Source organism: Mirounga angustirostris, unplaced genomic scaffold (genome assembly GCF_029215605.1).
Source record: "Mirounga angustirostris isolate CCGP_5_RB_7025 unplaced genomic scaffold, mMirAng1.0.hap1 SCAF_16, whole genome shotgun sequence".
NCBI classification, from domain to species: Eukaryota; Metazoa; Chordata; class Mammalia; order Carnivora; family Phocidae; genus Mirounga; species Mirounga angustirostris.
In genome coordinates this window covers 58,235,219-58,472,769 of record NW_026991724.1, presented here as the reverse complement: position 1 = coordinate 58,472,769, position 237,551 = coordinate 58,235,219, and the positions used below count along the sequence as shown (strand labels likewise).

At 45.0% G+C, this 237,551-nt stretch overlaps 4 protein-coding genes, 1 non-coding gene and 2 pseudogenes across 22 annotated transcripts; 4 read left to right on the top strand and 3 right to left on the bottom strand.

Annotated features, from left to right (window-relative positions):
- Window positions 1-56,745: 56,745 nt before the first annotated feature.
- On the top strand, window positions 56,746-90,136 carry PEG3 (paternally expressed 3). 17 transcript variants are annotated; one of them, XM_064581029.1, is made up of 13 exons: window positions 56,746-56,918; window positions 61,633-61,719; window positions 64,263-64,392; window positions 68,253-68,389; window positions 69,808-69,869; window positions 72,275-72,350; window positions 74,809-75,061; window positions 75,675-75,761; window positions 76,794-76,937; window positions 77,021-77,130; window positions 81,307-81,409; window positions 82,207-82,302; window positions 82,496-90,136. In XM_064581029.1, exons 7-13 carry the CDS (start codon window positions 75,046-75,048, stop codon window positions 86,620-86,622), a joined length of 4,683 nt encoding a protein of 1,560 aa, XP_064437099.1. In that variant the 5' UTR covers window positions 56,746-56,918; window positions 61,633-61,719; window positions 64,263-64,392; window positions 68,253-68,389; window positions 69,808-69,869; window positions 72,275-72,350; window positions 74,809-75,045; the 3' UTR covers window positions 86,623-90,136. The 17 variants fall into 17 exon arrangements, with proteins under 17 accessions (XP_064437099.1, XP_064437092.1, XP_064437095.1 ...); XM_064581022.1 differs by having other exon boundaries at window positions 74,582-75,061; XM_064581025.1 differs by lacking the exon at window positions 64,263-64,392 and having other exon boundaries at window positions 74,582-75,061.
- Window positions 90,137-105,487: 15,351 nt separating this feature from the next.
- LOC123856195 (zinc finger protein 883-like) lies at window positions 105,488-123,390 on the top strand. 2 transcript variants are annotated; one of them, XM_045892424.3, is made up of 6 exons: window positions 105,488-105,673; window positions 110,068-110,157; window positions 112,412-112,503; window positions 115,804-115,930; window positions 117,248-117,379; window positions 119,673-123,390. In XM_045892424.3, exons 2-6 carry the CDS (start codon window positions 110,124-110,126, stop codon window positions 120,977-120,979), a joined length of 1,692 nt encoding a protein of 563 aa, XP_045748380.1. In that variant the 5' UTR covers window positions 105,488-105,673; window positions 110,068-110,123; the 3' UTR covers window positions 120,980-123,390. The 2 variants fall into 2 exon arrangements, with proteins under 2 accessions (XP_045748380.1, XP_054367660.2); XM_054511685.2 differs by lacking the exon at window positions 105,488-105,673 and adding an exon at window positions 105,717-106,101.
- An 11,564-nt stretch (window positions 123,391-134,954) lies between these two features.
- On the bottom strand, window positions 134,955-135,061 carry LOC123856283 (U6 spliceosomal RNA). Its single transcript, XR_006793687.1, has one exon. It is a non-coding gene; the product is annotated as a U6 spliceosomal RNA (small nuclear RNA).
- A 6,387-nt stretch (window positions 135,062-141,448) lies between these two features.
- ZIM2 (zinc finger imprinted 2) lies at window positions 141,449-158,794 on the top strand. Its single transcript, XM_045892510.3, has 5 exons — window positions 141,449-142,076; window positions 144,402-144,502; window positions 147,939-148,065; window positions 150,867-150,959; window positions 153,458-158,794. Exons 1-5 carry the CDS (start codon window positions 141,698-141,700, stop codon window positions 154,432-154,434), a joined length of 1,677 nt encoding a protein of 558 aa, XP_045748466.1. The 5' UTR covers window positions 141,449-141,697; the 3' UTR covers window positions 154,435-158,794.
- A 4,722-nt stretch (window positions 158,795-163,516) lies between these two features.
- LOC123856211 (zinc finger protein 184-like) lies at window positions 163,517-172,260 on the bottom strand. Its single transcript, XM_064580551.1, has 6 exons — window positions 172,109-172,260; window positions 170,510-170,588; window positions 169,961-170,028; window positions 169,270-169,362; window positions 169,026-169,152; window positions 163,517-166,983 (listed from the first exon to the last, which is right to left on the bottom strand). The coding sequence occupies exons 5-6, from the start codon at window positions 169,144-169,146 to the stop codon at window positions 165,689-165,691; spliced, it is 1,416 nt and encodes a 471-aa protein (XP_064436621.1). The 5' UTR covers window positions 169,147-169,152; window positions 169,270-169,362; window positions 169,961-170,028; window positions 170,510-170,588; window positions 172,109-172,260; the 3' UTR covers window positions 163,517-165,688.
- A 5,281-nt stretch (window positions 172,261-177,541) lies between these two features.
- LOC135362808 (olfactory receptor 9G4-like) lies at window positions 177,542-178,455 on the bottom strand (annotated as a pseudogene).
- Window positions 178,456-194,496: 16,041 nt separating this feature from the next.
- LOC123842399 (vomeronasal type-1 receptor 4-like) lies at window positions 194,497-195,690 on the top strand (annotated as a pseudogene).
- The last annotated feature ends 41,861 nt before the right edge of the window (window positions 195,691-237,551 follow it).

Sequence of the window (237,551 nt, the reverse complement as noted above, 5' to 3'; positions counted from 1 at the left end):
CCTGCGCAGGTGATTCTCCACACTGTGGCCAGAGCTGCCTTCCCAAGACGCAAGTTGGATGTCACTTACACGAGAACAAGATCTCTGTGCTCCCCACATGTGTGTACGAAGCACGACGGGAGCTGTTGCTGGTCCCCGATATGCACGGACCTCACCCACTGTTTGCTGGCTCCCTCCATCCCCGCCACACCAAACTGCCTTCCGTTTCTAGAACACACTGTACGTCTCCACGTACAGCTTTGCACTTCTGTTTCCTCTGCTCTTGCCCCAAATGTTGCTGTGGCAGAAATGATGGCCTCCTTCAGGTCTCAGCTGGGTGACCGCCCCCTTAGAGGAGGCCTCCTGACTACGCACATAAACAGCTCTCCCAGTCTCCCCCCAACCTGCTTCGTGGCTCTCACTATCTGACATGTTCCATTATTACATTGCTGTCGTCTCCTGTGTGATGCCATGTTGCTCTGTATCATGTTGTGTTATTGTATTACATGCACCACAGTGCATTTATACTGTATGATTACACTGTTATTGTATACTATTGTATAATGTATTACACTACGTTATATTGCATATTATATCATGTCACATTATATGATATACAATATTACACATTACATTATAGATAGCCATCATGTATAACATTATATTGTTATATTACATATTACATCACATTACATATTGTATTATATATTATTTTATTACATATTACTGTTATATACTATATCATGTATTATACCATATCATATATTTTATTACGTTATGTTATACTATTTGCCTTTTCTCACTACCTCACACCACGTTTGTATGACTACTTAATACTACTAATGTATTATATGTTCATTTGTATGCTTCTTGCACGTTTCCTCCACTCAGCTGGAAGCCCCATACAGATGAGACCTTCTGCTTTCTTACTATTTTAATCTCAACACCAGAACTGCACCTGGTCAATAGTAAATGCCCAAAAATATTGTTTTAAGGGAAACTGATTCCAGTAAGTGAAATGCATCAAACTGATTTTCTAAGAAAAACCTTGGGGTAAAACAGCAAATTGGGAAGTTTTAAAAATGTGATCATTTGGAGAACTGGCTCTCAGAGAACAGACACTTATTAATTTGGGGAGGCAATGGTTTCCCCAAAAGGAGTGATAAAGGAAAAGTTTTGGTTGGGGTTATAACAGATATCAGATGCCAATGTGGCTTGTGATCCAATCCACCCTGCAGAAATTTCCAACCGAATGATTGAGGATGGAATTGATTTGGCAGGTCAGAACTGACATTCAGGGGATGTAATCCTCCAGAAATTTGGGAGACACTGGCCTGAAACACAGTAGGCGTGGAATAAAAACTGACTGCTGGCATAAATGAAAGAGGTTGGTGGAAACCTGCTCGTGGTACCTATGAAAGACACAGGCTGATCAAACTCTGTGCACCCTGAGAGCAGTTGGGTAGAGATCAGCAAGGGCTGTGCAAAATTAAAAACAGGTCAGGCAGAGAGGATTAAGAGCAGTTTTAAGTAAATAATTAGAAATACCAGGCCACAAGACAGCTAAAGAAGTGGAAAAAGAAAGATGTCAAAGAACACACAGCCAGTCTCTTAACACCGACTTGGAACGTTAAAGGGAAATTAATTTTCCTTGTTAAAAAAAAATACCTAATACCTTTATAATTAAAAACAAAAATAAAAGAGAAACTTTTTTTTTTTTAATCAACTTTTTGAGGGACGCCTGGGTGGCTCAGTCGTTAAGCATCTGCCTTTGGCTCAGGTCATGGTCCCAGGGTCCTGGGATCGAGCCCCGCATCGGGCTCCCTGCTCAGCGGGAAGCCTGCTTCTCTCTCTCCCACTCCCCCTGCTTGTGTTCCCTCTGTCAAATTAAAAAAAAAATCAACTTTTCGAGTTTTATAAAGCCACTTTGAATGGCAGCCCAAGATTGAGCTAATTTATTCCATCCTCATTTGGAATTTGTTAGCACACACCCAAGAGTTCACAGTACGAACAAGAAGAGATTTCCAAGGCCTCCTTATCTCTGCCCTAAAGCCTGGAATGGTGGTGAGAAACTGCAAACTCCTTCAGCAGATCCTGGAATCCATGTCTGTCCTGTAAGAATCTGCCCAGAGGGATATACTGATGTTCTGAAGAAGAACAGAAGTGGAATGATCCAAAGTTAACAGAATTTTAAGAAAAAAGTATCACACCTTACACATCTCTTGCTTATCAATTTTCTCTTCCCTATCTAGCTAAAAATTAAAAAAAAGTACCCTTCGCCAGTTGAAGGACAAAACCAAATACTATTTTGTAAGTTGTTATTCGTTGTCACTGATGACAAAACAGAAAAAAAGATTTGCTTTCTACTTCTAGGGAAAAAATGAAGGCATGTAAATTAACTCAAAATAATCAAACCTGGCACATGAAAAAATAAAAGCAAATACTGCTTTGTGTCATTTTCTAAGAAGGAAAGAAAAAGAAAACAAGGTTGTCAGAACCTCAAAATTAGAGAAACGGACCAAAAGCAGGTCCAAGGAAATAACTACAAAACAGATGGTGTATTTTGATCTGTTTACCGCCAGGAAGTGGATGTCTCCCGAATACCGACCACACGGCACCTTGGCTCCAAGAACGCTGTCCCTTGCTTAATTACACCACGATGTATCTATTTCTTGGAATCAAACCTGGCCTTGCAGCCCAGAGGGAAAAGTCCCATGGTAGGCTGATGAGCTGATCTGCCTCTGGAAACGGAGCCATGTGTTAAGAATCAAACAGCTGTCTTGACTCGCACCGACTTTCCAGTCCGCCCAGCCTCAGCTCAAACCCGCTTCCCTCCACTCAGGAGTCATGCGATATTGAGGTTGATGTTCCTCATTACCCTTGGAGCTGTAGTCTTGTCACTGATGAGATGGGGGAAAGGTCTGAGCAGAGGCCGTGACAGGCGGAGGGCATGTATGATAGAGACCACCTCATAGGGCCTCGAGCGCAGGAGTGAGTTCATCATATCAAAGGCAGCCGTCTGGGGGTCCAGCAAAGTGGGTCTGACTTCGAGCAGTGCAGTGTGGCGGCTGTGAGGTCTGTCTGCAATCACCCCGCGCTGCGCCAGGCGCTGATCTAGATGCCAGGGCGCCACAGCGGGGCAGAACCAGGCACAGCCCTTCTCCTCCTAGGGTCTAATTCAAATGGCGAACAAACAACTAACTCTTCAAGCAAATTTCAGTACCAACGGTCCCCGGAAAAGAAGCAGGAGTGGCTTTTCTCCACGTGAGAAAAGGGCCAACATCAGCCACGGGGAAAGCAACCCCAAATCAAACCTCAGTGTACCATTTCCCACTCGGCAGTCAGGCAGAGGAAGCATCAAGATCGCACACTGTGTTGGCCGCGCTCATCCCTGGTCCCCAGGGCCTGTAACGGGCACTAATGGGGCTGTGGAGGGGACACTGTTTAGGGCACCCGAGCTGACGCAAGAAGACAGCGTGGTCGCCTCGTGCAGCCTCAGCTGGGAATGGTCACGGACGTTCCTCCACTTTGCGCTACTCTGCCATGTCCACGAGTGATGGAAAACTCCGTGAGTGTTGATGTGGGGGTTAAAATACATCTTAGGGAGTGGGCGAATCCGCAAACACGGAATCAGCGAGTAATGAAATGGACCAGTGCTTGTCTCTGGGGAGAGGAGCCAGGTAGGGGAGACACGGATGGGAAGGAAATTCACTGTCTAATGGATATTGTTGTCTACTTTCTTGATCTTTGTGTTGGGTGTATTTACTATATATTCAAATAAATAAAGGAATGGTTTCAAGAAATTCCAACAGCGACAAGACTTAGTGCCTGTAAGACTTCCTTCTGCCATCTGTAAAAAGGGGATGATAATGCCTACGTCAATGGATGGTAGTCCATCGGTCTACATCAAGAAGACCACTTAGGAAAAGGCTTGGCATGGCGTCTGGCCTGTAAGAGGCACTTGGTAAAGAAGAGGGGTATTTAAATTCCTTTCCCCATTCTCCCCCACATCTTGACCCCTAAGGTGAAAAGTCTTCAGCTTTCCTTCCAGAGACCCGCCTGTTTTCTGTGACGCGTTTCATACCCCCACTCTTTTCTAACTGTGCCAGGTGCTCGGCTTGCCTACTCAATATCCATCCTTCTCTCTCTCTCTCTTTAAATAACAACAAATTCTAATTTTGTTCAGCAATGTGGCTTGGTTAAAAATACCTGCTTCCCCAGAAATCCCTTGCAGATGCGTGAATGGGGCAGGGGAGTCAGTTCTGGTTGATGAGATACAGGCGAAACCCACCTTGGCACCCATTCCTGAATAAAAAGCAAAGCTTTGGGAGGAGAAGGCATTTTGCCTTTCCCCCTTCTTTCTGCCTGGAACGTGGACGTGATGTCTGGAAGTGCAGCAGCCGTTGTGACCACGAGAAGACAACCTTAACACTGTGAAAGGTGAGGAAGAAGAAGAAAATGAGCCCAGGTCTTTGAGGAAGCCATTGACAGTCCACCCTCAGTCATGGGAGAAGAATAAAGCCTTTCCTGTTTCCATTATCGTGGTAGGTTTATTTCATATGCACATCTGAGGTCAGCCTGAACGGACATTGCTTCCAGCAGAGGCCAAGCGTTCCACAAAGGAGCGGGGTCCTCATCGTCTTCCTCACCTACCTTCCTTCCGAGGTAACTCAACTCAGGCCACAGCCCAGCCACCGCAGTGTGGGCAGACCCTATCCCAGATCTCTCTCCTCAACCGCAGCCCACATACCTCAGACCCCTTACACTCAGGCCGCCACCTCCATGCCTCCACCACAGATGGGCCTCTCTCCGTCCCTATTCTGGGTCCTGGTTACCATTCACTCCACAAAGCAAAGCCAACCTCACGTTCAACCTTGATCTGTCCTAACAGCCCTGTGCTGCAAATCCTTCATCTGCAAACTGGAATGACTGGGGGACTGGCTTCACATGGGCTGTGGTGAGAACTGTATAACATCACTGGGCTTGCAGCCGCTTTACTGGGAAGAGAATGTGCTGACCGAGCGATGCATCGATCCAGAGGGGCTTAGCAGTTAATCACGTCCTTGGACGCAGCTGCCTGGACGCACGTGTGCGCACATGATCCTGGCAGACTTGCGTTGTTCTTAGTTTAAAACCATCAGCAGGGCTGTGGCTTTGCTGTAGCAAGAGGAAGCTGGGGTTTAGTTTTACTCAACATACCATTTGAACGTCTGCTATGTGCCAGGCACTGTTCTAAGCATTGAAGATAAAACAGTGAACAAGCAGTCAAGATCCCTAACTTCATGCTTCGATGCTGTAGTGGGGGAAACAGAGAGCGAGCAAACACATTGAGGCCCAGGGTGAGGCTGAGGGGAGCAAATGGAGCTGGAGAGGGTCCAGAGAACAGTGAAAGGGCTCCTCCATAAGCCAGGCTAGGGGAGAGAGTCAGGGAAGAGCTCTCTGGGGAGATGGGCTTTGGGCAGAGACCTCAGAGAAGTGAGAGAAGGACAGAAGCCCCGGACTCGGCAAATAAAAATATAGGACGGCCAGTCCAAGCTGAATTTCAGATGAACAAAGACATGCACTATTTGGGGCACGTTAAAACTATTAAATTATTTGCTACGTTGCCACCCACGCTACCAGGGTCCCATGAACCATTGAGGAAGGACATAACATACACACCTCACAGGAGCCATTCCGCCTGAGTGAAATCCAGGTTTTCACCCAAGACACAAGGAAACTTATGTCCATACAAAGACTTGTACGCGTTCAGGGCAGCTTGAGGTCTGTGGCCAGACCTCTTTCCTCAACTCTTTTTTTATTTCACTTTATTATTATTATTTTTCAAGATTTTATTTATTTATTTGACAGAGAGAGACAGCGAGACAGGGGACACAGGCAGGGGGAGTGGGAGAGGGAGAAGCTGGCTCCTAGAGCCCGATGCGGGGCTCGATCCCGGCACTCCAGGATCATGACCTGAGCCGAAGGCAGACGCTTAATGACTGAGCCACCCAGGCGCCCTTTTTATTTCATTTTAAAAGTGGCAAAATACACCTAACACAAAACTTACCATCTTAGCCATTTTTAAGGATACAGCTCAGTGGTATTAAACACATTCACACTGTTCTCCAACCAGCGCCACCGTCCGTCTCCAGAATGTCTTACAAAATGGAGACTCTGTCCCCATTACACAATAATGCTGCATTCTTCCCTCTCTGGGCCCTGGCAACCACCCTTCCTCCTTCTGTCTCTATGAGTTTGAGTACTGGAGATCTCTCCTATGAATGGAATCACACGGTATGAGTCTTCTGTGGGCTGGCTGACTTCACTGAGCGTAACGTCCTCAAGGTTCATCCATGTAGTAACTAACACATGTCAGGACTTCTTTTCAAGGCTGAATGATGTTCCCTTGTATATACATACCACACGTTGTTTATCCATTCATCTGCCGATGGACACTTTGGCTGCTTCCACATTTTGCCTTTGCAAATACTACTCCTAGGAACGTAGGGGTGCAGATTTCTCTTTGAATCCCAGCTTCCTACTCTTCTGGACACATGCCAGAAATGAACCACTTGGGTCATATGGTAATTCTATGTTTGACTTTTTGAAGAACTGCCATACTGTTTCCTTCTCAATTCTTAGCCTGGTTGCCCTCGCACTCAACAAGCTCCAGACCAATAGCAGCCCCGCCTCCCTTCACCCCACCCCAGAGTCACCATCCCTTCAACCTCAGGATCACCCCTGCTCCCTCCTTCCCTTCCTCCCTCGTCCAGCAAGCAACCAAGCCCCCTTCCTTCAGGCCACAAGCGTCTCCTCCTCCTGCCCCCTTTCATCTCAGCCTTTTCAGAGCTGAATTTCTGAATTTCTCTCAGATCGATCCATGTCTTCCCATTGCCACGGCTCCCAGTTGAGGCTAGCCCACCTGCCCCTGGCTTTCTGATAGCTGTGACATCCATTCGCTCCCCAAAGCCTCCTGAATCTCCAGTTACAAATACCAATCCCTTCTCCCCTTGGGTACTCAAGATGGCCCTCGCACAGAATGAGCCTTCAAAAATATTAGCACTTATACCTCTCTAACCACCTATCATCTATCAAACATTACACGTGTGTGCATATATATCTTTTATATAAATATATAATATCCATAAACATATATGTGTGTGACATAGGTGTGTGAAGAGAGAGAAAGAGAGAGATTCATATAGAAAACTGCTTAGGGCGCCTGGGTGGCTCAGTTGGTTGAGCGACTGCCTTCGGCTCGGGTCATGATCCCGGAGTCCCGGGATCGAGTCCCACATCGGGCTCCCTGCTTGGCGGGGAGTCTGCTTCTCCCTCTAACCCTACCCCCTCTTGCGCTCTCTCTCTCACTCTCTCAAATACATAAATAAAAACAATCTTAAAAAAAAAAAAGTTAAAAAAAAAAAGAAAACTGCTTAAAAATACTTGTGTTAGGGTGATATGATTATGATAGTTTCTTAAAGGTATTTTTAAAGTTTTTTTTTTTAAGTTTATTCATTTTTTTAGTAATCTCTACACCCAATGTAGGGTTTGAACACACGCCCCTGAGATCAAAAAGTCCCATGCTCTTCCGACTGAGCCAGCCAGGTGCCCCAAGATATTTTTAAATTAAAAAGATAGTACAAAATCTTCGAGAAACTTCAAACTATACTGAAATGTAGAAAGAAAAACTGAAAATAGCCCCCCACACCCGATTCCACAGGCCAATCACAATTTTTTTTTTTTTAAAGATTTTATTTATTTATTTGAGACAGAGAGAATGAGAGACAGAGAGCATAAGAGGGAGGAGGGTCAGAGGGAGAAGCAGACTCCCTGCCAAGCAGGGAGCCCGATGCGGGACTCGATCCTGGGACTCCAGGATCATGCCCTGAGCAGAAGGCAGTCGCTTAACCAACTGAGTCACCCAGGCGCCCCCAATCACAATGTTTTCTTGGTTTTTTTCCTCTTGAATTTTCTTGCACAAAAGGAGTATGTGTGTGTGTGTGCACGTACGCATAGTTTCTATCTTGTAGGAATGAAATTACATTCTATACATTGTACAGCCACTTTACCTTTCTTTTTTTGGAACCAACAGTCTATCCCAGACAACTTTTCATCCCACAATGCTAACCTCGACAAATATTTTTTTTCCTTCCAGCGATTTTCTTTGTGTGTACAAAAATGTTAGTAAATACAGATATACACATACACACTCTACATATTATTTACCAACCTGAGTGTATTTTTCTCTTTTTGACCCAAAGTTGTACCCAAATGCAAGCTCTGCATTAAACTTTTGGACAACTGCTTAAAACAACTTGTTTTGCCATCCCTTATCGACCGACAGACAAGAGTATCTCCCTATTTTGCAAACTATTTATATGAGAGATCTAAAGTACTCAAATTCAAACTAATCCACTATTTTGCAACACTATTCCCAATTCCACTGTGCACTTCTGTGAATCCTGTAGGATTAATTACTGGAAATAAGTTTTTTGTGTCAGGGGTTATGCATATTCAAAATGTTTTGTTTTGTTTTTAAAGATTTTATTTTAAAGATTTTATTCATTTATTTGAGAGAGGGAGAGGGAGAAGCAGACTCCCCACTGAGCAGATGTGGGGGCTGATGTGGGGCTCAATCCCCAGGACCCTGAGATCATGACCTGAGCTGAAAGCAGATGCTTAACCGACTGAGCCACCCAGGCCCCCCCCAAAAGATTTTAAGTAATCGCACACCCAACGTGGGGCTTGAACTCACAACGCTGAGATCAAGAGTCGCATGTTCCACTGACTGACCCAGAAGGGTGCCCCATATTCAAAACGTTGGTAAGTCTGACCAAATCACCCTTCAAGAGGTCATGTCCTTAAAACCCTCATCACTGTGTAGGAGAGCCCTGGCCTTTATCAGTATTTTAATTTTTGGATTTGTCTAAAAGTTAAGTCTGGCACTGTGTTTGTTTGTTTGTTTGTTTTGATTTGCATTTCCTCATCAACCAAGAAGTTGAGCCTCTTGCACTAACTTCCCTGGACTTTTCTCTTTCTTCTGTCATTCCGCCTATTGATTATTTCGCTCTCCAGTCTTCACCTTACCAGGCAGGTGCTGCCCCTCTTTGTGCGTAAACTTCCCTCCAATGTCCTCTCCAATTCCCCACTCGACACAAACCAACTTGCAAAGGATTAAAATTTAAACATCAGAAACAGAATGGGACAAAATGGCCACGCTGGAGAGTCAGAGCAAAAACTGGCCTGAGCAGGATCTCAGGAGTGAAATGTGCCAAACAGCCGCGAAGCTGGGGATTAAAGTCTTTCTTCCATCTGGAACCTGGCGTCTACAAAACAGTGACCACATTGTGAGCCTTCCCAGAAAAAGCGCCGCGTTGCCTGGCTACCCGGCAATGTATATATGACTTGGCAGCGGTCCTGGCTTTGTAGCTCAGAGGAAAGTTCCAGGGTGGGATGCAAGCTGAGGTTCCAAGGACAAATGGGCCGAAAGGCTTAACCCCTTCTTTTCAGAGAGCTCAAGCTGAGGGGCCTTCTGGGCCCAGGTAACCTCGGCGAGGTGGTCAGATTTCCAGGACCTTTGATTTTCTTCTTTGCAGAATGGCCTTAGCAAGACCCAACTTGGAGGCAGGCTACTAGAATCCATGAGATTCCTAACCCACCTGCCACTTCCAGGACCCAGCATCTGGAAGAGGGTCTGACACTCACTGAGCCCCGAAGTTCTGTGGCTTTGAGATGCTGGTTTAACAACTCCAAGCACAGGTTTCTCGTCAGTAAACTGACAGCTTGGTTGGGCTGGGTTGGGTTGGGCTGGGTTGTGTTGAACATTCAACTCATGGAAGGTGATGGCAGAAATTTCTTGCTGCTGTTCCCTCCTTCACTTCTCTTTAGCATATTTATGACTGGTCTGCCCTCCTTCTGGCAATTCTCATAGCTTCAGTGACACCACACTGGGCCGATTCTGCTTCCAGCTTTGCTATGGCTTCCAGGATGAGTGTTCAATGAGGAACTTACCAGGCCTGCAAGGGTCTGCCTCCCAGCTCCCACCACTTACCACGCTCCAGCCTCACTGGTCTTCATCTAGTTCTTTAATCATACCACAGTAATTCCCACGTCCAAGCTGCCCTCTGCTCAGATCAGGGCAGGCTGCTTCCCCTGCCGTGGGGCTCACATCAAATACCATCTCCTCACACAGGCTTTCCCCAACTGCTCCATCTAGAATGGCAGTGACATCTAGGCCTCTCAATCCTGCCCTCAACCCCAGACCCTCAATGCCACTGGGCTCCCTGAAGATGCCACCCTACCTCCTCCCATACATTCTGTAGATCTCCAAGTCCAGTCCGACCCTGACACCGGGTTACTCAGAATTATCTCGTACTCACTGAATCAGGTGCTTATTGGCTTGCCAACAAACAAACCACCCAACAAACACTCTCCTTTATTTTGGTCATAATGCTTTCTATTTCATTTAGGGAGCCCAGCCACCCCCACTCTCAGAGTGGAAATGACATTACTTTCTGATCCAGGAATGGATCCATGTCTCAGGTCTGGGCAACTAGCATCTCAGGGACTGACTCATGGATGGGCTTGGGACTTGGGTGAACTCTTAAGAGAGACACTTTCTCCACAGCTAGGCTGGCAGCACCCGTGCCTAGAGCTGTTGGCAGCATCTTTACCACCATGAGGGGAGAGCCTATGGCGGAATGAACAAGGTCAGGGGAAAGCAGGCCCCAGAGCCCGAGACATAAAGCTCACATCTCGACGACATCATTTGAAATGCTGGATCCAACTATACCTCAAGTACACTGAACTTTACAGATGTCAAGGCAATACATTCCCACTCACTTTAAGAGTTCATTTTCTGGGGCACCTAGGTGGCTCAGTCAGTTAAGCGTCTGCCTTCAGCTCAGGTCATGATCCCGGGGTCCTGGGATCGAGCCCTGCATCGGGCTCCCTGCTCAGCGGGAAGCCTGCTTCTCCCTCTCCCACTCCCTCTGCTTGTGTTCCCTCCCTCGCTGTGTCTCTCTCTCTGTCAAATAAATAAAATCTTTTTTAAAAAGTTCATTTTTCTGGGCGCCTGGGTGGCTCAGTTGGTTAAGCGACTGCCTTCGGCTCAGGTCATGATCCTGGAGTCCCTGGATCGAGTCCCGCATCGGGCTCCCTGCTCGGCAGGGAGTCTGCTTCTCCCTCCGACCCTCCCCCCTTTCATGCTCTCTCTCTCTCAGTCTCTCTCTCTCTCAAATAAATAAATAAAATCTTTAAAAAAAAAAAAAAGTTCATTTTTCTGTCACTTACATCTGAAATACGTGTGACAGATAAAACCCCTATCCTAAGCCCTGTCACCCCTCAGGTTAAAAACATTAGAGTCATCCCTGACTCTTCCCTCTTCTCCATCCCCCACATTTGAAGAGCTGCCACGTCCTGTGATGTCTCTGCATAAATATGTCTCCCATCACTCTCCATGCTTATGCCTCCCTTTACCACCCTTCACACGGACACAGGTCCCAAGTCTCTAGTCTGCTCCACCATTAATTCCCCACTGCTTGCTTGCCTCCATGTTGGCTCCCTCCATTCCACTGTCTAATCTCAAAAAGGACATCCTTCCAAAACACCAATCTAACTCTCTCTCCTGCTTAGCAACGCCTCTTCAGTGATGAGAAAGAAATATTAATTGCTAAAGCAAAACCAAACAAATGGAAATAAAAGTTGTGTACTGAATCAGGTCACTGAAAAGCCCAGGGGCGGTTGGATTCGAGCATAAACGGACCAAGGTCCTCAAAACCTTTCATTGGAGATCCATCTCTCTCTGTCCCTAGGCTCTGATTTCCCTAACCCCTCCCACAGAGCTTTTAGGGCTATCCCTCAGTGGCCCAGGCTGAGTAACATGTCTGTCCTGGAGCCAATTACAAGTGGCTTCTGTTGACCAGGTAGAGGTCACAGGAACCCCATACACTGAGAGGGTTGGATGAGAGGGTTCTTCAAAAGGAGGAGGGGGTTTTGTCGGTAAGCACTATCTTACAGCCCCCCAAAGCACACCAGTACCTTAGAGATCAACTGCAAGCTCCAAGAGGCTCCCTGTGGTCTCCTCTGTACCCACACTTCACCTTCCCCCACCACTACCACCTCCACACTGTAGTTAGAATAAACCACTTTGTGTTCCCTCAACTTTCTCATCCCTAGACTTCTGCACACATCCACTCAACCCCAACACTCGTCCCTCCCACTCTCTTTTCAACAATTTCCTGCTCAGCACTGAGGCCTCAAAGGTTACCTCCTCCCAGGAGGCCCTGAGGCCCCACGAATGAGATTTGGTGCCCAGTGTGGATATAACTGTATGTAGCAGTCGTCCTTGTTTCTTTGAGGATATTAACCCTGCCCCTCATTTTGGGGACTGTTTCTCCTCTACCCGCAACCCCATCGCAGGTGACCTATTAGAGCATTCTCTGTGTGTGGCCCAACCCAGGCCTGTGAAGAGCCTTCTAAGGACAAGGCAAGCAAGACTCCTCCTCGCAGATGGATAACCTAGGAATAGCACCGTTCTGACCTCATGGGGAAGACTTGCGTGACAGTGTGCTGCCAGCATGCAGATTCAAGTGGTAGAAAGACAGCTGCTGGCTGCATTCCACTACCCTGAGGACGGCTACACCTCTTGCCTCCCTGGGATTTGGTTACCGGAGCCAAGAAAGTCCCCCTCTTTGCCTAAACTAGTTTGAGTTGTTTCTGTCATTGGCAACCCTCTCAGACCAGCTGCACCCCTGCCATTCCACGGAGTGGCCCCATGTGCCAGAGGAGAGGGCTGAAGGTGAACTAGACTGGGCTCCTTTCCCTTGCAACCAAGACGGTCCCATGGGGCCACGCAGACAGAGGGAGGCGCCATCCCAGTGATGCGCTCTCAGACACACTTAACAAATGGATGCTCCTGTAAGACTTGCTGCTCTTTGGGGGAATCACCTACGAAGGGACATTTGTGCCTAGGGTCCCATGCTGGATGAGAATTCCATTCAAAACGAATTGAGTTCCCGAGACACAGGGTAATATATGGTGGGTAAGGGAGGTCATGCTTCCTGAACTCTACCCATTACTTGCCACGTGCCTGGAAACAAGTTACCTGTTCGTTCATCTGTGAAGCAGAGGTGATGATTAAAAAAAAATAAGTATGACCTCATAGGATCATAGAGGATAAAGTAAGAAAATCTACACCAAGTACACAAACTGCGCCTCGCATTTAGGCAGCCCCAAGTAAGTGTGAAATATGAATAGACCCACTCGCTGAATGTTGCATAGAAAGAAGCAAGCAGAAATATCTGCGAGTCCACCAGAAACATGTGAGTGAAGAGGAAAAACATGAATCTGTGTGAACACATGTGCATTCCTCGCTTTTCTTATAATAGCCACTATGCATCCCCCCCCCCCAGGTGCTGTGTTTGCCCCCCAGGCACTCGCTACATCTCTTCTGAGACTGCCCCTTCTCTCTCTCTCCTGTCATACGGTTCAGGTGGGGCTGATCCCCACCCCGCTGACTCCAGGAGGGGGCCGAGGACCCCATCCGGCCTGGATAGTGGTATATCCCCTTGGCCTCAGTGACTGGTTCAGGGATGGGCGTATCACCCAAGGAAGGTCACCAGGGAATGAACAGCAGAAGGTGAGGATTCCAGGGACCATCCTGGAGCCAGCGAGGAGGGAAGAAAGTCAGAAGAGAGCATCATCGTGGAGGTCAGGCCATCCAGGGGGCTGCAGAGGTCGTGCTGAGGGGGAGAACGTGAAAACGGTGCCCTTGACTGGAGAGCGGAATGGGACCAAGAGGGGAGGCAGGCCTCGGGGAGGAGCACAGCCATCCAGACACAGCGACAGGGGAAGGAAGACCATGGGGCCCAGATCCAGGTGTGAAGGTAGTGCTGGAAGGAGGTGGCAGTTTCCTTTCGATGCTAACATTTCATCAGAAATGTCAAGAGGCACCAAGCGCAGCACTAGACAGCCACGCCTTGACCTTGGCTTCTCCTTGTGCAAGTCTCCAGGAACGAAGGAGCGCGAGCAGAGCTCAAGAGCCGCCCGATTCCTCCCAAACCACCCGGTTTAAATCTTGGCTATTGGACAAACCACCTCCCCCTTTCCTGATTCAGTTTCCCTACACGAAGAAAAAAAAAAAATCTCTGAAAGTATCCAGCCAAAAGGTTATTGTGAGCATCCACTGTAACAAAGCTTAGCTCACAAACTTATCTTTGCTGAATGTTACTTATTGCTGAGAATGAGACAGTATTCAATGAAATTCAAGAAAAAAGGTATGAGGAAAGTGCAGGGCTTACAACAGGACTATGTCCCCCACTTTTTTTTTTTAAGTTTATTTATTTATTTATACCCTCTGAAATGCAGCTTGTTAGGAATAAGCTAGCAGAGAAATGATTAACGGTGAGTTGAGTATTTATTGGCTATCAAAGATGCAGCTACAATATGCAATCATCTTTCAGCAAAAGCTAATGAAAGCCTTTCTCCTACAAGTCTGGATAAGTGTCCTGGAAAACAGAAGGCACCGCATTATTTCCAACATATTCCTTTTACTTCGTGCATTAACCTTGATTTGTCAGAGCAAATCCTGGTCATTTTACTCCCTCCTGCTTTAAACAGTCTTTCTAATTGTCGCTCGGTTTGGGATCCCAAGGGCTTTCTTCGCCCTGGACAATGGGCCTTGGTAAGACTGGGGGGCAGGGGAGAGGTATGCTATTCACTTGTAAAGTGCAGAAAGGGGAACCGCACGGAGCCTCTCTGGGAAATCGCTTCCCTTAAACAATCAGCCTTTCTTCTGCCTTTCTTCCCTGCCCTGCAGGGCGTGCATTTCTCCGGGTTACAAGTAACCTAATTTAAAGGCCACAGCTCTGATGACCTTCAGGTCGCCGACTGATTTGGGGCCTCCAGCCTTCTGGGCCACTCAGTGTCTCCTGGGATGCTCCCAGGCAAGGCACACCAGACTGAGGGACGCCAGGAGCCTCCTTTCCTTAATCCCTCGGGCTGGGGCTGGATGCCCTGGCCACGGCCAGGAAGAGGGCTGTATCTCAGCACAGGGGGCCTGCCTGAGCCCCTGCCTGACCCCCCAAGTGACAGGATTTGTATACCAGTAAGATCCAGGGGATGCAGTCGGTTCGGAAGGGAAACCAAGTGTTACTGTTTTCATATCCAGGAACGGGGGAGGCCTTGACTCTCTTCATGTTTCCATACTCAGGAAGGAGGTAAGCACGGACCCTATAAATATTTCCATATCCAGGAATGGGGTAGATGGAGACCCTGCCTCTGCTTTCATCCACTTTGGGGGCAGGTGACCCAGTAAAGCTTGTCTCCAGCCGCAGTGAGGACTCAGGAAGAACCAGAATGTCCTGCACCCTCCTTTCCAGCCCTGCTCAGCCTCAACCTTCCCTAAGGAGGGGAGCAGGGAGGGAGGGGCAGAAGGGGCTCACCCCATCCACCTTGCAAATCAAAGAGCAAGAAGGCTCCCAGCTTGAGCCCTGGTACGGAGCCCTCTGGGGCACCAGGAGCTACAGTCTATCCCTCTGATACCATATTACAGGACAGTGACAGGTGGTTCCCCTCTGGGAGCCCCTGCTCTCCCTCCCTGGTGCCGAGGAGAGGAATTCAGAGACCCTGCCTGGGACAGTCAGGTGTAAACTATAAATAAAATTCTATCAGATGCCCGCAGTGCAGCATTCACTTGTTCAACAAGTATTTTGCATACACTGTGTCCCAGGCGCTGGGCTAAATTCTGGGCAGTCACAGGAGCTTGTGGTGATGCGGAGAAGGGGACAGGGACTCTGACAAAGTCAAGATACCTTTTAAAATTAATGGTGGGGCGCTGAGTGGTGCAGTAGGTTATGTGCCTGCCTTCTGCTCAGGTCATGATCTTGAGGTCCTGGGATCGAGCCCCGTGTGGTATGGGGCTCCCCACTCAGCGGGGAGTCTGCTTCTCCCTCTCCCTCTGCCCCTCCTCTGCTGGTGCTTTCTCCGTCTCTCTCTCAAATACATAAATAAAATCTTTTTTTTTTTTTTTTAAAGATTTTATTTATTTATTTGAGACAGAGAGAATGAGAAAGAGAGAGCACACGAGAGGGGGGAGGGTCAGAGGGAGAAGCAGGCTCCCTGCTCGGGACTCGATGCGGGACTCGATCCCGGGACTCCAGGATCATGACCCGAGCCGAAGGCAGTCGCTCAACCAACTGAGCCACCCAGGCGCCCCATAAATAAAATCTTAAAAAAATAAAATTAAAAAAAAATTAATGGCAATGGGCAATGATTTCTTGGGTGTGACAACCAAAAACGTGGGAACAAAGGCACAAGCACACAAGTGGGATTACAACTAACTTCAAAACTTCTGTGCATCAAAGGAAATAATCAACAAAATGAAAGGGCGACCTACGGGATGGGAGAAAATATTTGCAAATGGTAGAGCTAACAATGGGTTAATATTCAAATTATATATATAAAGAACTCCTACTAAATTCAACAAGTAAATAAACCCAATCTGAAAATGGGCAAAGGACTTCAACAGACGTTTCTCTGAAGACGATACGCAAGTGGTCAACAAGTACATAAAAAGGTGCTCTGCCTCATTAATCATCAGAGAATGCAAACCAAACCCACAATGAGATAGCATCTCACACCCACTAGGGTGGTTATTCGAACAAAACAAAACAAAACAGAAACAGAGAATACCCAGTGTTATAACAGCGGGGAGAAATGGGAATACTTGCACCCTGCTGGTGGGATTACAAAATGGTGGAACTGCCATGGAAAACAGCCCTCAAAAAATTAAAAATAGAACTACCCTGGGATCCAGTAATCCCACTTCTGGGTACACATGCAAAAAAGTTGACAGCAGAATCTCGGAGAAATACACCCATATTCTCAGCAACGTGATTCACAACAGGCAAGAGATGGAAACAACACAAGTGTCCATCAGTGGATAAGTACATAAACACAATGGTATCCATACGATGGAATATTGTGCAGCCTTAAAAGGCAAGGAAATCCTGCCACATGTTACAACATGAATGAACCCTGAGGATATTATGCTAACTGAAAAAGAGGCTGTCACCAAAAAGACAAATATTGTGTGGTTCCACTTCTGTGAGGTTCCTAGAGTATTCACATTCAGAGAAATCAAAGGACAAAGAGCTGGGGGGAATTGGGGTGTTGTTGTTTTAACTGGTACAGAATTCCAGATTTGCAAAATAAAAAAAGGTCTGGAGATCTGTTTCCCAATAGTGTGTATGTAATTTAAGGCGACTGAATTGTACACTTAAAAATGGTGAAGATGGTAAATTTCATGTTTTGTGTATTTTACCTCAATTTAAAGACTGGAGAGAAGAAAACAGGGTAATCTGCTGGTTCCTCAGGAATTTCTACAGAGGAGAGGCTTCAGAAGGGTGAGGAGGAGGGACCCTGATGCGGGTTTGTGCATCACCTTATAAATCACCTAGAGAAGAGAGTTATGCACATCAAAGAAGGGGTGTCAACCGTGGAGCTAGGGCCACCCAGGAGGTGACAGGCATTTTTGGAGGGTGTAAGGGACTCTTCTAGCTGTCTCTAATGAGACAACACTGAAGCCCCAGCCTAAATGAGAAGTCAAGGGAAGGTCTGTGTGAAGAACACACAGAAAAGAAGGAGAGCAAGTGTGAACCCCTGGAGAGAGGCTTGGGAGGAGCCTGGTGTGGCTGGAGCAGTGCATGTGCCGTGCAAGGTGACGGGAGGTCATTCTGGGCTGGGGAAAGGGTCTTGTAGGGGCGAGAGGCCGCAGGGACACTGCAGTCCATAACGACAACATGTGAATGAGCTGGAGGTTGCCATCAGGTGGGGCTAGGATGCCCGAGCAGCAACAGAAGAGGAAACCACCCTGTGGTAGGCAGGCTAGCGTTTCGCAAGCAGCCCTTCAGGGGAACAAAACCATAGTCTGTAGCATTTGCCAATTTCCACTGTGCAAATACTCCCACTGAGGCTGATGGCAAGCTAACAAGGTCATGTCACCGAAATTGGTGGAGCTGGGAAGAGAGGACCGCGACTGGCGCTTGTGAGCCTGTGAAGGCCACTACCAGCCCACTGCTGGGACTTCCCTTCTTCTGGGCGGGATCAGAGAAGGGCTCCTGGAGGAAGTGTCCTGAAAAGTGGAGACAGAATCAGGAAGGAGAGGCCACGGGAAGGAAGGTGTTTCAGGCCAAGAGATCTGCCACTCAAAGTCTGGCCCTCAAGAGCAGGGCCTCCGAGAAGGGCGGCGTGACAAGCATGGAGAGGGCAGACCCAGTCTGGCTTTCTTTGGTAACTGTGATGAAATGCACGTAGCACAAAATTTACCGTCTTAATGATTTTTAAGTGTACAGTTCAGTAGTGTTCAGTATATTCCCACTGTTGTGTGGCCAACCCCACCATCCATCTCCAACCTCTTTTCATCTCGCGAAATGGAAATACTCGGTCCCCATCGTTAGACATCATCTCCCCAGGCCCTGGCACCCACCCTTCCACCTTCTGTCTCTACGACTCTGACTCCTCTAGGGACCTCATAGAAGTGGAATCACACCGTATTTGTCTTCCTGTGACTGGCTTATTTCTCTTAGCATGATGTCCTCAGGGTCCACTTATGGAGCCCGAGTCAGACTGTCCTTCCTTTGGAAGGCTGAATAGTATTTCATGGGATGGACAGACCACATTTTGTTTATCTGCCCACTCATCAATGGACACTGGACTGCTTCTGACACTTGGCCATTGTGAATAATGTTGCTGAGACACTGGTGTGCAAGTATCTCTCTGAGATCCTACTTCTAATTCTGTTGGGGATATAGCCAGAAGTGGAATTGCTGTGTACAGACCCAGCCTGTTTTGCACATTCCTCTTGCCCCAGCATAATGTCTGGCACTAACAAGGGTTTTGGGAAATACTGAACTGTGCCTAGAAAAAGGTCTTGGGCAGAATCCTACTATCTTGGTACTGTATGGCCAGCATCTACCAAGAACTCCATATAAGCTATTTCATTTAAGGTAGGATCTATTGTAATACCCATTTCACAGGGGTGGAGAAGTGAAACCACTTGAGTGGGAGGAGCTGCAAGAGAAGCAATATTTGTGGGCAGAGCCTTGGGTCTACTGGAGTTTCCAATCAGTGCTAAGGGGTGGGGGTGGTCTTCATCCGAAGGGGTCTGACTGGTTTTTAGCAGGGAGGGTGATGTGACCAGATTTTTCTCTAGCGGAGATCCTTCCGACTGTAAGCAGAGTGCATCTGAAGCCACTCAAATCCAAAGTGACCTGGAGCTAATGTCTGGTCATAGAGATGGGGGGGAAAAGAGGAAAGGTTTGGAAGACATCTACAGGATAGTTGGGCACGACATAATGTGCAAGACATGGGCTCCCCAGTTCCCGCCTTGCATATCATGTGGCTGACTGATAACCCTTCCCTAAAAATGGGACAATGTTTAAATAGAAATGGTTAGTAGTTGCTGGGCAGGGATCTCCTCAAGGGAGGGCAGCCAGTGTCTCCCCCTTTGCTGAGCCTGCAGATGTGTCCTTGGATCAAATGACAGCTGTGGGGGTGGAGAGGGCTAGCAGCAGGAAGAAGCAGGAAGAACAGAGCCTGCACTTAATCCACCACAGTTGTTTTGGCTCTGAAAGGAATATGTTGTCCAGGATGGCCTCTCCCCTAGTTCTCTCTTTCACACAAGATTGTTTCATTTTTCCCATGCTAAAAGGAATATGTGCCCATTGTGGCTACTTCTGAAATTACAAAATAATTAATTAAAAAATTAAATTTATCCACAAGACCAATGAAAGATGAATTCTAGAAACACTGTGGAATATTTTCACACATTTTTTCCCCATGAAAATATACTCATGAAAGCCACTTTTAATGAAATTGTGAGGATACTATTCATTTGACAATTTTTAACTGAGTGCCTATTATGTGCAAAGCATTGTTCCAGGTGCTGGGGATATAGCGGCCCTCGAAACAGACAAAATTGATTCCCTGCCTTGTGAACTTGACAACCTACACGGTGTGCACTTTGCTTTTCCTACTCTTTCCTTTTCCAGGAACATAAGCCCCTATTCTCATCAAACAATTTTTAGAGACATGCCTTATCATGAAAACTTAAATTTTCATTATATGGACATACCAAAATACATTTGCCCTTCAGAAATTATTGGACTTCCAGTTCATTTCCAGTTTTTTTGTGTAAATGTAAATAAACTTGTAATGAAAATCCCTGTACACACATTCTTTTGTGCCTTGCTGCTTCCTTCCTAATGGAAAATCCCCAGGAGTAGAAGTATTTGGTCAGTGGGAACAAAGAGTTGAAGATTTTCTACAGAATTCTCTACAGAAGTTTAAAAATTCTTCTCCATCATCAGATAACATGGGGATAACTACTGTTAAGGTTTAGGGGTATTTACTTCATTCTTTTTTCTATGCATACATTATCTATCTGTCTGTCTGTCTATCTATCCATCCATCCACCCACCCACTCAGCCAGCCAGCCATCCTTCCTTCTGTCTGTCCATCCATCTATCTACCCACCCATCTCCCTCCCTCCCTCCAACCCTCTACGTCTCTACCTATCGATCTAGACTTTATCATCATTGGAAACTGCAACATGTTTGAAATCTTGATATCAGACAGTCCTTGTTCTCATCACTATCCCCTGTCCCTTTGGCCTTCTTCCTTTCCCCTGACACACACACAATTCTGTAGCATTATTGGTACATTCAGTCTGTTACACCTGACTTCATGTTCCTTCTTGTCGAATTTACAGTCCATGGTCCATTCTGACAATAACTCTGTATTAGTGTTCTATTACTGTGTAACAAATTACCACAAACTTAGTGGCTTAAAATTCTATAGGTCTGAAGTCGAGGCAGGCTCTACTGGGTTATTTGCTTAGGATCTCAGGAGACCAAAATCAAGGTGTGGGCTAGGCTGTGCTCTTATCTGGAGGCTTTGGGGAAGAATCCACTTCCAAGAATTCACTTCCACACCCCTCTTTTGACATTACGGATTGTAGTAGCCAGTCTCCAGGATGGCGCTCAGTGATCCTCACCTCTTTGTGAAGGCTCTCCCACACTGAGCAGGGACGATGACCCACGTCACCAATAGCATATTGCAGATGTGACGTGTGACGGCTCAGGCTAGATCATAAAAGACATTGTGATTTCTGCCTTGTTCTTTCTTGGATAAGATGGACTCTGGAGGAAGTAGGCCACCATGTTGTTAGAGACACTCAGGTGGTCCTATAAGGGTGGGAGGGACCGGGGCTTCTGGACAACAGCCAGCATCTACTTGCCAGGCACTTGAGCGAGCCATCCTAGAAGTGGATCTTCCCACCCTAGTCAAGCCTTCAGAGTGACTGAAGGCTCTATCTTTTCTTTTTTTTTTTTCTTTCCAATTTTTTTATCGTGGTAAAATACACATAACAAAATCTACCATCTTAGCCATTTTTAATGTACAGTTTGGTGGTATTAAATACATTCATAATGTTGCACAACCATCACCACCATCCATCCCGAAAATTCGTTTCATTTTATATAACTCAAACTCTGTCCCCATTAAATAATAATGCCCCATTCTTCCCTCCCCAGGCCCTGGAGACCATCATTCTACTTCCTGTCTCTATGAATCTGACCACTCTAAATACTCCATAAAAATGGAATGATAAAGTTCTGTCTTTCGGACACAAAGCTTCCAATTTCTTTTTTCTTTTTTTTTTTTTAAGGATTCCAATTTCTCCATATCTTTGTCAACACTTGTGTCTGCTTTGTTTTGTGTTGATGGTAGCTATCCCGATGGTGTGAGGCGTTGGGACAGTGCTGTGCTGTAGAAGCGTTCCAAGCTGGGAGAGACACAGTCTGTGTTTTTACATTTGTCTGATTGCATTTTGGAGAACGACTGTGAGGGATACGAGAAGTTGCTGCAATAGGAATCTACTGTGGCCATCACTGTAGGGAAGATTGCAGCTGGCTTTGGAACAGAACAAGGGGGATGGAGAAAAGTGGAGAGATCTGAAAGTGATGTTAATGGCGGGGATAGAAAAAAGATGGCAGTTAGGAGAGAAATTTATGTCTGGAAATCTCACCAGAACATTAACACAAGGCCCAGAGTCCAGATGAAAATTTCAAGTCAACAGCCTTCCAAGGAATTTCCCCGATTCATGAGCTGAACAGCTGCTGGAGTCCAAGCTATGTACACATCAGTGTCTAATAGTCAACGGAGGGACCTGTTTTCTTGGAAGGGCACAGTGTGCCCGTATTCCAGAGAATGCCCATTTCCAAAATGGAAAAAGGTGAAAGATCAGCTGTCTGTTTTGCAAATATATCCCTGGTTCCTGGTTTTAGTGAGTGTCCCCTAACACCCAGGATACTGATCATCTTTCATGTCTTCTACCTCTGAGTGTATTTCCTATCACCTCACAAAAGTAGGTTTATAGAAGATGCTTCTCAAGCTGAATAAAAGCCATGTTTTACTATAAAGCAATGAAAAAATGTCACTTTTATTCCTTTATCACCTCATATAGCAGTGGTTCCCAACTGGTTGGGGGGGGGTGGCAATCCAGGCCCCCAGGGGACATTTGGCAATCAATGTCTGGAGAAAAATTTGGTTACATGACTGAAGATGGGTAGAGGCCAGGGACACTGCTCAACATCCGTCATCCACAGGACAGCCCTACACACACACACACACACACACACACCCCCAAAGGAAAATCAGATGTCAATGTTGTAGTGCTGAGGTTGAGAAACCCAGTTCCATAGATACTTAAACATACACATGTACCCCCACCCCCAGGCCTCACAATATTCATAACCCCCTGTTCTCACAGGGAGTTATACTGCATCATAGTTGAAAAAAATGTACAAACACAGCTTCAAGGAAAGTGGAGGATTTGCCTCTCCTCACCCCATACTATGTAACTAAATGGTTCCCCTAAACCCTCGTAGTGGAAATTCTAGGGCTTCCACTGCTTAAAAGCCTAATGGTTTTTAATAAAGGAGCTTCGATTCTTTTTCTAATAGCAGTTGGTAGTGGTGGTGAGGGTTATTAGTTGGTTTGAAGTAAGGGAGTGGTAAAATCTTATTTGTGTGGGGAATCAATTGGAGGGTGGGCAGGAATGGAAGCAGGAATACCATCAGGAGACCAATGGAGTATTCCAGGGAAAGGATAAGGGTGGGATAGGTCCAGCGGCCAGCAAAGGAGGTGGAGAGATCTTGTCTGAAGGAGGTGGCACTTTTGAAGCGTAAAGGACAGGACTTTGTGGCTTGTGGTATATGGGGACTGTGATCAGGGAAGGGTTGCGTTGACATCTACGCTTCTGCCTTACAACTATGATAGGCATTTCCCTTCCCAAGAGATGTGCAGGCTAATGACCCAGCCAAGATTTTACTCCCTGAGAACAAAAAATCAATTCCTCACAGGGAAGGAAGACCAGAACAGCCAGGGTGGGTTCGGGAGTGGCGCGAGGCCATTTCCACTCCTCTACTTCCCCTAAACTCCTTTCCTGAGGAAGGACTGGGGCCTCCAGGAGGCCCCTTTGGGGAAATGGAATTGGAAATGGGCAAGAAGCACTCTCTCCTGGGAAGTGTGAGCCGGGGCTGCCACTCCATTCTCTGGGTCACAAAAGGGGCCAAGTTCCTGCTGCCAAGCCACCTGGGCTTGAATTATGTGGGGACTTCTGGCATGCCCCTGTTCCAGTCTGCACCAGGACATCCTAGCTGCTGTTGAAGAGTGGGTTGGAAGGAGGCAATTTGGAGGCAGGGAGGCCATCAGGGAGGCAATTCACAAATGGAGAAGGTTCTCCTTGCACTGTTCTAACTTGTGAACAAAACACACCAAAATTTTTGCCCTCATGGAATTCAGTTCTAGTGCAGGTTTTCTCAACCAGGCAGGATTGACACTCTGGGCTGGATAATTTTTGTTGTAGGGGTCTGCTCTGTGTTTTGTAGGCAGTTTAGCAGCATCCCTAGTCTCTGCCTACTAGATGCCAATAACACCCCTCCCCCTCAGTTATGACAACTAAAAACATCTCCAGACATTGTCAAATGTCCTGTGGGCGTAACATTGCCTCAAGCTGAAAATCACTGTTCTAACAGGAGAGGACAGCCAGAAAAGATAAACAGAATCATTAAGGAAATTATACAGTGTTCTACAAGTGATATGTAATCACCTTAAAGAGGGTAGAGAATGCTAGGCAGTATTAAAGAAAAACTTACTTGTGACACTTTTTTCCAGCTTTATTGAGATGTAAGTGACATAAAACATTGTGTAAGTGTAAGGTGTACAATGTGTTGATCTGACACACTCACATGTTGCAAAATGATTACCACCATAGCTAACACCTCCATTCATCCCTTCAGGACACTTGTCCAAGATGGTAGAGAAGATTTTATTCAAGAGAGCTACTACAATGGGGTTTTGCAGTAGGGGAGAGAGATCAGGATCACCTCTGAACACAATAAGGAAAAGCAGAAATTTATAGCCAAGGAGTCGGGTGGATGTCAGCTGGTTAAAAATTATTGAGGTAGGTTAACTATTTTTTTATTTCAAAAAATAATTAATTAATTAATTAATTAAGAGTGCAAGCAGGGAGAGGGGCAGAGAGAGAGGTGATTCTTGCAGAAGGCAGACCAGGGAGGGCAGGATAAGCCTTGTCAAGGAGGTAAGAGTTGACAAAAGGATTGCATTGAAGCTGTAGATTGCTCTGGGTCATATGGACATTTTTACGATATTAATTCTTTGGATCCATGGACACAGGATTATTCCCATTTATTTGTGTCTACAATTTCCTTCATTAGTGTCTTATAGTTTTCAGCATAGAGATGTTTCACCTCCCTGGTTAAATGTATTCCTAAGTATTTTATTGGTTTTAATGCTATCATAAATGGGATTGTTTTCTTTCTTTTTCAGATAATTCCTCATTTAGTGTACAGAAATGACACTGATTTTTATATGTAGATTCTGTATCCTGCAACTTTACTGACTTCATTGATCTCACAGTTTTTTTGGTGGAGTCTTAGGATTTTTAAGATACCTCAACAAAACTGGAAAAAAAAAGTATTAAAGAAAAAAGAGCTGACAAAGGATGAGCAGTGCTGGGGATGAAGAAAATGGGAAGGCTGAGAGAGAAGTAGAGGGGAGGAGGTCAGATGGAAGAAGGTGTATTTGAAGGTACAGCCCATAAGCGGGAGGTGTGAGAGATAGTCAGGGATGTTTCCTGGTTCTGTGGCTTGGAAACTGGGTGGATGGTAGCCCATTTGCTGAGTTGAAGATTGCTATAAGAAGAAGGTCCTGTCCAAAAAACACCTGGTTGGACTTCTTCTAAGCTTTGCTGCACTTTAGGTGCTCAGCGCCTTCTAAGCAAGAAGGCCCAGAAGTCAGCTTCTAGAACTCTGGTCAGAGGTCTGGGCTGGAGAAGAAGGAGGCCATGGGAAAGGAGGAGCAAAGCCAGGATCAGGGTGAGGTGAGTGAAGCATTCCCCTCATATGCAAAATTTAAGGGCATGCCAAAAGCTCAGGAATCGAGATAAAGAACGTTTTAGCAGATTGTTTTTCTAAAAATCAAAATGAATGCAAAAGAATCCATGGTGAACAAAATATCCAAATTTTTTTTTTTTTTTTTTAAGATTTTATTTATTTGAGAGAGAGAGCATGTCAGCGAGTGCATGAGCGGGGGTGGGGGGAGAGGGTCAGAAGGAGAGGGAGAAGCAGACTCCCCCCTTAGCAGAGAGCCCAGTGCGGGGCTTGATCTCAGGACCCTGAGATTGTGACCTGAGCCACCCAGGTGCCCAAAATATCAAACTTTTAGATTTTAGATTTTTAAAATCTTAATTTCACTAAAATTTTGGGTTTAAAATTTTTAATCTCATTTAAATTTTAGATTTTAATGTTTAATTAAAATTTTTGATTTGTGATTTAAAAATCTAATTTAAATTTTTTAAGAATTCTAAAGACAGATGAGTAACGGTGCCATGCCACATCATGTCAGAGCTTGAGGGTAAAGGAAAAATCAGCAATACCGACTGGCTTCGTTTAAAATGTTGGTACTATTCATCATGGATTGTTTCGCATTCATTTTGATTCTTTAAAGCATTGCGTTCAAATATTATTTATCTTTAGCACTGAGTTTTTTGGTGCCTCCTTAAACTCTGGGACACTTACGTCACCCCAGCCTAGACCCCGAGGCCATGAGAAGTGGAGAGCACTGGTCCTGGCTCTGCCCAATTCACCATATAGGTGTTTACCTTCCAAGTGAGAGGATAGGGCACCTAGGGAGAAATGACACTAACTCTCTGGGGCTAATAAACACCCGGAGGCGAAAGCTAGAGCATGATTTATCCCCAGCTTCACTATTCTCCACTCTACCTCTGCTCAAGGAACACTAAATTCCCCAAGTTGGTACTGTCCCTGGTAGGAGGGGCAGGCAAGCAGTAAATGGGCAATCCAGAATATAGAGAATTTATGCGAATTTTGCTCATATGGAGAACTCATGGCATGTGACCAAAAACCAGGGATAATAAAGACGTTGTTGCTCCTACTGGAGGAAGGAGACACATTCCCAGGAAAGTATGGAAAGCTTAGAAACGTAGGAACAACCTGTAATTATATATGGAGCTCTGCATTTACTTTGTCAAAACACAATGAGACTACTATTCTGTGATGGGCTGAATTATACACACCGCTCCCCCCCTCCAAATTCATATGCTGAAGTCCTAACCCTGGTACCTCAGAATGAAACTGTATTTGGAGATAGGACCTTTCGAGATAGTTAAGGTAAAATGAGGTCATTAGAGTAGGCCCTAATCCAATCCGCCTGGCATTCTTATAAGAAAAGGACATTTGCTGGGGTGCCTGGGTGACTCAGTCGTTAAGCGTCTGCCTTCGGCTCAGGTCATGATCCCAGGGTCCTGGGATGGAGTCCCGCATCGGGCTCTCTGCCCTGCGGGGAGCCTGCTTCTCCTTCTCCCACTCCTCCTGCTTGTGTTCCCTCTATCACTGTGTCTCTCTCTGTCTATTTTAAATAAAATATTTTTTTAAAAAAGAAGAGGACATTTGCATATGCATGGGGACAGAGGAAAACCCATGTGAAGACAAAGGGGGAAGACAACTGTCTACTAGCCAAAAAGAGAGGAGGACTCAAGAGAAACCAACCCGGAAGACACCTTGATCTTGGACTTGTGGTCTGCGGAATCACGCAAAAATAAATTTCTATTGTTGTGGTGCTGTGTTATGGCAGCCCTCGCAGACTAATACAACTCAATATCTGAAATCAACGGACACTGCTGAACTGATTTTTTACCACAGGAAGGGAGAGCAATACGAGTTGGGTCATCTCTGCGCAGGATGGACTGATTTTATACAGAATCTGGAGTTCAGGGGTTGGCAGGCCTTCCGGGACACAAACAGGTTGACATCATCGGTAGGACTGTGGCCTCTCAAGTGAGACCCCTGTTGATTGGTTGGCACTTAGAGGCGTGTTTATCGGAGTGAGTCCATCCTTGATGGGCTCTTTCAGTGGCTGACTTTCCAAAGGAAAGTGCTGACACCGATTGTTTGGCTTGCAAAAAGTGCATTCTCTGAGGCAAGTTGTCACTGATCGGTTGAATGGGTTTAAAACTGATTCCGATGGCTGTTTGTTCCCCTGGCTGGAGACCAGTGCGTCTTTTCCCAAGCTTGTGGGAACTTCCTTATTCTCAACTTGTTTGGGACTCTGGCCCCACAAGACTGTCAGCCCCGTGAAAAGAGGAACATGACCTGAATTGCTCATCTATATGTATCCCGGGGCCTAAGAACATGACTGGTATCGATTAAGCACTCAATAAATGTCGGAAACTATTACCATTCCTTGCTCAGTGTGCCTTCCTGGGAGTCATCATCCAGGCTCCTTGAATGAGAATGGGAGAATGGCCTGGTCAAAGGATGTGCACATCTTCAGCTTTGATAAAAGCAAAAGTCAAAGGATGTGCACATCTTCAGCTTTGATAAAAGCTGTAATGAGGTGGGGCCAGGAAGCCAAGAGAACAGAGGTTCAAAGAAGGCGCTAGAAGAAAGTGTTTTTAAGAAGGACAAAGAGGTCAGTTGTGTTGATGGCCACAGTAAAGCCATATAACATGAGGACAGAGACATGACCGTTGCATCTAACAACACAGTAAGTTTTGAGCAGAGCAATTTCAGGGGGTGTGGGGTGAATGTAAACCTATTTAAAAGGAACTGATCAGAATGTGCTCTAAAATATAGCGTATTAATAAAAAATTTAAGGTATAGCAAGGCCAACAGATCAGAAGATGACTGTCATTAACGACATTGTTTGTTACTCACAATTCCCAAGAAGGGTCCACCATGCTATGCAGGTTTACACGGGCCAGTCAGGAGGCAGAGAGAGTAGGGGGGAAACGTGGGTAAGATCCTTTACTGTGGTTTCTGAGAGAAGGAACAGATGAGGTAGAGTACGCCAGGGTAGGATTGGCTAGTTTTAGTAATTTCCGTGGGTCCTGGGGCATAGGGGATGTCCCTAGTCCTCTAGTACCTGGCTCTGGGGTGAGTAGAGCAGAGGGATGGTGGTCCGGAGTGTGAAAGGCTGGTAAGGGTGTGGTGAGGAATGTGTAGACTCTGAATTGATGAATTTGCATTTGAAAAGCACACCCCCAGAAAGAGGACTTCTCCTGGGGGTGGTGGGGGTGCCGTGAGGGAGGCAGGAGGCCAAGCAATGTGACACTGTCATATTGTTGGGTTGTCCAGAAAAGGTGTGTCCGTATGGGCCTGTAGAGCAGATATCAAAGCAACACGTTTACAGAAGCTAGAAACACAGTTCATACAAAATAGAAGGCGAGGCACGAAGCGTGGGAAATGAGCACAGACAAATCCTGAGGGAGGACGTGGGCTCCACGGAGAACAGGGAGAGAAGTCATCACAGCTGAGACGTGGGAGCTAGGAGACAAGTATGACGACGAAGCCTGGGACAGAGAGCCCGGTCTGAGGTGTTCACACGATCCAGGTTGAGGGACTTGGAATTTATCGAAAGGGCCACGGAAGCACATTTAGGGGACAGCTGCCTGGAGAGACGTGGTGGCAACGCAGACACGGAGATGGAACAGGTACAGAAGGACCCAGTTGAGAGGTTTTGAGATGGTGAGAGATGATCGACCTTTGCACAGGTATAGAACTTTGGAGGCAGGTGAGAGGGAACATTCTGGCTGAAGCTTGTCCTCCCTGAGGAAAGTGAGCTTCAGAAAGTTCACACAGGTTTAGTGTCCACAGGGGCCTCCCGCCAACGCCCCGGCTCAGACTGTTCCTTTGACCCCTGAGCCAAATGCCAGGCACGGACCAAGCGATGCATGCGGTGCAGTCTATGGGATGTGTGGGTGGGGAGGACAGGGGACAGAAGTTCTTCTTAGAAAGGGCACATGTCCAACATTCCAGCCACATTTCCAAACCAGAAAAAGATGTCCCTGGTAATAGTCTTTCCCACTGGTTATCCCTGGATCCTTGTTTTCATCCGTGTTAGTCCCATTTTCAGGGGCTGATGATAGTCTATTCCCCTTCATGTCCTAATAAAACAGTTTAGTGTCCTGAATCCCTTTTAGAATGACCAGTACAGAGAAACGGCCTGATTATTGTCCATTGAACTAAAGTCCAAAACTCCAAAATACATCCTGAATGAAACCATAAGAGAGTGGGAATATTTTTACTGTCGCTATTTGTCACCTCCCTGTATCTCTACCAAGGTACATACATACACACACACACACACACACACACGCAAGTACATATTGATGAATATTGTTTTTTGGATAGTAATACGATGTAGTTGTTCATAAGGTGGTACAAACATAGCTTCCAGACACATTCTGTTTTCTAAGCCAACTGCCACTCCTCGGACCTTCCAAACGGAACTTGGAAGTCTCCGCTCTACGCGAGCTTTGGTGGGGGCTTAGGTCTTCAGTGAAAGAACTGCAGGAATCTTTTGAAGGATTTTAGGTAGAGGTATGACAGTCTGATCTCCATTTTTAAAAGGCACGGAGAATGGATTCGAAGGGGGTAAAAATGCAAGGGAGTTCGTACTCGATTGTAGGAAGCAAGCCATGGTAGTAGTGGCCTTCACCGTGTTGGAAATGATGAGATCAGGCCTGAGGAAAGAGCTATTTCAGGAGGCAGAGCTGGCAGGGCTGGTGACTGATGGGATATACCAGGTGTGCAGAGGAGACTGACCAAGGACAGCAGCCAAGTTTCTGCCCTGGCCTCTGAGAAGAGCTGTGCTTCAGTGCAGGCACATGGCAAGTCCTCTGCAGGACCGGGATCATGTTTAAGTGGACATTTCGGGGCAGAGGAGTTCTAGAAGGAGGCAGAGCCAATTGTGTCCACCCTCTGGGAGGAAAGAGGTTAACTCCTGGAAGCAGACCTGGCTACGTAGTTGGCAGGGCCCAGTGCAAAATGGAAATTGCTCAAAACACAGGAAAAAGTGTGCATCGAAGGCCCGAATATGTAACGCCTCGTTCTTCTTTCCGAGGTCCCCCTCATGACCTGTCCTGGTGTTTTTCCTTTGCTAATTAATGCATGCTTCCTTGTAGAAGAATAGCTGCGTGGTGAGTGCAGACCCTCCCAGGCAATTGATTCAGGGGTGTGTGCAGAGCCCACTAGCTGCTAGGTTCATCCTCCCGTCTGAGCCAGAGTGAAGCAACATGCCCTGGTCAGGGCAGGGACGCAAACCAAGTATTTCCCCACCACATCCCAACACAGAGGGGATGAGCGATTTCCGAAGGTCTGAATCAGGGGTGGGTGAGAGTCCTGCCCCTGTCAAATTGCCCACTGAATGCACCGGCCTCCACCTCCTCTCCTACCTAATCTCTCTGCCTCACTCTTAAAAGGACACTTGTCATCGGATTTAGGGTCCACTCAAGTAATCCATGATGATCTCCTGTCAAAACTCTTAATCACATCAGCAAATACCCATTTTCCAAATAAGATACCATTCACAGGTTCTGTGGATTTGGATGAGGATGTATCTTTCTGGGGGCCACCATTACACCCTCTACACTAGCCCTACCTGAAAGAGAAAAAGGCCGACTCAGTCAGATAGTGTTGGGAACACATCTCCTCCCCTCTTCCCTTGTTCTCCCCTCTCCCAGAAAAACTGGGTCCTTGAGAAAGAAAAGCTAGGGGAGGAGAAAGGAGACAGATAAGAACAAGCATTGACTAAAACATCCTGACTCACCCTCCCAGCTCCATCCTTCTCAAGGCTTCCATGTTCACCACCCAGAAAGAAGGCGGATGGGGATTGAGGTGGCTCTGCCTTTTTCCTGAAATACAGGAAAAAAACCAGGCCCAGATGAGCCCCCAAATTTACAGCAGGCCTCTAGTCCTATCTGCATTTTAGGAAGGTCACCCTGGCCTAGGTTGGGGAATGAATGGAAGGAAGGAAAAGTGGAAGCAGGTAAACCAGCAAAGAAGGTGGTACACTTGGTACTGGGAGTCAAACTGCACCCCCCCACCCTGCGTTGGGGCCAGACACCAAATTTGCCACCACCATGATCTTGGACTTCCTGGCCTCCAGAACTGTGAGAAAGAAATATCTGTTGTTTATAAGCCATCCAATTTATGAGAGTTGCGTTATAGCAGCCTGGATGTATTAGGACCGTGTCAGTGAAAGTTTGAATGGGTCGGTCCAAGCGTTCTGAATCCAGGGAATTGGGTTCTGAAGTGAATCCAGGATAGCTCATCAAACTTCACCATGGCCTGAAGGACACATTCTTCTACACTGTGTACCTCCATTTGTTTTCATTCCATGACTTCCAAGAAACCTCCTGATTTACATGGACTTTGAAGTGGTCAACAAACCCACAAGTTATCCAGTCCTACAAAGAATTTCTTCCCACGGCTCCCTTTGTAAATCACTAACAACACTGGTTAATGTTTATTGAGAGCTTACTTTGTGCTAAGCCCATTTCGTACATCATGTAATCGAAGCAGCAGAGACTAGGGGACTCTAACTCTCTTGCTTTATTCCCTGGTAGGCAGACAAGATGGTCCTAGCTCAGGCACACTTCCAACCAGTTCAGCACCCAGCAAAGAGAATGTCATTCCTCATAGCCCCCAGGGAGAAGTTCCAGGTAATTCTCCGAGTGGCTCATCTGGAGTCGTGTGCTCATCCCTGAACCAATCACCACGGGCACGGCAACAGACAGAGTGACTGACCAAGCCTGGGTCAGATGCGAATCAGTTCCCCATACAAAAGAGGGCTGTGGCAAGAATTAGGGGGAAAGAGTACTGGGCAGAAAAACTATAGATGTCTGCCATAACATAAATTACGTTTATAAATATTAAATAGACCAACTATGCCTCTGGCATTCTCAATTAAATTGGCCAATAAATTCTCTTTTTTTAAGTCAATGTAAGTTGAATATACTATTTCTTGTAAGAAAGAACACTGAATCATTTACATGTTTTTCTCTTTTTCTGCCAGAATGTGAGCTCCATAAGAATAGATACCAAGTCTATTTTGTTCACTGCTGTAGTTCCTTTGCCCCCTGGGAGCGGGGGACGGCTTGGGAGAACTGCGGCTGACACCATAGTTGGTACTCAGTAAATATTTGCTGTGTTTGTGATTATCTTGTTTAACATCCGACCTCGATCCCACTAAAAGCATTTCCATGCAGCAAAGTGTTTTGTTTTCAAAACTCACCTCTGTATCCTCTAGATTCCTGTATACATCTCACACATCATGGTCTCTCAGAATATACTGAAGAATGAACGAATAAGTACACGTTTCTCCTGCTGGACTCTAAAGAACAGAAAGGTAGAACCATGAATGTCTGAACAGCAATTATATCTTTAGAATCTAGAAGTGTCTGACACACAGAATGCCACCGCCCATCCAAATACTACCCGTTGAATGACAGACTAAATGAATTAATAAACGGTCAATATGCATAATGTTAACGTCACTGCTGCCTGCAGCAGCTTCTGAACTGAAAAGCTATGACTTTGTGGACTCTGCAGAGGTTCACACAGTCGACATTCTGTTCTTCCACGGAGACCCCCCCCTCAACAACAGATTTTAACACATACAGAAGTCTTGCATAAACCACCGATGGAGGAGTCCTCCCCATCCCCCAGCCAGGCTAGCTTGACGTCAATGGTTCTGGCTTGTTCTCCTTCAAGAGCTCTTAGCTCTTGTTAGCTAGAGAGGCAGGTTCAGTCTGTTACCAAGGAAACTGCAGCTGGAGTGGGGAAAGGGAGGGAGATTGAGGAGTGGGCAGGGACTGGAATTTTCCAGCTCAGGAGGCTGACTGTGTGTGGAATCAAAACACAGAATCCGTACACAGTCAGTTCTCAATAAATATTCTTGGGATGACTACTGAATAAAAATGTGGGAACTTGGACAAGGGACTTCCTATGTCTGAGCCTCTTTCCTCATTTGTAAAGTAAGAATGATCATCCCACTGCATAGAAGGTTTCAATTAAGATAACGTAAATACAGGGGCGCCTGGGTGGCTCAGATGGTTAAGCATCTGCCTTCGGCTCAGGTCATGATCCCAGGGTCCTGGGATCGAGCCCTGCATCGGGGTCCCTGCTCAGCTGGGAGCCTGCTTCTCCCTCTCCCTCTTCTACTCCCTCCCTCCTGCTCACTCTGTCTCTCTCAAATCCTGGGTGGCTCAGCCGGTTAAGCGCGTGCCTTGGGCTCAGGTCATGATCCTGGGGTCCTGGGATGGAGCCCCGCATTGGGGTCCCTGCTCAGCCGGGAGCCTGCTTCTCCCTCTCCCTCTGCTACTCCCACCCTCCTGCTCACTGTCTCTCTCTCAAATCCTGGGTGGCTCAGCCGGTTAAGCGTGTGCCTTGGGCTCAGGTCGTGATCCTGGGGCCCTGGGATGGAGCCCCGCATCGGGGTCCCTGCTCAGCCGGGAGCCTGCTTCTCCCTCTCCCTCTGCTACTCCCACCCTCCTGCTCACTCACTGTCTCTCTCAAATCCTGGGTGGCTCAGTCGGTTAAGCGCGTGCCTTGGGCTCAGGTCGTGATCCTGGGGCCCTGGGATGGAGCCCCGCATCGGGGTCCCTGCTCAGCCGGGAGCCTGCTTCTCCCTCTCCCTCTGCTACTCCCTCCCTCCTGCTCACTCTCTGTCTCTCTCAAATCCTGGGTGGCTCAGCCGGTTAAGCGTGTGCCTTGGGCTCAGGTCGTGATCCTGGGGCCCTGGGATGGAGCCCCGCATCGGGGTCCCTGCTCAGCCGGGAGCCTGCTTCTCCCTCTCCCTCTGCTACTCCCTCCCTCCTGCTCACTCTCTGTCTCTCTCAAATCCTGGGTGGCTCAGTCGGTTAAGCGCGTGCCTTGGGCTCAGGTCGTGATCCTGGGGCCCTGGGATGGAGCCCCGCATCGGGGTCCCTGCTCAGCCGGGAGCCTGCTTCTCCCTCTCCCTCTGCTACTCCCACCCTCCTGCTCACTCTCTGTCTCTCTCAAATCCTGGGTGGCTCAGTCGGTTAAGCGCGTGCCTTGGGCTCAGGTCGTGATCCTGGGGCCCTGGGATGGAGCCCCGCATCGGGGTCCCTGCTCAGCCGGGAGCCTGCTTCTCCCTCTCCCTCTGCTACTCCCTCCCTCCTGCTCACTCTCTGTCTCTCTCAAATCCTGGGTGGCTCAGTCGGTTAAGCGCGTGCCTTGGGCTCAGGTCGTGATCCTGGGGCCCTGGGATGGAGCCCCGCATCGGGGTCCCTGCTCAGCCGGGAGCCTGCTTCTCCCTCTCCCTCTGCTACTCCCACCCTCCTGCTCACTCTCTGTCTCTCTCAAATCCTGGGTGGCTCAGTCGGTTAAGCGCGTGCCTTGGGTTCAGGTCGTGATCCTGGGGCCCTGGGATGGAGCCCCGCATCGGGGTCCCTGCTCAGCCGGGAGCCTGCTTCTCCCTCTCCCTCTGCTACTCCCACCCTCCTGTTCACTCTCTGTCTCTCTCAAATCCTGGGTGGCTCAGTCGGTTAAGCGCGTGCCTTGGGCTCAGGTCGTGATCCTGGGGCCCTGGGATGGAGCCCCGCATCGGGGTCCCTGCTCAGCCGGGAGCCTGCTTCTCCCTCTCCCTCTGCTACTCCCTCTCTCCTGCTCACTCTCTGTCTCTCTCAAATCCTGGGTGGCTCAGTCGGTTAAGCGCGTGCCTTGGGTTCAGGTCGTGATCCTGGGGCCCTGGGATGGAGCCCCGCATCGGGGTCCCTGCTCAGCCGGGAGCCTGCTTCTCCCTCTCCCTCTGCTACTCCCACCCTCCTGCTCACTCACTGTCTCTCTCAAATCCTGGGTGGCTCAGTCGGTTAAGCGCGTGCCTTGGGCTCAGGTCGTGATCCTGGGGCCCTGGGATGGAGCCCCGCATCGGGGTCCCTGCTCAGCCGGGAGCCTGCTTCTCCCTCTCCCTCTGCTACTCCCTCCCTCCTGCTCACTCTCTGTCTCTCTCAAATCCTGGGTGGCTCAGTCGGTTAAGCGCGTGCCTTGGGCTCAGGTCGTGATCCTGGGGCCCTGGGATGGAGCCCCGCATCGGGGTCCCTGCTCAGCCGGGAGCCTGCTTCTCCCTCTCCCTCTGCTACTCCCTCCCTCCTGCTCACTCTCTGTCTCTCTCAAATCCTGGGTGGCTCAGTCGGTTAAGCGCGTGCCTTGGGTTCAGGTCGTGATCCTGGGGCCCTGGGATGGAGCCCCGCATCGGGGTCCCTGCTCAGCCGGGAGCCTGCTTCTCCCTCTCCCTCTGCTACTCCCACCCTCCTGCTCACTCTCTGTCTCTCTCAAATCCTGGGTGGCTCAGTCGGTTAAGCGCGTGCCTTGGGCTCAGGTCGTGATCCTGGGGCCCTGGGATGGAGCCCCGCATCGGGGTCCCTGCTCAGCCGGGAGCCTGCTTCTCCCTCTCCCTCTGCTACTCCCACCCTCCTGCTCACTCTCTGTCTCTCTCAAATCCTGGGTGGCTCAGTCGGTTAAGCGCGTGCCTTGGGTTCAGGTCGTGATCCTGGGGCCCTGGGATGGAGCCCCGCATCGGGGTCCCTGCTCAGCCGGGAGCCTGCTTCTCCCTCTCCCTCTGCTACTCCCACCCTCCTGCTCACTCTCTGTCTCTCTCAAATCCTGGGTGGCTCAGTCGGTTAAGCGCGTGCCTTGGGTTCAGGTCGTGATCCTGGGGCCCTGGGATGGAGCCCCGCATCGGGGTCCCTGCTCAGCCGGGAGCCTGCTTCTCCCTCTCCCTCTGCTACTCCCACCCTCCTGCTCACTCTCTGTCTCTCTCAAATCCTGGGTGGCTCAGTCGGTTAAGCGCGTGCCTTGGGCTCAGGTCGTGATCCTGGGGCCCTGGGATGGAGCCCCGCATCGGGGTCCCTGCTCAGCCGGGAGCCTGCTTCTCCCTCTCCCTCTGCTACTCCCACCCTCCTGCTCACTCTCTGTCTCTCTCAAATCCTGGGTGGCTCAGTCGGTTAAGCGTGTGCCTTGGGCTCAGGTCGTGATCCTGGGGCCCTGGGATGGAGCCCCGCATCGGGGTCCCTGCTCAGCCGGGAGCCTGCTTCTCCCTCTCCCTCTGCTACTCCCTCCCTCCTGCTCACTCTCTGTCTCTCTCAAATCCTGGGTGGCTCAGTCGGTTAAGCGCGTGCCTTGGGCTCAGGTCGTGATCCTGGGGCCCTGGAATGGAGCCCCGCATCGGGGTCCCTGCTCAGCCGGGAGCCTGCTTCTCCCTCTCCCTCTGCTACTCCCTCCCTCCTGCTCACTCTCTGTCTCTCTCAAATCCTGGGTGGCTCAGTCGGTTAAGCGCGTGCCTTGGGCTCAGGTCGTGATCCTGGGGCCCTGGGATGGAGCCCCGCATCGGGGTCCCTGCTCAGCCGGGAGCCTGCTTCTCCCTCTCCCTCTGCTACTCCCACCCTCCTGCTCACTCTCTGTCTCTCTCAAATCCTGGGTGGCTCAGTCGGTTAAGCGCGTGCCTTGGGCTCAGGTCGTGATCCTGGGGCCCTGGGATGGAGCCCCGCATCGGGGTCCCTGCTCAGCCGGGAGCCTGCTTCTCCCTCTCCTCTGCTACTCCCACCCTCCTGCTCACTCTCTGTCTCTCTCAAATCCTGGGTGGCTCAGCCGGTTAAGCGCGTGCCTTGGGTTCAGGTCGTGATCCTGGGGCCCTGGGATGGAGCCCCGCATCGGGGTCCCTGCTCAGCCGGGAGCCTGCTTCTCCCTCTCCCTCTGCTACTCCCACCCTCCTGCTCACTCTCTGTCTCTCTCAAATCCTGGGTGGCTCAGCCGGTTAAGCGCGTGCCTTGGGTTCAGGTCGTGATCCTGGGGCCCTGGGATGGAGCCCTCCATCGGGGGGGGGGCGGTCCCTGCTCAGCAGGGAGCCTGCTTCTCCTCCTCCCTCTGCCTCTCTCCCTGCTCATGCTCTCTCTCTATCTCTGCGTCTCAAGTGAATAAATAAAATCTTTAAAAAAAAAAAAAAGATAACGTAAATACAACCCTTAGCAGAGGCCCAAGCACTTCATAAACCAAAGCCTCTCAAGGACGGTCTTCAGATCTGCTCCGTCATCTGTGAATTCCAGATACCATTTCTTTCTTCTTCTGAGAGGAACGCAGTCATCTTCCCTCCCCACATTCCCATGCCGCTTCGTCCGTCACTAAGGCTCCCGATAAAACAGAGGAAACCCAGGGTGCCCAAATGGGACCTATCTAATGCTAAAAAGATTGTCATTCACCGGAAATTCGGCGGTAACTGGGTTGGCCGGTACCTGCATCTGCTAAGCCGGCCGACCCTCCTTCTCACCCGGCCGCTCGGACGGTTCCCTCACCAGCGACTCTGAGTCGGAACACTGCACGCCCTTCTCGGGGACTCCATGCGGTCCTCGGGGAGCAGCGGCGGAGCAGGGCCCTCGGGCCGGGCACCGTGGACCCTCGACCCTGACACGTGCCTGCCTCCGCGGGGCTGTCGTTCCGCGGCGGATGGAAATGTGACCGGTGGAATTCGAAAGCCGGAACTTACTTCCGGGCTAGCCAACACGCCGCCTAGCGCCCCGGAAAGCCCAGGCCCTGCCCTGGGCGCCCGGGTACGGGGAACGGCCGCCCCTCGGTCCCACCGCGAGCTCTTGGACTGCGGCGCCGGGCGCCACCGCGGCCTTCCCAGGGGCCCTTGCGCCGGGCGCCACCGCGGCCTTCCCAGGGGCCCTTGCGCCGGGGCCCCAGGGCGCGCGTGCGCACGCAGCACCCACGCTCCCCGCGGGCGGCGCTCGTCCTCGGGCCCCACCCGGCCCTCCCCTGGGAGCGGGGCACGGCTTGCGGGGCTGCGGCGGTGCGACCGTGGCACGCCGACGCCGTGGTCCCACCCACTGCCCTCCGCCGCCGGGGGGCCGAGGCGGAGAACTGGGCGGGCCTGACTGCGGCTCCACCGGAAGCCGGGCCGGCGCATGTGCGGGCCGCCGGGCTGGGGCCGCGCCATCTTGGCGGTCGCTGCGGGCCCGCGAGGCCTCGTGGGGATGAGGGCTTGGCCTGCCTCGCGGCGACCCCAGAGGCGTCCCCCGCCGGCGTCACGGCCTGGGTTCGCGCGCTCCGCGAGCCCGGGGAGCACGCCCGGGCCCGGGGGGCGCCTCGGACGAGGACCGTCGGAGGGCGTGTGCAGCGGCTTCCCCGGGATGGGCGCGCCCGTCCTCGAAACGCAGCCGCCGTAAGTGCGCAGATCCGCGGTTCCCTGGAGCACGTGTGTGCAGTTGCGCCGCCCCCCGCCCCCCGCCCGCGACGCCGTGTTCCACCGCCGCGTTTCCCCGCCCGGGCCCCGGTCTGCCCTCCCGCCCCGCAGCCCCCCGTGCCCCGGGCGTCTCTTCGGGCGTCCCTTCTCTGGGCCGCTCACGACAGCCGGGTCGTACAGCGCGTGGTCTTCGGGGCCGGCTTCTCCTACTTGGCGTAGCGCTTCCCCGGCCCGGGCCTGCGTCCCTTCGAGGAGGTGGCTCTGGCTCGGAGTGCTCCGCGGGAGCCCAGGTGCGTGGCCGAGGCTCGCGCAGGCACGGTGGGAATGCCGCCGCACCGACCCCCACTCTGAGTTTGGCTCAGCTTGGCCACTTGTGTGTTCCCTGGGTCAAGCATATTTAATTCGGATTTTTTTTTTTTTTTTTCAGATTTATTACCATAGAATCATAGGGAGTTACTAAAGATGCTGACCTTGTCTGCTGCCTGGCTCGGCTTTGGAGGCAGGTCCTCTCACTTGCTACTGGTGAGGCTCTGGGCAACCCCTCAACCTTCCTGGGTCTCTGTTTGCAGGAGATAATTGTTCCTAGATTGGAGTTACTGCGTAGAAAGTCTTAGTGCGTTGGTGCATTCTCCAGGTAAAAATGTTAGCTATTGGGGCGCCTGGGCGGCTCAGTCGTGAAGCGTCTGCCTTCAGGTCAGGTCATGATCCCGGGGTCCTGGGATCGAGTCCCGCATCGGGCTCCCTGCTCGGCGGGGAGCCTGCTTCGCCCTCTCCCACTCCCCCTGCTTGTGTTCCCTCTCTCACTGTGTCTCTCTGTCAAATAAATAAATAAAATCTTGGGGCACCTGGGTGGCTCAGTTGGTTAAGCGACTGCCTTCGGCTCAGGTCATGATCCTGGAGTCCCTGGATCGAGCCCCGCATCGGGCTCCCTGCTCCGCGGGAGGCCTGCTTCTCCCTCTCCCACTCCCCCTGCTTGTGTTCCCTCTCTCACTGTGTCTCTCTGTCAAATAAATAGGTAAAATCTTGGGGCACCTGGGTGGCTCAGTTGGTTAAGCGACTGCCTTCGGCTCAGGTCATGATCCTGGAGTCCCTGGATCGAGCCCCGCATCGGGCTCCCTGCTCCGCGGGAGGCCTGCTTCTCCCTCTCCCACTCCCCCTGCTTGTGTTCCCTCTCTCACTGTGTCTCTCTGTCAAATAAATAGGTAAAATCTTGGGGCACCTGGGTGGCTCAGTTGGTTAAGCGACTGCCTTCGGCTCAGGTCATGATCCTGGAGTCCCTGGATCGAGTCCCGCATCGGGCGCCCTGCTCAGCGGGAAGCCCACTTCTCCCTCTCCGGCTCTCCCTGCTTGTGTTCCCTCTCTCTCTGTGTCTCTCTCTCTGTCAAATAAATAAATAAAATCTTTTAAAAAAAAATGTTAGCTATTATTAACTTTTAGGGATTCTTTTTTGGGACAGCGGGGGTGATGGGTCAAGAAATGGATGCTACTGCAACCCTTGAGCTAGGGCATAAAGTTCATTGAGAAACTTGTTTTTTTATGACTGAGACCGTTTTGTGGCTCATAATTATTTTCTGCCTGGGAGTTGGTAGGAAGTTTATAACCATCTCCCCCCAACCACCAGTATTATTTTAATAGTTTGGGTACTTTATATTTTCTCGGGAAATTGTGCACTTCCTTAATATTTGTAGACTTATTGGGTTAAAATTAAATGGTTTGGTGTTAAGAGTGTAGTCTCTGAGCTCTTACCAGCTTGGGTGACTTGAGCAATGTGCTTGACCTCCTGAGACTCCAATTGCATGCTCAGAATTGGACAACAATAGCACCCTACCTTCTCTTGTTGTCAAGAGGATTAAATGGAAATCTTTGACTTAACACAGCACCTGGCAGCATAAAGTTCCATAACTATCAGCTGTTGTTATTTTCATTATGCAGAATTCTTTCCAATTGAAACAGCTTAGGGATTGTAAACCTCTGTGAACTAGTTAATTAAAAGGAGCTGGGAAGCCCTCCACTGTTTTCTAGGCCTTGGAACACATCATGGAACAGAAAAATTGCTTGTTCCTTGAAAGTTGGAAGGAAGTTTCCATTCCTACTCCAGTCACCCTTCAAAGTCATGCTTTTTCTTACTTTTGGGAGGTACTTTTTATATTCTCCCCTTCCATTTTGCTAAGAGTTTTAAATTTAATACTAGAGAACGGGGGGTCAGTAAACCGTTTCTGTAAAGGGCCAAATAGTAAATATTTTAGGCTTTGTGGGGTATGTGATGTTTGTTGAAATTACTCAACTCAGCCACTGTAGTATGAAAGCAGCCATAGATAGTACGTAAACGTGGGTGTGGCTATGTCCAATAAGACTTTATTTATAGACATTGAAATTTGAATTTAATGTAATTTTTGTGTGTCAAGAAATACTATGAATTTGATTATTTTTTCAGCCATTTAACCACTTTTTAAGTCAACATGTTGTATGTGGACTGTACAAAAACAAAGGGCTGGATTTGGCCTGCAGGGTGTAGTTTGCTGACCCCACCACAGGATTTCACGGCAGTGACTAGTGGTGTGATCTGGAGTCAGAAAGTGCCGGTTCTGATATGTATTCATTGTATGCATTTGGGTAAGTTACCCAGCACTCTGAGCATCATATTCTTTTTTTTTTTTTTTTAAGATTTTTATTTATTTATTCGAGAGAGAGAGTGAGAGAGAGAAAGAGCACAAGAGGGGGGAGCGAGAGAGGGAGAAGCAGACTCCCTGCTGAGCAGGTAGCCCGATGCGGGACTCGATCCTGGGACTCCAGGATCATGACCTGAGCTGAAGGCAGTCGCTTAACCAACTGAGCCACCCAGGCGCCCTGAGCATCTTATTCTTTCTTGCAGCTAGGCTGTATACTAACACACCTCTCTCTTTGGGCTGTTAGATTGAGATAATATATATGAAAGGTCTTGCTCAGTGTTGGGAGTCTAGTGAATCACATTTTAGTTATCCCACATTTCTGAAAGTCAGTTGAATAGAATTAAGTGTTAGAGGTTGACACTAGATGACTTGGGTTTAAATCTGGCCACTTACTAGCCATGTGACTCTGGGCTGGTCACTCAACCACTCTCCCTCCTTTTCCTCATCCCTAAAATAGAAATTATAATTGTACCCACTCCAGACAGTTGTCTTAAAGATTAAATAAGCTAACACTTTATAAAGTGCTTAGAAAAATCCCTGGCACATATAAATTCTCAATTAGCATTAGCTATTATTTTATTTTATTTTTTTGGAGCGCCTCCCCCTTTTTAAAGATTATTTATTTATTTATTTGACAGAGAGATATAGCAAGAGAGGGAACACAAGCAGGGGGAGTGGGAGAGGGAGAAGCAGGCTTCCCACTGAGCAGGGAGCCCGACGCGGGGCTCGATCCCAGGACCCCGGGATCATGACCTGAGCCAAAGGCAGACGCTTCACGACTGAGCCACCCAGGCGCCCCTAGCTATTATTATTTCACAATACGATACATTTGGGGTTGAAAACCCCTGTGCTGTGTTGTTAAACTGTGTTGTTAAAATGTAAGATTTTTTTATTTCACTGAAGTACAGTTTATAAAGCAGAGGAATTATTTGTTCCTCAGAAGTGTGAAGAAAGTTGCCAGAAAAAGACAAGGGCTAGAGAAGTATTTCAAGAAAGTACTCCCCTGACATTTGTCAAGTTTTTTATTATCTGCCTTCCTTTCAAGAATGATACATTTCATTATGGCTTTCAAATTTAATAGCCTAGACATGTACCCAGTGGTGGTTGAGAGTTCAGGCGTCTCACAGATTTGGGTTTGATTTCCTGACTCTACCACCCACTAGCATATACAGGGGATGAGATAACTAACCTCTTAAGCCTTGCCTCTGATCTATAAAACTTGGATAATAATAGTATCTGCTTCACAGAGTTATGATGCGGATTAACCATCATAATGCACTTAAAGGCTTGGTGCCAGGCTTTGCCCATTGTAAGAATTTAATAAATGATAGCTATTACTTTTATCCTCCAGGGCACTCTTAAAGTAAGACCCATTTGAGATTGAAAACCATTTAATGGTTCTTAAATGGGCAGCCTTCCCTCTTATTCTAGGTTTGGAATGCTTAGTACTACATAGGAATTATTTGTTTTTAGGAGATTGCCTTCATGAACCGATTAGTCACCAGTTTATTTTTTCTTAACAAAGGGGGCCATTTCTTCAAGATTTTCATTGTATTTGCATAGGATTGTATTGGGAAGTAGTAAGCAGTGTAGACAAAAAGACCTAGGTTTGAATTCTGGCTTTCTCAACCAATTAGATTATGACTTTGAGGAGATGACATCCTCTCTGAGCTGCAGATTTCTCATCTATAAAACAAATATGTTCGTTCTATTGAAATTTGAATTTAATGTAATTTTTGTGTGTCAAGAAATACTATTAATTTGATTATTTTTTCAGCCATTTAACCACTTTTTAAGTCAACATGTTGTATGTGGACTGTACAAAAACAAAGGGCTGGATTTGGCCTGCAGGGTATAGTTTGCTGACCCCACCATAGGATTTCACGGCAGTGACTAGTGGTGTGATCTGGAGTCAGAAAGTGCCGGTTCTGATATGTATTCATTGTATGCATTTGGGTAAGTTACCCAGCACTCTGAGCATCATATTCTTTTTTTTTTTTTTTAAAGATTTTTATTTATTTATTCGAGAGAGAGAGTGAGAGAGAGAAAGAGCACAAGAGGGGGGAGCGAGAGAATTATTGGGAGAATTCACCCCGATAAATATGTTTGCCAATAACTTTATCTAGATCTAATTACCCATTTAAAGTGTTACAAATCAATAGTGTTTAATATAGTCACAGAATTGTGCAACCATCACCACAAGCAATTTTAGAACGTTTGCATTACCCTGAAAAGAAATCTTCACTCTCCATTCCTCTCTTCCTCAGCCCTAGGCAACCATTAATCTACTTTCTATTTCTACAGGTGTGCCTGTTCTGGACAGTTGATATGAATGGAAGCGAGCTATTCTGACTGGCTCCTTTGCTAAGCATAGTGTTTTCAAAAAAAATTGATCCATGTTGTGGCATGTATCAGAACTTCATTCTTTTTTACCCCCAAATACTCTTATTGTATAGATATACCACAGTTTATTTATCCATTCATCAGCTGATGGGCATTTGGGTTGTTTCTACTTTTTAGCTATTCTGAAAATGCTGTTGTGAACATTCACGTGTAAGTTTTCATGTGGACATATGTCTCCATTTCATCTAGAAATGGAATTGCTGGGTCCTGTGGTACCTGTTTAACCTTTTAGGGAACTGTCAAGACTGTTTTCCAAGTGGTACCAAGATCGTTTTTAAAGCACTTAACCCAGTACCTGCCACAGAGCAAGTACTTTAACAAGATAGCTATTCTGGTGACATATTTTCTTTGTGAGAAAAATGTTCTTGAAAGCCACTCTCCTAATTTAGTTAAATGAATTGGCAAGCCTTCTGCCTTTTTTAATGCCCTGTAACAATTTGTGCAGACCAAGAATAATTACTTTCTTGGGCATTTGAAAGACGCTTCCAGTCAAACTGAGATTTCAAGTAATTTCTGCTTCCCTAGAAAATGATGCATTTCTTTAAGGTTTTCCGGTGTGTTAGCATAGAATTACATAGCATAGTGGTTGAAGAGCCTGACCTCTGGAGTCATTTACGAGGTATGCAAGTTTGAGTGAGACCCTGTGAGGTTCAGTTTCCTTTTATGTAAAACAGATGAGGCACCTGTCTCACCTATTTTAAGGATGAGCTGCAGAACATGTAATGCTCGATGCAGTATATAGCACACAAGAAGTGCTAATAAATATTAGTTTTTAATCTCATAGAACTTATGCAGTTGAAAATCCCTGTGTAGTTTATTAAAATGTATTGGAGAGCATTTTAACACAGGAATTCTTTGTAAGAAGATTTTTCCCAATTTTTTTTCCTATCCTTTTGGTAGTCAGTTTGGGTCATTTTTATTTTCCTTGAAAATGTTCCTTTTCATTAAATTTTCATAGGTATCAGTTTAAAGTCTTATTTAATATTAATGTGTTTGCTTTAACTTTTAATAAGTAATATATTTGTGTGATTCAAAATTCAAAAAGGAGAAAAGGGTATATAGTGAAAGTTTCCTTCCCACATGCAATCTCCAGTCACCAGTTTCTGTCCTTATAGATAGCCAGTGTCACTAGTTTTCTGAATAGTCTTTTCAAAGTTATTCCATGTATATAGTAGCAAATATAGATATATGTTTCCCTTTTAATTTAACAAATGAAGTGTTCAACTCCTTAGCTTTTCACTTAACAATGTATCTTGGACATCATTCCATAAGATATTTCTCCTTTAGGCATTTTATATGTAATAGAATATGGGATATTCTATTACATATAGAATCTGTAAAATCTGTATCTCTCCAGCTGTTTTTCTGCTTTCTGAGTCATTTTCTACTTTTATCTCAATGATGGTCTTTTTCTTTTCTTTTTTTTTTAAGATTTTATTTATTTATGTGACAGAGAGAGACACAGCGAGAGAGGGAACACAAGCAGGGGGAGTGGGAGAGGGAGAAGCGGGCTTCCCGCGGAGCTGGGAGCCCGATGTGGGGCTTGATCCCAGGACCCTGGGATCATGACCTGAGCCGAAGGCAGACACTTAATGACTGAGCCACCCAGGCGCCCCTCTTTCTTTTTTTTTTTTTTAAAGATTTCATTTATTAATTAGAGCCAGAAAGCACAAGGGAATGGGGGTGGCAGAGGGAGAAGGAGAAGCAGGCTCCCCACTGAGCAAGGAGCCTGATGCGGGACTCAATCCCAGGACCCTGGGATCATGACCTGAGCCGGAGGCAGACATTGAACCGACTGAGCCACACAGGCGCCCTGATTGTCTTTTTCTTGTTCTCTTTAGGTGTATCTTGTGATGGGCCTTTAGCAAAACCACCCGGTCCTGCTTAGCCTGATGACCTCACTGTGGCAGCCATATCACTTCTCCATATCATTTTAGTCACATCTGAGGCATTGACATGTGAGTATGTATGGAAATCATGCCATTTTTCAGGAGACTTGGGTGAGATTTGAGTGTTGGTTGCCCCTAGGAGGAATTCCTGTAGTGTGCTGGAGGTTGTGATTGCCAGGGATCTCCAGGCTTAAATGGCTTACAGGACCCTATAAGGTCTGACTTCTCTCTCTAGCATTTGTCTTATGCCAGTCTGTATTCTAGTTCTATAGCTCTCCATATTCCTCTCAGCCTCCTAACCTTTGTACACACTGTTAATTAGGCATAGGCTGTCTTTTCTCAGCACCTGATCCAGGTCAGACTCTCTCATTGTACATGTGTATCTTTATCACATTTACTGCTTGTCACTCACATTTTGTGGTTATTTGTTTGGCTTCATCCATGGACCATATGTCGCATGAAGGCAGAGACTGTGTTTCCTTGTTCATTGTATCCCAAGTGTCTGGATGTTGTTGATATTCCATACCTGTTTATTGAATGATTGAATAAATAAGCATCTAGAATTTTGCCAGTTCAGGATTAGAGCTTTCTGGCTGATAAACCAATTTGAGAAAAAAGTATGTGAATAACCTCATGCTTTCTAAATAAGTATTTTGATTAGCATGTGAAAATTTGACTTCTGAATGTTTTTGCTTCCAATGAGAGAAGGTGCCCAATGCCCTCTTGGATGGGAACATGTGAGCAGAACATTGGGTAGGCAGGTGAGCCTTCTTGGCATACAGGAACTCTGGTAGTTCTGAACCTTAGCCCTGTCTGCCAGACTTGACATATTTTCCTTTTATAACCACTGATTTCTGACAGGGTTACCCTTTGTTTAGGTTTAATCTTATGTATAATTAATTGTTTGAGGGAGCTATTATTTTAATATTTGAATTTCGGAGCAGTTTTTGTTAAAGAGTTGTTTGCCTTGAACATAAATGTTTCGTTTTCAGTTGTCCTGACATCCTTTGAGAGGGTTAAAAAATAAAAGTAAGTTTACCCTTAAGGAAAACTGGTTAGATTGGCATTACTGAGGAACTTTATACAAATTTGTATACTAAGATATTTACCCATTCAGCACTGAATATGTACATGAGAGTCCTAAATACTGAAGAACCGACTTCTTTATTTTGTAAAGTAGTGTTTATTTTAACCTGGCTATTTGTGTAACAGCCTAGCTCCGTGCAGAGGACTTGCAGAGCTAGATAGAGCTCCAGCAAAGACCCCTCGAGAATCCCTACTTAACCTCTCCACTTGATAGGAGTATAAGCATTTCAAATGTAATATGTCCAAAAGAGAGCTCTTGATTTTAGGCTCTTCCGTAAACATGTAATTCAAAGACTCACTAAATTACACTTCCATTTACCAAGTTGCCCAAATGAGAAACACAGGAATCATTTCTGATACTTTTTTTTCCTTGCCACTGGCACACAGATTATCAGCAAGATCTCTCTCTTTTCCAGTTTCACTTTTTGTCAGGACATCTCCAAAATACATTGTATTTGTTCACCTCTCCCTATCTCCACTACCGCCATGTTAGTTCAGAGCACCATCATCTTTTGCCTAGACAGCTACCTCCTCTCTTCCCCATCTCTAGTTCTCCATACAGCAACATGGGTCTTCTTACAATGGATTAAGTCAGACCTTATGTTTAAGTCTTCAGTCCTAATTTAGGATTAAGTTCAAGATCATCTTGGTCCACAGTTCTAAAGAGCTGGCTCTCGCACACCTATACAACCTCATTTTATGCCCCTCAACCCCATTCTCACTATCCCCCACCCATTCTAATGTCTTTCTATTGTTTTCCTTTATGTCTTTGTATATTGCTCTTTTGTCTGTTTGGAGTGTCATTCCCCTTGCTTTTCTGGCTGGCTCTTTCCTATAATTTATTCTTTGCTTCTCTTCCTCAGAAAAGCCTTCCCTGACTACTCTGTAACTGCCATACAAACACACCCCTGCTCATTTCCACATCCTGTTTTTTTTTCCTTCAAACCCCTCACCACAATTTTTAAAGGTTTATTTTGCCAACTTACTTACTGTATGTATCTTCCTAGCTAGACAGAAGCTTGAAGACATATTTATCAAATGAATGAGGGCAGGGGCCATTTCAGTGGCACTGACAATGAACCATGAACCTAGCCTTAGCATTGGCCCTTATGTGTAGCATGCACTCACATATTTGTGGAAAGAATGGATGAATGAGTATTTACTGAGAGACTTCCATGTATTTAAGATCTGTATAAGCCATGGGATCATAACACCCAGTTAGTCCAATCTATTTATTGTAGACCAGAGGTTCTCAAACTTTTTGGTCTTAACACCCATTTACACTCTTGAAAATGATTGAGGATTCCAAAGACTTCTGTTTATGTGGGTTGTACCTGTCACTATGTATGGGTTTAGAAATTAAAACAGAAAAATTATAAATGTTTATTAATTCATTTAAAGATAACAGTAAATCCATTACATGTTAATATAAGCAACATTTTTTTTTACTGAAAATGTCTTAATTCCCAAAACAAAAGATTACTGAGGAGAGCCAGCATTGTTTAACATCTTTGCAAATCTCTTTAACATCTGGCTTAAATGAAAATAGCTAAATCCTCATCTGCTTCAGCATTCCGTCTGTCAGCCTCAGGAGAACTCCACTATACACTTGGGAAAGAAATGAGATTACTGCTGTAGATAATTTAGAAGATACTATTTTTGAGATGGTGCTGGGAGTTTTTGCATTCACACTTCAACTTTTTTTAATATGAACTTGCAATGATAGAGATATTTATGACATCTTTGTGGATCAAAAACTGAAGAGAAAGACACAAGGATATGTGGGGTTCAAAGACAAAAACCTGTAGGACTTTCGCTCTTAAAATAGGCAGAGGAAGTTAACAATTCGGCTGCTGTGGAGTAATGAGGTCCAGGAGCACCCAATGCCTATTGAGGTCCCAGGTTCATTGTGTCAAACAGGTTGGGGTGGAGTTGTCCTGACAAAAAATGAGACTGGAAAAAACTAGTGATGGTTACTCAGGGCTCCAGCTTATATTGTGAGTAGTAGCAGTAGGGAAAAACATGACCATGTAGAGAGGACCCAACCTAAGCTTAAATCTTGTTCAGTGAATAATATACTCTTATCACATGGCACAAAGTCCCTAGTTGATAATATAAAACTTGTCTCGGGACTAAGTTTCTCACAGGCAGGTAGAGATAACCGCCCCCCACCCCCCAAAAACTTAGATATCTGTGGAGGGAAGAGAAGTTCTGAGAGGAGGGGGAAAAGATAACCCATAGAAGAAACACTTAGAAACTAAAATTGGAAAACACTGAGTTAAACTTGGGAAAACCTGTAATAAGCAAGACAGTAAAATCAACAACTAGGACATGAATTCACTCCTGACAAAATGCAATTCAAATCAAATAGTTTTGGTGTGACTTTAAGATTCTTAGAAGATAAAGGATAATATTCATAAAATATTCATCCATTTGAGAAAGGTGGTTATAAAAAAGTACCAATTAAAAATCTTAGATGTAAAAAAAATATAGGGCGCCTGGGTGGCTCAGTTGGTTAAGCGACTGCCTTCGGCTCAGGTCATGATCCTGGAGTCCCGGGATCGAGTCCCACATCGGGCTCCCTGCTCGGCAGGGAGTCTGCTTCTCCCTCTCCCGCTCCCCCCTCTTGTGCTCTTTCTCTCTCTCACTCTCTCTCTCAAATAAATAAATAAAGCCTTTAAAAAAAAAAAATATATATATATATATAGCCATTGTAAAACACATCTAGGGAAACCCTATAGTGGATGCAGTTAGGAATTAAGCGCCTGGCTGGCTCAGTCTGTAGAGCATGCCAACTCTTGATCGAGGGTCATGAGTTCAAGTCCCACATTGGGTATAGAGTTGACTTAATTAAAAAATATGTGTGTGTGTGTGTCTTTAAAAAAAAAAAAGGAATTAGCAACCCAGAAAATAATATAAAAAATAGAGAACATAAATGGAGGATAGATGAAGAAGGGCCAGTATACTCCAGTTGGTTGAGAAGAGAATAGAATTGGAATGGCAGAAAAGCTATTCTGACCAAGACATACTGGCATGAATTCTCCAAAAGGGAGGAAAGACCTTCATCAAGCACACAAGTCCTGAGCAGGATAAACAAAAATAAATCCATACATACCATCTATTCTAAAAGCTCCAGGGGGACATTTAGATTGATAGCAGACCTTCTCCTCAGCAGTGTCTGAAGACAATGGAATAATATCTTCAAAATAAGGAGAGAAGATAAGGGTCACCTTGGAATTCCATACCTAGATAAACTGTCATTTAGAAATGTCTTCTAAAGCCATTTTTAGAAAGCTAAATAGACCACCTTATACACTAACTAAAAGACTTATTTAAGGATTTATTTCAATGAGAAAACAAAAAGATGAATCTAGAGAGGAGTGAAATTTAAGAAACAATGAATTAATAAATTATTAAAATATCAATATAAAATTAATCATTGAATATAAAAATTTGGTATGTTTAAAAAATACAGCTAAAATTCTAGACAATAACTAGAACGGGGGAATAGGAAATTCAATAAATTGCTAAGGTATTCCAGGATATTCTTTATTATTTATACTGTTAAATATATACTTGTGTACAAATTAGGAATTTAAGGTAGACAATAAAATAACTGAAATATAATTGAGAGCTTCCATATTAGCAGACAGAAAAAAGGGGAGTAAAGAAAATTTGATCTACTCAGTAGAAAGTAAGAAAGGAAAAAATAAGCAAAGGAAAAGGCACATTCAACAAGCAAATATATCAGAAATTAAAAATGCAAACAGATTAACTCCTCTGTTAAGAGTAAACTGCCAGAGTAATTTCTTTGATATCCAACTTAACAGAGGAAATCATGGACTTGTTTCTACCTAAACATACAGCCTTGAAACATAAAGTAAAGGTAAAGGATTAACCAGGAGCAGTGGACTAAAACCATAGGCATAATGGGTGATTTTATTATAAGTACTTAGAACTGATATATTAAGCAGAGAGAAAGTTAGTAAGAATCCTGAAAATGTGAACACATAGTTAATAAGCTTGATCCTATGAACACAAATAGAAATTGGTAGCCTAACATTTACAGAATACTCATTCTTTTCTAATGCATTGAACAACTAAAAATTGATTATATCCTAAGATCACAAAGCAAGTTTTAACAAATACCAAATAATATACAGGCGATGTCATTTGGCTATAATGCAGTTAAATTAGGAATCTGTAATCAAAAGACTTTTGCAGAACTTGGAAACCTAAAGGCATTCTTTAATGTCATGAAGACGAAGCGTAATGGAAATATAACCCAGTACTGAACAGCAGTGAAATACATGCAAAGCCGGTCAAGTGGTACTTGGAGGGAAAGTTACAGCGTTAAGTGTATCTGTTAAAAATTAAGAAAGATTAAAAGTGTATGAGTTAAATACTTTAGCAACTCAAGACCTAGGAAGAGAAACCCAAATAAGTAGAAGATAGGAAATAATAAAATGAATAGAAATTAATTAAATGGAAAAGAGGAATATGGTTAAAGAACCAAAAGTCACTTTAAAAACTTTTATAAAATTGTCAAATCTTTAATAAAACTGATAAAGAACATCAGAATAGATTAAATGATACTAGTGCTAGAAAAGGTGACATATTACCAATGCAGAAGAGATTATAAATCAAAGAGAATACTGTGAATAGTTCTACACTAATAAATTTAAGTGAAATGGACAGTTTTCTTGTAGAATATAAACGACCAAAATGATTCAAGACAAAGCAGAAATATAAGTCCCAAACTTATGAGGAAACAAAGTCCAAAATATTCCAGGCAGGAAAACATCAGATCTAGATAATTCTATAGTGAGTTATACTAAGCTTTCAAAAAGCAGAGAACCTTATTTTTTTAAAGACTGTTGTGGAGAATATAAGCAGCAAGATAACAATACAATCGTTTTATAAGGCTGGTAAAACCTTGATACTGAAACCAGGCAAGGGTAGTATAATTAAGAACTTAGATGCAAAAAACAAATGTGAAATATAAGCCAGTAGTATCCAGCTGTATGTGTATATGAGTCAGACTCTCATAATCATGCTCAAGTAGGGTTTAGGAATGCAAACATGTTTCGACATCAGAAAATTAGCCTTAATTCTCCACATTAACAGATTATATAAAATAAAGTATAATCTTCCCAATAAATATAGAAAAGTCATTGTATGAAATTAAAACTTATTCATGGTAAAGTTTTTAGAAAACTAGAGCTTAAGGGAATTTCCTTAAACCCCAATAACATGGCTCTACAAAAAGCTTGTGAACATTTTTACTTGATGGTGAAAGGTAAGAAGTATCCCCACCTCAGAGGTCCTAGCCAATGCGTTATGATAATGGAATGAGTTATGATTGTCAGAGTAAAAAATTGTCATTAATAAAAATATTGACATTACCCAAAAAAACCCAGGAGAATCTATAGACAAACTAATAAGTATTAGAGCTAACAGGACTGGTAAGCAAATTCACTGGATACGAAATCAAAAAAGCAATAGCAGATAATTCTTCTCAAAAACTCATAATCCAAGACAAGTCATGAGAAAATATTAGATAAACTCATTGAGAGACGATCTATAAAATACCTTACTAATACCTCAAAATTGCCGAAGTCATGAAAAACAAGGGAGTACTGAGAGGCCGTCACAGCCCAGAGTTGCCTAAGGAGAGTAACAATGTGTCCTGGATAGGATCCTGGAACAGAAGAAAGACATTTATAGAAAAACCAGTAAAGGGCGCCTGGGTGGCTCAGTTGGTTAAGCGACTGCCTTCGGCTCAGGTCATGATCCTGGAGTCCCTGGATCGAGTCCCGCATCGGGCTCCCTGCTCGGCAGGGAGTTCTCTTCTCCCTCTGACCCTCCCCCCTCTCATGTGCTCTCTCTCATTCTCTCTCAAATAAATAAATAAAATCTTAAAAAAAAAAAGAAAGAAAAACCAGTAAAATCCAAATAAAGTCTGTAGTTTAATTGATAGTTCTGTACTAATGTTAATTTTTTCATTTTCACATGTTCCGAGGTTTTGTAAGATGTTAACATCAGGGGAAACTGGTTGAGGAATCTTTATCTGCAACTTTCCTATAAACCTGAAATTACTAAAAAAAAAAAAAAAGCTATACCACATTGTAACCCCAAAATAACCGATAAGCTGAGTAATAGGGAAAAAGACCTCCTAAAATCAAATTGAAATTTCAATAGGATATATTTTTTTCAGGTTTTTTTTTTTTTTTTTTAAGTAATATCTGTACCCAACATGGGGCTCGAACTCGTAACCCTGAGTGATCAAGAATTGCATGCTCCACTGACTGAGCCAGCTAGGCACCCTTACAATAGTGTATTTCATCAAACTTGACAAGCTAATTCTAAAAGTCATTTGAAGATGGAGGGCTAAGAATAGTCAAAGACACTTTTGAAAAGCAAGGCAGGGCAGATGCCCTTTCAGATATCAAGATATTGAAAGCTATAGTAATTACTATGATGTGTTAACACACAGAGATAGACAAATGGGCCAGTGGGACAGACTAGAGAGTTTAGGAACAGGCCTACCCGTCTACAAAAACATGCCAGGAGAAAAATTAGATCCCTATCACAAAACATACAGAAAATTAAAGACTTCAGGTTATTAGAATATCTTTATGACTTCAGTGTGGGGAGGGATTTCTTAAGGTATAAAAAAGCAGAAATACGAAGGAAGAGATTGTTAAATTTTACAGCATCGGTATTTAACACTTCCATAGCAAAGGATGTTGATGGCTTTTCTTTTAACTTGTTTATGGTACATATTTGGTACATATATGGTACATATTTTAGACTTAAATAAGTGCGACTGGGGTAAGACATGGGAGGTAATTCAAGCCAGAACATGACATCTTATTCGCCTTTAAAGATCACCCTGGATGTTATGTAGAGAATATTGGGAGGGAAGAGTTTGGAGTGGAAGCAGGTGATCCAAGTGGGTAGGCTAATGACCAGGGGAATTCATGGTAATTAGGATTGTCACGAAGAGGGAAAACATTGGACAGATTTGAGATGGCTTGGAAGTAGGGTCAGCAGGACTTGCTGATGAATTAGATGATGACTAATATTAAGGAAAAAAGACTCAAGAACAACTGTGAGATTTTTGGCTACCACAACTGGTGCTGTTTATAGAAATATATAGAATTATAGAATGAGGAAAAGGAAAACTAAATATTTGTTTTAAATGCCTTCAGTTCCTATTAGATATCCAGGTGGAGCAGTCAGCTGTTGAGACAGATATAGGAGATTGAGCATCTGTGGAAAGTTCTGTGGCAGGGGATTTAAATGTGGGAGCTCTTGGCATCTAGGTGATATTTAAACCATGCCACTAGCTGAAATTGCTGCCTAGGGAGTGGATGTTGATGGAGAAGTCTAGTGACTGAGTTCTGAGCTTTTATAGGTTGAACAGAGCAAAAGCCAGCTAAGATGATGGAGAAGAGGCTGTTGAAAATCAGGGTGGTACAGTGTCACCAAAAATAAGATAGTGTGTGTTTTTGTTATTGTTTCTTTTAATGAGGATGTTGAATGTTACTGAAAGATCAAGTGAGATTAAGATCAAGTCTCCTAGCTGCATAGGGAATTGCTCAGCAATTTCTTTGGTGTGGACGGGATGGAAGCTCGTATGGCATAGTAGAGGGAGAGAATGTGCAGTAAGGCCTTTGAGTTAGTGACAGAAGACCACTCAATCAAGAGAGGTTTTGGGGGAGTGCTGAGGAAAGGGGTAGTAGGTGGAGGAGCTCAGAGGGCATGTGGTATCTGAAGGAAATGAAGGGTCCAGGATGCAGAGAGACGCTTGTATTGCAGATAGAGGCCTTTGAGGAGAGAGAGGATGGGGTCCGTAGAATGTGTTAAAATCACCTCCAAAACCTTAACCAGACATTAGCATCACCTCGGAAGCTCCAAAACAGCTACAGTGTTAAACAGCTCCCCAGGTGATCCTAATGGGTAACCAGGTGTGAAAACCTCTGACCTAAGGGTAGTACCACATTCACTTGCAGTGGTGCCACTAGAATTTCTGTAGAGGTTACTCGGGAATATGTTTCAAAGGTGCATAGCAAACACAGTGTTTTCATTCAGTTTTTATGTTTACTGTGGCGTGGCTGTCTGTGGAGAGACTGTTGAAGACATGGGGAGTTTAAAACATCCCCCATCCCAAGCCAGTAGCTTCTTAATGTAACAAAGCAACCACTGATTTCTATTTATACTTACTAAGTATAAATAGAAAATTTAATTTTGGGCATCATATTCTATGTGCTTGTAGGTAACCTGCTTATTATAATTATCATGAATTTTTACCTTTAAAATTAAAATCCTACATTTTTATTGGCCACATAAAATTGCAATGTATGGATTTACCAGAATACAATTCTTCGGCAGAGTACACTTTTCTGATAAAAAGTGATGCTCCATGAATATGCTTGCTTATCATCTTTCATACATCGTTGCTTATCTTCTTTGCTTTAGTCTTTTGAGAGAATGGTTGGATCAAAGGGTACATTAGTGAGTTTCATATAATTCATTGATTTTATTGCTAGAAAAGAAATTCATATTTCTATCAAGGATATTCAAACAGTATGGGTTGGAGAAGGGAAAAAAAACCCTTCCTTCATCCTCCTCCCCTGCCCCCCTCCATTCCTTTTCCCTCCAGGTAACCAGTTAAGGATTTCTTGTATTCTTTTGCGCAAGTTTTACCTGTAGATGGGTTCATCCTTAACAAACAAACAAATGAAAACACTTACCAGCTCATTCCTACAAACTTGAACAACTTATGTGTTTACCTAACTCTGGTAGTCCTTGGTCTTTCCTGGTCCCAGACAGCTGCCCCTCACTGTTGTCCCGAGCTACTGATCCCCTCCCTGGTGTCATCTGCGGGTCGGTGGCCTGCTGCCCAGCGTGGCAGGGGTCTGCGGAGCGGCTTGCGGAGCACTGCAGGGTGCTGCGGGGTCTGTGCCGGGCGCTGGCGGGGTCTTCTGGGTGGGGGGGTCTGTTCGGGGATTGTGCTGCTGCTGTGGGGTCTGCCAGGGGTCTGTACCGGGTATCGGCGGGGCTTGCGGGGGTCTCTGCAGGGATCTGTGCGGGGCATTGGCGGGGTTTGCGGGGGTCTCTGCAGGGATCTGTGCGGGGCATTGGCGGGGTCTGCGGGGACCTGTGCAGGTCTGTGCGGGGTGCTGGCGGGGTCTGTAGGGGTCTGTGCCAGGTGCTGGCGGGCTCTGCGGGGGTCTCTGCAGGGCTCTTGCAGGGTCTGCGGGGATCTGTGCAGTCTGTGCCGGGCGCTGGCGGGGTCTTCTGGGTGGGGGGGTCTGTTCGGGGATTGTGCTGCTGCTGTGGGGTCTGCCAGGGGTCTGTACCGGGTATCGGCGGGGCTTGCGGGGGTCTCTGCAGGGATCTGTGCGGGGCATTGGCGGGGTCTGCGGGGACCTGTGCAGTCTGTGCCGGGCGCTGGCGGGGGTCCGTGCGGGGGTCCGCGGCGTCCGCCTCTCCGGCTTTGAGGCAGCGCTGGGTTTTCTGCCGCGGTCTGTCAGCCATTGGTGCTTCCCGCGAAGTTCAGCGTCCTCCCTGGCCGCCCAGGTTTCTGGCGTGCTCGGTCTTTCCCGAGCTGGTTTCCGAGAGCTCCTCGTTTACTGAGGGACTTAGCCCCGCGTCTTCCCTGCGTCCCGGGCGGAAAAGTGTCGTCTCCCACTTTCTCGTTTGTCTTTACACTTCAACGTACACGGTTTTGCCCGCTGGATTTTCACTTTTTGGACAAACGTCCGTTATTTTTCTTTTCCTTCGTTGGCTTTGTGTTTGGGTGTCATTAGTTGGCCCTTCTCCGAGTCACCCCCTTTCTCTGTGTGGGGGTCACACACCCCTGCCCACCGCCCCCTCCCCCTTGACCAGACCCCTCTCAGGGGCCCCTAGTGTCCGCTCAGTTGACGTCAGCCTCCAGCCTTCGCGCCAAGCCGTCGGCATGGCAACCGCAGCCTGATTGGCAGGGCTCGGAGGCGTGGCGAGGGGCCCGGGTGGGAAGCTCGGCTGCTGATTGGCCTGCGCTGGAGCCCCGCCTCTGCGGAGAGCCTGACAAGGAGTCGCGCGCCCAGGCCCGGTGCAGACGCGGGGAGCTGCAGGAGGACGAGGTCGGGGCCGAGGGACGCGCCTGTCGACCCTGGGCTGCTGGCGGCGCCGGGCGCCAGGGGCCCTGTGGGCGAGCTAGGCTGTGCACGCGGGCCGCGCCTTGGTCAGGCCCGAGGCGGTGTGGTGAGGGGAGGTGAGTTGGGCTGGTGCCCTCCCTGCACGTCCACATCAGGCCGGTGTCAGGATGCAGCGTGAGGCGGCACGGCGGTCACACGCCGCAGTCCGAGGGACCCTGGTCGGCTGGGGAAGGGGGCGGCCGGTGGACGTCGCCTGGCAGCGTCCTCCCGCAGCGGGTCCGGGACGCGGGTTGCCGCGCTTGCCGCAGGCGCCATCTTGTGTGGCCCGCCGGGGTCCCGGGGACGGGCCGTCCCTTTGAGGTGGCCGCGGAGCTGGGGGACGGCCGCGCCATCTTGCGCGGGGCACGGGCGGGTTGCCCGCGGACTCCTGTCACGCGAGCCAGTGGGGTCGGCGCCGGGGAAGTGGCGGGCTGGCAGGTTTCGGGGCTGGGTCTGGGGGCTGCAGACCACTGCGTCCATCCCACGGTGTCCCCGACAGGCTGGGTCCGTCGGGCCGTCCCTCATCCCTGCCAGCCCTTGGGGGCGGGGCCTGTTTTGCCGCAGTGGCGGCGGGAGGGGCTACGGGCCGCAAGGGGCGGGCCAAGGGTTCGTGCCTGTGGCGGCGGGAGGGGCTACGGGCCGCAAGGGGCGGGCCAAGGGTTCGTGCCTGTGGCGGCGGGAGGGGCTACGGGCCGCAAGGGGCGGGCCAAGGGTTCGTGCCTGTGGGGCCAAGGCTCTCTGGGCTGTGAGAGGCCGGCCCACCTCCCCGCCCCCACCCCCGCCCCCCCCTCCCGCGCCGGCCCGGCGCCTCCTTCGGTGTGGGCGGTGAGGCTGGCTGCACAGCGCTGTCCTGATTGGTTGGCTGCGGGTTGGGGCGGGGCCGGGGCTGTGGAGACTGCGGCTCGCCTGGCTCCGGCCGTCTTGCTGAGCCCCGCCTACCTTGGCGCCATCTTGGGGGGGGTGGCCGAGCTTTGCCGCGCAAGCTGGTGGTGGCTGGCTGGCCGCCGCGGCGGTCGGGGCCCGGGGCTGCCGTGGCCGAGGCGACCCTGTGTTCTATGCAGTGACTGAAGGCTGCAGAGTCTCCACTACTTCGCACCTTCTTTGCTAGTTAAGGGTCTGGCTGCAGAGGCTTGCCCTGAGGGGGCCGCCCGACTAGCGTGGGGTCTGGACTCTGACTTCAGAGAATGGACCATGGCTGGGGACTGGGGGGCCGTTTTATTGGCTCGGTCCATGTGTGTGGTCTGGAGAGTCAGCGTCTGTTGAAGCCAGGCACTGTGCCTGAAATTTGCCGCGGCGGCCACCGCCATCATGGAACCATTAGTCCCGAGGGACAGGGCGACAGGCAGTCGGCGTGCCCGTGCTTTCCCCCGGGCCACCCTTCCCCTGTTGTCTGGGGACAGTTTGCACCCTGGGTGCGTCTGGCCCCATCATTTGGCTGGAGGAAGTGCTGGGGGCGCAGGAGCAGCGAGGTGTGTTGCGCAGGCCCTGACGGCGCGGCTTGGGGGCGGGGACTGGCCTCCGGGGCCCTGCCCACTCCGGCACTATTTTTGTTGGTCGACAGGTGGCAGCCGAGACTTACTATGCAGGCGCCATCTTGAAGGCCTGCAGAGCTGCAGAGGGAGGTCCAAGGGGAGGGGCTGCAGAACTCAGCCTACTCTAGTACTGTCATTGGCCGACAGGTGGCAGCCGAGACTTACTGCGCAGGCGCCACCTTGCGTGCCATTGGGGCTGGCCGCGGGGGGCGGGCCCAAGGGGAGGGGCTGCGGAGCTCGGCCCACTCTAGTACTGTTCATTGGCCAACAGGTGGCAGCCGAGACTTACTGCGCAGGCGCCATCTTGAGTGACAGTGGGGCTGGCCCAAGGGGAGGGGCTGCAGAGCGCGGCTCACTCTAGCACTGTTGGCCGACAGGTGGCACCCGAGACTGCGCAGGCACCATCTTGAGTGGTAGTGGGGCTGGCCACGGGAAGCGATCTAAGGGGAGGGGCTACAGAGCTCGGCTTGCTTTAGCACTGTTGGCCGACAGGTGGCAGCCGAGACTTACTGCGCAGGCGCCACCGTGAGTGACATTGGGGATGGCCGCGGGGGGCGGGCCCAAGGGGAGGGGCTGCGGAGCTCGGCCCACTCTAGTACTGTTCATTGGCCGACAGGTGGCAGCCGAGACTTACTGCGCAGGCGCCATCTTGAGTGACAGTGGGGCTGGCCCAAGGGGAGGGGCTGCGGAGCGCGGCTCACTCTAGCACTGTTGGCCGACAGGTGGCACCCGAGACTGCGCAGGCCCCATCTTGAGTGATAGTGGGGCTGGCCACGGGAGGCGGATCCAAGGGGAGGGGCTACAGAGCTCGGCTTGCTTCAGCACTGTTGGCCGACAGGTGGCAGCCGAGACTCACTGCGCAGGCGCCATCTTGAGTGACGGTGGGGCTGGCTGCGGGGGCGGGCCCAAGGGGAGGGCCTGTGGAGCCCCACCCACTCGAGTGCTGTCTTGATCAAGAGGTGACAGCCAAAGCTGACTGCGCAGATGTCAGCATCAGTGATTTCATTGCTGGGAGCACACCCGAGGGAGGGCTTTCATGTTTTGGGTGACTGACGGGGGACTAGACTCGTATCCATTGGGTGGCCAGGTCTGTTGGCCCGGGGTGGCCCCCTGAGGCTTACTGCACAGGCACCATCTTGAATGATGCCAGAGCTGCGGGGGAGGGTGACCTGAGGGAGAGGCTGTCTTGCCCTGAAGGACAGACGGGGTCCGCAGGCCCATACCCACCCTAGCGGTAGGTTTGTTGGCCGGCGGGTGGCTGCCGAGGCTTACTGCGCAGGCGCCATGATGATTGCCCACGGAGTTGCAGGGTGGGCCTGAGGGTGGCGTTGCCATGTCTTGAGTGACCAAGGGCACCTGTGGAGCCCTGCCTACCTGTCTGGCCAGGAGGAGCCTGCGGGTTGCTGGCAGGCGCCAGTTTGGCGGGCCCAGAGTGTTTGCCGCAGCGGCCGTGCAGCACGGCAGCGGGCTCAGCGTTTCCTTGGAAGGATACCAGAGCCACACTCGGGGGAGTGGGGGGCAGGGCTCACCTGTACAGCCTCAGATTTAGATACTTGAATAGGCTTGGGGGCTGTGGACGTACGGCTTGGGTTTGGAGGCTCTGAGGGCACTAAAAGGGTCTAAAAGCCTGTGAACTCGACAGCTCAGCGCTACACACCGTTAGGAGAGGGGCGTGGTATGGGAGCTTACGGGGAGGAGGCTCTCCAGGCAGGTCCGGCCTGGTTTGGGGGCGGAGGGCGTTGCGGAGCTGGGAGGGCGGGGCCTACTGCTTGAGCGGTGAGGTGGCGCTGCGCGTGCGCAGAACTCCTTGTGGCACTGCCACAGCGTCCTCTGGAGGACAGAGAGGCTTCCGACCCTGAATTAGCTCTCACCGTGTTCTTTAAGTATACGCTGGACTGCAGGGAGGCTGCTTCTAGTCCTGGCTCCAACAAAGGAGCTTATAAGTCCCTACCTTTTTTTTTTTTTTTTGAGGTAGTAGGGAAGGTAACACGTTGGATCCTTCCTTCCCAACCAGGTGGTGAGAGAAAATTAAGAATGTACATCCACTGGTGAACAATGTTTTAATATACTGTAGAGCTGTAATCGTGAAGATCCTTCCCTCGGGTGCTTCTAATTGACTGAATGCATGCTCTGAGGCACAGTGGGACTTGAAATAGGAAGTATTAATCCACTGGGAGCATGTTGATAATTTCTAAAATGTTATATAAGGTTAAGGAATGATGTTACTACTTAGTAGTACTAAGGTCCAAATATAAGTTAGTCTCTTCATATTACTTAAATTTACAGTAGAGTTAAATTTCTGGCCCTGCATCACTGGCTACTAAATGGAAAAACTGGAGTTTGGGGTTTTTTTTTTAAGATTTTATTTATTTATTTGACAGAGAGAGACACAGCGAGAGAGGGAACACAAGCAGGAGGAGTGGGAGAGGGAGAAGCAGGCTTCCCGCCGAGCAGGGAGCCCGATGCGGGGCTTTGTCCCAGGACCCTGGGATCATGACCTGAGCCGAAGGCAGACGCTCAACGACTGAGCCACCCAGGTGCCCCGGAAAAACTGGAGTTTTAATTCACTTTTCTAAGGGGTACATATTGTTGCTACTCCATGTGTTCTTCATGGAAAATGTCAGTAATGTTCTCTTTTTCTAAATAACATTACAATGATCTATAATAGTCTGCCATGAGGTCTGAGATTGAGTTCTCTGAACATCTGCTTTTCTGTAAAGTGGGAACTAGAAAATTAATAGTGTTGTGGTGAGGAGTGACAGAGACAATAAAAGTAAGATGTTAAGCACTATATGGGGCATGTAATTAGTAAATAATGGTACTACTTTATAGCTATTTTTTCCTCCCAGTTTTTGCCTACAACATGCATCCTTTGCTTTTAGAAGGACAGCCAATGTCACATAGCTAATAAGTGGGAAGTTGGATTCTTGAATTGATTTCTTAATCCAAAGCCCTGTGTCTTTACTATTTTGCTCTGCTTGTTAGAAAGGGTTCTGAGATAGTCAGAAATTGACCTACACACCCACTGACGTAACCTCATTGGGAAAAGGCTGTGATTACAGTCCAGCGTACAACAGGTGCCTCAGGGAGTAATGCCCATGGGCCCCTCCATCCTGGGGGGGAGAGCTCTTCTTCCTGGGCTGGTTTGACCTCTGTCACTGGGGGAAGTGGAGATGCACCTATTATGTAGTCGTTTTCAGCCTGAGGAATGTATATACAAAGTAAGTTTGGTGTCTCATGTTTTCTTTTCCTTCTCCAGCTTTGCCTTCTTGAGCTTCTACCCTTCTCAGAGGGAGCTGGCAAGACGAAGAGAGACTAGGTCCAAACACTAGGTGGCCAGGTCCAGGTGAGCTGAATTCCCTTCTCACAGTGCCACACTTACCCTTGGAGTGAACACATTCTTCCTCATCCTGACACTTTTCTATTGCATATGTGTTCCATATAGCCATGCAAGTGCCGTTTGTGCTCTGAAAACTCACTCTTCTGGTGAATTGTGTGTTCGCCAGAAATTCTCCTTGGCCTCATGCTATCCTTTTCAGTTTCCTACTTCTTTTTCCAACACTCAGCTGCACCTTCAGGCCTGCTCTTTCTCTCTTGTTGGGTGATTAAAGAAACATGAGAGATTCATCGGTTCATCTATCAAACATGGCCCTGAGTGGGAAAGGAAGTGTTTTCCTGGAGCTCATAGTCTATTGGGTAATGAAAACGTTGAAAAAAATAATTGTATCATTCATGTTTTTGACAGAGAATATTTACTATGAACAACAGTTAACCTGAAAAAGGCCCCATAGGGCCTTCCTGAGAAGGTCATTGAAGTTAAGGCTGAGTTCTGAAGAAAGGAGGATGGTAGTGTGTTTTGGGAAGAGTAGTCCTAAGCAGAGGGGACAGGGGCATTCCTGAGGGATCCAGAGATAAGAGCCAAAAGCCTAGGGTACCTGGAGCAAAGGAAAGAATTGAGTGGCATTTGAGCAAGGTGGGGATTTTAAAGGTCAATTGGAGCTGTGTTGTGAAAGGCCTTGCAGTTAGTGGTAAGTATATGGGCTTGATATGAAGCATAGTGGGGGAAACCATTGAGATGTTTTAGTCATGAAAGTAACATGGGAGTCAGATTTGTGTTTTAAACATACCATCTGGTTGTGTGGTTCAGAAGGGGAGGGTGGAAACTGGTTTCAGGGAGACCACCTCAGGTCTGGGTGAGAGATGACGGCTTGGATTCGGGTCAGAGCAGGGGCATACGTGAAGTGGATGGATTTGAGAGAGGTACTAAGAGACTCAGTAAGACCTGTACTCTTCTTTCATGGCTTGCTGACTGTTTCAGATAAGGTGCAGCGAGTCACATTATGTGAGGAAGTGAGAAAAATAGCAAAAGTTATTCATTCCATCAGCAAACATGGACAGTATGCCCAATCTGGGACAGGACCATGCTAGACTTTGTGTCTCTGGAAATGGGTAGCATAATCACTGGCTTCAGTATCTGCTAAATGAGAACTCAAGATAGGTGGCTATGCTGACGGTGTATTATCATCCGGAGAAGGGCTCACATGCTGTCCCAGGTGGGCCCCTGGGAACGGACTGGTTTATTCGTGGCCTCAGTGAATGCTCCAAGTATCCAGTGTCTGGTGCTGAAGCCTGTGGAGACTCAGAAACCTTATTTCAGCTAAGGACTCATGTTAGTAGGTACGCATGACTGAGGCTCAGGAGACTTAGAGAAACCCTACTGACATGTTAGTTTATGTTGAAAAATAGTGTGACTAAAGTACAGTGTTCCTGTTTTCTCAATTTTGGTTTATCAGTTTATGGTGGGAGATAACTACAGCAGGGGCCCAAATACTCAAAAGTTTGTATGATCAGCAGATTCTCTCCCTGTAGGCAGACCTACATGGGAAACGAAACCATAATGGGAAGGTTGCTTGGTGAGTATGGAATCAAAATGAGAGGATACAGAAAAGGTTTAATAGCTTTTGGTTGCAGTGAAGCTCTTAGTAGGATTACTAGGGCACCAGAAGCCCCCGTCTACACTCCCCTTCCTCCCCAATTTCCATTCAGATTAGGTCTGACTAGAGTAGCCCCTCCCTGTACATGGTTAGATGAACCATGCTTTGTGGCCTGCCTTTCCATGTCCTTCCTCTTTTGGGGTTAAAAAAATCTGATCAGCTAATTATTGACATTAAAATATGGTCAGATGAGTCATACTGGCTCAGAAGACATACTCTTTAAAGTAGCTTTATTCATCTTGAACTATTTGGGATCTGATCATTAAACTAAACTCTTAGATACTACTTCCTCTCCTGAAATTTTTGGGGAAACCCCACAAGAATGGACAACAACAAGGAAATTTGGCGGCAGTGTGGTAAGTGCTGAGCTTACGTGAGAGAGTAAGCCCGGGTGATGTGGAGATTACCTGAGAGGAGCCATGTAAAAGACCAGAGGGTGGAGATCGCAGCCAGTGTGGTAGGGAGAGTAGTCATTACTCTTTGCTGGTATTCCCATGTAAAATTGGTCCCCCAGCAGCCCCTGTTGTCCGTATGCTCCTGTTCATGGTCAATTGGACAAGACCGGACACCTAAGCCTAGAGCAGTGGTTCTCAAGGTATAGCTCCTGGAGTGCTTATTTGAATGCCTCTTTCATGGAGAACCACAGACCTCCTAAATCATCACACCTGGAAAAGCAGGTACATATTTCAAAAGTACCTCAGATGGCTTTTGGCACCCCCAAGTTTGAGAACCACCATCCTAGAAGAACTTGAGCCGTGGTGCGCACTTGCAGATTCGGAGAGCTTGGGTTGCTTAGTCTGTCGGCACTGGGCACTTCACCGGGAGGTGAGGTAGGACTGGGACGGGGGCAGCATTTACCCATGTGCATGCTGAAGTAGAGAATGTCGGTCTGCAGAAAGAGGCAGGAGAATGGAGCAAACGAGAAGAGAGAGGAGACCGCACACCATGCTGTCCCTGAGAAATGAAGAAAGTAACTTCCTCGCTTCCTGACTTTAAAGTTCTCAATTCCAGCCCCCTTGGATGAGGTAGGTAGAATGAGTGAGGGGGCTGAATCTAGGTGCACCGTGATGAGGGACCAAAGTAAGTAAGTAGAGATGGGGTTGAAGAAGCTCTCATGGAGCTTCTGTCTCAACTGATGGGATGTGGGGAGCCTGAGGTCGAACAGTGGGGTCACAGGGTTTCTTTATCTCTCCTTACACGTCCCACTCACGTTTCCAAGCCTCTGATACATGTTCTTTAATTGAGTTCTTCCCAGTTCAGTTGAACACTTGACCCATTCATCCTTTGATTGAGGCCAAAGACACCACACTTACAGCAGGGATTCCTGATGAATTCCGTCTTTGTTTCAGTTACATTAACTGTGAGACCCATATTTTTGTTTTCTATTCATGAAATGGAGAAGTAAAGTGCTTTAAAACATTCAAAGAATAGCACTAAAACTTCCGTATAAACCACAAGGGCAACACTGTTGTCCCGGCAGCACCGCTGTCCTGTGGTTTTAGGTGGTCAAGCTCATGTCTGAAATTTACTCCACGTGAAATCCTTACAATGCATGTAACATTTCATGGTTAGATGTCCGGTGTGTGTAAGAACAGATATTTGGAGGTTAAAGAACAGCTAGAAATCCATAAACCCTTCCGCCCAGGGTGGAGAGTGAGACTGGTTTCCATCATTTGTCTCCTCTCTTTGCCTCCTCTTGGAATTAGTGGTCTTCCTTGGCCCCTAGGACCAGAGTCAGGCCTGGTCCCTTTGTGTCTCCACCTTTGCCCCTGTCTGCCAAATGTGGTCAGACCTTTTAAGACCCTGCCCTTGGCTACTGCTTAACCCACGTACTACTCCAGAGAGCAGAGGGAATTGCAGAAGCTTTAGTAACTAGGGCTGTGCGAGGGTCCTCCTCCAAGTCAGAAAATGAAGGTGACGGGTGTGCCATGTGGCCAGAATTTAGTTTGAACTGTAGGACAGAGGGGAGGGCATGCATGTGGAGTGCCATCAAGTGGTGCACAGGCTTGAGGGTGGTATACAGATAGTGAGTAGAGGACTCCCTGGGAGCAATGTGAGGTGGCCTGAGGGGGAAATGAAGTGTCAGAGTAAGCAGGGGCCATGTCCTGAGGACAACCACAGCAGAGGGAGTGCTGATAAACAGTAACACGCAGAAACGAGAAGGCAAGACAAACAGCAATTGAATTTACTTCCAAATTTTATATTCAAAAAATTTTTTTCAGTTGTGAACTTAGGATAACATTTAAACTAAAATACAAAAAGAAATGGAAGTATCTTTTACTACTATTTTTATTTTCCCCAGTGAATGAAGTCTTTATATAAGTTTTATATGGAAGTTTTCTTCTGGTTTAATTTATACATACTTCCATACGTTTAAATATCCATGTAGATGTTTGTTTCAGTGTGTGCTTTTATTTTAACACAAGTGAGATCATTCCCAGTTGATTAATGTTTCAGACTCAAGCTGCAAGAGTGCAGTCCATAGGATGTGAGACGGTGGTTGGGGGGAGAGCTCATAGGATGTGTCCGCCACGTTCAGTCTCCACTTACGTGGGTGTGTTTCTTTGTGTGTATGCAGGTACTACTCGTAGCTGTTTAACAGTGTCTACAAGAATTTCCGTATCAATACATTTGCACCTGTAGCTTTGCTGTCTAAAAACTGCATTATATTCCTTTGTGTGGACATTTTCATCGTTGGTTTTACGTACATACAAATGCCACGTGTGCTGTACAGTTTTATACCTTATTATTTTAATTTAATGCTTCAAAAGTTTTTTTACGTTAGTGGTTTCCATCAAGTGTAAATAAACCACTGTGTCTGTAGAATGGAATACTATGTGGCCTTTAGAAAGAACGATGTAGATCTGTATGTACTAGTACGGAAAGATAACCGTCATAACTTAGTAGGTTTTACCGTGCACACATAAGGGGCACCTGGCTGGCTCAGTGGGTGGAGCATGCGACTTTTGATCTTGAGGTTGTGAGTTCGAGCCCCACATTGGGCAGAAAGTTTACTTAAAAAAATAAAAATAAAAAATAAAAAGCATACGCAGAACTCCCAATGTGATCTCATTTGGGTAAAAATGAGATGCCACTCTATATGTGGATGTTAGAAGATTTAGTATAGCAACAAATTTGATCGATGGGTATGGCTTGTAGTTTCTACATTAAATACTCTGTAATTGAACATTGTACTATCTTCTGTTTGTAATCAGAAAATAAAATGATAGAACTTTCTGAAAACATGACTTAATGGCTACATAACATTCTGTTAAAGATTTTATCTGTTTTCATTCCTTCCTGTTTGAAAATTTTGGAGGAATGTTGTGTTTTGAGTGCACTGATTTATTTCGGTGTGAACAAAGTATGTTTGTTACTGGCCTTATAGTGGCCTTAGCCTTCCAGCAATGTGTTGAAATACAGAATTTGTCAGGAGGCCAGACAACAACACTGGTCTTATTATTCTTTCTTAATGTCAAAGGTTGTCTCCAGCCTTCTTGGAAAGCATACTTGAATAACTGGTCAGAAATGAAAGTGTTGGCCATCGCCTCTTACCACTTTTGTTAAAATTATTTTACTACTTAGTCCTCAGAAAGTTCGTAGTTTGTATTTAAACAGTTTATGCTTTTCTTGACTGAAAGACCTTTATTTATTATAAACTAAATATCACATGTGTATATTTCGATGCAAGTCAGTTTTTGGGCTGCATTAGCTCTGTTAGTCTATTTGTCCTAACACTCGCATCATTGTGTTGGAAAGAATACTTTGTTTTCATATGTTTGGGTCGTTTTACAGACAACCCCCTGCTCCCACCACACACATACGTTATTCAAAATTCTCCTGATATTTTTGTACATTTATTCACCTAGAAAAATTGGATTCTCATTTCATCAAAGCTCCCCACCCCGTTATTGGATTTTAATTTATGTTCAAGGAAGGATTGACAACAATTTCCACATTCCCATCTGAAAGCATATGTTTTCATTTATTTAGGACTTGTTTTATGTTCTGTACATTTAAAAATTTTTATTTGGGCTTGCATATACTTTGTTGAATTTATTTATGGGAATTATTTTGTTATTAATGGGATTCTTTTCTTGTATTTATTGACAAGGTTTTTCAGCTCAAAATAATGCTTTTTCCACATGATGCCTTTCATTTCTTTTTCTTCAGTTGTGTTTGCTAGGTTTTTTGCAGAATAGTGTTGAATGGTAGTTGTGATGGAGGACTTCCCTTCCTTGTCCCCATCTTTAGTTGGAATAGTTTTAGTGTTTAATGTGCTTCCTTGCATTTATTTGAGATAAATCTTTATTCTTAAATGGTCTCCTAGTTTTACTTTTGCTAAGAATGTATAAGGAGAGGCTGTTGAAGCTTGCAAATGCTTTCCAACATACAACAATGCTCACGGGGCCCCCTCCCTTCCCCCTTTAATCGATCATATAGAACAGTCCACTGGAATAGGGGTATCTTCCTTGTATTCCTGGAATAGGCTTTCATGGTCATCGGCTATTTAGACTTTTCTAGATTGGATTTATTAAACATTTTTGCGTATAAGTGCAAACAAATGTTTATTGAACACCTTCTTGGTGCCAGTCCTGTGAAGATAAAATACGATGATGGAAAAGGCAACAGAGGCCTTGCCCTCAGGGACTTTGGGTATAAGTGCGGGCACTCTCATTTCTACTGGGTTCGTGCATCTTCAAGCACATCTCTCATTATATGGGTAAATTGTTATTGTTGGCCTTTCTGGGCTGTCCTTGGAGGGGTTCCCCCCCGGCCTCAACATTTCATGTGATCGTATCAGGCAAACCTTTAGCCGACACCTTTTTGATGCTTTCCTCTCAGCCACCTCCAAACCTGTATCTTCTGTTTTCTTCAACGGTAGGCGTGGCTGTTGCCATGGAGGCAGAAGCTGGACTGGGGAAGTGGGGGCGAAGTGGGTAGAGCAGTTATGCTTTTGATTGGCCAGAGGCGCTGTCACAGGACGAGTTCACCTGGGATCGGGGTCTTCCTGAGGGTAAGGTGAGTATGGGGCCCTGGCAGGTACTAACTCAGCATATCTGGCCCCACTCTTAGTTGCCCTTTGGACTGCAAATGGAGGATAGAGTGAGTCAGGGGTAAGGGTTGGGTTACTGGGCCAGCAGGGCACCTAACCTCATCTCACAGGGCTCACCTGCCATCAGGTACCCCTGTAGGAGGACGTTGACCCGTGTTTCCTTTTCCTGAGTTTGATTCTTGGTGACTCTGGTAGGACTGCAGTTCTACAGTAACACCTTGACAACGTAATACTTCTCTGACATGTGCTAGTCCCTTCCCGTGGCTCCATGTGTAAAATGGTGTCACCTGCCGTCATTTACTCCAGCAGCTTTTTAGTGCTGCAGGTGTTGGCTTTTATAAACTGGAAATTAGATATACATATAAGGACTTAATTGTAGTGGGCAGCCAATTTTTTAGCTCTTATTTTTTTCTTACTAATATTTTATTTACTTGACTGTCCTTAGATGGAGACTTGCTGGTTCAAAAGGAATGGGCATTTTTAATGTTTTTAAACCATATGCTAATACGGCATCCAGAAACATGGTTCATGTCTGCACCAGTCAGCTTCTCACCAACATCAGTTTTTCTTTTTGATTTTTATTTTTGAAATATTTGCCCATTTGATAGGCCAAAAAAATGTTCACTGTAATATTTCACATTTCTTTGATTTCTGATGTAACTGTTGGATCTTATCACTGACTTTATGAACTGTGTATTTTTATTTTCGTGTTGCGACATTTATCTTTTTTTTACTGCTTTCTAAGAGCTTTTCATGTTTCAAATATTAACTATCATCTATGTTGCAAAATATTTTTTCCCCTCCTCTTCTTCTTTGTCTTTATTTTGGTTGCTTTTTCTAGTGCTGCAGAAAATTTGTTACCCATTTTTATTTTCACGTCTGCTGAGTAGTGGTCTTTCAGTGGTCTCTGCCGTTGGAATTCTGCTTGAGCATTCTCCTCCCTGTACCCGTTCTTCGCTGTTGTAAACAGTGCCTCTGTGAACACACTTGAGAACTGTATCTTTGTGCACATGGACAGATAGGTCTATCAGTTGGGTTTCAGAGGCAGAATCCCTAGGATAGGGGATGGCATTGCATTTATGTACAAATAATTGCTGGAGACCTGAGGAGTATATTTAGTTTATAGCTGCAATTTCCATATGTCATTCTTGGGTATCAGAAGTTCCAAAGTTGATTCCTTGGGGTTTTTCTAAATTGACTGCCATCTGATTTAGGGTGTGACCTTGGACTCCAGCAGGGTGGGATGGACAGGGGAAGGGAGAAGACCCCCTCAGTGTTAAGGTGTCAGCGTTGTGTGCACCCACTCAGTGGGCAACACAGTCTCTAAGGCCTCTACTAGTGCTTTTGTTTATTGTTTTAACTTTGAATTTATTTTTTTGACTAGGTAATACATGCTCATGGTAAAAATAAATAAATAAAAACAAAAGGAGAATATACAATGAAAAAGTAAGTTTCCATTCTCTCCCTGGCCCCCAGTTCCCTTCCCCAGAGGCAATCACTATTAATCACTATTAATAGTCTCATATATATCCATACAGAAAATGTCTGTTTAAGCAAATGCATCTGTTTTTATAGTTTTTCAGAATACTATGCACATTGTTGTGTCCCATTTTGCACTTAACTACCTTAGAGATCATCTCATATCTCTTTATTTACAAATGCCTCATTATTTTAAAAGGTTTCATAATCATTACATGAATATGTACCACATTTTGTGCATTGCCAGCAATGCTTCAATGAATATATTTTGCACATATGTCATTACATATCTCTGGGATAAATTCATGGAAATAGAATTTATAGGACTAAGGGTATGTACATTTAAAATTTTGATAAGTTATCCAAATTGCCCTCCATAGAATCTACACTGCCACAGCACTATGTGAGTATGCCAGCTTCTTCGTACAGACCTATTTATAGTCCCATCTTTATGATTACTCTGTTCTCAAGGCCTTTTTTACTCTCAGATCTCAAATGAATTTCCTCTGCCATTGTGGGAAGGAGTTGTTAGTGTCTGATTCTTTCCTTAAGGTTTTCCTGTTAAAAATTTTTAAAAATTTTTTTAATGCTCTCGCCGACCAAGGGCTGTTTTGTTGCCCTGGTTAGAAAAATCTATGAGCACGTTTAATGAAGATCGTATTTGTTTACTCTAGTCCTGAATTTCTTGAGAAAAGAAATGAGTGAATTTTTGGTGTAGAACTTGGCATCTACCTTGTGATAGGATTCTTAAGGGCATTTAAATGGTCATATTATTAATGAATAGAAAGTCCTCCATCTCTTTTCTGTGTTCTGGAAAGGTTTTTATAACATGGTAAATTCATTGCTCATGGAAATTTTATGGGAGGTTGCTCCTTAAATCAGTTCATCTTTTTAAATTTCTTCCCTAGATTTTCCTCTGCTTTCTGATCAGGTTTGCCTATTTATATGTTCTTAGAAAAATTGTTGATTCCCTATCAAACTTTTTAACTCTACAGTTCTTATATATACAGTTTTTACTTATTGGTGCTTTATGTTTCAAGTACGTGCCTACTAGGAAGAAAAGTTAACATAGTAAAAAAGTACATATATGAAGTCAAAGTTATCCTTTATATCTCCTGATTTTATTGTCAGGTTCAAAGAGCCCTTCCCTGTTCCATGATTCTAAAAAGTAATCTTTTATTTATTTTATTTTGATTGTAGTTTTAGCATTTTTATATATAGTATGACCTTGTCCCCTAAGTGAATGATGGGTAGTTTTCCTGTATACCATTCACCAAAGTAATTCCTACATTCCTTACTAGTTTGTAAATGCCACTTTTCATGCCACTACTGGATACTCGACTATATATGGTCAACTGAGACTAAGATTCCTAAATGAATCCATTTTTTTTTTTGTCATAAGTTACAAGTGTATCTTTTTTGTTGTTCTATTTCTTTGGCTTTGATGGTATAAACGAAACCATCATTTGTTATTTTTATGTAGTCTTTCTGTCTTTAGGCATATTATAAAAGAACTTTCTTGCCCTGAGATTATGTTAAAATATTTTTAAATGTTGTGTATGGTTTGTTGGCCTTCTGATATATGAATTTTTAAAATATTGATCCAGGTCAACTTTAGAATCATCACCAAGTTCCCCAACGTTAATATTCTTTGAAGTTCCATATAGTATAGATTAATTTGGGGGAGGTTTTAGAACTTTGATACACCAGATCCATACAGCTCCCACGATTATATTGTGTCTCTCCAGTTATTGTCTTTTATTATTATAATTTGTAATTCTATTCACATGGTTGCTATTGTCTTTTATTAAGTCTTTTTTATCTTTGTAATGGGAGTTCTCTTCCCATTTTTTAAAATTTATAATTGCTGATACATTTTTAGGAAGTCTGTTATAAGTGATTTCCTTATTAAATTATTGTAAGGTCTCTTTGCATTGATTCACAGTATCTGAGTGGGTAGTCTTATATAAGTGAATGATAGTTTTTAGAACCTTTTTTTCTTTATGCCTCAGATTTTTCTTGCCTTGTTGTAACTGGCTAGAACTCTGTAGAATCGTGTTCTACAGTGACAGCGTTAAAGACTTTTGTGTCTGCTTTTATAACTGAGTTTGGTCTGTGGTTTGTTAGTGCTAGCTTTGTCTTGGGTTTTGAATTATTCTGGTTTCATAAGACAATTTGTAAGCTCTCTATTTCTCTTTGGTTGGTTTATATGACATGGGAATTGGCCTTTCTTGAATATGATATATAAAGGCCTCACCTCTAATGCAATCTGAATTCACAGCCATTTGGAGAATTAATTCTCTGACACTCTTTTTACATTTCTTCAATGTTTATTTGTCTATGTATTTTTTTTTTCCTTAAAATGTCTGCAGGTCCCTGGCATTTTGACTCTGTTCCTGTGGATAGCTGCTTGTTCTGAAGTTCAGGAAGGATCCTATTCCCAAACAGGTATCCTGTTGCCTCTGAGGAGTTGGACTAGTGTTTTCTAGGGGACTGGAGTTTTCTCTGGAATCTGGATGCCAAAGAGCAGACTTGGGCTTTCTGCCCTTTCGTCTTTGCCATTCAGGCATGCTGCTTTTTGAGAACTCTGCTCTTGTCAGAGGCAGTCCCTCTTAGCCAAGTCCTGGATAAAATGAACTGTTCTTTCATCCAGAGTATCACACCAGTTCCCCAGAGCCTGGACACTTGCCCTTTTCCTTTCCCTGCTTTGGAAGTCTTCTGTCCAGAGGGGTATTAATTACCTAGAGCCTTCCTCTCTGTTGCTGCCTGTCCTCTTCAAGGAGGGAGGGCAGTCAGGGAGGCAGTGCTTCTTCATTCACGAGGGTCTTCATGATGGATGTGTGTTTGTGAGGGTTGGTGCTCCCAAGGACAGTGGTGGGAGAGGGCATGGGAGGGAAGTTTGTACATGAGTAGAGTGCAAGCCCATCACTGCCAGGGGAACCCAGCACGGCAGAGTTTGCTACATTTATTCCCAAATAATAAATTAAACACCTTGTTTTCTCTTTAGACATTTAAAAAAACCCTTAATTTTAAACATACTGATTTCCTTTTAAAACAAAAGCAGAGAATTTTTGCTGCATGTGGTTTTGTTCTTCTCTGGAAGTAAAGCCAGAAGTACAAAACTATCAGGTGAGTTAATTGACCCACCCAAACCTAGATTTTGTTCCCACAGTGCCTATTTCCTTGTACCATTCGTGGCTGTCCACAAGGAGAAGTGTGTAGTCTTAATTGGTTACATTAGAAAAAAGATGAATGTCAGCTTTTATACTCAGTCTAGAGGGTTTTTCTAAAAAGAGGGGGCAGATAATAAAAGAAAAATAAAGACAACTAGGGAAATAAATGAAACAGTACAGAAGTTTATCAAAGATGGTTCTTTTGAGACAAACTTTGGCAAGATTGATCAAGGCAAAAGAATGTGAAAACAATGTGTAATAGCATGAAGAAGCCTGATGGCGACTTTTATCATATTCTTACTGTTTATGTGAATAATGTATTTTTATCACCTGTATAGGGTTTCTGTGGCTTCACCAATATTGCGTTTAATTTCCCCCCAGTGTACTAGGCAGCATTGTAAGAGAGCTTCACATATACCCACCAGGGTTTCCCACCCAGTTGTCTGGGTATACTGAGAAGGGGCTGGTAGAAAAGTGGGCAGGTGAGGGGCATGACACACCAGAATGCTCTTTCGGAAGCACTGGCATACAGGTTAACCCAGGATGTTCTCTCTCCCCAGAAACTTTGCTGTGCTTCTGCAGGCATGTAGTAACACATGCCTGTGTCTAAAATCAATTCTAAGATGGGTTTGTGTACATTATTTTCAATACATTATTTCACTGTTGATACCTGACTTTGTGTCAGGCAGGCACTAGAGGATAAGGGATAGAAAAGTTAATCTCTGATCCATTTAATAGATTTTACGGTTGGCTGTGGGAAGAGGAGCACATAAATTCCAGTATTTAAAAATAAATGTGACAAGTACTTGCAACACCTAAGAGATAAAATACAGTTCAGGAAACCTACCTGAAGAAGTGCTGTTAGCAGAGCCTGAGGCTGGGTTCTGGGACAGGCACTCATCAGAAGAATGTGCAGTGCTGAGGGAAGGGGTCCTGAGCATACCTGCAAACTCTGCCACTCTGGCCAGAAGAACCTTCGGCAATGATGGAGATGTTCAGAAATAATCAGAAATGGCAGGTTTGGTCCTCATTCCCTTGTACCCCCTTTTCCATTTTTGCTGAGAAAAAAATTGACCTCCAGTGACAGTAATGGCTAGCACCTTGAGCATTTCCCACGTGTGGACATTGGATGGTTAGGCCTTTAGGAATATTAACTTATTTAATCTCACAGTTTTAAAAGGGCTGAGGGCTTTTGTTCCCCTTGTGTAGATAAGGGGACAGACTCCACTCCAGGACATTGAATAGTTGCCCACGGTCACACAACCAGTTAGTAGCAGAGCTAACCCTCAAACAGGTCTTAGTGGCGCCCAGAGGTCATGCTTATAGCTCCCGTGTGAGGCCAGCTTTGTGTGCTGTGTGTGTGTGTGTCTGTGTATTGTGGGTTTATGCATCTCTGCCTCCTTGGCCTATTCACAAAGCATTGTTGATGCCCCATGTAGGGCAGCCCCACACTGCTGCCTGATCCTCAACTTCTGGGACATGTGTATATCTCCTTACGATCTACAGGTCCCTGAGTACTGACTGTCACAGGCTGCTGCGTCTTTCCTGTTGACTCATGTTTGGTTCCTCCAGTGAAAATTTTACTTAGAAAAATGCTGCCTCCAAAGTACTTGTCTGCCACCAAACCCAAGAAGTCTTGGGCCCCAGATCTGTATGAGCTAGACAGTGACTTGAATAAGGAGCCGGATGCCACCATAAGAGAAGGTGCAACTGACCCTGAGTTCTTTCATCAGAGGTTTCGGAATTTCCTCTACGTGGAATTTGTTGGGCCTCGGAAGACGCTGTTCAAACTCCGAAACCTCTGCCTCGATTGGTTGCAGCCGGAGACTCGCACCAAGGAGGAGATTATCGAGCTCTTGGTCCTTGAGCAGTACCTGACCATCCTTCCAGAAAAGATAAAGCCTTGGGTGCGGGCAAAAAAGCCAGAGAACTGTGAGAAGCTAGTTACTCTGCTGGAAAATTACAAGGGGATGTATGAGCCCGGAGGTGAGACTTTGTAGAAGCATGGTGAAGGCCGTCGGGGAACTGTGAGCTCCCTGGGGTTCATGGCCTCAGCATTGTTGGTGTTCGAGGCTGGATCGTTCTTTCGTGGGGGGGGCTGGCTTGTTGTGGGACATTCAGTGACACTTCTGGTCCCTCTCTGCCACAGGATACCAGTTGCACTCCCTCCCCAGCTGTGACAGCCACAACATGATGTTGACAAATGTCACCTGGGGAGTAGAATGCCCTGGTTAAGGACCACCACCCTAGGGTGGTGGGGGAAGGAAAAGCAACACTTCATTGAGGGCCTCCGTGAGGAACTGGTGAGCCTCTGTGGGCCTCACAACCCTGGTCCAGGCTCCCTTTTGTGGAACAGGGTGTATTACCCCAGGAAGCTGTTGGTGGCCGCTGTTTAGGGGTGAGGTGGGGCAGCAGTCGAAGCCGCTTGCTGGCCCAGGAGCAGGAGGAGGCTGAGGAATGAGAGGATCTGGTCACTCCAGCTTCCTGTTGAGGTGCAGGTAGTGCAGTAGGGGCAAGGGCAGACTCCACTGGGGGAGCTGTTTCGAGAACACAGGCAAGACGTGATAAAGCATTAAGTCAGTGTCTGGTGTCCTCTCAGACGACAACAGTGACCTCCGCAGCGAAGACAGCATGAGCCGGAAGGGAGCAGAGTCCCCGCCACCACGCTCCGCCTCTTCTTTTTGCAGTGAGTAGTAACCCTGTCCGGTTATGCCCCCCGTCGGGGCATGCTTCCAGACTTCAGCCTGGCTTCCCCTTTCACCAAGCCTGCCACATGGCATAAACGTGCACGGTGGGCATGAAGCCTTCAGTGAAGACAGCAGCACCTTCCCAGGGCAACTGCTGCTACTCACAGATCTGAGGGAAAGTAAATTAATTGATGATATAATGAGACATTTTTAGTATCAAAGAAGACACCAGTATATGGCATGAAATACAGTTTTCTTTCTTTTTTTTTTAAGATTTTATTCGTTTATCTGAGAGAGTGAGTGAGAGGAGAGAGAGGGAGAAACACTTACCTGCTGAGCAGGGAGCCCAATGCGGGACTCGATCCCAGGATCCTGGGATCACGACCTGAGCCAAAAGCAGTCGCTCAACCGACTGAGCCACCCGGGCGCCCCTACAATTTTCTTTTTAAATAATGAGATAGTATTTAAGGCTGTTGGAAATTTGCAGCAGGCTGTTTGAAGATATGCCCACAGCCTCCCCAAGAGGGGCAAAGTTCATTACTACTTTGTCTCTAAAAGTTATTTTATTTGTTAAAGGTTCTTCAGTGAACTTTTTAGAAGGTTTGCTTTGGGGGAGGGCATGTGTTTTGTTTCTTTGGTGTAGCATCATGTATCCCTTAAGATTGTCAGGCGTAAGCCCAGTAGTAGAGGGTCTGAAGTCATTGTCCTGAGTGTGGGCTTGACTATGTAGGAACTGGAGAACCAACAGAAGTGTTAGAAGGGAAGCCAACCTCTAACCTCTAAACCAGCCTTTGGAACTTGCTTTGCAGTATGCCCCACTTAAGCAAAGCCTCCAGAAATGGTGTTCCAGGTCTAGGGTAATAGGAAGAGCCCAGATCATGCTTAGGAGTCTGGGGACCTCAGTGTGGGATCCATTTCCTCAAGGGAGGAGCAAGAATAGTGTTCCTTTCCCAAGTGGTATGTGTACACATGAAGGGAGAACACATGTGTCAGAGCATTTTGTTAACTCCTTGAATGTCTGGCTTTCTCAGGTGACCGGGACCGGGAATGGGACCAGGACTGGGACCGGGACCGGAATCGGGATTGGGAGCTAGATTGGGACCGGGAGCGGAGAGGCAGAAGCAGAGACCTGGAGTCTCGAGACCGCTGGCCATACACCAGGAATCCCAGAAACAGTAAGGCACAAGCTCTGACGTCCCTGATGAGCGTGCAGGGTTAGATGGGCCTCGTTCCTTCAAGATGCCTTTTCTCTTCCCAGGACTTCCTCAACGGGATCTTTCCCTTCCTCTGATGGAGAAAACAGCTTTTGCGATGGAAAGAGAGCGCAAGCGTAGGGACTCCGTGATGGATTATGAGTCAAGATCCCAGGTATGCTTAGGTCTCCTCTCTTTCTGGGAAGGCCATCTTCTTTTCATGGCAGAGATGCCTTTCTTTCCCAAGAGGGTGTGTTCATCTCCCTAGAATCCCAGCTGGGTGTAGGGAAGGGGGCAGTTACTCTCTGCAAGGAGCCCAGGCCTGTCCCCAGAGGTGGCAAGTGGCTGGGGTGACTCCTGCCTATTTTCTCATTTATCCATGTAGAGGGTTTTCCACTCAGCATCTGGGTCGTGCTTTGGTCACGTCGGTTGTTCCTTATTGGGCCAGGGAAACAGAACTATTCTGGAGATCTTTCTGGCCGACCCACTGTGGGGAGCCAGGGAAGTGGCAAAGCCATACAGTAGACTGGCAAGTGAGAGCAGAAGCTCTGGAGCCAACGAAAGCTGGGTTTGAAGCCCAGCTCTGCCACCTGTTGGGTGTGCAGCCTTGGACCGTTTACTTAAGCAAGCTGAACCTCAGTTTCCTCATCTGCAGGATGGATGTGGCGATTGGCTCAGCAGGGCTGCTGGGAGGAGTGAGTGTGATATGCATATGTGAAGTGCTTAACGTGACGCCGGGCATGTGGTAGGCACAGCCTACCTCTCAGCTGTTAATGGCAGTCGTTTTAAGAGGCAGTGTGCTGGGGAAATTGGTGACAGGAGAGAGACTTGGCATTTGAGCTGACCTTTAAGGAGAAGGGTCACTTAAAACATGGCATTGTGAAGGGGGGCCACAGCATGGAAAGGGCTTGAGAGGAAGGGGGGTAGCTGAGTGCATGGAGCCTGCATCTCCTCTTACTATTAAGGACGTTCCCCCCAGGTCAGGGAGTACAGTAGTGACTGAGATAATTAAGGCCCCTGGATGCCCTGGAAACTTTGAGCCTTACAACAGAGAAGGGCATTCAACAATCCCACAAATAAAATTCCATATAAATACCATATGTAACTGCTTCTTATACAGAGTGCCGTTAAGGAAAAATTGGGAGTTATAACAAGAAATTGTCATGGGGATCTTGGTTTGGATAGGAGATACCTTGAAGGCAGTAACATTTGACAGCTGAAGGGCAGGAACAGTTGGTTAGGTGAAGTGTCAGGGTCAGGAGATCCCAGGTGAAGGCCCCAAGGCAGGAACCGAACAAAGGCCAGGTTGGCCAGAACACAGAGGGCAAGAGACGCAAGACAGCCTGAGGCATGGGTAGGCCTGGTCACCGGTGTCCTGCAGCCAAGCAGAGAGCTTAGGTCTACCCCAGTGCACTGAGATATATTAGTAATGGTGCCTGCAGTGAGATTTATGAGTTGGGATCAGCTGACGGAGGGCTTTGTACCCTACCCTGAGAGGTCTGTCATTTGTCCTCTGTCCTGAAGGCAAGCAAGGATCCACAAGTACGTATGAGAAGGAAGGATGGGTAGTGTCCAGATCTTGAAAGCAGAGCTCCTGCAGCAGCTGAAGGGATGTGGAAGAAGGTGGGTGGGGTCAGAAGTGACTCATTTCCTCCAGCCCAAATGTCCTTGTGCCAGGGAAACAATCTAAGTTTGTGACACATTTAGTTTGTCACTAATTTTGATGCCTTAGTTGAAGAAACCAAAGTGACCAAAATTGTAGGAATCTAGGCAAAATACTAAATCACAGACTCTTTCTTAAGCTTGATTTTGGGGGGAAAAAAAAAGTCTCACTGATACGCATTTGCCACCCACGAAGGTGGTCTGCGATGAGTATCAGTGCCTCCCAAGCACTGCTGTGCCAGATGGTAACTAAGTTTTCACTGATACGTGGGGAAATGAAAAATTTCAGTGTCCTTATTTTGGGGGGTGTTAGGATACTCTTATGAAATGAAGATGATAGGAGATTTGTAATTGGCTTTTGTCTTATTTTGCTTTTTGAATGCCCTTCCTTGAGGGGCGCCTGGATGGCACAGTTGGTGAAGAGCCCCACTCTTGATATCAGCTCAGGGCTTGATCTCAGGGTCTTAAGTTCAGTCCCCGAGTTGGGCTCCATGCTGGGTGTGGAGCCTACTTTAAAAAAAAATGCCCTTCCTTGACACTGAGAAGAGTTGGCTCCATGTCTGTGACGTCTAGAAGTTTAGAAGCCACTGATTGCTGTAACTCAGTGTGGTAGGAATAGCAGCTGCAGCAGATGTAAATTGTATCTTGAGGGTATGCACAACAGAAAATCCTCATCATCTTTTAGCATTGTGTGTAAATCTCTGAATCACTTACGCGTGTGGGTCCTGCCGTGAAAGTGAAGTGGTGCCACGATGCTCTCTGGGTGGCACCCATTCGAGTGGAACTTGATTGCAGCTTGTGCAAATTTAGATGCCATTTTGGTTACAGATACAAAGTGACCAACTGCTTTAGAGAAGCCCACTTACATAGATTAACTTCATTTGAAATCACAGCATCATTTTTCTTTCATAGGAACAGTGTAGTTCAAAATTTAACATGCATTTATTTTACTCAGGCAAATGGAGAGAAGAATATGAAAAACAGTCATTCCTTTTTGCCATTGTCCTTGGGGGTCTGTCAACACCAGGGGTGGTGACCCTTCTGACTCCCTGAGCCCCCCAAGTTCTTAACCGCATCTGTTTCTCTCCTAATCCCCCAAGTTAGGAGCCCTGGTTTCCTTCCTCTTACCAGAAATGCATCTTTGTTCCCACCCATACTTTCCTTCGTAGTATAATAAACCGGTGCTGGGACTTAGGAAGCACTGTCACAAAGCTGAGCATAGCACGGCTTTTGCTCTTGAACTTGCTGTCGGACAGGAGATTGGCACCCAGCAAAAACAATGCAAGTTAGCTTTATGGGGTGGCAGTTGTACCGAGTCTGCAGTGCTAGTTCGTTGTTCTAGGAATTCTCAGCCTGGACCTAGAAAGAGTTTCATTTTTGAAACTCTGCTTAGTTTTGGTTGTGGTTTTTGCTTTTTATCACTGGATGTTGGCAGTTGCATAAATGAGCGTCCCTCTTAACTCCCAGTGTATTTGCCTATTTATCTTTCTCCATAAGAGATAGATCTAATTCACTTTTTTTTTTTGCTACATTTCATATGGCTATAATGCCACTCTCCAGAAAGGAAGTGTAATAAATTTAATATCAAAATATCTTTACATAGTAATTTAGTGATTTACACTTTCTTTATGTAGTTTTTCTTGATGTTTAAACAACACATCACTTTGCAGAAAATCCTCACCCACAATATTGCAAGGCAGGTTGATGCCTAACTCTCCATTTTACAGATGAAGAACTTGAGGCTCAGAAAGATTTCTGTTCCCAAGGTTGCATGGCTCATAAATGGTACAGTTTTCCTTTGACCCTTGAGTTTTCTCTGGCCCCAAAACCTGCGGGCTTCCCATGGTGCTGTGTCCATCCTTAAGTCTGTCTCCAGGGCTTGGTGTGGTACTCCCTGGGACCACACTTCCCTGAAACCAGGAACATTCTAGTGCACAGTAAGAAAAGGTCCTGTAAGATGCTGCATAAAAGACTCTTCTGAGTAATTCAGGGAATTTTAAAATTATTTTTAGAGACATAGCCATTAAAGTGGAAGAGGCTTAAAAAATGGAGGCATTCGGTACTTAAAGTTACATCTGGGTTTTTTGGAACTTGTCCACACCTAGAAGAGCCCACCATGTATCCATGTTGTACAGTGAAGGTGAGCACAGGACACAGTGGGACTGTGGAGGGAGGTTTAAGTCACAGTTCCTGACCAGATGTCTGCTGAAACACATTTTCCTTCTGTCCTTGCATATGCCACGCATAATTGGTGTTTGGCCTGTTGAAGCTCTCCCACCAATCCCTTTTCTCTGTGTCAAAGTCTTACCACTTAAGGTCCCACCCAAGTCCTTCTACAAAACCCTGAGCTGTTCCTCTACCAAACCTATTTAGCACTGATTATCTGTACCCCACTTTATTGTTTATTGTTCTCTAATTGTTTCATGAGTCTTTTCTCTCCAACCAAATTATAAGCTGCATGAGGGCAAGGAATATGTGTCATACGTCTTTTGGATCTTCCTCAGAGTATAGCACCAAGGTAGGTACAAAGTAGGTCCGTAGTAAAACTTGCCTTGGATCACTCAGAACCCCAAACGCTGTGAGCACTTTCTACGTATCTTTGTGTGTGTAGCGCCCATGTTGCCAGAATTCTTCTCTCTTGGATGCCCGCGGAAAGACTCCATTGAGAGGTCTGTGTTTGGTATTTTAGGATGCAGTGTCATACCAGGACGTTGTGAACCTGACTGAGGACAGGAAGCCTCAGAACCCGATTCAGGACAACATGGAGAACTATAGGAAGCTGCTCTCTCTGGGTAAGCAGCTGCTTCTGTCAGTTACTCCAGACCTAGTCATTGAAGCTTTTTGTCACCTTATTTTTAAAGCTGCGTGGGATATTAGAGTTGATGTTAATATATTTGGGCTTTAAGGGTAATAAGAAGCCTTTGAAATATTTCAAGGAGAGAAGTAAATTATGAGATTTCTATTATTGAGAAATCATTCTGGCTTTGGGTGAAGAATGTATTGTACAAGGTGGAAGAGAATGGGGAGATGTGTCTTGCCACAAGAGTTGGTACTTTCTTCTAGAGAGGTGGCAGTGAAGATTTTCAAATACACATGTAGAATGGGATCCTGAGTTCCCATTTGGACTGTCCTTGAAGTCATCTAGCTCCATTCATAGCAGGCAGTTGACTATGCAGGTCTGATGCTGAGGAGAGAGACTGTGCAAGGCAGTGGAGTTCAGAGAACAGCTGGAGAAAAGAGTAAAGGAAGAAGAGAACCATGGAAGCCAGTGAAAAAGAGGGTGTCAGGATTTAAAAGGTGGTTACAGAAGGGTGAAGACTAAAAAGGATGCACTGGATTTAAGGACACAGGTGGTTTCTGTACAGACTTCTAGGTGGAGTCAGGAGAATTAATTAAAATTCAGGCTAGAATGGGCTGAGAAGTGGACAGTAAGGATGTGGGACTGCACATAGAAGACGTTCAAGGAGTTGGGTATGGGCTACCTCCTGCTTAGTGGATTGTAGGAAGGTAAGCACCATCTTATGGTGATGAGTCTTGTACCTAACTTGACTATAGCTATATAAGTGATAAATCATATTCTTGTGAACAGGGGTTCAGCTTGCCGAAGACGATGGCCACTCCCACATGACACAAGGCCATTCATCGAGGTCAAAGAGAAGTAGTGCCTACCCGAGCACCAGTCGAGGTAAGCACTAGGCAGATCACAGCTAGTGGCCACTTTAGGTAGTGAGATGGGAGCTATACTAGGTAGTGAGATGGGAGCCGTACGTACATATTGGTAAATCTCTTACATTTTATATTCACACCATCATCTCAGAAGTCCCACTCTTACTTCGCACAGGGACTAGGGAGTATTTACATTTGGGGTTTCTTTTAAGGTCTGAAAACCATGCCTGAAACCAAAAAGTCAACCCATCGGCGGGGAATTTGTGAAGATGAATCTTCCCACGGGGTGATAATGGAAAAATTCATCAAGGATGTTTCACGCAACTCCAAATCGGGACGGGCCAGGGAATCTAATGATCGGTCACAGAGGTTCCCCAGAAGACCAGACAATGATTGGAAAGAAGTTTCATTCAACAAGAGGGAGTCGGTGATTCAGGAGAGGGGCTATGAAGGGAATGCCTTTGGGGGAAGCTATAATTTTAACTCGAGTCTTATTTCCAAAAAGAGAGTTCTTGAAAGAAAAAGGCGGTATCAGTTTGACACAGATGGGAAGGCCTCCGTTCATGAGCAGAAAGGCTATGCAAGGAAGAGACCTTTTGAATGTAGTGAAATGAGAAAAGCCATGAGCATGAGCAGCCTTAGCGCCCCCTCCTTCACTGAGTCACACCCACTTGATTTTGGGGCAATGCCTTATGTGTGTGATGAGTGTGGGAGGTCTTTCAGTGTGATTTCAGAATTTGTCGAACATCAGATCATGCATACTAGAGAGAATCTCTATGAGTATGGTGAATCGTTTATTCATAGTGTGGCTGTCAGTGAGGTTCAGAAAAGTCAGGCTGGGGGGAAACGCTTTGAATGTAAAGAGTGTGGGGAAACCTTCAATAAGAGTGCCGCTCTTGCCGAACATCGGAAAATTCATGCTAGAGAGCATCTTGCAGAATGTAATGATGAGGAGTATGAGGAGCCCTTCATGCCTAGCCCAACCTTCAGTGAGCTTCAGAAAATATATGGAAAGGATAAATTCTATGAATGTAAGGTGTGTAAGGAAACCTTCCTTCATAGTTCTGCCCTGATTGACCACCAGAAAACCCATGGTAGAGATGACAAAGATAATGAGCGTGGGGAAGCCTTTAAACCCAGCCCACCCCTTAATGAGGTTCAGAAAATGTATGGTAAAGAGAAAATGTATGAATGTAAGGTGTGCGGGGAGACCTTCCATCATAGCTCATCCCTGAAAGAACATCAGAAGATCCATACTAGAGGAAACCTATTTGAAAATAAGGGTAAAATGTGTGAGGAAACCTTTATTCCTGGGCAGTCCCTTAAAAGGCGTCAGAAATCTTACTCAAAAGAGAAGCTCTATGACTTTAAAGATGGTGGGGATGCCTTTAGGCAAAGCTCAGACCTCAGTGAGCATCAGAAAATTCATTCTCGAAAGAACCACTATGAAGGCAGAGGGTACGAGAAGTCTGTCATTCATAGCGTGCCCTTCACTGAATCTCAGAAGAGTCATACTATAACAAGACCACCTGAAAACGAGGACGAGAAGGCGTTCACCATCAGCTCTAACCCTGATGACAACCAGAAGATTCCTACTAAAGAAAATGCGTGTGAGAGGAAACCATATGAGAGGTCTGTTATTCATAGCTTAGCCTTTGCTAAAGCTCAGAAAAGTCACAGTGCAGTGGGGCCCAGTAAATCACAAGTGATTGCAGAGTCTACCCAGACCTCAGGTGTTATCGAACATCAGAAAGTCCATGCCGGAGAGAATTCCGAAGGAAAGAAATATGAGAGGTCTGTTATTCATAGCTTAGCTGCTTTCGAACCTCCCAAAAATTACAATGGAAATGAAGTCGTTGAATGTGATGAAAAGGGAGAATCCTCTACTTACATCTCAGACCTTCGTGATAAGCAACAGAAAACTCCTGCCAGAGAGAACTCTTATGAAGGGGCTAAGAGTAACAACTACAAGGACTCCGTTATACAAAGTGTATCCCGTATCGAACCTCAGAAAAGTCTTACTAGTCCCGGGTCCAGTGAATCGTCTGTTCCCAGCTCAAATGTCCGCGAACATCAGAAGGCTCGTGCTAAGAAAAAAAACATTGAGCGTAGGAACTATGAGACCTCTGTAATTCACTCCCTACGTTTTGGCGAACCTCAAACATTTCGCCCTAGAGAGAAATTCTATGAATGTCCAGAGTGTGGAGAATCCTTTGTTCGTAGCTCCGACCTCACTGAGCATCAGAAGATTCACGATAGAAAGAAGCCCTCTGGAAGTAAAAACTATGAAAGATCTGTAATTCGCAGCTTAGCCTCTACTGACCCTCAGACAAGTTATGCTGAACAAGCACAGACAAGTTATGCTGAACACCCAGGGCAGATGAGATACTCTGAACAGCCAGCACAGACAAGTTATGCTAAACAACCAGCGCAGGCGAGTTATACTAAACAAGCAGTGCAGGCGAGTTATGCTAAACAACCAGCGCAGACAAATTACATTGCACACCCAGTGCAGATAAGTTACTCTGAACACCCAATGCAGATGAGTTATACTAAACAACCACCACAGATGAGTTACACTAAACAACCAGTACAGATGAGTTACGCTAAACAACCATCACTGATGAGTTACGCCGAAGAGCAAGCACAGACGAGTTATGCTCAACAGCAAGTGCGCAATAAATGTAAAGAGTGTGGGGAATGCTTTGCCACCATTGAAGAGCTTGGTGCACATCAGAAAATCTATGCCCGAGAAGAATTCCATGGTCGGAAGCTCTTTGGAAACTCTGTTATTCAGGGCACAGGCCTTGATGGGCCTCGGCAGGTAGAGCCTCGGCAGGAGGAGCCTCGGCAGGAGGAGCCAGATGAACAGGACGAGCAGGATGAGCAGGATGAGCCTGAAGACACAATCTATGGATGTAAGGATTGTGGGCTGGGCTTTGCAGATCGCGCAGACCTTAAGGATCATCAGAAGGTTCATGGCAGAGAGTATCTCATCGACAGTCGTGAGTACACACATTCTGTAATCCATACCCATTCTGTCAGTGAATATCAGAAAGATTATATTGGAGAGCAGCTCTATGAATGCCCGGCATGTGGGGAATCTTTTGTTCATAGCTCATTCCTTTTTGAGCATCAGAAAATCCATGAGCAAGATCAATTCTTTGGCCATAGAAGGTATGAGGAGCCTTTTATGCAACCCTTGGTCATTAACCCACGGAGGCCTCGTGCCCCACAGAAGAATCCTCCTGCAGGAACATCCCTTCAATGCCACGTGTGTGGACAAGACTTCATTCATGGCTCTGTCCTTAGTGAACATATGAGAATTCATACTGGAGAGGATTTACCAGAGCAGGGCCAGGGAAGTGAAGATGCAGTCAGTCCAGGCTTAGCCCTTACTGAGTTTCAGAGAAGTCAAACCGAAGAGAAACACTATGAATGTAAAACATGTGGAGAATCCTTCCTCAATCAGTCAGACCTTAGGGAGCACATGAGAATTCATGAGAAAGATGAGCCCTATGATTATGGGGCCTCCTTTGTTCACACCTCATTTCTTACTGAGCCCCCTAAAAGAGATTCACCATTCTATGAATGCAAGGACTGTGGGAAGTCCTTCATTCATAACACAGTTCTCACTAAACATCAGAAGCTTCATCTTGAAGAGGAAGAAGAAGAAGGAGCCCAGGAGGTTGAAGCCAATGTCCTTGTTCCACGAGAAGTTCTTCGGATCCAGGGATCAAACGTAGAAGCTGCTGAGCCAGAGGTGGAGGCTGCTGAGCCAGAGGTGGAGGCTGCTGAGCCTAATGTGGAGGCTGCTGAGCCCAATGGAGAGGCCGAAGGGCCAGATGGGGAGGCTGCGGAGCCAAATGGGGAGGCTGAACAGCCCAACGGAGAGGCTGAACAGCCCAATGGAGATGCTGATGAACCAGATGGTGCAGGGATAGAAGACCCAGAAGAAAGAGTTGAAGAGCCAGAGGGAAAGGCTGAAGAGCCAGAGGGAGATGCTGATGAGCCAGATGGGGCAGGGATCGAAGACCCAGAAGAAGAAGGTGAAGATCAAGAGATTCAGGTTGAAGAACCATACTATGACTGTAGGGAATGTGGAGAAACCTTCACTTCCAACTCAGCTTATGGTGAGCACCTGAAAACCCATGCCAGGGTGATAATATTTGAGCCTGGAAATGTCTATGGGGAAAGCTCACGCTACACTGAACATGCCAGCACCAGCACTAGTGGCAACGATCGGGCCGATGACAAGTACTTCAAATGTGATGTCTGTGGGCAGCTTTTCAGTGATCGCCTTTCCCTTGCTAGACATCAGAATACTCACACCGGCTGAGAACACGAGGATAAAGTTTAGAAAACCTTCATTTAGAACTTGACCCCTACTAAACCAGAGACTTCAACCCATAATAATGTCAGAAGAAAACTTACCTTGGCATGTACGCACCTGACTTTTAACATCAGACAACTCAGACTAAAAGGAGACCAAAGGTGGACACTCCTTTGGTTTTAGCTCTCCTCCATCACACATCAGTGTATGCATGTGGGAAAGCTATAGCACATACCTTTCATCTGAGTAATCTATTGAGGGAAAATCCCAGAAGTTTTTGAGATTGCAGAAATTGCCCAGTCAAATGTAAATGACACTTCTATAACCTATATATAATGTTCCCTGCAATGTATATAAAATAGCATATCATAGCAAAACAGTAATCACATATATTTGGATTTGATATGATATACAGTTACAGTTTACTGTGCAGAAGTACCTTACCTGGTACTCTGATTTTTTTTTTTTCGTTTTTGGAGGAGGAAGAGAGCAACAAATTAGAATATATTTCTAAGTATCTTAGATTCTGAGAAAGACTTATTGTGCATTATTTGAACCCCATCAGTATCGTTTTGAGTAATTGTGTATTGTTCCTTACCCTTAAGTATTCCTGTAAAAGTGTAAGCATGAAAGGTAAAATGTCTTTTATTCTTTGCTGTTTGAAAAGAGAAGTACTTGGAACTTCCTTTTCAGCTTTTTTGTCTACACCAACACTTTGGAACCTAATGCTGTGTAAGCCTTTACAATATGTGGATTGGCCTTTGGTGACCCAAAGTGGTCGGTTGCCACATTGTACCTTGCAGTGATTCTCATGCAAAAATATTACGAGTTTTTTTTTTTTTTTAACCAACTTGATGTGTGTTTGATAGTGAATTTATAAAAGCTGAAGCTTTTCCCTATAAATCTTATGCTTTTGCCTTTAAAGAGTGGGTTGTAACCATCACTAGATCACAGTAGTGCCTACTGATGATTGAGAACCAGAGGGAGAGGCTTTCATGTTGTAAATAAGGATGCAGGCTTACAATTTCCATCACTTCCTTTGTGCGCTTCCTGCCTTAAGTGACAAGTAGCAGCGTGGCTTCATTAGTATTATATGGCCACAAATCAGTTTGCACCCTGGGTGCCCAGGAGCTAGTATCCTTAGAGCTTTCTATCACTTAATTCTCGTCTTCACCTGTCTGACCCTCCACCCCATGTCTAACTTGCATTTTAAAAATTTTTAAAAAGCTTTCTTTACAGTCAACTTAAGCTTAACATGGACTCAGGTTCCCCAGCAGCCTTAATTTGTTTCCTTACCATCTGTTCCTCCCTCTTTCAGCCCTTCTAAGTATTTCCGAGCTATCCATTAGTGTCATGTTTGTCCGATCACCTCAGTTTTCCACTTAATCACAAATTGACCTCATAGCTTGAGGTTTCCTGTGTCCTGTTCTGTGGACCACTTGTGCTCCTTTTGCTTCCCCTCCTCTTGCATAATGACTATTAAATTTTTTGGCTTTGAGTTGGCTGGAAAAAAAAATTAAAAAAAAAAATTTAAAGTGGATCTGTAGATTAAGTGAGCAAAAGATAACAGCAGATAATTTGAGCAAGCAAAATTAATATACCTGCTGGGGGAATGTGTCTAAATCTCACTCTCCTAGATCCGCATGGTTGGGGCTTGGAGAGTGTATGTCAGAGCTGCAGGGAATGCCAAAGTCGAGGGAGGTTGTACTGTTGAAAGCATGAAGCAGAAATGAGGAAGCCAAAGAAGGGAGTCCTAATATATCACCAGATCTAGGAGGCTAGGAAGCAGACAGAAGGAAATATGGGAAGCAAGGCTTAGAAGACCAGGTTGGTAGGAATGAATTGAGCAGGAAGTCCTGGGCAGTTAAGAAGGGGCCTTTTCGGTGTAGGTGAGGGCCAGCTGCATAGAAAGACCTGAGGTTGGAATGGACATTCAAGGAGCATTGAGGCCCCACATCACAGGAGGAGGACCTTTTAGATGGGAACCAGCATTGATGTTATTGGGGTGAATTTGGGTTTATCACTGTTGGCAGTATTAAACAACTTGCCAAACCCATTGCCAAGGTGCCCATTCCAACCTTATGTTAGTGAAAAATTAGGAACAACGTAAATGCCAAACAGTACGAGAATGATTACATGAAGGTATCCATGGACTGTCATGCAGCTGTTTAAAAATGATAATCATGAAGAGTTATGTAGCAACATGGAAATATATTTACGGAATATTGAGTGGAAAAAGCAGGACACAGAATTATATTTATACTACAGTTATAACTGATTAAAAATGTATGCTTATAGTCAAAAGCTGTTGTGTTGTTGTTGTTGTAGGCTTATAGTTGAGCATTATTTTCTTAAATTCTTTGAATGTTCTTTATGGTAGTGTTACTAAAAAGTTTATAATCACATTTCCATTGTGAACATAATTTGAACTCATTATCAGACACTTGGAAAATACAGAAAAGTGGAGGAAAAAAATCCATATTCCAACCATCCAAAGACAGATATACTCTTCAACATCTTGTTTATTCTTGTTTCTGTGCACAGGTTTATGATTATAACTGTGTCCAAATGTGTATTCAAAATAGCTGTTATGTTATCTTTGTGGAATTATGGTTAAATACTTTCATCTTAATGTCTTCAAATGTTCCTTATAATAGTGTTCTGCTAACAAAGTTTATTATTTTTTTTACATTACAAGCATAATACATACCCAGAGGAAAAATTGGAAAATACACTAAATTAGAAAAGAGAAAAAAGTCACCCATATTCCCAACTCACAACAACTACTGTTAACATCTTGATCTGTTTCCTCCATCTTGTTTTAGTGCACAAGCCTGTGATTATAATGGTGTTAAATATGTATGCATAAAGTCTAAAATGAAAAAAAAAAAGGAAAATAATTAAAATAGTGTTGTCATTGTGGGATTATGGTTAAATATATTGTCTCAAATTCCTTGAATGACCTTTGGTGTTTTGGTATTAAATCTTATGTATGTATTTCTCCATTACAAATATAATACATACTCATAGCAAACTTTGGAAAATTCAGTAAACTAGAAGAAAAGAAATTCACCCATACACCCAACACCCAGCAACAATTGCTGTTAACATCTTGATCTGTGCACCAGTCTATGATAATTAGGGTGTTAATGATTAAGTATATATAGAGTCAAAGATGGGAAGAAATATGGAAGACAGTTAAATAGTTGTGTGGTTGTTGTGGGATTATGGTTAAATATTTTGGTTTCCTCGAATGGTCTTTATCATAGTGTTTGGTAATCCACCTTTATCGCATATATTTCCATTATAAACACTGTATGTGTTCTTTATAGAAACTTTGAAGTTGCAGAAATGTAGAAGAGAAACTCGCCCATATTTTCACCATCCAAAGACTGTGGTTAACATCTTGATATATTTTCTTCATCTTGTTTCTGTGCACAGGTTTTTGGTTTGATAATATGGTTGTGGTTGTTCTATCTATCTGTAATAGTGTCAACAATAAAAATAAAGTTAAAAATAAGATATTTGTCAGTCTCTTCTTTTGTCCATTTTAAGTGTTTGGGGTTGGTAAATGCAGTTTTTTGTTACAACTAGAAAGCCAAAAGCTTAGTGCCTCCTTAGGCCTTTAAGTTTGGCTTATGAGTCTTAGTATTTATTTCAACAATTCCTTCTAAGAGATATCTTAATACTATAGGATTCCACATTTTTAACTGCACTGCTATATATTCCAGTAGTGTTTTTAAACTTGATAATAAACAGAAGTATATTTCAGTTACTTGAGTCAGCATTTTAATTTTTAATCTCAAATATGAGATTCTCTCAAGCAAAAAAACTACAAACAAGAGTGATCCCTTAACATAAAAATGTTAGTACTATGGTTTAGAATCTCTTTATTATTTTTTTTTTTTAAGATTTTATCTGACAGAGGGCGCCTGGATGGCTCAGTTGGTTAGGCAACTGCCTTCGGCTCAGGTCATGATCCTGGAGTCCCTGGATCGAGTCCCGCATCGGGCTCCCTGCTCGGCAGGGAGTCTGCTTCTCCCTCTGACCCTCCCCCCTCTCATGTGCTCTCTCTCTCTCAAATAAATAAATAAAATCTTTAAAAAAAAAAAAAAGATTTTATCTGACAGAGAGCGCACAAGCAGGGGAAGCAGCAGGCATAGGCAGAGGGAGAAAGAAGCAGGCTCCCCACTGAGCAGGGAGCCCCATGTGGGGCTCAATCCCAGGACCTTGAGTTAATGACCTGAGCTGAAGGCAGATGCTTAGCTGACTGAGCCACCCAGGTGCCCCTAGAATCTCTTTAAAGTGTCTATTCCTAACTCTTTCTTGAGGTTAAAGTTTTCAGGGGAGTAATTTCCCTTATTTTAACCTGACTTTACCACCCGAAACATCTCATGCAATTTGGTAGGTTACCATCCCAGGTAAATTGGGAGGTAATTTTCAAACATGCCTGTAATTCCATTATGATCAGAGATTTTTGGCCAGGTTGCTAACTGGATCACTATTGGCTACAACTGTGGTTTGCATCATACCCAATTTGGAATTGCTGTGTCCTTGACTCCATGACACAAAGGAGGTGGTTAGATACTTGACCCCTTCTAATCTGCATGTCACACGATTGGATTCTACTCCTTAGGATCTAAAAATGTGGTTTTCATTTAATTCTAACTACTCTGGAATTTGACAGTGGCAGAGTCCTGGTTTCTTTTATTAACTTATTTATATTAAAATGAAAGCCTATTGAATTATGGTTATCTCTTGGTCACAGCTTTGATGGCCCTTCTATGGTAAGGGGTATCAGCATAGTTCAGGGTGAGAGGGTCAGTTCTTTTAAGATTGATTTCCTGAAGAGTATATTACAAAAGGAAATACAGAAAGGGAATTAAGTGAAGGTCATTTGGGGTTGCCTGACCAGCACTTTCACTCTTCAGGAATTCCTCCACTGTGTGTTAGTTGTAGAGGTAACCATGCCCCAGCCACCATGTTTATTCCATGAAATTTGACTCCCCCCACCCCCCTGGTCTCAGCTGATTGGCGCTCTTGGGCTCCCAGTGCAGTCAGACTCAGACTAAGGGCTACGTGAGACATCATAGGTTCAGGCTGGGTGTGCTGATGAACAAACAGGTCTGGAATAAGGCCATACAGCTGGAAGGAAGCTTGGCTCCTGGCACTTCATCCACCCCAGTACCTTGTGGGTCCTGGCTGAACTGCTCACTTTGGGGTTTCCTAAGAACTCCTGTATCTTTAACCTTCCTTTCACATGAGCTGGCTTTGTTATTGAGGGAGTTTTTGCTGTTCCACTGAGGCAAAAAATCTCTTCCCCTTTCTGGAGACTACTGGGTTTTATGGGAATGCCATGGTGCCCTGCCCAAACCTCAACCAAAGGCTGAGCCTGGTGCCTGTTGGGCTCCCTGAGCAGAAGGACACACAGAAGTCATTCCAATGGTAGCACTGACTGTTAATAGTTCCTGTACAGATAGAGCTGTTCTGGTAACTGTCCTTCTTGAGAACTGTTTAGTCTGTTCTTTGATTCTCTGGGCTACCCATTATCCTTCCAGTCTATTCATTATTTCCTTTACTTGGCCAGTGTTAGTTATTTGCAACCCAAAAGAGCCCTAACTGATAGAGAAGTTGATACCAGAGAATGGGTTGGAGATAATAAACCTGAAGGAAATGTGAATACTTTGAATTCAAATTTGGGCCTTGGGGTGGAAAATTAGAAGACCAAGGCATGTGGTAGTAAAATATCTAAATATTGCTTGTGGTTGGCCTTCTGGAGTCACCTGCTTCCTGGGGTGAAGGGCTTTATAATAGCTGTCATGATAGACAAATTCAGAAACTATTGAGTGTCAAGATCAGAGGTGTAGAAGGGTTTCTACAAACACCTTGATCCTGCAGGTCACTGACTTATTCAGCTAAATTGATAGCCTTGCTCTATTTGTAACATGAAAAGTTTGGGTGGCCCTAGAGAAACAGGATCCTGGCAGTTGAAATGATGGTATGTAGGAGACTTGGAAAGATTTAGACAACTGAAGTTCCAACCCCTTTGAAACACTTCTCATTTTATCACTTCCCTCCCACACAAGAGAAAGTTGATGGGGTGCCTGTGGGAGGGGCAGCAGTTGAAATGCTCTATGATCTCCATGGTGATGGGAGGAACCTGAGTGTTGAAAAGGGGGCCACTTCTCATAGCAGACATGGCTGGTGTAATGCAAACCTAGGGGGAGTGGACACAGAAACTTGGGTGTGATACCCCCCAAATTATTTATATGACAAAATAAGCTAAAATGTAGGTTAAAAAGAGGTGGATGAGGACCACCCTACTGGAGTCATAACCTCCTTGAGTCCAGAGACCTTTGAGGAAGGACTCTGCTATGTCTGACACTTCTGCCTTCCACCTAGCAAAGGGACCTGTAGCCTTTTACATAGGTAGTCCATTTGTGGACAAAGAAAACTTCCAAGGACTAGTGGATGTTGCACCTAAACAAACATTATTGGGAGATCAGAACATTGGTGACTTGAAGAGCAATTAAAAATATAATATGCTGTCTGTGGGCAAGCCAGCTACTGAGAACTGGGTTCTGCACATCTTAGTTACACCTTCCAAATTCTTCACTTGATTTCACTCCTCCCCTAGGAAAGCATGAATGAGAAAGAAGCCAAGACTGGTTCTATATCCACCCCACACCAGCCAGAAATCTGGGGGCAGGTGCATCACACTGAGCCCCTTTTATCATTGAGAGGGCAATGTTTTATCCTCAATGGAACAGAAACGTTCTGGATTTAGACTTTTCTTTCTCTGCCCACACACCTCTTCTCAACATTTGTGGGCTTGCTGCATGCTTCATACACCACTTTTGTACCATATGTAGCAGTCATCAATCGCAATAATGCTGCATAACAACCAACCATGAAACCTGAATAACACACAATAAATATTTGTTTCTCATACATCTAGGATCAGCTCAGGATTGGCTAGGAGGCTCTAGTTATCTTAGCTGGGCTTGTTCTCTTGCCTGGGGGTTGGCTAGCTGTCAGCTAATGTAGGCTAATTATAGTTGGGGGTGGGAGGCTCTTAGCTACAAGTCTCTTATTCTCCCAAGACAAGTGGACTACCTCCTTACGGTGATAGCAGAAGTAATCATCTTTAAAAAGCTAAGTGAGTTAGGGGTGCTGGCTGACTCAGTTGGAGGAGTGCGAGACTCTTGATCTCTGGGTCGTGTGTTCGAGCCCTACGTTGGGGATAGAGACTACATAGAAAAATAAAAACATAAAATCTTAGGGGCACCCAGGTAGCTCAGTTAAGCATCTGCCTTTGATTCAGGTCATGATCCCAGGGTCCTGGGATCAAGCCCCATGTCGGTCCCTCTGCTTAGCAGGGAGACCACTTCTCCCTCTCCTGCCTACCACTTCATCTGCTTGTGCTCTCTCTTCTCTCTGTCAAATAAATAAATAAAATCATTTATATATATATAAAAGTTCAGTGAGAAGAGAACATGGATAACAGCTCAATGAAATCAGGAAAATGATACAACAAACAATATCAACAAAGACATAGAAACAAACAAAACCCAAACACTGAATCTGAAGAATACAAAAACAGAACTGAAAAATACATGAGTGGGGGGGCGCCTGGGTGGCTCAGTCATTAAGCATCTGCCTTCGGCTCAGGTCATGATCCCAGGGTCCTGGGATCGAGCCCTGCATCGGGCTCCCTGCTCGGCAGGAAGCCTGCTTCTCTCTCTCCCACCCCCCCACTTGTGTTCCTGCTCTTGCTATCTCTCTGTCAAATAAATAAATAAAGTCTTAAAAAAAAAAATACACGAGTGAGGTTCAAAAGCAGACTTGACCAAACAGAAGAAAAAAATGAGTAAACCTGAAGACAAAGTCATTCAAAATGATTCAGAGGAACAAAAAGAATGAAAAATAGTGAAGACAGACTAAAGGACTTACAGGACTTCAAAAATGAACAAAAATATACATAATGTGAATCCCGGGAAGGGAAGGAAAGGGAACGGGAGAGGGAGAGAAGCAGAAAACGATTTTAAGGAAATAATGGCTGAAAATTTCCCAATTCTGGGGAAGCAAATTAATATCCAGACTCATGAAGCTCAAAGAATTCCAAATAGATTGAATTTTAAAAGACCTACACCAAGACACAAAATAATCAAGTTCTCCAAAACCAAAGAAGAGACTTGCCACAAACTAGATGGCCCCAGATTTCTCTGTAGAAGCCTTGCAGGCCAGAAGTAAATGGGATGACAGAGTCAAAGTGCTGAAAGGAAAAAACTGCCAATCAAGAATACTATACCTGACAAAGCTGTCCTTCAGAAATGAAGGAAGATAAGGCTTTCCCAGATAAGGCTTTCATCACCACTAGACCTGCCTTACAAGAAATGCCAAAGACAGTTCTTCAAGCTGAAATGAAAAAAGACACTAATTAGCAGCATGAAAATAGATGGATATAAAATTCACTGATAAAGGTAAGTATATAGTTAAATACACAATACTCTAATACTATGTTGTGGTGGTGCATAAATCACTTTCAATTTTTGTATAAAAGTTAGACATAGCATTAAGAAATAATTATAATGACAATAACTTAGGTAGTCCATATAAAAAGATGTAGATGATGATATCAATCACAAAATGCATGGGGAAGAGTGAAAGTATAGAGTTTTTCTGTGCAATCGAAGTCAAGTCTGGAGGAAATGGATGCATTCCTAGAGACATATAAACTACCAAAACTGAACCAGGAAGAAATAGAAAACCTGAACAGATCCACAACCAGTAAGGAAATTGAAGCAGTCATCAAAAATCTCCCAACAAACAAGAGCCCAGGGCCAGATGGCTTCCCAGGGGAATTCTACCAAACATTTAAAGAAGAACTAATACCTATTCTTCTGAAGCTGTTTCAAAAAATCGAAATGGAAGGAAAACTTCCAAACTCTTTCCATGAGGCCAGCATTACCTTGATCCCAAAACCAGACAAAGACCCCACCAAAAAGAATTACAGACCAATATCCCTGGTGAACATGGATGCAAAAATTCTCACCAAAATACTAGCCAATAGAATCCAACAGTACATTAAAAGGATTATTCACCACGACCAGGTGGGATTTATCCCTGGGCTGCAAGGGTGGTTCAACATCCACAAATCAATCAATGTGATACACTGCATAAATAAAAGGAAAAGAACCATATGGTCCTCTCAATAGATGCAGAAAAAGCATTTGACAAAGTACAGCATCCTTTCTTGATTAAAACTCTTCACAGTGTAGGGATAGAGAGTAAATACCTCAATATCATAAAAGCCATCTATGAAAAACCCACAGTGAATATCATTCTCAATGGGGAAAAGCTGAGCGCTTTCCCCCTAAGGTCAGGAACACGCCAGGGATGCCCACTATCACCACTGCTGTTCAACATAGTACTAGAAGTCTTAGCCTCAGCAATCAGACAACAAAAATAAAAGGCATCCGAACAGGCAAAGAAGAAGTCAAACTGTCACTCTTTGCAGATGACATGATACTCTATGTGGAAAACCCAAAAGACTCCACCCCCAAATTGCTAGAACTCATACAGGAATTCAGTAAAGTGGCAGGATATAAAATCAATGCACAGAAATCAGTTGCATTCCTAACTAACAATGAGACAGAGGAAAGAGAAATTAAGGAGTTGATCCCATTTACAATTGCACCCAAAACCATAAGATACCTAGGAATAAACCTAACCAAAGAGGCAAAGGAACTGTATTCAGAAAACTATACAACATTCATGAAGGAAAGTGAGGAAGACACAAAGAAATGGAAAAACGCTCCATGCTCATGGATTGGAAGAATAAATATTGTTAAAATGTCTATGCTACCTAGAGCAATATACACATTTAATGCAATCCCTATCAAAATACCATCAACTTTTTTCACTGAGCTGGAGCAAATAATTTTAAAATTTGTATGGAACCAGAAAAGACCCCAAATAGCCAAAGTGATGAAAAAGAAAACCAAAGCCTGGTGGCATCACAATTCTGGACTTCAAGCTCTATTACAAAGCTGTCATCATCAAGACAGTATGGTACTGGCACAAAAACAGACACATAGATGTCTGTGTTTGACATGTAGATCAAAGGAACAGAATAGAGAGCCCAGAAACGGACCCTCAACTCTAGGGTCAACTAATCTTTGACAAAGCAGGAAAGAATGGAAAAAAGACAGTCTCTTCAACAAATGGTGTTAGAAAATTGGACAGCCACATGTGGAAGAATGAAACTGGACCATTTCCTTACACCACACACAAAAATAGACTCAAAATGGATGAAAGCCCTAAATGTGAGACAGGACTCCATCAAAATCCTAGAGGAGAACACAAGCAGCAACCTCTGTGACCTCGGCCGCAGCAATTTCTGGCTAGACACATCTCCAAAGGCAAGGGAAACAAAAGCAAAAATGAACTATTGGGACTTCATCACGATCAAAAGCTTTTGCCCAGCAAAGGAAACAGTCAACAAAACCAAAAGACAACTGACAGAATGGGAGGAGATACTTGCAAATGACATATCAGATAAAGGGCTAGTATCCAAAATCTATAAAGAACTTAAACTCGGGTGGGGGGTGAAATGGGTGATGAAAATTAAAGAGTACACTTATCATGATGTGCACTGAGTAATGTATAGAATTACTGAATCACTCTATTGCACCTAAAAGTAATATAACACTGTATGCTAACTATACCGGAATTAAAATTTAAAAACAATTAAATTGGGGTGACTAGGTGGCTCAAAAAAAAAAAGAGAGAGAAAAAGAACTTAATCAAATTCAACATCCAAGGAACAAATAATCCAATCAAGAGATGGGCGGAAGACATGACCAGACATTTCTCCAAAGAAGACATACAAATGGCCAACAGACAGATGAAAAAGTGCTCAACATCACTTGGCATCAGGGAAATACAAACCAAACCCACAATGAGATATCACCTCACACCAGTCAGAATGGCTAAAATTAACAAGTCAGGAAAGGACAGATGTTGGCAAGGATGCGGAGAAAGGGGAACCCTCTTACACTGTTGGTGGGAATGCAAGCTGGTGCAGCCACTCTGGAAAACAGTATGGAGGTTCCTCAAAAAGTTGAAAATAGAGCTACCCTATGACCCAGCAATTGCACTACTGAGTATTTACCCCAAAGATGCAAATGTAGTTATCCGAAGGGACACCTGCACCCCATTGTTTAATAGCAGCAATTTCCACAATAGCCAAACTATGGAAAGAGCCTAGATGTCCATAAACAAATGAATGGATAAAGAAGATGTGGTATATACATACAATGGAATACTACACAGCCATCAAAATATTGAAATCTTGCCATTTGCAACGATGTGGATGGAACTAGAGCAAAATTAAGTCAATCAGAGAAAGACAATTATCATATGATCTCACTGATATGTGTAACTTAAAGCAGAGAGGAAAAAATGAAACAAGATGAAATCAGAGAGGGAGACAAGCCGTAAGAGACTCTTAAACATAGGAAAGAAACTGAGGGTTACTAGAGGGGAGGGGGGTGAAGCGATGGGGTAACTGGGTGATGGACATTGGGGAGGGTATGTGTTGTAATGAGCACTGGGTATTATATAAGACTGATGAATCACAGACCTGTACCCCTGAAAGAAATAATACATTATATGTTAATTAATTAAATTTAAATAAAAACAAAAAGCAAAACAAAGATCATATGACTTTCTAACAACAACTCCACAAAACCCAAAGTTATTAAATACAGATAAATATTTATGTATAGAAGTATGCATTAAAATTATTGATGATAGAATAGAAATGGACTAATATCAAACTGTCCAATAATAGATGAATAGTTGAGGACATTTGGATATTCACATGTGCTGTGAAAATATGTAGTTATTTTTTTTTTTAAGATTTTATTTATTTATTTGACAGAGAGAGAGATCACAAGTAGGCAGAGAGGCAGGCAGAGAGAGAGGGGGAAGCAGGCTCCCTGCTGCAGAGAGCTCGATGTGGGGCTCAATCCCAGGACCCTGAGATCATGACCTGAGCTGAAGGCAGACTCTCCACCGACTGAGCCACCCAGGTACCCCAAAATATGTAGTTATTAAAAAGATTTATAAGGCATCAATGACAACAGTGGAGAATGCTAAGTGTAAAAAGGAAGATACAAAATTAAAAAAATGAAATGTGACATTAAAATTTTTTTAATTAAAAAAATAAAAAGTCAGAAAACAGTTAACAAAATGGCAATTATATGTCCTAACCTATCAGTAAGTACTTTTTTTTTTTTAAGATTTTATTTATTTATTAGAGAGAGAGCATGAGTAGGGGGAGGGGCAGAGGGAGAAGGAGAAGCAGACTCTCTGCTGAGTAGGGAGCCCAATTCGGGGCTTGATCCCAGGACCCTGGATCATGACCTGAGCCAAAGGCAGCTGCTTAACCAACTGAGCCACCCAGGCGCCCCTCAGTAAGTGCTTTAAGTGTAAATCAAAAGACTATAGAATAGCTGAGCAGGTAAAAAACAAAAGCAAAACAAAACAAAAAAACATAATCCAAATATATGCTGCTTACAAAAGACATGTTTTAGCTTTAAGGACACACATAAGCTGAAAGTGAAGGGTTGGAAAAAGATTTCATGTAAACAAAATGGTAAACTAAAGAGAATAGCTGTGGCTATTTGTATATCAGACAAATTACACCTTAGGTCAAAAACTGTTAAAAGAGTCCAAGATAGTCATTATATAATGGTAAAGGGATCAATTCACCAAAAGAATATAATAATTATATATGCACCCAACATCAGAGTCCCTAAACACACAAAGCAAATATTAACAGAAATGAAAGAAGAGACAGCAATACAATAAAAGTAGGGGACTTTAGTGCTTCACTTTCAACAATGGATAGATCAGACTGAAAATAAAGAAACAGCAGATTGGATCAACACTATCCAAATGGACCTACAGATGTACAGATCATTCCATCAACAGTAGCAGAATATACTTTTTTCTCAAATGCACACAAAACATTCCCTCAGATACATGATATGTTAGACCACAAAAGAAGGCTTAACTAATTTAAGAATATGGAAACCACATCAACTATCTTTTTCAAACACAGTACAAAACAATAGAAAAGATCAATGAAACAAAGAGCTGACTTTTAAAAATATAAACCAAATTGACAAAACTTTAGCTAGACTAAGGGGGAAAAGTGTAAAACTACAAGTGAAATAAAACTACAAATGAAAAAGGAGACATTACAACTGATAAGTTGGACACCCTAGAAGAAACTGATACATTTTTAGAAATGCACAATCTACCAAGACTATCATGAAGAAACAGAAAATTTGAACAGGCCAATAATGAATAAGGAGATTAAATCAGTAATCAAAGACTTCCCAACAAAGAAAAGCCCAGGACCAGATGGCTTCATTGGTGATTCTACCAAATATTTAAAGAAGGATTAACACTGATCCTTTTCAAACTCCCCCCAGCCCCGACCCCCCCCCAAAAAAGAACTAGAAGATACCCTTCCAAACTCATTTTACAAGGTCAGCACTACCCCAGTACCAAAGCCAAATAAGGACACCACAAGAAAAGAAAACTACAGGCCAGTATCCCTGATGAACATAGATGCAAAAATCCTCAACAAAATACTAGCAAACTCAATTCAACAGCACATTGAAAGGATTATACGCCATGATCAAATGGGATTCATCCCTGGAGTACAGGGATAATTGAATGTCAAAATAATAAAGGCCACATGTGACAAGCCCACAGCTCACATCATACTTAATAATAAAAAAGCTGAAAGCTTTTCCTTTAAGATCAGGAAAAGACAAGGATGACCACTCTCACCACTTCTATTCAACGTAGTACTGGAAGACCTAGACAGAGCAATCGAGCAAGAAAAAGAAATAAAAGGAATCCAAATTGGAAAGGAAGAAGAAAAATTTCTCGTGTGTGTGTGTGTGCGTGTGTTTGCCATCACAGAAGATAATATACAGGTTCTGGTAATTAAGATGTGGACATCTTTCATCTTTGGGGAGCCGTTATCCTACTTAAAATTTTCTCCCTTAGTTTGGAAAAGAAGGAAAGGACAAGGGTGTTGCCTGCTTTGTTTTTTTTTTTTTTTTTTTTTGGAGTGAGAAGGGGAGAAGCTTTCCTTCTACTAAGAAGGTCTACTAAGGGTCTACTAAGGTCAGATGTTGCCTAGACCCGTGGTTAAGAGCACCCACCCTTGAGTGAAGCTGACTCTGGCTTCAAATCCCAGCTCCCCACTTCCTAGTTGCTTCTTTTAACAGCTCTGTGCTTTCATTTCTTATAAAAACAGAAATAATATCCATCCAGGATAGGATATGTAATTTGGGGGGCCTATTGCAAAATTAAAATGTGGGAGCCCATGTTAAAAAATTATTAAGAATTTCAGGCATACACAGCAGAGCATTAAACTTACCTAGGGACACATTTCCAATCCCACCTCCAACACCCAGGAAGGGGATGTTCTGTGTCTTGGCCATGGTTGGGGGTGCTGGTGACACAGTGAGCCCTGGGTGTAGGTCTTCCTCTCTCCCCACTGTCTCAGCCAGGGGCAGGGAGTCCCAGTGGTCTGCAACTATCATTCAACCAACCTGTGAGAGAGGGAACAGGAATCCTTACCTGCCCCTACTCTGGGCAGAGTCCTGGGGGAGAGCAACAAACTTTTCCAGACAGTGATTTTGGACATAAGGGATACCCACCTCCACCCAGTCCCTCAGATCTGGAATGAGGGGTGGAGGGGTCCTCCCAAACCAAATCCCCAACAGGCCTCCTAGGGTCAGCTGTTTTCTGCCCTGGGGTCCAGCCACTGTCTTCCTCACTACTCTTCAAACACACTACACATGTACCCATCTCTGGGTACAAAGCTGCTCCCTTTGCCCGGAACATATCTCCTCCAGATATCAAAGATCTTGTTTTCTGGGCTCCTTCAGAGCTTTGTTCAAATGCCATCTTTTTCGGGATACTTTCCTTGGCCACCCTGAAATTGCAGCACTTCCCAAACACATGTCCCACCCACCACATATCCCCTGTTTAATTTTTCTCTATAATATTACTTTCCACCATCTGACTCACTACTTACCTTACTTAGTTTTTAATTGTCTCTTTTGCATTAGCAAGGAAATGCCACAAATTCAGGGATCTATGTCTACCTGGTTCTCTACTGTATTCTCAGCACCTGGATTAGCGCCTGGCATACATAAGAGATACTCAGTAAATGTGAGTTAAATGAGCAGACAGGTACTTGGGCTCCGGATCCGTTCTTCCTGGGATCGGATCCCCACTTTGTCACTGGCCCACTATGTTACCATGGGCATGTATTTTAAACCTTTTGACCTTAATTTCCTCATTTGTAAAATGGGGTTATTTTCATGGTTCAAAGAAGAAATACATGTAGCCCAGCTACTCTTCCATAAATGGCAGTTACTTTTGCTCTTCCTACCACTGCTGCACAGTGCCCCCCAGATACCCACTGTGTGTTTCCTTTCTGTTTGTTTGTTTCCAGCTTTAAAGAGAGATGATTGACAAATAAAAAGTATATATATTATTTTAAGGTGTACAACGTGATGTTTTGATATTCATATATGGGGTGAAATTATTACCACAATCAAGATAAATAACATATCCATCACCTCACATGGGTACCATTTTATTTTGCAGTGAGAACACTTAAGATCTACTCTCTTAGTGTATTTCAAGTATACAATACCATATTACTAACTGTAGTCACCATGCTATACATTAGAACTCCAAACTTATTCATCCTGCATAACTGAAAACGTGTACCCTTTGCCTAACATCTCATTTCCCCTACCCCCCAGCCACTGGCAACCACCATTCTATTCTCTACCTCAGAGTTTGACTTAGAGTCCACAGATAAGTGAGATCATGCAATGTTGAACTCCATTCTATTTTCCATAGTGGCTATATTAGTTTGTATTCCCACCAACAGTGTAAAAGAGTTTCCTTCCTCCACATCCTTGTTATCTTTTGTCTTTTTGATAATAGCCATCCTAACAGGTATGAGGCGATATCTCATTGAGGTTTTGATTTGCATTTTCCCAATATTTAATGATGTTGAGCACCTTTCCATATACCTATTGACCATGTGTATGTCTTCGTTTGAGAAAGCTGTATTCGGATCTTCGCATTTTTAAATTGGTTATTTTTTCACCATTGAGTTGTATGAGTTCCTTGTATATTTTGCATATTAGCCCTTTGTCAGATGTTTGGTTTACAGATATTTTTTCCCATTCCATAGGTTCTCTTCACTCTGCTGATTGTTTACTTTCTGTGCAGTTTTTTAGTTTGATGCAATCCCACTTATTTATTTTTGCTTTTGTTGCCTGTGTTTTGGTGTCATATCCAAAAAAACCATTGCCAAGACCAATGTCAAGGAGATTTTCTCCTGTTTTCTTTTTATTTATTTATTTTTTTGAGAGAGAGTGCACATGCAAGCAGGGGGAAGAGCAGAGGGGGAGAAAGAGGGAGGAAAAAGAAACTCAAGCAGATTCCACACTGAGTGCGGAGCCCCACTGGGAACCCGACAGAGGCCTTGATCTCAGGACCCAAGATCATGACCTGAGCCTAAACCAAGAGTCAGACACTTAACTGGCTGAGCCACCCAGGTGCCCCATCTCTTGTTTTCTTCTAATAATTTTATGGTGTCAGATCTTATGTTTCAGTCTTTAATCCATTTTGAGTTGATTTTTGTACATGGTGTGAGATAAGGGTCCAATTTCATTCTTTTTCATTTGGATATCCAGTTATCCTAGCACCATTTACTGAAGAGCTTATCCATATCCCATTGTGTATTCTTGGCACTTTTATTGGAGATCAGTTGACCAAAGATGCATAGATTTATTTCTGGCTCTCTATTCTGTTCCATTGGTCTTTATGTCTGTTTTTATGCCATATGACATATGACAATATCATACTGATTTTATTACTGTAGATTTGTAATATATTGCTAAATCAGGAAGTGTCATGCTTTCACCATTGTTTTTCTTGCTAAAAAGTGTGTGAGTTTTTTGGGTCTTTTTTGGTATCATATGAATTTTAGGATTTTTTTCTATTTCTGTGAAAATGCCATTGGAATTTTTATAGGGGTTGCATTGAATCTGAGGATTGCTTTGGCTGGATGGACATTTAACAATATTAATTCTTCCAACCTATGAACATGGGATATCTTTCCATTTATGTGTATCTTCAATTCCTTTCATTAGTGTTTTATAGTTTCAGTGTATAGATCTTTTGCCTCTTTTGTTAAACTTATTTCTCAGTATTTTATTGTTTTTGATTATATTGTATATGGAATTATTTCTTCACTTTTTTTATTGGATAGTACCTTATTAGTATATGGAAATGCTACTGATTTTTTGCATGCTGATTTTATATTGTACAACTTTATTAAATTTGTGTATTAGTTCTAACAGGTTATTTTTGGGGTGGAGTCCTTAGTATTTTCTATATATGATTGTATCATCTGCACACAGACAATTTTACGTCTTTCTGTCTGATTTGGATGCTTTTTGTTATTTTGTTCTTATTTAATTGCTCTGGCTAGTGCTTCCAATACTGTATTGAATAGGAGTGGTAAGAGAGGACATCCATGTCTCCATCCTGATCTTAGAGGGAAAGCTTTCAACCTCTCGTGGTTGAGTATATGTTAGCTATGGGCTTACTGCATACGTCCTTTATTGTATTGTGGTATGGTCCTTCTATACCCAGTTTTTGAGAGTTTTTATCATGAAAGGGTACTGAATTTTGTCAAATGCTTTTTCTGCACCTATTGAGATGATCATGTGGTTTTTATCTTTCAGCCTATTAATGTTGTGTATCACATTTATTGATTTGTGTATGTTAAACTGTCCTTGTGTCCCAGTATGTATCTGTCAAAGATAAATACTGAAAAAATAAATCTTGCAAATACCACTATTAGACCTAAAATATTTTTTTTAATTTTTTAAAGATTTTATTTATTTATTTATTTATTCATTCATTCATTCATTCATTCATTCATTCATTCATCAGAGAGAGAGAGAGGCAGAGGGAGAAACAGGCTCCCAAGGAGCAGGGACCCCGATGCGGGACTCAATTCCAGGACCCTGGGATCATGACCTGAGCGGAAGGCAGACGCTTAACCATCTGAGCCACCCAGGAGCCCAAATTTTTAAAAAATTTTAAAAAATATTTAGTTGAGAGAGAGAGAGCGCGGTTGCGTGCACAAATGGGGGGAGGGGCAAAGGGAGAGAATCTTCAAGCAGACTCCTTGCTGAGCTGGGAGCCTCAGGTGGGCTCCATCTCAGGACCCTGAGATCAAAACCTGAGCTGAAACCAAGAATCTGATGCTTAGCCTATTAAGCCACGCAGGCACCAGAAAATAATTTCCTAATGTCACCAAATACCCAGTGCTCAAATTTCTCCAATAGAAACAAGAAACTGGTTTTAAAAGTTTGTTCCTCTCATATAAAAGCTGCAAAAACTTGAGATCTTGTTGAATGTAGGGGCTTTTTGTTTGTTTGATTTCCTTTTCATTGAGTGCACGTTAATCTTGCCTCCCCGGCTGGGGAGGGATGCTGGAAATTTTGAGGTGGGGTCGCTAGGGACCCTTCCGCACCTCCGCCGCCAGGTAAGGGCTGGGGGGGGGGGGGGGGCTGCAGAGCGGGAAGTCCACTCCTCCTCCAAAGCTCCTTCCCTCTGCGGGAACCCAGATCTTCCCCTCTGCCGGGTGGGAGGAACGGGACATCCTGCCACCTCCCCGCTGCCCCCGCCCCTGAAGCGCGGTCTTGGGACGCCTCCATCGGCCTTGGGACTACATTTCCCAGCGGTCCTCGCGCGCCCCCCTGGCTTGGGCTCCTTCGCGGACACGAAGCGGCGGGGGCGACGGGCGCGGGGGCTTCTGGGACTGGTAGTTTGGCGGGCGGTGCTCGCGCGCTCTTGGGACGGGGTTTGAATTCCGCTCAGCCTCATTCAGCTCCCGAGACCGCGGGCTGTGCGCTGAGCGGTGAGTTCGCGGCGGCAGAGGGCGGGGAGCGAGGGCACGCGAGGGAGTGCGTGTGTGTGCTGGGGGGTCCGTATCTGCCGGGGCAGCGGGCGGCTGGGCTGCGCGCTAAGGCGGCAAGGAGCCGTCCGGTCCGCGCCACCCGGATTCCCGTCCTGCGGGACTGGGACGCCGGCGGGTCTGGGGGCGGTGGCTCCGAGCCAGTGACTGGCCCGCCAGCAGGTGCGTGGGCGAGGGAGGGCGCATGGCCGGGGGTGCGCGGGCGCGAGGGACTGACTCGGCGGGGGGCCACGTGTGGAGCCGCGTCCGTCCCCGCGGGATCCCGCCCACCGCGGCTTCCGAGCGGGCGCGGCTGGCTTCGCTCTGCCCGCTGAGTGGGCACCTCTCTGACCGCCGTGCCCACCGCCGAAGTGCTGCTGGTCTGCGAGTCGGTGGGTGTGCGAGTGGGTCCGACTGCAGCTGCGCCCCTCGGGGGCTCTGAGTTGGGGTGGCTGGCGTCTCATCTGTGTGAGGCTGCGAGTTTGTGTCACGCCGAGTCTGCCAGCGGGTGTAGCCGAATGCGTGTGGCTGTGTGTCTGTGAATCTTGGTGGGTCGTGACTTTCTGTCCGGCTGTGTGGGATTGGGTGTGAGTTTGTGTCTGACTTTTGGGTGTGGCTGGGTTTGGTTGTGCGCCTCACTCTGCGTTACGTGACTGTGTGTGTGAGGTTGTGTGTATCTTAGGATGTGTCTGATGTGCCTGCATCCGTGTGACTGTGTGAACTTGTGTGGCTGAAGACACAGCTGAAGACCGTGTGGAAGTTTGGGGGCAGCTGTGGGCGTCTGTGTAGTTGAGCGAGTTTGTGTCTGTAGGAGTCTGTGTGCGTCGGACCCTGTGTGGTGGGTGAGTGTGTGTGTATTTCAGTGTGCGTCTTAGTGTTTGTTTAAATATGGGGGTGTGAGTTTGTCTGTATCTGTGTGACTGTACGCGTGTGTTTGGGACTGTGCGAGTTTGTACTCAAAGGTGAGTTTGTGTGTTTCTGTTTGATCACGTAAGTTTGTTCATTCCCACGCTCTTTCGCCAGGGCCGTCCCTGGGCATCTCCGGAGCCTGACCCGTGCAGGCTCCAAGGAGACCCTCGGGGCAAGCGTACCAAACCCGTGCCCGGTGGGCCGGCTGCCATGGAGGGGAAGCCCTCGCTGATGTAGACCGCTGGCATAGAGGGCAGTCCCGTGGCTGCTGGTTCCTCGTGGCAGCTGTGCTCAGTGCCGAAGCGCTGAGGGAGACCCTGTCACCCTGGGTCTGGGAGGAGGCGCCCAGCAGGGTACGCACTGGCACTGAGCAACCCAGTCTGAGAGACACAGGGGACTCTGATGCCCAAACCCTCCACTGGTGTGGCCGGCGTGCCTCAGGGTCAAGCTGAGGACCAGGTACTAGCCCCGAGGGCCACTGGCATTCTCAGGTCTTTCTGAGCCCCTGGGTCTCAAAGATTTCTGCTGTCACTGCTGGGGAGAAAAATGAAGTGGAAGAGGAGGCTGGAACCGCTCCTATGGGGACTCTCTCCAGGACCAGCTGGGGAGCACGGGTCCCTGTGGGAGGCAGGATGGTCAGACTTGACGCATGCTAGTTTGACGGGGGAGGCAGAGACATCAGGTCAGCCCCGGGGTGCTAGAGAGGTCAGATGGGGGTCTGCAGGATATGTTAGTGACTTGGCCAGCTGCAGCATGGAAAAACTGGGGGGCAGTCCTGAGGGGAGTTTGGGACAAGTGGAGCAGTGGGGAGCCCCAAGGAGGCACTTGGGGGTGTCTGGGAGGACACTTCTGAAGGTTTGCGGAGAAGGGCACCAGCAAACCAGCCTTGGAACCTCCAGTGAGTCTGCATGAGTGCGCCCTGCTTGGCGTGGGGGCTGGGAGAGAGCTCGGTGTGCACAGCCAGGAAGGTGCACCCGGGGGTGGGAGGGGTGGAGTGTGGGGGGAGGCGGATGGGCCCTGGGTGAGAGCCCGCGGGCCCTGGGTGTCAGGGAGAGAGGGCAGGGCGTCTGCGTGTCCTGGAGGGGGACCTGGAGATTCGGGGCGGGCGTCCGCAGACGCGCGTGTCTCCGTGTGTGTGTGAGCCTGTGTGCACCAGGCGGCTGCTGAGCACGTGTGTGCACTTGCCAGCGTGTGAACGTGCTTCCAGGTAGGCCTCCCAGGCCTAGGGAGTGGGTCGGAGTTTTGGAAAGTAGCCAGGGGAGTAGAAGTGAGTGTGTGTGCATGCGCCAGTCCGTTAGGGGATCAGCTGGCGCCTGGGGTCATGGTGCATCTGATGCACGTAAGTTTGTTCATTCCCGCGCTCTTCCGCCAGGGCCGTCCCTGGGCATCTCCGGAGCCTGACCCGTGCGGGCTCCAGGGAGACACTCCGGGCAAGCGTACCGAGCCCATGCCCAGTGGGCCGGCTGCCATGGAGGGGAAGCCCTCGCTGACTTAGACCCTCAGCATAGAGGGCAGTCCCGTGGCTGCTGCCTGTGCCCGGCCCCCATAGCCCAGCCACCCCTGGTCCCCGGAGCCGGGCGCCAGTGCCCCTGCTGCTCCCGAGCGTGGCATCTATGGCCCGCAGATCTCCCCTAGCACTGAGCTTGGCCTTTTCCTGGAAGGGCTGGCCCAGGCCCAGAGGCTAGATTGGTCCCGGAGGGCTATGTGGTGAGACAGGATCGAGACCCAGCTGGAAAACCACAGCAGCAGGGACAGTGAGGCAGGGAAGGTGGAGATGGGAGAATGGGGGGCTGAGGCCTCACCCCTAAGAACAAGTACATTGTAACCAGCACAGAAACCGCCTGCACTCTGGCTAAGGCACTGCCATTATCACTGGGCAATAGCGTTCTCGTGTACAATCATTTAATGGCCTCATTTTTATGGTGGGCAAAACGGAAGCAAAGAAGCTGAAAACCCCCAAATTGTGTGTTGCCAATTTAAAATATAGGGCACTCCTAAAAACTATAGGACACCCACTTAAATTTGAATTTCAGATAGTGAATTAGGTTTTAGTATAAATATGTTCCAACTGTTGCATGGAACTTGCCGTATTATACTTACAAATAATTGACTCAGGGGGCGCCTGGGTGGCTCAGTTCCTTGAGCCTGCAACTCTTTTTTTTTTTTAAGATTTTATTTATTTATTTGACAGAGAGAGACACAGCGAGAGAGGGAACACAAGCAGGGGGAGTGGGAGAGGGAGAAGCAGGCTCCCCACTGAGCAGGGAGCCCGATGTGGGACTCGATCCCAGGACCCTGGGATCATGACCTGAGCTGAAGGCAGACGCTTCACGACTGAGCCACCCAGGCGCCCCATAAAACATTTATTTTATTTTTTAAAGATTTCATTTATTTATTTGACAGAGAGAGACACAGCGAGAGAGGGAACACAAGCAGGGGGAGTGGGAGAGGGAGAAGCAGGCTTCCCGCCGAGCAGGGAGCCCGATGCAGGGCTCGATCCCAGGACCCTGGGATCACGACCTGAGCCGAAGGCAGACGCTTAACGACTGAGCCACCCAGGCGCCCCTAGAGCTTACATTTTTAAAAAAAGAAAAAAGAATTTATCCAAATAAGTAAAAAAAAAAAAAAAAAGATTTTTTAATATAGACGTGTCCCATGCAGCGTTTGGGACATACTTACACTACAAATTATTCATTTATCTCAAATCTGAGTTTCGGGTTGCTGTGTGCTTGTTGTGATTAACTACAGCCATCCTGACCCTGCAGCTCTCACAGCCGGTGCCTGGCGGGCCAGGACCCCCTCTCCACCCCCCGGACAGACTGGCCCACGGCCCTGCCTCACTGCTGGGCCTTCCTTCCCAGCTCAGGCCAGGGTCCCTGATCCCAGGGCTGGTCCTCCCCAGCAGCACCGTGGCAGCGCGGGCCTCCCCCCTCGGGCTGTGGTGAGGGGTCCTGCAACCGGCGGCCTCGTCCCCACCACAGTCCCGTGAAGGAGGAGGCGGCCAGACGAGGTCCAGCTCTTAGGCGCCTTGTCAGGCTGCCGTACGGCTTCAGAACAGGCCAGAAAACCAGGAGCACCAGTACTGGCCAAGACTCACACGTCTGGAGTGCCTGCCGTGATGCCAGGCACCAGAGGCCCCCCTGATGCCTGGGTAACCCAGCTTCACCATCAGGGCCCCAGCACTTCGTATCACGAGCCCCAGGCCCCACGAGCCCCTGCCTCGGCCTTGCTGGGCGCCATGCCACGCTCCCCGTAAAGCATCCAGTTGGCCTTGAAGGCGATCTACGAGGGAGGTGTAGCTAACACCTCTCCTCCACAGTTGAGGACACAAAACGGTGGGGGGGTGACGTCACCTGCCCAGGACCACCCGGCTTCCTCAGAGCTGGGACTAGAACCCGGGCCCTCCATCGCTGCGGCCCACCCCTAACTGCTCTGGTCTCTGCCCCTAGAAGAGGCCTGTGCCGTACGGGATACTGCACCTCGGCATCGCAGAGCGCGGGGCGCCATGGAGGTGAAGACCCAGCCGCCTGACAAAGGAGGTAAGAGAAACAGGATGGAAAACTGGGCAGGTGGGAGGGGGCAGGCCTCTAGGGCCTGGTGATGGCGGGAGGATTTACTCTGGAGACCGGCCCCCAGCCCCACACACCACCCACTGGCTTCTCCTGGGGTGGGAGGGTGCAGAGGGGCCCCCAGGATGGATTCTCCCCGACACAACATCATGTCAGTGGATCCTGACCCTCCTCTGCTCGGAGCCTGCAGGGGTGTCTTCGGGGAGCCAGAAGCAACCTGGGCTCCTCATTGTGACCCTGCAATCAGTTGCCCATTCAGGGGGCCACAGAGTCACCTAGGTGGGAGATGATGGAGGTCCAACCCAAGGAGATGGTGGAGGGAATGGGCAGGAGTGGGCCAGTTTGGGGTCCTGCTGGCGGCTTGACTGGATGAGGGAGGGCTGTTGGGTTTGCCGGGATGCTTCCTGTTTTAAGCCTTTTTATGTGTAGGGCGCCTGGGTAAGCGTCTGCCTTCAGCTCAGGTCATGATCCCAGGCTCCTGGGATGGAGCCCCGCATCGGGCTCTCTGCTCAGCAAGGAGCCTGCTTCTCCCTCTGCCTGCCACTCCCCCAGCTTGTAATCTCTCTCTCTCTCACGCTCTGTCTCTCAAATAAAGTCTTTTTAAAAAACCACTTTTTATGTGGAAATAATTTATATTCACTGGAAGTTGCCATAATAGTAGAGAGGTCCCATGGACCTTCATCCCATTTCCCCAAATGGTCATGTCTTAAGCAGTGAGAGTACAACGCTGAACGAGGAAATACATCCTGACCCAATGCATGTGTATTTTTTAGGGTCAGGTTCTCACATTTGTCGCTGAGTGTGACCATCACCCCAATCAACATACAGAACTGTTCTGTCACCACAGAGATCTCCCTAGAGCTGCCCCCTTCACTGTCCCTCCCCCTCCCCCATGTGGCTGTGACAAATCCTCTCCATCTCTGTGATTCTGTCATTTTGAGAACCTTGTATCAACAGAACCATGCAGCTGGTGACCTTCTGAGATTCACTTTTCCCCCCTTGGCACAGTGCCCCGGAAAGCGATCCGGGCTGCTGTGGGCACCCTCACTTCATCCCTCTTTATTGCTCAGTGGGGTTCCGTGACGTAGCTATCCCCTGAAGGGATATCAGGGTTGTTTCCAGTTGCTGGCTATTGCGAGTAGAGGTTTTTGCGTGAATGTGTGTTTTCATTTTGCTGGCAGAAATGCTCAGGAGTGCGATCGTTCACCAACAGATCAGCCAGACAAACAAGATGTGTTGGGATGTTGTGTTTTAAAATCTAAGAAACCACTTTCCCTCATATCCTCAGGAAATTACCCACAAACTCTGATCCAGGAAGAAACGTGGCCCAAACCACTGTTGCTCTGTGGCAAGTGGTATCCTGTCTTCCACTCCTGCCTCCACCAAACTGTTCCCCGTTGAGCAGGCCAAGGAATCTTATAAAAATGAGGATCAGGTCCTGTCAGACCTCTCAAGCTGGAGAATGATACAAACTCTGTATAGGGGCCCTGGTGGCCCCGAGGGATGGGACCCTGCTGGCCTGCCTTCATCATACCCATCTCTCCCTCCAATTCAACAGACTCCGGTCACCCTGGCCTCCTAGCTTTGCCTTTAACATCCCACCTCAGGGCCTTTGCACGTGCTGTTTCCCTGCCCAAGAATGTTCTCCCATCATATGCTCACTTGGCCATCTCCTTTTCAAAATGAAGGTCAAAACAAAGTCATCAGCATCCAGGGATTTGCCTTCATTCCAACCTAGTTTATTTTTGTCACTATGTCTGTCACTCTCTGGTATTTTCTAGTGTACTGATTTGGTTTTGGTCTCTCTGCCTCTCTCAAATGTGAGTATTTGAGATCCTGGGAGTTCTAGTCTACCACAGACTCCAGTGCCCCCATTGTCTTACCCCAACCCCTTCACTCACTGACATTTCCTGCCTGTTCCCTTTTGACCCTTGGGATGCAGTTTAACACATGTCTTAGGGCACCCCTGTGCAACCTTGAGCAAATATCTTAACCTCTCTGTGCCCGGGTTCTCATCTGTAAAGTGGGATGATGATGGTAGCCATCTTGTAGTGTTATTATGAAAAACCAAATAAGGTGATACCTGTGTAGTATTTAGAAGACAGCCTGGCACACAGCAAGTCTTGATCCATGTTAGCTCTTGTGGGTTTCATTATTGGGATTTTATTGAGTTTCCCTACCCACAGAGGGCAGAATGACCTCATTACTCCTTCTTCCTTCCCAGTCCTGCCTTCTCAGAGCCCTGCTCCTACTTCAGAGAAGCTCTCCAAAAAGAAGGGAAGAATGCCAGTCAGATTCCTGCCGGTCTGGAGCACGGTAAGCCTTCTCCCTTTGACCAGAGGGCCCCTCAGTTCTGAGAGGTCAGGCGCATCTGCCACCCTCTCTGCCCGGCAGAGACCCTCGGGTGGCAGGGCCCCCCTTGCACCCCCACAAAAGGCTATGGCCCCATCCCATGGGGGATGGTTTTCCTGGGCCTCTTTCCTGCCTTCTTCTCTTCCCTAATTTCTACCTCCGCTGGAATGTCACCTCCTCCAGGAAGACTCCCTGCTCACTTCCTCCTCATCACTCCATAACGCCTTGCCTTGCTTAATTTTCTTCAGAGTAGTTATTGCTGTGTGACGCAACCACGAGAACAGAAGGCTGGGACAAGATAGTGACACTGGCAGTGGCTGAAACCGTGTTTGGGTGTCAGCCCTGGAGGGGTGGGTGGAGGCCAGGGACGCCGCTCAGCATCCTGCAATCCACAGCAAACAATGATCTGGCCCCCAGATCTCACCTGTGCAGAGCCGAGAAACCCCGGAATAGGGATGGGCTGCTTTTGCAAAGAAAGGGGCATTAAGTGCAGGCACCACCCTCGTGGCCCTTCTGTGCCTCACAGCTGTGAACGCCAGCCTGGCGCAGCGGAGGGCGAAAACTCGGAGTCTGACTGCAGGGTCACATCCCCCCTCAGCCACTCGCAGTTATGGGACCTGGGACTAGTTCCGGAACAACTCCGGGCCCACTGCAGTTTGCTCATCTGTAAAATGGGGCTACAAGGTTTACCATGGTCCAGGGGCTATTCTGAAGAGTGAATGAACTCGCATCTGTGCTGTTTTTAGAAAGCGCCTGGCCTGTAAGGGTTTGTAACATGAATGGTGGCAGATTCCTGTCCCCCGAGAAGGGTATGTTGGCATCTCTACTTGACACCCCCATATCCCCCCAACTCTGTGCCTCATCATAACGAGCGGGGCAAGTTACTGGTGCTTTCTGGCCCTGTCTCCTCGTCTGTAGAATACAGAAAGCACGGAGGCTACCTCCTGAGGACGAAATGGGACAATGACCGGTCAGGCCGGCAGGGGAGGAAAGTGCTAGAGGTCACAGCCCTACCAGAAACTGCTACAGCTGTGCACACCGAGGCGGGCTGTTTCCTGTTGGAAAAGCAGCGTTTACATTTGCATGAAAGCAGATAGTTTTAAGAAACCGGCTGAGGCAAGAGTTGTAGCAGCTGAGGTTCCGGCCCTTACTAAAGCGCCGCGTGCTGTCACGGATTCTGTTTTTGGACTGTCCCGTTGAACGCTCACACTCCCCCGCCAGGAGGCAGCACTACTCTTTATCCTGACCATTTTACAGATGCGGAGACTGAGGCGCCAGAAGGCAAGTCCCCAGCCGGCGTGCCGCCAGGCAGGAGGCAGAGCCCTCTGTCCGGCCCCCACGCTGAGGGGCGCGGACCCCACTCCGGGAGCGAACACTGTCCCCTGTCTGCTCTGCTCTCTCCCCTTCCAGCTGCTTCCCTTGCTTCAGCTCCTCCTTGCACACTGTGGCAATGCTCTGCAGGGCCTTCCCCTCCCAGCCTTTCCCAGCATTTTGGGAAATGCACGCGGGTGCGCATCCCCCGTGCCTTCTGGGCGTTCTCTGCGGCCACGGCCCCTGCACCCCTCTTCACCTGCGGCCCTCCGCACCTGTGCACCTGCGCCCCTCTGCATCTGCGCCCCCTCTGCACCTGCGGCCCTCTGCACCTGCGCCCCTCTGCACCTGCGCCCCTCCGCACCTGTACCCCTCTGCACCCGTGCTCCTGTGCCGCTCCGCACCTGCACTCCTCTGCACCTGCGCCCCTCTGCACCTGCGCCCCTCTGCACCTGCGCCCCTCTGCACCTGCGGTCCTCCACACCTGTGCCCCTCTGCTGCACCCGTCACCCTCTGCACTCCCGCCCGCAGCTGGAGCCCCCCCACCACATAGGTCTGGTTACTGGAACATGACAGCCCAAAACACAGCTGCTTCACTCAAACATTACTCATTCCTCACGATGACAGTGTGTGTGGACAATGCGCCTCGGCCCCACGTGGCCCGTCCACATTCAGGGGCGCCCCAAGGGGAACACGTGCTTAGTCTCTCAAAGGCCAACGCGCAGAAGCCGCACGCGGCTCTTCTGCTCGCACCTCATTGGCCAGAGTGTGGTCACATGACCGCACCCCACTGCAAGGGATGCTGGGAAAGGTACTCTGGCTGTGCAAGCGTGGGCTCACCTGTAGCTTCCGTTATTATGGCAAAGGAAAATGGGTACTGTGTCCAGCACTGACCTGGTCTGTTATGTTAGCCTATCCAGAGCCAGGCCGTGATGAGTGCGTGAGTGAATAAAGCTACTCTCCAGGCCTGCACTCTCCCTCCCATTGGCTAGAATCCCCTCCCCTTTTAAACAAATTTTAGAATAACAGACATTTCTTGAGCACTGAGCATGTACGAGGAGCGGAGCTAATTTCTTTACCTATTTTCATCCACCTAATCCTCACAACTCCAGGACGTGGTACCGTATTATCCCCGTTTTTAAGATAAGAGAATGGGGGCACAGAGTTCACGTCACTTGCCTAAGGTCACACAGATCCTAAGTAGCCAAGCCAAGATTCGAGCCCAGGCGGTCTGGCCCCAGAGCCGATGCTCTTAGCCGTCATGGTATCGATGCACCTCAGTGGAAACAGAGATCCCCAGGTGGCCATCCAACTGGCGAGTGAAAGGGCCGCTTCCAACATTCATAGCATCCCTTTGTTCATGCCTTCACATAACACATGAACACTCCGAGTGTGCTCCGTGGCCAAAAGAATGCTGTGTGAACACCACCACCACGCATGGACGGTCAGGAGCGCACAGCCATGAGGGTCTGGCTGTGTGGCTCTCCGGTGTTGGGGCTCCTTCACGTGCCGGGTGGACTCTGGCTTGTCAGCCCGCCTGCGGTGCCTTTTCTCAGAGGACTGGGGTGACTCGGCACTGCTCTACTATCTTGCACCATCCCGAGGCTAGCTGGGCAGAGCCTCACCCTGGGGGCGGGAGAGGCACGAGACAGAAGGCAGTGCTGATTGCAGAAGCATTTCTGAAGCTCCTGCTTCTGTCACACTTGGCCGACACCCCACTGGCCACAGCAAGTTCCATGGCCAAGCGAAGATTCGGAACAGGAGCGCACTGCACAGCCCCATAGCAGAGGGTGTGGATGTGGGGCAGGGTGAAGGAGCCCAGGCCTTATTTGCAAGCTGACACAACACAGGACTCTGAACACAACCCAAACTTCTGTCGGCTTTCCACCTACTGTCCTGGGCCAAGTGAAGGACCAGGCCCTGGGTGAATACCAACGGGGCTTTGGGTTTCAGGAACCTGTGATCTTCAGGGATGTGGCCATGTACTTCACCCAGAAGGAGTGGCAGCTGCTGGAGCCCGCTCAGAAGGACCTGTACAGAGAGGTGATGCTGGAGAACTATGGGAACCTGGCCTCCTTGGGTAAGGACAGCGCCCCCCCAGTTCGGAAGCCTTGGACGAGCTCCGCCCTAGGACTGGTCCTGCGCACTAAGGTTTGGTGGTATTGGCTTCCCTCTAAACCCGCGTCTGCTTTCGCGGTCTCAGGACAGCTGCAAGCAGCCTCGGAGGCACCGGCGTTGTAATTCACTGGCAACCGAAATGGTCGCAAGGTCGGCCCTGGGTGTTCCGTCCTAAAGTCTGACTTTTGCTCCGACTGGAGCTGGCTTCGGTCACGTGAGCACAGCTAAGCCACTCGCAGTGGCCAGTGCAACAGGAAGAGGCTAATGGGCTGTCGTGCTCTTCGAGGGCGGGCTCTGGCTTCTGGGGATCATGGGGCTACCCCTCCATAGAACTTCGTGCTGGTGTGATGGGGAGGGGGAAGCTGGCAAGGCAGTCGCCCTACGCTCCCTCCGGAGGTCCTTTGTATCATTGCGATACTGTCATTTAGAATGAGAAATATATATTTGGTCTCCCTCCTGTTTCTAGCACAGAACTCCTAAAACCTTTTGAATTTCTGAACTGGTGAGAGGAATAAAGGTGTCTTTCGCTATGTTAATGAGGTGACTTTGGGATAACGCCTCAGGATGAGGACTGGTTACCAGGGGAGCCAACATTCAGTCTCACGCCCCCGACCTCTGGAGAGGGGAGAGGGACTGGAGGCTGAATCAGTCACCAATGGCCAATGATTTAATCAACTATGTCTGTGTAATTAAGCCTCCACAAAACCCCCAAAGGACAGAGCTTCCGGGATGGTGAGCAAGTGGAGATCTGGGGGGAGGGGTGGCGTCAGAGGGCATGGACGTCCCACACCCTTTCTCCACACCTGGCCCTGGACATCTCTTCCACCTCCTGTTCCTGAGTTATATCCTTTTATAACAAACCAGTGATCTGGTGAATAAGACGTTTCTCTGAGTTCTGTGAGGTCCTCTAGCAAATTCATCAAACCCAAGAAGGGGGTGGGTTGCAACCTCCAATCCATAGCCTGTCAGTCAGAGGGACAGGTGACAACTTGGATTTGTGATTGGTGTCTGAATTTAGGGGGCGGGGTGTCAGTCTTGTGGGAACCTGTGGGGTGCAACCCTACCTCCAGGTAGTGTCAGAATTGAGTTGAATTTTAGGACCCCAGCTGTGTTGGAGAGAATTGCTTGGGATGTGTGTGTGTGTGTGTGTGTGTGTGTAGGAAACCCACACTCTGGAATTGCGAGCAGAACATAAACACACTTCTTCTCTCTGTGCAAATTCTTGGTCTGGAATGGGTGTCTGGGAGGCATCCAGCACTTCTTTCCTTCTCTGGAGCAGGGTATCGGCTCTTCAAACCCAAGCTGATCGCCAGGTTAGAGCAAGGAGATGAGCCCTGTGTCAAGGAGAGAGACGTCCCTCGAGCCCCCCAGCAAGGCGGTGCTGGGATCAGCGAGAGCTGCATCTCCACAGGTGAGTAGGGGGAGACGCCATGGCAGTCTCCACGAGAAATTCTCCCCAAAGGCGCAGCATGCTGAGTGGTGTAAGGAGAAGGAAGAAGCCTGCAGGGCATGTTCCCTTCCAGGAACACCTTTCCATTCTTCTGGCCTCTTGGGATCTCATTCCCGCACTCCTTCCTTCGCCACATCCTCCGTATCAGACTCGGGCTGCCATCAACTGACACCCTAACTCAGGGCCTTTGCACTGGCTGCTGGCTCTGCCCTCAGTCCCCTCCCCGGGGTTTTTCCCTGATTGCTTCAGCGAGCATCTGTTCACTTTCCTCCTTGTATGCATGTGTCGATGTCTTCGTGGTTAAAAAGATGTTCACAGCAGTTCTTTGGTGCAGGCTGGTCTGGCACTGGACTTAAATCCTTAAGATTATCAACCCTGGGTAGCCCTCTGTTGACTTGGAAAAACAACAGCATGTTTCTGGGGCAGCAAAACTATCCCCCATCAGCATCTGAACCTCAAGAATATAGGAGAATTGAGAGAGAGTTTTTCCTTTAAGATAATACACGGAATTAAGGGGCGCCTGGGTGGCTCAGTCAGTTAAGCAACTGACTCTTGGTTTCACTCAGGTCATGATCACCGGTCCTGGGATCAAGCCCCATGCTGAACGCGGAGTCTGCTTAGAGTTTCTCTCTCCTTCCCCCTCTGCCCCTCCCCACCGTGCGCTCTCGAGCACTCGCTCTCTCTAAAATAAATAAATAAAACTTTAAAAATAAAGATAATACATGGATTTAATAAGAATCCCAAATAGAGGGGCGCCTGGGTGGCTCAATTGGTTAAGCTTCTGCCTTCGGCTGGGGTCATGATCCCAGGGTCTTGGGATTGAGGCCCATATCTGGCTCTCTGCTCAGCTGGGAGTCTGCTTCTCCCTCTCCCTCTGCCACTCCCCCTGCTTGTGCTCTCTCTCTCTCAAATAAATAAATAAAATCTTTAAAAAAAAAAAAAAAACCAAAGAGTAACCAGGTGTTTTCATTAAAATAATAATAATAGTAAGCCTGTTTCTCATTCCAGCTTTTATTTCCCCAGTTTCAGTTTTTTTAAAGATTTTATTTATTCATTTGACAGAGAGAGAGAGAGAGAGCACAAGCAGGGGGAGTGGCAGAGGGAGAGGGAGAAGCAGACTCCCCACTGAGCAGGGGATGTTCATAGCAGCTCAATTCTTAATAGTCCCAAAGTGGGAACTCCCTAAATGCGTATCAACAATAAAAAAGTTAAACACGTTGTGGTATAGTCACATTATGGGACCCTATAAGCAACGCGAATGAATGACTTGCGACTGCACGCAACAATCCAGATGAATCTCATAGACAGAACAGCTGAGTGAAAGAAGCCAGACACCAAAGGGTGCATGCTGTAAGGTTGAATTTATATAATGTACAAAAGGAGCCAAAGCCAGTCTACGCTACTGGAGGTCAGGGTCTCGATTTTCCGAGAGGGAGAGGGTCATTGGAGGGAACGGACGGAGGGCTGGAGTTGGGGAGGGTGCTTCTAGGGTTCTGTTTCTTAATCTTAATCTTTGCGCTGGACACGTGAATGTGTTCACCTTGTGAATTCTCTCTTTTCCCCTAGCTAGACTCACAAAAATATGTTACTCTACTTATTTACGGAGAGAATCACATCATTTTAGTGATAAGGGAACATTAAGAACTGACCATGCTTCTGGGGTAATGCATGGTCGCCGGCTCGCGCAGGGTTCACAGACTATAAATGATAGCTTATAAAACAGTTACATTTAGTACGGAACATTCTGTATCACTTTTCCCTTCAATCTATAGATCAACTCTTGATTTATTTCTGGGACATTTCATTACTCATCTCTTAAGTAATTATTCTGATATAGGATTTTTTTTTTTTCTATTTTCTGTGCCAACTCATTTCTGCATTGATTCTTTTTCCTTCTTTATTTCCATTTCATTTGAACTGGCTGTCTTTTCTTTTTCTATCCTTATTAGGATAGAGTTGTGTGAGCTTATTGTGATATAACATTGTGTAGACTTAAGGTGCGTAACATGGTAGTTTGATACATGTATATATAACGAAATGATTATGGCAATAAAGTTAGAGAACACCTTCGTCCCCTCACATAATTACCTTTTTTTTTTTTTTGGTGGCATGATGTGAATTCTAATCACACCATGCACTTATGATTTGTGTGCTTTTTTTGTATGTATTTTATACTGAGACAAAACATTTTCAACCAAAGATAAAGACAATGGCACTAAAAAAGAGAGAGATTTACATTCTGAATCCCTTTCAGACAAGAAGACAAGGCTTGTGCTGAAGACCACACTTCCAAAGCCAGGCATCTCTACGAGGCCATCCCTGGGGAAGGCAAAGGAAATGGCTCAGAGGGGTGCTAAGATGGAAAGGACTTTGGAAACTGAGGACAGGCCACTGAGGAGCACGCAAAAAGCTGGCCCCAGGCTGGCCGCAGACTCGTGCAAAAAAATTCTCCCTAGAAAGAAAAGGCATGAATCCACGGCCATGACGAGATGCCCGGGTCGTCCACCACCACCAACAACATCACAGAGCACCCCTCGAGGAAAGACGACCCTGAAAAGAGATATTAATGGAAAAACACAGGCGCCAGGCTTCCCAAGGCATGGTCGTCCAAGAATCCAAAGGGGGAAGGCACACTTTAAATGTAAAGAATGTGGGAAAACTTTCAACCAGACCCTCCACCTCATCGAGCACGAGCGGATCCACACGGGAGAGAAGCCCCACAAATGTGACGCATGTGGGAAGTCCTTCCGGCACAGCTCCTACTTTTTCACTCACTATAGGATTCACACCGGAGAGAGACCCTACAAGTGTAAGGAGTGCGGGAAAGCCTTCAACAGCAGCTCCACACTGAGCAGCCACCACAGGACCCACACGGGGGAGAAGCCCTTCAAATGTGAGGAGTGTGGGAAAACCTTCAAGCAGAGCACGAAGCTCACTCGTCACCGGAGGGTGCACACTGGGGAGAAGCCCTACCGGTGCAGTGAGTGTGAGAAGTCCTTTGGCCGCAGCTCCTCCTTGACGGAGCACAAGAGAATCCACACGGGAGAGAAGCCGTACCACTGCAAAGTGTGTGGGAAAGCCTTCAGATGCAACTCTCACCTTTTCGAGCACCACCGGATTCATCAGGAGGAGAAGTCCTATCAGTGTGAGCAGTGTGGAAAATACTTCCGGAATAGCTCCCACCTGTCGGAACATAGGAGGGTTCACCAGCTGGGGCCCCCAGAGCAATGCCGGGAGTGTGGGAGGACCTTCCGGCGCAGGGCGGCCCTTCTCAAGCATCAGAAAAGCCACAGAGAGAATCACACTTACCAGTGTGAGGGATGCGGGAAGGCCTTGCGGTGCAAGTCAAGCATTCAGAGACACCAGAGGATGCATGCCGGACAGAAGCCTTACGTGTGCTCTGAGTGTGGGAAAGCTTTCACCGACAGCTCTACCCTTACCAATCACCGCAAAATCCACACCACAGGGAAACTGCACCCATGCCCCAAGTGTGGGAGGGCCTTCAAGCAGCTCTCGTCCCTGGTGCTCCACCAGAAAGTGCATGCTAGGAAGGGACAGTGAGCTCCCTGTGTGAGGGAGCCTTCAGCCAGGACCCACGCCTCCGTAATCCCCAGAGAAGTCGCAATGACAGACGCAAACTGTGTGAGTGGAGATTCCCTGCGCCTCTCATCAGAGGTGCCCTAGCCAACCAGGGGTCCTCATTCAGGGGACCCCTCTACGTGGCCCCCACCTGAGACGTTTGGGGAGTGCCTGGGGATATTTTCGGTTGTCCCAGCCTGTTGGGGCCACTGGCAGTAATGGATAGAGGCCAAGAATCCTCTGAACCCTATGATGCGCCAGACGCCTCCGTCTACAAGGAACATTCCGGCCCCAAATATCAGTAGCGGCACTATGAGCAACTAAATTTGAGAAGAAATTCAGGAATAGTTTTCTGCGTGGTCCACTACAGTAACCACTAAATGGTGTGTGGCTATTTACATTTAAATGAACCAAACATAAGTAAAAGGTAAAATGTTTTCTCAGCTGCACCCAGCCAGGATTCAGTGGCCAAACTCGCCGGCGGGCGCCGAATCAGACAGCACAGATAAGAGAGCGTATCCATTGTTGCAGAAGGTTCTGGTTGGGCCCTGGCTTGGATCTCTTATCAAAATTGTCATGCAGCATAGCCCCGAGAAAGTGAGTGTGGGGTTCAGCCGCCAGAGATGGGAGGCAGCACAGCCAAATGTAGTGCTCCATGAATCGCTTTTGAGACTATGTTGGCCCCCACGGATGGTTCTGTGGGCACTCTGATGTCTCAAGGCTGGGCAGCATCCTGCTCGCAGGACATCCCCTTCTGTCTGGAGCAGAACAGCCAGTAGATCGCTGAAAATGCTACTGGTAAGTGCCAACATTTCCTGAGCCCCTCACCTGCCGCACATGGTGTTGAGCACTTTACACAGCCTCCTGGAATTCTCTCTGGAGTCCTATAAAATAGGAACGGATATCATCCCGTGTTATAGCTGAGAAAATGAGGCTCAGGAAAGCTTTTTTTTTTTTTTTTTTTTTAAGATTATTTCATATTTTGCACATTAATCAAGATCTGTCCTGCTATTTTTATATTCCATGCTTTCGAATTCATGTCATTTGAATTTTCACAAAATGTATCTTTAAGAAAAAGTATAGGTGTTTACATTTCTGTTCAGACTGCCGTTTTGGGCAGAGAGCAGCTTGGCTTTACCTATGGCAGGAGCGGGCACAGAGGAGACTCTAGATCAGGGGTGGGCAAACTAGGACCAACCCAGCCCGTGGCCTGTTTTTGTAAATAAAGTTTTATTGGCACACAGCCACGTATTGTCTATGACTGCTTCCACGCAAAGCCAGGTAATTACAACAGAGACCGGATGGTCCATTAGCCTAAAATATTTGCTCTGAGACCCTTGGCAAAAAAGTTGACTGATTCCTGCTCTGAAGAGCTGACAAATTGAAATGAATAAGGGTGAAGCGTGGGAGTGGTTAGCAAAGGAAGAGATAAACCCTCCAACTTTTGTGACTAGGACTCAGAGTGTGAAAGACATTCTGTATTGCAGTACAGCGCATGTGTGTGTATTTTCTATGTGTGTGTGAACGTATGTTTGTGCATACGTGAAGGATAAGTTTAAAGCAACACTACTTACCCTTATTGTGTGCACACACCAATCCTCTTTCACTTAAAAAGTGCTGGTCACAGGGGCACCTGGGTGGCTCAGATGGTTAAGCATCTGCCTTCGGCTCAGGTCATGATCCCGGGGTCCTGGGATCGAGCCCCGCATCGGGCTCACTGCTCAGTGGGGAGCCTGCTTGTCCCTCTGCCTCTGCCTGCCGCTCCCCCTGCTTGTGCTCTCTGTCTGTCAAATAAATAAATAAAATCTTTATTAAAAAAAAAAAAGTGCTGGTCACAACTTTCTAAATCGATTTCACCAACCAACATGGGGTGCAACCCCCAGCTTGAAAAGCCCTGACTTGGTGACAGGACAATGTAACATATTGCCTCCTTTTTGAGAGGTCAGACATCTAAGGCCTCCAAGTGGGTCAGTGGTTGGCATCACCGTTGGAGAATTTATCAGAAAGCAGAAAGTGGAGAGCGCCACCATGTTCAGGGCGTGACTTTGTGCTTGCTCCCAGAGCAGCTTGGTGGATAGACAGACCCAGGTTCTCTAGATTGCTTTCATGACCCCCAGAACATTTCCTTCCCAGCACTAGGAGATAGACTAAGGGTGAGGATGGAGGATCTCCAAGAACTCTGCTGGGGCTTTAAGAGGGAGCCATCTGGGGCACCTGGGTGGCTCAGCTGGTTAAGTGTCTGCCTTAAGCTCAGGTCCTGATCCCGGATCCCAGTATCCTGGGATTGAGCCCCAGGTTGGGCTCTCTGCTCAGTGGGGAGTCTGCTTCTCCCACTTCCTCTGCCCCTCCCCCTCCTTGTGCTTACACACACACTCTATCTCTCTCTCTTTCTCTCTCTCAGATAAATAAATAAAATCTTTAAAAAAAAAAAAAAAAGAGGGACTCATCTTTGGCCATGTGGCTGCATCCTCCTGGAAATTATCTCAGGAGTAGGGCTGGGTGGTTTGGGAAGGAGTACCTGTGGCAGATACTCATTCTTCGGGTTGTTTTTGTCTGCGAGACATTTGTGGAGGCAGGAGGAGTTGAGGAGATCCCTCCAGGATAAGGGAAGAATGTGTCTGAACATACTCACTACATTCCTGGTTGCAAATAACAGGAACCCAACTCACACTAGCTTAAATGAAAACAACATCAACAAAAGGAATGTATTGGCTCACACACCAGGGAAGCTTCCTTGCTCGAAGTTACCTTTAACTTAGGGATTGGAATGGAGAACGTGATGCAGACAGGACCCCATGGCACATCCCTCATCTCTGGTCCTCTCTGCAAATCTTTGCCTTGTCCTTTCAGCAAACAGGAACGTTCTCTACCAACCCGGAAGCACGGCTACCGGAGGTCCCAGAGGCCCACCCTAGGGGAGAGAGAGAGAGTCTTTCCCCCACAGACTCTGAATCAATACCAGTAAGGCTGCAATATTGGTGGAGGGATTAGGAGAACTATTCGATTTATCAATTTTTTCTTGGGGTGATTGTAGTGAGGATGTGTCACTTTTGAAGAGGACTTTAACAAGGAGGAACAAACAATCCCTCTGGCTGGAGGGGGAGAGTGAGTACAGGCATGGAGACACCTGACAGGGCTGATGTCCTCACCAAAGCTAGAGGTAACGGTGGCCTGTGTGTGTGTGTGTCCTGCGTGTGGCTGAGCAGGTGGATGTGTTCCTGCACATTCCTGGATGTCTGTGGGTCTTCATTCTTGCAAGTAGGCCTGTGAGCCGAGGGCGTGATTCTGAACGTTTGATAGAGTGCTGTTGTGTCTGCGAATGCCTGAGAGGGTTGCGCTGTGCTGGGGTCACCGTGGGCCAGCCCTGCACGCAAGCACCCCCGGTCGGGTAGCAGCGGGAGCCTCGCCAGAGCGCAGCTAGCAGGCATGAGGGCTGCAACCTTGGCATCCCCTCTCTGAGCAGGGATTGGCCTGTGTCTGGAAGGCCCGCGCCAGGCCTCGGGGCTGGCGTCTTGGGGTAGGGTGGGGGGAGAGCCCCTCTACGTTGGTGCCCTAGAAGACCCCAGGCGCCTGGACAGGGCTCCGGGGAAAGTGGGGGCCAGAGGGGAGGTGGGGAAGAGGCCTCCTGCCCCTCCACCTGTGAACACAGTCACATTGCCAGCACCAGGACGGCCCATGTCCTTCTCTGGCCCTGCTTGAATCGCTTGCCCTGGGAGCGCAAACAGGGGCGGTGGGGGTGGGGAGTGTCCCTGAGCTTTGTGAGAGCACGTTCTTTTCACACACTCTTTGTCTGGGGCAGTCTCTGGGCCTGTGTGTGGTGAGGGGGCCCTAGGCAGGCAACCAGAGAGGCTCTGAGCCGCCCGCCCCGCCCCTGCTCGGCGGGAAAGCAGGAGCCAAGTCAGACTGGGGACTGGGACCTGGAAGGACAGTCTGTGGTTGCTGCCCTGCTCTGAAGGGACCCCCGCGCTGTGCTCAGGGCGGGGGTGCTGATCTGGGGCCGGCCGGGTGGCAGCGAGCTCCAGATGAGGATCAGGATCCGGATAGGAATCAGGATTGATCAGGATCCCCAGCCTCTTCGGGAAGCACACAGGGGTCTTGGTGGAGGCAGCGGAGGCCCCGCAGAGCAGGAACCCTGCTCTCAGGGTCGCAGGGGCTCCAGCCAGCTGCCTAGGAGCACCTGCCATGGGTGTGGGCGGCATGGAGCCCCGCAGAGGACCACAGACTCATCCCGAGGATTGCTGGCACTTTCCAGGCCACTTCCCAGCTGCCGGCCACCCTGAATTGCGTGGATTCCTCCTGCCACCTGCAGGAGAGAAGACCGGAGGGGACACACAACACTGGGAGCAGCCCAGAGGAGATGGCTGGGGGCACCCTCCATGCTACTGTGGCGGGGGAGGAAGGGCACGCCTGGGGGGATTCAAGACACTGGACAGGTCACTTGGGAGTCAGGGCAAAAAGTTATGGACGTGGCCACCGGGGCACAGGAGAAGGAATTTGGGGGAGAGTCCCGAGGGAGGTTTGCGGGGGTGGGGGTGGGGGGTGGTGACTGGAGCGCCAGCCTGGGCGGGGGCGGGGGTGGAATGCTGCTTTCGGGGGCGTCCACAGAGAACACGTGTGAAGACTCGAGGAAGAGCAAGTCACCGGCAAAGCAGCCTTGGAACCTGCAGTGAGTCTGCGTGAGCGCACCCTCCTGGTGTGGGGGCCGGGAGACAGCGCAGGTGCACAGCCAGAAGGGCGCCCGGGGGGGCGGGGGGGGCCGGGGGGGAGGGGCCCTGAGTGAGAGCAGGGCGTCTGCGAGCCCTGGAGGGGGACCTGGAGATTTGGGCCGGGCGTCCGCGGACGCGCGTGTCTCCGTGTGTGTGAGCCTGTGTGCGCCAGGGGGCTGCCGAGCATGTGCATGTGTGACTGCACGCGCGTGTGCACTTGCCCGAGGGCGTCTGTTTTCCCAGTAGGCTTCCCGGGCAGGAGGAGAGGGTCAGAGTTTTGGAAAGTAGGCCCGCAGGAGTGTGCGCGTCTGTGCGTCTGCGCATGCGCCAGGCTCTTGGGGCTCAGCTGGCGCCTGGGGGTCGGGGTGCGTCTGATGCTCCTGCCTGTGCCGGCCCCCATAGCCCAGCCCCCCCTGGTCCCCGGAGCCAGGCGCCAGGGCCCCTGCTGCTCCCGAGCGTGACGTCTGTGGCCCGCGGATCTCCCCTAGGCCTGAGCGTGGCCTTTCCCTGGAAGGCCAGGCCCAGGCCCAGGGGCTGGGCTTGTGGTGGAGGTCGCTTGGGTGTTTGGGGGTATGCGGCGGGGACGGGTTGGGGGTGTGTGTGTGGGTGGGGAGACCTCTCTGTGACCCCGGCAGCAGGGCCAGGGAGGCAGGGCAGCTGGGGCCAGAGAGAAGGTGGAGGGGGAGGCCCCCTGACCCTCAGCCCCTAATAACGATAAAATTGTAGGCAGCCCATCAACTGCCCAGACTCTGTCTCAGGCCGTTTTAATGAATGAACGCGAGTATCCTGTGCTCACACTCGGTCTCCTGCACCATCTTCATCTCTTGGATGTGTGCCTGAGCGTGTGGGGCGTGGGGGTGGGGGGAGAGGGGAGAGGTGTGCCTGGGGCCCCTTCGTTGGTGATGTCTTGGTCCAGCCAGGTTCCTGGGCAGCTGGTGAGCCCTCCTGGCCCCTGCAAGCCAGGGCGCAGAGCAGAGCAGAGCACCCAGGGGCGGGGGACTGGTACCTAAATCAGACACGGCCCAGAGCACAGTCCAGCCCCTGCCACTCCCAGAGGGTCGACGGCACTGCTAACGGGGGAGGGGGCCCTGCCGCAGGGAGTTGGGGCTGCAGGACCTTGGCAGAAGGTGTCCCCTTCGGGCTGTGGGGACAAGAGGCAGTGCAGGGGTGAAGCTGAGACCAGTGTGCACGCGTGCCTCAGAGTCCAGCCCAGGACCCAGGTGTCGCCTCTGCGGGTGGGCAGCCCTTCTCTGGACACCTGTGAACGGCTTAGCGACTCCAGCTCCCGTGCTTTCTCGGGCCAAGTGCAGCAGAGCAGACCGTAGGGGACAGAGGAGGATGGGGCCGGCCCGCAAGAGGGGACCGTCCAGCCTCCCTCCAGGACAGGCCTGAGGGCCTGGGGACCTGGGGACAGGTGCAGAGGCCTTGAAGAGGCGGGAGGGTCAGGCCACGGTTCATGGCAGTCTGATGGCGGAGGTGGAGGGTCTTCGGGGGCCTCCGGGACTGTGGAGAGGTCACCTGGGGATCAGGGAAGACAGTGGCCCACGCGGCCAGCTGGGACACAGGAGAACGAATTTGGAGGCGCCCCGAAGTCAGAATGGGGCAGGGGGTGGGAAGGGGGGCGTCTCCTGGACCAGTGGGGGGCCCCCAGAGACCCCCTCCCCAGGAGGCCTCGGACAGAGAGGGCTGGGCCGGTGGGTGGGTAGGGGGACTCCTGAGATGGACGCGTCTGAGCGCTGGCGGTTGAGAAGGGCGCGTGCAAACCGGCTCTGGGGCCTCCAGCGATGGTGTGTGTGCGCGCGTGCTCGGCTGGGGATGGGGGCTGGGAGCCTGGAGGGTGTGTGCGTCCGGGAGGGGACCCCTGGCGGGGTGGGTCCACCCGTGGGGCTGAGTGTGGGCCCTGGGTGTCATCCAGAGGGCGCGTGCGTGTCCGCGGGGTGTCTTAGAGGGTCCAAGCCCTGCTTCTGCAGATGTGCGTGTCCCCGGGTGTGCGTGCATGCGTGACTGTGCCTGCGCGAGCGAGGGGGGGTCCCGGGCTCCCCGAGAGCCCTGCCGGCCCGAGTGTGTGTGCGCGTGTCGGAGTTCACTGCAGAGTGCGTGTGCAGATGTGTTCGTGGCTGATGTGTGGGTGCCTCAGGGTTGAACTGATGTATTTTTGCCTGGTGTGCAGAATGTGTGGGTGTATGTGGCCATTATCTCCATGTTTTTTAAAAAGATTTTTATGTATTTGAGAGAGAGAGAGAGCACTTGCGGGGGGCGGGGGGAGGACGAGAGAGAAGCAGGAAGCTCCCCGCACCTGAGATCTTCACCTGAGCTGAACTGAGATGCCCGATGGCCTGAGCCACCCAGGCGTCCCCAGGTCTCCATTTTTAAAAGAGGCCTTTAGGGCCAATGATTTGTTCCCACCCCAGGTATGAGTTTGTGTGTGGGAGTTCCTAAAGGGGTGTCTTGTTTGGCGGTGGGGTGGGTCAGGGTGTAGTAATGGTGGGTGTGGTGCAAGTGTGCCTTTTTGTCTCCCCAAGCTAAAGCAAATTTAATTTATTTTCCGTCTTTTGAAGTGTCATTGGTGAATAAAATTCTACATTTTTAAAATGTACCGTATGTTCTATGTAAGCGTATTTCTTGAAATGATAATCCCTGTCAAGTTAATTCAGTATTCCTTTATCCTTTTTTTTTTTTTAAAGATTTTATTTATTTAGGGGGGCCTGGGTGGCTCAGTCGGTTAAGCGACTGCCTTCGGCTCAGGTCATGATCCTGGAGTCCCGGGATCGAGTCCCGCATCGGGCTCCCTGCTTCTCCCTCTGATCCTCCCCCCTCTCATGCTCTCTCTCTCTGTCTCATTCTCTCTCTCAAATAAATAAATAAAATCTTTAAAAAAAAAGATTTTACTTATTTGTCACACAGACAGAGAGAGCACAAGCAGGGGGAGTGGGAGAGGGAGAAGCAGGCTTCCTGCTGAGCAGGGAGCCCCATGCGAGTCTCAATCCCAGGACCCTGGGATCATGACCTGAGTGGAAGTCAGTCAGTCGCTTAACCAACTAAGCCACCCAGGCGCCCCACTATTCCTTTATCTTAGCAGTTATGTTATTTTTCATGATTTGAATTCTGCACATTGTGAGGAGGCTCTCTTGCAGTCTGAGAGCTATTAATTTTATGAGTGATGACCATGTAGCATTCAGCTCCTACCACTAGCCACCCCAGACCAGGAAATCTAGGCCTCTGTGTTTCTGCTGCTCTGAAGTATGATGTTCTCTGATCTACTTATGTTCCCTTCAACCATAATATACCTGTTTTAATAAGTCCTGGCTGAGACCAAGGGGTTGGAATCATGGGGGGAGGGCACTAAGCAAAGAGATCTGATATCTGAGGGTAGGTGAAGACCCAGCTATAGGGCCAATGATCCAGGAGAGCTGGGGTCCAGGAAAGGAGGTGGAGAAAGAGGCTTCCTGATCCTTACCCACTAATAGTGGTGAAATTGTAGGCAGCAATAAAGTGCTTTAGTGGGGTCAGATACCATTTAATCACTTGTTATGTGATGGGGTTCAGGATAGCATACCCCTAAATATGACACCTTGGCATATTGAAGCTCAAGGAGTGTGAGAAAACACCAGAAGCAAGGTCGCTGTGACATCCCCCACCTTCTTCCCTGAAACAGGTTATAAAACTCTCATGTGAGGGTTGCCCTCCATATGCCAGGAGGAAAGGAGCATCTTTATCTCTGAAGACAAAGAGAATTCAAGAAGAATTCTAACAAGCAGGACTTGCTACGGTTTACTACAATTCCATCCTACTCCTTAACCTGTCATGTTCTTCTAGTAGCGTCCACTCTTCATCACACCGAGCATAAAATACTCCGGTCTCTTTCAGACTTTACTCTCTCATGAAGGCTCTCAGGTCACGTCAAACTTACATTGAACTTGTAAGCTTTTCTCCTGTGAATCTGTCTTTGTCAGTTTAAATGTTCAGACCCAGTTGCGATCGTCAGAGGGTGGAGGAGAACTTTTTAATCTATGTAACCCTTGTATTTAATAACGTGGTGTCCTTTTACCAGCTGAAAGGGTCTTTCTTATTTGGGAATAGCAGCGAATAGCAATTCGGGACAAGCAAGCTGCTGCAGAAAGCCTAGGCTAGTCCAATGAACAAAGGAGAGGAACTTTTTTTATGGAGAAGGAGGAAGTTGGGAGGGATTGTTTAGAATGAAAGGCCATTGGAAAAAAGCAGGGGTTCAAGGTGGTGATGGTTTTTCACTGGCTGAGTTGCAGGGGTGGTTGATTTCTTGTAGGAGTTGCAGCGTCCTTCATTTCCTGCTGGGGCCTGTAATTCGTTCTTCCCTGTGCCTCCTCCTTCCCCTGGCTTCTCTAATTGACAATCCTTGATTTAGACTGGTACGGAGTAAGAGCACCCCCGTGTGGTCTCCCAGCTCCATTTTAGTGAAGCTTCCCTGTGTTAATTTTCTCACCAATAAAAAACCAGTTTTGGTTTTTTAATAATTTTTTTAAAGTTTAAATTCAGTGAATTAACATATAATGTATTACTGGTTTCAGAGGTAGAGGTCGGTTATTCATCGGTCTTATATAATACCCAGTGCTCATTACATCACCTGCTCTCCTTCATGCCCATCACCCAGTTACGGCGTCTCACCACCCCCCTCCCCTCCAGCAACCCTGTTTATTTCCTATGATTAAGAGTCTCTTACGGTTTGTCCCCGTCTCCAATTTCTTCTTGCTTTATTTTTTTCTCTCTTCCCATAGGATCCTCTGTTTTGTTTCTTAAATTCCACATATCAGTGAGGTCATATAATTGTCTTTCTCTGGTTGATTCATTTAGCTTAGCATAATACCCTCTAGTTCCATCCACATCGCTGTAAATGGCAAGATTTCAATTTTTTTTTGATGGCTGAGTAGCATTCCATTGTACATATATATCACATCTTCTTTATCCATTCATCTGTTGGTGGACATTTGGGCTCTTTCCACAGTTTGGCTATTGTGGACATTGCTGCTATTAAACAATGGGGTGCAGGTGTCCCTTCGGATCACTACATTTGTATCTTTGGGGTAAATACTCAGTAGTACAATTGCTGGGTCATAGGGTAGCTATATTTTCAACTTTTTGAGGAACCTCCATTCTGTTTTCCAGAGTGGCTGCACCAGCTTGCATTCCCACCAACAGTGTAGGAGGGTTCCCCTTTCTCCGCATCCCCGCCAACATCTGTCGTTTCCTGACTTGTTAATTTTAGCCATTCTGACTGGTGTGAGGTGGTATCTCATTGTGGGTTTGATTTGTATTGCCCTGATGCCAAGTGATATTAAACATTTTTCATGTGTCTGTTGGCCATTTGGACATCTTCTTTGGAGAAATGTCTGGTCATGTCTTCTGCCCATTTCTTGATTGGATTATTTGTTCCTTGGTTGTTGAGTTTGATAAGTTCTTTTTTTTTTTTTTTTTTTGAGCCAGATAGTTGCCCAGATTTTATTAAGTTTTTAAATTTTAATTCCGGTATAGTTAACATACAGTGTTATATTAATTTTAGTTGCAATTTAGTGATTCAGTAATTCTTTTTTTATATAATTTTTTTATTATGTTATGTTATTCAGTAATTCTATACATTACTCAGTGTTCATCATGATAAGTGTACTCTTTAATCCCCATCACCCATTTCACCTCCCACCTGAGTTTGATAAGTTCTTTATAGATTTTGGATACTAGCCCTTTATCTTCTCCCATTCTGTCTGTTGTTTTTTGGTTTTGTTGACTGTTTCCTTTGCTGGGCAAAAGCTTTTTATTTTGTGAAGTCCCAATAGTTCATTTTTTGCTTTTGTTTCCCTTGCCTTTGGAGACGTGTCTAGCAAGAAGTTGCTGTGGCCGAGGTCACAGAGGTTGCTGCCTGTGTTCTCCTTTAGGATTTTGATGGACTCCTGTCTCACATTGAGATCTTTCAACCATTTAGAGTCTATTTTTGTGTGTGGTGTAAGGAAATGGTCCAGTTTCATTCTTCCGCATGTGGCTGTCCAGTTTTCACAACACCATTTGTTGAAGAGACTGTCTTTGTTCCATTGGACATTCTTTCCTGCTTTGTCAAAGATTAGTTAACTGTAGAGTTGAGGGTCCATTTCTGGGCTCTCTAGTCTGTTCCACTGATCTATGTGCCTGTTTTTGTGCCAGTACAATGCTGTCTTGATGATGACAGCTTTGTAATAGAGTTTGAAGTCCGGAATTGTGATGTCACCAGCTTTGGTTTCCTTTTTCAACATTCCTTTGGCTCTTTGGGGTCTTTTCTGGTTCCATACAAATTTTAGGATTATTTGTTCCATTTCTTTGAAAAAAGGGGATGGTATTTTGATGGGGATTGCATTAAATGTGTAGATTGCTCTAGGTAGCATTGACATCTTCACAATATTTGTTCTTCCAATCCATGAGCATGGAATGTTTTTCCATTTCTTTGTGTCTTCCTCAATTTCTTTCCTGAGTATTTTATAGTTTTCTGAGTACAGATCCTTTGCCTCTTTGGTTAGATTTATTCCTAGGTATCTTATGGTTTTGGGTGCAGTTGTAAATGGGATGGACTCCTTAATTTCTCTTTCTTCTGTCTTGTTGTTGGTGTATAGGAATGCCACTGATTTCTGTGCATTAATTTTATATCCTGCCACTTTACTGAATTCCTGTATGAGTTCTAGCAGTTTTGGGGTGGAGTCTTTTGGGTTTTCCACATAAAGTATCATATCATCTGCAAAGAGTGAGAGTTTGACTTCTTCTTTGCCGATTTGGATGCCTTTGATTTCTTTTTGTTGTCTGATTGCTGTGGCTAGGACTTCTAGTACTATGTTAAGTAGCAGTGGTGATAGTGGACATCCCTGCCGTGTTCCTGACCTTAGCGGAAAAACTCTCAGTTTTTCCCCATTGAGAATGATATTCGCTGTGGGCTTTTCATAGATGGCTTTTATGATATTGAGGTATGTACCCTCTATCCCTATACTCTGAAGAGTTTTAATGAAGAAAGGATGCTACTTTATCAAATTGTTTTTCGGCATCTCTTGAGAGGATCATATGGTTCTTGTTCTTTCTTTTATTAATATATTGTATCACATTGATTGATTTGCAGATGTTGAACCACCCTTGCAGCCCAGAAATAAATCCCACTTGGTCATGGTGAATATCCTTTTAATGTACTGTTGGATTCTATTGGTTAGTATTTTGGTGACAATTTTGGCATCCATGTTCCTCAGGTAAATATTGGTCTGTAATTCTCAGTTTTGGTGGGGTCTTTGTCTGGTTTTGGGATCAAGGTAATGCTGGCCTCATGGAAAGAGTTTGGAAGTTTTCCTTCCATTTCGATTTTTTGAAACAGCTTCAGAAGAATAGGTATTAATTCTTCTTTAAATGTTTGGTAGAATTCCCCTGGGAAGCCATCCAGCCCTGGGCTCTTGTTTGTTGGGAGATTTTTGATGACTGCTTCAATTTCCTTACTGGTTGTGGATCTGTTCAGGTTTTCTATTTCTTCCTGGTTCAGTTTTGGTAGTTTATATGTCTCTAGGAATGCATCCATTTCCTCCAGATTATCTAATTTGCTGGCATATAGTTGCTCATAATATGTTCTTATAATTGTTTGTATTTCTTTGGTGTTGGTTGTGATCTCTCCTCTTTCATTCATGATTTTATTTATTTGGGTCCTTTCTCTTTTCTTTTTGATAAGTCTGGCCAGGGGTTTATCAATCTTATTAATTCTTTCAAAGAACCAGCTCCTAGTTTCGTTGATCTTTTCTATTGTTCTTTTGGTTTCTATTTCACTGATTTCTGCTCCAATCTTTATTATTTCTCTTCTCCTGTTGGGTTTAGGCTTTATTTGCTCTTCTTTCTCTAACTCCATTAGGTGTAAGGTTAGCTTGTATATTTGAGAACTTTCTTGTTTCTTGAGAAAGGCTTGTGTTGCTATATACTTTCCGCTTAGGACTGCCTTTGCTGCATCCCAAAGATTTTGAATAGTTGTGTTTTCATTTTCATTGGTTTCCATGTATTTTTTTAATTCTTCTTTAATTTCCTGGTTGACCCATTCATTCTTCAGTACGATGCTCTTTAGCCTCCACGTATTTGAGTTCTTTCCGACTTTCCTCTTGTGATTGAGTTCTAGTTTCAAAGCATTGTGGTCTCAAAATAGGCAGGGAATGATCCCAATCTTTTGGTACTGGTTGAGACCTGATTTGTGACCCAGGATGTGATCTATTCTGGAGAATGTTCCATGTGCACTAGAGAAGAATGTGTATTCTCTTGCTTTAGGATGGAATGTTTTGAATATATCTGTGAAGTCCATCTGGTCCAGTGTGTCATTCAAAGCCCTTGTTTCCTTGTTGATCTTCTGCTTAGATAATCTGTCCATTGCAGTGAGTGGGGTGTTAAAGTCTCCTACTAATATTGTATTATTGTCGATGTGTTTCTTTAATCTTGTTATTAATTATCTTATATAATTGGCTCCTCCCATTTTGGGGCATAAATATTCACAAATGTTAGATCTTGTTAGATAGACCTTTTAATTATGATATAGTGTCCTTCCTCATCTCTTATTACAGGTTTTGGTTTAAAATCTAATTTGTCTGATATAAGGATTGCCACCCCAGCTTTCTTTTGATGTCCATTATCATGGTAAATGGTTTTCCACTCCCTTCACTTTCAATCTGGGGGTGTCTTTGGGTCTAAAATGAGTCTCCTGCAGACAGCATATTAATGGGTCTTGCTTTTTATCCAGTTTGATACCCTGTGTCTTTTGATTGGGGCATTTAGCCCATTTACATTCACAGTAACTATTGAAAGATATGAATTTAGTGCCATTGTGTTACCTGTAAAGTCACTGTTTCTGTATATTGTTTCCATTCCTTTCTGGTCCATGTTACTTTTGGGCTCTCTCTTCGGTTAAAGGATCCCTTTTAATATTTCTTGTAGGGCTGGTTTGGTGATCACAAATTCTTGTAGTTTCTGTCTGTCCTGGAAGCTTTTTATCTCTCTTTCTATTTTGAATGACATCCTAGCTGGATATAGTATTCTTGGCTGTGTATTTTTCTCATTTAGCACCCTAAATATATGGTGCCAGTCCTTTCTGGCCTGCCAGTCTCTGTGAATAGGTCTGTTTGCCAGTCTAATCTTTCTACCATTGTAGGTTACGGACCTCTTGTCCTGAGCTGCCTTTAGGATTTTCTCTTTGTCTCTGAGATTTGCAAGTTTCACTATTATATGTCAGGGTGTTGACCTATTTTTATTGATTTTGAAGAGAATGTTTCATGAATTTGTGTTTCATCCTTGCACAGGGACCATGCTAATCTTCTCTGTATTTTTCCAATTTTAGTATATGTGCTGCCGAAGTGAGCACTCACCAGTTAGGTTTTGAAAGTCGGGTAGTGTTAAGTCCTGAAGTCCTCTGACTTTGCTTTTCTTTCTTTCATTTTTTTAATTTTTAAGATTACTTAATTATTTGTGTGAGAGAGAGAGAGCATGAAATGGGGAAGAGACAGGGGGAGGGGGAGAAAAAACCTCCCCACTGAGCAGGGAGTCAGATGTGGGGCTTGATCCCAGGACCCTGAGATAATGACCTGAGCCAAAGGCAGATGCTTAACTGACTGAGCCACCCAGGTGCCCCTGTTTTTCTCTTTCAATATTGTATTGGGCATTCTGGATCTTTTGCCTCTCATATAAACTTTAGTATCAGTTTCTTGATATTCACAAAGTCAATGATGTATTTAAAATAATACCAGACTCATCAGTTCCTTGGTTCCTCTGGGCCTGTGCTCCCACATCTGTGAGATGCAGCCTGGTCACGACATTCTGGGGCTTCCTGGGCAAGGCAGAGCTCTGTCTCAGCCCTGGTTCAGTCAGGGCTTCCCTTTCTCACCTGAGCAGAGCCCCTGGATAGACATGCTCACGTAGGGTGGTGGGGGTCTAAGATGCAATAGCGTTAATGAAAGGCAATTTAGAAATCTCTATAAAAATGACAACTGCATGGGGCTGGCTCAGTAGGTAGAGCATGTGACTCTTGATCTCAGGGTTGTAAGTTTGAGTCCCATGTTGGGACTTTACTTAAATATAAAACCTTGGGGGGTGCAGTCAGGAACTAGTTAAATAAGTGAGGTCACAACCATAGAAGATCATCCACACAGCTGTTCAAAAACTGAGTAAACCCGCCTTTTCCCTGCAGCCTCCGCTCCGGCGGGAGCGCCCCGGTGGAGCTTCAGACACGTGCAGGTCTCATAATCCACATCCTCTCCAATCTAGTTTTAACCAGCCTTTCCAATTTTCACTGCCCATTGCTCTCCCAAGAGGGGACAGCCATGGGCTTTGGACAGAGGCAGCCCCAGGATGACTTGAAAGTGGGGCATCCTGGGTCCTCCTAAAGAGAGAAAATTAGTGGCTGGTGAACAGTCTGTATGGCATTCTCAGATGCCTTTATCCGAGTGAGAAATCTGCCTCCATCAGGATCTCAGATGTCTGACAGCCCTATGTGACATCAGGATAGAATATTCCTGTAAATATACTGCAGGACGTGTGGCAGTCTACAATACTGACAACATTTACTGCATGTTGATGATGTGTCAGAATTGGGAAAGAGAACACAGGGCAGAGAGGGAGAGAATCTTAAGCAGGCTCTTGGCCCCTACAGAGCCTGATGCTTGGGTCCCATCTCATGACTCTGAGATCATGACTTCAGTGAAAATCAAGAGTCGGACGGTCAACCAACTGATCCAGCCAGGTGCCCCAAAGATTTACTTTATTAAAGGATGGAGTAGAGTAGGGTTCCCGTTTTAGTTTACATATACAGTAGTACAACTGCTAAATTAGGGACATAAAGATGTTATAGATACATATAATAAACAGTTACATAATAATACAACACAGAAAAATCATTCTGAGATTATTTCAACAATATATCAAGAATAATCTCCCTAGGGGCGCCTGGGTGGCTCAGTTGTTAAGCCTCTGCCTTCAGCTCGGGTCATGACCCCAGGGTCCTGGGATCTAGCCCTGCATTGGGCTCCCTGCTCGGCGGGGGGCCTGCTTCTCCCTCTCCCCCCCCTCCCCGGCTTGTGTTCCCTCTCTCGCTGTCTCTCTCCCTATCAAGTGAATGGATGAGATCTTTTAAAAAAAGAAAAGAGAATAATCTCCCTACATGCTAAAACAGCATTTGCTAAAACTGCTGAGGGTCAACATTCCTAACCTGTTAAATGTCTTACTCCAAAAGGCTGTGTGATGCTTAATGAGGAAACCCTAGAAATGATCCTATTTAAAAAAAAAAAAAAAAGAGCTTTTTTCAAGGTTACGATCAAACGTAATTAGAAAAAAAGTAAAAATCACTCATAGATGGTAAGTTTACTTGGAAATATGTCTATGGGTGTCCATTGAAAGTGGTTCATTGAAGTAACAAGTAATAGGTTTGAAGATAAGTTGGAAGGAAAATAAATATGGGAATAATTAGATAGATGTACAGAAGTTACAGATGAGGAAAACATTAAAATACTGACAGACACAAATGAGACCTTAAATGGTAAATCATACCATGTCTAAGAAATTTCAACATAAAGATAAATCTTTTTCTTTTTTTTTTAAGATTTTATTTGTTTGTTTGACGGTGAGACAGTGGGGGGGAGGGGGCACGGGCAGGGGGAGTGGAAGAGGGAGAAGCAGGCTTCCCGCAGAGCAGGGAGCCCGATGCGTGGCTCGATCCCAGGACCCCAGGATCATGGCCCGAGCTGAAGGCAGATGCTTGGCAGCTGGGCCACCCAGGTGCCCCAAAGATAAATCTCCTAAAGAAAAATGTAAGTTTATAAAAATTCCAATAAAAATAACAGGATTGTTTTTGTAACTACACAAGTTGATCGTAACATTCATATAGAAAAATAAGAATAACCATAATATTGTGAAAAAGTAGAATCATACCGGGTAACTAGACCTACCAGATGTTAAAATGTTACAAAAAGAGTAAAATGTTGATAATAGCACCTGACTAGCTTACTCAATGAATAGAACAGATAAAGGGAAGTCCAGAAATAGACTCTGAATTAAATTTAGAAAGTACAATAAGAAAGCATGGTTTTTCCTTTAATCGTGTAGTATACCTTTGCCTTCTGAGTTAAAAAAAAAAAACAAAATTAAGAGTACTTAAAAGGAGTGAATTATGTGACTAGATTTTAAAAATTCTGTACGGAGGGGCACTTGGCTAGCTCCATCAGTAGAGCGTGGAACTCGACTTCAGGCTCATGAGTTCAGGCCCCATACTGGGCATAGAGATTACTATTAAAGTATTAAAAAAAGTAAATAGGGCGCCTGGGTGGCTCAGTCGTTAAGCGTCTGCCTTCGGCTCAGGTCATGATCCCAGGGTCCTGGGATCGAGCCCCGCATTGGGCTCCCTGCTCAGCGGGAAGCCTGCTTCTCCCTCTCCCACTCCCCCTGCTTGTGTTCCCTCTCTCTCTGTGTCTCTGTCAAATAAATAAAATCTTTAAAATAAATAATAAAATTAAAATAAAAAATTTAATTTAATTTAAAATAAATAAATAATTTATTTATTTATTAAATAAATAAATAATTTAAAAAGTAAATTAAAAAAAAACAACTGAGCAAACTCTCTTTGTACTGATATGGAAATTTCTCCAAGATATACCGGTAAGTAAAAAGAAACCAGGGCATGGAACAGTGTGAAAAGTGTGCCACCTTTTGTCTAAAAATGGGAGCACATGAGAATATGAATATTTACACAGACCTAAAATTATGTCTTATATTTATACAAATACATAATTATGTACAATAGCGAAACTATGTATTATAACAATATATAATTATATATTTCCATTACATATCATATTGCACGTGTAAATATTGCATTATATTTAATTTTTATGTATTTATAAAAATACTAATTTTATATTTAAAAATTCGTTTATATCGGAGATATATACGCATGTATGGGGACAAATATGTATAAAACACATCAATAATAATCACACATATGTGTGTATACTATGCATGCGTGTATGTGTGCTATATATGTACATACACACGTACAAGCATGAAGAAGCCGTGGAAGGACACAAACTAACTGCAGTGGTTACCATGTGGTTTATGGGCATAGAAAATTGGTGGGTGGTGCACACGCTGTGGGGGGAAGACTTTTCACTGCATACTATTTATTTACTTAAGAACATGTAAACCATATATTAACTATTCAAACAGTGAACGAGAGCATTTTAGGGAGGAAGACCACCCTGGCACCAGTCCCTCCTTCCCTCTCTGCCCCCCTCCCCGTGCAGCCGCGGCCTCGAGCGCCCCCAGTGGAACCAGCGAGGAGCGGCCCGGACTTCGACACGCGGGCTCCAGCGGCTCCGCAGAGCGCACGCGCAGACGCGGCATTGCACATGCGCCGTCGCTCGGGCGCCAAGTCCGAGCGGGAGCCGTTCAGGCCGGCGAGGCGCTCGGCGGGCGAGGTGAGCGCGCGCTGTGCGCGCGGGCGTGGGGGCGAGCGTGTGAGTGGCGCGCGTGTGAGTGGCGCGCGGGCATTCCGTGGCCGAACGCGGTCGGAAGAGACGCGAGGGCGAGGGGCGGCACGCCTGAGCGCGCGAGAAGCCCAGGGCGGCGGCGCGGGCCTCCCTGAGGGGCGACGCCACGGCGGGCTCGGGGCTGCGACGCGCGGCAGCCCAGTAGCTGTGCGGGGGTGGGGGCTGGGGAGGCGCCTCCGCGTGAGGAGACGACGGGGGTAGTGGCCCCTGTAGAGAAGGGGCCCGGGTCGGGCGTGGGGCCCGCGGACACCCGGGAGCCGAGGATCACCGGTGCGCGGGAGTGGCCTCCCCGCCCTCGCCGCGCCCTTGTGTGCCTCAACTCCTCGGCCTCCGTGGCCTGTGCTCGGCCTCAGGCCAACGTCCTCCCTGGGCCGCTGGTCTCGGCCCCGCCCCCACGCCAGGCCCCGCCCCTCCTGGCCCCGGATCCTCCGACACCCCCAGCCCCCCTAAGCCGCATCCCTACCCGGCGTCGGCCCCAGGCCCCGCCCCTCGCGCCCCAGACCCACCGCTATCCCGGGTCCCGCCCTGAGCTTAAGCCCCGCCCCCAGGCCCCACCCTCAGCCCCGCCCACCAAGGCCCCTGCTCCGACTTCCTTCTCCCCTCGCCGGCCCCCGGGCCCCGCCTCTGTCCCGCCCCTCCTCCCTCGGTCCTCCCCACTGCCTCAGTTCCACCCCTGCTGGCAGTCTCTCCTCCCTGCCCCGGCCCCTCCGATCGGCGCTTCCTCTTTATCTTGCCCCATTCGCCCTTGAGCTCTGCCCCCGCTCTTTGCCTTACCTTGTTCTGCTCCGTTTCTCTTGCCTTGGCACCGCTCTTCCCATTGTCCCCTTCAGCCCCTGCTTCCTCCTCCCACCATCACCTCTGCCCACCCAGGATGAAAGGAAATGTTTAAATAAAGCAATAATAAAATGTAATTGCATATTTAACTTATTTCTGGGTGGACAGTGATAGATTGCACATTAATATACTAAAATTCTACAAAGACTAAAGAGCAGGTGGCTAGAATTTTTTTTAATCAAGTAGGACAAGGAATATCCTTCATTTGTATATAGTCTTTACCAATCAGCGACAGAAAGAAGACAAAGGATAGGTGCAATTTATAAAGGGCCAATAAGTCTGGGGGGAAAAAAAAGGAAGCTTTATTATTAATTTAAGGAAATGCAGAATTAAAGAATAAAAAATATATTTTTCATCTGTTTAATTGGCAACAAATTTTGAGAAATGATAATATTCTTGCTGGGTAGACCAGTTACATAATTTGCAGGGCCTAATGCAAAATGAAATATGAAGCCCTTTGTTTAAAATATGACTCGGGTGCCTGGGTGGCTCAGTCGTTAAGCGTCTGCCTTCGGCTCAGGTCGTGATCCCAGGGTCCTGGGATCGAGCCCCACATCGGGCTCCCTGCTCGGCGGGAAGCCTGCTTCTCCCTCTCCCACTCCCCCTGCTTGTGTTCCTGCTCTCGCTCTCTCTCTCTCTGTCAAATAAATAAAAATCTTTAAAAAAAAATTAAAATATGAAAAATCTCAAGATAGCAACAGCAGAGCATTAAACTAAGCTTGAGGCCTTTCTGAGCATGGAGCCTTGTATGACTGCACTGGTTGCATGCCCATGAAGCTGGCCCTATTGACTTGCAAGATGGCTGTGTAATCTTATATATTGAGATGGGAAGAGGAAATTAGTGGAAGCCTTGTATGAATGTACTATTCTACCATGGTTCTTTCTCCTCTCAAACACTACTGTCTGATTCTTTTCAGTTAGAATGTTCTGGAAGGTGTGTCGTGATAGCTCATTACGGTTTTAATTCCTATTTCTCTGATAACTAATGCAGTTGAGCCCCATTTCATGTCTCTTGGCCATTTAGCTCTGTTTTGTGCAATACCGGCTCAAATCTTTTAAATTTTTTGCTGTTGCTTATATCCCTTTTTCTTACTGATTTGTGTGAGTTCTTTAAATATTTTGCCTAAGAAGCTAGTCCTTTGTATGACGTATGTGTTATAAGACTCTTTCCTTATTCTGTATAGTATAAAGTCACCTTAACTCATTTATTTTTTGAAGTGAAATTCTCCTGTGGTTCATCAAATTAATTCAGTTCTTTGTGTTTGGGGTTCAAGTCTCTTTTCCCTTCAGTGCCATTTCTGAAATATTTCAAGCCTGTGCCTGTGCATTTTCCAGATCTGGGGATGGGGCTAAAGTAGCATCTTACCTGGAGATGTGCAAATTTCTGTTTGTGTATTTAGGCATTTGTGTGAAATGAAGTAACTGCTTTTGCTTCAAATCTCCTCCACCCCATTGTCCAGTGCTAACTGTGCAGGCCATTTGTAAGTCTCTCTACATAATTTCTACAGGTCCTGGGTTTCTGTGTCTTTTTTTCATACGATACAACTCTGCCTACCATCTTCCACAAAGTATGTTCTGAAGCAGGCTGCCTTTTAAAGTATCTCCATCCTGTGAAGGGCCAAGCTGTAAAGATGCTGCACATGACAGATTTTTTGGATATCTTGAAGAATCCCCAGCTCTTCCGTCTACATGATCAAGAAGAGAATCCAGAAACCATCCGCATAAGAAATCCAGGGGCTCTGAAAGTTTCTCATCAGAAGTTTAGGGATTTTCAATATCTTTCAGTGACCGGGCCACACCAAGCTGTGAGCCAAATCCAGGAGCTCTGCTGGCAATGGCTGCAGCCGGAGACCCACACCAAGGAGCAGATGATGGAGCAACTGGTGCTGGAACAGTTTCTGAACACCCTACCAGAGGAGGTTCGGACCTGGGTGAGGTCAAAAAAGCCTAAGAACAGCAAGGAGGCAGGAACCCTGGTGGCCAGTTTGATCCAAGCATGTGAGGAGAAAGGTGAGAGAGAAAGGAAGCCACTAGTCATTTCCATTTACTGAACATCCTCTGTATGCCTGGCATGCATAGGAGATGTCAAATGAATAAGTGAAAGAATAAATTTTATAATCCAGTCTAATCTGCCTCATATGAGATGGACGAAATTTTGGGTTTGGCTTTTGCTTTTAATATTTACTATTTCTCTGAGAGTACCCCTTCTCTCCAGCTTTGTTCTTTCCTGCTCCATTTCTTATCTCACCTAAACTTGAGTATCAACACAAAACAAGACAACACACAGGAGGTTATAAAATGGGGGAGCTACGAGGCCTGGAAGTTTAACCTTTACCAAAATTTGGTCTGTTGGAAACTCAAGTTACTAGATTGGAACTAAGGATATTTTAATAATGAAAGAAGAAAGCCATTTACTCCTCATTGTCCTTTGAATAAAAGTGATACTAAAAACAAAGTATTGTTTAGGGGTATTTATATACATATATATATATAGAGAGAGAGAGAGAGGGAGGTAGACAGAGAGAGGCAGGCAAGGGAAAAAAAAGTATGAACATAAGACCACAGTTACCTCTGGAGAGAAGGCTGGGGGTGGACAGGAAAAAGCACACGGGTAGATATAAGTTACTGGGAATGTTCTAGATTGGGGGTTAGGTAGTGAATTCACAGGCATTAATTATACTTAAGCATGTAAATGAATAAATTTAAAGTAAACAAGGTCATGCATGGTTTAATACTGATTCCATGAATTAAGGATTATGATTAATCCAGTTATGTGTACCTGCATTTTTTTTAAAGATTTCATTTATTCATTTGAGACACAGAAATATATATAGAGAGAGAGCATGAGCAATGGGAGAAGCAGAGGGAGAGGGAGAAGCAGACTCCCCGCTGAGCCAGGAGCCCGATGCGGGGCTCGATCCCAGGACCCTGGGATCATGACCTGAGCCGAAGGCAGATGCTTAATCATCTGAGCCACCCGGCGCCCCTGTACCTGCATTTCTTAAAAGGATTTTGAAGATGATAATAGTAAACATGTTGAATACTTTTTTTTAAAAGATTTTATTTATTTATTTGATGCAGAGAGAGCACAGCAGGGGGGAGCAGTAGGCAGAGGGAGAGGGAGAAACAGGGTCCCTGGTGAGCAAGGAGCCCGATGCAGGACTCGATCCCAGGACCCTGGGATCGTGACCTGAGCCGAAGGCGGATGCTTAACTGACAGCCACCCAGGCGTCCCATGTTGAATACTTTCAAGGTACTATATTCTAGGTGTTTTATATATACGAATTTATATAGTTCTCTTAATAGCTTTTGAAACAGGTGTTACCCTTATTCTATAGATGAGGAGACAGAGGCATGTAGAGGTTGAGTAACTTGCCCATGACCCCACAATTCGTCAGGGTTCAGACCTGGGCAGCTCGCTCCAGCATCTGTACTCTAATCATGGTGTTATAGTGCCTCAGGTGGACAAGGAGGGTATTGTCCCAGAGGTTAAAAACTTGGCCAGGGGCACCTAGGTGGCTTAGTCTTTAAGTGTCTGCCTTCGGTCATGGTCCCAGAGTGCTGGGATCGAGCCCCGTATCGGGCTCCCTGCTCCACGGGAAGCCTGCTTCTCCCTCTCCCACTCCCCCTGCTTGTGTTCCCTCTCTCGCTGTGTCTCTCTCTGTCAAATAAATAAATAAAATCTTTAAAAAAATAAATAAAAATAAATAAAAACTTGGCCAAAGGCCCAGAGCTATTGATGGAGCTGGAATTCAGGGGAAAAGAAAGCTACCTAGGATATGAGAAAGAAACAACAGATGAATAAAGGGTGCACTTGGAAAGAGACTACAGGCAGGGAAGGCCTTCAAGGTTCTGGTTACTGTAGGGAATGTGGCCGTCTTCTAGATCGGTGAATGAAAAAGATTTAGGAAAATCTTTAAGAGCTGCCACTTTTTAAAATGCTTGTGTCCTTTATATATGTAATGTTTAAGCCTTACAAGATCACTTAGAAGTATAAGTATTATTTCCATTTTACAGTTGAGAAACTGAGGTTCCCTGGTGCTTATGAGTGGACGGTGAGGTTGGGAACCACTGATAAAGAAGGAATTTCCACTTTATTTGGAAGGCAGTAGGGAGTCATTGAAGGGTTTAAAGCTGGGAAATGCCCAGAGCTCTTTTTTGGAACTTGCTATACTGAAAGGAGAAAAGATGTCTATGGTGTTTCTCTTATAGGAAGTCCAGGACTGCTGCTGTCTTCCATGGCAGGAAGGATGGTATTGGGTGGCAAGCACTCTCTGTGTCTCTGGGTACTGCCAGACTGGACTCAGTTCCATGGTCATTCCTTCTCTCTTCTAGGTTTCCCTCCTCAGGACTTTGTCATTGCAGAAGAGAGGAACACCGACGAACTCCAAAAGGACACAGAGATGTCTGACAATCCCTCATCTGCTGGATCCCAGGTACGTGAAGCTTTCTTCTGATTTTGTTCTCCAATATGGGTATCTCACCCTCCTGATTTCTAGACCTTCCCTATCGAATTAAATCACATTCTCATTTCCTTTAAGTCTTTATATAAATATCACCTAACTGAGCCTTTCCCTGGCTATCTTATTTAAATTTTTTTTCTGACTTGGGGGGCCTGGGTGGCTCAATCAGTTGAGCTACAGACTCTTAGTTTCAGCTCAGGTCATGATCTCAGGGTTGTGGGATTGAGCCCCACCTCAGGCTCCATGCTCAGTGCAGAGTCTGCTTGTCCCTCTCCCTCCCCTCCTCCCCTGAGAGGGTCATGTGTATGCTCTCTCTCTCAAATAAATAAAATCTTAAAAAAAATTTTTTCTGACTCTTTATATCTTCTTTCCCTGCTTTATTTTTTTCCCTGCTTTATTTTTCTCTGTTGGACTAATCACCATCCCACATACTACACGTTTAACATTTTTCTGCTTTTTCTTTTTTTTTTTTTAAAGATTTTATTTATTTATTTGGCAGAGAGAGACACAGCGAGAGAGAGAACACAAGCAGGGGGAGTGGGAGAGAGAGAAGCAGGCTTCCCGCGGTGGAGGGAGCCCGATGCGGGGCTCGATCCCAGGACCCTGGGATCATGACCTGAGCCGAAGGCAGATGCTTAACGACTGAGCCACCCAGGCACCCCCATTTTTCTGCTTTTTCTATCTCTTGAATTAATTGTTTTGCTTGTTTTTTTAGTATTCCATTTTATGCCCAGTGTTGGCTCATTTAAAACAACTCTTATGTGGTTTGCACTGTTATGCTCCTTTTTATGTGTGAAATAAATGGCAGCTATTATAGGGACATGATACTGTTGTGAGGTTTTATTTTTTTTTTTTCAAAAATGTTCTCCTGGGGCGCCTGGGTGGCTCAGATGGTTAAGCGTCTGCCTTCGGCTCAGGTCATGATCCCAGGGTCCTGGGATCGAGTCCCACATCGGGCTCCTGACTCAGCGGGGAGTCTGCTTCTTCCTCTCCCTCTGCCTCTCCCACTGCTCATGCTCTCTCTCTCTCTATCTCTGTGTCTCAAATGAATAAATAAAATCTTTAAAAAAAAAAATGTTCTCCTTAATGTTCTTGTTAAATCATTTCTTTAAAAATTTATTTATTTGCTTTAGGCGGGGAAGGGCAGAGAAAGAGGGAGAGAGAATCCTGAGCAGACTCCATGGAGCCTGATTTCTGATTTTAACCAACTGAGCCACCCAGGCGCCCTGATTTCTGATTTTAAAACTCCAGTTAATAGTACTAAATCTATAAATTTTTTAGTGTTGGCAGTTAATATGAATTTTGAATAAAATAATAAAAAACCTATAATAAAAACCAAATAACCTCCTTGGTAGGAGCTGGGCAGCCAGTGTATGACTTCTACTTTAAATCAGTTGCTCATAGATCTGCATAATGTTTTCCTGAAAACACAAAAGATGTATATTAATAAAATGTGTATCATATTCTTATGTAGTCTTCTAATATCTACTTTTTATTTTATTTATTTTATTTATTTATTCATTTGAGACACAGAGATACAGAGAGAGAGAGAGAGCATGAGCAGGGAGAGAGGCAGAGGGAGAGGGAGAAGCAGGCTCCCTGCTGAGCCAGGAGCCCGATGTGGGGGCTCGATCCCAGGACCCCGGGATCATGACCTGAGCCGAAGGCAGACGCTTAACCGACTGAGCCACCCAGGTGCCCCAAAATCTACTTTTTAAATTCAACCTTAGGGGTACCTGGGTAGCACAGTCGGTTGAGTGTCCCGACTGCTGGTTTTGGCTCGGGTCATGATCTGGGGGTTGTGGGGTTAAGTCCTATGTTGGGCTCTGCACTCAGTGTGGAGTCTGCTTAGGTTTCTTTCTGCCCCTCCCCCACCAGGCACATGTGCACACACATGCACTCGCCTGCTCTCTCTCTCAAATAAATCTTTAAATTAATTAATTGATTCAACCTTAGGTTATCAAGACTGTTGTAACTGTAGTTAATTGGTTTGCATTGCTGGAATATTATTCCATTGTGTGACTATTACTGTAATATATTTATCTCTTTTACTCTAAACAGACATGTGGATTGTTTCTAGGTTTTGGATGTTACAAACAGCACTGTTAAGAATATAAATGTCAGGGGGCGCCTGGCTGGCGTAGCCAGTTAAGCATCTGACTCTTGATTTCAGCTCAGGTCATGATCTTGGGGTTGTGAGATCAAGCCCCATGTCAGCCTCCACGCTGGATGTGGAGCCTGCTTAAGATTCTCTCACCCTGTCCCTCTGCCCCTCCTCCTATTTCATGCATTTGTGCACGCTTTCTCTCTCTCTCTCTCTCACTCACTCGCTAAAAAAAAAGAATATAAGTGTCTCCAAGTAAACATGATCAGATATACCTAGGAATATAATCTCTGGGTCCAAAGTGGTTTACCAATTTACATTTCCCCTAGCATCTAATAAGAGGTCTCATGAGTCCACATTCTAGACAACATTTGGTATTGCCAGACTTATTAATTTTTGTCAGTTGAATGAGTATAAATGGTACGGTGTCATTTTGATTTGCATTTCTCTGTTTATTAATAAGATTGAATATCTCTTTATGAGCTCTTTGGGTTTTACAGATGAGTCACTGAGGCTTAACCTACCCACATTCACAAAGATTGTAAGAACCAGAGCCAGGACTTAAACCTAGCTCTCTCTGATTCCTGAGGCTGAGGTATACTGCTTAGCTTTTAATTATGCACATTCATTATTTATAAAGTAGCTTAAAAGGATCTTTTTTTAAAAAGATTTTATTTATTTGTCAGAGAGAGAGAGAGTGTGAGTGCACAAGCAGGGAGAGCAGCAGGCAGAGGGAGAAGGAGGCTCCCTGCTGAGCAAGGGCCCCATGCGGGTCTCGACCCCAGGACCCTGGGTTCACAACCTGAGCCAAAGGTAGACGCTTAACGGACTGAGCCACCTAGGGAATCCCTTAAAAGTATCTTTTGCCTTCAATCCAAATTTGTAGTAATTAGCAACAGGCACTATCTCAGACATATTCCCCCTTCTTTCATACTACAAGACAAAGAAAGGTACATTACTAGGTCCCTGTACCCTCTGGATTAGAACACTTGGATTAGAAGCTTTCTGCCAGGGGCGCCTGGGTGGCTCAGTCAGTCAAACGTCTGCCTTCGGCTCAGGTCGTGATCCCAGGGTCCTAGGATTAAGCCCAGCATCGGGCTACCTGCTCGGCAGGGAGCCTGTTTCTCCCTCTGCCCCTCCCCCGCTGTGTTTTCTCTCTGTCAAATAAATAAAATCTTTGAAAAAAAAAAAAAGCTTTCTGCCAGTCTGAATGCTTTATGTTCAGTCCTCTCTCATCAGGCGCCTTTCCCCTCTTTGGGATAATTTCTGGATTTTGACCATTTGGAAGTGTTTTTGGTATTTTAGGAGTTGGTGACTTTCAAGGATGTGGTTGTGGACTTCACTCCGGAGGAATTAACCTACCTTAGTGCTGCTCAGAGGAACCTCTACCGGGAGGTGATGCTGGAGAATTACAGGAACCTGGTCTCCTTAGGTAAAGCTGCCTTCTCCTTGGAACTTGGTTTCTGCCCACTAGGGCAGTGGTTCTCAACTCTTTTCTGTCCTCACATCAGGAACATCAGTAATAGTGGTTCACCATGTCAGTGAATTTCAACTCAGATCAAAGACAGTATTTTATTTTATTATTATTATTTTTAAATGTTTTATTTATTTATTCATGAGAGTCACAGAGAGAGAGAGGCAGATGGAGAAGCAGGCTCCCCGCGGAGCAGGGAGCCCGATGCGGGGCTCGATCCCAGGACCCTGGGATCATGACCTGAGCCGAAGGCAGACGCTTAACCATCTGAGCCACCCAGGTGCTCCTCAAAGACAGTATTTTAATATCAAATTCACTCTTACTCCTAATAGGGCCAACATTGAGTACTTAATATGTATCAGGCATTAGTCTAAGCACTGTACATGTCTTAATTCCTTTAATCCTTACACTAGTCCTGTGAGGGAGAGGTGTATTTCCTGTTATTTTTATTATTATTGCCACTTTACAGATGAGGAAACAGAGCCATGGGAAAGTTAAATTATCTAAAACCACATGGCTACAAAGTGGCAGGTTGAGATTTGACCCTTAGTGGATCAGCTCCAGAATCTGCTCCCTTAAATTAAATGACTGTACTGTTGGATGGGGGTGGGTTTCATCAGGTCTTGGCACAGTAGAAGGCTCGCAGTGAGGTTTTTTGAATGTGAAGAATTGATGAAAATTTCAGGAGCTCCAAAGGCTTCTACTAGACTTAAAGTTTAAGAGTAAGGGATTGCCAGTCTCTCTTCATATCCAGAGGCAAGGTTGTTTACCTCTCCCCACAAGCTAAAAAATTTTAGTACCAGTGCCAGGGTCTTCATTTCAGTGGCTTTTGGGGGGCCTGAGGTCTCCTGAAACACACAGTCAAACCAAACACCATTCCAATGGCAGTAAGCTGATGCTCTTGTCCTTGTCAAGTCAGAGACCTATGTGAGGAGATGGAAGTGCCTTACCTTACAAGAGTGTGTAATTTGAGGGATGCCTGGGTGGTACAGTCGGTTAAGGGTCGGACTCTAGTTTTGGCTCAGGTCGTGATCTCAGGGTCCTGGGATCTGTACTCAGCATGGAGTCTGCTTGAGATTCTCTCTCCTTCTCCCTCTGCCCCTCCTGCTCATGCATGCGCACTCTCTCTCTCTCTCTCAAATAAATATTAAAAAGAAGGGTGTGTAATTTGAACTGTGACTTCTGTTGGTTACAAAGAAGGCAAAAAGGAGTGCCTTTTGCAATATAACTCTTCCCTCAGTTACCACATTTATGACTTAAAATAGAGGGAATAAGTCAGTTTTACCTTTTTAGCCCTCATGCAGTAACCTGGAGGCATTTCTGTCTTCTTGTGAGGCCTTGGCTTCTTGTATCCCCGAAGGTTTTGGGTTAATGGAGATTTTGCATATCACCCAGGACATTGTCTTCCCAAGTGTGGAATGAGTACAGTGGATTATAGAGAAGGTTATTTTAGGTAATACCTTTTGTTGGCCTTCCATTTTAGTAAAGAGAGAGCAGACCTCAGGCCCCGAGTCTTAGACAGGCGACCAAAACTAGGTAGCACTCAATAACATTAATTTTGGTTGGATCTATTGCTGTATTATCTTCGGGGCCTTTTTTCTTTTTTGCAAATGACTGTGGTTTCTGTTTTTAAGGTTGATATAAACTTTCATTTAAATAAGTGTATTTAAGTTAAAAAGAGAGATGATCTAAAGAAGAGTATTAAATGCTAAATATTACAACAGGTAGCACATAGATAGGGCTAGAATGTGAAGGTCGTTAATAAATTTGTCAGTGAAATTGTCAGTATGGCGGGTTCTGGAATAGGCAGTGGTGTTACAAAATTGATGAGGATTCCTGTTTTCATGGATGTTACTAATTCTAGTGGGGTGAGACAGACAATATGGAAATAATGAGGTAGTGTCTTAGTTCGTTTGGTCTGTTACAACAATATCCCAGAATGGGTGGTTTCTAAACAACAGACATTTATTTCTCATAGTTCTGGAGTCTGGAAGTCCAAGATCAGGGTGCCAGCACAGTCAGGTGAGGGCTGTCTTCTAGGTCACAGGCTTCCTGTTGTCTCCTCACTGGGTGGAAAGGGCTAGGGAAACTCACTGAAGCCTTTTTTTTATAAGGGCACTAATCCAATTCATGAGGGCTCCACCCTATGACCTAAGCACCTCTCAAAAGCCTACTTTCTAATAACACCACAGTGGGCTTTAGGATTTTAACATACGAATTTGGGGGGGATACAAACATTCAGACCACGGCAGGTGGCCTGCAAATGACTGAAGTTTGGGAAACACAGAACTAGGGGAGGGAGAAGGAGCAGTTTAAGACAAGGGGAATGAAGCTATCATGAGGAAAAGAACTTGTTGAGCAGCTATGACATCAGATCCCCCCAAGCTGAAGTAGAGAGCCCAGCACACTGTTCTCAAGCCCCCTTTTCAATTTTTACTCCAAAGCAGAGTTTTTCAACCTTGGCACAGTTGACGTTCAGGCCAGATCATTCCTTGCTGTGGAGGAATGTCCTGGGCATTGCAGGATGTTTAGCGAACTGGCCTCTCTGTACTAGATATCAATAGCCTTCCTTCCTCTCCCTGAACTTGTGACAACCAAAAATGTCTCCCATTTGGGCCAAAATCATTAGAAACAGGCTTCACTTTTATTTTGTGTGAATTTGCATCTTCCTTATTATCTCTGAGTCTTTAGAGCCTAGGCTGGGAGTCGCTGTGGGTGCAAAGTAAAACCCCCAAGTTATGAGTCTCCTTCTTCAACAGGGTACCAGTTCCCTAAACCTGACATTATCTCACAGCTGGAAGAGGAAGAGTCACGTGTGAGGGAGGAAGACAGCAATACAGAGATATGTCAAGGTAAGTAGTGAGGGGGAAGCCCATGGAGACTGGAATTACGGGAAGACAATCCCCCCAGTCAGTCGGGATGGGGGCTGGGAGCTGTTGGTCTGAGAGCATCCCTCAAAGTCCACTCAGGCCAGGGAAATAGAGGGCTGGTAGAGGTCTGCTCTCAGGGCTCACAAGGTTTCACCACTTAGTGTGCACTTAGTTCTTCTTTCATCTGCTCTTCCTGTAGTCGGAGCGACTCTCTTGCCTGGTGCCAGGGAGGCCCGTTTCCCTTTTCTCTACTCTTCCAACCCCTGTACTTATTCGTGCCTTTCCCCTTGCAGCTAGACCTCGGTCTTTCCTCTTTAACTGAGACAAGAAAAAACCTTGGCGTGATACCACTCTTCTTTCCACTTGCCTCGCATTTTCCCACATGGCAGCTCTTCAGACTTGTTGACACCCAATGGCTCCCTTTCCCTTCCCTCTTTAACCCCCACAATCTGGTTTCCATCCCCTACCTCTGCCAACACACACACACACACACGCACACACACAGTCTCACTGTATCTCTCTCCGTCTTTCCCTCTCCCTCTCTCACACTCTGTTTCACAACGCCCAAAGGTCCCTACCAACATCCTTATGGCTCAAGGACAAAAGCCCTCTCCAAACTCTATGGCTACAATATGATAACATTTGTCATCTTTATGAAATCCTCTCCTTCTCTGAACCGGGTCACTATGTGTATCAGCCAGGATCATTGTTGCCCTTCAGCTCCTGTTAACAGAAAACCACACCCAAACTGGTATAAGCCATAAGGGGATTGTATTAGCTTACAATACTGCTCATCTGGGCTTCAGGGATGGCTGGATTCAGAGGCTCAGTGATGTTATCAAGGGCCTACTTTCATTTTTTTTTTTACTCTGCCGACAAATCCTGGGTGTGCTTTCTTGTTCCAGTCCGGGGGTGGGGCAGTGGGGGGAGAGAGAGAGAGAGAGAGAGAGCAAGCGAGCAGGTGTGTCCAAGAAGCATTCGCAAGAGCGAGGACGCTTCTTTCTCAGAAGCCCTTGACACACCTCTCCTCATTTTCAGTGTTCCATTTGGGTCATAACCCGTTCCTGAACCAGTAGCTATGCCCAGTCTAGTGGTAATCAATACAGCTTTCCCTGCCTTTTCCTGTGTAGGCAGAGAAGATGTCCAAACAAAATTCAAGGACCTACCAAGGGGACCCCTCTACCTGCCTCTGTGTTGCCCTCAGTGTCTTCTTTACATTCACTCCTTGACTCCTTCAGTCATTCCACAGATATTTATTGAGCCCTTGTGGTGGGCCAGCCCTGTTCTAGGTTCTGTGGCTACAGTAATGATCAAGTCAGACAAAATCCCTTCCTTTATAGTCCTTTCATTCTAATGGGGGTGATAGTTGATACACAGACAAGTAATAGAGTCTGAGTGTAAAGCAGGCAGTGACAAATGGGAAGCCACTTAAGAGAGGTAGTCAGACGGAGGAGGAGCCACATAGAAATCTTGAGGAAGAGTGTTGCAGGCAGAGGGAATAGCAAATACAGAGGCCGCAAGTTTGGAATGAGCTTGGGTGTTCCAGAAAAAGGAAGAAAAGCAATATGGTCTGAGTAAACTGGAGGGGGATAGGAGTTAACGTTGAGAAGATAGACATAGGCCAGCTCACATAGGAATATGTTAAAGAATGTGGATTTCATGACAAGTGAGATGTGAAAAAGGTATGAGAGGGTTTTGAGCCCAGGGAATGAGGTAGAATTATTGACTCCTTAGAACTGTGCTGTCTGATGTGACACCCACTAGACACACATAGTTGAATTTACATGAATTAAAATTGCATACATTTAAACTCGGTCACACCAGCCACATTTCAAGTGTTCTTTACCTACATGTGGCTAGTGACTATATATCAGACAGCAAAAATACACATCGTTTACCTCATTGCAGGGCATTCCACTGGGCAGCAGTGTCTAGAAAGAGCCCTCTGACCGTTCTATGGAAAGTGGGCTTTAGGAAGACCAGCAGAGAAACCAGTCGGGAGCTTGGTATTGCAGGCTAAAGCTGATGGAGGTTGGTGCTGATTGTCGAGTACGGCTTGAGGTGTTCTCTGTGAGGAGAACGGGCAGAACAGCCGTCTCTTGGTCTTCTATGCGAGTCGTCTCTTCAAAGACCATTTCCCAAAAGATCTAATCCATTGTGGGTCCAGTTATCCCTTTCCTGATGATTTCCTAATCTGCTTTCTGGCTCTACTATTTCATCTGCTATCTGCCAGCACGAGAGTGTTGTGTTCATCCTTGTCTCTTGTCAGTTTCTTTCCCACACAGAGAGTTGCCTTTGTAAAGCACAAACTTTTGACTACTACTACTCTCAAAAGAAAATCCAAACTTTTAGCAAAACATTTAAATCCCTCCCAATCTGCATAAGATCTGTTCTGTTATTTTTGGTCCCTTTCTTATGTCTCTACTATAATGATGTGTCTCTGTGAGGAAAGAATAGAGGAACTTTTACATTTCTTTTAGATGGGGAGAAAAGACCTAAAACCAAAGATCTAACTCCAGAGCAAAGCCTGCCTGTGGAAGAGTCATCCTTGGGGGCAGGAATGGAGGATCTGATGGTAGGTAACTTCTGCAGTGTCTATGTAGGAGAATCTTCTCCTGATGATCCATCAGATTTGTACCAGGTCAACCAAGAGAAACCTTTGAGTCCTGTAACAATGACTGAGCCCAAGACCCCCACTCAAGAAAGAAGCCATGACCGTGATGATTTTGAGAGGAGCTCATATCTTACTAAGCAATCAGAAGGGCTTCCAGGAAAGGATCCCCAGGAATGTGCTACTCCTGGAATTTGCACCAGTCCCCAGCCGGTGGATGACAAGCCTTTCCTCCAAGAGAACAGATGTGGATTTTGTGAAAGAACTTTTATTACCCAGACAGCTCGTGAGAGACATGAGCAGATCCATACTGGGAAGAAACCCTTTGAATGTAAACGATGTGGAGAAGCCTTCTACCTCATGCCACACCTCACCAGACATCAGAGGACTCACCGGAATGGTGAGACGTCCTTTGGATGCAACGAAGGTGGAAAGTCTTTCATCCAGCATGCAAATATCGGTGGCCGTGTAAGAATTCATAGGCAGGAAGACTACTATGAATGTTCCCAGTGTGGCAGAGCCTTTATCCAGGATGTGCATCTTTTCCAACATCTCAAAGCCCACGAGGCAGCAAAAGCCCTTCCCCCTAGGTTGCCCCGTGTTAAGACGTATTTAATTCGGTATCAGCGGAAACATGACTATGTGGGAGAGAGAGCCTGTCAGTGTTGTGACTGTGGCAGAGCCTTCAGTCGGACTTCACATCTCATTCAGCACTACCGAATTCATGCTCAAGAGAGACCTTACCAGTGTCAGCTGTGTGGGAAGTGTTTCAGCCGACCCTCCCACCTCACCCGCCATTATCAGCTCCATTCTCAAGAGAAACCTGATGAGTGCAATCATTACTAAAAACCTCCAGTCAGAGAACATTCTCAACATCTTTGGCTTCATCCTGGGGAGAGACCCTCTGAGTGCTCTGAATGCGAGAATACCTTCCTCCAGCTCTCACAACTTAATGACTTGAAAACTCATCATGATGTGATAAAAAACATGGCGAATGGTTGCAAGGGTACAGACCAGCCTTTTGCAAAAGAAGATCCAGCACACGTATCAGTAGTCACACAGCTGAAAATCCTTACAAAGAATATTTTTGTTGCATAGGAAAGAAGTTAATAGATTTTGCCTTTCTTTTGGTGGTATTCGTGGAATGGAAAACTTTCATTTTGACACCCTGACAAAAATTTTGTGACTGGCCGTTGGACTTCAGACAGGCAGTCTGTTCCCAAGTTTTTCTAGGAGTGTTTACGTACAGTATCTTCATGTGGGATGTGTCAACACAGAGCGTGGTAGAAAGATTTTCAAGGTGTGCTTATATTGATTCGTCCACAAGGCTGATGTAACTGGCAATGTGTTTACATCACACCTCATAATTCACAAAACATTGTCATGTATATTATTTTATTTGATCTTTTAAGGAATGCTGCAGTGTACCTAGTGGGCATATTTATTCTATTTTTACAGGCAAGGCGAACTTGAAGCTCCCAAGTGGTTGGTTGATCTGACCCAGGTTGTAAGTGATGAAGTAGGAAATGAACCCCGGCTTTGTTTTATTTTGAGATTTCATGAGGTATTTATTTCATATCTTGATGTTTGACCCTGGTTTTCTTTACTCCTGCCACTTCCTCTCTGAAGAAAAGGCAGTGCTCTACTGCCTTCAGCCATCTTCCTCTGTAGTAGTCCCAGCACTGTTTCATGTGAAATCAGACAAGGACACCTACAGTATTAGAGGTTCAGAAAGTTTTCTTAGGGTGAAGTATGATAGCCACTTCCCTTGAGATTTAGGATTAGAGGATGACTTTCTGAGACTAATTCAGGGAGGTGTATTTTTGCTAAACACTTTCTTGTAAGTGTTCTTGTAGGTCATAAAACGGTTACTAATCAAGGAGAATCTTTTTTGTAGTTTCCTGTGGTTGTCTGAGGGATTAGGGTTTCTTGTTTCCCTTTTCCTTCCTTTAAAAAAAATCCTGTTTGAGAACTTTCTTGGGCTGTGGCATCATTAGCACAGCGAACTTCACCTAAAATCCTAATTCTACACAGAACACACTTTGCTCTTTAAAGGTATGAGCCCAGAGTTGCACAAAAATCTCTTGAATGCCATATTGCTATAATGTTAAAAGCTTTCCATCACTGCCTTGATTGGTGGTCAGATACAGAGACACATGGTAACCAGTTGGACCTGGAATCCCAGAACCTGATCCCTTGCCTGGTAGGGTGACTTGTTGCTGTTGTTATTCACTGCCCTGCTTTTTCTCATCAGCCCTTTTTAAGGTTGATCTATGATGCGTGGCCCAGAGTCATGAAATTAAAAGCAAACATTACTCGTCAGAACCTGATGAGCCAAACGAATGTTAGCCGCACAACCTCTCTTCATTTCCAAAGTTCTTGATGAAATAGCCCTCACTGGCAGGCCCTATTTTCTCATGACAGTCTACTCTTCAACCTACTGTAAACTGGTTTCTGATCCTGCCACCACTCCCACAAAGGAACAGGATGTCAGTGCATCTTAATTGATAGTGATACTGATTAGTCTTGATGCCTTGATTTAAAGTGCTGTCCACTGGGTTGTTCTTTAAAGTTACTATTTATTTCTCTTTGTAATTAATAAGTATCCTACTGGAGAAATTATGAGACTGCAAGTACAGATCTTCCTTGATTTACGATGAGGTTTTGTCCTGATAAACCTATCGTAAATTGAAAATATTGTAAGCTGAAAGTGCATTTAATATGCCTCACCTACTGAACATCATAGCTTGGCATATTCTACCTTAAAAGTGCTCAGAATACTTACACTTGCCTATAGTTGGGCAAAATTATCTAATACAAAGCCTGTTTTATCATTGTGTTGAATATCTCATGTAATTTTTTGTTTGTTTGTTTAAGATTTTTTTTTTTGAGACAGAATGAGAGAGAGAGAGAGCACATGAGAGGGGGGAGGGTCAGAGGGAGAAGCAGGCTCCCTGCCGAGCAGGGAGCCCGATGCAGGACTCGATCCCGGGACTCCAGGATCATGACCTAGCCGAAGGCAGTCGCTTAACCAACTGAGCCACCCAGGCGCCCTATCTCATGTAATTTATTGAATACTATACTGAAAGTGAAAAACAGAATGACTGTATGGGTACATAAGGGTTCTAAGTGTATTGGTTGTTTATCTTGTGATTACAAGGCTGACAGGGAGCTGGGGCTCGCTACCACTCGCTGCCACTGCCCAGTATCATGAGAGAGTCTTGTACCATATATCATTAGGTGCGGAAAAGATAAAAATTCAAAATTTGAAGTACAGTTTCTACTGAATGCATTTGCTTTTGTAAAGTCATTGTAAAGTCAAAATATCATATGTTGAACCATCATAAGTCAGGAACTGCCTGTATCCAGTTTCTCCTCAAACTTTTACCCACTAAATTTTAGCATCTTGCAAATAGATCTCGCCTACAGCCATTGTGGCTCTGTGGTATTATAAGGTGAATTTCTATTTCCCTCATTCTTTCTACATTTAGTAATTAGATTTCTCATGTGAGGAAGTTACCCACCCTATTTATTTATTCAGTAATTTATTTATATCAGTATGAATTCATGGATATTTATTTTATTCTATGGGCTGTAATTAAATACTATTTATTTTGTTCACATTCTTCCAGTGTTGGCTGTTGGGAACCCTTTCAGGTTGGCTCCTGGGCCTTCTTAACAAGCTGCCAACCTTTTCTGAACACTTTTAACTTGCTACACCCTCCTTAATTTCTCTCCCTTCCCCTCCAGGAATTCCCTGTATGACTTTTTGATGGATTCTACCTCCCATCTTGTGAAATCAGCTTCTTTCCCCAGGGCCATCAGTTTACTCAGGCTCCTGTCAATCTCAGTCATTTCATTTCTCCCCTCGCCATTTTTGCTAAATCTACATTGTGATTCACTTAATACATTTTTTCAATTGTCTTCTCTCTGTTTTTTAAATTTTAATACATCTACTTTATTTTTTAAAAGATTTTATTTATTTTTTTATTTGAGAGAGAGCACGTGCCAGGGGAGAGGCAAAGGGAAAGGAAGAAGCAGGCTCTCTGCCAAGCAAGAAGCCTGACGTGGGGCTCGATCCCAGGACTCTGGGATCATGACCTGAGCCGAAGGCAGACGCTTAACTGACTGAGCCACCCAGGCACCCCTTAATACATCTACTTTAGGAGGAAAATTTTAAATCACCTCAAACAAAGGGTTTTACCCGGGCCATAATCAGATTTCCCTGATAGCTGCTAAGATGTCTTTTTACAATTAGCTCATTTGAATCCAGATTCAAACATGGTCTACAAATTGTATTTGGTTGTCTGATCTCTTGAGTCTTAATCTAAAGCAGTCTCCTCTTACTTTTTTTAATGCCTTGTGTGACCCCAAGGATGATGTAGAGATACACCTCCTTCCTCTTCCCACCAATTCCTAATATATCTAACAGTTTTAGTACTCTTATATTCTGGTTTAATTTTTAATTTGAAGGCACTTATTTTTAAAACTGTTTATATTGTGGTAAAAAGCACCACATAACATAATATTTGCCATCTCAAACATTTTTAAGTGTGCAGTTCAGTAGTGTTAATTATAGTCACATTATTGTTCAACAGATCCCCAGGACTTTATCATCCTGCAAAACCAAAACTCTATACCCATTAAGTAGTAACTCCATATTTCTCCCTTTTCCCAGCCCTGGTGACCATCATTCTAGCACCTTTTTTCTGTAAAAGTTTTGTGTGATTATGCAAATAATACTGGAAGAAACTGTGCCATTGTCCTGTGTGATATTCCCCATTCTAAATCTGTCTGCTTCCTGTAGTGTCTTAAGCTTGTTCCTCTCTCTCTGTTTTCTGTAAATAGAAGTTAGTATATCAGAGACTTAGATTCATCTTCAGCTTCTTTGGCAAGAATACCTTTTAGGTAGTTTTGTGTGCTTTACCAGCATGATATGGTGTTGGCTTTTCCCAGGAGTCCAGCCTTTTAAAATCACTCTCCAAGCCACTGCCCCAGTCACAGATGATGAGGTTTCCAAGCGTTCACCATCTTTGGATTATACATAGGCCAGCTGCTTTAGTTCCTTCTTCATTACCTCTTCTAGATTTCTCTACATTCCTCCATCACTCCAGTTTGGTCTTCAGACACTTGAATTAAGAGATGGTGGAGACTTCTTTTTTTTTTTTTTTATTTTAAAGATTTTATTTATTTATTTGACAGAGAGATAGTGAGAGCAGGAACACAAGCAGGGGGAGTGGGAGAGGGAGAAGCAGGATCCCCACTGAGCTGGGAGCCCGATGCGGGGCTCGATCCCAGGACCCTGGGATCATGACTTGAGCCGAAGGCAGTCGCTTAACGACTGGGCCACCCAAGCACCCCGGTGGACGAGACTTCTTGAGGGTCTGGGTGTGGGCCATTTGTTGAGAATTCTGGGCCAGGGCTTCAGACTTCTTGAGGAGCCTTAACTAGAGAAAGTCAAGGAGCACGACTTGACTAATTTTGTTCTGATGCTTCTTTCATGCCAAAACTGGAATCGGTGACAGCATGGGATAGTTGACTTTGCTTGTCACCCCTGAACTATTTGGAACATATGGAAGACATACCAGCCACTGCCTCCATATTTTACAAACTTGACCTGACCGAGATGCTACATACCTCAGCCTGTTATTTTGGTTTTCAGCTTGCTATCCTAGTGGGCTCCCAAGGATAATGCTTTTGCTGCTTCCCTCCTTTTCCCACCCAATTCCTAACAACAGCTCTTTTATTCAGGTTAATTTTTTTAAAATTTAGAAATACTCGTGTTTTAAGCATTTTTTTGTGATTATGCTGGTAATATATATTCTTTGAAGATTAGAAAATAACATGTTTTTCTTTGAATATTTGTATTACCCTCTCCCAGATACACTTGCTGCTAAAAAGGATATAAAATTGTCCAGATATTTTTCCTTTGCATAGATCTATATAGATTTTTATATAAAAATATTTTTATGAAATAGAATCGTACCATTGGCACTGTTTTGAAGGGTGTAATTTTTATTCTAATATATCATGAATATCTTTCCATATCCATATTTATGCCCCTAACTTTTGTTTTTCAGGACTGCCTAGTACTTGGTTACATAGATGTATCCTGATTTATTTTCTAGCATTAGCCTTCTAAGGTTGTATACTGAGGTTGCTTTTAATTTATCTTTTATTTGTACGTTACTGCTATCATTACACTTCCCTGTTACCTGTTAGGCCTTAGTATTTCCCTTATCAATTTGCTCTAATGTCTTTGCATATAGTCATGTTTCCTAAGAGGAAATTCCCAGCAGCAGGATATCTCGGCCAAGAGGTATGTGTATCTCAAAGGTTTTAGAAACCTTCCTGGCCTCATCCCAGCAAAGTCTAAAAGTTGTGATTTTATTTTCTCTAGGGAACAACTAAACTACTCAACTGTCTCTCACTTTTCTCCTTGAAGAATTTGCTCTATGAACCCATCTAATAACAGGACTGAAGTCAGAAAGAATCACAGGCAAAGTTTGTTAGAACCCTAATTTTAACATAGTTTTATTAGGTTTACTTTTTCACTAAACAAATAATAGTAAGCATATTAAGGAAAATTTTGGAAAGCAAAGAAGGCTAATAAATTTCCTAATAGTCCCAGAATCTCAACAAGTACAAGCCCAGGAATGTAGTTTTGTTTACAGGTAGAAGAGCTCTTGGCAGAGAAGGGAAAGTGTGGGCTTCGGAGCCAGGCTGACCTGAGGTCAAATCTTAGTCCATTCTTGGAGCCTGACTTTGTTTCCTCAGGAAATGGGGTAACAGTGCTTCCCCCAGAACTGTCGAAAGGCTTGGAGCTCATCTGCATAAAAGAGCCTAACAGTGCCTAGTACATAGTATGCACTCAGTTACCTATAGCTGCTATTATGGAATATTTTGTTTTCATGTATTTTTCATTTACTTTTTAAGACATTCTTAGTGACAGCAAACTACAGAATTATAAACCAGATTTTATCATACTTTAGTATTCCCTATACAAGCAAGTTTTTCAGTGTGTTAGGGTTTCTCATATACATTTTGCAGATTTGAAGTTCTTTTTCTCATTTTGTAATCACATTTTTAAATGACTAATTATACAAAGGTTTGATTAACAGAGCATAAAGCATTGTATTTATAGTTTTCTTAGGATAGATTTCCAAAAAGGGATATTATTAGGTGAGATGTGGTATAAACATTTCTGTGGCTCTTGAAAGATCCTGATGAATTTCTTTTTGGAGGGGCCATGCCATTTCTAGCAAAGGGAGGTCCAGGGGTATGAAACAGGTGACAAACCATCTTCTCTCCTGAGTCAATAACAAGTGTTGCATATCACTTATGCTCTCTGGGTCCCCTGCACTGGAAAAATCTTTCACAACACAGCATTCCGGGTAGGAAAAACAAACTGAGCAAGGTTAGTAGATACAAAGAAATGTCTTTGCCATGCCTGGTATAAATAAGCATTTGAACAACTTTACCAGCAGTGGGTGGGTAGCTCATTTAAAACAAACCAACAAAAACGTTTGCCTATTTGATAAGCCAAAAAAGTGATTCTTTCCTTACTAATGAATTTTTCCGTATATGCTTTTAAATTTCTTTGTGAATAATTTAGGCCCTTTGCCTATTTAGGTAGTGTGTCTCCATGCCTTTTCTGATTTGCCCGAACTCACTTTCCTTTCTTTAAAAAAAAAAATTTTTTTTTAAAGATTTTATTTATTTATTTGAGAAAGAGAGAATGAGAGACAGAGAGCATGAGAGGGAGGAGGGTCAGAGGGAGAAGCAGACTCCCTGCTGAGCAGGGAGCCCGATGCGGGACTTGATCCTGGGACTCCAGGATCATGACCTGAGCCAAAGGCAGTCGCTTAACCAACTGAGCGACCCAGGCGCCCCCCCCAAAATTTTTTTTAATTTAAATTCAATTTAGTTAACAGACAGTATATTATAAGTTTCAGGGGTAGAACTTAGTGATTCATCAGTTGCATATAACACCAGTGCTCATTCCATCAAGTGCCCTCCTTAATGCCCATTGCCCAGTTACCCCGTCCCCCCACCCACCTCCCCTCCTGCAACCCTAGTTTGTTTCCTATAGTTAAGTGTCTCTTATGGATTGCCTCTCTCTCTCTGTAATTTACCTTCCCTTACCCTATGTTCATCTTTTTGTTTCTTAAATTCCACATGAGTGAAATCATAGGGTATTTGTCTTTCTCTGACTGACTTATTTCACTTAGCATAATACCCTCCAGTTCTCTCTATGTTGTTGCAAATGGCAAGATTTCATTCTTTTTGATGGCTGAGTAAGATTCCATTGTGTGTGTGTGTGTGTGTGTGTGTGTGTATATATATCACATCTTCTTTATCCATTATCTGTTGTTTGTTTTTTTTTTAAAGATTCTATTTATTTATTTGAGAATGAGAGAGAGCACATGAGAGGGGTTAGGGTCAGAGGGAGAAGCAGACTCCCTGCCGAGCAGGGAGCCCGATGCGGGACTCGATCCAGGGACTCCAGGATCATGACCTGAGCCGAAGGCAGTCGCTTAACCAACTGAGCCACCCAGGCGCCCCTATCCATTATCTGTTGATGGACATCTGGGCTCTTTCCATAGTTTTTAATATATGCATTTCTGAAGGATTGTTTTTCATTTTAAAGTAAACAACTCCTATTTTATAGAAAGGTAGAGCTCTCTTCCCTTTGCCCCCACAATGCCCCATACACCATGAACACCATTTTCTTATAATTTAAAAATAATTACTAGATTCATGAAAGTGGTTGCCTCTGGGGAGTAGTGGGGAAAGGTCTAGTTTTCACAGTACCTCTGCCTTTTCACTTTTCTACCCATGTGACTATGTTACCTATTATAAGGTGTTTATAGTTTTCATAGAGCTGTGATCATTCTGTACGTGCAATAGTGTAGATCTTATTTTTCCACCCAGTCTTACACCCTACACCCTCGTGTCTCATCTCCTTGTCTGTTAGCACCTTGTTAACAGCTGCGCCAGAGTTTTCCATGTCTGGCCCTCCTCTGTTGTTTGAATGTTTGACTTAGTTCTGCTTTTTTCATAGTTTCATAGTGAACATGTTGGTGCTTAAATGTTTTTCCAAATTTAGGATTCTTTCCCTCGGGTAGGTTTTGCCAAATGGGAATCACTGGGTCAGGATGGGTATGATCGTTTTAAGGTTCTTGATACATACATCCAAGCTCCTTTGAAAACATTACACCAGTTTGCACTGCTGCCTATAATGTGATGGCATGTGTTCCACATGTCCTTGTTGGCATTATGTATTAACAGCATTTTTCTCCTTTGCTAATTTAATAGGGGAAAGGGCATCTAATTTTAATTGAATTTATTTAGTTCTTAAGGAGGTTGAACATTTCCCTCTAAATTTGTTAAGCAATTATATTTTTCCTCTCTTTGCATGATCTTTGTGGCTTTAATGCCTTTCTATCAATTTAAGTAATCTCTTTATATAATAAATATATTAATTATTTCTCTTCATTTTGGCCATGTTTTGCCCAAATTGTTTGGCATTTTTTTGAATTATTTTTTGACAAGGTTTCCATTTTTATATAGTTCAATCCTTCCATGTTCCAAGCCTATAAAATCTAAACTTCTCTAAACAGTGTTTTCATTGTTTTATTTTTATATCTATTTTAACTACTCTTTAACTAACTTTGATGTATTGTATGAAGTAATCAAAATTACCCATTCTTAATTGCTCCAACATCAATTATTAGTAAACGATTCAGTCATGTTTTTGTATAGTGTAGGATCTATTATCTGGACCATCTACTTTGTTTCATTGACTTGTCCTTTTTTATCTTAGATCTATAGTCTTCTTAATTTTTGGAGCCTTATATTTGAGTTTTCTATCATTGTACCTTTAAAAAGTATATTTATGTGTGTGCATATTTATATGAAAAATATATAATTGCTATTCTTCTGGATGAAAATTTGTTTATTAAAGTCTTTTGATTATAGTGACATGAACTTATAAATAAATTAGAGAAAAAAAAAAGCATTGTTACATTTAATCTTAGCATCCAGGAACATATTGTCCTTTCAATCAAAGTTTATAGTTTACTTCTCATCAGGTCACAAATTTTCCTTAGTCATTCCTACATACTGTTGCAGTTCTGGGTTTCCTTGTGTAGGGTTTTTCTTTTTTCTGTTAGAGTTCTCATAAAAAAAGCCAGCATTCCAGGAATGGGGTTACTTCAGTGTTGCCCCACTGCATGCATTCAAGCCAACCAAACCCCTGACTTCCAGAAGCAGCTGGGGGCCACAGATGCTCCTGAAATATTGATGTAAGCTGGGGACCCTTTCACCAGGAAATCAGAGAAGCCTAGCAGTGTGCGTGGGTATGTGCATGTGTGTGTACCCACACACATACTTATGAATACGACCTCAGTGGGTCAGCCATGCCCCCACCTTAGCTTCAAATCTCTCCTCCCACTGACCCTTCCAGTTGGGAAGCTCTGGGTTCAGTGCTGGTGCCCAGGCCATCAGGTCTCCTACAGGTGGGATCTTGAAGGAGGAAAGAAGTACAGGACCCACTGCCGTGGCACCTGGCCCACTTCAGCCTCTCAGGTAAAATGTTAGGCTTGGAATAAAGAGAAGGGATCTGAGCTGCAAAGAATCTCCACTATGATGTGTATCTGAGGGAGCCAGGTGGGCAGGATCGGGAAAGTCATAAAGAGGAAAGGAGATAATCCTCAACAAAGGACCTCCTGTTACAAGATCTTTGATTTTTCAAGAGATGCTGGAATGCTCAATTTTTATGTGATGTTTCCCAATATTTTAATGGAGGCAACTAATTAAAAAAAAATCCACTCAGGACCATAAAACATTTGTGGGCTATGTCTGGTCCATAGATCCTGTTTTGAGGCATCTGAATCACTATGGGCCAGATCCTCTGCTGGTTTCTAATCCTTATGCCTTGAGGAGGTAGGGATTTAGAGTGAATAGATTGACAACCCACAGAGATCAGGTCTTAATCCCTGGAACTTTTAAATGTTACCTTATTTGGAAAAGGGGGCTTTTCAGATATGATCGAGGAGTTTGAGATGAAGAGATTATCTGGGTGGGCCCTAAATGCCACTAACATATCCTTGTAAGGAAGCAGAAGATCTCTCTCTCTCTCTCTCTCACTCTCACACACACACACACACACACACACACACACACACACGATTTTAAGACTAGAATGATTCAGCCACAAAACAAGAACACCAGCAGTTGAAGAGGCAAGGAAGGATTGTTCCATGGAGCCTCCAGATTAAGGCCTTGCTGACATCTTGATTTTGACCCAGTGATACTGATTTCAGGTTTCTGACCTCCAGAACTGTGAAAGATGAAATTTCTGTTTTAAGCCACTAGGTTTGTGGCAATTTGTTAAGCAGTCACAGGAAACGAATACATCTAGGAACATCTTAGAAATTCTGAGGCTCCATCCCAGACCTACTGAACCAGAGATTCTGGAAGTGGAGCCCAGCACCCTGTTTTAACAAGCCCTACAGGGGATTCTGTTGAAAGCTAAAGTTCCAAAAAACACTGGGTTGAAAAAGAGGTACCAGGCATTTTGTGCAAATGTGTTAACGGGGCCTGTGGCAGAACTGGAGATGAGCTTGATCTAAAGGTATTCATGCATTTGCTTGAAGTGCTTGACCCCCATAGGCATATGAGCTTTTCAACCTTATCCTGAACCAGTATTTCTCAAACTTCAGTGTACAATAAAGAGAAAGGTAGTAAGCAAAACAAGGTGGTATGTGCTACAAAGAAAAAGATGGTAAATAGGCAGAGGGAGTGCCGGTTGAGAGGGCTAATTTTAGACTGGGTGGTCCAAGAAAAGCTTTCTGAAGAGGTGGCCCTATGAGAAGTCAGCCAAGGAACAACTGGGGAGGACAGGGTTCTGGGCAGAGGGAACAGCATGTGCAAAGGTCCCGAGGTCAGAAAATAGCTTAATGTTGGGAGGTAGTGGTGGGAGAGCAGTGTTGTCACAACCCGCTGGAGGAACTAAATGTGTACTGTGTGACTGTGCTTGGAGAGGAATCCTGAAAGCTTGTGCCTGGTTTCCTCCAGACTTCACCCCATGCACCTCTTAGCTGGTTTTGCTTTGTATCCTTTTGCTATGATAACTCTTAGCCATGAGTATGACTATATGCTGAGTCCTTTGACCTCTTACTGAGTCACCACAATGGGGTGGTTTTGGGGACCCCTGAGGCATATCCCCATGACTATAATGTGATGTTTCAGACCTCTTGGGGTGAATGAAATCTGAAGGTTTCACATGCATAGTATGTTTTATTAAGAACTGCCGGAAGTTAGTTGCCACAAAGGTCTTCCTCACCCTCTCTGTATGCATAGGATTCTCCCTTGTATGGATCCTCTGATATACTTTAAGGGATGAATCACAACTACTAAAGGCTTTTAGACATTCCTTACACTCACAGGTTGTCTTGATGCTGTGGGTCCGCTGGTGCTTGGTCAGGGAGGAGCAATACCTGAAGGTGTCCCCGCACTCCTTACACATATAGGGACTCTCCCCGTTGTGAGTTCTCTGATGGAGGCTGAGGGAGGAGCTATAGCTGAAAGTTTTCTCACAGTCGCTGCATTTGTAGGGTTTCTCTCCTGTGTGGGTTTTCCGGTGCTCGATGAGGGAGGACCTGTACCGAAGGTTTCCTACAGTCGGGGCATTTATAGGGGTTCTCACCTGTATGAGTTCTCTGGTGATTAAGGGATGAGGCCCAGCTAAAGACCTTTCCACATTCATTGCATCCATAAGGTTTCTCCCCATTGTGGATCCTCCAGTGTTGGCTGAAGAATGACTGATCACTAAAGGCCTTCCCACACTCATTACATTGATAGGGTTTCTCGCCAGTGTGAATTCTCTGATGGGAGATGAGGGCTGAGCGTTTGCTGAAGCCTTTCCTACATTCATTACAGAGAAATGGTTTCTTGCCGCTATGGATAATCTGGTGCTCCCTGAGGGAGGAGCTCTGCCTGAAAGCTTTGTCACAGTCCTCACACTTGTATGGTTTCTCTCCAGAATGAATCCTTTGATGCTGAATAAGGTTTGCCCTCTAGCTAAAAGCCTTCGCACACTCACTGCATTCATAGGGTCTTTCCCCTGTGTGGATCCGCCAGTGTTGAGTAAGGAGCTGAAGGCTCTCCCACAGTCAGGACATCTGTACCCTTTCTTCTCTGTGAAGCTGCTCAGAGATTTCACCAGGATTGGCATCTCGGGGAGGCTGTCCTCTTTGCAGGCCTTTATGAAGTTCATGTCCCAAAGTCCTTTCTTCTGGGGTGACTTTTCAGAGATGTTATGCTTTGAAGGTGTCCTGTTGTTAGGCCCAGTGCCCCAGTCTGAAATAAAGTTTTCAAAACTGCAAATTCCTGTAAGACAGAACACTGAAAATAAGATGGCTGCTCCATTACCCATTGTGACTATTAGTCTTGTCAGCCTGACCATGCTCTAGTCCCCAGGGATTTCAATCAACTAGGAATCTTAAGTGTTGGTTAGCATTTACAATCACTTTAGGTAAAGGAAATTATCCATGATCATGTAGGTGGACCTCATCCAATCAGCTGAAGGCCTAAAGAGCAAAAACTGAGGTTTCATAGAGAGGAAATTTTGCCTTAAGACTGCAGCATCAGCTCCTGCCTGTTTCCAGCCTGCTGGGCAGCCCCACACATTTTGGACGTATCAGCCCCACAAATGCATGAGTCATTTCTTAAAGTAAATCCCTCAATATATACAATTTATTGGTCCTGTTTCTCTGGAGAATTCTGACTGATGTACCAGCTCTCTAGTGAGGCTGGACATCTGGGTCCAGTCTGGGTAAAGGAGGAAGCATGCACAGATTATAAAATCGGGGAAAGTAGGGTTGACCCACAGAGGAAGGAAGTATGTCAAGGATGAACCCAGCTCATCTGGGAAGATGAGAACTTGGAAAGGGCAGACCAGGATACTGGGGCCTCAGAAAACCACGTGGGCTGAAGTGAGCCCTCACTACCTCACAGCCTGGTCTCAGGAGTTGGATCCCATGCACATTCAATTTTAGGCCGCTGCTATTCTTCAGTGAGTCATGGAACTAACTCAGTCAGATTCCTAACTCTGACACTATTGACATTTTGGGCCAGATAATTCTCTCTTGTGGGGACTGTCCTGGGTATTGCAGGATGTTGAGCAGCATCCCTGGCCACTTCCACTCTGCACCAACAGCACCCTCTCAGCTGTGACAACCAAAAAAAAAAATTTCTTCAGACATTGCCACATGTCAACTTAGGGCAAAACCACTCCAGGTTGAGACCACTGCTTTAGTGGGTTGTAGTAAGAAGTTTTAAAAAATGAAATTGAATGGAGTAACAGAGTGCACTGTGTATAATAAGGACAAGTATCATTTTTTTATAAAATTTTTATTTCAATTTTATCAGATGGATACAAAGCATGTGCAGTGGGCTGGGAGGTAAAATGTGACTTCTACCAGGATTTTGGTAGAAACAAGTTGAGGAACACAGACATAGGGGCAGTCAGGTCCCAGTATAGAGCCTTCTGGCCAGGACTCAGGATCTCAAATTCAAGAGCCTATGTGGGCTAGCCAGGTAATGGGAATGAATGAAGTGGACTGCCTGAATGCTTCTCACTTTCTTGAAACGCATGGCACTTGCTTCCATTTCTCCCATTTGATAGTCAATTCTATCACAGGGATTGAGCGAGACAGAGCCAGAGAAAGAGGCAGAGAGGGGCAGAGGCCATAAAAGAAATAGGGCTCTAAACTGAACTGAGATGTCCTACGGTACGTTCTCTGTGGGCACCCTTCAATGGGACTCCCACAACTGGGCCCTTGTTGACCCTCATCTGGGTTCTCCTCTTCTCCTCCCCCACGTACCCCAGCCACACACTGGCATATAATGAGTGTTCAGCAGGTGTCAGCTACCAATAATGGGTAACCCAAGTGTTCAATCCCCTGGCCTCCAATTGGCTTAATAAAGAGAACAGATGTGGTCTGATGGCACTAGGGCCTGCAACTTCCGTTAGAACTTCTGGGAAAGAAAGGCTTCCACCCTGCTGGGACCACTGAGTGTCACTGAAGCCTGTTGCTGCCAGAAGTGGAAGGGGCCAGCCCGAGAGGGAAGCCAAGAGAGGAGAAAACAGAACTGAGAAACAGAGAGTGGGAGCCTATAGAGGACCAAAGAGACTAAGGCCGGGAGGTAACACTTGAGCTCCTGGATCCAGCCATGCCTGAAGCCTGAGTCACCCTTAACTTTTCCATTATGTTCATCCAGATAGATGGACACTTCAGGGGAAGGAGGGTGGGAGGACCCTCAGAGGCACTGAGTGGCTGAACCCCATCCCAACACAGTGCTGACACTCCTGATGCCCCTTGGCTTCTATGCAGTGAGGTGGGGTCTGAGTTCACTGATAAGTCACTTACCCAGTGAGACCAGGTTCCTGTAGTTCTCCAGCATGACGTCCCAATATAGGGCCTTCTGGCCAGGACTCAGCTGCCCCCACTCCTCCTGGGAGAAGTCTACCACCACATCCTGGAATGCCATCAGCTCCTGGAATGACAAGGCCATGGCATGACAGCCCTTCACATGGCCATAGGGAAAAGGGGCCTGGGGTTGGGAGGGGAGTCAAAAAAGAAAAGAGTGGGTCAGGCTGGGTTCAGGACTCACCACAGCATGGCTGAAGCAGCATGTGGTGGTCCAAGAGCTAGAAGAGCCCACAGACTCATGGAGTCTGGCATCCCCGTGAGGTTCTACAGGAAACTGCAATGCATTCAGTGTGACAAAGATTTACTGAGGTCGACTTATGCCGGGCACCTTTCCAGGCACTAGGGATACAGACCAAAACCCTGCCCTGGTGAATCCCACATTCTAGTCAGGCTTAGACAATAAACCAGCAAAACAGAGCATGTTAGATGGTGCTAAGTGCTACAGAGAAAAACAAGCAGGCAGGGATGACAGTGATGGGAGATTACATGCCAGCTAGAGTGGTCAGAAGAGACGTTACAGGAAAGTGACTCTGGACAAAGACCTGAGGGAGGTGAAGAGGTGTGTGCCACGTGGCTATTGGAAGATGCCAATATTTACTGGCACTGCCGATATTTTAAAACGTGGATATTCGTACAAAAATCCAAATGATCAGTCTTGAAAAACAAGGAAGCTTTTACATTGCAAAGCCTGGATTCCTGCAGTGACAACATGCTGGAGCCAGGTCACAGTGGCCCCTTTAGATGGGCTGTGTTTCCCACTATGACACAGTAGGACCCCCAACCTCCCCACCTCTGGGATCTCAAACTCAAGAGCCTATGGGAGCTAGCTAGGTAATGGGAATGAATGAAGTGGACTGCCTGAATGCTTCTACCTTTCTTGAAACGCATGGCCCTCCTTCATCTTGCTTCCATTTCTCCCTTTTCTGATGGAAGTAATTCTCTGCGGACACAGGATTCAGTTGCTGGGGACCGATAGGGAGGGGTGGGGATTGCGGCAAACTGGAAATCCCTCTGTCCAAAGGGGGGTGCCCCTACTCAGCCCAGCTAACAGCTGTCATGGAACACTGGCCTAGTGTTGCTACCCTGAATGCAGCCCTCTGACCCTGCTTGGTGCATTCATGGATCTCCCGCAGCACTTAGCACCCCTGAATGACCAGGCTGATGTGTTTGTTGCGCGTCTCCCATCATTCCTGGTCTCCATACAGCAGGGGCCTCATCAGTCTCAACAGCACTGCATCCCGGTGCCTACAGGGTGCCCCGAACACAGGAGGCCCACAGATATCTGCTGACTAACAAGTGAAGCACACCCACCATCACCACTACCACACCAGATCTATGTGCTCCGCACACAACCAGGAGCGATGTCCTGTCTTTCAGAATCCAGTGGCCTTTCCAGGGGAGACCAGTGAAGACTGACTTACTGGGGCCTTGCAGTCCCAAGCCTGGGAACCATGCCCTCCTCTTCAGAGAACTTCTCCTGGTGGAGGCCTGAGACCCGAGCTGGGGGAGGAGGAAAGAGTGGTGAGAGGAGGCCCAGCTGGGCCATCATACCAGCCCCTCCTCTGGGACCTGGAATGACCACGTCCCTTGTTGGGGTTGGAGGAATGGGTTAAGTGGCCACTGTTTCCTGCAGCCTGATCCAAGCTGAGAACTCAAACTCTGGAAACAAGTTACTTGGGTTTGAATCCCATCTATGACCCACTAACTGTATGACCTTGGACAAGTTCTAGAACCTCTCTCTGAGACTCAGTTTCCTTATTTGAGAAATGGGGTAAGAAGAGGATCTACCTGCAGGACGTGGTAAGCATGAGCTCATTACTGTGGCGGAGGAGTTACTGCCCCGTTCTTCACGCTCCCTATAGCTATAGCCTCTCCGTGTATCTCTGCAGTGATCTGTCACCTTAAGTGTGGTGCCCTCCCCCCACCTCTTGACATCAGTCTGGCCTTGTAACTTGTGTCGACCCGTGGTGGCCCTCATCTGCTCAGCACCTCACTGCCCTGCTGTTCCTCCAGCATCCCAGGCTCATTTCTGCCTTAGGGCCCTTGTCCTCGCCCTTCCCTCTGCCTACAACACTCTTCCTCCCCCTTCTCCTCCAGGTTATTCCCACTATTCAGGGCTGAGCCTAGACCTCCGTCCTCAAGAGGGTATTTCTAACTGCCCAAACTCAATGAGTGGTCCTAGCCCCGAAGTCACTCTGTCCTACTGCCCTCTGGTATTTCCTCCAGAGCATTTATCAGTGACTGGCATTCTTTTATTGCTGTTCCTCACCAGAACGTAAGTTCCATCACAACCCACACCACCCAGGAACAAAACTTCACAGGCGTCCTCGGAATCTCATGCACAAGGGACAATGACACCTACAGACGAACACACAGCCACACAGACTCACTACAGGGTGACCACCTGGTTTAGATACGGTTGCAAACTTACGCGCGAACACAACCACACACATTGTTCACTTCCTCAGGCAAGTGCCCGGTAGCCCTTCCCACAGGGACATCCAGCATCGCACGGTGACACATATCACAACAGCCACCCAAAGTCGCCCACCACGTAAGCCCCTCGCACACAAAACCACAGACATGACCCCAACTCCATTACGCAGTCACAGAAGTCACACAGGACTCTGTTCCCCGTCGCACTCAGTCACACACAAACCCATAAAATGACAACTGCCATCCACCCTCGCTGCACACAGATGCGCAGTCAGTCAGTCACACAGACCCGGGCATGAGTACAAACTCGCACACACCAAGCCCTGTCCACACTCAACAGGCACACCCAGCCTCGAGCAGGCGGTGGACACTCAGACAAAATCACACAGACACACACAGCCCTTGAGAGACAACTTCACTCAGGAAATCCCATCCCAGCTCTGACAATCTTCCTCGGCGACGCCCCGCGCTCCACCCCGAGGGCACCGGCCGCTCGCCGCAGGCGCACGCGCACAGGAACACGCAGAGACGCCTCACCACACAGACTTCGCCGGATCACAGACACACCCGACACTACATCACACCGAGTCACGGATCACAAAGTCACGCTCAGGAAAGGACGCTCGCTCGCCCGCCGCGCGCACCACAGCCGCCACGGGGGAGCCTCGACGCAGCCCGGCCGGAAGCGGAAGCGTTCCCCGCGCCCGGGCGCAGAGCACTCTGGGAGGTGTGGTCCAGAGACCGGCGCGCGGGCGTTACGTCCCTGTGGCGTCCCTGTGGCGCCGGGGCTTCATCCTCCCTCGGATCACCTCCGCTTGTCTGAGGAGTAGGAACCAGCCCTGCAAAGCTGAAACTCCCCGGCTCCGAAGCGAGAAGTAATACTCCACAAATGATAAGGGGCCGGAAGGCAGTAAGAGGGGAGAGGACGATGCTGCCGAAAGAGGCGGCTTGGAAAGGTCTCTTCATCTTCAAAGAGGTGACATTTGAAGCGCGTCTCAAGCCGGTGCAGCGGCAGCGACGCTCCAGTTTGGGGAAGGAGCGAGTGCAAAGGCCCTGAGGCAGGGAGAAGATTGACGTGTTTGAAGAACTGAGGTAACGCCAGCATAGCTCGTGATGAAAGATGCGGGCGAGGGTGCAGGGGACGAGGCTGGAGAGCCCGCCCGAGGCAGTGAGAGGGCACCGAAGGGCTGCAGCGGGGGGATGGCGCGTCCTGATTTATACTTTCACGGGAACCCTTGGCTTCTGGGTGGAGGGTGAGTTTGGGAAGGTAAGAGTGCAGGCCGGGAGATCGGAAAGGAGACCGTTGCGGTAGTCCCGACAGGGATGATGGTGTGCTGGGTGAGGGTGGTGGCCACGGGCGTGGTGTGAACTGCGTGGGTTTAGACACACATTGAGGGACACGTTGGGTGTGGAGTGCAATGGGAGGAGGTAGGGGAAAGAGCGACATCAGTATGCCTGCTGGGTTTCTGCCCCGAGTGCCGCTAAGTGGGGTGGAAACTGGGGAAGGTGCAGGTATGGAGGAGGAATAGAGAGCTGCGCGCGGATGTGTTAAGTCTGAAGTACTTGCTATAGGTTCACGCAAAGTGCTTTAACATCAGTGTATTCATTCACTAACCGATTACTTATTGAGTCTCTATTAAGCACAGCAACCGTCTCCTAAAACCTCCCCGCGAAATGTCTTAACAAAGTAAGGGTTTTTGTTTGTTTGCTTTTAAGATTTATCTATTTATTTTTAGAGAGGTGGGGGCAGAGGGAGAAGGAGAGAATGGAGCCTGATGCGGGATTTGTGATACGCGGTCCTGGGTCAACTGTGTGCTGGAGCAGGCTAGCACATCTCACAAGGGTTCACTTTAAATGTTCAGAAATGCTGCAAATCGGTGGTTAGGTTGTGGGCTCCTAGTTTGATCTCAGCTGTGGTGAGGTTATTTACAGGAGGGGAGCTGGCAAATGCTACAATATATATTTTTTTTTTCAGAGAGCTGGCTTTCCAGCACACCCTTGGATAATAGGAAACAAACACATGTAATCTCTACCTTCATTCAGTTTTCATTCCAGTGCGTGGGGGATAGATCTGTAAACCAATAACTAAACAATTCACTGAAACTGCAATGCTTATTTTGAAGAAAGGGGAGTTCTGAGAGTATAGAAGGAAAATGACCTAGGTTGGCCAGCAGGGGTGATCGGGAAGTGATATTTGAGCTGTGATCTGAAGGCTGAGCAGCAGCTTTAACATGGGAAGTCAAGATGTGTTTTATTGACAAGGTGTCATGGTTTGATTGGCATTGTCTTTTTCTTTCTTAGTGGAATGTAAAATAAGAGACTATCTTCCAGTCAGTGGTGGTCTGAATTCAAGTGCACTTATTATTATTATTTTTTAAGATTTTATTTATTTATTTGAGAGAGAGAGAGAGAATGAGAGACAGAGAGCATGAGAGGGAGGAGGGTCAGAGGGAGAAGCAGACTCCCCGCCGAGCAGGGAGCCCGATGCGGGACTCGATCCCGGGACTCCAGGATCACGACCTGAGCCGAAGGCAGTCGCCTAACCAACTGAGCCACCCAGGCGCCCTCAAGTGCACTTATTAATCTGATTAGGGAAGGGTTGTCTGAACTGGGTTTGTGGAGCCCAAATTGGCCATGCAGGTGTGGCACAAGGAAGTGTGGAGAAGGGGATAAGAAACCATTAAGTGCTCAGAGGTCCCAGCCCTCCAAATCCAACTAACACCACAGCAGCTCTGACTTTCGTTTTTTGTTGTTCTGCGTCACATTTGTTTGTTCAGAGAAATACATATTGAACACCTAGCGTGTGCCAAACAGTATTTGACACACAGGGGATACAGCATTGAAGAAAACAGCTCCACTCTCATGGAGGTTATATTTGGAAGGAGGGGGATGGGGATTTGAGACAGAACAAACAAACTGAATGATCTAGGTAATTACAGATGGTGATAAATGCAAGTAGATAATAAAACAAAATGAGGGCATTGAGAGTGACCAGGAGGTGACCTGCTTTGGATAGGAGGGTTGTGGAGGATCCTTCTGAGGAGATGACGTTGGAGCTGAGACCTAAAGGATTATAGGGAGCCGGCTACCCAGGGATCCAGGGAATATACCAGTGCCTGGATGTTTTCTATCTCGCTGAGTAGATCTCAGGTAATTATGGGAGTGAATCCCATCACCTTTGCTATATTCTTTTGGCTAAATATACATCACAAGTTTCTTCCACGCTCGGGGAAGTGGATTATACAAGGATGTGATTCATTAGTGATGACTTTAGGGTGTGTCTGCCACACCCAGGTGATCTCTGAAGATTTGTCTAATCTAACTGGCTCATCACATGCTCCTTTTCTCTTTTTGGACAATTTATGTCTCTCCCAAGGGTTATGCATTTGATCAAGAGCTTGGTATTCTCAAGTAAAAGAGGACTCTTCAATCCTCAAGGATATGTTGGTAGCACAGCCACCATCTCCTAAAACCTCCCCACAAAATGTCTTAACAAAGTGAGGGTTTGTTTTTTTTTTTTTAAGATTTATTTATTTATTTTTAGAGGGGTGGGGGCAGAGGGAGGAGAGAGAATCTTTTTTTGTTTTTTTAAAGATTTTATTTATTTGAAAGAGAGAAAGATAGCGAGAGCAGAAACACAAGCAGGGGGAGTGAGAGAGGGAGAAGCAAGCTTCCCGCCGAGCAGGGAGCCCGATGTGGGGCTCGATCCCAGGACCCTGGGATCATGACCTGAGCCAAAGGCAGACACTTAATGACTGAGCCACCCAGGCGTCCCAAGGTTTTTAAAGTCATAGAGAAATACAGCCTAATTTCTATCATTCAAAAATAGAACTCTGAGTGCTTTTGGAGTAAAAATATTGATCCTTTCCCCACCCTCTTAACTTTGGGTAAATTGCCTAATCTTTCTGAATTTTATATTCCTTATCTGCAAAATGAAGGGAATTACAACCACATCACAGAGGTGTTTCGAATGTTAGAGATATTGTGTATAAAAGTGACTAGTAAAGATGGTCTGGGAACAAAAGAAGAATTGGAAGCATGATGATAGGATGGAATAAAAAGATAGAAGGTCACTCATCAAAAGAGTGGATGTGGAGGAAGGATTAGAAATTAGGAACTGTTCTAAAAAAATAAATTTAAAAAATTAAAAAAAAAAAAACAGGAACTGTTCTTTGCTTCTTTCTAGAGTTTTATGTGAGTGCATGGCAACCCAGCTGGAGACAATTCCCAGCCTCCTTTGTAGGTCAGCTGGCCATGTGACTAAGCATAAGCCAATGGGGTATTAGCAGAAGTGACATGTACAACTTCCACTTTACATCTTATTTTTTTTATAATTTTTTTTATTATGTTATGTTAGTCATCATTAGTTTCTGATGTAGTGTTCAATGATTCATTGTTTGCACATAACACCCAGTGCTCCATGCAATATGTGCCCTCCTTAATACCCATCACCGGGCTCACCCATCCCCCCACCCCCATCCCCTCTAAAACCCTCAATTTGATTCCCAGAGTCCATAGTCTGTCATGGTTCGTCTCCCTCTCTGACTTCTCCCACTTCATTTTTCCCTTCCTTCTCCTAATGTCCTCCATGCTATTCCTTATGTTCCACAAATAAGTGGAACCATACGACAGTTGTCTTTCTCTGCTTGACTTATTTCACTTAGCATGATCTCCTCCACTCCCATCCATGTTGATGTGAAAGTTGGGTATTCAGCCTTTCTGATGGCTGAGTAATATTCCATTGTATATATGGACCACATCTTCTTTATACATTTGTCTGTTGAAGGGCATCTCAGCTCCTTCCACAGTTTGGCTATTGCGGACATTGCTGCTATGAACATTGGGGTGCATATGGCCCTTCTTTTCACTACATCTGTGTCTTTGGGGTAAATACCCAGGAGTGCAATTGCTGGGTCATAGGGTAGCTCTATTTTTAACTTTTTGAGGAACCTCCACACTGTTTTCCAGAGTGGCTGTACCAGCTTGCATTCCCACCAAGAGTGTAAGAGGGTTCCCCTTTCTTCACATCCTCGCCAACATTTGTTGTTTCTTGCCTTGTCAATTTTTGCCATTCGAACTGGTGTAAGGTGGTATCTCCATGTGGATTTGATTTGAATTTCCCTGATGGTTAATGATGTTGAACATCTTAAAAACATGTTTCTTGCCCTCTATTTCCTCTATGTCCCTTCCTGAAGCTGGATTGTGAATAAGGTGCTGGTGAGCCATTTCCCACCCTGCGGATAAGGAGAACTTAGGGAATGGTAGAGCAACGAGATAGGGGGAACCTGGCCTCAGGATGACTTGTGGGACAGGAACACCAGGCTCACCCTCAAGCACAGATGTTTACATGAAAGAGAACTAAGCCTTCTGTATTATTTAAGCTACGGTTCATTGTTCCCTGTGAAAGCAACTGAACAAAAAATCAAACATGGTAGAAAGATAAAAATGCCTTTGACATTCCCTTAGGAAGGAGTCACATGAAGACTACACAGTATATATGGGCAAGTCTGAGATGACCTATTTTTCTTCTGGAATAGTTGCTTCTTCTTCTGACAAAGTCATTGGCTTGCATTCAGGACAGATATTAGATGAACAATGTCTACCACTAACTGTGAGAAGCACGTTGAGTAGGCCAAGGGGCGCCCACCTGTGGAAGGCCCATGGAAACTGAAAGGAAGGTCTCCAATTGGACCCACACTCCAGGACATAGTCACTAAAAGGGCTCTTGGATGGAATGATCCCCACTATTTAAATTATTCACTCCCTCTTGCTCCATCTTCCCTTGTGTACATATAGTACCTTTTACTTAAATTGACCCCATCAGACATATCTCTGTCTTACCTGGACATCTACTAGGGCCTCCTGCATGGCTCATTGTCATCCAACTTTGTTGCCATATATTTGGCTACAGGTGCGTTCTTGGTGGTCTCTGGAGGCAGTAACACCTCTACCATGACCACAGGGAAAATCCTGTGAGGATGGATTTCTGGGTCCCTCCCATGTCCAGATGCCAAGTCCTAAAATGGCCCCCGAGGATAAAGCTTCTGCAGGGCTCCCTTCATGTCCTTATTCCTCAGGCTGTACATAAGTGGATTCAGGGTGGGCGTGAGGACGGAGTAGAGGACAGCAGCCATGCGCCCTTGCATCGGGGAGTAGCTGGTGCTGGGCTGCATGTAGGCAGAGCTCCCAGTGCCCTAAAACAGGAGCACGGTGGCCAGGTGGGAAGAGCACGTGGAGAAGGCCTTCCAGCGGCTGGCGGTGGAGTGGATCTGAAACACAGCGGCCAACATGCGGACATAGGACAAGACAGTGAGGCCAAAGCAGCTCATGATGACACAGCCACTGACTGCAGATCCTGCAGCCTCATGGGCATCTGTGTTGGCACAGGCTAGACGCATGAGTGGGGGGATGTCACAGGAGAAGTGGTCAATCACGTTGCGGCCACAGAAGGGCAGGGAGAAGGTGTTGGCTGTGTGGAAGGCCGAGAAAATGAGCCCGCTGCCCCAGACCACTGACACCAGGGAGACGCGGGCCTTGGGGCTCATGGCTGCTCCGTACACCAGGGGCCTGTAGATGGCCAGGCAATGATCAAAAGCCATGGAGGTGATGAGAAAACACTGTGGACCCAAGGCAGACAAAGGCAAAGAGCTGGGATGCACACGCACGGAGGGAGATCTCCCCGGAGCCCAGCGTGGTGGCCACCAGGGCCCGGGGCAGGGTGGTGGACACGGAGCAGATATCCACCAAGGAGAGGTGCTTGAGGAAGAAGTACATGGGCGTGTGTCACGGCGGCCGCGATAGCCATGTTTCCCAGAATCTCAGCCAGGTAAATGAGAAGGAAGGTGGCAGCGCTGAGCAGCCGTAACTCCGGGACAGCTGAGACGCCCCGGAGGAGGAAGACAGAGACTGCAGTGAGATCGGTCATGAACTGCCGAGGACGCTCAAGGAGCAGTGCGGGAGGGGAATAACGAGACAATAGCAAAGACCTAGGAGGAAAAGAAGGGGGGTGAGCTCCATCTGGATTAAACACACATGCACTGTCTTCCCTAGAGGTCTCAGATTCCAAATACTCACGGAGGCCTGGCAGATACATATATCCGTGAATCTGGCGCAGTGTCATGGTGGGGGTGTACGGAATGTTCTGTTCAAGTGAGACAACTGCTCTAAGCTCCCACCAGCTGTTGCTGGGGGTCCAAGCGCTGCCAGAGCCTCTGATATTTGTCAAGAAAAGCCCAAATTCCAGGGCGCCTGGGTGGCTCAGATGGTTAAGCGTCTGCCTTCGGCTCGGGTCATGATCTCAGGGTCCTGGGATCGAGTCCCGCATCGGGCTCCCTGCTCCTTGGGAGCCTGCTTCTCCCTCTGCCTCTCTCTCTCTGTTTCTAATGAATAAATAAATAAAATCTTAAAAAAAAAAAAAAAAAAGAAAAGAAAAGCCCAAATTCCAGGTTGTTTTTTACATGTCAAATTTCCTGGGGCGCCTGGCTGGCTCGGTCGGTTGAGCGTCTGACTCTTGATTTGGGCTCAGGTCGGGTGATCTCAGGGTCGTGGGATCCAGCCCCATGTTGGGCTCCCTGCTCAGCGCAGAGTTTGCTTCTCCCTCCCCCCACCCCGACCGCTCATGCTCGCGTGCTCTCTCTCTCTGTCTCTCTCAAATAAATAAATCAAATCTTTTAAAAAATGTGAAATTTCCTGACTTCTGTATGTTGGCAGGAAGTTCAAATTTAAAACACTGCGCATATCAAATGGGACCTCCAGTTTAAGACTTTTGTCTTGTCTTGCGTATTTGCTTCACAACTCCATAGCATCTTAATTATGATACCCAACCCAAGGCCTTCTAATGATCTGTCTCCCCCAGATCTTTGAGCACCCCCCCCCAAGTGCAGGGTCCACTTCTTACTCGTGTCTTTGTTTCCCGGCATCCAGCATTGGAGGTGGTGTGGAGTAGGGAAGTAGTGCTTAGGATTCTCTGTGACCTTGGACAAATACCTTAATCTCCCGGAGCCTCAGTTTCCTCCTCTGTAGAATGGGACGGTGTGTGCTGTGAGGGTCATGTGAGGTACTGCAAGAAACATACTTAAAGCAAGACCTGGCAAGTGGCGAGCTGTCACTAAAGGGTGGCTGTTACTATTATCAGTTTCTTTGTAAGTGTGTGTTCCTTATTTTCCTTTCCATTATGGTCCCTGAGCTGCTGGGATTGCATAATAAAATAGACATGAAAAAATATTTTTAAACTTCTTCATGGAAAGTATTACTTTTCTCACACTCCATCAGAACCCCCGCCATTGTCACTTCCAGTGCTATGGAACAGCGGCCCTGGATAGCTGGGTGTGGGCCTGGCACTCCCAGCTGAGTCTCAGTGGTCTCCTCGGGGACATAAATCACCTCACTCGTTATCTGCCTCTTATAGGCAGAATAATGCCTGCCCCCCAAAGTGGTCTGTGTCCCCGTCCTCGAACCCTGGGGCTCTGTGACCTTCCATGCCAAAAGGAACTTTGCACATGTGATTAAGTTGAGGCTTTTCAGATGTGGAGATTATCCTGGATTATCCAGGTGTTAATTGTGCACCCCCCCCCACTCCCAGCAAAAAACACGTTGCAGTCCTAATGCCCAGTACCTCAGAATGGAGCCTCATCTGGAAATAGGTCACTGTAGAGGTAATTAGTTAGGATGAGGTCCTTATAGGAAGGTGGTCATAGGAAGTCAGAGACACACGGGAACGCCAGGTGATGACAAAGACAGATACTGAGACGATGCATCTACATCAAGGAATGCGAAAGATGGCTGGCAAACTACCAGATGCTAAGCTAGGCAGAGGCGGGGGAGGGGGCCCCTGCAGGGGTCAGGAGGAGTGTGGTCCTAGGGACAACCTGATCTCAGATTTCTGGCCTCCAGAACTACGAGAGAACACATTTCTGTTGTTCGAAGACGCGCAGCCTGTGGCACTTGGCTGTGGCGGCCCCAGCAGACTAATGAGCAGGCGGAAACCACCGTCGCCACAGGGCTCCTTCACAGGATGGGAGAGAGAGTCAGAGAGGACAGGAGCACAGACTGGTGTGATGTGGGTCACCTGCCAACGGAGGCGGGCGCCCTGGCAGTTGGGACAGGCAAGGACTTGGGTCCTCCCCAGGAGCCTCCGGAAGGGAAGGCAGCCCCACCAACTCCTTGATCTTGGCCCCGTGAGACCCACATCAGACTTCCAGCTCCCCATACTGCGAGACAGCGCGTGCGTGTCGTCCCAGGAGACCGCGTCTGCAGTGAGCTGCCACGGCAGTGCCAGGAACTTACATCCCCTCCCTGCATCCTCTGCCCTCGTTTTCCTGTTCTGAGATTCGCCCTCTGTCATGGAGAAGTGGAGACTGCCCACATCCAAGCAGGAGAGAAAAAGCAGTATAGTGCATAGCCAGTGCCACGTCTCCTTCTCCTCTCCTCCACGAGCTCCTCCAGAGAACGAACATCGTGTTTGTTCCCCTCGGCAGGACACAGTGGATGGACACTACGGAGTGTCTCACTGCGATATGATTGATTTCAGTGTGTCTGGAGAGAGCGTGTCAGGTCCCAGCTTTTCAGATATTCTGCTCAGGGAGGGGCTGCAATGTGCCCCGAGGTTCCAAAAAGGGCTGATGAGTGAAAAGAACCACGGCAGCTGTGTCTACCATCACAGAGAACCCGGGCTTCTCGTAGAACACACTGGCCAGCTGGGGACTGCTTCTTGCATTCAGATTCCTTACACCTTGACAACTCGTCTTGCCGTCTCTCGGCATACCGTCATCATCTCATATATTTTTTCAAAATTCTCTAGGAACAAAAACGTGGCATCTCTGCATGCCGTCACTTGGGGAGGAAGTGAGGTTACGCGAGAGGTGTGTGCCACAGGGCCTGGTACGCAACATATGAATGATAACCTGCAGCCCTTGGCGTGGTTCATTGTTACTCTTGTTTCAGCTTTTCCCTCCTGAAAACGGAGGGACTTGTGAAGGCATTTCCAATGGTTCCACAGAGCCCTCGGGAGTCACCAAGGCACGGGGAGCTTTTCTGTTGGGACCCGAGCCTTTCCTCCAGCCAGAGCCAGTTACATGTTTACCTGTTATATTGTTATGGATTATCAGCACACTTTTCATTTGATGACAGGTTTCTGCCATGAAAAAATTAGTTTGAAAGTCGCCCGAATTGGTACTCACAACCAAGAGGCAGGTTGTCATGGTTTACAGAACAGACTCAAGAGAGAATGCCCGGTCCTGCCACTTACCAGCTGTGTGACCTTAGGTAAATGACTTAACCTCTCTGTGCTTTGGTTCCTTTATCCGTAACACCTAGGAATAACGACGGCCATCCCTTCGCCACTCCATGGGATTGTTAGTATGTGCAGAGTACGTGTGGAGCTCTTAGAGCACGCCTGGTGCATAAAACTGTGAGTCTTTAGGAAGAGTCTCCAAATGGAAGAGTCTATGTTTCTCAGAACTGTGTGGTATTACCTCGTCATGGATGTAAATTAGAATCCCACCAACATCCTAATCTGAAGCGGTGGAGAGGAGCAGAGCGCCTGGATTTGAGCCATCAGCCGATGGGAGAAACGAGCCTGGCTGACGAGAGACACAGAAGCATCGATTCTGGGAGTAGCATGATATTTTAGGAACTGCCTCTTCACCAGAGCCTGAGTGTTCCCTAGCGGTTCCCACCTTGCCGGCTCACAGCCTTGGCTTGCATGCCTCCACTCACAGGGAGCTCACTCAGAGCAGTGGTTCTCAACTGGGGATGATTGTGTCCCCCCAGGGCACATGTGGCAAAGTCCGGAGACATTTTTGGTTGTCACGACTGGGGAAGATGCTAGTGGCATCTAGTGGGTAGAGACCAGGGATGCTGCTGAGCATCCTACAGTGCACAGGACAGCTCCCTCCTCCCCCCACAACAAGAATGATCTGGCCCCAAAATGTCAATAGCACTGAGGTGGCCTCTCTGACTGAGTCTTGAGTCCCTTATACTACATCAGCAGGATAACCGGCATTTAAATATCCCTTCCTGAGAGCCAGACACAGAACTGAGTGCTTTCCATTCAAACCACTTAATCCTGCCCACCACCCTAGAAGGAAGGCACTATTTTATCATCCCTATTCACAGATAGAAAAGCTGAGGCACAGGGGTGTCTGGGTGGCTCAGTCAGTTATGCATCTGCCTTCAGCTCAGGTCATGATCCTGGGGTCCTGGGATCAAGCCCCATGTCAGGCTCCCTGCTCAGCCACGAGTCTGCTTCTGTCTCTCCCTCTGCCTGCCCCAACCCCGCTTGTGCTCTTTCTCTCACTCTCTGTCAAATAAATAAAGAAAAGAAAAGAAAAGAAAAGAAAAGAAATTGCCTCACTCCTCCTTAGCAGCAAGAAACTGAAAAAAGTGACCTTATTTAATAACCTACTGAATAATGATGGGATGAAAATACTGTGTGATGCTTTGCTCCATCCAGATTGTTCTCTTGAGTCACAGGTGCAAGTCAGTTTAGACAAGCCTATCATATAGAAGTTTTGACTTGAGTATGTGGTCAAAACACACCTGAAAGGGAAAGTACAGCAAAGCATAATAGCTGAAGGCATGGTATTTGGAGTCAGATACATTATTATTATCTGACTTATTCTGGATGGACAACTTTTGCCCCTCAATGTTGGCCCAATTCTCTTTAGATTTTTTCAACTTGCATTTCACAGTCTGGGGAATGAGGTCACAAGACTCTCAACCTTATGGTTTTGAGTTAAATATGGAAGTTCCAGACTCATCTGGGCCATAGCAACTGACTCGATAAGAGCAAGGAACTTCTAATTACTTTAACAATAAGCAACTATGCTAGGTGTCATGTCCGATGTGATGCTCTTGAGAACACAAGAAAAATATCTCAGAAAAGGAGGTTTGCTACTTATGTTTTCCAGTCTACTTCTTTCAAGATGGCAGACAATGAGTTCTTCTTGTGTCTCTATTTCTCATTTGTTCCAATGATATAAGATCTTTTTCTCCATTCTGGAGAAGTTGCTAGAAAAACAGAGTATTTCAGATGGTTGAGATATGGCAAAAGATGGGGATATATATCAAAAGTAAGGCATAAAACTACAAAAGGTGGAGACTGGCAGGAATAGTCAGAAAACAAAACAGAATAAGTAGCTCAATATATGATTGAAGACTGTAGTTTTTGTTTTTTTAGAACTCAATAAATGTCAACGCATGACAACTAGAACTAAAACAACTCTTTATAGTCTTTATTCATATATTTTTCTGTAGAAATATTCATTGTAATACTAACCCCTCTTAGTATTACATAAAAGTCTATTCTAGAATTGTCTGTAAAATCTCAAGTTGTTCTGGGATATATCTGGCCCTAGAGGAATCCAGTAAGTGATTGCCAGCATGAACAAAGTTTATATTCTAGAAGAAGGTGTCATGAAAAAAGGGGTAGGGAGGAACATCCATACTATTTTCCAGAGTGGCTATACCAGTTTGCATTCCCACCCAACAGTGTAAGAGGGTTCCCCTTTCTCTGCATCCTCACCAACACCTGTTGTTTCCTGTGTTGTTAATTCTAGCCATTCTGACTGGTGGGAGGTGACATCTCATTGTAGTTTTGATTTGTATTTTTTCCCTGATAATCAGTGATGTTGAGCATCTTGTCTTGTGTCTGGAACCATCTGTATGTCTTCTTTGGAAAATGTCTTCATGTCTTCTGCCCATTTGTTAATTGGATTATTTGTTTTGGGGGTGTTAAGTTTTAGAAGTTCTTTATATATTTTGTATATTAACCCTTTATCAGATAGGTCATTTGCAGATATCTTCTCCCATTCTGTAGGTTGCCTTTTGGTTTTGTTGATTGTTTCCTTCACAGTGCAGAAGCTTTTAATTTACATATATATGATGGAATATTATTTAGCCACAAAAAGGAATGAAATCTTGCCATTTGCAATGACATGGATAGAGCTGGAAAGTATTGTGCTAAGTGAGATAAGTCAGAGAAAGGCAAATACCATATGATTTTACTCATATGTGGAATTTAAGAAACAAAACAAATGAACATGGGTGGGGGAAGAGGCAAACAAAGAATTCTTTCATTTGCCCAAGATTGCACAGCTGGAGCAGCAGAGCCAGCATCCAAGGATAGAAGGGTCTGTTAGCAAGTAGCAAATGTAGAAGGAATGATGGAATTAGAATATCATTGATTGGCACCATAGAAAAAAAATTATTTGATAGTGGTTTTTTTTTTTCTAATTCTCTGACATTTTCATGTGGCCAGATCTAGAAGGATCCATTTTACTTCAGCCCCAAAGTAGTTTTTGGTGGGAGTTCATTTCAGTCCTCACATCTGGACACCCAAAGGCCATGACAGTTTCTGCCCTGACTTCCACCCACTCCCGTATCCCACACTTTCCAATCCACAGAACACACTGCTTTGAACCATCCAAGGACAGGTCTTGGGCTCAGTATTTTCATGTGGCTGTGATGGGCAGGGTTTCTCTTGGTTCCACACACAATTTTACTGGAACCAGAGGCCTTAACTCCGGATTCTTCTAGTTTTGGCACTTGAGAGAACCTCCAAGTTCAAACACCTGTGAGCCCTCTAGGGGAAGTGTACATGGAGATCACCAAATCTGTGGCACGACTAAATGATTGGATAATAAGTATCTGCAACTGACACCAAATCCTATCTCCATAAGTGATCAGCTCTGTAGAAGGAAAATGTGATGAGCGTAGCTCTGTGGAAGGCAAGCAAAAGGAACTAAGGGAGATGGAGGGTCTGACCACATCAAATGTTACCACAGTCAAAAGGACATCTGCAGACCCTAAATCATTGCTGTTGACCCAGATAAGCACAGGTCCACAATTATTGTGGAGATTGTTCTCGTTATAGTGACTGTAACAGATTACCCATTTGTTTATCCTTTTTATTAAAGCATACAAATTTACCTCTGGGCTATGAGATCTTATGTTCCTAACAGTAAAATACATAATCCGTTAGGTCATTCAACATTTTATGAATCAGAGCAGAGATCCAACCACATCAACCATGGTGCCATTTTTTAACATTTCTGCTTTATTCATGCTCTCAAATAATCATTATCTTCTTTATAATGCTTGTAGTTGGTGATGCTTAATTAGTTTCCCTGTACAATTGGAGTGAGGAGGTTTGAAGTGGTCGACTGGGACATTCCAAAAGGCAACATAGAAGCGATGCTGTGACACTCCTATCATGAGCTCTCCCCAGTTGTTCATTTCTCTTTGAACGCATTAACTGATAAAGGTTTTCACCCCATGAATGCATCATCATAGCGATGTCTGTTAACAGGAACAGCCAACAGAATATAATTATCATTCTCCAGGGGAAGGAAATATAAGGGAGATACAGATGAAACCAGATCTGTTCAGTGTAAATGATGGTTTAAGTAGACAAGGTGTTCCTGAAGTGTGTGTGTAGGCGGGAGGTTGTGATACTATTGTCTACAGTTTTGTGTGCTTGAAAACGTCCATTAAAATTTGTATTTTATTTTTTTTAAGTGTATTAATTTTGTCTTGTCAATTTTTGCCATTCTAACTGGTGTAAGGTGGTATCTCAGTGTGGTTTTGTTTTTTTTTTTTTTTTAAAGATTTTATTTATTTATTTGAGAGAGAGAGAGCACATGAGAGGGGGGAGGGTCAGAGGCAGAAGCAGGCTCCCTGCCGAGCAGGGAGCCCGATGCGGGACTTGATCCCGGGACTCCAGGATCATGACCTGAGCCGAAGGCAGTTGCTTAACCAACTGAGCCACCCAGGCGCCCTCAGTGTGGTTTTGGTTTGAATTTCCCTGATGGCTAATGATGATGAACATTTTTTCATGTGTCTGTTAGCCATTCATATGTCTTCTTCAGAGAAGTGTCTGGTCATGTCTTCTGTTGGAGAGGTTGTGGAGAAAGGGGAACCCTCTTACACTGTTGGTGGGAATGCAAGTTGGTAGAGCCACTTTGGAAAACTGTGGAGGTTCCTCAAAAAAGTCAATTATCATATGGTTTCACTTCCTTGTGGAACATAAGGAATAGCATGGAGGACATTAGGAGAAGGAAGGGAAAAATGAAGGGGGAGAAATTGGAGGGGGAGATGAACCATGAGAGACTATGGACTCTGAGAAACAAACTGAGGATTTTAGAGGGGAGGGGGGTGGAGAGATGGGTGATCCTGGTGATGGGTATTAAGGAGGGCATGTATTGTATGGAGCACTGGGTGTTATATGAAAACAATGAATCATGGATCACTACATCAAAAACTAATGATGTACTTGCTGTATGGTGACTAACATAACATAATAAAATAAATTTTTTTAAAAAAAGGTAATTCTTTTTAGAAGACAAAAAAATACAGTGTTTTGGGCGCCTGGGTGGCTCAGTTGGTTAGGCGACTGCCTTCAGCTCAGGTCATGATCCTGGAGTCCCAGGATCGAGTCCCGCATCGGGCTCCCTGCTCGGTGGGGAGTCTGCTTCTCCCTCTGACCCTCCTCCCTCTCATGCTCTCTGTCTCTCTCTCTGTCTCAAATAAATAAATAAATAAAATCTTTAAAAAAAAAAAAGAAAGAAAAAAAATACAGTGTTTTAATTTTTAAAAAATATTTAAGTAGGCGCCTGGGTGGCTCAGTCGTGTCTACCTTCAGCTCAGGTCATGATCCTGGGGTCCTGGGATCGAGCCCCGCATCGGGCTGCCTGCTCGGTGGGAAGCTGCTTCTCCCTCTCCCACTCCCCCTGCTTGTGTTCCCTCTCTCGCTGTGTCTCTGTCAAATAAATAAATAAAATCTTAAAAAAAATACATTTAAGTAATCTCTACACCCAGTGTGGGGCTTGAACTCACAACCCCAAGATCAAGAGTTGCATGTTCCTCTGACTGAGCCAGCCAGGGGTCCCTAAAATTTGTATTTTATTTTATTTTATTTTTTAAAGATTTATTTATTATTTATTTGAGAGAGATTGAGAGAAAGAGCACGAGCAGGGGGAGGGGCAGAGGGAGAGGAAGAAGCAGACTCCCCGCTGAGCAGGGAGCCCGATGCAGGGCTCGATCCCAGGACCCTGGGATCACGACCTGAGCCAAAGGCAGAGGCCTAACCGAATGAGCCATCCAGGTGCCCCTAAAATTTATATTTTAATGGACAAATGTTAGTGTTCTTTGAAATTATAAATGTTCAAACTGATATAAAATATTGTGGGTGAAATATAGTGTTAAAGAATTAGCCCTAAAAGTAGAATAAAAAACATGAGGTCATAGTCAATAGTAAACAAAAGACAGGAAAAAGCAATTTCTTGGTGAAAAGACTGTTGGAAACCCATAGGGAGTGTATGGTTGTCCCAGGGGTTGGGGGCACTATGGACTTTAGATACCAGGGTGGGTGGTGGGCACTGGAAGTCTGAATTCCTTTGTTATCACTTATGTTTCCTATATGGCTTTGCCCTTCGCCCAATGTGTAGGCTCAGGAATGCTTCATGTGCAAATGGTCCAGAATAAAGAGGGGAGTCTGGTTACACAATGAGAGGCACATGAGGTGGGCTGAATGGGGACTTGGAAGGGAAATTATCATCTTGTTTGGAGTCATGTGGGGATTAGGGATACCTGTATTTTGAGGTGGGAAAATGCTTTCAAAATGGGGTATTTTCCAGACTAAAAAGACCTAGGGCAGGAAGAAGCATGGAATTTAAAGTCATGTTAAGACCAGAGTACTGACCCAGTGAGGATGGTCAGTATTTTGGAAAGATGAAAAAGCACTGAGGAACATACCCCATTGGAAATAAAGGGAGCCCTCTAGGGAGCTTTCCTGGTGTTACTGGAAGCTGGTCCCCCGCACACAGAGGGCAGGAAGGGACCGAAGAAGGAGGCAGGCCACTCCAGGTTGGCAGATGGCAATTTTAATAAGCAAAGGGAACTTACATACGAGGCTTGTCTTGGGCAGCAGCAAGATGAATGGATCCCTGAATCTGCCCTCCAAACCTTCTAAGTTTATAAAGAGGTGCCTGGGCTCAGGCAGGTCTTTTCAACATCACATCACTATCTCAAGGCTATGCCCTTGGAACAGCCTCTGGGAGTGGGAAAGGCAAGCAAATCCACGTTCCAAGGTCAGGAGAGAGGATGAGGAACCTGAGTACCCAGGTGCAGCTCATGGGTAAGTCGGCGGTCACATCTTTTTTTTTTTTTTTTTTTGAGAGAGAACGAGAGAACATGAGCAAGAGAAGGGGAGGGGAATAGGGAGAGGGAAAGAGAGAGAATCTTAAGCAGGCTCCTTGCAGAGTGGAGAAACTAACACAGGGAAAGGGGATAGGGAGGGAGGGCTCCATCTTGCGACCAGGAGATCAGGACCTGAGCTGAAATCGAGTTGGAAGCTTAACTGACTGAGCCAACCAGGTGCCCCAGTGGTCACATCTTCTTTTCTTTTTAAAGATTTTATATATTTATATGAGAGAGAGAGAGCAAGCGCTAGAGAGAGAGCATGAGCAAGGAGAGTGGTCACATCTTCTTGTTCCCCAACAAGTCCTTGATGTGCTTTTCTGTGTCCTTTTAACTCCTGATTACAACTTTGGTTCTGAATATGGTTTTCCACAGGGAGCTAGAAAACTTTTTTATGCCAGCTCTTTGGCTAACCTCACCCCAATCTTCTTGTTAATTGCCAACAACTGTCCTTAATCATCTGAAGGGAATGATGGTGATTTGCACTGGGGATTAAATTAGCTCCTCACTGGAGATGCCCCAGGCTCTCCCTGCAGAGGGTCATCAAGACTACAGCTGACATGGTAAGGGCATCTCTGTGGGGAGATCGGGTCCAGGAACCCTGTCCCTGTATCTCTGGCTCGTTGTGATTGACACCTCCCTGCACAGAGCTCTGGAGCAAAGACCAGCCAGGTGAGTGGTTCCTTCTGTTCAGGGCAAAACCCAGGACAGCAGGAACTTGGGGATGTGGTTGGGGACCAACATGGATTGGGCAGGACGCACGCCAACCCTGCCTCACTCTGAGCATCTGCATCTGTGCCACAGCTGGGTGGAGGTGTGAATTAGGGAGCACAGAGTGGGGTTTCTAGAGGGGTCATAGGAGGCCTTACTGCATGAGACTCAAGTCAGATCTTTTGCCAATAAGGAAGGTTCCATGGGATTCATTGAATCCCATGCACCCTGCAGTGCCAGGGAATTTGCAGGTCATTATAATTCAAAGGAGAGACCAGCATAAACTTGCTGTATTTCCTCCTGCTGTTGTTGGAGGTGATATGGAACAGTAGGAGGGGCTGTTTGCTCCCTGTGTCCAGACACTGTGGCTGAAGTATCCATCAGTGGATCAGGAGACTACTCACCCAGCTCAGTGTAGGGGGAAGAGAAAGGATATAGGAGTAAAGAAACAAACAGGGATATGATGATGGAGAATGGCGGTCAGGTGTCTATGAGCAGGTGCAGCTGGGTGGGCTGGAGCTTGAGAAGGTGTGAGACATGGGAGGTGATGGGAGGAGGGGCTTCCAGGAGGAGGATGAACGTGGGTTGCATGATGAAGTGAAAACACGTCTGGTTCTTTCTAGGGAAGTGAATTCAGCTGACTGTAGGAATGAAAGGGAGCGAGGATGGGAGTGGATTGGGAAATGCAGTTGGCTGCCTGACCATGGTTGTTGTCCCCCGCCTCACGCTCCTGCCAGTGGTGAGTAGAGAAATGAGAATCTTTTCCAAATGCCAGCTCTGGGTTGCATCAACTGTTTCTATTTTTCTGGTTTCTGTTTCATTATTACTGCTCTGACATTTGTTACTTCCCTCTAAGTACTTTGGGCTGAGTTTGTTCTTTTTTTACTTCCTTGACGTATGAACTGAGGTGGTTTATTGAGATCATTGTTTCTTCTTCTTCCTCTTCCCCCCTTCCTCCTCCTCCTTTTTTTTCTAAAAAAGATTTTAAGTAATCAATACACCCAACACAGGGCTCGAACTTACAAACCGGAGACCAAATGTTGCGTGCTCCACCGACTGAGCCAGCCAGGCGCGGATATCTTTCTTTTTTCTTAAGGTAAGTGTTTGTCTCTATAAACATTCCTCTTAGAACGGTTTTTGCTGAATCCCCTACGTTTAGTGTGTTGTGTTTCCCCTTAGGCTTGTCTCAAAGTATTTTGTAGTTTCCCTTTGATTTCTTCTTTGCTCCATGGGTTGTTCACGAGTGTGTTGTTGAATCTGTGCATGTTTGTGAATTTTCCTGTTTTCTGCTGTTACTGATTACTAGTTTGATGCCATTGTGGTCAGAAAAGATACTTGATATGATGTCAGTCTTCGTAAATCTGTTAAGACGTGTTTTGGGACCTAACCTATGATATTTCCTGGTGAATACTCTGTGTGTGGAAGCAGGTGTGCTCCGCCACTGGAGGGCGGATGGTCAGGATGTCTGTAGGTCAAGGGGGTCTATTGTGCGTTTCGGGGGCAGTGCTTCCTTACTGATACTCTGATCATCTGTGTTGAAAGTGGGGGTATTGCTCATACTTTAAATATGTAGAAAAGGGCCCTTCTATCTTTAACTTGATGCAGTAAGTGGAGAGAGAAAATTTTAGTAAGATGAACTCTGGTTCATTTTCAAGTCACAAAATGGTGTGAGTGTTGGAATGCAGCTAGTCTGTTCTTCCCATTTTACGTGTCATTATTCTTCCCTTGTATCCCTGGTAGTGGTAGGTAATCAAAACAAGGAAACCACACCTATCATAAAAATAATTCTTCCCACCACTTAATGAGAACTTTGTTCTAGCCATCGTGATCAATAATTGACATGAAATCCACCTTGCATATCCACATGAGGTTTGAGTGGTGTTCCATATTAAAGCAAACTTTACTTTTCAATGAGAAATCAGATGCACAGAGCAGTGACGCACCCCAGGTGGGACTAAGCTTGTAAGTGGATGATTGTAACATGCAGTAAGAGCTTTCAGGATGCAGAGGATGGAATCTTCGTCTGCTCAAGGATTAAGCCTCTGACCCAAGGTTCCACTGTCATTCCCATATCACAAATGAGAGAACAGGTTCTCAGAGCTCAAGGATGTGTCCTTATGTCCCAGCACCATTAATTATCATTGAAGAGTGGGGAATAAGAAACAAAACCCGTACTGGGTGAGTCCAAAGCTGATGGTCACAAGGTACTCACCATGCTGTTTTCTGTCTTGTCTACACAAAGGTCCCCTAACATGGACCCAGTTTTCCCAAAGAGCAAGAAAGTTTAGTAACTCAGAGATGTTTTTCTCAATATCATTTATCTTTCCTTTCTCACTGTGGTTTCTGAATCCTACAGTAACAATTAGGATTCTTGCCTTTGGAAGACTTCACACCTTTTACCAGAATAGGTCTATCTTTCTCTTGTATGTCACAGAACCTTCTTTTTCACTCATAAGGGCTCAGAGCAGTCTTTATTTTAATGGACCACCCAAATGTGCTATGGTTGCTTTTGAGCTAAGGTATCTAGTTTAATTGGTTCTGGATTTTATAAATGAGAATCAAAGAGTCAGACAAAATGTAGGAACTCAAAAGCTCAAAGAGATGTAAATCAATCTGTGCAATGGTTTAATGATAGAAGAGTTTTACTAGCTTTATTGAGGTGTAATTGACTAAAAATTATAGTGAAAGTGTACAACTTGATAGGTTTTTAAAAAAATTTGTTACTTCACATACAGTGTTAATACTGGTTTCAGGAGTAGAATTCAGTCCTCACTTACATACAACACCCAGTGCTCATCATAAGAAGGGCTCTCTTTATTTTTTTTGAGGCAATTCAGTAGGTTATTTTTTTCTCATGGAAATAGAAGTTTATTTTTTTCTTTTTTTAATTATGTTAGTCACCATACAGTACATCATTAGTTTTTGATGCAGTGTTCCATGATTCATTGTTTCTGTATAACACCCAGTGCTCCATGCAGTATGTGCCCTCTTTAATACCCATCACCAGGCTAACCCATCTCCCAACCCCTCCCCTCTAGAACCCTCAGTTTTTCAAAGTCCATCGTCTTTCATGGTTCGTCTCCCCCTCCAATTCCCCCCCTTCATTCTTTCCCTCCTGCTATCTTCTTCTTCTTCTTTTTTTTTTTCTTAACATATATTGCACTATTTGTTTCAGAGGTACAGATCTGAGATTCAACAGTCTTACACAAGTCACAGCACTCACCATAGCACATACCCTCCCCAATGTCTATCACCCAGCCACCCCATCCCTCCCACCCCCCCACCACTCCAGCAACCCTCAGTTTGTTTCCTGAGATTAAGAATTCCTCATATCCATGAGATCATATGATACATGTCTTTCTCTGATTGACTTATTTCGCTCAGCATAATACCCTCCAGTTCCATCCACGTTGTTGCAAATGGCAAGCTTTCATTCCTTTTGATGGCTGCATAATATTCCATTGTGTATGTGTGTATATATATATGTATACATATATACATATATATACCACATCTTCTTTATCCATTCATCTGTCAGTGGACATCTTGGCTCTTTCCATAGTTTGGCTATTGTGGACATTGCTGCTATAAACATCGGGGTGCACATACCCCTTCGGATCCCTACATTTGTATCTTTGGGGTAAATACCCAGTAGTGCAATTGCTAGGTCATATGGTAGCTCTATTTTCAACTTTTTGAGGAACCTCCATACTGTTTTTTTGATGTAGTGTTCCATGATTCATTGTTTGCATGTAACACCCAATGCTCCATGCGATATGTGCCCTCCTTAATACCCATCACAGGGCTCACCTACCCCCCCCAAGACCCTCAGAGTCCATAGCCTCTCATGGTTCATCTCCCCCTCCCATTCCCCCACCTTCATTTTTCCCTTCCTTCTCCTAATGTCCTCCATGCTATTCCTTATGTTCCACAAATAAGTGAAACCATATGATAATTGACTTTCTCTGCTTGACTTATTTCACTTAGCATATTCTCCTCCAGTCCCATCCATGTTAATGCAAAGTTGGGTATTCATCCTTTCTGATGGCTGAGTAATACTCCATTGTATATATGGACCATATCTTCTTTATCCATTCATCTGTTGAAGGGCATCTCAGCTCTTTCCACAGTTTGGCTATTGCGGACATTGCTGCTATGAACATTGGGGTGCATATGGCCCTTCTTTTCACTACATCTGTGTCTTTAGGGTAAATACCTAGTAGTGCAATTGCTGGGTCATAGGGTAGCTCTATTTTTAAATTTTTGAGGAACCTCCACACTGTTTTCCAAAGTAAGAAGTGCCCTCTTTAATACCTATCTTGATTGGTTGTTTTGAGTCATGTTTACTTTTTTGTGTGGACTGAGATGGGTGGGAGACCACTTTGAAAAATCTCTCTAGGAACTGACTTCTCAACAAGTTACAATCTGTGGAATTATTAATAACTAGAATTCTTTGTCCAGTAGGGATATTTTCTGTACTGAAGGAATATCTGAAGACATTGTAGGGGCATGTTGTGTATTCAAATGGCTACTGATTTTTTGAAAAGCGTTTTGTGTACTGTCACTCTAATATCTAGCATCGAGTCCTCAGGAGCAGAGATATTAGAGGCAAGGTAGTTAAGAGGTATTGCAATAATGAAAGCAAACGGACTTAAAAATAGCAATCAAATGGAGATGTGCGAGATAATGGAAAAGGATGAATCAAGGATAATTATCTGGCTTAAATAAATGAGTAGATGGTGACACCATTTACAGGACAGATTCAAATGGAGGATCAGATTTGGGGATGTAGTATAAGTCCAGTAGAAGGACGATAATACAAGGTGGATTCAATTCAGGTATATTGAGTTTGAAACACCTGTGGGATGTAAGGAAGTAAAGATGTATGCAGTTGAATATATAGGTCTAGAACTTAGAGCTATAGGTAGGGGTTTGGGAATTATCAGTCTTTCCTTGTGACCTAGCAACAGGATATCCACTTCCAGTAGATGTGCTAAGTATAAATAAAGAGAAATATTCATAATTCAAAAGTTGAATATGTATTCCTTGTAATTTTAGTTAGATAATCTTATAACCTGTATATTTTTTTGCATTTCCATTTAACTTTATTAATGCATTATAATGGCAGACAGGATGGCAATGAATTATAAAGATGGTACACTGTATTCTTGTTGTCTCCTTCCACATATTCATTTATAAAGTACATATTCATTTTATACCCATTATGTGTCAACTGTATTTTTGACCAAGACAGGCATGCTTCCTAAATTCATGGACTTTATATTCTGATGGGGAGTCAGAACATAAAAGTAAATAGAAATACAAAGTAATAATATGAAATTGGTGTCCATGACATGTTCTCCAAGTCGAGTCTCCTGTGGAATATGACTGTGTCTCCCTTTTCAGGAGAAGAAAAGGTCCTAGAACTAAGAAGAGTCCTCATGCTGGTACTAACAGCCTACTCTTCAGGCCACCCTGAAGCACTCACCATGTCTTTTCAGAACAATGCCCTAAGAACCACAGGGGAAGAGGCTCTGAAAACCATCTTTTTCTTACAGATTGGGGTTGGATCTTTGCCAGTGTCCTCTTCTTCTCCCATAAGGTCCCTCCAATCTTGCATGGATACAAGCAGAGGCTCTTCAACATGATTCTCACCCACATGGCTGTAGCCAATCTCTTGGTTCTTCTCTCCACTGGGATTCCACTCACAATGGTGGCTTTTGTCTTTAGGCAACCCCTGTCCGCTCTTGGGTGTACACTTGTCCATTACATCCACCAAATGGCTTAGAGCACCACCTTGTGCTCCACCGGTGTCCTGAGCACCTTTCAGTGTGTCGTTCTCTTCCCCAGGACAGCAGGGAGGATGAACCCCCAAGGTCATTGGTCCTTCCTGATCATCTGCTGGATCTCCAGGGTCATAATTAATATCTATGTTCCTGTGAGTTACTGGTCTACAGGACACATACAACCATACCCACGGCAAATGGTTTTGCTCATCCTTAGCTCCTAATACAAGTCTTGTCTTCTTGTGGTGCATCTCTGATGCCATGTTTATGGGCCTCATGGTCTGATCCAGTAGCTCGACGGTGCTGATCCTGCACAGGCATCACCAGAGAGTGTCGTATATTCACAGCCCCAATGGTTACCGCAAATTCCCCCAGAGACCAGAGCCGCCCATACCATCCTGATGCTGGTGACCACATGTGTTGTCTTCTACATGCTGAATTCCATTTTTGCTTTTTATGTCATTTTTTTTTAAGATTTTATTTATTTATTTATTTGAGAGAGAGAATGAGAGACAGCACGAGAGGGAAGAGGGTCAGAGGGAGAAGCAGCCCCCCCGCTGAGCAGGGAGCCCAATGTGGGACTCAATCCCGGGACTCCAGGATCATGACCTGAGCTGAAGGCAGTCGCTTAACCAACTGAGCCACCCAGGCGCCCCAGTGTCATTACCTTAATAGGCTCTTATCTATGGTTGATGCATACTTCTCATATTTTGTCTTCATGTTTTCCTACTATTGGTCTCTTACTGCTGATCCTTAGGGGTTCTATAGCTCCTAATTTCTGCTTTTGAATTTTTTTTTTAAATTTTATTATGTTAGTCACCATAAAATACATCATTAGTTTTTGATGTGGTGATCCATGATCCATTGTTTTCGTATAACACCCAGAACTCCATACAATACGTGCCCTCCTTAATACCCTTCACCAGGATAACCCATCCCCCCACCCTTCTCCCCTCTGAAACCCTCAGTTTGTTTCTCAGAGTCCATATCTCTCATGGTTCTTCTCCCCCTCCGATTTCCTCCCCCACTTCATTCTTCCCTTCCTTCTCCTAATGTCCTCCATGCTATTCCTTATGTTCCACAAATAAGTGAAACCATGTGATAATTGACTTTCTCTGCTTGACTTATTTCACTTAGCATAATCTCCTCCAGTCCCATCCATGTTGATGTAAAAGTTGGGTATTCATCCTTTCTGATGGCTGAGTAATATTCCATTGTATATATGGACCATATCTTCTTTATCCATTCATCTGTTGAAGGGCATCTCGGCTCTTTCCACCGTTTGGCTACTGTGGACATTGCTGCTATGAACATTGGGGTGAATATGGCCCTTCTTTTCACTACATGTGTGTCTCTGGGGTAAATACCCAGGAGTGCAATTGCTGGGTCATAGGGTAGCTCTATTTTTAAATTTTTGAGGAACCTCCACACTGTTTTCCAAAGTGGCTGTACCAACTTGCATTCCCACCAACAGGGTAAGGGGTTCCCCTTTCTTCACAACCTCTCCAAAATTTGTTGTTTCTTTCCCTGTCCATTTTTGCCATTCTAACTTGTGTAAGGTGGTATCTCAGTGTGGTTTTGATTTGGATTTTCCTGATGGCTAATGATGATGAACATTTTTTCATGTGTCTGTTAGCCATTTGTATGTCTTCTTCAGAGAAGTGTCTGTTCATGTCTTCTGCCCACTTTTTGACTTGATTATTTGTTTTTTGTGTGTTGAGTTTGAGCAGTTCTTTATAGATCTTGGATACCAGCCCTTTATCTGTAGTGTCATTTGCAAATACCTTCTCCCATTCTGTGGGTTGCCTGTTTGTTTTGTTGACTGTTTCCTTTGCTGTGCAGAAGCTTTTTATCTTGATGAAGTCCCAAAAGTTCATTTTTGCTTTTGTTTAAATAGCTTTTGGAGATGTATCTTGAAAGAAGTTGCTGTGGCTGATGTCGAAGAGATTACTGCCTATGTTCTCCTCTAGGTTTTGATGGATTCCTGTCTCACATTGAGGTCTTTCATCCATTTTGAGTTTATCTTTGTGTATGGTGTTAGAGAATGGTCGAGTTTCATTCTTCTGCATGTGGCTGTCCAATTTTCCCAGCACCATTTATTGAAGAGGCTGTTTTCCATTGCATGTTCTTTCCTGCTTTGTCAAAGATTATTTTTTTTTTAAAGATTTTATTTATTATTTGACAGAGAGAGACATAGTGAGAGAGGGAACACAAGCAGGGGGAGTAGGAGAGGGAGAAGCAGGCTTCCCCGCGGTGCAGGGAGCCCGATGTGGGGCTCGATCCCAGGACCCTGAGATCACGACCTGAGCCGAAGGCAGACGCTTAACGACTGAGCCACCCAGGCACCCCAGTCAAAGATTATTTGACCACAGAGCTGAGGGTCCATATGTGGGTTCTCTATTCTGTTCCATTGGTCTATATGTCTGTTTTTGTGCCAGTACCATGCTGTCTTGGTGATCACTGCTTTGTAACATGGCTTGAAATCAGGCAACGTGATGTCCCCAGCTTTGTTTTTCTTTTTCAACATTTCCTTGGCGATTTGGGGTCTTTTCTGATTCCATACAAATTTTAGGATTGTTTGTTCCAGCACTCTGAAAAATGTCTTTGGAATTTTGATCGGGATGGCATTGAAGGTATAGATTGCTCTGGGTAGCATAGACATTTTAACAATGTTTATTCTTCCGATCCATGAGCATGGAATGTTTTTCCATCTTTTTGTGTCTTCTTCAATTTCTTTCATGAGTGTTCTGTAGTTCCTAGAGTATAGATGTTTTACCTCTTTGGTTAGGTTTATTCCGAGGTATCTTATGGTTTTTGCTGCTATTGTTAATGGAATCATTTCTCTAATTTCTCTTTCTACAGTTGCGTTGTTAGTGTATAAGAAAGCAACTGATTTCTGTGCATTGATTTTTGTATCCTGCCACATTACTGAATTGCTGTATGAGTTCTAGTAATTTGGGGGTGGAGTCTTTTGGGTTTTCCACATAAAGTATCATGTCGTCTGCAAAAAGAGAGAGTTTGACTTCTTTGCCAATTTCAATACCTTTTGTTTCTTTTTGTTGTCTGATTGCTGTTGCTAGGACTTCTAGTACTATATTGAACAATAATGGCGAGAGTGGGCATCCTTGACATGTTCCTGACCTTAAGGGAAAGGCTCTCACCTTTTCCCCATTGAGGATGATATTCGCTGTGGGTTTTTCATAGATGGATTTTATGAACTTGAGGAATGTTCCCTCTATCCCTATACTCTGAAGAGTTTTAATCAGGAAAGGATGTTGTATTTTGTCAAATGCTTTTTCTGCATCAATTGAGAGGACCATATGGTTCTTCTCCCTCCTCTTATTGATATGATCTCTCACATTGATTGATTTGCGAATGTTGAACCACCCTTGCATCCCGGCGATAAATCCCACTTGGTCGTGGTGGATGATCCTTTTAATGTATTGTTGGATCCTATTAGCTAGGATTTTGTTGAGGATTTTGGAATCCATATTCATCAGGTATATTGGTCTGAAATTCTCCTTTTTGATGGGGTCTTTGCCTGGTTTGGGGATTAAGGTAATGCCTCATAGAATGAGTCTGGAAGCTTTCCTTCTGTTTCTATTTTTTGAAACAGCTTCAGTAGAATAGGTATTATTCCTTCTTTGAATGTTTGGTAGAATTCTCCAGGGAACCCATCAGGCCCTGGACTCTTGTTTTTTGGGAGGTTTTTGATCACTGCTTCAATCTCGTTACTGGTTATTGGTCTATTCAGGTTGTCAATTTCTTCCTGTTTCAGTCTTGGCAGCTTATAGGTTTCCAGGAAGGCATCCATTTCATCTAGATCGCTCAGTTTATTGGCATACGGTTGTTGATAATAATTTCTAAAAATTTTTTCTATTTCCTTGGTGTTAGTCATGATCTCTCCCCTTTCATTCATAATTCTATTAATTTGGGTCCTTTCTCTTTTCTTTTGGATAAGTCTGGCCAGTGATTTATTGATCTTATTCTTTCAAAGAACCAACTTCTAGTTTCATTGATCTGATCTACTGTGTCTGGTTTCTAATTCATTGATCTCTCCTCTAATTTTAATTATTTCTCTTCTAATGCATGGCTTAGGCATCATTTGTTGCTTTTTCTGTAGTTCTTTAAGGTGTAGCGTTAGTTGGTGAAAGTGGGATTTTTCTATTTTTTTGAGTGAGGCTTGGATGGCTATGTATTTCCCCCTTAAGAGTGCCTTTGCAGTATCCCACAGGTTTTGGACCGATGTGTTTTTGTTCTCATTGATTTCCATGAATTGTTTAAGTGCTTTGATTTCCTGGTTGACCCAAACATTCTTGAGCAGAGTGGTCTTTAGCTTCCAGGTGTTTGAATTTCTGCCAAATTTTTTCTTGTGATTGAGTTCCAGTTTTAGAGCATTGTGGTCTGAGAATATGCAGGGAATAATCTCAATCTTTTGGTATCGGTTGATTCCTGATTTGTGACCCAGTATGTGGTCTATTCTGGAGAAAGTTCCATGTGTGCTCAAGAAGAATGAGTATCTGTTGATTTAGGGTGGAATGTTCTGTAAATACCTATGAGGTCCATCTGGTCCAGTGTATCATTCAAAGGTCTTGTTTCCTTGTTGATTTTCTGCTTAGAAGATCTGTCCATTGCTGAGAGTGGAGTATTGAGGTCTCCTACAATTAATGTATTGTTACCAATATGACTCTTTATTTTGATTAACACTTGGCTTATGTAGATGGCTGCTCCCATGTTGGGGGCATAGATATTTACACTTGTTACATCTTCTTGTTGGATAGACCCTTTAAGAATGATATAGTGTCCTTCTGTGTCTCTAACTACAGTCCTTAGCTTAAAGTCTAATTTGTCTGATATAAGAATTGCTACCCCAGCTTTCTTTTGAGGTCCATTGGTATGGAAGATGGATCTCCATCCCTTCACTTTCAGTCTGGATGTATCTTTAGGTTCCAAATGAGTCTCTTGTAGACAGCATATGGATGGGTCCTGTCTTTTTATCCAATCTGTGACTCTGTGCCATTTTATGGGAGCATTTAGGCCATTCACGTTGAGAGTGATTATTGAAAGGTATGAATTTATTGTCATCATGTTGCCTGTGAAGTCCTTGTTTCTGTAGATTGTCTCTGCATTTCTGTTCTATATCACACTTGGGGTCTTTCTCCTTTTTTTTTTTAAGATTTTATTTATTTGCAAGAGAGAGAATGAGAAGAGAGCATGAGAGGGAGGAGGGTCAGAGGGAGAAGCAGACTCCCTGCTGAGCAGGGAGCCCGATGCGGGACTCGATCCCGGGACTCCAGGATCATGACCTGAGCCGAAGGCAGTCGCTTAACCAACTGAGCCACCCAGGCGCCCAGGGGTCTTTCTCCTTTTATAGAACCCCTCCCCCCTTAATATTTCTTGCAGGGCCGGCTTAGTGGTCACATATTCTTTGTTTCTGCTGGTCTTGGAAGCTCTGCCTCTCTTCATCCATTCTAAATGACGGCCTTGCCAGATAAAGTATTCTTGCCTGCATGTTCTTCTCATTTAGTACCCTGAATATGTCTTGCCAGGCCTCTCTGGCTTGCCAGGTCTCTGTGGACAGGTCTGATGTTATTCTGGTGTTCCTCCCTCTGTATGTAAGGAATCTCTTCCCCCTAACTGCCATTAATATGGTTCATTGGTTCTAAGATTTGCGAGTTTTACTCTTACATGCCAGGGTGTTGGTCTCTTTTCCTTGATATGCGAGGGGTCCTCTCTGCCTCTAGGACATAAATGTTTGTTTCATTCCCCAGATGAGTGAAGTTCTCAGCTACGATTTGCTCATATGTATCTTCTAGTCCTCTTTCTCTCTCCACCCTCTCAGGGATCCCAATAATTCTGACATTGGAACGTTTCATGGCGTCACTTATTTCTCTAATTCTGTTTTCATGGATTTTGAGCTGTTTCTCCCAAACCGCCTCTTTTTCCTTTTTTTCTGTCAATTGGTCATCTAGATCACTAATTCATTCTTCTGCCTTGCTTACCATAACTGTTAGAGTATTTAGATTGGCTCTCACTGATAGCACTTTTAAGTTCTGCCAGTTCAGCTTTCATTTCTGCCCTTAGAGAGACTATGTTGCCATTAATCTATTTCTCCATTCTCGCTATCCTCTCCATAACTGTTACCCTGAAGTCTGTTTCTGATATCTTGATTATATCTGTATCCATTTGTAAAACTGTGGCAGAAGTCACCATCTCTTGAGTCTTTCCTATTTTGGGGGTTCCTCCTCCTAGTCATTCTGTTGAGGGGTGGTTGAAGGAGTGTACAGAGTCCAAATTATTGACCACAACCCAAGCAAGATGCAGCTGATTTATAGGGACCTTAGGGTTGTTGGCCTCTTGTTCTTCCAGCCTGTCCCTAACCCTAATCCTGTCTTCTGGGGGAGGGACCTGCCACACTGTTACTCAGGCAACACTGTTTGGGCAGAGTTGCCCTGCCCCCTGTGTGTGGGGTGTGGGCTTAGTGAAAACCGATTTTGGGGGGCTTTTGTTCTCTGGCGGCTTTCTGCGTCTCTTCCAAGAGTCAGAGCAGAAGAGACCTTTTCCAACCCTCTGCTTCAGAGCAAGATCACAGTCTGTTCTTCAGTGAGCTCTCCAGGCCACGCTATCTCCATTTCTGTCTGTGCTGCTAAAAACTGCAGCATCCTGGGTTGTGCACCCCTCAGCAGCACTCCCAGTTCTCGCCTCCAGGTCAGGGCATGTCTCTGCCCTTTGTGCTTCTAAAACCGCCAGCCAGCCCAGTTTGCACGCCTGCCCTGGCAGCTCCAGGTTTCAGTCTGGTGGGCTGCCCTAAAGTCCTTTCCTCACTGCTACTGGTCTGAGTCTATGCCCCATCCCCAATGCAGGAGGCTTTCTCACACCGGTGGTGCAAGATCCCGATGGCCCCACCCCCCTTCCATTTATCTTCCAATATCTGCCCGTGGAATCATGGCTCCCCACTTCATACCTCGAAACCAACCATCTGTGATATTCTAATTGTAGAGATCCAGATCTTTCTTCTTACATCTCAGGCTGATTTTGTGGGTGTTCAGAGTGGCCTGGTAGATATCCACCTCAATTCAGGGGACCAGTTGGAATAGGGTCCCCTAATCTTCTGCCATCTTTTTTTACACTCCCTGGACCATATCTTCTTTATCCATTCATCTGTTGAAGGGCATCTCAGCTCCTTCCACAGTTTGGCTATTATGGACATTGCTGCTATGAACATTGGGGTGCATGTGCCCCTTCTTTTCACTACATCTGTATCTTTGGGATAAATCCCTAGTAGTGCAATTGCTGGGTCTTAGGGTAGCTCTATTTTTAACTTCCTGAGGAAACTCCATACTGTTTTCCAGAGTGGTGGTACCAACTTGCATTCCTACCAACAGTGCTCTTTTGCATTCTTGTAAAGCAGGTCAAGTTGTGATAAATTCCCTCAGCTTTTGTTTGTTCAAGAAAGTTTTATCTCTCCTTCATTTCTGAAGGACAGTTGGTCAGACAGTTTTGGAACAATTCTGGAAAGCTTTCTCAACTATATATCTATACACGTGATAGGCTGATTTATCTGATACACCAGCCTTGTAGCCAAACTACTCTCTGTCAGCTCTGCTTCTCACACTCCTACATAGGTGTTGTTCCTCAGAACACCCCCCAGTAAGCTTCCTGCATGCAAATCTCTATCTCTGTGTTTGACTTTTCAAGCAACATAACCCAAGTCACCTATTTCAGAAAAAGCATCAGAAAGTCTGAATAAAAATTTTATGCTTTTCATAAAAATTATAGTTCACAATCAACAGCTTCATCCTCTGCATATTTTTGGATCTGAGTCAGGAAAAGATAGTTATTGGCAAGAAAACAAATTTGAAGCTAATACAGCTATTAGAAACTTCATTTTGGCTATCTTTTAAGTGCCTGCTCTTGCAAATTCTACCAACCACAGAACAATTCCAGCAAATCAAACTGAGCAACAGGGAGCTTTCTCAACTATCTCTGAAGTTCTCTTTAAAAAAAAAAAAAAAATTATTTTTAAGTAATCAATACACCCAACGTGGGGCTGGAACTCAGAACCCCTAGATCAAGAATCATGCTCTGCCAACTCAGTTAGCCAGGCACAGCCTAACTTCTTTTTTAATTTAAATATAATTAACATACAATGTTACGTTACTTTCAGGTGCACAATATACTGATTTGATAGTTCTATACGTTACTCAGTGCTTACTACATTCTGTAGTCACCATCTGTCACAACATTAAAATATCACTGTCTATATTTCTTTTTTTTGAAATTTAAATCCTAATTGTTTTTTTAAATTTTATTTTGTTAGTCACCATACAGTACATCATTAATTTTTGATGTAGTATTCCATGATTCATTGTTTTCGTATAACACCCAGTGCTCCATGCAGTACGTGCCCTCCTTAATACCCATCACTGGGCTGTCTATATTTCTTAAGTGTATTTTCATCACCATAATTTATAACTGGAAGTTGTACTTCTCAATGCCCTTTATTTTGCCCATCACCCCCTCTGATACCCACCAGTTTCTTCTCCATATTTATGGGTCTGCTTTATGTTTTATTTATTTATTTATTTATTTATTTTAGATTCTACACGTAAGTAAAAATCATACGGTATTTGTCTTTTTCATCCTGACTTATTTCACTTAGTGTAATACCTTCTAGGTCCATCCATGTTGTTGTAACTGGCAAATCTCATCCTTTTTCATGGCTAATATTCCATTGTATATATTATACTACATTTTCCATATCCATTTATCTATCAATGGGCACTTGGGTTGCTTCTATATCTTGGCTATTTTAAATAATGTTACAATAAACATAAAGGTGCATATATCTTTTCAAATTAGCATTTTCATCTTCTTTATTCAGTAATGGAATTACTGGATCATATATTTTTATTTATATTTTTAAAATTTTGAGGAACATCCATACCCTTTTCCCCAGTAGCTTCACCAGTTTATATTTCCACCAACAGTGTGTGAGGGTTCATTTTTCTCCACATCCTCACCCCACACTTATTTCTTGTCTTTTTGATTCTAGCCATTCTGACAGGTGTGAGGTAGTATATCACTGTTTTTTGAGTTGCGTTTCCCTGATGATGAGTGACATTGAGCCTCTTTTCAGTGTGTCTGTTGGTCATCCATGTCTTTGGATAAATATCTATTCTGCCTATTTTTTAATTGGATAGTTTGTGTTGAGTTGTATAATTTTATATATATTTTGGACATTAACCTCTTGGGAGATATGTTGTTTGCAAATATTTTCTCCTATTCAGTAGCTTGCCTTTTTGTTTTGTTGATGGTTTCCTTGCTGTGCAAAAACTTTTTATTTTCGTGTAGTCTCAATAGTTTATTTTTGTTTTTGTTTCCCTTGCCTGAGGAGACCTATCCATAACTATGTTGCTAAGGGTGATGTCCAAGAGATTACTACCTGTGCGCTCTCCTAGTTTTATGGTTTCAGGTCTCACATTTAGGTCTTTCATTTTGAGTTCATTTTTGTGTATAGTGTAAAAAAAAAAAAGTCCAATTTCAATCTTTTCCATGTAGCTATCCAGTTTTTCCAGCACCATTTATTGAAGAGACAATCTTTTCCCCCTTTAAATATTTTTGCTTCTTTTGTAATTGACCATGGAAGGGTGGGTTTATTTCTGGGCTTTCTATTCTATTGATCGATGTGTCTGTTTTTGTGTCAGTACATTGCTGTTTTGATTACAGCTTTCTAGTATATCTTGAAATCTGGGATTGTGAGACCTGTAGCTTTGTTCTTCTTTCTCAAGATTGCTTTGGCTATTTGATGTGTTTTGTGGTTCCATACAAATTTTAGTATTGTTTGTTCTAGTTTTGTGAAAAATGCTGTTGGTGTTTTGACAGGGATTGCCTTGAATCTGTAGGTTGTTTGCAATAATATGGACATTTTAATAGTATTTTTTTCAAGCCAAGAGCATGGAATATCTTTACCTTTGTGGCATCTTCAACTTCTTTCATCAATGTTTTATAGTCTCAGAGTACAAGTCTTTCACCTCTTTGGTTAAGTTTATTCCTAGGTATTTTATTATTTTTGATGCCATTGCAAATGGAGTTATTTTCTTAATTTCTCTATATGCTACTTTCTTATTAGTGTGCAGAAATGCTACTGACCTCTGGGTATTAAATTTGTATCCTGAAGTTTTATTTCTTGCTTTTAGCAGTTTAATGGGGAGGAGTCTTTAGGACTTGCTATGTGTAGAATTGTGTCATCTGCAAATAGTGACAGTTTAATTTCTTTACCAATAAGGGTGCCTTTTTTGTGTGTGTGTCTGATTGCTGTGGCTAGGACTTAAAGTACTATGTTAAATAAAATTTAGCCTGCTAATTTTTTAAAGCTCTCAGGGTTAAGCCCTGCTGGGTTTCAAAGTCAAATGTTATGGGAACTTATTTTTTTCATTGTGGGTCCCCAGTGCCTGGGGTACCTGGGGTGGGATCTGATCCACTTCCCCATGCTTGTGATGTCTCTCCTATGTGTGGCTAGTTGTGCTAGGGTTTTAGTTCCCAATGGCATCTCCACCCCTCTACCCTTTTCAGTGTGGTTTCTCTCCATGATTAGCTGTGGAAGATCTGTCCTCCAGTCTTCAGGACATCTTCACAGTTAGTTGTACAGATAGTTTTTTCAATGTGTCCATGGGATGAGGTGAGCACAGGATCCTCTCCCTCCACTATCTCCCCAAAGATCTCAGATTTAAAAACTTATGTTATCTGTAAGCACAGTGTTGAACAGATAGCTACAACTTAATTGTCTTGCATAACTAAAATTTTCTACCTGTTAAGCAGTAACTGAGTTTGCCCATCTGCACAGCCCCTGGTAACTGCCAGTCAATGTTCTCTTTTTCCAAGTTTCACTCTTTTATTATGTTCAGTTAAGCCACTCTATAGTACATCATTAGTTTTTTTTTTTTTTAAGATTTTATTTTTGAGAGAGTGAGAGAGAACAAGTGGGGGTAGGGGCAGAGGGAGAAGCAGGCTCCCCGCTGAGCAGGGAGCACGATGTGGGACTTGATCCCAGGACCCTGGGATCATGACCTGAGCCGAAGGCAGACGCTTAACCGACTGAGCCACCCAGGTGCCCACATCATTAGTTTTTGATGTGTTCAATGATTCATTAGTTGCGTATAAGACCCAGTGCTCATCACAACACTTGTCCTCCTCAATACCAATCACCTGGCTACCCTATTCCCCAGCCCCTCCCCTCTGAAACCCTCAGTTTGTTTCCTGGAGTCCATAGTCTCTCATGGTTTGTCTCCTTCTGATTTCTCCCCCTTCAGTTTTCCCTCCCTTCCCCTGTGCTCCTCCATGCTATTCTTTATATTCCACATATGAGTGAAACCATATGATAGTCTTTCTCTACTTGACTGATTTCACTTAGCATAATCCCCTCTAGTTCCCTCCTAGATTACTGACTTTACATCTTTTTATTATTATTATTATTTAATTAACATATAATGTATTTTGTTTCAGGGGTACAGGTTTGTGATTCATCAGTCTTACACAATTCACAGCACTTACCATAGCACATACCCTCCCCAATGTCCACCAGCCAGCCACACCATCCCTCCCACCCCTCTCCACTCCAGCACCCTCAGTTTGTTTCCTGAGATTAAGAGTCTCTTTTGGTTTGTCTCCCTCTCTGGTTTCCTCTTGTTTCATTTTTCCCTCCCCTCCCCTATGATCCTCTGCCTTGTTTCTCAAATTCCACGTATCAGTGAGATCATATGATACTTGTCTTTCTCTGATTGACTTATTTCGCTTAGCATAATACCCTCTAGTTCCATCCATGTCGATGCAAATGGTGGGTATTCATCCTTTCTGATTGCTGAGTAATATTCCATTGGATGTATGTACCACAACTTCTTTATCCATTCATCTGCTGAAGGACATCTCGGCTCCTTCCACAGTTTGGCTATTGTGGACATTGCTGCTATGAACATTGGGGTGCAGCTGCCCCTTCATTTCACTATATCTGTATCTTTTTTTTTCTTTTTAAGATTTTATTTATTTGAGAGAGAGAGCATGAGAGGGGGGAGGGCCAGAGGGAGAAACAGACTCCCTGCCGAGCAGGGAGCCCAATGAGGGACTTGATCCTGGGACTCCAGGATCATGACCTGAGCCGAAGGCAGTCGCTTAACCAACTGAGCCACCCAGGCGCCCATTATATCTGTATCTTTGTGGTAAATACCCAGTGGTGCAATTGCTGGGTCATAGGGTAGCTCTATTTTTTAACATCTTGAGGAACCTCCATACTGTTTTCCAGAGTGGCTGCACCAGCTTGCGTTCCCACCAAGAGTGTAAGAGGGTTGCCCTTTCTCCACATCCTCGACAACATTTGTTGTTTGCTGTCTTGTTAATTTTTGCCATTGTAACTGGCATAAGGTGGTATCATTGTGGTTTTGATCTGTATTTCCCTGTTGGCTAGTGATGTTGAGCATTTTTTCATGCTTTTTCATGTCTGTTAGTCATTCATATGTCTCCTTTGGAGAAGTGTCTGTTCATGTCTTCTGCCCATTCCTTGACTGAATTCTTTGTTTTTTGGGTGTTGAGTTTGAGAAGTTCTTTTTCTTTCTTTCTTTCTTTTTTTTTTTTTTAATCATTTGAGACCCAGAGATACAGAGAGAGAGCGTGCATGAACGGGGGAGAGGCAGAGGCAGAGGGAGAGGGAGAAGCAGGCTTCCTGCCGAGCCAGGAGCTGGATGTGGGGCTCAATCCCAGGACCCTGGGATCATGACATGAGCCGAAGGCAGACGCTTAACCGACTGAGCCACCCAGGCGCCCCAAGAAGTTCTTTATATAAATTGGATACTAGCCCTTTATCTGAAATGTCCTTTGCAAATATCTTCTCCCGTTCCGTGGGTTGCCTCTTAGTTGGCTGTTTCCTTTGCTGTGCAAAAGCTTTTTATCTTGATAAAGTCCCAAAAGTTCATTTTAGCTTTTGTTTCCCTTGCCTTTGGAGACGTGTCTTGAAAGAAGTTGCTGAGGCTGATGTTGAAAAGGTTACTGCCTACATTCTCCTCTAGGATTTTGATGGATTCCTGTCTCACATTGACATCTTTCATCCATTTTGAGTTTATCTTGGTGTATGGTGTAACAGAATGGTCCAGTTTCATTCTTCTGTATGTAGCTGTCCAATTTGCCCAGCACCATTTATTGAAGAGACTTTTTTTTCCCCCATTGGATGATATTTCCTGCTTTGTCAAAAATTAGTTGACCATAGAGTTGAGGGCCCATATCTGGAATCTCTATTCTGTTCCATTGATCTATATGTCTGTTTCTGTGCCAATACCATGCTGTCTTGGTGATCACAGCTTTGTAATATAGCTTGAAGTCAGGCAACATGATGTCCCCTGCTTTGTTTTTCTTTTCCAACATTCCCTTGGTGATTCAGGGTCTTTTCTGCTTCCATACAAATTTTAAGATTATTCAGCTCCTTGAAAAATGCCAATGACAAGTTTGATTCTTTTAGATATCTCATAAAAGAGAAATTATACAGTATTTGTCTTCCTCTAACTGGCTTTTTTCACCTAGATTAATGTCCTTCAGATTCATCAATTTTGTCCCATATCCAGAATTTCCTTACTTTTTAAGTCTAAACAATCTGTTTTAAGTATATACCACCTTTTCTTCATCTGTTGGAAAATATTTAAGCTGTTTCCATATCTTGGCAATTGTGAATATTACTGCAATGAACATGGGAATGCAGATATCATTTGGAGAACCTGATTTTAGGTTTTTGCATATATACCCACAATTGGAATTGCTGAACCATATGGAAATTTTATTATGTTATGTAAATCACCATACATTACATCATTAGTTTTTGATGTAGTGTTCCATGATTCACTGTTTCCATGTAACACCCAGTGCTCCATTCAGTACATGCCCTCTTTAATACCAATAACCAGGCTAACCCATTCCCCCCACCCCCCTCCCCTCTAGAACCCTGTTTTTTCTCAGAGTCCATAGTCTCTCATGGTTCTTCTCCCCCTCCAATTTTCCTCCCTTCATTTTTCCCTTCCTACTATCTTCTTCTTCTTTTTTTAAAAATATAATGTATTATTTGTTGCACAGGTACAGGTCTGTGATTCAACAGTCTTACACAATTCACAGCACTCACCATAGCACATACCCTCCCCAATGTCTATCACCCAGCCACCCCATCCCTCCCACCCCCACCACTGCAGTAACTCTGTTTCCTGAGATTAAGAATTCCTCATATCAGTGAGATCATATGATACTTGTCTTTCTCTGATTGACTTATTTCACTTAGCATAATACCCTCTAGCTCCATCCACATTGTTGCAAATGGCAAGATTTCAATTTTTTGATGGCTGCATAATATTCCATTTTATATATATCACATCTTCTTTATCCACTCATCTTTTTTAATCTTTTTTTTAAGATTTTTATTTATTTATTTTTTATTTTTTTTATTTTATTTATTTTATTTTTTTTTATTTTTTTATTTATTTTTTTTATTATTTTATTTTATTTTATTATTTATTTATTTTTTATTTTTTTTATTATTTTTTATTTATTTTATTTTATTTATTTTATTTTATTTATTTATTGAGAGCGATAGTGAGAGGGGGAGAGTCACACGGAGAAGCAGACTCCCCACTGAGCAGGGGGTCTGATGCAGGACTCGATCCCAGGACTCCAGGATCATGACCTGAGCCGAAGGCAGTCACTTAAACAACTGATCCACCCAGGCGCCCTATCCACTCATCTGTTGATGGACATCTTGGCTCTTTCCATAGTTTGGCTATTGTGGACAATGCTGCTATAAACATTGGGATGCACATACCCCTTTGGATCACTACATTTGTGTCTTTGGGGTAAATACCCAGTAGTGCAATTACTGGGTCATAGGGTAGCTCTATTTTCAACTTTTTGAGGAACCTCCATACTGTTTTCCAGACTGGCTGCACCAGTTTGCAGTCCCACCAACAGTGTAAGAGGGTTCCCCTTTCTCTGCATCCTTGCCAACATCTGTCATTTCCTGACTTGTTAATTTTAGCCATTCTGACTGGTGTGAGGGGGTATCTCATTGTGGTTTTGATTTGTATTTCCCTGATGCCGAGTGATGTTGAGCACTTTTTCATGTGTCTGTTGGCCATTTGGATGTCTTCTATGCAGAAATGTCTGTTCATGTCTTCTGCCCATTTCTTGATTGGATTCTTTATTCTTTGGGTGTTGAGTTTGATGAGTTCTTTATAGATTTTGGATACTAGCCCTTTATCTGATACATCATTTGCTAATATCTGTCAGCTCTCTTTTGGTTTTATTGACTGTTTCCTTTGCTGTGCAAAAGCTTTTTATCTTGATGACGTCCCAATAGTTCATTTTTGCCCTTGCTTCCCTTGCCTTTGGCAATGTTTCTAGGAAGAAGTTGCTGTGGCTGAGGTCAAAGAGGTTGAGGGTAGCTCTATTTTTAATTTTTTTAGGAACCTCCACACTGTTTTCCAAAGTGGCTGTAGCAACTTGCATTCCCACCAACAGTGTAAAAGGGTTCTCCTTTCTCCACAACCTCTCCAACATTTGTTGTTTCTTTCCCTGTCCATTTTTGGCATTCTGACCAGTGTAAGGTGGTATTTCAATGTGGTTTTGATTAGAATTTCCCTGATGGCTAATAATGATGAACATTTTTTCATGTGTCTGTTAGCCATTTGCATGTCTTCTTCAGAGAAGTGTCTGTTCATGTCTTCTGCCCATTTTTTGACTTACTTGTTTTTTGGGTGTTGAGTTTGAGAAGTTCTTTATACATCTTGGGTATCAGTCCTTTGTCTGTACTGTCATTTCCAAATACCTTCTCCCATTCTGTGGGTTGCCTCTTTGTTTTGTTGACTGTTTTCTTTGCTGTGCAGAAGCTTTTTCTCTTGATGAAGTCCCAAAAGTTCATTTTTGCTTTTGTTTCACTAGGTTTTGGAGATGTATCTTGAAAGAAGTTGCTATGGCCGATGTCAAAGAGCTTACTGCCCATGTTCTCGTCTAGGATTTTGATGGATTCCTGTCTCACATTGAGGTCTTTCATCCATTTTGAGTTTATCTTTGTGAATGGTGCTAGAGAATGGTCGAGTTTCATTCTTCTGCATGTGGCTGTTAAATTTTCCCAGCACCATTTATTGAAGAGACTTTTTTCCATTGCATATATTTTCCTGCTTTGTCAAAGATTATTTGACCATAGAGTTGAGGGTCCATATCTGGGCTCTCTATTCTGTTCCATTGGTCTATATGTCTGTTTTTGTGCCAGTACCGTGCTGTCTTGGTGATCACTGCTTTGTAATATAGCTTGAAATTGGGCAACGTGATGCTCCCAGCTTTGTTTTTCTTTTTCAACATTTCCTTGGCGATTCAGGGTCTTTTCTGATTCCATACAAATTTTAGGATTGTTTGTTCCAGCACTTTGAAAAATACCATAGGAATTTTTTTTTTTAAGATTTTATTTGAGAGAGAGAGTGAGAGAGAGAAAGAGCACAAGAGGGGGGAGCGGGAGAGGGAGAAGCAGACTCCCTGCTGAGCAGGGAGCCTGATGCGGAACTCGATCCCAGGACTCCAGGATCATGACCTGAGCCGAAGGCAGTCGCTTAACCAACTGAGCCACCCAGGCGCCCCATGTCATTGGAATTTTTATCAGGATGGCATTGAAGGTATAGATTGCTCTGGGTAGCATAGACATTTTTTTTTTTAATGTATTTTTCTGGACATTTAAAAAAAATTTTATTGTTAATCCCCATACATTACATCATTAGTTTTAGATGTAGTGTTCCTTGATTCATTGTTTGTGCATAACACCCAGTGCTCCATGCAGAATGTGCCCTCCTCAATACCCATCACCAGGCTAACCCATCCTCCCACCACCCTCCCCTCTAGAACCCTCAGTTTGTTTTTCAGAGTCCATTGTCTCTCATGGTTCGTCTACCCCTCCGATTTCCCCCCCCCTTCATCCTTCCCCTCCTGCTATCTTTTTTTTTTTTCTTAACATATACTGCATTATTTGTTGCAGAGGTACAGATCTGAGATTCAACAGTCTTGCACAATTCACAGCGCTTACCAGAGCACATACCCTCTCCAGTGTCTATCACCCAGTCACCCCATCCCTCCCACCCCACCCCCCACTCCAGCAACCCTCAGTTTGCTTCCTGAGATTAAGAATTCCTCATATCAGTGAGGTCATATGATACATGTCTTTCTCTGATTGACTTATTTCGCTCAGCATAATACCCTCCAGTTCCATCCACATCGTTGCAAATGGCAAGATCTCATTCCTTTTGATGGCTGCATAATATTCCATTGTATATACCACATTTCTTTATCCATTCATCTGTCGATGGACATCTTGGCTCTTTCCACAGTTTGGCTATTGTGGACATTGCTGCTATAAACACTGGGGTGCACGTACCCTTTCGGATCCCTACATTTGTATCTTTGGGGTAAATACCCAGTAGTGCAATTGCTGGGCCATATGGTAGCTCTATTTTCAACTTTTTGAGGAACCTCCATACTGTTTTCCAGAGTGGCTGCACCAGCTTGCATTCCCACCAACAGTGTAAGAGGGTTCTCCTTTCTCCGCATCCCCGCCAACATCTGTTGTTTCCTGACTTGTTAATTTTAGCCATTCTGACTGGTGTGAGGGGGTATCTCATTGAGGTTTTGATTTGGATTTCCCTGATGCCGAGCGATATTGAGCACTTTTTCCATGTGTCTGTTGGCCATTTGGATGTCTTCTTTGGAAAAATGTCTGTTCATGTCTTCTGCCCATTTCTTGATTGGATTCTTTATTCTTGGGTGTTGAGTTTGATGAGTTCTTTATAGATTTTGGATACTAGCCCTCTATCTGATATGTCATTTGCAAATATCTTCTCCCATTCTGTCGGTTGTCTTTTGGTTTTGTGGACTGTTTCCTTTGCTTTGCAAAAGCTTTTTATCTTGATGACGTCCCAATAGTTCATTTTTGCCCTTGCTTCCCTTGCCTTTGGCAATGTTTCTAGGAAGAAGTTGCTGTGGCTGAGGTTGAAGAGGTTGCTGCCTGTGTTGATGGACTCCTGTCTCACATTGAGGTCTTTCAACCATTTGGAGTCTATTTTTGTGTGTGGTGTAAGGAAATGGTCCAGTTTCATTCTTCTGCATGTGGCTGTCCAATTTTCCCAACACCATTTGTTGAAGAGACTTTTTTCCATTGGACATTCTTTCCTGCTTTGTCAAAGATGAGTTGACCATAGAGTTGAGGGTCCATTTCTAGGCTCTCTATTCTGTTCCATTGATCTATGTGCTGTTTTTGTGCCAGTACCATACTGTCTTGATGATGACAGCTTTGTAATAAAGCTGGAAGTCCGGAATTGTGATGCCGCCGGCTTTGCTTTTCTTTTTCAACATTCCTCTGGCTATGAGGGGTCTTTTCTGGTTCCATACAAATTTTAGGATTATTTGTTCCATTTCTTTGAAAAAAGTGGATGGTATTTTGATGGGGATTGCACTGAATGTGTAGATTGCTCTAGGTAGCATTGACATCTTCACAATATTTGTTCTTCCAATCCATGAGCATGGAACGTTTTTCCATTTCTTTGGGTCTTCCTCAATTTCTTTCAAGAGTATTTTATAGTTTTCTGAGTACAAATCCTTTGCCTCTTTGGTTAGATTTATGCCTAGGTATCTTATTGTTTTGGGTGCAATTGTAAATGGGATCGACTCCTTAATTTCTCTTTCTTCTATTTTGTTGTTGGTGTATAGGAATGCCACTGACTTCTGTGCATTGATTTTATATCCTGCCACTTTACTGAATTCCTGTATGAGTTCTAGCAGTTTTGGGGTGGAGTCTTTGGGGTTTTCCACATAACGTATCATATCATCTGCAAAGAGTGAGAGTTTGACTTCCTCTTTGCCGATTTGGATGCCTTTGATTTCTTTTTGTTGTCTGATTGCTGTGGCTAGGACTTCTAATACTACGTTGAATAGCAGTGGTGATAGTGGACATCCCTGATGCATTCCTGACCTTAGGCGGAAACCTCTGTTTTTCCCCATTGAGAAGGATACTTGCTGTAGGTTTTTCATAGATGGCTTTTATGATATTGAGGTATGTCCCCTCTATGGCTATACTCTGAAGAGTTTTGATCAAGAAAGGATGCTGTACTTTGTCAAATGCTTTTTCTGCATCTATTGAGAGGATCATATGATTCTTGTTCTTTCTTTTGTTAATGTATTGTATCACGTTGATTGATTTGCGGATGTTGAACCAACCTTGCAGCCCAGGGATAAATCCCACTTGGTCGTGGTGAATAATCCTTTTAATGTATTGTTGGATCCTATTGGCTAGTATTTTGGTGAGAATTTTTGCATCCATGTTCATCAGGGATATTGGTCTGTAATTCTCCTTTTTGATGGGGTCTTTGTCTGGTTTTGGGATCAAGGTAATACTGGCCTCATAAAATGAGTTTGGAAGTTTTCCTTCCATTTCTATTTTTTGGAACAGTTTCAGAAGAATAGGTATTAATTCTTCTTTAAATGTTTGGTAGAATTCCCCTGGGAAGCCATCTGGCCCTGGGCTTTTGTTTTCCTTAGTGGTTATAGGTCTGTTCAGGTTTTCTATTTCTTCCTGGTTCAGTTTTGGTAGTTGATACATCTCTAGGAATGCATCCATTTCTTCCAGGTTATCTAATTTGCTGGCATAGGGTTGCTCATAATATGTTCTTATAATTGTTTGTATTTCTTTGGTGTTGGTTGTGATCTCTCCTCTTTCATTCATGATTTTGTTGATTTGGGTCATTTTTCTTTTTGATAAGTCTGCCCAGGGGTTTATCAATTCTTGTTAATTCCAGCTGCTAGTTTCGTTGATCTGTTCTGCTGTTCTTTTAGTTTCTATTTCATTGATTTCTGCTCTGATCTTTATTATTTCTCTTCTCCTGCTGGGTTTAGGCTTTATTTGCTGTTCTTTCTCCAGCTCCGTTAGGTGTAGGGTTAGGTTGTGTACTTGAGACCTTTCCTGTTTCTTGAGAAAGGCTTGTATTGCTATATACTTTCCTCTTAGGACTGCCTTTGCTGCATCCCAAAGATTTTGACTAGTTGTGTTTTCATTATCATTGGTTTCCATGAATTTTTTAAATTCTGCTTTAATTTCCTGGTTGACCCATTCATTCTTCAGTAGGATGCTCTTTAGCCTCCATGTATTTGAGTTCTTTCCGACTTTCCTCTTGTGATTGAGTTCTAGTTTCAAAGCATTGTGGTCTGAAAATAGGCAGGGAATGATCCCAACCTTTTGGTACTCGTTGAGACCTGATTTATGACCTAGGATGTGATCGATTCTGGAGAATGTTCCATGGGCACTAGAGAAGAATGTGTATTCCGTTGCTTTGGGATGGAATGTTCTGAATATGTCTGTGAAGTCCATTTGGTCCAGTGTGTCATTTAAGGTCTTTATTTCCTTGTTGATCTTTTGCTTAGACGATCTGTCCATTTCAGTGAGGGGGGTGTTAAAGTCCCCCACTATTATTGTATTGTTGTTGATGTGTTTCTTTGCTTTTGTTATTAATTGCCTTATATAATTGGCTGCTCCCATGTTAGGGGCATAGATATTTACACTTGTTAGATCTTCTTGTTGGATAGACCCTTTAAGTAGGATATAGTGTCCTTCCTCATCTCTTATTACAGTCTTTGGCTTAAAATCTAATTTGTCTGATATAAGGATTGCCACCCCAGCTTTCTTTTGGTGTCCATTAGCATGGTAAATGATTTTCCACCCCCTCACTTTAAATCTGGGGGTGTCTTTGGTTCTAAAATGAGTCTCTTGCAGACAGCATATCAATGGGTCTTTTTTTTTAATCCAATCTGATAGCCTGTGTCTTTTGATTGGGGCATTTAGCCCATTTACATTCAGGGTAACTATTGAAAGATAGGAATTTAGTGCCATTGTACTGCCTGTAAGGTGACTGTTACTGTACATTGTCTGTGTTCCTTTCTGGTCTATGTTGCTTTTAGGGTCTCTCTTTGCTTAGAGGACCCCTTTCAAGATTTCCTGTAGGGCTGGTTTTGTGTTTGCAAATTCCTTTAGTTTTTGTTTGTCCTGGAAGCTTTTTATATCTCCTTCAATTTTCAATGACAGCCTAGCTGGATATAGTATTCTTGGCTGCATATTTTTCTCACTTAGTGCTCTGAATATATCCTGCCAGTCCTTTCTGGCCTGCCAGGTCTCTGTGGACAGGTCTGTTGCCAATCTAATGTTTCTACCCTTGTAGGTTACATCTCTCTTCTCCCGAGCTGCTTTCAGGATTTTCTCTTTGTCTCTGAGACTTGTAAGTTTTACTATTAGATGCTGGGGTGTTGACCTATTTTTATTGATTTTTGAGAGGGGTTCTCTATGCTTCCTGGATTTTAATGCCTGTTTCCTTCCCCAAATTAGGGAAGTTCTCTGCTATAATTTGCACCAGCATACCTTCTGCCCCTCTCTTTCTTTCTTCTTCTTCCGGGATCCCAATTATTCTAATATTGTTTCATCTTATGGTATCACTTCTCTCTCAAATTCTGCCCTCGTGATCCAGTAGTTGTTTAAAGAAGCTGAGTAAAAGATATTTTCCATCATTTGGTCTTCTATATCACTGATTCTCTCTTCTGCCTCATTTATCCCCCATATTTGATTGCACTTCATTAATAGCCTTTTTGATTTCTACTTGGTTAGATTTTAGTTCTTTTACTTCTCCAGAAAGGGTTTCTCTAATAACTTCCATGCTTTTTTCAAGCCCCGCTAGTATCTTTAAAGTGACGATTCTGAACTCTAGACCTGACATCATACTAATGTCCATATTGAATAGGTCCCTGGCAGTCAATACTACCTCTTGTTCTTTTTGTTGAGGTGATTTTTTCCGTCTTGTCATTTTGTCCAGAGGAAAATAGATTAATGAGAGAACAAAATGCTAGCAGAGTAACCACGTCCCCAGAAAATATACATTAAACAAATCAGAAAAGACCTGAAGCAGTGGGAAAAAGGGAAAGAGAGGAAAAAAAAAAGATAAAAACAAAAAACAAAACAAACAAACAAAAAAAACCAGAATGTGATCAAATATGATCTGGCTGGTATATAGATCAGTGCCACACACTAGATTTTGGGTGTATTTTGGTCTGTTAGAAGTAAGTGCCTCCCAAAATTTTAAAGAAAGAAAAACTTATATATGTACAAAAATAAGGGTTGATATGATGAAGGGATGGAATATGACTGTAAAGATGGAAATTACAAAAAATTTTATAAAAGGAATTGATAAAAAGTTGTTTGAAAAAAGAAGAGGATTTAAAAAAAATGTGATCAGACAGGGGAGTAGAAAAAAAACCATACACTAGAGATTTAGGGTATATTTTGATCTGTTAGAAGAAACTATCTCAAAATTTTAAAGAGAGAACAACTTATATATATATGCCAAAAATACAGGTAACTACTATGAAGGGATAGAATATGACTCTAAAAATTGAAAACAAAAATGAAAAAAAAATTTTTTTTAAAAAGGATTGATGTTGAAAAAGGGAAAAAAATTGAAAGACTAAAGAATCATGGTGACAAAGCCATGAATTCTATGTGCAGTATTCCCCTAGTGCTGGAGCTCTGCCGTTCTCACTGATCTTCTAGGGGAGAGGCCTGTTGCCATGGTTTCCAAAAGTCTTTGCCGGAGGCAGAATTGCTGCGGAATTGCCCCGCCCTTGCCCCCTTCCGGGCTAAGTAATCTGCTCAGGTTTGCTCTCCAGAGCTTTTGTTCCCTGCAAGCTTTCCGTACAGCTTTGGAGGCCGAGAGTGAAAATGGCGACCTCCCAATCTCTGCCGTGGAGGAGCCAAGAACTCGGGGCCCCGCTCCTCAGTGAGCCCCCAGAGAAAAGCCGTCAGTCACTCCCGTCTCCCCGGTCTCCGGCCGCACTCCGTGCTCACCCGGCCTGTGACCGAGCGTTTCTATCTCTGGCACCCGACCCCGGGTGGAGTCTCCAAACCCAGCAGATCCCTGCGGTGCACTCCTGCGCCGCTCCTCCTTCCAGAAAGTGGTCGCTTTTCTGTTCAAAGAGTTGCTGCTCTTCTTTTCTTCGATCTCCTGTTGCGTTCGTAGGTGTTCGGAATGGTTTGATCCCTATCCAGTTGAATTCCTGAGAGGAGACGAAATCCAGGTCTCCTACTCCTCTGCCATCTTGCTCCACCTCTTTTCTCCTGCTTGAAGGCAGGCAAGTTTGACCAGACATCACCTGGAAGATAGTGGGGGGTTAAGTATGCAATCAGGTATGAAGGTGGTCAGATACCCAGAGTGGAGGTTCTTGCCAAGATTTTACAAGAACACGCACAGAAGGGTATAGGAAGAGGTTCAGGAGCTTGAAAAGGTCAAAAATCTTTGTCAGTCCCCCTTCTTGTTCAAGGAAAAAAAAAATTCTTTCCCTCTGAAAAAATAGTCCAGTTTCTCATTCAGTTATCTTCTGTTCATTAAGGACCAGCTGAACCATCTGTTGGGACTTGGTAATAGAGGATATTTCCTGGATGCTACTGACAGGCATTTTTAATGAGGGGAGTTTCTAGGACCATAAAAGATTACCAAAAACCCAGTTTCTGAGTGTAGAGGGCAGCCAGTGAGATTTTTAAACAGGCTTGACATATCTTCAAATGGTGCAGTGGGAATGGCAGTGGCCATCTAAAGAATTTTCCTGGTTTGCATTTAGAGTGTCTCATGATGCCATTCAGTATTCTGATGAACTTTCCAAGCAGTTCATACAGTGGGCAGCAGGAAGCTTGCCCATATGTAAGCTGTGGTAATATAAATTTAAAGTTGTTTAGCTTAAGCTTGCAGAACTTCAGAAAAACAGTTTTAGTTCTCATGATTCTAAGACAAAAAGGAAAAAGGGACATTAAAAAGTCAGACCTGAGAAACAGGGTTTCAGCTCTGGTTTTGCCTGAAAAATACTTCAGTCCTCAGGACAGAGTTGTAGCTGGATATTGGGGAGAACTGGAATTCAGGATTTGGTAAGGACTGGCAAAATGCTCCAGACAGAACCCACAGGGAGGCATTACTGCTTTCCATTAAACAAAACAGAACATTTCTCTACAAACACCTGTGTTTCTATCGAAGATAATCGAGGTTAGTCTAGTTGGTTTGCAAAGTAAGTCTGGTTTCCGAAAACTTTAACTGATTATTTACATAAGTGCAGCAAGAAGAGTGAATCATATAGCGCTTTTTTTGTTGTTGTTTGCTCTGCTGGAAGTTTTTGTAGGAATCTGATTGGTTATTTGTTTTTTAAGATTTTATTTATCTGAGAGAGAAAGAGGGAGGGAGAGAGCCCAAGTGGGGGGAGGGGCAGAGGGAGAAGCAGGGACCCCGACCCGTGGGGTTCAATCCCAGGACCCTGGGATCAAGACTGAGCAGAAGGCAGATGTTTAACCAACTAAGCCACTCAGGTGCCCCTCAAATTGGATTTTTAATAGCCTCTCAAGGCTAGGAAGCCAAGCCAAGATTTTGCCATGAGACTTTACCTGCGACACCTATAGATTTGGGTGAATTCCTCTTTTCTCAAGGTTTCCAAGTATCCTGAGGTTCCTTACTGACCCGTAAGGCAGGGAACCCCATTAACCAGGCAGTGAGCTGGTTTTTCCAACCAGGACTTTATAAGCATTGTCTCAGCTTTGTTTCCTTCAAGTTGTCTGGCCATATCTGATTCGATGCACATCATTCTCTAATACGACATTCTAGTCAAAGCCTTGGTACTTTAACCAGTTGGTTTCCAATTGTGTCCGGTTCCAAGGAGAAGAGATTTTTATTGAACTTTTGCAAATAACTGTGTTGCCATGAAAATTAGAATACTCAGTTTCCAAATTCTGGAGGGATCAGGTAGGGAGGAAAGATAAACGCTTCACATCTGTTTAATTTATCAAATTGCTCTAAGTTGTAGATAGCTTAAAAGAAATTTTTTTTTTAAATCTGGAAATCAAAACATTAAATAACCAGCAGTGTTTCAAACAGTCATAAAAGTTATCATCCTCATCTGTCCCATGTTATTAATTCTTCTGCTTAGGCTTGGGTTAGCAGTTATTTTGAATCCATCAGCTTCTTCATTAGTTCTGAAAATTCTCAGTCCACTGGCTTGGTCTCTAAGATGTTCAAGCAATGCAATTATGGAGCATGCTTTCCTGGAACCAATTTTAAACACTTTCAGAAAAGAATCAGGGGCACCTCAGTTGTTAAGCATCTGCCTTTGGCTCAGGTCATGATCCCAGAGTCCTGGGATCGAGCCCCACATCGGGCTCCCTGCTCCACGGGAAGCCTGCTTCTCCCTCTCCCCCTGCTTGTGTTCCCTCTCTTGCTGTCTCTCTGTCAGAGTAAAACAATCTGTGGATGACAAAAGATGCAAACATGGCCAAGATTAAAGATCCAGTGAGAGTTCATTTGACAAGGAAATTGTTATTTCTGTGACATACAGCATTTTAACATAATGACCCCCCCAAGCCTAATTAGTTTAACATATCTCTTTGACAAGGTGAAAGAGACAAATCCTTTGAGCCTTTGTTGGAATTTTCCACTCACTTATCCAACTAATACTTACCTAGAGTCCTCTTACATGCAAATCCTTTCCAAATTACACCCACAGAAAACACCCTGCTCCTGGTTGTAGACACCTCAGGTCGCACTGCTGACGCTGGGTGTGCAAGGCCGTTTCTAGGCCAGTGGTTGATCTTATCCCCCAGGGGACATTTGGCCCTGTCTGAAGATAGTTTTAGTTGTCACAACTGGAGGAAGGGTTCCTGTTACTGGCATCTAGTGGGTAAAAGGCAGGGATGCTGCTCAACCTCCCACAATGCACAGGACATCCTCCCACAACAAAAAATGATCTTGTCACAAGTGTCAATAGTATTGAGGTTGAGAAGCCTTGATTTAGATCTCACAGTTAAAAGTTGAAAGCTTCTTCATAACAAACCCCCAAATTCGTGGACCTAATCCCCAAGCCTGGATCTAGCTCAGGAATCTACAGTCCAATGGTTTCTTTTTGCCTTTGAGATGCCAAGCCCTGAAACCAGAATGTATAGAAGTTAAGGAATAGGGCTTTGCAGAAAGACTGCCTTTGTTGGTGAGAACTGCAAAGCACCGAGAACAGTGCCTGACACAGATTTGTCAACAGGGTCAAGCCTGGGTTCTTCCATACAGACAAGACAGAGTTTTCCATGCATCCATAGCTTTAAGACAATCAACTCCACCTTCTTGTCTTAGGGGCACTCACAATGAATGGAGAAATTGTCCCCAAGTCCTAGAAACCCTTGTTTCAACTACTTCCAGGATGACCTGGCACCAAAAGTACACACTCTATTTTCTGAGAAACATGGTCTCCTGGACTTCCTCTGTTGTGACCTCATGTCTATAGCTCCAATGATGGTGGAGAACACTTTTTCCCCAAACCGTATCAGGTGTAAATGTATGCAGTGGTTAAGAACAGATACAACTTTGAATCTCTGTTTCTCTACCTACTTTGGCTAGTGAGACATCTGACAAACAAGGTCTCAATTCTGGTTTTGCCTGAAAAGTACCTTAAAGCTCTCAGGACAGGATTGAGAATTTTCCCCATACAAAAAGACCTGTTATATCACCCATAATGATGAGCCTTGGACAAGTGACCTGCTCTCTGCACTTAAATTTTGTCAGTCTTAACATGGGACAATATCAAGTATCTCATTCATCTGTTAGTTTCTATATATACTAGGTACATTAAAACCAACTGGTGGGGGGGGGGCACAATATGTTTTTCTGAAAGCACCGTGGTAGGGTGGAAAAACTTTAAACCCACACAAGTGAGCTTGACTTCCTATCCCTTCATGAACATGCTGTACATTCTTGGACAAGAGATTTAACTTGGTTTAACCTCAACTTCATTATCAATGAGATGCTAGTAATATTTCTTCCTTGAAATACTGTAACTTTGATTCCATTTATGTGATATGTACAGCACAGCATTAAAAAAATCTCATTTTGGGCACCTGGGTGGCTCAGTTGGTTAAGCGACTGCCTTCAGCTCAGGTCATGATCCTGGAGTCCCGGGATCAAGTCCCGCATCGGGCTCCCTGCTCAGCGGGGGGTCTGCTTCTCCCTCTGATCCCCTTCCCTCTCGTGCTGTTTCTCATTCTCTCTCTCTCAAATAAATCTTAAAAATCAGTAATGAAGGAAGGGAAAACTGAAGGGGGAGAAATCAGAGAGGGAGATGAACCATGAGAGCCTATGGACTCCAGGAAACAAACTGAGGGTTACAGAAGGGAGGGGGTGGGGGATGGGGTAGCCAGGTGATGGGTATTAAAGAGGGCATGTGTTGTCATGAGCACGGGGTGTTACACGCAACTAATGAATCGTTGAACACTACGTCAAAAGCTAATGATGTACTATATGGTTAACTGAACATAATAAAAAATCAGTAATGAAACAGCAGACTTGAACAATACTACAGACCAAATGGACCTAACAGACATAGTTTTTAAAATTCAATTAGCCAACATATAGTACATCAGATTCAGATGTAGAGTTCAATAATTCATCAGTTGTGTATAACACCCAGTGCTCCTCACATCACATACCCTCTTTAATGCCCATAACCCAATTAACCCACCCCCCCCATCTCCCCTGCAGCAAGCCTCAGTTTGTTCCCCATAGTCAAGAGTCTCTCATGGTTTGTCTCACTCTGATTTCTTCCCAGTCAGTCTTCCCTCCCTTCCCCAATGGTCCTTCTGCACTGTTTCTGCTTTTCCACATATGAGTGAAACCATATAATTGTCTTTCTCTGCTTGACTTACTTTGCTTAACATAATACTCTCCAGTTCCATCCATGTTGATGTAAATGGGTAAGTAGTCATCCTTTCTGATGGCTGAGTAATCTTCCATTGTGTATATATACCACATCTTTATCCATTAATTTGTCAATGGACATCTCAGTTCTTTCCACAACACTGTGGCAGGATATAAAAATCAATGCACAGAGATCAGTTGCATTTCTATACACTAACAATGAGACAGAAGAGAAATTAAGGATTGATCTTTTTTACAATTGCACCAAAAATCATTAGATACTTAGGAATAAACCTAACTGAAGGGGTAAAGGATCTGTACTCAAGAAAAATACGGAACACTTATAAAAGAAATTGAGGAAGACACAAAGAAATGGAAAAACATTCTATGCTCATGGACTGGAAGAATAAACATTGTTAAAATGTCTATGCTGCCCAGAGCAATCTACATATTCAATGCAATCCCTATCAAAATACCATCAACATTTTTCACAGGAGCTGGAACAAATAATCCTAAAATTTGTATGGAACCAGAAAAGACCCTGAATAGCCAGAGGAATGTTGAAAAAGAAAACCAAAGCTGGTGGCATCACAATGCTGGAGTTCAAGCTATATTACAAAGCATGATGATTACAAAGTAATCATCAAGACACAGAAACACAAAACACAAAAACAGACATATTGGGGCACCTGGGTGGCTCAGTTGTTGGGCGTCTGCCTTCGGCTCGGGGTCCTGGGATCGAGCCCCACATCGAGCTCCCTGCTAGGCAGGAAGCCTGCTTCTCCCTCTCCCCCTGCTTGTGTTCCCTCTCTCACTGTGTCTCTGTCAAATAAATAAAATCTTAAAAAAAAAAAAAAAAAAAAACCTCAGACATATAGAACAATGGAGCAGAATAGAACATAGAGCTTTCTATCCAACAGCAGAATATACTTTTCAAGTACACATTGAACAGTCCCCAGGATAGAGCACATTTTAGGTCAGAAACCAGGTCTTAAATTTAAGATCAAAATCAGGGTGCCTGGGTGGCTCAATCGGTTAAGCAATCAATCCATGATTTTGGCTCAGGTCATGATCTCATGGGTTATGGGATTGAGCCCTACATGTTCCATGCTCAGTGGGCAATCTGCTTGAGATTCTCCCTCTCCCCCTCCCCACAGCATGTGCACTCTCAAATCTTTAAAAAAGCTTTAAGATCAAAATCATACCAAGTATTTCATTCAACCACAATGGTATGGAAGAGCTGAATCACTATATTGTACACCTGAAGCTAATATTACACTGTATGCTAACTGGAACTTAATAAAAACTTTAAAAACAAAGAACTGTAAGTCAGTAACAAGAAAAATTGGAAAATTCACAAATGAATGGAAACTAAACACCCTCTTGAACAACCATTAAACTGAAGAGGAAATCAAAAGGACATTACAAAATATCTTGGACAAATAAAAATTTATGGGATGCAGCAAGAGTAGCACTAAAAGGGCACCTGGCTGGCTCAGTCAATGGAGTGTGCAACTCTTGATCTCAGGGTTGTGAGTTTGAGCCCCATGTTGGGTAGAGAGATTACTTAAATCTTCAAAAAAAAGCACTAGGAAGTTTATAGTGATAAATGCCTACATTAAAAGAAGAAAATTATAAAATTAACTTTACACTTCAAGAAACTAGAAAGAGTAGGATAAACTAAGTTCAAAGTTAACAGAACGAAGGAAGTGAAAATCATAGCAGAAATAGAGAACAGGGAAACAGAAAAAAAACCCACAAAACTGAGAATTGTGTTTTGAAAAGATAAAACAACAAACCCTTCGACTAAGAAAATGAGAAAAGACTCAAAATCAAAAATGAAAAAGGAGAGGGGGCGTGGCTCAGTTGGTTAAGTGTCTGCCTTCAGCTCAGGTCATGATCCCAAAGTCCAGGGATCAAGCCCCATGTAGGGCTCCCTGCTCAGTGGGGAGCCTGCTTCTACCTCACCCTCTGCAGCTCCCCCTGCTTATCACTCGCTCCCTCTCAAATAAATAAAATCTTTAAAAAAATGAAAAAGGAGACACTGCAACAGATGCCTCAGATATAAAAAGGATCATAACTATTGTGAACAATTATATGCTAACAAATTGGATAACCTAGGAAAAAAATGGATAAATTCCTAAAAATATAACATACCAAGCCTGACTGAAGAAAGAAAGTCTGAAGTGTCAAACAACCAATAAAAAGATTGAATCAGTAATTGAAACTTCCCAACAAAGAGAATCCCAGGACCAAATGACTTCATGGGTGAATTCTACCAAACATTCAAAAAAGAATCAATACCAATCTTTCTTACACACATCCAACACATAAAAGAGGAAATACTTCGATACTCATTTGATGATGCCAGCATCACCCTCATACCAAAGCCAACTAGAGACATTAAAAGCAAAAAAATCTTCAAGCCAATAGCTCTAGTGACTACAAATGCAAAAATCCTCAATACTAAAAAAACTAAATCTAATAGCATATTAAAAGGATTACACACCATAACCAAGTGGGATTTAACCCTGGAATGCAAGGATGGTTCAACATGAACCAATTACTGTAATGTACCACATTAACAAAATGAAAGATTTAAAAGCATATGATCATCTCAATAGATGCAGAAAAAGCATTTCCCCAAAATTCGGCATCCATTAATGATAAAAACACTCAAAATTTCAATCAAAGACATATATTAAAAGCCCAAAGTTATCATTAACTAGTGTCTAGTGGTTTTATTTTCCTCTAGTTCTAGTACAAGCAAAAATGCACACCCTTACCACTTCACAGTCCTGGAAGTCCTAGAAGTCCTAGACAGAGCAATTAGACAAGAAAAAGAAAAGGCACCCAAATTGGAAAGGAAGAAGTAAAATTATCTGTTTGCAGATGACAAGATCATACATATAGAAAACTCTGAAGACTCAAAACCTGACAGTCTCTTCAATAAATGGTGCTGGGAAAATTGGACAGCCACATGCAGAAGAATGAAACTTGACCATTCTCTAACACCATCCACAAAGATAAAATGGATGAAAGACCTCAATGTGAGACAGGAATCCATCAAAATCCTAGAGGAGAATATAGGCAGTAACCTCTTTGACATCAGCAACTTCTTTCAAGATACATCTCCAAAAGCTAGTGAAACAAAAGCAAAAATGAACTTTTGGGACTTCATCAAGATAAAAAGCTTCTGCACAGCAAAGGAAACAGTCCACAAAACAAGGAGGCAACCCACAGAATGGGAGAAGATATTTGCAAATGACACCACAGATAAAGGGCTGGTATCCAAAATCTATAAAGAACTCAAACTCAACACCCAAAAAACAAATAAGTCAAAAAATGGGCAGAAGACATGAACAGACACTTCTCCAAAGAAGACATACAAATGGCTAACAGACACATGAAAAAATGTTTATCATTAGCCATCAGGGAAATTCAAATCAAAACCACATTGAAATACCACTGTACACAAGTTAGAATGGCAAAAATGGACAGGGAAAGAAACAACAAATTTTGGAGAGGTTGTGGAGAAAGGGGAACCCTCTTACACGGTTGTGGGAATACAAGTTGGTACAGCCACTTTGGAAAACAGTGTGGAGGTGCCTCAAGATGTTAAAAATAGAGCTACCCTATGACCCAGCAATTGCACTCCTGGGTATTTACCCCAAAGACACAGATGTAGTGAAAAGAAGGGCCATATGCACCCCAATGTTCATAGCAGCAATGTCCACAATAGCCAAACTGTGGAAAGAGCCGAGATGCCCTTCAACAGACAAATGTATAAAGAAGATGTGGTCCATATATACAATGGAATATTACTCAGCCATCAGAAAGGATGAATACCTAACTTTTACATCAACATGGATGGGATTGGAGGAGATTATGCTAAGTGAATTAAGTCAAGCACAGAAAGTCAATTATATGGTTTCACTTATTTTGGAACATAAGGAATAGCATGGATGACATTAGGAGAAGGAAGGGAAAAATAAAGGGGGGGATATCGGAGGGGGAGACAAACCATGAGAAACAAACTATGGACTCTGAGAAACAGGGTTTTAGAGGGGAGGGGGGAGGGGTTAGCCTGGTGATGGTTATTAAGGAGGGCACATACTGCATGGAGCACTAGGTGTTATACGAAAACAATGGATCCTGGATCACCACATCAAAAACTAATGATGTATTGTATGGTGACTAACATAATAAAATTTTAAAAATTAAAAAAAACCCTAATAAGTGAATTCAATAAAATTACACAATACAAAACCAACATACAAAAGTCAGTTTCAATTCTACACACAATGAACTCTCCGAAAAGGAAATTAACACAACCCCATTCACCCTAGTGAGAAAAAAATACTTAGGAATAAACTTAACCAGGAAGTGAATGATTTGTACACTGAAAATTATAAAACACTAATGAAGGTAAATGGAAAGACATTCTATATTCATTGATTGGAAGAATATTGTTTATCTCCATACTACCCAATGTGATCAAAGATGCCCTGTAAACTGTAAAAACAAAAACAAAAAACACTCAATGGCATTCTTTACAGAAATAGAAAAAACAATCCTAAAATTTGTGTGGTGCTATAAACGACCCTGACTAGCCCAAGCTATCAATAAAGAACAAAGCTTGAGGCATCACACTTAATTTCAAAACATATTACAAAGCTACTACAATTAAAACAGCATGGTACAGACATTAAAACAGACCTGTAAGACCAATGGAACAGAATAGAGGGCCCAGAAAATAAAGCCACACATTTATGGTCAGCTGATTTGCCACAGGAGCACCAAGAACACACAGTAGAGGAAGGGTTGTCTCCTCAATAAATGGTGATGGGAAAATGGAAAAATGAAATTGGACTCTTACCTCACACCACATATAAAAACCAAGGGAGTGCATCAAACTAAAAAAGCTTTTGCACAGCCAAGGAAACAATCAACAGAGTGAAAAGGCAACCCACAGAATGGAAGAAAATATTTGCAAACCATGTATTTGATAAAGGGTTAATATCCAAAATAGATATAAAGAACTCCAAACTCAGTAGCAAAAAAAACCAAATAAACTAATTTAAAAATGGGCAAAGGACCTGAATAGACATTTCTCAAAAAATGACATACAAATGCCCAACACATACATGAAAGGTGCTCAACATCACTAATCATCAGGGAAATGCAAATTGAAACTGCAATGAGGTATTACCTTACACATGTCAGAATGACTAGAATCAAAAAGAAAAGCACTGGCAAGGATGTGGAGAAAAAGGAACCCTCGTTTACTGTTGGTGAAAATGTAAATTGGTACAGCTGCTCTGAAAAACAGTATAGAGTTTCCTCAAAATATTAAAAATACAAATACCATATGATCCAATAATTCCACTACTGGATATTTACTCAAACAAACACCCATTCAAAAAGATATATGCAGGAGCAGGGGGAAGATGGTGGAGGAGTAGGGGGCCCTATTCAACTGGTCCCCAGAATTGAGCTGGGTATCTACCAGACCACTCTGAGCACCCACGGAACCAGCCTGAGGTGTAAGAAGATCTGGATCTCTACAAACAGAATATTGCAGGCGGTTGGTTTTGAGGTACGAAGCGGGGAGCCGTGATTCTGCAGGCAGATATCGGAGGATAAATGGCAGCGGGAAGGAGCCTGGCCGTGGGGATCCTACACTGCTGGTGAGCAACAGCCTCGTGCACTGGGGACGGGGCACAGACTCGCAGACCGGTAGTGGCGGGGAAAGGACTCTAGGGCAGCCCCCAGGGTGGAAACCTGGAGCGGGCAGTCACGTGTGCGAACTGGGAGCGGCTGGCGGTTTTAGAAGCACAAAGGGCAGAGATGTGCTCCGACCTGAAAGCAGGACTGGGGATGCTGCAGAGGGGTGCACAACCCAGGATGCTGCAGTTTATAGCAGCACAGACAGAAATAGAGATAGTATGGCCTGGAGAGCTCACTGAACAACAGATTGTGATCTCTCTGCTCTGAGGCAGAGTTGGAAATGGTCTCTTCTGCTCTGACTCGCGGAAGAGATGCAGAAAGCCGCCAGGGAAAGCTGAGAGAACAAAAGCCCCCAAAACTGATTCCCACTGAGGCCATCCCCCGCCACAGGGGCGCAGGGCAACTCCACCCAAACAGGGTTGCCTGAGTAACAGCGCAGCAGGCCCCTCCCGCAGAAGACAGGCTGGGAAAACAAGAGGCCAGCAACCCTAAGGTCCCAAGAAAACAGGTGCATCTTGCTTGGGTTCTGGTCAATAATTTGGACTCTATACATTCCCTCAAACACCCACCAACAGAATGACTAGGAGGAGGAGCCCCCAAAATAGAAAAGATTCAGAGATTATGACTTATACTGCAGATTTACAAATGGATGCAGATATAACCAAGATGTCAGAGATGGAATTAGGGCTAGCAATTGTGAAGACAATGGCTAGAATGGAGAAATCAATTAACGGCAACATAGAGTCTCTAAGGGCCGAAATGAAAGCTGAATTGGGGGCACCTGGGTGGCTTAGTTGGTTAAGCAACTGCCTTCGGCTCAGGTCATGATCCTGGAGTCCCGGGATCGAGTCCCGCATCGGGCTCCCTGCTCAGCGGGGAGCCTGCTTCTCCCTCTGACCCTCCGCCTTCTCATGTGCTCTCTCTCACTCTCAAATAAATAATAAAATAAAATCTTTAAAAAAAAAAGCTGAATTGGCAGAACTTAAAAGTGCTATCAATGAGATCCAATCCAATCTAGATAATCTAACAGCTAGGGTAAGTGAGGCAGAAGAATGAATGAGCAACCTGGAAGACAATATAATAGATAAAAAGGGAAAAGAGGAGACCAGGGAAAAACAACTCAGAATCCATGAAAATAGAATCAGAGAAATAAGTGACACCATGAAGCATTCCAATGTCAGAATAATTGGAATCCCGGAGGGAGAGGAGAGAGAGGACTAGAAGATGTATTTGAGCAAATCATAGCTGAGAACTTCCCTAATCTGGGGAATGAAACAAACATTCGAGTCCTAGAGGCAGAGAGGACCCCTCCTAAAATCAAGGAAAACAGGCCAACACCCTGGCATGTAATAGTAAAACTTGCAAATCTTAGAACCAAGGAAACCATCTTAAGGGCAGTTAGGGGGAAGAGATTCCTTACGTACAAAGGGAGGAACATCAGAAGAACGTCAAACCTATCCACAGAGACCTGGCAAGCCAGAAAGGCCTGGCAAGACATATTCAGTACTAAACGAGAAGAACATGCAGCCAAGAATACTTTATCAGGCAAGGCTTTCATTTAGAACGGATGGAGAGATGCAGAGCTTCCACGACCGGCAGAAGTTGAAAGAACATGTGACCACTAAGCCGGCCCTGCAAGAAATATTAAGGGGGGGGTTCTATAAAAGGAGAAAGACCCCAAGAGTGATATACAACAGAAATTTACAGGGACAATCTATAAAAACATCTTCACAGGCAACATGATGACAATTCATATCTTTCAATAATCACTCTCAATGTGAATGGCCTAAATGCTCCCATAAAACGGCACAGGGTTGCAGACTGGATAAAAAGACAGGACCCATCCATATGCTGTCTACAAGAGACTCATTTTGAACCTAAAGATATATCCAGACTGAAAGTGAAGGGATGGAGATCTATCTTCCATGCCAGCGGACCTCAAAAGAGAGCTGGGGTAGCAATTCTTATATCAGACAAATTAGATTTTAAACTAAAGTCTGTAATTAGAGACACAGAAGGACATTATATCATTCTTAAAGGGTCTATCCAACAAGAAGATCTAACAATTGTAAATATCTATGCCCCCAACATGGGAGCAGCCATCTACATAAGCCAACTGTTAACCAAAATAAAGAGTCATATTGGTAACAATACATTAATTGTAGGAGACCTCAATACTCCACTCTCAGCAATGGACAGATCCTCTAAGCAGAAAATCAACAAGGAAACAAGACCTTTGAATGATACACTGGACCAGATGGACCTCATAGATATTTACAGAACATTCCACCCTAAAACAACAGAATACTCATTCTTCTTGAGCACACATGGAACTTTCTCCAGAATAGACCACATACTGGGTCACAAATCAGGTCTCAACCGAAACCAAAAGACTGAGATTATTCCCTGCATATTCTCAGACCACAATGCTCTAAAACTGGAACTCAATCACAAGAAAAAATCTGGCAGAAATTCAAACACCTGGAAGCTAAAGACCACTCTGCTCAAGAATGTTTAGGTCAACCAAGAAATCAAAGAAGAACTTAAACAATTCATGGAAATCAATGAGAACAAAAACACATCGGTCCAAAACCTGTGGGATACTGCAAAGGCACTCCTAAGGGGGAAATACATAGCCATCCAAGCCTCACTCAAAAAAATAGAAAAATCCCAAATTCACCAAATAACTCTACACCTTACAGAACTAGAGAAAAAGCAACAAATGATGCCTAAGCCACGCATTAGAAGAGAAATAATTAAAATTAGAGCAGAAATCAATGAATTAGAAACCAGAAACACAGTAGATCAGATCAACGAAACTAGAAGTTGGTTCTTTGAAAGAATTAATAAGATTGATAAACCACTGGCCAGACTTATCCAAAAAAAAGAGAAAGGACCCAAATTAATAGAATTATGAATGAAAGGGGAGAGATCATGACTAACACCAAGGAAATAGAAAAAATTTTTAGAAATTATTATCAACAACCATATGCCAATAAACTGAGCGATCTAGATGAAATGGATGCCTTCCTGGAAACCTATAAGCTGCCAAGACTGAAATAGGAAGAAATTGACAACCTGAATAGACCAATAACCAGTAACGAGATTGAAGCAGTGATCAAAAACCTCCCAGAAAACAAGAGCCCAGGGCCTGATGGATTCCCCGGGGAATACTACCAAACATTCAAAGAAGAAATAATACCTATTCTACTGAAGCTGTTTCAAAAACTAGAAACGGAAGGAAAACTTCCAAACTCATTCTATGAGGCCAGCATTACCTTAATCCCCAAACCAGGCAAAGACCCCATCAAAAAGGAGAATTTCAGACCAATATCCCTGATGAATATGGATTCCAAAATCCTCAACAAAATCCTAGCTAATAGGATCCAACAATACATTAAAAGGATCATCCACCATGACCAAGTGGGATTTATCCCCGGGATGCAAGGGTGGTTCAACATTTGAAAACCAATCAATGTGATAGAACACAATAAGAGGAGGGAGAACAACCATATGGTCCTTTCAATTGATGCAGAAAAAGCATTTGACAAAATACAACATCCTTTCCTGATTAAAACTCTTCAGAGTATAGGGATAGAGGGAACATTCCTCAAGTTCATAAAATCCATCTATGAAAAACCCACAGCGAATATTATCCTCAATGGGGAAAAGGTGAGAGCCTTTCCCTTAAGATCAGGAACACGTCAAGGATGCCCACTCTAGCCACTATTGTTCAACATAGTACTAGAAGTCCTAGCAACAGCAATCAGACAACAAAAAGAAATAAAAGGTTTTCAAATTGGCAAAGAAGAAGTCAAACTCTTTTCACAGACATGATACTTTATGTGGAAAACCCAAAAGACCCCACCCCCAAATTACTAGAACTCATCCCAGCAATTCAGTAATGTGGCAGGATACAAAATCAATGCACAGAAATCAGTTGCTTGCTTATACACTAACAACGCAACTGTTGAACGAGAAATTAAAGAAACGATTCCATTTACAATAGCAGCAAAAACCATAAGATACCTCGGAATAAACCTAACCAAAGAGGTAAAGGATCTATACTCTAGGAACCACAGAACACTCATGAAAGAAATTGAAGACGACACAAAAAGATGGAAAAATATTCCATGCTCATGGATCAGAAGAATAAACATTGTTAAAATGTCTATGCTACCCAGAGCAATCTATACCTTCAATGCCATCCCAATCAAAATTCCAAAGACATTTTTCAGAGTGCTGGAACAAACAATCCTAAAATTTGTATGGAATCAGAAAAGACCCCGAATCGCCAAGGAGATGTTGAAAAAGAAAAACAAAGCTGGGGGTATCACGTTGCCCGATTTCAAACTATATTACAAAGCAGTGATCACCAAGACAGCATGGTACTGGCACAAAAACAGACCTATAGACCAATGGAACAGAATAGAGAACCCAGATATGGGCCCTCAACTCTATGGTCAAATAATCTTTGACAAAGCAGGAAAAAACATGCAATGGAAAAAAGACAGTCTCTTCAATAAATGGTGCTGGGAAAATTGGACAGCCACATGCAGAAGAATGAAACTCGACCATTCTCTAACACCATTCACAAAGATAAACTCAAAGTGGATGGAAGACCTCAATGTGAGACAGGAATCCATCAAAATCCTAGAGGAGAATGTAGGCAGTAACCTCTTTGACATCGGCCACAGCAACTTCTTTCAAGATACATCTCCAAAAGCTATTTAAACAAAAGCAAAAATGAACTTTTGGGACTTCATCAAGATAAAAAGCTTCTGCACAGCAAAGGAAACAGTCCACAAAACAAAGAGGCAACCACAGAATGGGAGAAGATATTTGCAAATGACACTACAGATAAAGGGCTGGTATCCAAGATCTATAAAGAACTTCCCAAACTCAACACCCAAAAAACAAATAAGTCAAAAAGTGGGCAGAAGAGATGGACACTTCTCTGAAGAAGACATACAAATGGCTAACAGACACATGAAAAAAATGTTCATCATTATTAGCCATCAGGGAAATTCAAATCAAAACCACACTGAGATACCACCTTACACAAGTTAGAATGGCAAAAATGGACAAGGCAAGAAACAACAAATGTTGGAGAGGTTGTGGAGAAAGGAGAACCCTCTTACACTGTTGGGGGGAATGCAAGCTGGTACAGCCACTCTGGAAAACAGTGTGGAGGTTCCTCAAAAAGTTAAAAATAGAGCTACCCTATGACCCAGCAATTGTACTCCTGGGGATTTACCCCAAAGACACAGATGTAGTGAAAAGAAGGGCCATATGCACCCCAATGTTCATAGCAGCAATGTCCACAATAGCCAAACTGTGGAAGGAGCTGAGATGCCCTTCAACAGACAAATGTATAAAGAAGATGTGGTCCATATATACAATGGAATATTACTCAGCCATCAGAAAGGATGAATACCCAACTTTCACATCAACATGGATGGGAGTGGAGGAGATCATGCTAAGTGAAATAAGTCAAGCAGAGAAAGACAATTATCATATGGTTTCACTTATTTGTGGAACATAAGGAATAGCATGGAGGACATTCGGAGAAGGAAGGGGAAAATGAAGGGGGAGAATCAGAGGGGAAGACAAACCATGAGAGACTATGGACTCAGAAACAAACTGAGGAAAAAAAAAAAAAAAGAAACTGAGGGTTTCAGAGGGGAGGGGGGTGGGGGGGATGGGTGAGCCCGGTGATGGGTATTAAGGAGGGCACGTATTGCATGGAGCACTGGGTGTTATATGCAAACAATGAATCATGGAACACTATATCAAAAACTAAGTACTGTATTGTGACTAACATAACAAAAAAGAAAGAAAATGGAGGGCAAATAGGAAATGAGTTACCCTGTCTGTACTCGATCAGTGGGTAAAAATCCAGTATGGTTGTATTTGTCTCTAGCTGTATGTTCAGTAACCTAAATATTATTTAGGAAACAAGGCAGTTGAAAAACTAATGATGTACTATATAGTGACTAACATAATAAAATTAAAGAAAAAAGAAAACAAGACAGTTGCTCATAACAGTCATAAAACTCCTAGAAGAAAACATAGGGAAAAACTTCTTGACATGCACCTTGGCAAGGATTTTACGGATGTAACTCTAAAAGCACAAGCAACAAAAGCAAAACAAGTGAGAATTCATCAAACTAAAAAGTTTCTGCAAGCAATGGAAACCATTAACACAATGAAAAGGCAGCATAGAGAATAGGAAAGAATACTTGGAAAGGGGTTAAAAATCCATCAAAAACTACTGATGTACTGTATGGTGACTGACATAATAAAAAAATAAATTTAAAAATCCAAAATATATAAAGTTCTCATACAATTTAGTAGCAAAAGAGAGAAAGAGAGAGTGAATCCAATTTAAAAATGGGCAAAGGACCCGAATACTCATTTTTCTAAAAAAGATATTCAAGTGTCCAACAAGTACATAAAAAGGTGCTCAACATCACTCATCATCAGGGAAATGCAAATCAAAACCATAATGAGAGGTCATATCACACCCTTAGAACAGCTATCATCAAAAAGACACAAAGTGATGAGTGCTGGTGAGGATGTGGAGGAAAAAAAAACTTTGTACACGGTTGATGGAAATGTAATATGGTACAGCCATATGGAAAACAGCATGGAGGTTCCTCAAAAAACTGAAAATACAACTACCACATGATCCAGCAATTGTACTTCTGGGAATATACCCAAAACAAATGAAATTAGAATCTCAGATGTCTGCAACTCTCATGTTCATTGCAGCATTGTTTGCATTAGCCAAGACCTGGAAACAACCTAGGTCTCCATCAGTGATGAATGGATAAAAAGGATGTGGTATCTCTCTCTCTCTCTCTCTCTCTCTCGCTCTCACCAAACTATTATTCAGCCATAAAAAAAGAAGAGAATCCCGCCATTTGTGATAACGTAGATAGACCGTGAGCTCATTATTCTAAGGGAGATAAATCAGACAGAGGAAGGCAAATACAGTATCATCTCACTTTTACGTGAAATCTAGAAAACCTGAGCTCACAGAAACAGAGTAGCTTGGTGGCTGCCGGGGATGGTGGGTGGAGAAATGGGTGAAGATGGTCAAAGAGTACAAACTTACAGTTATAAGATAAGTTCTGGGGAATGTAATATACCACACAGGTCTATAGTTAGCAATACTGTGTTGGGTACTTGAAATTTAAACGTTCTCACCACATATACACCCAGTTGTAACTATTTGAGATGATGGATGTGTTAACTTGTTGTGGTAATCATTTCATTATATATACACACATATATGACGTGTTTACATTGTATACCTTAAACTTATACAATGTTATTTATAAATTATATCCCAATAACTCTGGGAAAAATAATCTTGAGCCAATGAAAACAAATAAAAACAAGGCAGGTAGAAATGGAATGCTAAACATTGTTAGAAGTTTCTAGATACTGGACAAAATGTGAATGGAAATTGTGGTGGGCAGCCCCTAAGGTGGCCTTCAATGATCTTTACCTGTGACAGTCACACAGTGACACATTGATTAAGTGGGACTTGTGATTTGCTCCTATGCAAAGTGATGAGATGCCACTTTCTTGAGGAGTTTACATAAGACTGTTACTTCTGCCTTGCTAACCAATTATATTGCCTTGCAGAATTTGATGAAGGAAGCTGTCATCTTTAAGAGGCCCACATGGCAAAGAATTAGTGTCACTCCCATACAAGAGCCCTCCAGCTACTAAAATCCTCAGTCCAACATAGCCCAACAGGAACTGAACTTTGCCAACAACATGTGAGCTTCAAAGCAGATTCTTTCCCAGTTGAGCCTTCAGATACGACCCCAAGCCCTGGAGGACATGTTGACTGCAGCCTTGTGAGAGACCTTGAAGACAACCAGATAATTTGTGGCTGAACTCTTGGCCCACATAAACGGAGTTAATAAACGTGTGCTGTTGAAACCCTACATTTGTGGTAATTCGTCATGCAGCAATACTTCCCTAATACAGAAAGGAAGAGAATCTTTGCTTTACAGGAATAAATTTAATGACCCAGGATCTGGAGCTACACAATGACAGTCTGTGAATTGACCTTTGCTAGTAATGAAAGACATGTCCAAATAGGAGAAGGTAGGAAGAAAGAAAATACTTAAAGACAAGATAATTTTCATCTCTTATTCTATGTCAGGTATGACAATACCAATTGTCACTTTTTACTTAGCACTGACTAGGTCCTCTGCTGAGGAGAACCACTCTGTTGATTCTTACTTTTTAGATATTTAAAATAGCAAAAGGATTTATCGTTTCATATGTCCTAGACCATCTCAACACAGATTTGTCCACATCACCAAGAAAAATGAACTTTGCAACTTACCCAACTGTCTGAAGTGTACAATTGGTGTCCCAAGCTCTCAAAAAGCTGCACAATTCCTTCATCACCCAGCTGATTTCCTAGTACTTGAGACTTTTCAGCATTTTTCTGCTGACAAGAACTAAGGCAAGAAACTCACAGCAGATGCTGGTTAACATACACTCTTCTAGCCTGTAACAGAGAGAGATGCACAGGGAGGTAGGTTCTAATTCTTGGGGAAATGTGGCAGACAGAGTATATTGGTGCTTACCAAACACCTCCCTTACAAGTTCTCGACAAATGAATTTACCAACCAATAGAACAGCATTTCGAATACCACACTATTATGTTTGGGAGTTTTAATTCTCCAATGCACTTTTTTGTATCCTTAACCATTCTTCAGCTTCAGCATTCTAACCTTAACTCCAAACAGGGACCTTTCTTCACCAGATAC

What these genes read in the sequence shown, in the direction of transcription:
- LOC123856195 (XM_054511685.2), top strand. Translation starts at nt 105,915, where the DNA reads ATGGCCGGGGGTGCGCGGGCGCGAGGGACTGACTCGGCGGGGGGCCAC. An exon ending in TGCTGCTGGTCTGCGAGTCG is followed by an intron (nt 106,102 to 110,067) that starts GTGGGTGTGCGA and finishes CTCTGCCCCTAG; the next exon opens with AAGAGGCCTGTGCCGTACGG. An exon ending in CGAGAGCTGCATCTCCACAG is followed by an intron (nt 117,380 to 119,672) that starts GTGAGTAGGGGG and finishes AATCCCTTTCAG; the next exon opens with ACAAGAAGACAAGGCTTGTG.
- PEG3 (XM_045892323.3), top strand. Translation starts at nt 74,668, where the DNA reads ATGCTGCCTCCAAAGTACTTGTCTGCCACCAAACCCAAGAAGTCTTGG. An exon ending in CTCCGCCTCTTCTTTTTGCA is followed by an intron (nt 75,762 to 76,793) that starts GTGAGTAGTAAC and finishes TGGCTTTCTCAG; the next exon opens with GTGACCGGGACCGGGAATGG. An exon ending in CTACCCGAGCACCAGTCGAG is followed by an intron (nt 82,303 to 82,495) that starts GTAAGCACTAGG and finishes GTTTCTTTTAAG; the next exon opens with GTCTGAAAACCATGCCTGAA.
- LOC123856211 (XM_064580551.1), bottom strand. Translation starts at nt 169,146, where the DNA reads ATGGCATTCCAGGATGTGGTGGTAGACTTCTCCCAGGAGGAGTGGGGG. An exon ending in CAGGAACCTGGTCTCACTGG is followed by an intron (nt 166,984 to 169,025) that starts GTAAGTGACTTA and finishes TCTGTCTTACAG; the next exon opens with GAATTTGCAGTTTTGAAAAC.
- ZIM2 (XM_045892510.3), top strand. Translation starts at nt 141,698, where the DNA reads ATGCTGCACATGACAGATTTTTTGGATATCTTGAAGAATCCCCAGCTC. An exon ending in CAGGAACCTGGTCTCCTTAG is followed by an intron (nt 148,066 to 150,866) that starts GTAAAGCTGCCT and finishes CTTCTTCAACAG; the next exon opens with GGTACCAGTTCCCTAAACCT. An exon ending in CAATACAGAGATATGTCAAG is followed by an intron (nt 150,960 to 153,457) that starts GTAAGTAGTGAG and finishes CATTTCTTTTAG; the next exon opens with ATGGGGAGAAAAGACCTAAA.